At 43.1% G+C, this 288,358-nt stretch overlaps 5 protein-coding genes and 1 non-coding gene across 12 annotated transcripts in view; 2 read left to right on the plus strand and 4 right to left on the minus strand.

The window, feature by feature from the left end:
- Nucleotides 1-3,272: 3,272 nt before the first annotated feature.
- blw (ATP synthase subunit alpha blw, mitochondrial) lies at nucleotides 3,273-28,062 on the minus strand. The gene is made up of 8 exons (XM_071659584.1): nucleotides 27,908-28,062; nucleotides 20,308-20,413; nucleotides 18,316-18,444; nucleotides 17,945-18,140; nucleotides 11,647-11,939; nucleotides 8,938-9,422; nucleotides 3,997-4,141; nucleotides 3,273-3,892 (listed from the first exon to the last, which is right to left on the minus strand). The coding sequence occupies exons 1-8, from the start codon at nucleotides 27,971-27,973 to the stop codon at nucleotides 3,660-3,662; spliced, it is 1,653 nt and encodes a 550-aa protein (XP_071515685.1). The 5' UTR covers nucleotides 27,974-28,062; the 3' UTR covers nucleotides 3,273-3,659.
- Nucleotides 28,063-30,734: 2,672 nt separating this feature from the next.
- On the plus strand, nucleotides 30,735-30,850 carry TRNAL-CAA (transfer RNA leucine (anticodon CAA)). Its single transcript has 2 exons — nucleotides 30,735-30,772; nucleotides 30,806-30,850. It is a non-coding gene; the product is annotated as a tRNA-Leu (tRNA).
- Nucleotides 30,851-39,563: 8,713 nt separating this feature from the next.
- On the minus strand, nucleotides 39,564-44,931 carry LOC139747249 (twisted gastrulation protein homolog 1-A-like). Its single transcript, XM_071659333.1, has 5 exons — nucleotides 44,735-44,931; nucleotides 42,972-43,197; nucleotides 42,106-42,306; nucleotides 41,380-41,578; nucleotides 39,564-40,385 (listed from the first exon to the last, which is right to left on the minus strand). The coding sequence occupies exons 2-5, from the start codon at nucleotides 43,195-43,197 to the stop codon at nucleotides 40,244-40,246; spliced, it is 768 nt and encodes a 255-aa protein (XP_071515434.1). The 5' UTR covers nucleotides 44,735-44,931; the 3' UTR covers nucleotides 39,564-40,243.
- Nucleotides 44,932-49,769: 4,838 nt separating this feature from the next.
- LOC139747357 (ionotropic receptor 21a-like) lies at nucleotides 49,770-58,367 on the plus strand. The gene is given in 11 exon segments (XM_071659564.1): nucleotides 49,770-50,302; nucleotides 51,185-51,385; nucleotides 51,767-51,853; nucleotides 52,110-52,242; nucleotides 52,485-52,518; nucleotides 52,520-52,677; nucleotides 53,716-53,921; nucleotides 54,350-54,641; nucleotides 55,098-55,305; nucleotides 56,280-56,438; nucleotides 57,286-58,367. Coding segments are annotated over 11 exon segments (2,340 nt in total). The 5' UTR covers nucleotides 49,770-49,782; the 3' UTR covers nucleotides 57,628-58,367.
- A 9,283-nt stretch (nucleotides 58,368-67,650) lies between these two features.
- LOC139747284 (uncharacterized) lies at nucleotides 67,651-236,930 on the minus strand. Of its 2 annotated transcripts, XM_071659391.1 has the most exons (9): nucleotides 187,113-187,349; nucleotides 183,111-183,351; nucleotides 119,273-119,327; nucleotides 86,673-86,834; nucleotides 79,472-79,738; nucleotides 75,430-75,550; nucleotides 73,690-73,991; nucleotides 72,391-72,950; nucleotides 67,651-71,390 (listed from the first exon to the last, which is right to left on the minus strand). In XM_071659391.1, the coding sequence occupies exons 5-9, from the start codon at nucleotides 79,708-79,710 to the stop codon at nucleotides 71,035-71,037; spliced, it is 1,578 nt and encodes a 525-aa protein (XP_071515492.1). In that variant the 5' UTR covers nucleotides 79,711-79,738; nucleotides 86,673-86,834; nucleotides 119,273-119,327; nucleotides 183,111-183,351; nucleotides 187,113-187,349; the 3' UTR covers nucleotides 67,651-71,034. The 2 variants fall into 2 exon arrangements, with proteins under 2 accessions (XP_071515492.1, XP_071515493.1); XM_071659392.1 differs by lacking the exons at nucleotides 183,111-183,351; nucleotides 187,113-187,349 and adding an exon at nucleotides 235,901-236,930.
- A 17,514-nt stretch (nucleotides 236,931-254,444) lies between these two features.
- The window catches only part of nesd (nessun dorma), a 199,740-nt gene continuing 165,826 nt past the window's right edge, over nucleotides 254,445-288,358 (minus strand). For 2 of the 6 annotated variants that reach the window (XM_071659882.1, XM_071659879.1), the window contains 12 exons: nucleotides 273,665-273,859; nucleotides 271,146-271,291; nucleotides 270,265-270,378; nucleotides 269,097-269,191; nucleotides 267,907-267,996; nucleotides 266,073-266,306; nucleotides 264,117-264,279; nucleotides 262,795-262,939; nucleotides 261,973-262,140; nucleotides 259,126-259,298; nucleotides 258,836-258,954; nucleotides 254,445-257,104 (listed from right to left, as the gene is read on the minus strand). In XM_071659882.1, coding sequence (XP_071515983.1) covers nucleotides 256,909-257,104; nucleotides 258,836-258,954; nucleotides 259,126-259,298; nucleotides 261,973-262,140; nucleotides 262,795-262,939; nucleotides 264,117-264,279; nucleotides 266,073-266,306; nucleotides 267,907-267,996; nucleotides 269,097-269,191; nucleotides 270,265-270,378; nucleotides 271,146-271,291; nucleotides 273,665-273,824 — 1,803 coding nt within the window. In that variant the 5' untranslated portion in view covers nucleotides 273,825-273,859 and the 3' untranslated portion in view covers nucleotides 254,445-256,908. Of the gene's footprint in view, nucleotides 257,105-258,835; nucleotides 258,955-259,125; nucleotides 259,299-261,972; nucleotides 262,141-262,794; nucleotides 262,940-264,116; nucleotides 264,280-266,072; nucleotides 266,307-267,906; nucleotides 267,997-269,096; nucleotides 269,192-270,264; nucleotides 270,379-271,145; nucleotides 271,292-273,664; nucleotides 273,860-275,769; nucleotides 275,882-276,280; nucleotides 276,386-277,274; nucleotides 277,425-288,358 lie in introns of those variants that run through there. The other 4 variants (XM_071659880.1, XM_071659884.1, XM_071659881.1 and 1 more) reach the window with 4 other exon arrangements.

Genomic DNA, 288,358 nt, shown 5'->3' on the forward strand with positions numbered 1-288,358 from the left:
ACTCTGTTTCACTGCATTGTTCACTACCTTCTGTTTATGGTTAATAGGCCAAGCATTTGCTCCTGCACCCTTCTCTCTCTGTCATCTGTAGTGACTGGTCTCTTTGTTACAATTATTTTCATTTGCTTGACTACGTAGAAGTCGAGAAAAACTTTTAGTCATTTGGCCTTTTTTTCCCTGCACCACATAAGTTCACTCTGAATCCCTTCAACTGGTTGATTTTATTATTGTGCCCTTGAATTAATTTTGTTCCCTAATTTCCTCTTATATCGGATGACACGTTCCATGATCATGGACTAATGGAATAAAAAAAAATCTTTAACATTTTCAGGTGTTCACTATAATTTTCTCATTCTGCACGTTAGTTTGTTTCTTTTTACTTATTCCCCCAACTGTTGTAATCTCAGACCTTACTTCTCCAGCCTTATAGTTCCAGGTGCCTCTTCCTATATTTCTTTATCTATCGCTTCTCCAATTCTTGGAGGACATGCACAATCCCTTCATACAACCTTCCCCAGCATATTTAGTCTTGATTGTATTGTGGCAATTGCCTTCGCCTCACTCCATTTCTGTCTAAAGTCCTTCAGAGGACTTTTTTCATTATCCTAGTTTCCTTGTTTTGCATAAAAACTTAACACTGATAAGATTTAAGGTTATCCCCATGATCTGCATCTCTATATGGAAAACTTGAATCTGTCGATAATACTTTCACTTTTTCTATTGTCTTTATTGTTTTGCCGTTTCAGGTTCATATAGTCATTTGGTATGTTCAAGTATCCTTAAATCAGCTTGCAGGTCTATATTACACTTCGATTGTCATTGAAAAGCTAGACTTTTTTGATGCAGTAGTAGTAAGATTTGCTCTCTTGCAAGGTAGTTAGGTAGAATTGAGCTGTTAATTGATAATTTGATTTTTAAAGTTTTGACTGCTGCTTGTTTAGGTTCCTGTGGATTGGCCCTCCCTGATGGGTCATTTCCTCCTGCCTGCTAGTTGGCATTGAACCAGATTCTACCCTCAACTCAAGCAGCTACTGTGCTATTGTTGTCCTCTAATAAAATGTAGGCTGCTTTCCTCCTTTGTCTAATTTTGAACACACTCATCCTCCAGAGACACTCGCCTCTTCCTTATCATTTCCATGTGTATAAGCACTGATAATCAGCCCTCATAATCCACTTTAATTTTCTACACACTTCAGTTTGGGTTTTACTTCCTCTCACTCCAACATATTCCCATTAATCCTCCAGCAGCAGTAGTGTTACTGCTTCCTTAGCTCTTGACCTCTAACCAAACTGTCACATTCCCTTTAACCAAGTTTCACTCGGGGATAGAACATCCAGGTTCCTCTCCCCCAGCATAATACCTTCTCTCTCCCTTCTTCACATTTTAGATACATGCCCTCTAGCCTGATCCTTCAAGAAGGATGAACACTCACTTGGCTAATTTTAACTTTTCAAAATTAAAGTGTAAAGGCCTGTCTACACGAGCGGGCCTGATCGGCGGGCTTGCCCGTTAACGGGCATATTTGACGGGGCAAACGATCAAATTGCCCGAAAGCCCGCCGAGCGAAATCACTGAGCTGGTGCCCGGAAGCTGGAGTTTCTACCCTGCCAGACGCAAGATATTGTGAACCCACAGCGGCCCTTCATCCCACGGCATAGTAGCACAGTGAACATTTAACGATGGCAGCCCAGGATAACTCTAATGAGCCACCAACAATTTTTTGGTCTAAAGCACTCACTAGGACTTTGATTGACCTTTATCATAAGAATCCATGTTTATGGAATGTGAAGCTGAAATGCTATAAGAACAGAGACAAACGCATAAAGTTGCTTCCAGACGAGCTTCTGCTGTAATGCCGTTTCTCATAACTGTGTCTTTCTTCACTATGTATGACTCCACCTTTGATAAGATGTAAAAAGTGTTTACACTCATCCTCAGGTAATTTCTAATTTCTGAGGTCGTGTTCCTCACTACTTTGTAGTTCATGAAGTATTGTTGCAGTGCTTCCAAACATACTTCTTTTCTTTAACCAATCTTTACACCATATCCTTTTCTTCTTGAGACACAAAGCTATTATCATAGAGCACAAAATCTTTTTCTTGACAATGCTAGGCACCACGGTTCTCGTACCGCACTCCACCCGCTACTGGCAACATCGTCGGGCAGGCCCGGCTGTTCATCACTTCGGTTGTGTACAACATTCACGGGCAGGCCCGCTCGCGTAGACAGGTCTTAAAGCACCACCAGGCATTTCAACCAACCCCATGGTATGCTTTATCCAGCTTTGTAATTGTTCCTTCGTACAGTGCCCTCTCAACATATTGCTCTCTTCGAAGCATGCTCCAAATCCAGATACACAGTCTTTTGGAACCACCTCTCCTTAGTCAGTGGCTCTGAGCATTACATAACATTCCCATCCACCTTACCAGGTATAAATCAGTTTTTTTTTAGCTTATCTGTTAAACCTTTAAAAGAAAAACAAGCTTTTTCACATACCATTTTGAAAGCATATCACTTAAGTATTTGGAATCTTCCCTTCCCACTTGCAAAGTTTTTCTCTCCTACCTTGGAGCACACACACCACATCCCCCTACCTAATTACTTTTGCAGAAATACTTACTTCATCCTCTTTTCACATGAATTCTTACAATGCCAAGACAGGTAATGCTTCAATATATACTTAAAACTGTATATGGAAGGTTTATGTATATCCCTATGCCTATCCATGGTAGGAACATAAGAATATGACCGGATACATTTTTGACACTAATACATACAGCCAGGTATGCATTTTCACAAACATCTGCTTTGTCCCTGTAAGGAGTAATGCTTTTAACTGTGGAAGGTTCAAGATGAGCAAATCTTAAAGCAGTGAAACCACCTCTCCAATATGAACTTGGTAACTACATCCACCTGCTCTATTTAGAAGTGTTAGTTCCCCCCCTCTCTCTCTCTCCATGTATTACTCCAGGTTTCTGTCTCGGAAAATCAACTAGACCACTTAATACTCTGGAATCTAGATCACTTTACAGTGAAACAGAAACAAGGTAATGATGTAGCAATGCTTCTTTCCCCACAATGCTGAATTTTTAAGTACTTTCAAAATCTTTTCAAACAGCAACATAGTACTTTCAGGTTAAAATTTTCCAGGTCCTAATAAAAAAAGTATAACAGTCTGAACATCCTGAGGTATATCATTCATGACTGACGGCCTTAAGGCAAAAAATACTCTTGGTTACAGTACAATGGTGAATGAAACACTTTGGAAAAAAAAAGTCCCTTCATTTATTATGGAGAACCTGTATGACACGTTACAAATTCGTCTACCAAGGAACCTGGTGTAATATGTCCTAAGGAGAAATTGCTAGTCAGTTAAGGGACTGTTTATGTACAAATTCTGGTTACTTCCATAGTAACTATAAAATATGGAAATGTGAATGAGAAAAGGAGCACACAAGTGTGCTAACTCGTGTTGACATGGGCTAATATATACACCTGGACATCAAAATGTTCCTCTGTGGTAAGCACTGATCTGGGTATGCTTTTGTAAAACTTTAATTACATGAAAGTTCTACTTAATAACCTGACTTTAAACCAACTAAGAGAACATCTCAGACATCCCATGATATTATCTGAAGCACATTCACCCTTACATCATTTAACTCTGGAAAGTGGTCATAAAGTCCACAACAATCTGTTTTAATTTTGCATCTGTATCAGGGGTGATAAGTCCTTCCTTAGCAATATCACTAAGAATAGCCTGGTGGCTTGTTTTCATCATGTTCATGAACTCTTGCTCAAACTTTGTGATCTTGGATGGGTCCAACTTGTCAAGATGGCCACGTACACCACAATAAATAACTGCAACCTGTTCCTCAATGGCCATAGGTACTGAAAAGAAAAACAGGATCACTCAGTTTTCAAAATTCAAAGCATTTAATATGTATGCTTTCAAAAAAATATGATCAACAGTTTATTCAATTCTGATGACCTACCATACTGTCCCTGTTTCAGTAATTCTGTAAGACGGACACCACGGTTCAACAGCTGCTGTGTGGAAGCATCAAGATCTGAGCCGAACTGGGCAAACGCTGCTACCTCACGGTACTGGGCCAACTCCAGTTTCATGGAACCAGCAACCTGGAATATGTTAACTTTTCACACTAAGCATATTTTTTTTCTATAGAAACAAATTTAAAGTAAACTGACCTGGTGAGGTCACTTTTACAGAATCTACAGCAGCAAAGCTCTCTCATATCTTCCTTAAAGTGAATCATAGGGTGAGGGAGGGGGCGAAAATCCTGGCAGCCTTGAAGAATGTGTGGAAGTTGAGAACATTATCTCAGAAAGCAAAAATGGGTATGTTTGAAGGAATAGTGGTTCCAACAGTATTGTATGGTTTCGAGGCGTGGGCTATGGATAGGGTTGTGCGCAGGAGGGTGGATGTGCTGGAAATGAGATGTTTGAGGACAATGTGTGATGGGAGGTGGTTTGATTAAGTAATGTAAGGGTAAGAGAGATGTGTGGAAATAAAAAGAGCGTGGTTGAGAGAGCAGAAGAGGGTGTTTTGAAATGGTTTGGGCACATGGAGAGAATGAGTGAGGAAAGATTGACCAAGAGGATATATGTGTCAGAGGTGGAGGGAACGAGGAGAAGTGGGAGACCAAATTGGAGGTGGAAAGATGGAGTGAAAAAGATTTTGAGTGATCAGGGCCTGAACATGCAGGAGGGTGAAAGGCGGGCAAGGAATAGAGTGAATTGGATCGATGTGGTATACCGGGGTTGATGTGCTGTCAGTGGATTGAATCAGGGCATGTGAAGCGTCTGGGGTAAACCATGCAAAGCGTGTGGGGCCTGGATGTGGAAAGGGAGGTGTGGTTTCGGTGCATTATTTTATGACAGCTAGAGACTGAGTGTGAACGAATGGGGCCTTTGGTGTTTTTCCTAGCGCTACCTTGCACACATGAGGGGGGAGGGGGATGGTATTCCATGTGTGGCGAGGTGGCGATGGGAATGAATAAAGGCAGACAGTGTGAATTGTGTGCATGGGTATATATGTATGTGTGTGTGTGTGTGTGTGTGTGTGTGTATATATATGTGTACATTGAGATGTATAGGTATGTATATTTGCATGTGTGGACATGTATGTACATACATGTGTATGTGGGCGGGTTGGGCCGTTCTTTCGTCTGTTTTCCTTGCACTACCTCGCTAACGCGGGCAGACAGCGACAAAGCAAAATAAAATAAATATATATAAATATATATATCTATATATACCCTAGGGATTGAGGAGAAAGAACACTTCCCATATATTCCTAGTGCTGTAGAAGGCAACTAAAAGGGTTGGGAACAGGGGGGTGGAAATCCTCCACTTTTTACTTTTCCAAAAGAAGCAACAGAAGAGGGGGTAAGTGAGGTTTTTCCCTCTAAGACCCAGTCCTCTGTTCTTGACGCTTCCTTATTGACGTGGGAAATGGAAAATACATATGAAAAAATATATATGTAATGTCCCCATGGCTAATCTATTTATGGATGAGGTGGTTAGGGAGGTAAATGCAAGCATTTTGGTGAGAGGAGAGAGTATGCAGTCTGTTGGGGAAAAGAGGGCCTAGGAAGTGTGTCAGTTATTCACTGACGATACAGCATTGATGGCTAATTCAAGTGTAAAACTGCATTAGTTGGCGACTGAGTCTGGAAAAGTGTGTGAAAGGAGAGAGTTGAGTAAATGTGAATAAGAGCAAGGTTATCAGGTTCAGTAAGGCTGAGGGACAAGTCAGTCGAGATGCAAGTTTGAATGGAGAAAAACCGGAGGAAGTGAAGTTTTAGATATCTGGGAGTGGACTTAGCAGTGAATGGAACCATGGAAGTGAATAATAGGGTAGGGAGGGGGCAAAGGTTCTGAGAGCGATGAAGAATGTGTGGAAAGAGAATGCTATCTCGGAGCAAAAATGGGTATGTTTGAAGGAATAGTAGTTCCAACAATACTATATGGTTGCAAGGCATGGGCTATAGAGAGGGTTGTATGGCAGAAGGTGGATGTGTTTGAAATTAAATGAGAGAACAATATGTGGCGAGAGGTGGTTTGATCGAATAACTTATAATAGGGTAAGAGATGTGTGGTAATAAAAAGTGTGTGGTTGAGAGAGCAGAAGAGGGTGTTTTGAAATGGTTTGGTCACATGGAGAGAATGAGAGAGGAAAGATTGACCAAGAGGATATATGTGTCAGAGGTGGAGGAAACAAGAAGTGGGAGACCAAATTGGAGGTGGAAAGATGGAGTGAAAAAGAATTTGAGTGATCAGGGCCTGAACATGCAGGAGGGTGAAAGGCATGCAAGGAATAAGAGTGAACTGGAATGATGTGGTATACCGGGGTCGATGTGCTGTCAATGGATTGAACCAGGGCATGTGAAGTGTCTGGGGTAAACCATGGAAAGCTCTGTGGGGCCTGGATGTGGAAAGGGAGCTGTGGTTTTGGTGCATTATTTTATGATAGCTAGAGAATGAGTGTGAACGAATGTGGCCTTTGCTGTCTTTTCCCAGTGCTATCTCGCACACATGGGGGGGGGGTTAGTTGTTGTTGTTATTTTATGTGTGGCGGGGTGGCGATGGGAATGAATAAAGACAGTATGAATTATGTACATGTGTATATATGTCTGTGTATGTGGGTGGGCTGGGCCATTCTTTCGTCTGTTTCCTTGTGCTACCTCGCTAACGCAGGAGACAGCGACAAAGTAAAATACAATATAAATAAATATCTTCTCTCTCTAATTTGGTCTCATACATGATTGCCAATTCCCATGTGAGCGAGGTAGCATCAACAACAGATGAAAGATCTTTGCTTGGCTCCTTGCTCTGTTCCTTCTTTTGGAAAGTAATACAAGGGAGGATTTTCTGCCACCTGCCACACTATTTACTTTTCATCAAATGTCCTACCTCTCTCTCTTATCCATCATCATCCACCTAGCTTGAAAGACACCATTTCATACAAAACAGAACACTATCATTCTACTATGCTTCATTTGTAACATGCAGGCAAAATACTTCAGCCTGTAAAACGATTACATTCTTAACATTTCTCCAACACTACCCTCACATAAATCCATAATACTTGCTCTAAGAAGCTTGCTACTGCCACCTACTTCAGTAGCCACATTATCATTTTATAATCTTGTACTCAATCTGAAATTAAAGAGATGTAAAATAACAAGGAAAATTACAGTGCAGCTTAAGAAAGCTAGATAAATGCATCAATCATAACAATCCAATTGTGTACACAAGAATACAATTACATCTAAACAAAAGGAAAAGATCAAAGGAAGAAAGTGATAAGCTTAAGTGAGAATACACAACTACCGTTATCTTTCCTTTAACTTCAAAAGCGTTTAAGAGTTTTCAATAGTCTCTTTTATGAAAGCATTAAAACTTAAAAAAAAAGTGTCCCTAAAAATGTTAACTTGAAGTATTAATTTTTCTTTTTCTCTTTATAGATATTTTTTTTTTTTTTTTGCTTTGTGGCTGTCTCCCGCATTAGCGAGGCAGCGCAAGGAAACAGATGAAAGAATGGCCCAACCCACCCACATACACATGTATATACATACACGTCCACACACGCAAATATATATACCTATACATCTTAACGTATACATATACACACAGACATACATATATACGCATGTACATAATTCACAGTCTGCCTTTATTCATTCCCATTGCCACCCTGCTAAACATGAAATAACAACCCCCTCCCCCTGCATGTGCGCGGGGTAGCGCTAGGAAAAGACAACAAAGGCCACATTCGTTCACACTCAGTCTCTATCTGTCATGTATAATGCACAAACCACAGCTCCCTTTCCACATCCAGGACCCACAGAACTTTCCATGGTTTACCCCAGACGGTTCACATGCCCTGGTTCAATCCACTGACAGCACGTCGACCACGGTATTCCACATCATTCCAATGCACTCTATTCCTTGCACGCCTTTCACCCTCCTGCATGTTCAGGCCCCTATCACTCAAAATCTTTTTCACTCCATATTTCCACCTCCAATTTGGTCTCCCACCACTTCTCATTCCCTCCACCTCTGACACATATATCCTCTTGGTCAATCTTTCTCTCCATGTCACAAAACCATTTCAAAACACCCTCTTCAGCTCTCTCAACCACACTCTTTTTATTACCACACATCTCTCTTACCCTATTATTACTTACTCGATCAAACCACCTCACACCACATATTGTCCTCAAACATCTCATTTCCAGCAAATCCACCCTCCTCCGCACAACTCTATCCATAGCCCACACCTCAACTATATAACATTGTTGGAACCACTATTCCTTCAAACATACCCATTTTTGCTTTCCGAGATAATGTTCTTGACTTCCATACATTCTTCAGCGCTCCCAGAACTTTCGCCCCCTCCCCCACCCTATGATTCACTTACGCTTCCATGGTTCCATCCGCTGCCAAATCCACTCCCAGATATCTACAACACTTCACTTCCTCCAGTTTTTCTCCATTCAAACTTACCTCCCAATTGACTTGTCCCTCAAGCCTACTGTACCTAATAACCTTGCTCTTATTCACATTTACTCTCAGCTTCCTTCTTTCACACACTTTACCAAGCTTCCTTCTTTCACGCACTTTACCAAACTCAGTCACCAGCTTCTGCAGTTTCTCACACAAATCAGCCAACAGTGCTGTATCATCAGCGAACAACAACTGACTCACTTCCCAAGCTCTCTCATCCACAACAGACCGCATTATAGATAATGTTACCATGAAATTATCCATTCAAGCATTTTGGCAAACATGAAATACTTGCTCACACACCTTTCACAACTTTGTGGAATGAGAAAAGAAAGATTACTGCATTTTTCTCCCAATTCATAGTATTTCAAGCATACAGTTTTGAACTTTAAATATTTCTTTACCTGCTTCATTGCCTTAGTCTGAGCTGCAGAACCCACACGAGACACAGACAGACCCACATTGATGGCTGGGCGAATACCTTTGTAGAAAAGCTCAGTCTCCAAGAAGATCTGTCCATCAGTGATAGAAATAACATTGGTGGGAATATAAGCAGACACATCACCAGCCTGAGTCTCAATAACAGGAAGAGCTGTGAGGGATCCACCTCCATTTGCATCATTCATCTTGGCAGCACGTTCAAGAAGACGGGAATGCAGGTAAAACACATCACCAGGATAAGCCTCACGTCCAGGGGGTCGGCGCAACAATAGAGACATTTGACGGTAAGCCACAGCCTGCTTAGACAAGTCATCATAGATGATAAGGGCATGCTTGCCATTATCACGGAAGAATTCACCCATAGCACAACCAGAGTATGGTGCTAAGTACTGCAGTGGAGCAGCATCAGAAGCAGTAGCAGAAACCACAATGGTGTACTTCATGGCATCTGCAAAACACATTCATGAATAAAGAATACAAGACAAATGTAAAAGTAATACAGAACAATTTGATATTTTCATTTTCAAATGATTAATGAACATAACTAAGCCTAAGGGGAACTTGAAGGAAAAGGTAAGAATTTATTTTTACAAAACCCAAATGCAATTTCGAGGTTTATTCTAAAGTGGCAGACTGACTTGTGGGATCTGCAAAGTGATTTAAATTTTTATTCAGCACTTTACAGCATTATAGAAAAATGTAAAGAATATTTTCTAACACTTTACAGAACTAAATTAATTTACATTACGTTAACACCATAAAAATTTCTTCGATACTTTGATTTCTTTGCATTACAGACTTTTACTCGATTCCAAGATTACTATATTTTTGACATTCCAGTAGAGCACATTCCACAATAACAGTGATGGCACATGTCATGCACTGGAGCAGGTTTCGTATCTACTGTGTAACCAAGGGACACCACATTATGACCAATCCTGTCACAAAGAACCACCACCTGGCAATTTATGAGCAAAGGTCACATTTGTGATTTTGACACCTTTCTTTATCCTGTACAATTTGTTTTCTTTGGGGGTTCCTAGTCACATCAACCTTCCATTAATATCTACCACAATTACTGAAGTTGCTCAAAAAATCATTCAGAGGTACAACTCTCATACAGATTACAAGATATAGATTTCACCTCATCTTATTTCATGAAGGTTGGTAAGGTTTTACCTGGTAGGGTGTGTACAACAAATAATTCTTAAAGGCTTTTTATTATACCCAAGTTTTCTTTTTGAAGATGCTACTGGTGTTTGATTCATTATATTTGGATGTCAAATGGACATCTTAAGTATTACAGTTTTCCTCAATATATACAAACCAATTAACATCACACTCATAGTGTGTTTGCCACTTTGTTCCTTAATCTCATGAAATATACGAGGTTCTATACTAAATTCTACACTTAAAAAAAAATGTAAAAGAGGCCCGATTAACTTTTCTAGCATTACAGCCTTAGCCTTATTCTAGTTTCATATCAGATTGTAAGGATAAAAAGTACAGTGCTCAAAGAGGAAGTACAGTGCTTTAGGTATCTGGGAATGGACATGACAGTGGATATCATCATGAGGGTGGAAAAGAGTCACAATGTGAGTGGAGGTACCGTCATGGGTCCATTAGGGAGTATGTGGAGGGATAGGTCAATCTCCATCAAGGAAACGATAGGCATTGTCGAAGATACTGTAATCCTAGGGTTGTATAAATTTGTCTTGGGCTATGAATGCAAAATACAAGAAAATGGGGGATGGAGGGAAAAAGAAATGTCAGAATGATATGTAGTGTGAATTAGGCTGATGGACAGAATGACAGCAAACACTGAACTGTCTACTCTGTATGCTTCAATGATTAGGATATATGGACAGGATAGATAAGTATAGAGATATGGTCCTAAGCAGATCTTTGTACTAAAAAAGGAGGGAGGGAGCATGGGCTAAAGGGAGGGCCTGAGAAGGTATATTATTTAGTGAAAAATTTGGGGGTATCCAGCCCTAAACATTTAGATGGGCGAGAAGTGTGCTTGGGATAAAAGAAACAGGATCAGTACAGCACAAACGGGGTGATGAGTTGTGCCAGGATATGACCATAGAATAATCTGTTGGGATTGGCAGTGGAAGCCTCTGCCTTCAAGAAACCCAACAACCACAAAATGTTTGTTTCCTACTGATGCTACATCATGAAAGGCATTAAAATCAATGGGGCACATAAACTAAAAGATATTAATGGACATCTTACAAAACTGTATTTAAGTCCATCAGATACTGTTAATGTATAGGGCAACAACAGAGTGGCATTTAAGTATGATCAAAAATAAAATGGCAAACTCGATCAAATACTTAACCGAATAGCTACAATTTTCTTTTTAAAGTAAAATGGATTTAAATATAAGCATAAGCATTGTGGGATGATTCCTTCTGGTTAAAAGCAATTTGGTGCTTCACCAACAGAATCTTCCAAGTGATCTAGCACTAATGCAAACATCATGCCTTGGGGAAAAAAAAGGCATGACTGCTCAATAGTGCAGGAAACATGCAAATTATAATATACAATGTTCAGGCAATGTATAAATTTGGCACATGGGTATTAAAAATCAGGAACAATATACTAAGAGTCCATTAGGACAAATACCATGATTATATGCCAAATGCATTGTTTATATCAAAACTTACCTGCATCAGTGAGCCTTTTCACAATCTGGGCAACAGTAGACCTCTTTTGTCCAATAGCAACATATATACAATACAGTTTCTTCTTTTCTTCAGCAGCTTCATTGAAACGCTTCTGGTTAATGATTGTATCAATGGCAATGGCAGTTTTCCCAGTCTGACGGTCTCCAATAATCAATTCTCGTTGACCACGGCCAATGGGCACCAGAGAATCAACAGCTTTAATGCCAGTCTGCATGGGTTCCCTTACAGAGATCCGAGGGATGATGCCAGGGGCCTTCACTCCAACACGAGCCCTATCAAAAGTGGCCAATGAATTAATGCCTGGAAAAATCCATATCAAAAATGAAAAAAGTACATATAATGAGATTTTGCCTGAAGCACATCTAGCATGTAACATAGAAAATAATATATATCAATTAATAAAAAGTCAGTTTCTGATTAATATATTTTATATATATTATACTTTGTCGCTGTCTCCTGCGTTTGCGAGGTAGCGCAAGGAAACAGACGAAAGAAATGGCCCAACCCCCCCCCATACACATGTATATACATACGTCCACACACGCAAATATACATACCTACACAGCTTTCCATGGTTTACCCCAGACGCTTCACATGCCCTGCTTCAATCCACTGACAGCACGTCAACCCCGGTATACCACATCGCTCCAATTCACTCTATTCCTTGCCCTCCTTTCACCCTCCTGCATGCTCAGGCCCCGATCACACAAAATCTTTTTCACTCCATCTTTCCACCTCCAATTTGGTCTCCCTCTTCTCCTTGTTCCCTCCACCTCCGACACATATATCCTCTTGGTCAATCTTTCCTCACTCATCCTCTCCATGTGCCCAAACCACTTCCAAACACCCTCTTCTGCTCTCTCAACCACGCTCTTTTTATTTCCACACATCTCTCTTACCCTTACGTTACTCACTCGATCAAACCACCTCACACCACACATTGTCCTCAAACATCTCATTTCCAGCACATCCATCCTCCTGCGCACAACTCTATCCATAGCCCACGCCTCGCAACCATACAACATTGTTGGAACCACTATTCCTTCAAACATACCCATTTTTGCTTTCCGAGATAATGTTCTCTACTTTCACACATTCTTCAAGGCCCCCAGGATTTTCGCCCCCTCCCCCACCCTATGATCCACTTCCGCTTCCATGGTTCCATCCGCTGCCAGATCCACTCCCAGATATCTAAAACACTTCACTTCCTCCAGTTTTTCTCCATTCAAACTCACCTCCCAATTGACTTGACCCTCAACCCTACTGTACCTAATAAATGCAAGAGTTTTGGAAAGAGGGGCAAGTATGAAGTCTGTTGGGGATGAGAGAGCTTGGGAAGTGAGTCAGTTGTTGTTCGCTGATGATACAGCGCTGGTGGCTGATTCATGTGAGAAACTGCAGAAGCTGGTGACTGAGTTTGGAAAAGTGTGTGGAAGAAGAAAGTTAAGAGTAAATGTGAATAAGAGCAAGGTTCTGATTAATATATCTTTAATATCTTCTCAAAGTAATTATAGCATGGAAGCACCAAATGTCTATGGTCAAAAGCAGTACCAGCAACTTCTTGCATACATCTGCCTTCAGCCTAAGCACTGTTCCTTTAAAATAAAACCTTGGTAGGCCAAAAGTTGACAACTATATTACTTTGAGTAAAATTTATCAATTATCCCCACTTTCAAAATCACCAAATACTGAGAAATGCCTTTTAAATGTCAAGGTCCTGGGCCAAAAATAATAAAATCCAACAGAAAAGTGCAAAAAGGCAGCATGCCAAAAGTTCTGAGTTATCAAAAACTTCAACCCAAAGGTCTAAATCCTTTGCTATACCATTTACTGCTCATTAAAGAGACATCTGCAAAATTTACATACTCCAGATCCTAGACTCCCACTAATACATTCACAGAGTTGATTGTAGATGTCAGATTCTTGTTAAACATAATACTGGAGGGACTAGAGTTGATTGTAGATGTCAGATTCATGTTAAACATAATACTGGAGGGACTTTTGTTCCAACATCCATGATAATGGTTAAGACTGGCTGACCTCTGGAAGTGCTTGGGTTTTCTCCTAAATTCTGGTCAGCTGATGTCAAGTGCTCTTAACAGGTACTCCTGGCCTGTAAAGGTCAAGGGCTGCACTCAGGTAGCAAGCTCCTAAATTCTGGTCAGTTAATGGCAAGTGCTCTTAACAGGTACTCCTGGCCTGTAAGGGTCAAGGGCTGCACTCAGGAAGCAAGCTAATGACTTTAGCTAATTACAGCATTAACTCAGGTTTCCAGATTTCAGTTGACTTTGCCAACTTGCTGAAATAATCTGAAGTACCAAAAGGCCTCAACACATAAGACAAAAGCCTAGTCACCTCTTGCAACTTGATTCCACCACGATGAACCACTGAAACCCAACAAGTCTCTCCGAATGCAACTCTTATGGATGGACCACATTGCAACAAATTAGTTTAAATCCCATATACAGTTCCACATTGTCAAGATGTAAATTATCATTATTATTAATATCATCATCATACTTGATCACTGTTTCCCACATCAGCGAGGCAGCGCCAGGAAACAGACGAAGAATGGCCCATCCACACAATTTTTTTTCATGCATATTCGTCATTTCCTGCATTAGCGAGGTAGCGTTGAACAGCCTTAGAAGGAATATCCTCACTTGACCCCCTTCTCTGTTCCTTTATTTGGGGGAAAAAAAAGAAAAAAAAGAAAAAAAAAAGGATTTCTAGAGCCCCCCTTCCCTCCCCCTTTTAGTCACCTTTTACAACATGCAGGGAATACATGGGAAGTATTCTTTCTCACTATCCCCAGGGTTAAACATATGCATACATAACATATACACATATGCATACATATACACATACACGAATATACACATGTACATATTCATACTTTCTTGCCTACATCCATTCCTGGCACTAACCGCCCTATGGGAAACAGCACGGTTTCCCCCTGCTTCAGCAAGGAAGTGCCAGGAAAACAGACAAAAAAGGACACATTTGTTCACATTCAAGTCTCTAGCTGTCACGGGTAATGCACAATTTAGAAGTATATTCAAAGAAAACTTACTGAAGCATGTACCGTACTGAAAAGTAGTGTTAAAGGTTTTAGATGCTGCTGCAGTGAGAATGGGTGGGCAGAGTTACTGGCAGGGAGAGGCACTATAATTAACCAGTTTAGCCCTAAATTATCTGACTTAATAATTGTTGCCAAAGGTGTTATTGTACTCTGCCTACTCAAGACTACTCTGCAAGCGAAGAGCCACCTTTGCAAAGCTGTATTAATGGGAGTACAGTCTCATCAGAGAACTTCTCACCCCAAAAGTCTAAATGTTCCTGCTATCAGTAGTACTAGCCTTGGGCTGCAGGAGCCTTTAGAATGGTCCTAGGCAGCATCAAGACTCCCAACAGAAATTGGTCCAGGGATAATCATAAATAATGTTCCCAATTCATAGGTAATACAGACAATATCAAATAACATTAAAACTCTAAGATGAAATGGTAAGGGATACCCATAAGCTTGACTATAACCATGAGTTATCTAATTTTACACATAATTACTGTGGCTCCAGTGGCTAATATGGTAATGGTGAAAACTACCACAGCTCGTGACATACAATATGACTCATACTCCCAGAACTTTCACCCCCTCCCCCACCCTATGATTCACTTCTGCTTCCATGGTTCCATCTGCTGCCAAATCCACTCCCAGATATCTAAAGCACTTCACTTCCTCCAGTTTTTCTCCATTCAAACTTACCTCCAAATGGACTTGTCCCTCAATCCTACCATACCTAACATCCTTGCTCCTATTCACATTTACTCTCAGCTTTCTTCTTTCACACACTTTACCAAACTCAGTCACCAGCTTCTGCAGTTTCTCACACGAATCAGCCACCAGCACTGTATCATCAGCGAACAACAACTGACTCACTTCCCAAGCTCTCTCATCCACAACAGATTGCATACTTGCCCCTCTTTCCAAAACTCTTGCATTCACCTCCCTAACAACCCCATCCATAAACAAATTAAACAACCATGGAGACATCATACACCCCTGCCGCAAACCTACATTCACTGAGAACCAATCACTTTCCTCTCTTCCTACACGTAAACATGCCTTACATCCTCGATAAAAACTTTTCACTGCTTCTAACAACTTGCCTCCCACACCATATATTCTTAATACCTTCCACAGAGCATCTCTATCAACCCTATCATATGCCTTCTCCAGATCCATAAATGCTACATACATATCCATTTGCTTTTCTAAGTATTTCTCATACATTTCTCAAAGCAAACACTTGATCCACACATCCTCTACCACTTCTGAAACCACACTGCTCTTCCCCAATCTGATGCTCTGTACATGCCTTCACCCTCTCAATCAATACCCTCCCATATAATTTACCAGGAATACTCAACAAACTTATACCTCTGTAATTTGAGCACTCACTTTTATCCCCTTTGCCTTTGTACAATGGCACTATGCAAGCATTCTGCCAATCCTCAGGCACCTCACCATGAATCATGCATACATTAAATAACCTTACTAACCAGTCAACAATACAGTCACCCCCTTTTTTAAATAAATTCCACTGCAATACCATCCAAACCCGCCGCCTTGCCGGCTTTCATCTTCCGCAAAGCTTTTACTACCTCTTCTCTGTTTACCAAATCATTTTCCCTAACACTCACTTTGCACACCACCTCAACCAAAACACCCTATATCTGCCACTCTATCATCAAACACATTCAGCAAACCTTCAAAATACTCACTCCATCTTCTTCTCCCATCACCACTACTTATCACCTCCCATTAGCCCCCTTCACTCTAGTTCCCATTTGTTCCCTTGCCTTACACACTTTATTTACCTCCTTCCAAAACATCTTTTTATTCTCCCTAAAATTTCATGATACTCTCTCACCCCAACTCTCATTTGCTCTCTTTTTTCACCTCTTGCACCTTTCTCTTGACCTCCTGCCTCTTTCTTTTATACATCTCCCACTCAATTGCATTATTTCGCTGCAAAATTGTCCAAATGCCTCTCTCTTCTCTTTCACTAATAATCTTACTTTTTCATTCCATCACTCACTACCCTTTCTAATCTGCCCACCATCCAAGCTTCTCAAGCCACAAGCATCTTTTGCACAAGCCATCACTGCTTCCCTAAATACATCCCATTCCACCCCCAATCGCCTTACCTACTTTGTTCTCACCCTTTTCCATTCTGTACTCAGTCTCTCCTGGTACTTCCTCACACAAGTCTACTTCCCAAGCTCACTTACTCTCACCACTATTTTCACCCCAACATTCTCTCTTCTTTTTTGAAAACCTCTACAAATCTTCACCTTTGCCTCCAAAAGATAATGATCAGACATCCCTCCAGTTGCACCTCTCAGCACAACATACAAAAGTCTCTCTTTCGCGCACCTATCAATTAACACGTAATCCAATAACACTCCCTGGCCATCTCTCCTACTTACATACGTATACTTACGTATACCTCTCTTTTTAAACCAGGAATTCCCAATCACCAGTCCTTTTTCAGCACATAAATCTACAAGCTCTTCACCATTTCCATTTATAACACTGAACACCCCATGTACACCAAGTATTCCCTCAACTGCCATATTTCCCACCTTTGCATTCAAATGACCCATCACTATAACCCGGTCTCGTGCATTAAAACTACTTACACACTCACTCAGCTGCTCCCAAAACACTTTCCTCTCATGACCTTTCTTCTCATGCCCAGATGCATATGCACCAATAATCATCCATCTCACTCCCATCAACTTTCAGTTTTACCCATATCAATCTAGAGTTTACTTTCTTACACTCTGTCACATACTCCCACCACTCCTGTTTCAGGAGTAGTGCTTCTCCTTTCCTTGCTCTTGTCCTCTCACTAACCCCTAACTTTACTCCCAAGACATTCCCAAACCACTCTTCCCCCTTACCCCTAAGCTTCGTTTCACTCAGAGCCAAAACATCCAGGTTCCTTTCCTCAAACATACTACCTATCTCTCCTTTTTTCTCATCTTGGTTACATCCAAACACATTTTGACACCCCAATCTGAGCCTTCGAGGAGGATGAGCACTCCCCGCATGACTCCTTCTTCTGTTTCCCCTATTAGAAAGTTAAAATACAAGGAAGGGAGGGTTTCCAGTCCCCCACTCCAGTCCCCTTTAGTCGCCTTTTACGACACGTGAGGAATGCGTGGGAAGTATTCTTTCTCCCCTATCCCCAGGGATATATGCGACACTAACCTGTTTCCTCCGGTTATAGGTCCCTTGCCATCAATTGGATTACCCAAGGCATCAACAACACGTCCAAGGATTGTTTCTCCTACAGGCACATCCACAATGGCACCAGTACGCTTAACAATGTCACCCTCACGAATAAGTTTGTCATTACCAAACACGACCACACCAACATTGTCAGGTTCCAAATTCAGAGCCATACCTGATGAAAATGATTATGAACAAATAACATTAATGCCTGCCTTATGTAGTTCTTTACTACATTAACTATTATGAAATATTCTGAAAGGTAATGTCTACATGCAAAATATTACAAGAATAAGGAAAATATACACTAAGAAGTCTCTAACTTGGGGAAACTGTTTACATAAACTCACCCTTCAGACCAGAGGAGAACTCCACCATCTCCTCAGCCTGGATGTTCTTAAGACCATATACACGGGCAATACCATCACCAATACTGAGCACACGGCCAGTCTCTTCAAGATTTGCTTTTGGGGCTGCTCCTGTAAAAGATAAACTTAATGGTTAGTTACACATCCTAACTGCACAGAGATGCTTCAAGATTCAGACCTATAGTACATTCCAGTTTCTGAAAACTACTTTTCAAGCTATTATGCAAAATTAACTTCTCAATGAAGAAGCTGTAATACTTGAACCAGAGAATAAAATGTTCACATTCCAATGGAATGAATCTCATCAATTATACCACAAAAGTAATAAGGTATACAAAGTAATAGAAATTATAGCTAACTTTACTGTGATTAAAACCTATTAAAACCAGTTTTCATTTTCTACCATCAAAATTCACCTCTTTCAAATATGTTAAAAAGGGCATTTCATCAATTCAATACATATAAATGCAACAAAATAAAACAATCACTTCAGGAATGCATTTTGTCTACTACTTTCAAGTTCAAATGTGTAGAGATTTCGTACTCCAGCACAAGCAACATTTTAAGGCATTAATTTATTTCAAAAGGACCCTGTACTGTTAAGCCTTACAGAACACTAGATGACAAAGCATTATCTATCTACCTACATTTTTGATACCTGTTCCCTTTGAGAACTCCCTCAAGGGGGTGGCTACAAGTCTCCATACCTTATGAACTCCACTGCCACTTCTTATCCTCTAGTACCTCACCCTTGATGTGCCACATGCTCCCACCCAATGTTACTACCAACTTACTTCTACCTGGCCTAATTTCCAACTACTACTACCTAATGCTCCTGTCTAAGGATCCTACCCACTATCTATTGCTCCAACCATTCTGCCAAAAGGAAGGGCTAAAGCATAGCACTCACCACTGGAAAATCAAGTTACTAAGAATAAGCTGTGGAAGTTAATCATCAAGTGCTATGAATGACAAGAAGAGACTATGTATGTGGAGAGATGCCAGCAGTACAAATATTTATGTGCAAGGCAGAAAGTCAGTTACCTCAGTCAAAGGAGCACTTGACAATGACAAGTGCAGGCTCATTACACAGCCATCACTAACCTTCTCATTACCCTGGTGGATAGTACTGGTAATTCACCTCCCTGGTCAGTGGCTTTCTACTTACTATGACAGACAGATGTCTGTTTTAATAGTTATTTTCCCCAAACGTTTTGAGCCATTCACTTTATTAATGGCATTTACTCAGTATTCTACTGTTATCTGAAGCAATGGATTACCTATGTATACTGCCAACTGGTATGGCATTTTTCGTGTCCATTGTACTAAACCTCATTTCTACTTACCAACAAGTATAATTCAACAGCATACAATATGTCTCACTAATTCATGTGTTTACAGAACTGCTGTGTGCAATATCCCCAGTGTTATAAGCAATACTAACAAATGACTATTCCAAATGTGAAAAAGTACTTTCTTTGAACATTTCCTTTGTTCTCTTAAGTTATTCATGACAAAACTATTAGTTTCTCTGTAAATTTGACATTCAAATTCTATGTTAGGTTATCCAACATCACTTTGGTCTTTGAAACATTTACCATATAATTAGTCTTACTGCCACAGTGTTCAGTACATACACATGATGTGCTACCCGAGAAGCCAGTCAGTGTAGTTCTCCCTACAATATGTCTAAATGACAGTCAAGCAAGTGCTTGAACAAGTATGGCAGGCTAAGGGTATGTGTCTAACACTGCAACTCTTTTTGATCATAGAATTTCCTTAAAATTTAAGAATAATTTTTCTTAATCACAAACTCACTAATTCCTGGAGGGAACTAGTCAGCACCATGATGGCACAGTTGAAAATGACAAGATGTTATCTGAATATTTGGCACAAGAAAAGACACTACCAGGTAAAGGATGGGAATACATCTGAAGTCTTTAGCATGACCAATGAGGAGTTGAAATATCCTACCAAGGATGCGCTCCTCCAAGATGGTAGACACCTCAGCTGAAGCAGAGAAATTGGTAGTGGAGAACTTGCGTGTAACCAATGTCACTGCTGGGAGGAGTTTTGTCACCTGAAAAATTACAAAATTTTTCTTGTATTAGCATCAAAACCACAAAATTGTAACTAAATCGAAGAAGCCAGAACAGGTAATTCTTCAAACAAATCTCAAGTCAAAAACACTGGAGTGGTGAGGGAGCCTCAGTGCTTAATCCTGCATAAATACCTTTAACATAAGAGCTAGCACCTCTATACTACCTTCTCCTGTACTCACTAGGTGTCTGGCTCTAGCAGGGAACAATGTTCAGGTGAATACAGTATAACAGTCTTTAATAAGTCATTAAGTAATCAATAATTATAGTGATTTTGGGTAGATAATGAAAGGCTGACCAAGAGGTTTTAGAAAATGTGACCCTCTGACCCACAAGTTTTGGCAAGAGAAGGGCAACTGGCTGTGTTTGGCAATATAAAAGTTCTAGAAATGGACAAGTTATATATATATATATATATATATATATATATATATATATATATATATATATATATATATATATATATATATATTATTTTTCTTTTCTTTTAAACTATTTGCCATTTCCCGCGTTCGCGAGGTAGCGTTTAAGAACAGAGGACTGGGCCTTTGTGGAATATCCTCACCTGGCCCCCCTCTGTTCCTTCTTTTGGAAAATTAAAAAAAAATGAGAGGGGAGGAATTCCAGTATGAATAAATATATAGTATATATATAAATATTATATATAATTATATATATATATAAATATTATTATATATCACATATATATATATTTTTGCTTTGTCGCTGTCTCCCGGTTTGCGAGGTAGCGCAAGAAACAGACGAAGAAATGGCCCAACACACCCCATTACCATGTATATGACATACGTCCACACGCAAATATACATACCTACACAGCTTTCCATGGTTTACCCCAGAGCTTCACATGCCCGATTCAATCACTGCAGCACGTCAACCCGGTATACCACATCGCTCCAATTCACTCTATTCCTTTGCCCTCCTTTCACCTCCTGCATGTTCACCCTGATTACACACTGATATCTTTTTCTCCATGTCATACATTTCCACCTCCAATTATACAGTCTCCCATCTTCTCCTTCGTTCTTACTCAAACCTCCGCACATATATCCTCATTGTCAAACTTTCCTCACTACATCACTCATTGCCCAAACATTCAAAAACACTTTCTGCTTCAACATCCTCTTTTTAGTTTCCAGACAATGTTCTTCTTACATTACTTCAATCTCAGTTTCAACACTCACTTTGGTCTTTGAAACATTTACCATATAATTAGTCTTACTGCCAAGTGTTCATACATACACATGATGTGCTACCGAGAAGCCAGTCAGTGTAGTTCTCCCTACAATATGTCTAAATGACAGTCAAGCAAGTGCTTTGAACAAGTATGGCAGGCTAAGGGTATGTGTCTAACACTGCAACTCTTTTTGATCATAGAATTTCCTTAAATTTAAAGAATAATTTTCTTAATCACAAACTCACTAATTCCTGGAGGGAACTAGTCAGCACCATGATGGCACAGTTGAAAATGACAAGTGTTATCTGAATATTTGGCACAAGAAAGACACTACCAGGTAAAGGATGGGAATACATCTGAAGTCTTTAGCATGACCAATGAGAGTTGAAATATCCTCCAAGGATGCGCTCCTCCAAGTGTAGACACCTCAGCTGAAGCAGAGAATTGGTAGTGGAGAACTTGCGTGTAACCAATGTCACTCTGGAGGAGTTTTGTATCCCTGAAAAATTACAAAATTTTTCTTGTATTAGCATCAAAACCACAAAATTGTAACTAAATCGAAGAAGCCAGAACAGGTAATTCTTCAAACAAATCTCAAGTCAAAAACACTGGAGTGGTGAGGGAGCCTCAGTGCTTAATCCTGCATAAATACCTTTAACATAAGAGCTAGCACCTCTATATCTCCTTCTCCTGTACTCACTAGGTGTCTGGCTCTAGCAGGGAACAATGTTCAGGTGAATACAGTATAACATCTTTAATAAGTCATTAAGTAATCAATAATTATAGTGTTTTGGGTAGATAATGAAAGGCTGACCAAGAGGTTTTAGAAAATGTGACCTCTGTACCCACAAGTTTTGGCAAGAGAAGGGCAACTGGCTGTGTTTGGCAATTAAAAGTTCTAGAAATGGACAAGTTATATATTATATATATATATATAATTATATATAAATATATATATATATATATATATATATATATATATACACATATATATATATATTTTTGCTGCTGTCTCCCGCGTTTGCGAGGTAGCGCAAGGAAACAGACGAAAGAAATGGCCCAACCCACCCCCATACACATGTATATACATACGTCCACACACGCAAAATATACATACCTACACAGCTTTCCATGGTTTACCCCAGATGCTTCACATGCCCCGATTCAATCCACTGACAGCACGTCAACCCCGGTATACCACATCGCTCCAATTCACTCTATTCCTTGCCCTCCTTTCACCCTCCTGCATGTTCAGGCCCCGATCACACAAAATCTTTTTCACTCCATCTTTCCACCTCCAATTTGGTCTCCCTCTTCTCCTCGTTCCCTCCACCTCCGACACATATATCCTCTTGGTCAATCTTTCCTCACTCATTCTCTCCATGTGCCCAAACATTTCAAAACACCCTCTTCTGTTCTCTCAACCACGCTCTTTTTATTTCCACACATCTCTCTTACCCTTACGTTACTTACTCGATCAAACCACCTCACACCACACATTGTCCTCAAACATCTCATTTCCAGCACATCCATCCTCCTGCGCACAACTCTATCCATAGCCCACGCCTCGCAACCATACAACATTGTTGGAACCACTATTCCTTCAAACATACCCATTTTTGCTTTCCGAGATAATGTTCTCGACTTCCACACATTCTTCAAGGCTCCCAGAATTTTCGCCCCCTCCCCCACCCTATGATCCATATATATATATATATATTTTTTTTTTAATTATACTTTGTCGCTGTCTCCCGCGTTTGCGAGGTAGCGCAAGGAAACAAACGAAAGAAATGGCCCAACCCCCCCCCATACACATGTATATACATACGTCCACACACGCAAATATACATACCTACACAGCTTTCCATGGTTTACCCCAGACGCTTCACATGCCCTGCTTCAATCCACTGACAGCACGTCAACCCCGGTATACCACATCGCTCCAATTCACTCTATTCCTTGCCCTCCTTTCACCCTCCTGCATGTTCAGGCCCCGATCACACAAAATCTTTTTCACTCCATCTTTCCACCTCCAATTTGGTCTCCCTCTTCTTGTTCCCTCCACCTCCGACACATATATCCTCTTGGTCAATCTTTCCTCACTCATCCTCTCCATGTGCCCAAACCACTTCAAAACACCCTCTTCTGCTCTCTCAACCACGCTCTTTTTATTTCCACACATCTCTCTTACCCTTACGTTACTCACTCGATCAAACCACCTCACACCACACATTGTCCTCAAACATCTCATTTCCAGCACATACATCCTCCTGCGCACAACTCTATCCATAGCCCACGCCTCGCAACCATACAACATTGTTGGAACCACTATTCCTTCAAACATATCCATTTTTGCTTTCCGAGATAATGTTTTCGACTTCCACACATTCTTCAAGGCCCCCAGGATTTTCGCCCCCTCCCCCACCCTATGATCCACTTCCGCTTCCATGGTTCCATCCACTGCCAGATCCACTCCCAGATATCTAAAACACTTCACTTCCTCCAGTTTTTCTCCATTCAAACTCACCTCCCAATTGACTTGACCCTCAACCCTACTGTACCTAATAACCTTGCTCATTCACATTTACTCTTAACTTTCTTCTTCCACACACTTTTCCAAACTCAGTCACCAGCTTCTGCAGTTTCTCACATGAATCAGCCACCAGCGCTGTATCATCAGCGAACAACAACTGACTCACTTCCCAAGCTCTCTCATCCCCAACAGACTTCATACTTGCCCCTCTTTCCAAAACTCTTGCATTTACCTCCCTAACAACCCCATCCATAAACAAATTAAACAACCATGGAGACATCACACACCCCTGCCGCACACCTACATTCACTGAGAACAAATCACTTTCCTCTCTTCCTACACGTACACATGTTTACATCCTCGATAAAAACTTTTCACTGCTTCTAACAACTTTCCTCCCACACCATATATTCTTAATACCTTCCACAGAGCATCTCTATCAACTCTATCATATGCCTTCTCCAGATCCAAGGAAACAGACGAAAGAAATGGCCCAACCCCCCCCCATACACATGTATATACATACGTCCACACACGCAAATATACATACCTACACAGCTTTCCATGGTTTACCCCAGACGCTTCACATGCCTTGATTCAATCCACTGACAGCACGTCAACCCCGGTATACCACATCGCTCCAATTCACTCTATTCCTTGCCCTCCTTTCACCCTCCTGCATGTTCAGGCCCTGATCACTCAAAATCTTTTTCACTCCATCTTTCCACCTCCAATTTGGTCTCCCTCTTCTCCTCGTTCCCTCCACCTCCGACACATATATCCTCTTGGTCAATCTTTCCTCACTCATTCTCTCCATGTGCCCAAACCACTTCAAAACACCCTCTTCTGCTCTCTCAACCACGCTCTTTTTATTTCCACACATCTCTCTTACCCTTACGTTACTCACTCGATCAAACCACCTCACACCACACATTGTCCTCAAACATCTCATTTCCAGCACATCCATCCTCCTGCGCACAACTCTATCCATAGCCCACGCCTCGCAACCATACAACATTGTTGGGACCACTATTCCTTCAAACATACCCATTTTTGCTTTCCGAGATAATGTTCTCGACTTCCACACATTCTTCAAGGCCCCCAGAATTTTCGCCCCCTCCCCCACCCTATGATCCACTTCTGCTTCCATGGTTCCATCCGCTGCCAGATCCACTCCCAGGTATCTAAAACACTTCACTTCCTCCAGTTTTTCTCCATTCAAACTCACCTCCCAATTGACTTGACCCTGAACCCTACTGTACCTAATAACCTTGCTCTTATTCACATTTACTCTTAACTTTCTTCTTCCACACACTTTACCAAACTCAGTCACCAGCTTCTGCAGTTTCTCACATGAATCAGCCACCAGCGCTGTATCATCAGCGAACAACAACTGACTCACTTCCCAAGCTCTCTCATCCCCAACAGACTTCATACTTGCCCCTCTTTCCAAAACTCTTGCATTTACCTCCCTAACAACCCCATCCATAAACAAATTAAACAACCATGGAGACATCACACACCCCTGCCGCAAACCTACATTCACTGAGAACCAATCACTTTCCTCTCTTCCTGCACGTACACATGCCTTACATCCTCGATAAAAACTTTTCACTGCTTCTAACAACTTTCCTCCCACACCATATATTCTTAATACCTTCCACAGAGCATCTCTATCAACTCTATCATATGCCTTCTCCAGATCCATAAATGCTACATACAAATCCATTTGCTTTTCTAAGTATTTCTCACATACATTCTTCAAAGCAAACACCTGATCCACACATCCTCTACCACTTCTGAAACCACACTGCTCTTCCCCAATCTGATGCTCTGTACATGCCTTCACCCTCTCAATCAATACCCTCCCATATAATTTACCAGGAATACTCAACAAACTTATACCTCTGTAATTTGAGCACTCACTCTTATCCCCTTTGCCTTTGTACAATGGCACTATGCACGCATTCCGCCAATCCTCAGGCACCTCACCATGAGTCATACATACATTAAATAACCTTACCAACTAGTCAACAATACAGTCACCCCCTTTTTTAATAAATTCCACTGCAATACCATCCAAACCTGCTGCCTTGCCGGCTTTCATCTTCCGCAAAGCTTTCATATATATATATATATATATATATATATTGATCTTGGAGACAAATACATATATTACCTATGTGAACCTACAAGAAATGTGAGGTCTATCAATAAATATCTTCACGCAGGAGAAGCTCTATCCTGGACTACACCATGCATCCTAAGGTTCAAGGGGTAAGCAGCATGATCAAATGTCATTAAATATTTTAGAATGAATTGCACGATATTCATTTCTGCATAATCTATTCCCTTTCTATTCAAAAATACCTAAATGGACACAAGATATCGACAGCACTCCAATACAATCATATTTACCAGACGAGTATCATGATGCACAGGAGCCTTCTGGGGAGTGCGTATCTCAAAGATGGAAAATTAGCCATTGCTGGGACCCCACAAGCAACTTGCCTCTATTACAGTTTTAAGCACGTACTAAAACAATGTACAAAGTAAATAAAGCCCTACACAGTATGAAAATGCCAAGTGGAGGTTTTGTTTCTGTTCACTAAACATTTGCAAATTTAGAATGCCTGAAGTGGTCCTCCTACATTCTGACTTAAGGGTTATCAATCAAATAACTGCACAATAATTGGTACAAAGAAGTTTTATCCCACAATTTCTTCGATTCCAAGCCCCAACCATTTCGTGGGGACCATCACGTAGGAGTAAGTGCCACAACTATATATACACTATTAGTGAGAGCTTAGGAAATCCAAAACTACCACCTTTCCTAAACCCTTCTGACTAGAATGAGTACATCCATATTCTGATGCATAACCTTTAACCAACCCTACTGGCATACATAAAAAAGTAGATGCACCATCAGAATAAAAACTGTGACCCAATCAAATATACATCAAAGAGAACAGTGATAAACTAAATACAAGTTTAATTTGTCCCTATCTCCAATATTACAGTTATTATCAAGCCAACCGTACTGCAATCCTCTAGAATTTCCGCGATGGTTGAATCCAAATTACTTTACATATCTTGTAATTCCGTCTCCAAAACCATAATATCATAAGCTAATTTTGATGTGCAACTTGATATCTACCATAAATATTTTAGTCGATAATCGATATTAAAAAAGGCAAAAACCCACAGAATAAAACTAGTTCTACAGCAGCTGCAGGCGTCAGAGAAAAGGGGCGGCTACACTCGAGTAAATATCGCCTACTCTGCCATAACTACAGACAATGGTGGCCATAAAACAATTATATAATTTCTCATTATATAAAAACATACCCACAACACTTCACACTGGTGTCCTCAATATCTGATAATGCCAACTTAATATTTTTTACATAATCTACCTAAATAACTTTAAATCAGGTTTGCCTGGTGACAGCCATTTCCAACATTCATGTCGATGTTCTCACGGAGAACTTTGTTACCATCCTAGGAACAGTACTGTAACTTAGAAAAGCCCTTGGTCTACAGAACAAGATCTTATACAGATATAAGAGGAAAACAATAATCATGCACAAGTGTTTACTAGATATGTCCGATCAGCTGATCGTTGTGCTTACCAGCCGGCCGGTTTAATCGAAGCTTTCGTACCATCATTCCACTCTCAATCATTTTATTTCTTGAATGTCTTTAAATTCATACGATACTGCAGGATATCATCCACTGAAAAAATACCTGGGGAGTGCTCCTTGGAAGCTGTCGGACCAAGGAGGCCGCAAGCCGCACGGAGATCTGAGCCATCCTGTATGAACCCTTGAAGCCGACCAAGATGGAGGAACCTACTGTACTTGGGGTATTGGCTGCCAGCGCAAGTATACGTTATTCAGGTATAAAATGTTTTTCCGCAGAATTCTAATTTTAGAGTGAATTAGAACACAATACTAATAAAATCAATCAAATAATTAAATTGAATGCTGTGGAATTAGTTACATTGAAAGTAGAAGGACAATTATTAAGAAATGATAGTTATGAATTTGGGTACAAGATAGGATTGGAGTAGGAGTGATGTCGTCTGCATGAATGAAAGATATCTTGCCAACAAAGCCGGTGGGAGCCGGCATCTAGTAGTAATAATATACTTAAACAGCTCATTCCTTAATAATATACTATCAATCAGATAAACATGGAGCCAAAAATGTATGACGGACCTTATCTAATCGCCATTTTGTCGTTCTTGTTTTTCTGCATTTTCGTATTGTTTATTGAAATTAAAATTGACGTCGTCTGTAATATCTTTTTTCGATTAGTGAATATTCAGTTTCACTTCTAAATGGATTTAAAGTCATTCATGACTGATTAAGAAACGATGAAAGGTAAACAAACGAGATTTTCCATCTATTTCTTAACTGGTTTTATTTTGTAAAATAAAAGAAACAAAGAAGTAATTAAAAAGGTTCAGTCAGTTACAAAGAAAATATTACAGAATGAATGTCTTCGAGACTCAAAAGACTGATATCTCTATATACGAGAATTGCAAATCTTGTGAACGCATATTATCTTTGAATATAAAATAAGTATCAAGTAGGCGCCAATGGTTTAATAAAAAAGATATTGATACGAGGTAAGTACGCACACAACAAGAAAATTTGTTAACAAGCAAGAGAAAGAGAGGATAATGGAATGTTCAGTAAGGTGGACCATATTACGTAACAGTAGATTTATGCACCTGTTGCTATGTGCAGTAAGCTCTATTTGATTTCTAGGTATAAACTTCATTGCAAGCGCTTATAGGTCATTTTGAATACTTGATTTTTTTCATTAGATTATTTGTGTTCATGTTACATAATAAAAAGAAAAAAATACATGCTTTACATAATGTCCGGTCTTGCATTTTCTAGAGTTGTACTATTATGTTCAATATAATCTATCATATCTATCTAAACCAAATAAATTCTACATAAAGAATTTATACACAGATCATGTTGTTGTGAACCCGTACGCTTTGATGAAGTAAAGAATCACTTATACTTTGTTAAGCATAAATAGTGGACAAATTACACATTCATCCGCTCATTTGATAAACTACATATCAATCATGTCATTTAGGACAACTGTATTTCATCTTTTACTCAAACTTTTAAATAGAAATGTTTTCCTCTGTTGCCATCTTATATTTCAATGTGTTCTAATAGACTTGGAATTCTTACCTCAAGCATCAAAGTTTGAAAAACGAAATTAGAGTATCTAAAACCAGGAGGAGAAAATTAGTTATCCGCTGTTTATTTTTATTGATTATTAATTGTCTATCAGTGTATTACCAATGGTTTAGGGAATAATTGGTGGGTGTCAGATGTGGTTCTTTAGCTATGAGGATCATTCATTCGCAACGTTTTATGTCCAATGTACAGTACACGTCTGCAGTTTCAGCAGTGTTAGGATTGGATCTATGGGTTCCCCAGTCGTCCTGTCCTCAGCTATAGGCATGTTATAGAAAGGGATTTACAAAACTCTGCTACATTATCGAAGAATGAGAAGCTACATCCACGTCTGTCTGCGGGCCTAGTTTGCTACCGACATGATATTGAGATAATATTTTCAGACGTTTGTGATGATATAGAGTATCGGTATATAAGGAGCCATTCACACGACTGCCAGTAGGTTTCAATGCTACGGAAGGAAGTGATATTTTCAGATATTTATGATGCATAGTTCTGTTACTAGAATTCAGTGTCATACTAAATTCTTGAAAATCAGCTAGATTGCCTGCAAAATTTCTCTGCAGTTGCATTCTTATATATATATATATATATATATATATATATATATATATATATATATATATATATATATATATATATAAAACGTTCATACATCATACACTTAGCGCACCCTCGTATTGAGCGGTGTTTGCTAGCCTGAGTGAAGGTGGGGACAGCGCGCCATAAGACAGATAATGCTGCTTACACTGCAGATGTAACTGTCTCTATATCAATGATTACTGCAGATGATCCAGGGATAATGCAGACGGTTGATCAGACAGATTATGATATACTATAGCTCTTTCCTCCCAGCCTGGGCATCCGTGCAGGTTAACGGAGCTTGATATACTCTTACATTTTGCAGTGGAATTGGCTGCATATCGGGAATAGGTTATAGGCTTTGGTTATACCTATATGGATGAGCACAAGTGTATCTTAATGTATGAACATCTACGTGTTATTATTAACAAAAGGTTAGCATGACACACTAGCTTACGTATTCATCAGTTGAACTTTAGAAATCAAAATGTTGTGTCATGTGTGTATGTTCAGATGAATCTATATAGCTTTATACATTCCGTTAATAGTTTCATATAAGTTTATGCTTTACACAAGATCGTGTTTACCATAGATCAGTAACAAAATCATGAATCGTGGTTTATTTCTGTGTGTTTGTTGGAAGTCCATAGACAATATGACATTGATCACAATATACTTTAATAGGCTAAAGAATTACGATAAATTAAATAGATATATAGTTTTTGAACAACCAATTTTTGTTTATTATAATTAGTTTCTCTGTCGTCAGGATGGCCGAGTGGTCTAAGGCGCCAGACTCAAGGGAACTTCTCCTCCGGTAGGGGAGCTATGGGCATTCTGGTCCTCTCTGAGGGCGTGGGTTCGAATCCCACTCCTGACATACTTTAGTATAAAATAGTGATGGATGAACGAAGGAGGCTTTAGCTGTTCAGAACGTGTCGTTAATGTTTTATAGCAGCGTCAAAACTTTTTCGAAGTGGTCAAACGACTGAAAGGAGTTGGAATTGTAAATAAACCTGATGAATTTTGCGGTGCACTGTAAACTGTCTTAATCAAAATTGGCCAGCCTGGAAATCACGTGTACAGTTGTTCCATAAGGATCGAACAAATTACTATGTATTGAGAATCACGTGGAACATGTCTCGAAAAGCCTAACTTATGAAAATTGGCTATGAAGACATGTGCCACCAGCAAATCACTCTTAAGATGTAATTAATCACATTCTTAAGAATAACTACAAGAACTGCTAACGAAACTTAGTGCTTTACTTTTTTATGTCAAACATCCTGAGTTAAAATGATTAAAGTAATGTTTCCGACTTGTTTTAAGTAGAGACGATGTCTCAGATATTCTCGTTAACAGCTACTAATAGTGATATATTTTCAGAGACCATATTTCATCTCCCTCGAGAAACCATGTCTGCTACAGCTACAAAATTGCATTTTAGCTGAATACATACCGGAGATATTACACTTGAATGTATGTGCAGTAATTCGTATGAGGTTTTTAACTCGTTTAAAGAGATTGCTTGAAAACCTACCAAACGACTGATTACAAAGGAATATGCAAAACTGAACTTATTTCCAAATTAATTTTTCTCTTAGATTTCCCATGGAAAAAACCTAAAACGTTATTCTCTATATAAGAAAACAAATGAACTGACAGCGACCTTTGTTAACATATATCAATATTGAGTCATCTAAACGAAAACTGGATTATTAACAAACGTGACAAGTTTTTGATAATCATGTAGCATACTCGAAAGGGAGTAGGATTTTGCAAAGTTTAGCAAATATAGCACAAAGTACACTGGTTGCTTTTGCCATAAGACTGCACATTTCAGAAAACAAAAGCCACAGATCGCTTCACGACGCATGAGTTCGCTCACATGAGAATTATGCTCCTCTGTCTTGGGGTGTCCCATAATCGCACCTCAGTCTGATAGACGAAGGCGCATCCTCCAGTCTAACCCGCAGCAGTCTCTCTCACACCTTAAGGACATCTTACTAAGGGTGCAATAATGCTCTTAAAGTCCTCCACCTTTTTTCTCTCTTGAGATTTCACCTATCAAAATTCTTTTCGGTGTATTTGATACTTTGCTGCATGTTTGTTGACATGTTTGTTTGGGAGGAACAAGGACAATCTTACTGCCAGTTCTTCATGAGTCAGTCTCATCATTATAATGCTTGCCAGTCCTTCAAGAGTCGTGTTTATCACCTATATATTTCAGTGTCTTTAGAAGCATTTCTAATAGCTGTCAAATGTATGATATGCAGAGGAGGACCGGTTCTGTTATAGGCCAAACTCTGAAAGAGGTCAGACTATGATAAATTAGTCCAGGCTATACGACGCTATGACGACAGAGGCCAGGCTATGACAATATTCCAGATTAATGTAAATGACAGCAGAATACACATGGCAGAATACGTATGGCAGAATACACTGATGTTCGCACGTGAGAACAATGTGCGCACATGACGTATATTAGAGTGAATATAGATAACGATGGTAAACGAATGCACCATAGTCAAAATTCCTTCTCAGTCATGCATTTCGTGCATTCTGTTCGGTGCGAAAGTAACATCACAAACAATAATGCGATATTCCACAGCACGAAGGAGTTAAGATTACGCGATGCATATGGGTTACCTCAACGAGCTCCCTGACGCTTGGCGCCCAGGCTTGCCTTGGAAGACAGCATTCGTCATGCAGATACAGTCCTAAAAATTGTCGATTGTGAAACATGAGGGAGAGAAGTGTGTGTGTGTGTGTGTGTGTGTGTGTGTTGCCAGGGCCGCCGGCCTTGTCTGTGGTGGTGCCGTATATATACGGCAGTGGGTTAGCGGGAAACCATAAGGAAGGTTGATGCGTCCACCAGGGACTTCCTCCTTAGTCAACAGGATGTACCTCCGCTCCTAATGATTCCATTGCATAGATGTGGGAAATACTTCTAATGAAGGTTACAAGGGCGTCCACTCGAGGAAATCAAGCGACGATCTTCGAAAGGCAAAACTGCTGCAGGTTTAGAATCTACAAAGGATTGGAAGAGTGAAAGAGAAACGAAAAAAGCCTATATGCCATGCATAATTACGTTGTAGATAAAACAATGGGACGAAGACCACGTACGAAAGGAGGGAACAGGTATTATAATACTTAACCCCTTCTCATCCGTGCAAACAGCCAGACGTGGCCGATATACATATGCCTGAATATATATATATATATATATATATATATATATATATATATATATATATATATATATATATATATATATATATATATATACATATATATATATATATATATATATATATATATATATATATATATATATATATATATATATATATATACATATATATATATATATATATATATATATATATATATATATATATATATATATATATATATATATATATATATGCCATTTCCCGAGTTAGCGAGGTATCGTCAAGAATAGATGGCTGAGTCTTCTTGGATTTAAAAATCCTCAATTAGCCCCATTTGTTCCTTCTTTTGGAAAAGTAAAACAAGTGGGGAGGATTCGACTCGACCCCCACCCTCGGCTCCAACCCCTTTTAGTCGCCTTCTACGACACGCAGGGAATACGTGGGACGTATTTTCTCCCTTAACCCTAGGGATAATATATATATATATATATATATATATATATATATATATATATATATATATATATGTGTGTGTGTGTTCGGCTAACTATATAGGAGGAACATTATCTAGAGCAGCGAGTGACCGTGCGCTCGACAGAAGGCCATAAAACAGAGTTGCTCACCCCATTATTATTCATTCTTTTGCAGGTAACGAATACCATGATAGCCATGCGAGGTACTTAATGTTAAATGCAATAAAAAGTTATAAATACTATATGACTGTCATTACTAATTTTGGATAATACAAAGATTAAATGAATAAATGATTTATCAAAACGAATTATAAAAAAAATCGTAAACATTATTCCCAAAGCTAGAGATGGAATGTAGAACATTTCTTAAAGAATTCATGACCTAAATCGGATAACCATCGAGTCCTCATTCACCTCCATGCACTCCACGAACCATCCTCACTGGAAATCAGGCAGAACGAGAGAAATGAATTGGTAAACATTGTCTCCTACGTCAAGAGACTAAACCCAAGGCAAGCCGAGCTGTGAATTGTCTTAATACACGTTCAGTGCTTCAATACGTTCATTCCAAATAATAATTGTGTTAACAGTGGCGTTGTGTAGAATATCCCACACTGAGATAATCCTTTTCAAAATGATGACTGTGATCTCGAAGAAGAGACAATAATTGATGATGATAATGTAATTAATAACCAACAATAATGCCAGTACTTGAGCTTTCCTGTAAGGTCTGAATAAATGATACAAATCACTGAGTGTATACGAGTCTGTCCAATATTTTGCAATGTTGAGGGTGAGCTGTGTGTGTGTCCAGTGTCTCAATATTGAGCCATAGCCAGCCAATGTTCAGGGTCTTGGCAACAAACCACGGCCCATCAGTGTTGTCATGGAAGAGAACCAAGACCCATCAGTATCCAGTGTCTTTGTAGAGAATCACGAAATACCATCGATGTCCAGTGTCCTGGAAGTGAACCACGGCCCATCAGTGTCCAGTGTCCTGACGGTGACCACGATCTGCCAGTGTCCGGAGTCCTGGTAGTGAACCACGGCCCGTCAGCATTCACTGTCTTGGTAGCGAACTACGGCCCGTCAGTGTTTAGTGTCCTGGTAGTGAACGACGGCCCGTCAGCATTCACTGTCTTGGTAGCGAACTACGGCCCGTCAGTGTTTAGTGTCCTGGTAGTGAACGACGGCCTGTCAGTGTTCTGGTACCCTGAGAGTAAACCACGGCCCAATAAACTTCATATATCTACTTCTTTTGCAATAGGTGACAGATTATGGCCATGCGAGAGCTTTGCTTTGAAATGCTATATTTTCTTTCTTTTTCGATAGCCAGGAGTATTTTGAAGGATCGTAGATCACAAACTCGATGTTACTTTGTTCATATCATTGTGTTCTTATATTGCCAAGTTCACACAAATATGTTTCATGTTTATGCGATAATACTAGTTATATCAAGAAAATGAATGTGTGTAATTAACTGGCAGTAACAGAAAACCCCATGAAGGCCCACATTTGACTTACATAAACCCGAGGAGGACCCACACCTGACACACAGAAACTCGAGGAGGGTCCACACTTGACCTACGGGCTATACTATCGCTGGACTGTTCCCGAAATTATTGTTGGGGACATGACAGTGAGACAGACATCGTCTCGCCATACTCACCTTGGCATACAGGCTACCCAGCGAGTCACAGTTCACTTTACCAGATTATATATATATATATATATATATATATATATATATATATATATATATATATATATATATATATATATATATATATATATATATATATATATATTGATTTGTTTACCTATTTATCTATATGCTAGTCTTTTATGTATAGTCACCCAAAGTTCTATTTCTTAGTAATAGTCCTCATGTTACCCAGGACCTCTTTCTAGGAGCTCCTGCAGCCCAAGGCTGTGCTTCGAGTCGCAGGGAAGTGTCGACTTCTTCGGAATGAGAATCTTTCTTTTTTGACGAGACTGTACTCCCAGTGATACAGCCTCGCCAAATATACAATTAGATCCTACTCGTTCAAGGCTAGGTACCGTTAAATGCATGGTCAGGGATTTTTCATTCACGATCGATAGATTTATTTTCATGGTTCTTCCTGCGTGCTCTTGGATATACTTCACCCTAACGAAGTTAGATCTGACATCCTTTCAGCCACTCAGCTATCATTTTATGGATTCGAGGCGCATGTGTACTGAAGATGAAGGTAGCGCGTATCACTCACTAGTCAGTTGAGGTCAATTGCATGCGAACCCGTCATTCGATCTTCATCGACTGAAATCCCATATTCATAACATGCAGACGCTACTGCTCCTCCAGTCGGTCATGTGTCCCGATGGTTGTAACGAATATGTTTATTAGCCTATTCTTATTTTGCTTTTTTCCCCTTTGTAAAAGGTATGATATTACGTAGCTGTTATTCATGCTGAACATCAAAATACACATCACTTGAACTTCTCTGAGGGGAAGTGTTTTGCAATATGAGGTCAAAAGGATTATGTTGCGTGATTTTACGTCGTCATTTTTACAGCTTCACAAGTAACTTATCCACGTAGCGTAGCATAACTACGAAACCTAACAACCCAAAACCTACCAGCTATTGCAAAAGGTTTCGTTCCTGAGAAGAACTCATGATCTATATAGATTATTTAGCCATACTCAAGGCACGTTTTTTTCCTCTGTGCATTTTAGTCCATCCCTCTGTGTGATTTCTCCAGGTAATTTCTCGACTCTGGGCGTGAGTGAACTGTGTGGCAGGTGCGGCAACAGACTGTCACTTCATGAGGCACATGACAACAGCAACACATAATCACCATGTTTCAGTAAGCGTAAGAGCGACACACACACACACACACACACACACACACACACACACTTTCATGCTTCTCCACCAATTATATATCATAATTTTCGTTAACTTTTGAAAATCGTGATCAGTTGTTAAAAGATTACAATGAGGGACAGCCGTGAAAATCAACAAATTGTAGGGGAAATAACGGGGATGTCAAATGCTTTGCATCTCTGTGTTCATGTCAATTGGGAAAATTCAAACAGCATGTCGTATGATAAATATACGTGTGAAGAAACGTTTATGAAAAAAAGTACTTTTCTACACAGACCTTTGTAGTGATACATTTCACGCTGGAAAGAAATGCCCTGTAGGTGTCAGAATATCATTAAACTCCGAGGCCAATCAAGCCAAAGATCTTTCATAGATCCTAACAAGTCAGTCGAGCCATTGATCCCCGGCGCAGGTAAAACGCCGCGCAGCTCAGCCAGCCAGCCAGCCGCTTGTCCTTCCGCTGGTTGATAGATAACTGGGTGCCAACCTGGGCTAGGGTTAAGCATCACACCTGTGGTAACCCATATCAGTCGACACCTTATGTGATTCGGTGGCTGGAGTCTAGGGTTGTCCATGCCCAGGACATGGTCTTCATTCACGGGCCAAATGATTTTCCTAAGAGCTCTCAATTCATTTTGCTTTAAAGAGGAGAATATCTTTAATTCTTTGTTCATTTTGATCATATATATATATATATATATATATATATATATATATATATATATATATATATATATATATAAATTGGAGTCAAATTGCAATTATAAATGACCCGATGAATAATCCATGATACATTCATGTTTACGAAGGAACTCCTCACCGAGCATAAGGTCAAAAGATGTTCCCTTAGATGGTTGCACCGCTGACATTTATGATGCACTGTTGTCATATGCACCATCTTTTACCGATGTTTAGTTTCATTTCCTAAGGATGGATCATGAAACCTTTTTGTCTCATGTGTATCTTATATATTCACCCAAATTTGGCTGGGTGAGGTGTGTCGACAAGGTGTACAAAAGGCACCTCTTGTTTCACCTGGAAATAAGATTTTTTCTGATCTTCACGAAACGTTTTCCCTCATCTTAAATATAAAATAGACCTTCTGTTTTAAACGTCGGAATCAGAAGATTTTTTAACTTTGTATTTTGTAGACCTGTTTTTTATACGTCAATCATAAAATCATCACTTTGTGTCTTGCAGATTAGGATGGCCTGATCAACTTGGGAAAACATTGACAAGAAAATTGCTTCAAGTCCCCCTGTCTTACTTAATCTTAGGCAATTATCCGACCTGTTAACGTATGCATCCGTCAGCTTTAGTAGCCAAAATGTCATTACTGTTTTCTGCAGGATCGTACGCAGTACGATGGCACTCTTGTCCCTCACGGAAGTATTTAAAGCACAGGAGTTAACGGGTTGCTCACAGGGGCAACTAAGGATTTCACGAAACTGGTGGTTCGTATCATTTAGATCGACGCTTTGGAGTGTGGCCACTAGAATTCCTCAGGGGACACGTGTGGTCTTGAAATACATCGAAATAGATGTTTTCTTTGAGGAAGAGCTTTTATCTTTTGCATCCTTTGCCTTTTAATCGTTAGTTACGGCCAACTGACGTTCGCCATTGCTTGGATTTTCGCGTCGTAGTTTTTCTATTGTTGGCTTTTAATACCTTGTCATACTGAGGTTCACGGTGTGATGCTTCCACAAAATTGAGAGTTTGCCATATATTCTGTCTTTCCTTGATCATACAGTCTCACGGTTCATATTCTGAGTGAATGACAGTTCGAAACTGGTTTCGTATATCTTGGGGTATCGTAAAGACTGACTCCCTTCGTGCGTCAAGTGAAGAATTGAGTTTGTATGAAATATTGTTTGAAATTTGTCACTATGTATAAAAGAAAGTTACTGACCTTCTTAGATATGCTAGGGAGTAGTGGCAAGAGACTGGAAAGTATTTCTCTCCAGTCACTTACAATTGTCTCTGTGCACAATTAATTACCGTAGGACCTTTGACCTAACTCCTTTGCTGCATGGTATAGTTAAGGAAAATTTAAGTTACTGAATGAAGATACTAACCATTACGTGATCAATAATAACAATGATAGAGTCGGCAGGTTCTTTGGTTAGGTTCTGGACCGTATGGATCACACTCGTCCGGGCGTATTGTGGTGTGTGGTTGTGTCAGTCAGAAATGCCTTCCTATGTTAACCATTCTAACTACACCGATGGTACGGTGCAGGTGGACTGTTACGTGTAAGATGTAGGTAGATTTATGTTTGAACTACGGCGGTGGGCTACCCTAACCTTGACTTAAATCGTCTGAAATAAGCAAAAAGAAAGAAAAAACTGGTATTTTTGGATAGTGCTATTTTGCTCCACATTCATTATGTTGAGCCTCGTCGCGCTCTATTGTTCTTGCCTTCCTCTTACCTTTCCTCCTTACCCCCATGTAGGTCTTGACTTCCACACACCCATTGTATGTCTTGCTCTCCTCACCTCAGTGTATATATTAGGTTCCTCACCCCGTGCATGTCTTGTTTACCTGGAATTAGAACTCGCTGGTTGGTTGGGTTTCTATATTTTGCGGCCAGAGACGTATTTGAAAGTTAACCGAAATGGAGTTGTTTTCAGATATTTGACTGTCTACATCAAATCAATTTTCTTTTATCTGAAATACTGGGAAATATCGATGGGCCGAATCTGATACGGGCTAGCGAGACCTCTCTTAACAAGTTTATCTTTATGAAGCAGAGGGAATTTGCATGTTAAAAGTCTACACTTGTGCCGAATAAGCAGGCTGGTTCACTGACTGTTTTATAAAGGATGTAAGGATACTATCTTCCCTTCCCCCTCAAAGAGAGAGAGAAAAAAAGAAAAAGTAGGTCCCAGCTTCCGAGAGATAAGTTCTGAGTCATCCTCGCCTTTCCTATGTTTGGACCTCCCTATCCCCCATGTTTACTCTACTTGGCCGTTAAGTAAGCAAGTAAAAGAAGAAAACCCAATGGATTACCACTTAATCTTTTTTTTTTTTTTATCATATGATGCTATACTACGAAAAAGGTTGAATAAAAAACGGAGTTGCTATTATATTGTATTTAAGATTTCGTCCAGAAAAGTTATAAATGAAGATTTAGGTTACGTGTATGCCCAGCCTTCTCTTGCTGGACAGTGATTCACCGGGTGACAAGATTTACATCAGTGAAACTGGATTATGTTTACAGGTTCGTCTACTCTAACAGATTACTGTACAAGGATAATTAATACGTCAGAATTGATAATAACCTTATTTCACCGAAAAAATATATATTCTCTCTTTTTTTTAATCTATCATATCCGCACTCTCTGACTTTCAGCGAGCCCTTGGATAAAAACTGCTAGCTAAATCTACCGTTAGGGAAAAACTACAATACGTATAATGTACATAAAATGCTGCACCCACCATACCAGTTGGCCTTTGGCAATATTTTGCTCGTCGTATCGCAGAGCTTTTGCTGTTGTGGAGGAAGTTGCCGACGTGCTGAAGACGGATATCCCATTCGGGTGGTATATCTGTCTAGAACTGTGGCTCTACAGTGCAGGGGTTGCGGTGGACCGGACGAAGGTGTGCATGATGGCATGACTACGTGGTGAGACGGTGATCCTCACACCAAACTGTATTCATGGTCGTCGGGGCTAAACGACGATTATAAACTAGTAAGGCTGGGGCATGCCAGAGCATAGTACACACGGTGGGGTCGTGGTAGTGCTAGGCAACGACCCTACATAGTGGGGTCGTCGTCGGAGAGGATGTTTTCCTGGGCGGCAGCGTCATCGAAGGTGTCTGCTGAGTTGCTGGCCAGGTATTGGTCGGTTAGTACCTCGTCATACTCCTCTTCCTCGACCATGGGGCACTGGATACACCTGCAGACGACCAGAGAATGTTTTAGGTGGTGGTGGTGGTGTTTCTTCTCTCGCACTAACATCAATTAGGTTCTCCACATGAGTATTAGGGCCAATTACGTTATTATCAATGTCTCAGACTGCTGTTAACATCCGTTAAGGTTTCACAGTGGATCCAGACATCAGTCAAATGTGTCAGGCTAATTGTTAACATTGGTAAAGTACTCGCACTAATGCTAACAATAAGGAGCTTTTCATGACTTAAGAAAATGCCTAATAAATCTAAGAATTTTGTTCGCCTTTATCTGCTCACTTGGCTTTGGGTTACAAGAAATTATCACACCAAAATCTTTCTCCTTACATACTTTTGTATCTCATACCGTAGCTTGTATTTTCGTTTTGACTAATGATGCGTAAACCTTATCTCTTATCGATATCAAATTAATCCATTTGCCCCTTGAAAGATTTAGTCCATAAGTTGTCTACGTTAGTTTGAAGCTGTAGACATTGGATGTTTTGTAGGTTTACTTCTCAGTTTAGTATCACCAGCGAATTTTGGTCCTATAAATGATTTACATCCTTGTCTAGAATGATGGTTTATAAGAAAATAACGTATTAAGGGCCATAACTTCGCTTATCTCCACAACTTATCCCCTGCCAACAGAACTGGACTTGAGAAATATTAATTCGCAACTCTAGTTTTTGTCAGTTTTCATTGTGACTTCAGAACAAGCTAGTGCTCTTCCTAAATCACATGCAAACTTTTGTCAGAAAATACATATATCTGATTTCAACTCTGAACCAAGTTCTTTGAACAAAGACTAATGAAAGACTAAAGAAACTGTTGACGTGTTGATATATTCCAATAATTTCCGGGGACATTTACTCCTATGGTGAGGACGATTTGCTTTGTTCTTCAAATTATTCCAGGTGGCTTGTTAAGACTGAGTGGTATGAAGGATGAATTACACTGTGAAAGCTATGACTGCAGGCTGAGTGGTATGTGTGGACTGACCTGCTCTCGTTGACGCCATAGTTGATGCAGTAGCTGCCCACACACTCGCAGCAACCGTCGAAGAACCACCTGTAGGCGGCGGCGCCGGTGGAGATGCAGGTGCTCTTACACTTGCTGCCAGAGATGCACTGCGACCAGTACATCACCGTGCAGTTCATCGTCACTTGCTCAATCTGCGCCGTGTCCTGGGGGTGTGCCACTGCGGTAGGAGGAGATAACTTAGTGTTTGGCTGACAATGATCAGGCCCTGAGGTAATGGTCTGGGGCAGAACATTATTACAACAGCAATATCGAATGCACTTCCTAGTTATATTGCCACACACGCCAAAGTCCTCTACATCCGAAACCCCGATAGCTGAATCCTTCTCTCGGCCACTTACTTCGGCCTCGTTCCTTTACCTGTGAGGTACCTTCATACAAGTGCGCACATTAATGAGGCGTTCCAGACTAACTGTAAAGTCACTGGTCTGCTTCAAACTTCCTGTTCATGAAGTACCTTCCTTTCCCCACGCTAGACCCCTTTCAGTAATGTAACTCTATGGTTTGAGCTGTCTTCCCCAGGCAGTACGGTCTGAGCTATCTTCCCCTGACGTGTTTACCTACAGCATACCCACCGTTCTCTCAGCACGAAAGTAATCTTTGATCGAGTTACCCACAGACACATGCTGCCCCTGCGGATAATATTGGCCGACCAGGTTTACAGAGCCATCAAACACACCAACTTACCCAGTTTATATTTGCTCTTGTCGAGGGTGGTGGTGTCTATATCAGAGAGGGCGACGTCGATAGGGAAAGCCATGGAGGTCCAGCGGAGGAGCGGGTCTTTCTCCTCGGTTAGCGCCTGGAACAACTGCTGGAATGGCTCGAGGAGGTCACCCACCTGGGAATCCGTCTTGTCCAGCACCTGGTTCCAAGGTTCACACATACCTGCATCACACAGACACACACAGAGGGATAGTAGGGTGAGCTCTCAAGCTCCGATATGAAATCTCAGTCATGCGCATGGGTGTGTATGTTTCTGTGTGCATGTTCGTTAGCTGTACGGACAGCAAGCTATTGTCCAGCTTATCTCTGTAGCTCATATATTAGATTTTGGATTATTGACAGTCCTCTGTCCTTATTCAGTACAAGAGACTTGTGTGTGTGTGTACATTGGAGTACGCCCTTAGAAACATTGAGACATTTCAACATGCATACCCACAGGATATGAAATGAATCTACATCACTACAGTAACAATACAATCTAAGCTCATGTAAATTTTTGGTTATGAGGGGCCATATATCTGCAACTCTCTGACTAAACTTATCAAAACTTGTTGCTGTGGCTCGAGGAATATTGTTTAGATTATGACCAACATTCAAAGTGGAGAGAAGGGAAAATGGGTAAGTACGTACATATGCTGCTCCCTTGAAAGAAATGTGTGAAGAATCTAAGACTGGAAATGTTTAGAATGACAAGAAAGGCATAAACAAAACCAAAATATGCAACTATGCTTATTGTGACCAGTGATACGAGAATAATGAACTAGATGTTCCGAGTTGAAACTGGGAGAGTAAGAGAGAGAGGAGCAGTGATGGTCGAGCGGACTGACCCAGACATGAGCAGCACTCGGTATACAGGTAACCCAGGCATTTGGCGCAGTTCCTGCAGCAGGTGCAGTTGTTCTCTGGGGAGTTGATCAGGTCACACTTGCAGGCCTGCGTCAACATGCACTTGCTCACTATACTGGCGCATACCACCTCATTACACGTCCACACCGTCGGCAAGCCCACACACACCACTACCAGGCCCAACCATGCGGCCCTGGACCACCACATCTGTGAAAGGAACCAACTGATGAACAGACAGACAATCGGTGTAGGTCGTCAGTGTGTGACTGTATACCAAACCCAAAAGAAGGAACAGAGAAGGGGGCTAAGTGAGGATTTTCCCTCTAAGGCTCGGTTTTCTGTTCTTGATGCTACCTTGCTAAAGCGGGAAATGGCAAATATGTATATATATATATATATATATATATATATATATATATATATATATATATATATATATATATATATATATATATATATATATCATGATAATGATAATAATGGTAAAGAAAGGTAAAGTTTGAAGTAAACAGATGAATCTGACATGTATAGATATAAAGATTTACATACTTATATGTATAGACATGTACGAAATGAATATGAATCCTTATGAATAACATGTTCAAGGTAAACCTACTGCTCTGTATGAGCAAGAAGAAACTAAACACACACACACAACGCATGTCGGGGAGCCTTCTTAAAATGGGTTGAGGTCACCAGCAGAGTAGCGCAGATTCTGTCCTGGAGCCATTACGTTTCTGAACCTATGTGATTGTCACGAAGGTCATGAGAGGAGTGTAAAGCCCGAGGGACTGCATTAGTTCATAAAGGGACCTAAACAGATATACCTTATCAGCCAATCGTCAAATGACAGACAACGCAATGGGGAACTTCCTGCGAGGCTGCATCATCGTCACTGGTCGAAAACACTAGGGCGTTATTGAGGACCTTCCCGCTCCTTTGTGGACCCCAGAAAGGGTTCCTGAGGCTGCACATATTATTAATGATAGTAATGGTAACAAGAACCTTTCACCTGACTGTCTTGGCACTTAGGGGAAATGCTGTGACTGAAGTGTAAGGCCGCCTGTCCTTGGCTAGCCTAGAGCAACTGACCATCAACCCAAATATGTTACCAAATGAGCTCCCATATTTCCTGGAGGATCTTGTTCTGATATGTATTATGATGTACATTACGAGACATGTATTACGATATACATTACGAGACATTCATTATATACGATTTTACATATGCCTCATGATAAACATTACGAAATACAAAATATACTTACGTTAACAAAATGCGAATAACGAATTAGAATGCAATACGTATTCGAAGTAACATATCTCATCCATTTCATACTGAAGAAAAAGAAAAGGTTTTGGCATACCACCCTTGCCCCATACGTGCTGAGCAGGGCACACACACACACACACACACACGCGGGGAAGCAAGTTTTTCATGGTACTGAAGGCGTCGTGCGCTCCACATGCTGCACAGTGTACTGAAGGAGGGGCGGCAGGTGGGGTTGCCGAGAGACCATAAGTGAGTCAGTATAGAGCTCACGGATGACCCTCACTGTTCGCAAGTTCCCTCCCGTCTGCCCGGGTCCACCATTAACCGTTGTTCGTCCACGTATTCTCTGGTGGTTGGCAGCGATGGCGTTAACTGTAGATCCAGTAATGAAGCGCGCCAGCAGGGAGACGCCGCACCCTTAAATATCAGACGTGCGTCGAGATGATAAACAACTAAAGTTGTCCTACTTACCTTTGCTGGTTTGAATGGGGAAGGCGATATAGGCGGTGGGTAAGCCTACCCAGGCGTCACTGTAGGTGTCCACGAGACTGGCCGCTCACTGTAGAGCTAGGGGACGTGCGGGATGTAGCAGGGTAAGGGATAAACACAGAGGGCGACACCTGGCAGCACGCCACCTGAGGACGGAGCGACGGATCTTCTGGCTCTCCAGACCGCAGGTGAAGCCAGGTGCTGAAGGGCGTTCACAGCTGCCATATCGCGCTAAGTAACTCAATATTCCACCTTTACATCGCCTCACACCGCCGTATGCAGTCTGAAGAACTGGGTCGTATTGTTTCGTTAAACGAAAACAACTCAGTTCAAGAAGCTATGCAAGAGTACGGGATGATTATATAACGATTTAAGGCAACAAATTCTGCAGGACACGACAGTGGCTGCGGTACCTGGGAGAAGCCTGGGGCAAAGTGGACTCCAGCCAATCACAATACTTCGTACGGTGCCCAGTGACGTCACTTGGCCGGAATGAATGAGCTGCATTCAATATAAAACTGTGGCTTCAGACTGGCAGATCTGCCGTGCTTCCTTACAACGCACAATGCTATCAAATACGACCCTGAGGTAGACTATCAGATACACCCATATACCTGCCCAAGGCGCGGGAGGTAAACACGCGGCAATGTTTGACAACATAGGAAAAGTGAAAGTTGTTATTCACATTTGCTTCTTCAGGATTTGAGGAAGCGAAGTGAGAGACAATAAGTGAACGTGGTTAGTGTTTGAGAAATGCCTTGTGGCTGGTCCTGGGTTATGTACCCTTTCCTTATCCCACACCACTGTTCTTGTCCACACCACTGGTCGACCTGTCCAGTTTCCAGCCCACACCACTGGTCGACCTCTCCAGCTTCCAGCCCACACCACTGGTCGACCTGTCTAGTTTCCAGCCCACACCACTGGTCGACCTGTCCAGCTTCCAGCCCATACCACTGGCCTATCTACCCACCCTCCAGCCCGTATGAAGACTAAGGAAGAGCCAAGCCAAAATCAGGCGGTCATTGTTGGATATGGGATAGTTGAGAAAGAGGGTCTGGTGATTGGTTCATTTATGGAATGAGACCGTCCAAGGTGGTTAGGGATGCGCTTTATAAAGTGTCACATCTTACATTGCTCAGCAGACTTGGTGCTTATATAATATAGACGATCTAATTCTTTGTTCAGACGACCTTGATGCTGGAGTGTGTTCTTGGTTGGGAAAGTAACTCTGACAGTTATCCAGTTATTCAGGAGGATTCTTGTTTACGCAATTGCAAAAGAGTAATGATTTTTCCTGAGAATACAAATGGAAAGCGTAATACAACTCCTTCGAGAGAGGTTATTTTGTTTTATAAAAGGATTCATCGATTTCTAACACTTATTTACTTCTAATTCTTTGGGAATTTCCTCATGAGATTTCAAGTGAGGAGAGGGATATATGAAAAACAGGTGTTGTTTATGGTATAGCCAATTTGCTCATGATTTTTTTTTCCCGTAATAAAACATCAAGATCAATAAAAGGCGGTTTCCTTTATTCCTTGATGATAAAGCATTTATCAGTTATTGTTACGGATGCCCACAGAGGGGAGTGATTTATACTCCCGAAGTTCTACGGATGGTTAAGGCAACCTGGTGAACTGAGAGCAGGCTTATCCAAACCCTGGGATTAACACACACACACACACACACACACACACACACACACACACACACACACACACACACACAACATCAAAACCTACTTTTCTTTTTTTCTTAGACTGCCTGTCAGTTGGTGAGGTGCGTAAACCTCCTGGCACCGTGCAGCACCAACTGTGCTGGGCTACTGAGACACTATGGATCACTATGGTGGCACAGCGCAGCATCAAGATGGCAGTGTGCAGCACCAAGGTGGCACTGCGAAGCACCACTGTACCGCCTGAGCATTTGAACCGACTTATGACGCAATCAACATGTGTGATGAGAATGAAGCAGTAGATGTCTTTCATTTCGATTCTCACACAACATGCGGTAAACTTACCACTCTACGATTACTCGCCAAAGTTAAGTAGCATGATTCACGTGGTCAGAAAGTTGGCTGACTGGTCGTCTTCACGTGGTCAGAAAGTTGGCTGACTGGTCGTCAATAAAGAGTAATAGTAGTGATTGGCTGGTAAGCCTCATACTTGTTAGACGTAAGAAGGGGTGTGCCACAGGGATCAGTCTTGGGTCCTGGCGTATATATGTGTTGACAGTTGTGTCGTGCTGTGCTGAAAGATATCAAAATTCGCAGACAACTTTCATTAAGAGATACAGCATCAAAAGAAACTGAAAGTCTGCCTGTGGAAGCTGTTTCAGACACGCTGACAAGTGACAAATGTATTTTAATATCGATCAGAGCAGTATTCACATATCGCGGTAGACTTAGGAAAGACGAGCTATAGAATGAACGCTGTTTGAGGTACATATTATGAATGAGGCAAAAGGTGTAGTGGTACTACAGTTTGAAGTCTGCTTGCTGCACCTATAGTAAATAAAGAAGATATGTAATGATTTTCAGTAACTTATAACTAAGTGACCAGGTCTATTGCTGTTTGCATGCCTTTGTGTTCCTTAGTATAATCGTCTACTGACTATCTAGGTACAGTTGATCTGGATCTCCAGTAATAGGGTTTAAACCTTCATCAATGATCGAAATTCTATTGAATTTTCAAGAAAGCAATTATAATATAGATTGAGACACGAACCTGAGCTGCTGCAGCTGGTTGATCTCCAGCGGCCACTTGTCAAGTTCTCGCCTCTAACCTTCACTCATATATATATATATATATATATATATATATATATATATATATATATATATATATATATATATATATTCCATCGGCTTGTCTCGTGGGAAGTGCAGACGTATGAACATAAACACGAGTGTAATTAGGACCATCATGTTTACGTTTCCAAACGCCCTCGTTTCATCGTCAAAATCAAGAATGGACAGAATCTCAAACAATATTAGAAAGATAAATTTGATGTCAAGAATATTTGATGATATGTAAATGATAATAAGTAAATGTATATATACCTAATAAACCTACACACAAATCCCAGTGAATTTGAACAAAAACGGGTGAATTGAATTTCGACTAAAAAGTTGATAATCATGTAGAACACTAAACATAGTCTATCAATCATAAATCAAAAGTATACAAAAAATATCACGTCTAAAAATGATTAAAAAAACGAAAAATATTCCAACATCCGACCAGTGATTGACCATTTCCTATGTTTTTTAGCATAAGCTTAGTAGAACACTGAAAAGTACCAGTGAAAGGTGTGTATTTTGTAAGTATGTAATACTTCCATGATGAGGAGGTCATGCTGTCATGCACTCTAGCTCAGTAAGGAAAACAGGGAGTCATGGACCAAGGACCACAAAGATAGGAAAACTCACTTGAAAGGAGCAGAAACAGTTGTGACAGTTGTGTACTAAAAGAGTGCCACATACTTCCATCTATTAAACGGGCGGTAAATAAAGTTCTAAGATAAGATTGTTATACTTGAATGTTATATTATTCATCATTCATGGGCAATTCATTATTAGTTTTTGCAAATTGCCTATTTCTTTCAGCTTTTAATGTATAACTAAAATTTCATTCTTGCAATACTTTATCCGACATGCACTATTTTAAATATACTTTCACTGTGTACTGCAATGATGTTTATAAGTTGCGTTTCGAAGTCTAAAGCTGTTTCCCTCTAAGGCTCAGTCCTTCATGCTACCTCGTTAACTCGGGAGATGGCGAATACGTGTAAAAAAAGATTTTTGCATCTTACCACCCGACTGGCTAGATGATGGGATCCTCATTTGAGAGTCTCATGACTCTCACAGATCTGGAATGATTAATGGAGCCATGACTTCTTGAGGAAGACATGAGGGCTTCTCTGAGTAACGGCAGGTGTGGGTGGGAGGTGAGTGATGAGGCAGGTGTGAGGAGAATCACTTCCAGAGGTGACTAGTGGACTAGTGAGGCAGGTGTGAGGTTTAGTTATGAAGGTGAGTAGTTAGGCAGGTGTAAGGTTAAGTTTTGGAGGTAAGTAGCTACGCAGAGGCTCAATTCAGTTTCGGAAGTAAGTAGTTAAGCAGGTGTGAAGTTCAGTTTTGCAAGTAAGCAATTAGGCAGATGATAGATTCAGTTTTGGAGGTAAGTAGTTATGCATGTGTGAGGTTCAGTTTCGGAGGTAAGTAGACTGGCAGGTGTGAGGTTCAGTTTTGGAGTGTTAAAAGTGAGTGGCCTTATCCCACACGAACAGAACATCGTAAACAAAAACACTATAACTTCGATCATGCTGGTCACCCACTTCGATCATGCAGGTCACCCGCTTCGATCATGCTGGTCGCCCACTGCGATCATGCTGGTCACCCAATTCGATCATGCTGGTCACCCACTTCGATCATGCAGGTCACCCGCTTCGATCATGCTGGTCGCCCACTGCGATCATGCTGGTCACCCACTTCGATCATGCTGGTCACCCACTGCGATCATGCTGGTCACCCGCTTCAATTATGCTGGTCACCCACTTCGATCATGCTGGGCACCCACTTCGATCATGCTGGTCGCCCACTTCGATCATGCTGGTCATCCTCTTCGATCATGCTGGTCGCCCACTTCGATCATGCTGGTCACCCTCTTCGATCATGTTAGTGCGCAAGTTACAGCCTGGGCCATGGAAGGTCAGTCTGTGGAACCAAGAGTCTACAGACTCAAGGATAATGGACTCCCTCATCTTCCACATTCGCCCGTCCGGGGTACTCAGAGACAAGCCCCAGACACACCTCACAAAATACGTCAGTAACCACCCATTTGACACATCAGGAATGTACATGACTGAACGAGTGACTGATTGATCCGTGTAAGCACAGCATACGACAGACTCCATATTGCCTCCATCTGCGCAGCCGTGAAGGCCGGAGAGACACGCTGATATAACAGCAGGAACGTATGAATCTTCCGGGACACCCTGGTAGACAAGAGTCGAGTTACACAGACGATATGAGTCTGGCGGGGATGGTCGTGGTGTGGGTGGCTGTGTTAACCTCGGCCCGCTACATCCAGTCTCTGAATAGAACGAGGTTAATTGGTTCTGGCGATAAGACTTTACTGGCTGTCGCAAATCATTCCAACCTGGAGAGACATGCCATCGTCTTTAGCAAGGATCACACCGGACGAGGAGAACTAAGTTCCCCCGAAATGATGCTCCACACACGGGCATTGCCCGTATGTAAGCCGTCCCATGGATTACTTCGGAGAACCGTGGCGATGAGGCAAATGACACAAGACAGCAGCCCGACGCGGAGGAGCTCTGGCCCCAATACCTCACACACTAGCATACTGGATGCTACCCTGGAGGCTGTGGAGCAGGTGGTGACGCAGCACTTGGGTCACTGCCTGCTGATGCTCGGCCCTTTTGTCAGCGACGACCCAGGATTGGAGAACCTGCTGAAGAAGGTGATGAAGCAGTCCTTGATGCCCACACTCGTCGTGGGGCCTCGTACTGCTACGAGCACTACAGGTTTGTAATGGCTAAAATGCTTAAGATTTCAGGATGTGTCGCAGGTCACAAACTTTTAGCTTTAGTGGGAAAAAATAATCATGTATTGAGTAAAGCATTTATAGCAAGATGCACAAACATGGTATTGAGGCTATAGTGTAAGAGGATAACACAGTTATCTAGGAAACTAAGAAACTAAGAAGACAAACAAAAAAATAAAAAAAGAAATAGATTTTTACCACGATTAATCACCCCAAGGATCCTACATGGTGAAGGTCCCACATTCATTGCGTACTGTTTTGATTAATTGTGAGTTTCCTTTCTCAAAATCCTGACGTCCTCTCTATTAGAAGTGTGTGTGTGTGTGTGTGTGTGTGTGGCTGGGAAGGAAGGAGGTGGAGGGAGAGTGTTTGTGACTGGAAGGGAGGGAGAGATATGGAGGGAGAGATTTAAAAGTGACTGGGAGAGAGGGAAGTGGAGGGAGAGAGTGAAGGAGTATGTGGCTGGGAGACAGGGAGATGAAGAGAAAGAATGAGAGACTATTATGTGGAGGGGGTGAAGTGAGACAGTGTGCGAGTATGTTGGTGGGAGGGAGGGTCAGAGTGAGGGAGTATGTTGGCGGAAGGGACGGTCAGAATGAGGGAGTATGTTGGTGGAAGGGAGGGTCATAGTGAGGGAGTATGTGGCAGGGAGGGTGGGTCAGAGTGAGGGAGCATGTGGCTGGGAGGGAGAGACAGAGTGAGGGAGTACTGACTGGGAGGAAGGGTCAGAGTGAGGGATATGCGGTATGCAGGGTGGAAACCAGAAGCCATGTCCATAAGTCTCCAGAAGGAATATGGCTACCACAGGAGGCAACATGAGTGACGGCACCTAGAGCACCTCTAACCTCTGTAACCTCACCAGAACCAAGATCTGTACGATCCTTTGCTACAGGAGAAGCCAGGAGCGGCAACGTGAGCCTGGTGAGCGGATGTGTGGCCTACATGAAGCTGGTGGCACCGGGAGCCGTCGGACCTCAGCCTGGTTGGAGCATGGCGCCTCACCTGGCCTCCGTCACCGCACCACACACCTATCTCTTTCTCCTGGCACCACACACCACCGATGGTCAGTGCCTCCTGCTTAAGAGCAAATTTTATTTCGTTTCTTCCCCACAACCATGGATGCATGTCCTCGACAAACGATGCATTCCTTTTCGTCCGCTGACGATACAGCCTCGTCGAAGGGTGACGCATTACACGCAACACACACACACACACACACACACACACACACACACACACAAGGTAGTGTTAAGAACAGAGGACTGAGCCTTAAAGGGAATATCCTCACTTGGTCCCTTTCTCTTTTCCTTTTTATTTGAATAATGAGACATAAATCCCGAGTGCACTTTCGTATATTAAATCTCCAGGGGAGACTAGGAATAAGACAGAGGATCACTGCACAGTCAAAAGATGTATATTTATAGGAGGCCCATTGTTTCAACAGCTGGGAACACGACGCCTCTGCTCCTGGACCCTAACCTCCCTAGCGACGTCGAAGCCTTCCTCCTGCTTCCTGCTCCTCCTCATACAGGTGAGTTACCTGCTTGTATCTGTTTCCCTTTCACTCACCACTCGCTATAAACACACTGTGGTGGTAGTGTTGACGTGTCGTTTTCAAACAGTGTAGTGTACCTGGTGAGTTATGTTACTCAACCTGTCGTATTTGTGGTTGTGTGGGAGGGTGTAGGGGGAGAAGTGGCTCTAGCAGTCTCTTTTGTGACTAGGCTTGTATCTTATGGGGAAACTGGAGGGGGTCATGCAACACTCTGTGGTGGTGGTGTCGTGAGGTGTTGCAGGCGAGGTGCACGTGTACCGTCGGTGTCTACACTGTGTGGGTGGGGGCGCGGGCGTGAGGCTGGTGGACACGTGGGCGGCGGGCGGTTTCATACACCAGCGTCCCCTGACAGACGACCAGCTCAGGTGAGTGCAGCTCGTTCAGCTACCCTCGACCTGCTCATTGGTCCTGAAATGCAAGTTTACACCGAATTTTAAGATAATTCCTAAAGGCAAACACCGCTATTAGAATGCAGTGTAACGGTAAAAATACGATAATCTGATTATGATAATCTCCTTAAGTTTATATCTAAAAAAAGATGGAACAACTAACTTCTCTTCCGTACGTGAACGCCAGAGTCTGTTTGTTATTCCTCCCTTCATTGCAGGGACTTCCACGGCCACGTCTTCCAAACGGTGACCTATGGACTTTCCTCCCTTCGTCGACTACACCAGGACTGAGGACGAGCCAGGAAAAGTCACGTTACCAAAGGACTCTATGGATATTCGCATCCTACAGACGGCAGCCAGAGCCCTGAATTTCTCCTTTGTTTTGCGGGAGCCTGCTGATGGGCAGTGGGGGTAAGTGGGCCAGAGACATTAGAGTTTTGGGACGGATCTGATGGATACAAAGAATGACAGGCCCCTAATTCGCCTGCGCTAATAAGTAGGTGTAGGTCCTTAACCTGCCCCTGCAAGTAGGTGTGGGTCGTTAACCTGCCCCTGCAAGCATGCGTGGGTCAGTAACTTGTCACCTCCTTTCTTCACCCTCAGACCCTCTTAAGTCTGATGCTGATAATTCCGTTCTACACATTTCAACTCACTTTCCCTTCCTTCCTCATAACAGTACAAACTCGAACATATCCTCCCTTAATGGGGGAAGCAATAACCTGGCTGAATTCACATCAACAAAAACGCAATATCTGCTTATACCTCATTCTAAACCTCATTTTGTTTCACTGTTACACTTCCAAGCATTACAATTTAACTCTGCAATAATATTAAGACGTTCAACATAACCACATCTTCCACACTCTTCTAGACCCCACGTAACAAATACGAAGGATCCGCTTCCCTAGAGTAAGGATACTGCTTAGAATGCAGGTATGAGCAGTGATTACGTATCTACGGGGACCTTACTCTCCCCCTGTATGGAGCTCTGCTCCTACAACTTGAATGGTTCTTCCTCTACCATTCTCTTAGCCAGAGTGGAATTCAAGTCTTTCCAACCCAGTGATATTCTTGTTGTCGCTGCTCTTCAACCATCCTTTTCCATCTGCCGTGATGTTGGTGTCCTTTCTCTGTTTTACAGATAGTATGTAGCCCATTTCTCTCGTAGGGTGTCTGCTAGTATCGCAGCCACTACGGTTTAGACCCGTGGCACACGAGTGGCTGCTGCTTTTCATAGTTTCTGTGTGGATTGCAGCCACACCACGACTGACCTCTACGGTGTCTTCCACTTGAACTGTGAAGCCGTGGAACTCTCTTCCTTCTTTGTCCTTCCCTTTTTCTTATAATCTTTCTACGTCTTCATCCGATTTGTCCACGAGTGGGGTATAGTTTTACCCAAGCCATATCCTTGACTATAAACGAAACAAAAAGTAATGTGTCTGAGGCCAGGTACCTGCTGGCGAACGGGTCGTGGACAGGGACGGTGGGCACCGTGCAGCGTAGCGAGGCCGACTTCTCCCTGATGCTCTCCATCACCTGGGAGAGGACCTACGCCGTCAGTTTCACCCGCGCTTACTACGTCGAGCCCATGACCTTTGTTGTACGGAAACCCGGCCCGCTACCTCAGTGGCAGGCACCACTGAAACCATTCCACTGTAAGCAACATGGTCTCTTTGCCTCATTGCATGATGAGAAAGCTAAACCTTCCATTGTTGAAGCCTTCCAGTAACGCTAGTCAGACCTTCTAGTGTGGTTAACGCAGCTAAGTCCTTCTCTTGCAGCTGCAATGGCCCAGGACTACTCACAGTCGTTAACACAGTCCAGTCTTTTCACTGAAATGATAAGGTCCAAGCAGCTTTTCATGATAATGTTGGCATCCCTTACCACCATTAGTAACATAAATCATTGCACCAGATGTTCCACAGTAAGATCGTTGCACCAGATGTTCCACAGTAAGATCGTTGCACCAGATGTTCCACAGTAAGATCGTTGTACCAGATGTTCCACAGTAAGATCGTTGCACCAGAAGTCATATAACCCTACGGTATAACTAACGTGGCTCCTTCGACGTGTCTTTGTGCAGGGCAGGTTTGGTTGGCGGTGGCAGTGAGCGTCCTGCTTTCCGGCCCCATCCTGTGGCTCATCCTCCGATCTGTTGCCTCCTCATCCCTACCTTCCGGCGAGGGTGGAGGAAGCAGAGAGGAAAAGGAAGGAGGAGGAGGAGGAGGAAGAGGAGGAGGAGCAGGGGGAAAGGAAGGAGCGTACCAAGCGAAGGTGAGGAAGACCGCGGCCCGGGACGGGGACCACAGCTTCGGCCTGGTGTACCTGTACATGGTGGCGCCCATCTTCGGAGAGCCCGTCCCGCTTTTCCCAAGGTGAGCGGCGGTCTCTCATTTTACTCACAGGCTGGGTTCATGTCCCTTTTGTTCTGGTGTGTGTGTGTGTGTGTGTGTGTGTGTGCGTGTTGCCGGACTTCACCTGATCGAGGTTACAATGCGAGTGAAATATAAACTCTGGTGAGACTTATCACTGGGGGTACAGTCTCGTTGAAGAACTTCTCACCCTAAAGAAGTCTATATTTCCCTGCTACTGGAAGAAGCGCAGCCTCAGGGCTGCACGAGAGCCTTTAGAACCTGTGTATCCACAACCACTGTCTCCGAGTGATGTATGTGTGGCCTAACAAGTTCATGGCTATGTAGGTGTTACACAGAGTGACAGCCTGGGCCCGTGCAGATTACATAATTTTCTTTTTTCCTTTTGGTCAGAATTCCTTTTTAAGCAGTGACAGAGGCTCACTGTACAGTGGACTTTGACAACAGTTTGTCTTCCAGGTCGTCAAGTGGCCGTGTATTCTGCGGGATGTGGTGGTTCTTCTGCATCCTGACCACTACCATGTACCGCGGGAGCCTCATCGCTCGCCTCACCGTGCCAGAGCAGAGCCCCACCCTGGACGCCCTGGAACAACTGGCATCCAGCAACCTGCAGTGGGGAATGCTGGACACATACGGTTCTGGGTATCAGCTCTTCCGAGCCTCGAAGGTACTGTACCGTCCTATGATCTCGACACTAAGAGTAGCAGGATGAAACAACGTATTTGCCATTGAAAACCACCAAAAATAGTGGTAAGGAATAGCATTTCAAGGATCTGGTGTTTGAGGCAATATTGGGAGGGTCTCGATCTCAGAGCGTTCCAGGTACACCCACAGGAGATGCCATTCTATATATACCAAACGTTTTCTCTTGGAAATTCAACCTTTCATGATGAGAACACTCGTCCTGGTGTAGCTCTTGTTTTTCAGAAATTTTCTCTAGAAGTGGCCAAGTCTTATGTTCTCCAGAGTTTGTTCCTAAATGTGCCACACCTTGTGGTGCAACTACTTCGTCAGAAGAAAAATTTTCTGTGCATCTTCATCTTTCATGATATGTTATCAATGCCCTATATCGTGCTTGAGGGGGAAACTGCTTCTGTGTTTCGAATAGGTTGAAATGCTGATGGTGATACTACCTCCTGTCTTGTAGAATATGTTACATATATATATATACCACATCTGTATATATATCAGGCATTAATTTTCTGGACGGAGGAGAAAGTATACTGTCCACGCATCTCCTGAAGGCGACTAAGAGGAGTAGAAGTGAGGGGGCTGGAAATCCTCCCCTTCTGTATTTCTTTCCAAAAAGGAGAAACACAGGAAAGAGACAAATGAAAATCTTTGTACACTAAAGCTCGGTCACCTGTTCTGGATGCTACCTCGCTCACACGGAAGATAATAGCGAACGCGTAGGAAAAAAAAAAAAATCTTGCTGTGCTTAGAAATTATTATCTTATAAATAAGAAGGACTGTTAGAGGGGATGTATTCTCTGTATTTCACACATTCCTCCCATTCTCCGCTCGAGAGACTACCTCATAAGTGCCTCTTTACAGTTCTCTGTTCCAAAACATATATCATTTCCATTCTAGAGATTTTGTCATGAGAAACAAAAGTGCCATAAGAAGTACTTAACATTTCAGGTACCGGTTTACCAGGCGCTCTTCCAGAAGATGGAGTATTACAATATGAACTACTCCATGGAACGCGTCTTGCAAGGTGATTACGCCTTCATATCGTGGAAGACTTATTTCAGGAACCTCATTGCCCGTGATTACACCGACAGGAATGGTGTCACCCAGGTGAGTTCCAGAGGTCTCCTATACGCTCCAGAAATCCCATGTATTTTCCAGGTGTCATATACCTTCTAGCAGTCACAGGTATGTTCCAGAGGTTTCAAGTATGTGTCACGTGCTTTAGGTACGTTCCGGAGGTCCCATTTATGTTCTACAGTACGTGAATGCTGGTCATTTGCCAGTTATGTTGTGTTATGTCGTCCCTAAGTTAGCGTTTTTTCTATTAGATGTGAGGAATTATCCAGCCACTTCACCTCACATTTGCCTTAAGAGACCACAGTGACATTCCAAGTTGAAGGCCTAATTATGTTATTACTGAGGGCTACTCGCTTAACACTGCCTTTAACAAGTTGTTTCTTCTTCAGTTTATGTAGAGGTTTTTCATATGCTCTAACACCGTAATTATCTTTCCTCAAGTTGCCTTAAAGGATATTAGACAAAGTTAGTATTCTAACGCCTATAGTATTTTCTATATTCAATCTGAATCCTCATGGCCACACCTGCCTTACACTTGCGTGTGGACATCTGCTTCTTAGTTTAGTTTTTGCTTCTATGTTCAAATGCATTACAGTTGCATCAGTGTCACCGCTTCTAGCCTTGTCATCTGGGACTAACACAGGGCTCTATATTATTGGCTTCCCTCGCTCACACAAACCATGCGACTGTTAGAATTACCCAATCTCAAATCTTACATTTGGGTTTAGATAATTTTTTATATACCATTATTGTAGAATTCGTATTTGGAGAAATTTTGCTGAGCAACTACCAGTTATGTCTGAACCAATTAGAGCTGCAGTGTACAGATTAAGAATACGCTGGTGTGCATAGGTAATACAAAACACTATTCCCTCAGGTTCACATCGCCCGCGAGGAGTTCTTCCCAGGTGGGTTCGGCTGGGCCTTCCCGATGGACTCGCCGTATCTGGCCAAGTTCGACGAGGTGTTCCAGCGGTTGATAGAGTCCGGCCTCATCGACAAGTGGATGACGGACTTGATCCGGCTGTCGGCCTCTGAGAACCGGGAGGCGCCCGAGGTGGTAGAGGCAGAAGGGTTGGAGGGTTCGCGAGCCTTCACAGTGTATCATCTGCAGGGGATCTTCTTCATCATGCTAGGAGGTTACCTGATGGCGGTGCTGGCCTTCGTATCAGAGGTCCTCCTGTTCTTGTTCCTCAGCCGGCGAACGCTGCTGCCGTAGTCGCCCTCCCACAACACACACTAGACTCAAGGAACCCAGTGGGCAGGGTTTGTCTTCTTGTAGCGCATTTCTCTACGAGAGGTGCTGAATCTGTCACCCGTCAAAACGAGGCCACGTTTAAACCAAATCAGTTCGTCAGTCCTCCATAGACCACATACATAGACCTTCACAACCTTATCAAAACATAAGGATGGTGTAGCAACATTGATACATTTATCGAAAAAAGCTAATTCTTCATCAACTTAAAGGAAATCGGTAAATTTTTTCTATAGTTTCTTGAACCATATTAAATCTTAGTAATACCAATGTTTTTATTTTTTGTTCTTTCCACTCGTCTATAAATAGGTCTGTAACTTTACACATCTTCCCATGTGACATTTTCTTCTCTATCACCTATTGATCGCCAGCTAGTACCATACGTCCACATCACTCCCCAGTGTCGACTGTGTCCCATCTGATAAAGATCTCTGGTGTCAGGAAGCTGTGATTTGGTCCGTCGTTCTCACGTGATCTGAAAGTAACAAATAAGTCCAGGTGCATCACTGCCTCAAACTTTCCACCCCTCTGTAAAACTTTCAGCAGTAATTCAGTACACCTTACTCTCTCACCTATCTGGAGAGATATGCGAGACATTGGCCAGATTTTCTTTATCTTTACAAGATACTGACGTCATTTTTAAACATTTTCCTTCTCAATGGGAAGTCTAACTAAATCACTGATCGATCGAACTATTCTAAGTTACTTTTAAAGCCTCACTATTCATAGATATAAGCAAACGAATAGATGTATGTTTTTACAATGAAATACATGTACATACCCACCATTTCAAAGGAAAATGAGTAAAGGTCTCGAGAACAGACATAATTATTTTTGCTACCCCTTTGAAATTTACATTTTCTATGATAGTTAATAAAAGAAAACTGATCAAAATAGATAGAAACTATGATGTTGGGAAATTCATAAACACGATAACAGGATAACAGAAAGGTGTGGCGCCAGTGTTCTTGTGATGAGAGGTAGGTCATGGTCATTTGAACGGTGTGTCACCAGAGTACTGGTGAAAAGAAGCAGGGCTGTCAATACCTTATCTTGGGAATCAATAATGGGAGACACAATGGCATTGATACCATGGCAGTGCTTGACCCTCAAAGTAGTAATAAGAGAGGCAGGAGAAGGTCTAAAGAAGATGTGCATAGAGGAAGATTAGCTAAAAGTGAAGCTGGCCTGTATGTGGTCCTACACCAAATTTGATCAATAAAGGCTTAGGTTGAAGTGCACGGTCACATATGAGAATGTCATTACTGTGAATTTGAATGTGGCATTCGTAAGGGGGTAACAAATGGGATGAGGAGGCAAGATAAAAAGAGGAAAGGCAAGTTCCTTGAAAGCAACTTTAGCAAGTATGATAGTGGGTCCAGGTCTGAGTATGGTCTATGATTAAGCCAAATATGTTGGTGCGGGGAGACGGTTCAACGAAAGAACAGTTGTATGCAAACTTTTTGCAACCCTGCGGCGAGCCATTGTAGATTCATGCAATTTCGAAAAGGTTCCCTTGGGGTACGTCCTTTGTTCCCTTCTGCTTAAATGATAAAGCCATAGAAGATGTGTTCTTTTTTTTGCTTGAGGATGATCGACCTTCGGTATCAGCCTCTTTTGTGGTATAGCGTCAAATGCTTTCTGGTAGTTCAGATACAGATAATCTACCCAGCCTCACCTTCTGTCTAAACCGAAGCACATTCTCTCATAGAAATTTAAGAGTGTTGTTTCACATGACCGCTTGTCCCTGAAATCATGTTGTCCCTCCTGTTGAATACCCCTCTACAAGAAGTCATGTATTTGCTTCATGATTCTCATTACTAGTATTTTACAGACCACTCTTGTCAGGAAAACCGATCTGTATTTGAGCACACTCCACGATCTTTTTTCTTTATCTTCCCCAATCCTCTTGGCACTTTATCTTCTTCCAGCCGCGCACTGAACAACAATGCAAGTGGTACGTCAACAGGACCTGCAAACATCTCATCGCATACGCGCGCGTGTGCACAGAAGATGGTTTGGTATATGTACCTCGTCCGTTATGTTGAAGAGAATATTTCACTTGGTTTGTAATGAATATTGGTACACGTGCACACAAAACTTAGATCGTCACTGCGTAAGAGGGTGAACGGCATGAAGACCACAGAATAACATAGAATTACGTTCTCATACAACGGAATGTCGCGAATATGTATAAACAAATACGCTTACTGGAGACTTAATTTTTGAATAGCCTTAAACAGCTGTTCAGATCAGACTGATTTTTCCGTAAATGAAAAAAAGAGAGCTATTTCTCTGTAAGCTTATCCAGAAAGGGTAGATTTTCTCTTAATTCTTATCATTACTATTTTTTTTTTTTTGTGGTGGTACTTATTACCTTTAGGGAGCGGACACCGACCCTGTCGACCTTGAAAGACTTGTGAGTCGATCGTCGTGGCTATATGGATTAAGGTGAAGTCGACCGTGACACAGTCATGAGGAGATATGATGAATGTAACGGATATACTAGTCATATCAGAACCCTATGAAGACGTACGTTATACACTGCAGAACGCTACAGTGATGAATGATAAATAATCAAATAGTAATTAAATGATAACTTCGTATAGTGCTGAGTGAGTGTGTAATAAACCTTCACGATATACTCATATAAATCGATGTTTATATTTATTCATTTATAATATGCGTAGCGTCTATCATAACACATGACGAAGCATAATACTGTATCATGATGACCAGACAAATCAACGCTGTCAGTAGGAGGTATGATATGTATGGCGATGGGATGAAATCTCCGCCTCACGCAGTGGGTGTCCATACTTCAGAGTCTTCCAATGTCTGAGCAAACGTGGAAGTGATCTGCGGTCACTGTACCGTCTCCAGGAGAGAATGTGGCCTCAATATTGTTAACTTTCCTTGCTGACAGTCGACCTGCCATGTTTCTGTCCTGACGGAGACTATAGACACTTTCTAAGGGATTGACTCTAATCTATATTGTACGACTTCTTACTAGCGAAGGATGATTATCTTGAGGGTATATTCCTGACCGTTGGTATTTCTTTACGTGGAATACTGAGGGGAGAAAGTGTCCAGAGAGAAGGAGGATAAGAATACCTGCTGTACTGTGTTGGGATGAGGCGGGTGGAGTGTGAGGCGGCCGACTCCCTCACCACTAATGGTAAATATTAACACGAGTATGACGTCTACGACCACTCCTGTTCCCATAGCTGCTCCCACACCCTAGCAGTACCGTACCTTGTATCTTGGTACCTGTGTGCCTTACCATACGCCCTGGCCCACATCCTAACCGATCTCCAACTGCTCCAGGCCATTCACCCCGTCCTTGACTCCGCCCATATAATCCTTGGTAGCTTAGAGACACTTGTATATGTATATGTCTTGTCACTGCCAAGTTCCTATTTGTCAGGTTGAAATGAGAGATTCAGTTTCTTTGTTCTCAAATGTTTGGGCTTATAAGACTTTATCAGAGGTTAGCCAGATTAAAGATTAACTGGATATCTAATTTCCTTAATGTTTTTTTTTTTTGAGGGGGATGTGGGTTGGTTTTGACCCCTGTTTACCTGTCGTGTTACATATTCATCCACCTGCTAACTACAGAACATTTGACGATCACCTTGATGAGTGGTCTCAGACCACACTGACATGTCATGATACCGTCGGCCGAGGGAGACCACAAGGCCCGAAATGGTCTTTTGGGAAAGTCGTCTGACCCTAGGGTGCCACCTGCACATTGTCACTGTCCACTTTCCACTCGGATCTGAAAGCTTGCCCTTGGAACAAGGAGTCCTCTGAAACAGCAGAAGTCACAGGAACCAACAGAGTCGCCAGGGAGCGAAGGTGTCGACACCAGGTCCCCCCGATAATGACCTTAGTCTGTGTAATTTCATCCTGAAGTCTGACACGCTTGAGGGCTCACTGCTAAACTATATCGATCACCTCCTCCAGTGGACGTGTCACATCCTCCCCCACACTCCACCTGACGTCAAAATACGCGTCATGTGGCTGGAAGGTATGCAAATCGTCGCGACTTTCACAACTGTCTTGGCTAGTCATATATATATATATATATATATATATATATATATATATATATATATATATATACGAACAAAGTGCATAGGAACGCGCACCTTAATAGAACATACACACCTCCAACAGCCAGGATCGAATCCGGGACCCCTGTGCGACAGGAGGAAAGCTACCGCTAGGCTATGGGCCCATAGCCTAGCGGTAGCATTCCCGCCTATCGCACAGGGGTCCCGGGTTCGATCCTGGCTGTTGGAGGTTTGTATGCTATATATATATATATATATTAGATCAATCAGGACCCTCAGCGTTTTATAGCCTCACTGCTGTTTGCTAACACCCAGACTCAGCGTGACGACCCTACCATCCCGGTTCTCACTACCTGTCTATCTTCCCTCAAGTTTACCCGTCAGTTCTACTCTGGATCTCACTGGTTTGCGGAGATACTGTTTTCTCTGAACTGTTCCGTTGCGACGACCTTATATGACCTCAGGTTTCGCAATGACTCTCCTCTACTGCTTCATATCGCGTGGGATCCTTATCTTAATTGAATATGATATTGCCTGCGCCTCGTCTTCACATCAGAGCTTGATCTTGCATTGTCCTGATGTGCCCTTTCACTCCCTCGTGACCTCCTCGTGTATGTGCAACACACCTTGAACTATGAACCTTGTCTGAGGAGGGGGTCGTCTATTCAATCAGTCGCACATATTATGTGCGATGTCATCATGGTCTCCAAAAATCAAATTACTTCTGGTTTTTGATTACCCTTCTGCCTTAGTTTCCATTTTAATTCATTTTTCCAGTTTGCTGGAACTTTTCTTAAACTTTCACGAAGTTTTATGGAACTTTTCTTGATATTCTGTGTCATAAGCGTCATTTCACACCTCGATATTATGTGCTTTGGTTTCTAATGATAGCTCATGAGTCGTGCGACTATCGATAGACATTTCATAAATGACATTTGAGAGTTGTATGTTCATGAACTCCACAGTTCTCCCCGGAGGGTTTCCAACACTGTCTTAACTATAAGTAAATTCAATCCCTTTTCTTTACAAAGTCTCCCGAGAATTTGAATGATTCGAACAAAAACTTTAGGACGAAGAAATACTGGAAGACATAAGGTGTTTTCTTTCATCTCTAGAGAGAGAGAGAGAGAGAGAGAGAGAGAGAGAGAGAGAGAGAGAGAGAGAGAGAGAGAGAGAGAGAGGAGGGAGAAAGAGAGAGAGGTATATATAGGCTCAAAACACCACCACACACACTCTTTTATGTACTCTTACATGCTAATCTACTTACACAATCACATGTAGGGCACACGTGATCTCCAGCACTCACGTAGCTACGTTATCATGGGCCAGGTGCCAGATACAAGACGCAAGCACATACATGCCCAGTAAAAGCACACACGGGAAGCATAGAACCAGTTAGAGACGGGCTCGTCCACTCACACAGCTAACCCAGGTGACATGAACACTTCCACAACACAGCAAACCTAACCAGTCCATGGGAGTTACCAGTTAACAACTCTCCAGCACGCAAAGCCTGAAGATTACTCAACCCGTATCTAAATATCTAACACATCTACGTTTTCAATCACGAGCAATGAATAAGTTCACGGATTTATCAGCTTGTGTTCCCAGCTCCTTACATGGAAACCGTCCGGACGCCATGACTGATGCAGTAAAATTACAGTCTCCTGTTATGATGGACTGGAGTTTGTAGGCAACCCCGTGATGCATTTGTTTTCAAAAATGTAGGTATGAATAGATGAAAGAGGATGTTCCTGACTTGTAGAATCCATGCGGATAGAAAAATGTGACACACGAGTTTAATCCAGTTTAAACTTTGGAGGTGTTGGCCCCCCTCAGGCAAAGTCCAATAGAGTATTATTTCTTTTTATTTACTAGAAAGTCATCATTCATTCATGTAACGTGTGTATATACTTTTAAAGTTACTCGGGAATCCCATGTGACATTCGAAACTGATGTACAGGTGTGTGTGTGTGTGTGTGTGTGTGTGTGTGTGTGTGTGTGTGTGTGTACACTGCGAACTGTGGTGGTGGTAGTGTGTGGAGGGACGTGTAGTGGATGTATATCGCTTGGTGCCTGTGTGTATTGGCAATATATGTCGTGTATGTGTGTAGTGGTAGTGTGTAAGTGGTATGTCGCCTTCTGAGACACTCAGATGATACGTGCGTTGTATTCTTTCATCCCATTTCTTGGGATTTATACATATGTGTAAATGTATATTTGAGTGAGTGTGTATATACATAATTTAAGATATATGCAACGAACTGAAAATGAAAAATGGAACTGTAAAGATTCAGTCACCATGGTAAAGTTGAGGTGCCACAACTAGAGCTGTCGACAGCAGGGCCAGGAGCCGCTTCACTGACCATTCTTTACAAACAGTTTAAAAGACTCAGTAAACATCCATGGTTAACGAAAGGGAAAAGGATTAATTAATTAGGCAATTAGCCTGTAGTTAAGGTAATTCTTTACATTCTAACGATCAGGAGGATAAAATTCTTGAATATTTTTACGGTTAATGTGTCGGCCAAAAAGGCGGTCTGTAAATGATAGACGATTAATGATTACTGGAAGTTCAGTTTATCACGGTCAGGGTCTGTGTCCTGACACTTATAAATCATTTATTTCTGACCATAAAGAACTAGTATAAACCCTCAAGTTTGTAACAGTGAGGCGCGGCAGGTCTACATGCAAGGTGCGCCTACATTATAAATAAACCTGTGTGAGGAGCGCTTACTGTAGACATGGTAAATGTAGGAATGGAACTAATTACATACGAAAGGGGACCCTTTATTAAATAATTATACGTAGTTGATGTGCGAGTTCTATTCTATTCTTTTAATAGGCCAGTGTCCTCCAGTGATTTTAATTTGATATATATATATATATATATATATATATATATATATATATATATATATATATATATATATATATATATATATATATATATATATATATATATATATATATAAAGATAGATGAATGGATGGATAGATAAACAAAGATATATATATATATATATATATATATATATATATATATATATATATATATATATATATTTTTTTTTTTTTTTTTTTTTTTTTTTTATACTTTGTCGCTGTCTCCCGCGTTTGCGAGGTAGCGCAAGGAAACAGACGAAAGAAATGGCCCAACCCCCCCCATACACATGTACATACACACGTCCACACACGCAAATATACATACCTACACAGCTTTCCATGGTTTACCCCAGACGCTTCACATGCCTTGATTCAATCCACTGACAGCACGTCAACCCCTGTATACCACATCGCTCCAATTCACTCTATTCCTTGCCCTCCTTTCACCCTCCTGCATGTTCAGGCCCCGATCACACAAAATCCTTTTCACTCCATCTTTCCACCTCCAATTTGGTCTCCCTCTTCTCCTCGTTCCCTCCACCTCCGACACATATATCCTCTTGGTCAATCTTTCCTCACTCATTCTCTCCATGTGCCCAAACCATTTCAAAACACCCTCTTCTGCTCTCTCAACCACGCTCTTTTTATTTCCACACATCTCTCTTACCCTTACGTTACTTACTCGATCAAACCACCTCACACCACACATTGTCCTCAAACATCTCATTTCCAGCACATCCATCCTCCTACGCACAACTCTATCCATAGCCCACGCCTCGCAACCATACAACATTGTTGGAACTACTATTCCTTCAAACATACCCATTTTTGCTTTCCGGGATAATGTTCTCGACTTCCACACATTTTTCAAGGCTCCCAAAATTTTCGCCCCCTCCCCCACCCTATGATCCACTTCCGCTTCCATGGTTCCATCCGCTGACAGATCCACTCCCAGATATCTAAAACACTTCACTTCCTCCAGCCTCTCACCATTCAAACTCACCTCCCAATTGACTTGACCCTCAACCCTACTGTACCTAATAACCTTGCTCTTATTGACATTTACTCTTAACTTTCTTCTTCCACACACTTTACCAAACTCCGTCACCAGCTTCTGCAGTTTCTCACATGAATCCGCCACCAGCGCTGTATCATCAGCGAACAACAACTGACTCACTTCCCAAGCTCTCTCATCCCCAACAGACTTCATACTTGCCCCTCTTTCCAAAACTCTTGCATTTACCTCCCTAACAACCCCATCCATAAACAAATTAAACAACCATGGAGACATCACACACCCCTGCCGCAAACCTACATTCACTGAGAACCAATCACTTTCCTCTCTTCCTACACGTACACATGCCTTACATCCTCGATAAAAACTTTTCACTGCTTCTAACAACTTGCCTCCCACACCATATATTCTTAATACCTTCCACAGAGCATCTCTATCAACTCTATCATATGCCTTCTCCAGATCCATAAATGCTACATACAAATCCATTTGCTTTTCTAAGTATTTCTCACATACATTCTTCAAAGCAAACACCTGATCCACACATCCTCTACCACTTCTGAAACCACACTGCTCTTCCCCAATCTGATATACATATATATATATATATATATATATTCCTATTTACAAACCATTCTGACTACAGTGAAATTATTGTGAAAATGTAATAGGTGTCTATCAATTAAGACAAAGCCACACAAATACTCTTTATGTGAACTTTCTAAATCATCGCTAATTTTTTATGAATTTTCCGTCATTTTCGCAGCCCATCGAGCAATACTAAATAGGGTTCGTCTTGGTCTCAAATGTTTCAATTTTTTTTGTCAAAGTAAGATCTATACTTAAGGGCTTAAATTTTCACTTTAATGAAGTACTTATAATTTTCAAACAATAAAAGGTATGTTTTGAAATCATTATGTTATAATTTTTCATGAAATAGTGAAGTTTGAATTAATTCAAATGAAATTGATGATTATGAATACAACGCATTTGTTTTGTTTACATTTATGCTGTGTTTATGTAATGGACAGACACGATTTTGATATGGGCCTGCAAACATTCACTACAGGGAAGATACACCAGTCTTAAGAATGTCCTATCGAACATATAATGAACCATCGTTGTTTATTAGACATCGGAGATTCTACGTACGCAACAAAGTCAATGGAAAGGAAGGCGTGCGCTGCAGTATTACTAGGTCTGTGAAAAGCTCTCAACTTTCTCTTTTTATGTTTTTGATTTATGGTCTTTATCGTACCAACCATTAGCGCAACTAAATTTCATTTTTTCTTCTTAGCATGCCTGGCCTTTTTATGTTGTCTACTAAACACATGATCGTTATGAAAACCCTAGTTTTTCAACATCAGCGCTATTTTCCTTGTTATAATGACAGACGTAAAGGAAATAACTGGCTGTTGATTGTCCTTACATGTGTGACAAATCACTCGAACAAAAAAGGAAATCATGATATCTGTGTAAGATATTGAGGCAAGAAACGCTTGTGCGACGCAGCCTTTACTGTAACTGTATTACTAGTGAACAGGGAAGCCATAAAGTGACGTGAACTTAAGTGACGAAGAGGATTTACAAGAAAGCATTGCCGAAGGCGTCTTCTCAGAACGTAAGTACCCGATAATATAGGAAGGTCACTTGATTTTTAAGTTAAATGATTCTCTCTGTATATATATATATATATATATATATATATATATATATATATATATATATATATATATATATATATATATATTACATAAATTGTGAATTCACGTTAATTATCTTATGCATGCTCTGATCAGTGATCAAAGATCACTCCAACTGGACGACAAATTGTATGTTTCTGGTGTGTAACGTTAACGCAATCAGGCAATACCAGGCACTCATGTGACTGACTAGTAGTGTTAACAGGAAGGGATTCAGGTCCCCTGCTCTCCACCTGGGCAGTAGTTGAACACTCCAGCCATGTGTCTGTTAATTTCTATGGAGTTATCAGGCTTAATGAAAGACCATAATACGTGTACGCGTCTTTATTCGAACCACAAAACATGGACTGTAGAAATTGCCCTGCACACACATAATGATTCTCACCATGACATGACAACTCACAGAACAGAGGCTGACGAAAACATAGAACCCAGCATATAACTTAAGTCGATGTTAGGGCTGACCAAGGGCTTACACAGGGGTGAGTGTAGCGTTCACCGCACGACGACGCCGTGTGTGGAGAGAGACAGGAAACCTGTCAGGAATGTGTGGTGTCGTCTCAGATGAGGACCAGTACTGCAGGAGTTACATGACGAGGGTCATTAATTGCAATTTATGACAACGAAAAAACTAGTCCTTGCAATATATATATATATATATATATATATATATATATATATATATATATATATATATATATATATATTCTTTACAATTGCCCCAGACCAACTTTCTAAAGGCTCCCTCAGCCTAATGCTGCGCAGCTTCCATTAGAAGGAAAATGTATACTTCTTTGGAGTAAGCTCTTTGTTGAGACTATACGTCAATAATCCGGCCTCACCAAAGGCGACATGTCTTCCACGGTGAAAATATATATATATATATATATATATATATATATATATATATATATATATATATATATATATATATATATCCGACTTTTGGCTGACACCAAGAGAATCAAGTTGTGGTCTGTGTGAAAAGCATGAGTCTGGTGTTTATTTAACTAAAACAGTACCTTTTGAATGAGTAGTTTCTTTATGTTATGATATTTATGTATGTTATTTTCAATTATGTCATTATTACTGGTACGTGTGTGTGTGTGTGTGTGTGTGTGTGTGTGTGTGTGTGTGTGTGTGTGTTTATCTGGCTGTTTATCCTTTTTATGACAGTTTTACGAACGGCTTTTAAACTACTACACATATTTTCAAAATGTTTGGTATGACTATAACATATTTTATTCATGTTGTGCATCGCATCCATTCTTAAGGTCAGATTTGATTACTGTCATTCTGTAAGGGGTTGACTACAGTCTGCTCAGTTATCACAGTAAGTTCAGAGACCATATCCATACCTAGATAACACAAAATTTGTATATCTTGAATAGATTACTGTTTATGATTAGGTTAGTTAATTGATGTCTTGTAATCACAATATATTCTGAGGTTACTGTAGGTCATGATGAGGTAAATAAATGTATGTCATGAAGAGTTAATTGTGCATTTTAAGGTTAATGTCTGTCTTAAAAAGAGGTGTCTCTTTATCTTGGGAGACAGCCCTCACATCTTGATGTTATTGTGTGTCTTTGATGTATTACTGTATATCCTGAGGCTACTATATATCTTGGAGAGGTTACTGTCTTTCCCGAAGACGTTCCCCGTGGATCAAAGAGGTCAGTCTGTGTCATAATTGTAGAGAAAACGCCTCAATGCTTGCACAACATATACATTCATTCTTAATCTGTCATTCTCATCCATGACGCCCTTTTAAAAGGTGTAATTATCATCTGTGACGCCCTTTAAAAGATGTGATTATCATTTATGATGCCCTTTAAAAGTAGTAATTATCATCTATGACACCATGTAAAAGGCGTGATTATCATGTGTGATTCTGTAAAATGCTTAATTAGCACATATGACACCCTTTAAATGGTGTTATTCTCGACTATGATGCCTTTTAGAAAGCGTAATTATCATCTGTTAAGTCCTTTAAGAGACGTGTTTATGTACCAATAATGCACAAATGGTTAACTCAGTAGAAGAAAGAACCTTAAGATTTTAGGCATGTTCCGCCAGTGGTCACATGGACTTAAGAATTCGCCTACTATACACAGGCGATAAGGATTCCGTTATCATAGCTAAAATTCCGTTTTCTTTGGCTTACATCAAATAAGGAGAAATTGCAAGACAGCCTTAGATTCCAGGACTGCGGCTTCCTTCAAGGGAAAGTAGTCTCACTTGTTCTGCACAGTGATCAGAGGTATACGAGTAAACGCACAGCTGGGACACATCAAGACGGCAACAACACGGAACACCTCCCTTGGGCAAACAGCAATCTAGCATTTGAATCCATTTGAGACGAAGAAAACTTGTAATACGTGATAATCTAATTTACACAATGGAAAAATATTCTATACAAAATCTGGATATATTACATCTAGTACGGCTGTGGAAACATACACGTTGTTCCTACGGAATACAGTCATGAGATTCTCCCAAGACTTCGTGTGGGGGAAATTGGACAGAGTCTTTGGTAGCTGGTGATCCTGCCAGCGAATGGAAGAGACACAGAAGTGTTCCCAGGACGTGGAGGTCACTGGTGGTACTGGGACAGGATTACTGGTGATGCTGGGGCAGGATCACTGGTGGTACTGGGACAGGGTCACTGATAGTACTGGGGCAGGCCCGCTGATGATACTGGGGCACGATCACTGGGGGTACTGGGGTAGGATCACTGGGGATACTGGGGTACTGGGCCCTGTTGAGGTAATCTATAGATCTGTTCATCAGGAATGCATTCACCATTATATATACGTCTCCTCAGATATATTCGTGTGAGTGATGATCAATAACCACCCTTTTGGGGATGATGGATTTCGTAATTTCCACACAGGGTGAATTTCAGCCCTGGCGTTGACACAGGGCGTCCTGCCTGCTGGCCTCACCCTCGTCTGGCCTCACCTTCATAGACACACATGACAGAGGAAGACGAGTGATAGTGGCATAGTCTTGTGTGCAACGACCCGAGCCCCGCCTACGGAGAGGAGCACCAAGAATGAGGGGGGGAAACATTGCCTCTTTCCCGTCTCTCTTTCCCCTGCTGTTCAGTGATATTTGGTCTTTGGTGATAAGTGCTTCATGTTAAGGCTCGTACGCTCTTATTTTCCAGGAATTTTCACACGAACATAAGACGTATTCTTAAAGGAGGTATTCACAAATCCTTCCTTTTCCCGTAAAGCACTGACAGTTATACCACAGGAGTCGGATGGTTTAAGGGGTGTCAAATCACTTTTCTTCCGTGTCGCCAAGGTTTACGGAGCGTGAAAGCCACAACACAGATCTATTCGTTCTAGCCTTATGGAAGGTCTCTCACAAATGGAACCATATACACCAACACATCTGTCCATAGCCACGAGTCGTCCCTTCGAGTCACTTCTTGTAATTAGGTTCGCATCTATGTACAAATAATCTTAAAAGTTAATGAAGTGGAATGCCTTAGAAACTTAGAAATATCTACTCTCCCATTCATTAAAGCTGTTCGTTAGAAAGACTGTCTTGGAATCACATTTATATGCTTATTATTTTTTTCTTCAAAGCGACAACAAGCCAGCTCTCGAGTGACCCTCCTATGGGTAAGGTCACCGGGGCAAGTCGAGTCACTGAAGGCAATCGTCTGCAGGGTGGGGTCATCATAGGTTGGTGGCGGCGTACTTGTTGCTCGAGCCTTCGATGCCCTCTTTGAGACGGTCGATGGTCCGCCGCAGCAGAGACATGAAGGCGTTGCGGATATCCTTGCTGAAGAGGAAGTATAGGATGAAGTTGAGGCCGAAGTTGAGGAACTCTAGATTGTTAGCGATGGCGCGGAAGATCTGGAAGTTGAGGTCGTTCCTCTTGTCGTCCCTGAAGGTGAGGGACAGGATAGCGGCGGGGATGTTGGTCACGAAGAAGGCGACAATGATAGAGACGAGCAGGAGCACCAGCCGTCGTTCCATGTCGTGGCGTCGCTCACTCATCCCCCTGGGTACTGACACGGGCGCCGCCGGAGCTGCAAGACAACCAGAGGCATAAGTAAGATGGCTCTAAAGTCCAACTTACCAGGAGGCTGACGCCATGTTGCATGTCTGCCTTCCTTAACACATCAGCTTGGACTGAAGCCGTGGTTCGTGAGTGTTTACAAAGAGCTCACTTACATCATCTGTGATTAGATATCAGAAATCTAAAGATAACGTCGATTATTGTATATGTATCTTGTGCTCTATATGGACACTGATGAACCATGGCATAACTATGATTTTACATTTGTTATCACTAGTCTCGCAACTAATTTTATTGACGTTTGCTTGAATACTGTATAACTCATGATTTGCCATCCGGCTTTGGTAAGTGGAAGGAGAGTTCAAGATGGTTTAAGCGAGTGCAAGGAACAGTGACTGCGAGATAACGAGAGGAAGGAATTTGATATGAAGATTCCTTCTGAGGAAACACATCTAGTCGTGTTGGTGACCAGAGGGACATGAGCTTCCTTCAGGAACATGAAACAGGACCATCCTGATAGAAGGAGGTTTATGAAAGCAGAGTTTCTTGAATGTGGTACCAAGGTGGGGCAAACTATCCAGTATTAGATACGTAAAACCACAAAAAGCGAATGTGAGAAAGAGGTGAACATTCAGAAAATGAGAATGCCACGATACTTCCATCTTGAGGAAGAGGAAATGCATAAGAATGGAATGCGAGACTAGAGAGTTGGTCAGTAAAGAGCTACAACGACAAGGAAATGAAGAAGTGAATTTGACAACTGTGAATATGATTACGAGAGAAAGAACCAGTGGCCAAGAAGTTCTCTTGTGTGCAGAACTGAACTGGCCGAGTGGTGAATGATAAGGAAAAATGACATCTAGAACAATATGAATGAGTGAGTGTGAATGACCCTTATTCACTAGCCAATTAGGGATGCAGTGGTTCACACACAAGATAGTGTTTGGCACATCAGTTGCACACACACATGTAGTCGCTGCAATTACCGTGCGTGGCTCAGCCATAGTTACCTGATACATTGATCATGGAGAGCCCGATGGTCTCCTTGTCCCCTCTACTGCGGGCTGTTGACTTGCAGGAGGAATTTCTCGTGCTACTGATGTCTCCCTCGGTAGGTTCAGGTTTATAGCCATTCCCAGTGATTTGAGGATGATCAGCTGCAACATAGTCCGTCCTGTTCACGTGACCATTGTTGCTTATTATGGTACTCTCGTGATTCACCGGTGGTGACATCTCGCAGAAATAAGTTACCGTCCCGGTGGCATTGGTGGGACTGGTGGCAGTGGTGGGATCGGTGGCATTGGTAGAATTGGTGGTCGTGGTGGGGCTGGTGGCAGTGGTGGTGGCGGCGGTGGCGTCAGTGGCAGGGGGTTCGCATTCGACCCGACCGTTGCTGGGGGAGTGGTTGACCATCGTGGTGTTGGCGTTGCCCTCGAGGTAGGACTGGGAAGGGATGGCTGACACGTCGCAGCTGATGCCCTGGGACAGAAGGAGGCGCCGCCGGCTGATCCGTTTGAATTCGATGATGATCCAGGTGTTGAGAAGCGCCAGCAGGATGGCCGGAGCGAACCTAAGGAGTACCCAGAGCATCTGTCTGTGGAATCATGGTTCTCTGGAACATATGGCCAAGCTTATTTCATATTACGATGGCATGTGTTGAAGATACAGCCAAGAGGAAATGTTCAGTGAAATGTTTGCACGTAGCAAAATGTTGAGTTCCATGTGACGATTTAATCATAAATGGGAAGAGTGTATATGCATCTAGGTGGGGCGGTGGAAAGGATATGTCCACTCGTATGGCTACATCAAATGTGTATATTTCTTTATGGGCTGCGCTGAACTATATGAAGATTGTCAGCATACGTGACGAGGCCGACTTTAGTATGAATGACGTCATGTGTTGTTTCCGTGAGTATTAGAATATGCTGTATGTAAGGCAGGAAAATAAAGATCAATATAAGGAAAGTTTTAATGCCGATGCTGAAAATGCCACAGGGAGCTACTCGTGTATGTGTGTAAGTCTGTCTCTTAACCCTTAATGATATAACCCGAGGGCCCCTTTTATGAGGCTCCTGCATCTTCAGGTCTGCACTACAATGAGCAGCAAAGATGGTCTCCCTTAAAGTGAAAAGTTCTTCGACGGGATTCAGTTCCATTTCGTTCACAGACGATGGCTCAACCTCGCCGAAGAAGACTTCACTCGTGCCGTAATCACATGCAGGCGGAGTCCGGTAACGCCTGTATATATGTATATGTGTGTATATATGTACCTATAGCCACTCGTTCGGACACTGGCAGTCAAGACCTACCTGACGCAGATCTCAAGCAGGTATTCATACACCATGAACCACTTCGTAGACACCATCTGCGGGTTCTCCTCGATGAGGAACCTGTCAGACGAGGTGCCGGCGGGGACGACCACCTTGTAGAAGGCCATGGGGATGTATATGATGAAGGCGATCACGAAGGACAACGCGATCCTGACGGAGGCCACGTAGTGGCTGTGGAGATTGCGGTACTTGCGAGGGTAACACACGGCCACGAACCTGTCAATGCTGAGCCCCACCACGATGTACACACTGGAGGCGATCAGCGCATTACCCACCGGGACCTGCGACGAGGCAATACCTGAGTGACGAGGCAGTGACGGAGAGAGTAGTGGAGCAGTGACGGGGAGAGTGGCGGAGCAGTGACGGGGAGGGTGGTGGAGCAGTGACGGGGAGAGTGGCGGAGCAGTGACGGGGAGAGTGGCGGAGCAGTGACGGGGAGAGTGGTGGAGCAGTGACGGGGAGAGTGGCGGAGCAGTGACGGGAGAGTGGCGGAGCAGTGACGGGGAGAGTGGCGGAGCAGTGACGGGGAGAGTGGCGGAGCAGTGACGGGGAGAGTGGCGGAGCAGTGAAAGGGAGATTGGTGGAGCAGTGACGGGGAGAGTGGTGGGGCAGTCACAAGGGAGTAGTGGGGCAGTAGAGTAGTATTTGTGGAGCAATAACGGAGAAGTGGCGGGGTATTTACGAGGGAGAAACGGGGCAGTGGCGGTGGGGTGTGACAGGTGAGTGTCGAGGGAATGACACGTTAGTGGCAGAGGGGCAGGGGTAGTCAGTGACAGTAGTGATAGGGCTCCATGAGTGTAAAACTCTCCACGTAATGCAAAAATAGGTAATCACACACATGCATATCCGTCATATATATATATATATATATATATATATATATATATATATATATATATATATATATATATATATATATATATCATACGAACTTCCAACAGCCAGGTTCGAACCCGGGACCCCTGCGTGGCAGGTGGAAGTGCTACTGCTAGGCTATGATCGTAGCCTAGCAGTAAATATGATAGAAAAGAAAACTGAGCCAATGAATATTTTAGCAGTTTTTCTTTAAGAACTTATGAGCATTTTTTTTTTTTTGAAGTCTGTGAAATGGATCAGCAGTGACCCATAGCCTCTCACATCATATCAGAATCAAGACCATTCAGCCACAACCTCTCATAACACAGTATCATCAGGACCAGCCAGCCACTGTCAGCAGCACACGCCATCAACCAGTGCACTACGCGTGTGTGCATAGCCAGACGACAGCTTGTGGACACAACGACTAGAGCACTTCCAGGGATGTCCATGTTCGGGGACATATGATCCTCAATGATAGGCCAGACAAACCTACGCTTCGTGTGATCCATGTTAGTTCTTCAACTTACATATACCTCTTATATTCATAGTCCAGCTTCTTAACGATGCAAAACAAACGAAACGAAACGAACCTATACTGCCAGATGACTTGTCTTTTCACATCATTCCCGGCTTGGAAGGTATGCCATCATCATAAGGATGATTAACATACTGGGAAATGGTTGCCACCCTCCCAGTCACTCCAGCCAACTAGCCACACACCTTTTGTTCACCGTGGCACTTGTCAAATGCCTTTAGAAATCGTGTCATTTCCCGTTGGATCTCTGCTACTCCCACCACTATGGCACTGTCTTAACACAAGGCATCTCGCATTCTACTCGCTCTCTCTCAACTCGACCTTACCTCTATGTGCGCGAAGTAAAGGGCGGCGGCGTAGGGAACCGGGGTGGCGTGGGAGTGTAGCGTGAAGGGCAGGAGCACCACACACACCAGCAGATTGGCTACCGCCAGCCACTTGAGGTACCTGCATGAGAAAAGAACACCACCAGGTGAGGAACCCCTACAACGTGTATATGTTGGGGGTCCTGTAAACGTCTAGGGCTGGGTAATACCTCTGTTAGAAGCTGCACCCTCTCAAGAACCAGTCAGAGGGACATTATGAATGACATTCATCAATTCAGTATGGAGACTGTATGGCCATTGTAAAGAAAGAATACCTGATTGTCAGCTGTCAACCTTCGAACAACATAATATCTTTCGTACTAAAGAAAATGGAGAAAAAAAAATCATAAAAAAGCGACCGCAAAGTTTAGCAGGAAGCACAAGGTTACGTATTCAGATACTGTGGATTCACTTGGACACAAGTAGGCTTACCAACCCTCTCCACCGTGGAAGGGTAATAGCGGTCGATGGTATGTTGGTAAAAAGGTGCAGTTACGCCTCCTGCAGTTTGTCATGACTTTTATTTGGAGCTGAAGTTGTTGCTGACGTGTTATGGAGAAAGTTTGTGTGTAGAATGGCGCGACAGCAGCCAACGGGAGGCACGGGTGGCGGGGTCAGCGGCGGGAGGCACAGGTGGCGGGGCCAGCGGCGGGAGGCACGGGTGACGGGGCCAGCGGCGGGAGGCACGGGTGGCGGGGCCAGCGGCGGGAGGCACGGATGGCGGGGCCAGCGGCGGGAGGCACAGGTGGCGGGGCCAGCGGCGGGAGGCACGGATGACGGGGCCAGCAGCGGGAGGCACGGGTGGCTGGGCCAGCGGCGGGAGGCACGGGTGGCGGGGCCAGCGGGAGGCCCGAGTGGCGGGGCTAGGCTTCTGTGTTGACAATGCTCTCGTCTGCCTCGCCTGGTGCCGTGTCGTGTGGCTTCTGTTGTGTTTCCCACTCGACCAACACCAAGGCTGCAGCACTGTCCTCAGTACGGCACGTAGACTCCTGTGGTCATTAACAGAAAGAGAAAAATTCTCGAGCTTTTAATTTCAGTGGAATTAACCACTTTGTAAAGGAGAGTCATCAGTGAATAGGCGGAATTTGGTTAGCTGAGAAAGACCACTAGGCAATAATGGTGAGTGGTGACCCTTGTGCTCAGCTATATTGCCCTCTCAGTGTCACCCTCCTCCTTTTCTTTCATTCTCTCGCCGTCTCTCTCTATTCCCTCAACCACTGTATTATTTCTCTCGCTTTCTCGTTTCACATCGTTAAGGTAGCTCTTCATCCGCCTATGTTGAGCTGCTAGGACCATCCCTCCCACAATTTCAGCCGTGTTTCGTATTCCTATTTTACCTTCTGTGTACACAAACCGCCTTCCACATCTTGCTTCACTTTCCTGACCTGCCGTACGTCCACTTGTCATACAGTCTGCCAATCTCTCCGTGTCACAGCTTCTCTTATACCGTACGTTCTCATGTTTGTGTGCATTCTCATGTCTCTCCCTGACGGAGGGAAAGATATGTTTGCTCATGTTTCCTTCTTTTCTTCCAACACTCAGCCTAGCTGCGAAACACAGGGGAAATACTTTTGACCCGACTCGTAGATTAGATGCATCGAGGCTTTTGCCCGACTCGTAAGGTTAAGGTCAGACACTAGTATACGTAGTGAAGATGCATTTGATATGGCCCATAAGGGTTAGGTGCAAGGACCAAAGGAGTCGAGGGTGTGTTGAGGACTTATTTTTCTTAAACGTATCGGGGTTTGACTCATGCTAATCTTTGCAGAAGGAAACAAATTATATTCGTTCGCTTCTGAGTGTTGGCGTTCCCAATTACACTCCCCTGTGTCCGCCTCATCAACTCCCACCTTCCCACAACTCCGCTCATGGAACGTCCTTTGTTTGAGGAAGTCCACGGCGGCAAGTTGAGCGGAAGGTCTTCATCTGTGACTCCGACAACAGAGCGGCCCAGTAATTTAGCGTGCAAGTTTAGCGGAGGTTTTAGAGCGCGACCCCATGTCAGTCATCAACACCTGAACCTTGAGATTGTAAAGTCTAACCAGCTCTAGTGGAGAGTTAGTGAGTCCTGAGGTTGTAGGGTGTTCATCTGCAGGTCTGCATCGTCTTGAGGTCTTGGTTGAGGTGGCTTAGAAGTAGTCGAATGGCCGGTAATGTTTGTTATGCTTCAGTTTCCGTGTCTGGAGCGGTGAAGAAAGTGTAGTCAAGGTGTTTGTACTCGTTCGTGTGTTTTGTGTCTCTGTATGTGTATGTTTGTGTTTATTTATGTGTAAGTTTGTCCATATATATATATATATATATATATATATATATATATATATATATATATATATATATATATATATATATATATATATGAGTGCTCGCTCTGGTGTTGAAGTGTGTGTGTGATAGAATATCAAGAGTAACAATGTAGTGTTACGTCATATGTTTGTGTGCATGCGTCAGTGTATGAGAGGCCTGTATAAATCGAGTGTAGGGAAGCAGGGAAATTGTTGGAGGGATGGAAAAAGGAAAGTAATGCATAGACCAAGTGAGCTCACATGCTCAAGCGGTTCAGTCCATCTGTTTGATTAACTGTCGTAAGGTTTCCCTTAACATTTACAGAACCATCACAGCTGTTGTGTCTCGTGTGCTGAGCTGTGCATATCTCGAGGGGGTGTAGGTAGGGCGTGTCTCCCATCGTACTAATGAACATGATGGTGAGTGATAATGAGGAAGGAGACTTACTGCATCGGCCGCAGATATTGGTGTTTGTAGATACGATAATTACCATATGCTGTAAAACAGTACCAGTGCATGATACGAAATCGGAATATAGCAAAGGAATCAAGTAAATATATGCTAACATTAGCAGATTTTTTTTTCTTCTCGGTGATTTTAGCGAGCAAGCATCGGTTCAGCGCCCTAAGCAAGAGTTCGATAACCCATCACTTGCGTTCGCTAGGTCTCATGAAGGCCATGTTCGCCTGCTGAAATCTTGCAATGGCGTCATGTTTGCAGGTACGCCCCACAGATCAGCACCGTCAGAACGCCCAGCAAAACCTGGTCAGTGAACTCTTGTAAATCAATATTCTGTAAACGGCGTTCCAAGCCTCGGTGATTTACAAGAAAATAATGGGGTTTACCATAGAGTTGCGATTCCGCAATAGATATCAGGCGAAGTCGTTCCTCTATGAGTGAGTCGCCATGTATTAAGAAAAAGGTAATCTTTTTATTACAAGCTGAGCTGTTTAACTGAGAACCTGCAGGGATTTCTGATGGCTAGGGGCGCGAGAACAACAACAAGAGAAAAAAATCATCGGAAGGAGACAGATGCCCGTGGGTGTAATGAAGTTACGTGAAGGTTTTTGAGAGGGGTCTAAGAGGTTGAGTTCACCTGGAGGTAGGTGGGAGAGAGAGAGAGAGAGAGAGAGAGAGAGAGAGAGAGAGAGAGAGAGAGAGAGAGAGAGAGAGAGAGAGATGACTTAAGGGGTAAAGCGATGAAGTAGGGGGCGGCGTGGAAGTGGAGGGCCCCTGATAGAGAAAGGTGACCCGACGACGAAGCCCCAGGAAGATGAGACGACCCACACAAAGTTCAGGTTGTCGTGGGAGGCAGATGGACAGGCTACCGAGGTATGATGGAATGCACTGGAAATTGAACTCCGTCAGGGATGTTACCAGGAGGTTGGGCCCCCTCATTGGGCCCGTAAGAGGGGACCGCATGAAACTTGGCTCCCTAAGGATAGAAGAGGTTGCTTAGATGTGGGGCCTATGAGGGAGAGGTTTTTTGAAGATAGATAGATAGATAGATAGATAGATAGAGAGAGAGAGAGAGAGAGAGAGAGAGAGAGAGAGAGAGAGAGAGAGAGAGAGAGAGAGAGAGAGAGAGAGAGAGAGAGAGAGAGAGAGAGAGGTTACGTGAAAAAGTGGGGCCCCCTTGAGAGAGAAGTTACCTGAAAGTGGGGCCCTCGAGGGAGGGGGTTACCCAGAGTTAGGGGCCCCTGAGGGATGTGGTGTTTACCTGAAGGTGGGGCCCCTGAGGGAAGGTCGAGTGAGGACCACAAGGTTGAGGACGTTGGTGAGAATTCCGAAGCTGATGATGACCGGGGCGACGACGCTGTAGGCGATGTGGCCCATGTACTGGATCTCCGGGCTCATGGTGACCTCCAGCACCCCCTCCACCACGCCTTCTTTGCTCACGCCCACCACCTCCATACTCACCTCCACGCCCTCCGACCCGTCCTGGCTCACGTTGGTCATGCTTGGCGGCTGGCACAACACCTCACCGCTGGGGAACCGAAGAAAAGGAAAACACGTGATTCGTCATGTTTTACATAAAGAGAGGTGTTGTTCGTAAGGAATAATGATACAGAATCCGCTGTAGAATGAGAGAATGGTACATAATTCGCTGTAGAACTCGAGAATGGTACATAATCCGCTGTAGAACTCGAGAATGATACAGAATCCGCTGTAGAACTCGAGAGATAACCAAGCCTCGGGAGAGTTATGTTACAGTTTCTGTATCTGATGATATTCCTGCTGTTATTCAGCAGCCACAGTAACGATCGCTGTCCTGTATGTTAAGGATTAAGGAGACTTATGACCCTCTTGCTTGTGATTCCGTCCAGAAACAACAAGATGGCCACCATAGTAGTGTTTATACAGGGCCACTGACTCGCCCTGGGGTCATGGTAGAGGATCCATGTCGCATACTGGTGTCAGACGAACATGTTAGTAAATGAGGATTACCCCAGCATTAAGTAAGTCTTAACTCCCTTTCCCATCTTCCCGGGAGCGCTAAGAACCCACGCGATAACAAAAATATTTCACATCTTAGTGCAGAATAGGTCGAGGTATTCAGCTGCAGGACGATTTGTTACCAAGGAATCTAGGAACACTTATCCCCCAGAGGTTCACTTAACTGTCCCCAACGCTGCCTGGTATGGCCTGAGAGACGTGTGTGTGTGTGTGTGTGTGTGTGTGTGTGTGTGTGTGTTTGTGAAGTAATCTACAATATTACTATGTGCATTTTGATGGGCTGTTTACCGAACCTCACTGAAATATCCTCCTGCACCCTAATCTCACCAGATTACATCGTCTACTCTCCTGGTGGTACAGGATGAATAAATCAAGAATCTCGTTGATTGTGCCTCCAGCTTCGGGAAACTTGGCAGGACGCTATCGATTTGGCGTGGTCGCTAGGCCAACCAAAGCCCTGTTCAAGCCATTATGTTGAAAACAGCGTTCTTCAGCCTACAAGTAACCATTGTATGGTTCTAGTGGAATGTACGAGAATGTGTTGTAAAGTCGATCGTCTCTGAGATGGTCATAAATCTCGCTTTAGGGGACAACGATTGAACTCTTGCGGAGCGACACAAGGCAATCCATTTGTCGAGAGCCTTTTTTTAAGGAACGGTCGACGTATACATAATGAATAAGAATTCGCTAAAGGAAATAACTTAAGAACACTGAAAGAATGGATTGATGGGATGTTCAGCCTAAAAGAGACAAAGAAAAATTTAGTCTTGGTGACGGAAAGCGATGGTTGACTGAAGGTATCGTAAGTTAAGAGGTTGCTGAAGGTGGCAAGTCTTTTGTTAAATCATTCTCGTCCGGACAGATATTCGGATGAATACAACATTATGATGGAGGTGTGTTCCAGTATTTGTAATGCATGGTTTTTCGTGCCTCGAAGAAATTTTGTCCCTGATCTTTCAAAAAGTTGGTGCATCAACAATGTATTCAATTTAACGCCGCCCGGGGGAGGGGGGGGGGGGTGTTGATGGCTAGGCTGGAGCAGTCTCATAAAGTTTCGCCTTTTATGAGCTTCGTGCATTTATCCACACATTTTCATAACAGGTAGTTCACCAGATGCTCCATAACTTAATGGATGCACAATTAGGAGTTCAGTCTCTTTCCATTTTAACTATAGTCACTGGCTTACTGGCAGTGTCATATATGTCATACAGAGCTCCCAGTCTGCCAAAATGTTCTTGTTTTCGTTATCACGGATTGGAAACCTCTTTGGAAGATTCCCTTGCTTTTCGCTCCTCCCTCGATATCTCTTCCCCTGTTCCCCATAACTGAAGTTGTTACACTCAGACTCACCTGGGTTCCTAAGACCCCGAGTCTCATTCTATTTATACATAACCATAACGTGTAGCGCAGAACTCTAGGGCTCTCGTCAGTCTAATAGTCCGTGGACAGTTTTTTGGTTTCCTCCTCCTCCTCCTCCCGATCTTCGTATGAGAGACTCAAGACACGAGCACTCCCTCAGAAGATTACGTGTATGATGTTCCAGGACGTCCTCTCAATCCAGAACTGCCTGGGCAACCAGAACCTGTTCCAGACTCTGCATCCCGCCCACCCTCCTGTTGGTGGCCTCATTTTCCATATAAAGAAGAGGCCTTTCCAACGTTGCGAACCATCCCTTGAATCCAGGACACTTTAAGAATTGCAGATCTCGCTGGGATCCCGCCTCACAACCCTGCTAATGTTTTTCTCTCTCCTTCACAGGAGAAAAATTCTGGCGCTCCCTCGTATGGGTCAGAGCCCCAGCCGGAGGTCCAGGTGAGTCATGCGTCCCTTCCCTTTCCATTCGGATGGAGGACTCTTAGCTCCGTTTCGGAGGCTTCAGGAAGCGAGAGGAAAGTAAGTGGGAATTTTTAACTTCAAATTCACTTCATTAGCACCAGAGAGTTCATTCAAGATTCTTGACGTTTTCTTCAGTCTTTAGAATATGCACGGATGAATATTCTGCAGTGATATAATTGGATTCACTTAAAACTGTAGTCATAGTTATAAGCTTGGCGGTAGGAGACGAAGAAAGAAGAGACATTTATGGGATATACGAAAAAAAGGTATAATTGTTGTTTGGTTTCCCTGGGAAATATATCTTTACGTTCAGAGATTTTTTTTTTAAACTCGTATCACAAATATTCACGAAGCCTTAACGACTGACATTTGAGTGTGTTATTCATGCATACAATCCAACAGAAACACAGTCTGTTCTTATCTAATCTCATTGTCACAACAGTGGGGCTCAGGGGGATACATTTCATGTGCCAGACTCTGTTAAGACCTCACTATCTTCAGCGAGGGTAAGGCCATCCACTGTTCGCCAAGCTGACTACACTATTTTCAGGTAGGTTCGTGTTATCCACCTACAGGGCCTTCGTCGAACTTGCCCCGTGGGAACTTCCCCTCCAGCCATATGCCTCAGATGCTGGAGGAGCAGCATGTTGTACTGGCACGTTGTTGCCATATGGCACGGTGGGGTAAGGTGCCGCTGGATTAACGGCATCATGGTTGGGTAGTTTATTAACTCATCTCGTCTTGGAATTATCCCCTCGCCGTGTTGGACCGAAGCTTGCCGATGATGCCAGAGTCTAATGGTCTACCGGGCAAAGGAGACTAAGTCAGTCTGGTCGTTTGTGACCTTTTAAGGTAAAGCCAGGGTTACCAGTGTCTATACAGAGGTCTCCGTAGAAGACATCTCCTTGGCATGCTATCCGGTAGGATCTTCCTCCGCCATCCTCCAGTTGTCTCCAACTATACAGTTAAAGACTTTGTTCTGTTCGGTCCCCACAGTATAGCAGCTGGAGTACGAACTGCACGTTTTGGTGGCGTGAAAATCATGTCATGGAAGGAAGTTCTGATGGTCGTGGAGAGTCAGTCATCTCTCTCACGTGAATACGAAGTTCTAGTACCAGCTGTGACTCAGACCCCGTCACAGCGGGTCTGATACACAAACTGCCTCACAGGGGCAATCGTTTCCTCACAGTTCACTCGGAAGAACTCACTTCAGATTCTTGTGAATGGTATGGATAACGAAGGATCTCAATCCCTCGATATCCTGGTTAATGGACCCATCACAAGATAGATTCCAGACGATCCCCCCTTTTAGGCCGCTCAGTTCATCTTAATGACATCCTTTTACGAGCCATTGACAAGACCCATATGTCTCCCTTTACAAACTGCAGGGCTTCTGTGCGAGTTCTCCTGACGCATTGGGCCATGCCGTGGGGAGACTGTCAGAGAGCATTACTATTAGATACATGCATATGTTTCTCATTTACTATTTAGTCTCAATCACAAACGTTTTCTCGCACATCCGTTTCATCCTCTGATGAGAAGAACTGCTTTGTTGGTATTAACAGGGAAATCATCATAGGTCGCCACTGAGTATGGCTGCGACACAGTTACGTAAGGCGTGTATCACTCCAGTGTCAATATTGTTATTCTACGAAAGCACACGAATTTTTTCCTCCGGCATTTCCCTGTGTTATCATTACTTTCATTTATGTTCTTTTAGCAACAGCTTCTCTTTCATTTTTGTAGGTTTACTTGAACTACTGAAAGCCTGAAGTGGCTGCGTCCTCAGGAGGTGCGAGAAAAGAAACCGTCTGAAATTCTGAAATTCAGGCAACTGTGGCGGAGCAGCGGTAGACGGCCAGCCAGACCTGGGGGACGTTTGCCATACGTGGAGCCTCCAGAACTACCAGTAACTGGCGCCTCCAGAACTACCAGTAACTGGCGCCTCTAGAACTACCCGTAACTGGCGCCTCCAGAACTACCAGTAACTGGCGCCTCCAGAACTACCAGTAACTGGCTCCTCCAGAACTACTAGTAACTGGCGCCTCCAGAACTACCAGTAACTGGCGCCTCCAGAACTACCAGTAACTGGCGCCTCCAGAACTACCAGTAACTGGCGCCTCCAGAAGTACCAGTAACTGGCGCTTCCAGATCTACCAGTAACTGGCGCCTCCAGAACTACTAGTAACTGGCGCCTCCAGAACTACCAGTAATTGGCGCCTCCAGAACTACCAGTAACTGGCGCCTCCAGAACTACTAGTAACTGGCGCCTCCAGAACTACCAGTAACTGGCGCCTCCAGATCTACCAGTACCTAGAGCTTCCAGACTTCCACAAAGCTAGTCTTCACACACTTTCCAGGCACTTCAAAGACTTCTTATGTAAATAGGTCCTTTGCTGTGGAATACGGTGATCCCTTGGTACCAACCCTGTTCTCATTTTCAAACGGGTTGAATAAATTTGCAAGCGATTGCCTGACATTCTGATGTGAGATGCACGTGCCGTCTCTGCTGACATAAGAAAAAAAGAGGTGGTAGTTGTGAAAACTGGTATCCGTATGGAGGTCTTCACATTGTATCATTATCAGGAACAGTACGACAGTCGATAAACTGTGAGCCTTTTCGACCTCCAGCGAGGTACTCATATGCGCCAAAGCGAATGACAAGTAAGCTGGGTGGAATATTTCCTACGCCACGGAGTTGCCTGGCATAGGCTGGAATGTGTGTATGTGTGTGTGTGTGTGTGTGTGTGTGTGTGTGTGTGTGTGTGTGTGTGTGTGTGTATAATACACGTAAGAAGAAAGACACGGGACATATATACAAGATTAACTACCAGATACAACAGGTTGGTTGCAGAAAACAGTATGGAGTGCATAATTTGCTTTATCTTATCACAATATTGTATAACTTAATTTCATTTATTGTTCATCAGCTAATTAGTGATAGTTATACATTATTCAGAAATGTATGTATACACTATATTTGTCCATCAAGGGACCGCTCCCACTTCGCTATTAGTCCGTTAAATCGAGGGTATGATGTACATATATATATATATATATATATATATATATATATATATATATATATATATATATATATATATATATATATATATATATATATCTCGGAAAGCAAAAATGGGTATGTTTGAGGGAATAGTGGTTCCAACAATGTTGTATGGTTGCGAGGCGTGGGCTATGGATAGAGATGTGCGCAGGAGGATGGATGTGCTGGAAATGAGATGTTTGAGGACAATGTGTGGTGTGAGGTGGTTTGATCGAGTAAGTAACGTAAGGGTAAGAGAGATGTGTGGAAATAAAAAGAGCGTGGTTGAGAGAGCAGAAGAGGGTGTTTTGAAATGGTTTGGGCACATGGAGAGAATGAGTGAGGAGAGATTGACCAAGAGGATATATGTGTCGGAGGTGGAGGGAACAAGGAGAAGAGGGAGACCAAATTGGAGGTGGAAAGATGGAGTGAAAAAGATTCTGTGTGATCGGGGCCTGAACATGCAGGAGGGTGAAAGGAGGGCAAGAAATAGAGTGAATTGGAGTCATGTGGTATACAGGGGTTGACGTGCTGTCAGTGGATTGAAGCAAGGCATGTGAAGCGTCTGGGGTAAACCATGGAAAGCTGTGTAGGTATGTATATTTGCGTGTGTGGACGTGTGTATGTACATGTGTATGGGGGGGGGGGGGGGTTGGGCCATTTCTTTCGTCTGTTTCCTTGCGCTACCTCGCAAACGCGGGAGACGGCGACAAAGTATAAAAAAAAAAAAAAAAAAAAAAAAAATATATATATATATATATATATATATATATATATATATATATATATATATATATATATATATATATATATATATATATATATATATAAGTGAATACTGCTGTATCGTATGGTCACCAACCGGACGAGCTGAAATCAATCACCTGGAGGGAATTCAGAAACACTTTACTGGTAATAGAGAGGTAATGAAACACACGAACTGTCCAGACAAAATAGCTCCTCAGAGGAGAAATAGTTTCAGTAAATGTTGAATGGACAGAGTGGAAGACATGGTAATGTTGCAGGGTTGAATTCTATAGCGTTTCGAAAATTACATTTTTGCACTACTGATCTAAACAGGTTAAGACATCCACATCAGGAGTTGTTACAGAGGATTGCACTACGAGAGGAACTGTGTTCAGTGCGAGAAAAAGAACGAGTACTAGAGTGATAAGGGGAAGGGGAGTGAGGTGAGGAATGTTGAGTGTAATCGTGGGTTTTAGTGCGGATGGGGTCGAAGGTGAGGAGATTGTTTGTGAAGAGTAGAAGCAGAATTGACCTAGAGCCGTGTCTGGATGTGGAGTGGGGGGAGGAAGGTGCCATTAACCAGTTAGTGTCCTGGTGCCATTAGCTGTAGAGAAAAGGTGCCACTGACCCATGTGTGTGATTTGGTACCGTGTCTGGCTGTGGAGGTAAGGGGCCTACTGACCCCGTGAGTGACCTGATGCTGTGTCTGGCTCTATGACCCACCACAACAGAGCTGTCAGGTCACCAGACTTTCCTTCAATACAGAGTCAAGAAACATACAAAAGAATTTCATCACGTGGAAGCATGTTCCTGGACAACACAGCGTGATACGCACCTCGAGGCGGGGAAGGTGTAGTGGCTGGCTGGGTGTAGATGACCTCCGGTATACACACCAGACTTCGTGACGCACTACACTGATGCTTTCGACCAGTGACAGGTACCCCACTCGCCGTTTATTGCGAACATCACATTTTCGTTTCGGCTCAGGTTGCTGCACCTGTAATGAGAGATTGGATTCTTTTTAATGACGATGAAATATGAACTGCGTAACTCTCTTCGTGAGTTTCTCTTTATTTCAAGCATCAGAACATAACTGATAGCAGAGCTGATAGGTTGATTCGCCCGTCGCATTCCTTAAGGTTGTTTTCAACTCGTCCCCCTCACTGGAAGCGACTGTGCAAAACCTGTGGTGGCATATGATTTTGTGAATGGTACACCAGACGACCTAGTGGTACACCACACGACCTGACGCCCAGCTGATGGTACACCAGACGACCCAACTCCCAGCCACTGGTATACCAGACGACCTGACGCCCAGCAAATGGTATACCAGACGACCTGACTCCCAGCCAATGGTATGCCAGAAGACCTGACGCCCAACAAATGGTATACCAGACGCCCTGACTCCCAGCCAATGGTATGCCAGAAGACCTGACGCCCAACAAATGGTATACCAGACGCCCTGACTCCCAGCCAGTGGTATGCCAGAAGACCTGACGCCCAACAAATGGTATACCAGACGCCCTGACTCCCAGCCAATGGTATGCCAGAAGACCTGACGCCCAGCAAATGGTATACCAGACGACCTGACTCCCAGCTAATGGTACAGCAGACATCCTGACTCCCAGCTAATATTATACCAGACGACCTGACGCCCATTTAATCAGAGATGAATCAGGCTTGTTCTGCGTGACGAGTGTGGGCGGGTGTGTTTCTGTGTGTTGAGTAGGGAAGGGGGAGATCAATGCTCACCTACACTGGTGCCTCACTACGGGCTATTGTCCATATATTGACACAGGTACCGCCACAGGCAGAGACGGTGTTGGTGGGGGAGGTGGTGGCAACTGGCGCGTGTGGTGGTGGCAGTAATTGTGACTGGGGTGTTGGTGGATGGACACATACCGTGGAGTCAGGTTCTAGAGGGCGTACTTGAAACACCTGCCTCTGTGTTACAATCGTCCACCGGTGCAAATCACCGTCTTTGAATGACCTTATTTTCCACTGAATGACTTTATTGTTCCCGTTGATTGACCTTATATTCATTGACTGACCTTATCATTCTCATTGACTGACCTTATCACTCTCATTGACTGCCCTTATCATTCTGTTTGACTGCACTCATATTTTCTTTGACTGATTTCAAGAGTAAAAAGTTTACGAAATCCTTATAGTTGTTGATGTGATTTTTTTCACCGGATCGTTATCTTTAGGATAATGATTTGATATTGTGTATCTCCGTTGCCGTTCTTATTACCGTTACCGTTGCCGTTCTTATTACCGTTACCGTTCTCGTTCCGTTGTTATTACCGTTGCCGTTGCCGTTGTTATTACCGTTACCGTTGCCGTTCTTATTACCGTTACCGTTGTCGTTGCCGTTGTTATTACCGTTACCGTTGTCGTTGCCGTTGATATTACTGTTGCCGTTGCCGTTGTTATTACCGTTGCCGTTGCCGTTGTTCTGGTCGTTTCCCTGGTTCTTACTTTATGGAACATCTGATGCACTCCGACCTAAGCCACCCAGGCTGTTTGTATGACGTGACTGTTCCCATCTGCTCTATAGTTTGCTACTCTCCCTTGTTGCTCAGTATGACGCCACTCTCCCTGGCGGCTCAGTATGACGCCACTCTCCCTGGCTGCTCAGTATGACGCCACTCTCCCTTGTTGCTCAGTATGACGCCACTCTCCCTGGCGGCTCTGTATGACGCCACTCTCCCTGGCTGCTCAGTCTGACGCCACTCTCCCTGGCTGCTCAGTATGACGCCACTCTCCCTGGCTGCTCAGTATGACGCCACTCTCCCTGGCTGCTCAGTATGACGCCACTCTCCCTGGCTGCTCAGTATGACGCCACTCTCCCTTGTCGTTCAGTATGACGCCACTCTCCCTTGTTGCTCAGTATGACGCCACTCTCCCTGGCGGCTCTGTATGACGCCACTCTCCCTGGCTGCTCATTACGACGCCACGCCGCTCTCCCAGATTAATCCAAACATCCCCTCATCTCTAGTCAGTCAGCTGCTGCTAACAGGAGTGGCAGTGAAGTTGTTTACCACTCCTATGACACCGTATAAGTGGTCGCACCTTCTCTTTAACCACGGAAGCTGTCGCACCTTTCGCACCACGTGACCTGTCACACCTCTCTCATCAGGAAGCTTGTTACACCTCTATATGGTTAAAGCTGTCGCACCTCTCGCATCACGTAGACTTATATGCCTCTCGCACCATGTAGGCTGTCGCACCTCCTGTATTACGTAGACGGGTATACCTTTCTCACTATGTAGGCTGTCGCACCTTCTGTATTACGTAGACTGGCATACCTCTCTCACTATGTAGGCTGTCGCACCTTCTGTATCACGTAGACTGGCATACCTCTCTCACTATGTAGGCTGTCGCACCTCTCGCATCCCCACAGAGACCACACAGGACCCTTGGTCTCTGTCTGTCTCATCGGCTGTTCGTTTGCCATCCGTCTGTCTTTTGCTCAGGTCGTTAGACATGTTTTTTTTGTGCGTTTTCAATCCGTTTGTCTGTGTCTTCTCTCCTCCTTGTCAATGTCTCAGGCTGTATGTCTACCCCCAGCCTTAGCCTGTGCGTCGGAGCAACACATCAAGGGCTCAGTGGTGCGTACGATGTACCTCATCAAGAACTTCTTGGCCCTGCGGCATGTTGTTATATACAAACATCAAAGCAACTCATATCACAGATCGATGAAGATGTTGATCCAGGCGTCTCTAAGAGACGGGTTGAGTCCTTCTTTTTTCATTTATAATGACTGTGATCAGTGACGCAAGGGGGTGTGGGATGGGCTTGCCACCAGTGACTTGAGGGTGTAGAGGGGTAGCATTCCCACCCATGACTCGCGGGGGTGCGGGGATGGCTTGATCATCACCAGTCATTGACTGGGACTGCGGCTCACCACCAGTCACTGAGTGCAGCGTCCCGACGAGGCCTCTAGCAACCATCAATAGAGAACGGTCCTTGTGAAGCATATCGTTGGTCATGAGAATATACTTTAGCTAAACATCAAGCGCTCGACAAAAGAGAATCATACGATTCGAGAAAGCAATGAAGTATTATTCTTTTTGATGATTCATAGCCTCAGTGTTAGCGGACTCTGTATCTTTGAAATTTAGTTATAAGGCATTAAAGAGCTTGTGCGAATATCGACCGAATCTCTTTAGTGTGTCTGGAAATTCTGTGATGTTCACCAACAAAATTAAGTCAAATCAATTCACCTGTGCTGACGGCCGGTCAGGAGTTAAAAGACATGTTGTTGCCTCGATCGTCAAGAGCGCCCTCTGCTCTCCATTTGCAAGACGACGAGTGTTCCTGTGTCACCGTACAAGTCCACTGTAACAGTTCCATCAGCCAAGTGTTAAGACCCGGCAGACTCTTCCTGCGGGTGAAGATGCCGAACACGACGCTCATCCCTTTAGTATGGCAGTCTGGTCTTTGGCGTGAGACTCGAGGGTCGGGTTGATGGTTTTAAGAAAGGAAAAAAAAAAAAGTCCTGAATCATTCTTTTGGGGTTATTTCAAGGCTAGAGTTATGACATGTTAAGAGGAGAGCAGGGAGCCATGTTTGGTCGATAATGTTTGATGATGGACACTCCAACACAGCTGACGGGGAGGGGTGGGAGGGTCGGGTTGGGGTGTTGGGGGGCATCCATTGCTGGGACACCATCCAACACGTCTGAAGGGCTGGGGGTCCCATCCAGTACTGACACTGACCCGTGGGCGTCTAGTGATTATGGAGCATGCAGCACAGCTGACGCGTTCCCTGAACCAGCGTTTAAGTCCAGCCAAGCTCATGATCCGATCAACGTGGTGGAACTCCTCGCCTCTCTATGGACAGAACAACACACCTGCGTCGATTTACTTTGCACTCAGGTCGCTGCCATGCCCTCATAGCGAGTCGTGACATTTCTCACCTTGTGACTCTCGGAAACGACTCTAGAATGGGATTTACCGATGCCTGCCTTCACTCCAAGTGTAAATAAGTCCACCGGTTAGTTTGGCTCAGGGGACGTCTACTCTGTCATGTCGTGTGACACTCTTTTAAGCTCAGTGTTTACCCTTGATTGTGTGTTGAGAGAGAGAGAGAGAGAGAGAGAGAGAGAGAGAGAGAGAGAGAGAGAGAGAGAGAGAGAGAGAGAGAGAGAGAGAGAGAGAGAGAGGAACCGTTTCCGCCAAACAAGTCAAAGCCTTAACGTCAGTCAAGTGCTTATTTCACAATAATAAGGCGACGCGAAGTCACTCCTTACGAGTCTGTAATATGCAACTTGCCACAATCATGTCTGCCGTTTGTGAAGGTCAAATTAGGCAAATTTCCCTCATAAACCCAAAAGTTTTGCCGTAAACCAAGTTTGGTTATTCAGGGAGCCCCACCTTGTACCATACAAAACAGAATTTACGAGTCCTTGTTTTCCCAGTTATGTTTTGAAAAAAAATCTCATTTAAAGAAAACGAAAGTTGGCAGAAAGAAACGATATATATATATATATATATATATATATATATATATATATATATATATATATATATATATATATATATATATATATATATATATATATATATATATATATATGATCTCTCATCGTATGCAATCGTCACATCCGGTCATTCACTATATAAATACACCACCACACTATATTATCATCTGAACTCGCGACACGTGTTCCTCCCCACAAGAGAAGCCCTGGCGGCGAGCGCGTCCCTGGAGTCTTAAAGAGGAACCACGTCCTCCCGAGGAGCTGGAGGACAATACCTCTTGTGGCTGAGGAGGCAAACTTACGACATCTTGAGGAGTGTGGCGATGACCCTCCACCGCCTTGAACAATTTACCGATGAGTTCCGTGAGTAGACGGCCGATGATTCAGTCCAGAGGTTCCTGTTCCGTTGAAGGCGATCTAACCCTCGTCTATTTCAGCAAGAAGAACAAGAAACTCTTGATTTTAGATGTGACGGAGTAAACCATTTATGAATCACTTTAACAGTAATCAAAGGAAGAAATGTATATTCAGCTAGAGGATGCCTCACCTCAAGCGACAGGAACGAATTTATCTCCCTGCCTTGTGGCATACTAGCTTCCGAGAAGAAAGGAAGATAGATAGATAGATAGATAGATAGATAGATAGATAGATAGATAGATAGAGAGAGAGAGAGAGAGAGAGAGAGAGAGAGAGAGAGAGAGAGACAGAGAGAGACTCCGGTTCCTACACACACCCGGGTCTTACAACCACCGGGTCCCACAATCTCATATCTTTAAGCACCTCCTGGGAAGAAGCCATCAGCCACCACAGTCCCTCCATAAACCACAACAGAACCGCGGTAATGGACACTTACGGGCCATCAGGGCAAAATTACGCAATGGCGCATTTGGGCCAAAGTTGCGTTCCCCATTCCCCGTGTTTTCCGCCGCCGGTCTTGATGGCTTGTGGGAAAATAAGAGTGAAAGAAAACGGCTTTATAATCCCCATCAAGTATGGGAAAATGTGCCACAATGTTCACAAGGATGCGATGTAATCTATCTGGTATAGCCTACTGAGAAGCATTCTCACTTATCTATAGTTTATAGATTCTATCCAATTTCTCTTACCATTATAAACGTAATAATCTTACATTTTAGATATCGAGGACGAATGCCGTGAATCTAAACACGCTCACACAGACACACAGACATAAATGTATTGTTCTGTTTTTCTATAATAGCCTCAGGACCTCTCTCCAATTCGAACGATGCGCTACTTTCAGTAACAGGGAAACGATAGACTCCTCAAGAGCGAGTTCTCTGACGAGACTAGGTTATCAGTGGCACGCCGGAACCACCTCCACAGGGCCTACCCGGAAGGCATCAGATCTGCACTCCTGAGGAGCGACGTTATCTCCAGACTCGCTCGGTCAGCCCCTTCGTCAGCTCATCCTTTTCACGAACTCCACACACTTCACCAGAGCCACACGTCATCATTCCCTTGGCCTACAACACGTCCACACACTCTTTCAAGGCCACACACTCCCCCAGTAAACTACCTGCTTTAAGCTTTGACTCCCATAACATCGAAATCATACTAAGACTATATATATATATATAGTATATATATATATATATATATATGATCTCTCATCGTATGCAATCGTCACATCCGGTTCATTCACTATATAAATACACCACCACACTATATTATCATCTGAACTCGCGACACGTGTTCCTCCCCACAAGAGAAGCCCTGGCAGCGAGCGCGTCCCTGGAGTCTTAAAGAGGAGCCACGTCCTCCCGAGGAGCTGGAGGACAATACCTCTCGTGGCTGAGGAGGCAAACTTACGACATCTTGAGGAGTGTGGCGATGACCCTCCACCGCCTTGAACAATTTACCGATGAGTTCCGTGAGTAGACGGCCGATGATTCAGTCCAGAGGTTCCTGTTCCGTTGAAGGCGATCTAACCCTCGTCTATTTCAGCAAGAAGAACAAGAAACTCTTGATTTTAGATGTGACAGAGTAAACCATTTGTAAATCACTTTAACAGTAATCAGAGGAAGAAATGTATATTCAGTTAGAGGATGCCTCACCTCAAGCGACAGGAACGAATTTATCTCCCTGCCTTGTGGCATACTAGCTTCCGAGAAGAAGGGAAGATAGATAGATAGAGAGAGAGAGAGAGAGACAGAGAGACAGAGAGAGACTCCGGTTCCTACACACACCCGGGTCTTACAACCACCGGGTCCCACAATCTCATATCTTTAAGCACCTCCTGGGAAGAAGCCATCAGCCACCACAGTCCCTCCATAAACCACAACAGAACCGCGGTAATGGACACTTACGGGCCATCAGGGCAAAATTACGCAATGGCGCATTTGGGCCAAAGTTGCGTTCCCCATTCCCCGTGTTTTCCGCCGCCGGTCTTGATGGCTTGTGGGAAAATAAGAGTGAAAGAAAACGGCTTTATAATCCCCATCAAGTATGGGAAAATGTGCCACAATGTTCACAAGGATGCGATGTAATCTATCTGGTATAGCCTACTGAGAAGCATTCTCACTTATCTATAGTTTATAGATTCTATCCAATTTCTCTTACCATTATAAACGTAATAATCTTACATTTTAGATATCGAGGACGAATGCCGTGAATCTAAACACGCTCACACAGACACACAGACATAAATGTATTGTTCTGTTTTTCTATAATAGCCTCAGGACCTCTCTCCAATTCGAACGATGCGCTACTTTCAGTAACAGGGAAACGATAGACTCCTCAAGAGCGAGTTCTCTGACGAGACTAGGTTATCAGTGGCACGCCGGAACCACCTCCACAGGGCCTACCCGGAAGGCATCAGATCTGCACTCCTGAGGAGCGACGTTATCTCCAGACTCGCTCGGTCAGCCCCTTCGTCAGCTCATCCTTTTCACGAACTCCACACACTTCACCAGAGCCACACGTCATCATTCCCTTGGCCTACAACACGTCCACACACTCTCCTGAGCCCACGCGTTCCCCAAAGCCCACGAACTCCACACCGTCCACACACTCTTTCAAGGCCACACACTCCCCCAGTAAACTACCTGCTTTAAGCTTTGACTCCCATAACATCGAAATCATACTAAGACTATATATATATATATATATATATATATATATATATATATATATATATATATATATATATATATATATATATATATATATATATATATATATATATACTTCATTCTTCATACTATTCGCCATCTCCCGCGTTAGCGAGGTAGCGTTAAGAACAGAGGACTGAGCCTTTGAGGGAAATCCTCATCAAACCTGAGGGAGGTACCTACTTTATCGACCAACCGTGGGGGTGCATGATCAGCTGGATTGACTGTGGACCGACTGTCGTAACCAGGTTTCGGAGCTATACGCTCGACCATGGGCGACCCGTAAATACTCCACGGTCAGGAACGCTCACCGATACACCACAGGAGTTGTCTAAGTTTATACCTAATGTCATCATTCGTCCTTATCTTCTGCTGTTGATCTGGTATGATCATAAGTATCCAAAGTCTTTTCCCCCATACTGTACTGGAGAAGATACTGAGCCTCCCTCTTCTATACCCCATAGAACTGTTGTGATTCTCATGTAGTTCCAAGTGTGAGACCACCACAGAAGGCAGGATATTATCATTATAAACCGGTATACTCCTGGGGGTGAGTGTGTCCACTCAAAGATCTGATGGAGGGATAGGAACTGAATCAGCGACACGAGACACTACGACGTATAGTAATGTAGGATTGTCAAGAGTGAAGCTGAAATTACATCACTGGTTTATGTTGATGACATTGTCGTGTCCTGCTGCCTTCCATAGTTCGTCTGCAACGAACCCAATTTTCTGCTGGCCTGGGCAGTGCTGTGTGTGGATTTCACTTGTGTCACAACAATTTTCCCGTCGGTTGAACACAGTAAAGTCCTCGCTGCCATGGTCTGAGCTCCTCGACATTAGCACAAGAACTCATCACCGTGTATCTTCACTGATGCTGTCCATTACTGCGTTACCTATTTTGTGCAGGATGATGACAGTAACTAGAGATCCTTCTTCGTTGTTTATAGGACTGTAGTATCGCTAATAGGAACTGTATCAGGAATAATGAGAGTTAATTTGACTGACGCTTGGAAACAGAATTCATTATGTGAGGAATTTGAAGTAATCATTGAGGTTGTAATTATCGAAATTCACTGGAACATAATTTTTGTATGATTTTGATAGAGATAACATCATATGAAACGCATCTGTGTTAGACTACCTAGTCTATGATACTGATGTTGTATGAAGACTGTGTTTATGTAGGTATGGACGTGACGGGGGGGGCCCAGCGGTTGTAGAACTTCGTCCCAGTACCGAATAAAAGAGGTAATTACAAATGGGTGATTAACTAAACCACTATAGGCCTTCCTCAGTGTATAAAACCATGTAGCAGCTCTCTGGAGAGAGTATCTTAGGCTAATATACAAAACTAATATCGTCATACTCGTTATGTGACTTGATGCAGAGGAAAAAAAGAAGAAAGCCATCAAACCCTATTGATATAAGGAGATTCAACTCTCTTCATTGTGATCCGAGATGTACAAACATCTCATTAAGATTTTCTGAGCTTCATCAGTTGTGGAATAAAAAAAGAGAATAGCAAATTGCGTGCTTACCTCAAATCAGTGAAACTGCTAATTAACACTGAACTGCTCTATGACACGAAGCTTCAGGATCTAAGGTCTAGCCAACACGTGACTTTTAATCAGAAAAAGGTAGTTACCTTCCAGTGAATTACTGGCTGTTAGTAATACTTTGAGGTAAACGTATTCATCAAAACTTTTCATTCATCTTCATTTGCTAGCGTCATACATTAAAAGTCGATCCACTGTGTAATAAACGTTCATTGACTGTATAGTAAATCGTCCATCTACGGTATGATAAGCGGTGATCCACTGTATGATAAACATTCATATATCGCATATTAAACGTTAATCTGCTGTCTTATAAACGTTCACCTGCTGTCGTATAAACGTTCATCTACCGTATGATAAACGTTTATCATCTGCTTATATCAAGAAACACTCAGTATGAACCAGTTGGCCGGTAAGCACATATCAGTATCCAATCATAGCGAGGTAAACAACCTAAAGTTTACCCTGCTGAGAACAACGTAAATGTCGTATTCCATCGAACTCACGAGTGGTGGCCGCGCTGACTGACTGTGTTGACTTGTGCGTCCCACGTCTCGACATGCGAGGTGTTCCAAACCCAGTCCTCTTGTATCGTGTTTGGTGACGTGTCTTCTTGTCATTCTGAGGAGGAGGAGGAGGAGGCGAGGCTGGTTTGTGTACTCCTCGGTGTCGTGGAAGAAATGATCCATGGGAAGATCCATACGAGGTGTTCCAAACCCAGTCCTCTTGTATCGTGTTTGGGGACGTGTCTCCTTGTCATTCGAAGGAAGAGGAGGAGGCGAGGCTGGTTTGTGTACTCCTCGGTGTCGTGGAAGGATCCATGGGAAGAAAGGTGAGGTCTGGATTTCATGCCATGGCAGGGGCGTTCGTTCTGCTGGACACCTGGTGATCTGATGCAGTCTCTTTTCCCGCGCTGGTCTGTACCACAATATTCTGTTGACGGTAGATGAGTTACACCTAGTTCTGAGTTCTATAGTTTTATCAGAAAGTTTCGAGGCCTGTGATGTCGCCAGTTCCCCTGGATGATAACCCGAGGTTCAAGGGGATGGGAACGCCACTAATCTTCACTGAATTCAGAGGACAAAAACAGTAAACAGCATTACCAATGAAATTCAGCGGACGCCCATTGAATTTCAGTGTCCCACTGTCACATCGTCAACCCAGTAGTATCCGATGTTTGATAAACGCCAACAGGAATGGCGGGAAAAGAAGGAAAGGCGTTTTTTTTTTCTTCTTCTTCACTTCTCCTATCGTTTATTGTATCATCACCAACCACCGCGGCTTCCCTGACCTTACTCGACCTATCTTGCCTCTGGATCTCTTAAGAGGTAATTTGCTTAGAAAGCTGAAGGATCATTGTCCCTGGAGAAGCAATAACTACTCTAGGTATTTTATGCTTCGCGTCACTTCTCTCGATTTCTATCTAGGCTGGAATATGTGAAGGAGGTCCTCCTCCTCCTCCTCCTCCTCCTCCAGAAGGGCCGACGCAAGGGCCTGACGGCACTGTGTGCGGCATGGCGGATCCCTGATCCGAGGGATCACTGGGGCTGTGAGACAATAGTTGTACGAGTTCAAGATTCAGCTGCACGTGATATCCTAACAAGTGGGCCTTGCCATCCCAGTGGGCTGAATCCTCACTATAGGGTTGCGACAGAGTCTTGGCTGTGGGATTACTTGTATTGTGGGCAGTCTCAGACAGTGGTAGCGTGGCCAGGTTTAGCCAGTGGTGGTGTGGGTAGGCTCATCCAATGGTGGTGGGGATAGGCACAGGCAGTGGTGGTGTGGCCAGTCTCGACCAGTGGCCTTGTGGCCAGCTCAGCCACACCTGACCATAATACACACCATCCTCTGTGGGACCTTAGTGTCACGCTCTGTTGACTCTTGCCCTACATCAGTCTTTTTCTGGTTGTCGGTCTTGCCTTTCGCTCCCTCTATTTGTAAATGAACGATGAAGAAAATCATACATACATACATACATACATATGTACATACATACATACACAGGGACTCATACGGACAGCATACAGAAGTTTAGATGTTTGTACTATGGTGGAGTGTTCAAGAGATGGGGCACCATGATTGTAAAACTTCTCGTATAGCACAAATAGATAGTTTGATATATATATATATATATATATATATATATATATATATATATATATATATATATATATATATATATATATATATATATATATATATATATCTTTCTTCTTTTAAACTATTCGCCATTTCCCGCGTTAGCGAGGTAGCGTTAAGAACAGAGGCCTGGGCCTTTTTTTGGAATATCCTCACCTGGCCCCCTCTGTTCCTTCTTTTAGAAAATTAAAAAAAAAAAAACGAGAGGGGAGGATTTCCAGCCCCCCGCTCCCTTCCCTTTTAGTCGCCTTCTACGACACGCAGGGAATACGTGGGAAGTATTCTTAATCCCCCATCCCCAGGGACAATATATATATATATATATATATATATATATATATATATATATATATATATATATATATATATATATATATATATTATGTGTGTGTGTGTGTGTGGCAGCTCGTCTCAGATCATGTACCTAAATCAAGTCACGGACAAGAACCCGAGTCAGGTCATGAGGCTGTAGGGTTATAGAATCTTTGTTACTTCAAGGTTTTCCCTGACTACTTGACCAGGAGGGGACGTGAGAGACGCGTCTCCTCTGAAGGTGAAGATATCGAAGTATATCAAGCCTGCGTCCCTGTCAAGGTCTCCTCTGGCGCAGTGCACTTGGAAGAATGTGTCACCCAGAGCTTGATGTGTTGCGGGAGTGAAGCCTTAATGCCTCGCATGAGAGGCAGGGCTGAAGACTTGATGCAACTCATGAGAGGCAGGGCTGAAGACTTGATGCCACTGATGAGAGACAGGGCTAAAGACTTGATGGCACTGATGAGAGGCAGGGCTGAAGACTTGATGCCATTCATGAGAGGCAGGGCTGAAGACTTGATGCCACTCATGAGAGGCAGGGCTGAAGACTTGATGCCCCTCATAAGAGGCAGGGCTGAAGACTTGATTAAGGTCTTGGGAGGTGAAGACTCGTCGCACGTACACAGACGTAGGGATGAAGACTGGATGACTTGATGGGTAGAAGACGTCGCTGAGCGGGGTTCCTCCTCCACTGTGGTGATACAACCGACCTATGAGAGCTGATTCACCTTACACGAGTCTATTGTTGGTAGTCCTTCGGGTAGATCAAAGACGAGGGCAACTCCCAGCCTCGCCTACGACAGCCCAGTGCCAGCCTCAGGAGGGGGGGTCACGTGATGGACGTCGGGGATGGAACCGAACACCTCCCCCCTTCGCACAACAGCATAGACGTCATACAGCGTGATATTTGTCCACACACTGATGTGTGGGAGGGAGCAATGTTTTTATTACACTCCCGGATATGTGAGCAGCTCTCTCTCTCTCTCTCTCTCTCTCTCTCTCTCTCTCTCTCTCTCTCTCTCTCTCTCTCTCTCTCTCTCTCTCTCTCTCTCTCTCCTGAATGGGCAGTTGGAGCTGATTCCATTTTCTGTATGTGTACGAAACTTATAGCCAGATACCCACCATCATATCTTTCACCTTTCTCTCTTTCACGAGGCAGCGAAACATAACTCGTATTTAGGAACCGTTTACCAAATGTCCCAGGGATCGTAGGTCAATGGATAATGTGAAACAGATGATAAGCAACGCAGCCAACGATGTATTTACGGACCACCGTTGCTCGACAGGCCACTGAATGCTCATGATGGGATCAGAGTATATATTGGCTTAGGTCGGTCGACGCTGGAAATAGGAGCACGGAGCCACGACGGCAAACAGACGACGAAGGTTTAACAGAAAGGGAGTGACTCAGACAACAGAAACTTACAGAATTGAGTCGACACAGATCTGCAGGAGTTGACCGGGAGAGGACCCGCGGAAATAGCCTAATCTAACAGACAAACACTGACGTAGACAAGAGTGCCAACAGACCATGACCAACACAGACAACGAAATATTAAAAGACAAAGTCCTTCCAAGACATCGAGAGCTAACGGATGAGGACCCACACAGACAGAAAGGGAGTGCTAACAAACGAAGAGCCACAGTGACAACGAAGGATGACAACAGACAAAGATACACACATGGACGACAGGAGCTGACAGCTAACCCTTGCAAACAGTGGCAGCTAACAAACACCTACAGAGAAAACGAAAGCTGACGTACGAAGACACACACTAAATTGGACAGCTAACAGACTAGAGAAAAGAAGTAAAGCAAGATATGAAGAAGAATTGAAAATAGAAAAGGAAGGAGGCAAAAGAAAAGAAAGGTGGAGTTGCGCAGGAGAAGGAGGAGCAGGTAAGAAGAAAGACAAAGATAGGAGGAATAGGATAAGGTAGAAGAGGAGGCAATGAAACATAGAAATTAGAAGAATAAGAAAATAAAGTGAGGCTGAAAAGAAGGAAAAGGGAAGGGGAAACTCAGGGGAAAAGGAGAAAGGAAAAGAAGCAAAGAAGAAAAAGAAATAGAAGAAGAAGTGGAAGAAGAAGTAGCAGTAGTAGTAGTAGCAGTGGTAGTGTTAGTAGTAGTAGTAACAGTAGTAGTAGAGAAGGAAGATGAAGAAGAAGCAGAAGCAGCTGTGTGTTGATGTTCTCTGACCTTGCCGTACTCAAGGTCAGGCTCTGGTAGCAGTGCACGGGTGATAAATCACCAGGGAAGATGGCAGGCAGGCCAGGCCAGGCCAGGCCAGGCCAGGGCTGAGGTGGTGGGTCCGGTGAGGGGAGCCATCGCCAGATGGTCGGCGGGCCCATCATCAATCACACCTCAACAGGTGACACAGTGGCTCCCATTATGCAGATTAGAGGAAACTTTCCGGAGGATGGGTTCGAGCCCGCCATATCTGGCCTCGGTCACCAAGAGCTGGTGTCTGTCACCAGGCAATGTTGGCTGTCATGGCTGCTCCCCGTCGGCTGGCATAAACTTTTGGCTGTCAAGGCTGCTCCCTTCCGTCTGGCGTTGACAGCTGGCATAGATTGCTGGCTGTCAAGGATGCTACCCCCTGGCTATAATGGTTTGTGTATGGTACAACGTCGTCAGGTTATGATAAGCCTTGGAACCCCGGGAGACGGATTCTTAAGATATGTATCACTGTCGTAACTTTTGAAAATGTCACATGAATTTCAGAGAGTCATCATATCCTCGTCGGTTCGTTCATGCTTTCCAGTCAGCCTGAACTTTTCTGAAGTCTATTTCAAATCCATTTTCTTGTTCTACCTGGTCCACGCTCGGATAGACAGTCTGTGTAAGCTGAGCATGATCATGTCACTCACACTCACTGAAGACAGTTGTTAAAAGGTCTTCGCGCGTCAGCCTCCATTCACCCTCGGCGCGCCTAACTCGTTCGAACTCATTAACTCCAGTTTGCAAACTGGCGCCTCATTCATTCAAACGTGGCGCTCTTGGGCTTACTCAGAATTGAGGATGTATCCCTCTAAGCTCGGCAATTTATTCATTCCGCTTCGACGCGCAGCGGACATTAAAATTCACAGAGAGGGAGCCCTTTAAATGTCGGTGCGTCATTCACGATCGTGTTCATCAACTTATTCATCTCAGTTCCGTGAGAGCCTCGACGAATCGGCGCACCGTTCATTTAAACTCAGCGGTCCGCAAGCCTTTTTTTTTTCCCCCCTTAAACTCACTAAGGAACGGCCGCCCAATTCCGCGCGCTATTCAATTCATCCGGAGCGCCTCAGCCATTTCAACTCCTTGAGTAACGTCTCTTTTTCAACTCGTTGCGTCATTCATTCCTACTTGGGGCCCACCCCAGCCATTTAAGCCCAACGCGCTCCAGCCATCCAGGCTCGGAGCGTCGTAGTGGACGACGCTAGTGTGTATGTACGACTCACTGGGATATCTTCAACGAACGCAGGAACACTGACTGTGTCGTCATTGACACCCAGTGCGTCTATGTCTCTCTGAACATTACTTTTGAACACGATAACCTGAATAGGTGCATATTTATGTAGTTGCATATATTTGTATATTAATCAGGAAAGATCAATTTGATTATTTGGTTAACGAGTCCTAAGACAGCAGTGATGAATGATATGAAGTTTAGATTTATGAAGTCTGTGATTTGCCTGTATAATCCCAGGACCTCTTTTGTAGGTATCCTGTAGGCGTAAGGCTGCGCTCCAAACAAGAGTAGGGAAATGATAGATCCTTTTGGAACGAGAAACTGTGTACGAGACGAGACGGCAAACACGGAAGAGACGATGAGGTACGTGATAACATTTGGTTATCTGCTTAAGGAGGGAAAGCGGTGATGAGAGAGAGAGAGAGAGAGAGAGAGAGAGAGAGAGAGAGAGAGAGAGAGAGAGAGAGAGAGAGAGAGAGAGAGAGAGAGAGAGAGAGAGAGCACGAGCGTAGAAGGGGGGCGTTTAGGATAGTACCCTGAGGGACACCGCTGTAGATAAGAAATGAGAGAGAGGTTGATCCATGGACGACAACGGGGGGATCAGACTGTCCACAGTAAGAGCTGCGACGTAGGATATCCCCTCTCCCCTAGAGAGCCTCCGAGAGAGGATAGCCAGAGGTTAGTGAGACTGGGAGCGAGATGAGCAGTCCGCCTTACGTAAGCCGTACTGATGACCAGAGAGGAGACTGAGAGAGATTCACTATGCTTTAAGGAAATGCAAGTTGTTAAGAGATCTGAGGATCTTGGAGATAGAGAGGAGATCTTAGCTGTAGGACGAGAGATGGGAGGGTTAGAACGGCCTCCTATCTTTTAGGATAAAGATGTACTGAGTCCTTGAAAGAATACATTAGAGCTTCTCTTGTTTTGTCTTCCTCTCACTTCGTGCTGTCACCACTCACCTCATGGCACACTTGGTGCTTCCTCTTCCCATCAAGTCCCGGCAATTACCCTAACACCTCATGTACATATCATCCACTCGACAGATGAACAGATAGATACAGATATCTTTTTTTTTTTTTTTTTTTTTTTTTAATACTTTGTCGCCGTCTCCCGCGTTTGCGAGGTAGCGCAAGGAAACAGACGAAAGAAATGGCCCAACCCCCCCCCCCCATACACATGTACATACACACGTCCACACACGCAAATATACATACCTACACAGCTTTCCATGGTTTACCCCAGACGCTTCACATGCCTTGCTTCAATCCACTGACAGCACGTCAACCCCTGTATACCACATGACTCCAATTCACTCTATTTCTTGCCCTCCTTTCACCCTCCTGCATGTTCAGGCCCCGATCACACAAAATCTTTTTCACTCCATCTTTCCACCTCCAATTTGGTCTCCCTCTTCTCCTTGTTCCCTCCACCTCCGACACATATATCCTCTTGGTCAATCTCTCCTCACTCATTCTCTCCATGTGCCCAAACCATTTCAAAACACCCTCTTCTGCTCTCTCAACCACGCTCTTTTTATTTCCACACATCTCTCTTACCCTTACGTTACTTACTCGATCAAACCACCTCACACCACACATTGTCCTCAAACATCTCATTTCCAGCACATCCATCCTCCTGCGCACATCTCTATCCATAGCCCACGCCTCGCAACCATACAACATTGTTGGAACCACTATTCCCTCAAACATACCCATTTTTGCTTTCCGAGATAGTGTTCTCGACTTCCACACATTTTTCAAGGCTCCCAAAATTTTCGCCCCCTCCCCCACCCTATGATCCACTTCCGCTTCCATGGTTCCATCCGCTGACAGATCCACTCCCAGATATCTAAAACACTTCACTTCCTCCAGTTTTTCTCCATTCAAACTCACCTCCCAATTGACTTGACCCTCACCCCTACTGTACCTAATAACCTTGCTCTTATTCACATTTACTCTCAACTTTCTTCTTCCACACACTTTACCAAACTCAGTCACCAGCTTCTGCAGTTTCTCACATGAATCAGCCATCAGCGCTGTATCATCAGCGAACAACAACTGACTCACTTCCCAAGCTCTCTCATCCCCAACAGACTTCATACTTGCCCCTCTTTCCAGCATCAGATTGGGGAAGAGCAGTGCGGTTTCAGAAGTGGTAGAGGATGTGTGGATCAGGTGTTTGCTTTGAAGAATGTATGTGAGAAATACTTAGAAAAGCAAATGGATTTGTATGTAGCATTTATGGATCTGGAGAAGGCATATGATAGAGTTGATAGAGATGCTCTGTGGAAGGTATTAAGAATATATGGTGTGGGAGGCAAGTTGTTAGAAGCAGTGAAAAGTTTTTATCGAGGATGTAAGGCATGTGTACGTGTAGGAAGAGAGGAAAGTGATTGGTTCTCAGTGAATGTAGGTTTGCGGCAGGGGTGTGTGATGTCTCCATGGTTGTTTAATTTGTTTATGGATGGGGTTGTAAGGGAGGTAAATGCAAGATATCTATACCTGTATATTCTTACATTTGTCTGTCTGTTCTCCTGTCTGTATGTGTGAAAATCCGGATCGCATATCATGTGAGTTTGTCCATATCAAAGAAGATGAATCGCATGTTATAGTTTGCGGTATGACACTGTGTTCGTAGAGTTAGAAGCTTATGTTTTCTTCAAGAACGATAAGAATTGAAGGGATGTCAACCTTCCATACATATTCTTATCTTACAAACGTAAGTTGATAGATAAGGTCCTGCGAGTAGTAATAATGTTAAAGATAATGCTGATAATAATGATAGTTATTATGATAGTAATGGCAGGTAATGGCAGCACCAACAATACTGATAGCATTAATGATTATGATAATGATAATGATGATAATGAATATGCACAAAACAGAGTGGACTAACCATGTGGAATAAGATCTTAGCCCATCGATGCCAGCAGGTCTTAATAAAGAACTCCCTTTGCGTCTCTCTGTACCTCACTACCATCACTGAAGTACATGCAGGCAAGGCACACGGCACCGACCTACCTGATCCCTCGCACATGAACAAAAGTTACGCATTATACCGACGGATGGCGTACGATTATGCCCACAGCATTAGGCGAAGAGCGTCGTGATGATGTGGCAGGGAGGTGGTGGCTGGATTACTGTCTCTGGTGGCGGTGATCAATTCCAATTTACCAGTGGAGGTCTCCGGTGTCTGTCAGAGGTGGAGAAGTTATCACTCGGGGAAAAATGGTTGGTGGGAGTAAAGCTGTGCCAACGTATTGCCGAAGTCTGAGGTGACTTGACCAACAGATACTCTCTATATTGGTGATTTACGTTTGGTGTAAAAGTTATTATATCTACGTCAAGTCTTACTGTACATGCACTGTTTGCGATAGCAAGTCCGGATGTACAAAAGACTATCAGTATCCCAGCAAATGACCGTTCATCGTTCGTGTGGTAATCGTTCAGTGTCGTACAGAAAGTAGATAGAAAGACAGTGTATGATATCCAGCCAACAGTTCCTTCATAACCCTGCAAATACCAGTAACTTAAAACGAAATGATATTTCCGTTCTCCCTCCAGGTTTCCCCAAGATGCCAACCAAACTAACTGCAGATTCACACCAGGAACTCACCTCTCCTTTGTATCCTCTCAATGGCCAACACTCCCTACCTCTGGTGGGCCAGAGATGCCCACACACACACACACACACACACACACACAGCAGAGCTCGACGCCACATGATGTCCACATGACGAAGAGGTGACTGAAGTTTTCAGACCACTGGTGGAATCCATCGTGATTCTCTGCACTGTATAACACGTTACAGTTGTCTAATGGTAAAATTCAACTCCCAGTTTCTTCAGTCACGTTATTTGCTACACCCTCCTTGTGCCACAGCACTCGACTGACTTCCCCCAGTCGGCCTGCCTCCCATCCTCTCACGCACATCGCCGCCTCCACAGCAACACCCCCTCCAAGATCCCCCCAACGCTCCAAGTTACGAGAGAATCATCGTAATTTTACCCCGACGAAGGCGTGCAAACCCGCCGACTGGGAGAATTGCCTCGGAGGATGCAATAGAGCCCCAACTGGAAGAGAGGCGCCGGAGGTTTAATAGAGCCTTGTGGGAGAGCAAGAGAGAAGTTCAGTAGAGCTACGACAGGGAGAGTTGTGGCAGAGGCCTGATAGAGCCTTATGGTAGAGTATTGACAGAATTTTGATAGAGCCACAACTGGGAATTTTATAAGTAGCCTTTACCTCGCAGCTGGTGTCAGGTGGTTAGTACTTGACTACCTCTAATTGGGTGACCTGGTTCCGCAGGTGGTGCCAGACGGTCTCGCGACCTACACCAGCTGAGTGATGACGGTAGATGCCAAGCAAGCTTCACAAGTTGCTACTGACGTCAAGGAAGCTTCACAAGTTGCTACTGACGTCAAGGAAGCTTTACAAGTTGCTACTGACGTCAAGGAAGCTTTATAAGTTACTACTGACGTCAAGGAAGCTTTATAAGTTACTACTGACGTCAAGGAAACTTCACAAGTTACTACTGACGTCAAGGAAGCTTCACAAGTTGCTATTGACGTCAAGCAAACTTCACATGTTGCTACTAACGTCAAGCAAACCTTACGAGTTGCTCCTGACGTCAAGGAAGCTTGAATGTGAAGGAAGCTCGACAAGTTGCTAGTGAATGAAGGCGATCGATCCTTCTTCTATCATTAGAGGCAGAGCGTTCCTCTGGGGTTGGCTTCCATGGATCACCTCCTGAAGCTCTACCAAGAGTTTGATCGTGGGAGAGGTGAGAGTAGGTTATGGGAGGGTTGAAGTACAGGAAGAGGAGGGAAGGAAGAATAGGAGGGGTTCTTACGTTGTCCACAAAGGTGTGTGTGTGTGTGTGTGTGTGTGTGTGTGTGTGTGTGTGTGTGGAGGAGGGTCGTTAGTGAGGGAGAGGTCGTTGACCCTATTGGTTTCTTGAGGGGGTCGGTACGAGGACACAAGGACCAGGGTGGAGAGAGGGAGGGAGTGAGGATGACAAGAAATGTAGCATGAGGGAAGAAAAGTGTGTGTGTGTGTGTGTGTGTGTGTGTGTGGCTATAAAGATGTTTGAAGCTAATGTGATATCAATCAGGTTAGGGATCTTGGCTTGACACCTGGTTCTCTTTTACTAACCGGGCCTGGTCTCCACACTCCCCACAGGAGACCCACAGTACAGCAGTGAAAGGCTGGCCTGGTCTCCACACTCCCCACAGGAGACCCACAATACAGTAGTGAAAGGCTGGCCTGGTCTCCACACTCCCCACAGGAGACCCACAGGACAGCAGTGAAAGGCTGGCCTGGTCTCCACACTCCCCATAGGAGACCCACAATGCAGCAGTGAAAGGCTGGCCTGGTCTCCACACTCCCCACAGGAGACCCACAGTACCCCAGTAAGCAGCTGGGGCGGTGGTTGTGGCAATGGATTGTAATTATGTAAACCTTATAAAGGATGATTATCATCACAGGGATTTAACTTTATGGTTAATAATGCTATAAGCTTCTAATTATCTCAATGTAGCAAGTGTGGTGGATGACACAAACGGAAGGGCGCCTCAGACTGTGGCATATCGTTGACACAAATGGACTAGGAAATAATTAGAGACAGATTATATAAGTACGTCGGAGACCATGGTTGGGTGTTAGCTGAACTTGCCATGCCTTGGGCCCTGCAGGGCTAACGCTGTGTCCTCTCCGATTTATGTATCTATATGAAAACGTCACATCACGTCACATCACGTCACATTACGTCACGTCAGAGGACACGGGGCATAGGCAGCCTGACTTCACCTGACCCCCTTGAGCAGTGTACACACAAGACCACAGACCCGCGAAACAGACAAACGACCATTGGCTCGTCAGCTGACATTTATATCCGTTGGGGATCCACAGATACAAGCCTAGATGAACTTGTGTAATAACTATCAAATTAATCACCTTTACTAATAGCTTAAAAGGCTATAACCTGATTACAACAGAAATAGAGACACCTGGTGTCAGTTTTTTCGTTTTTCGTTGTCAACAACGACCCAATTGTACTGCTGGTTCGGTGGCCATGGATGTAAACACTCTCTGTGTCTCAGTCTCGCCCATGACACCAGTAAGGGCAGGACGTGGGCCACGGACGGTGTAGTGGTGGTACTGGCGTGTCCTACGTTATTCGGTAAACGAATTCGAAGACATCGTTCGTAGATTCGTGTTGCCATCACGTCGTCTTATTGTACAGTGCAACAGAATGACACATCACTGGAAAATTATTGTGCAAGGGAATGATTGTGTCGACATAATTATCAAAGGAAGAAAAATTATCATACGACTTAGAGGTGATGCAAGAATATATTTCTGTGGGAGAGAAAATTAGTGAATAATTTATACTTGCCAGTTTGCATTCGGTAATCATACAGAAAATGGAGAGCGAGTGTAACCTTCGACTTTGTGTGGGTCAGGTCAGGTCAGGTCAGGTCAGAATGATGATGACCTGGGCTTTGAAACTGGCAGCTCCTTGAACCCTGGGCACCACCATTGCCTGTAACTCACGTATTATTCATCAACCAGACAGTGAATAACGACTCATGATTTAAAACGGTGGGGAAAACATTGAATTGAGAATAAAGACAAGAAATTTGAGTCCATTGGTCTGATAGACGATATGGTGAAATCATTGCCTCACACAGTGAATGGTGAACAGCATGTTGGATGTATTGCACCATGCAGTGAATGGTGAACATCATGTTGGATGCATTGCACCATGCAGTGAATGGTGAACAGCATGTTGGATGCATTGCACCATGCAGTGAATGGTGAACAGCATGTTGGATGCATTGCACCATGCAGTGAATGGTGAACATCATGTTGGATGCATTGCACCATGCAGTGAATGGTGAACAGCATGTTGGATTAATTGCACCATGCAGTGAATGGTGAACAGCATGTTGGATGCATTGCACCATGCAGTGAATGGTGAACAACATGTTGGATGTATTGCACCATGCAGTGAATGGTGAACAGTATGTTGGATGTATTGCACCGTGTAGTGAATGGTGAACAGCATGTTGGATGCATTGCACCGTGCAGTGAATGGTGAACAGTATGTTGGATGTATTGCACCATGCAGTGAATGGTGAACAGCATGTTGGATGTATTGCACCATACATTGTGAAGACTTTTTTTTTGGGGGGGAAATATATTGCTATAGCGAGCAATATGGTACAAGTATTTACAATATTGATCGGTGATAAAAGAATTGTCGTAAATATTGCATCATTGAGATTGGCCCATAATGAAAACAGATTGTAAAATGTAGTGATGATATATGGTTCGAATACCGTATGGCCCTAAAGAATTAAAGTGTGATTACATGGAAAATATATGTAAAGTATAGTGTGATTGCTTGGTAAATATGTAAAATATAGCGTGATGACTTGGTAAATATATGAAATATAGCGTGATTACATGAGAAACATATAAAATATAGCGTGATTACTGTAGAAATATATAAAATATAGCAATGATTACTTGAGGAATATATAAAGTATAGCGTGATTACTTGAAAAATATATTAAATATAGCGTGATAACTTGAGAGATATATAAAATATAGCGTGATTACTTGAGAAATATATAGAATATAGCGTGATTACTTGAAAAATATATAAAATATAGCGTGATTACTTGAGAAATATATAAAATATAGTGTAATTATTTGAAAAATATGTAAAATATAGCGTGATTACTAGAAAAAATATAGAATATTGCGTGATTACGTGGAAAACATTTAAAGTACGGTGTATTTACTTGAAAAATATATAAGATATACCGTGATTATTTGAAAAATATATAAAATGTAGCTTGATTACTTGAAAAGTACATAAAATATAGCGTGATTACTTGAAAAGTACATAAAATATAGCGTGATTACTTGAAAAATATATAAAATATAGCGTATTACTTGAAAAGTACATAAAATATAGCGTGATTACTTGAAAAGTATATAAAATATAGCATATTACTTGTAAAGTACATAAAATATAGCGTAATAACTTGAAAAGTATATAAAATATAGTGTGATTACTTAAAAATTATATAAAATATAGTGTGATTACTTGAAAATGTATGAAATATAGCGTGATTACGTGGAAAACATTTGAATTATGGTGTAATTACTTGGTAAATACGTAAAAGTGATTAATTTCCTGAAAGTCCCGTCGTTGGCACACACACAAACACACACACAGTGACGTCTGTTCCCAGTCTGACACCCGCCGGTCCAGGGGAAGGTAAGGAACATGATTACGTATTTCACTAACTTCTTAACGGGGCAAAAAAGAAAATGCTTCTGCTTCATGTGGGTCATGTTAGATCAACAAGGTGTAAATTATTACGACAGCATGAGCTTAATACATACGCCATATATATCGTAGGTATGACCCTATTTCACCTGAAAAGGTTATTTAAGGTCAATTCTTTTTTGGCAAAATTTGTTGCCAGTTCGGTCACAAACATATTGCAATATGATGATGTAAACATTTAGAACTGTGAGGTCGCAAGGGGGGTTTGTGGGTTCTCCCAGATGACGTCTTCCACACAGGAGCATTGCCTTAAACAACGTGATTATTAATGATGTATTAGTTGTAGGAACTTGACCATGTGGTGTTCCAAGCGCTTTGGAGTCCTTTTCTGGGCATCAGGAGAGACTGTCTTCTTCTTCTTCTTCTTCTTCTTCTTCTTCATCTTCTTCTGAATAGCTTAGTTGAAATTTGTCTCTGTTGAAAATAGTCTGACTAGCCAGTTGAAAATAGCCTTACTAGCCGATTGAAGATGGCCCGAATATCCTTGTTGAATTTTGTTTCTATTGAAAATAGCCTTGCTAGCCGATTGAAAATAGCCTGAATATCCTTGTTGAATTTTGTTTCTATTGAAAATAGCCTTACTAGCCGATTGAAAATAGCCTGAAAATCCTTGTTGAATTTTGTTTCTATTGAAAATAGCCTTACTAGCCGATTGAAAATAGCCTGAATATCCTTGTTGAATTTTGTTTCTATTGAAAATAGCCTTACTAGCCGATTGAAAATAGCCTGAAAATCCTTGTTGAATTTTGTTTCTGTTGAAAATAGCCTGACTAGCCAATTGAAAATAGCCTGAATAGCCCAGTATGGAGACAGCATTGACCTTATGCCGTCTGTGGTTGTGTGCCACACATGGCTTGTAGTCAAGGAACAAACAGGAGTATTACCCCAGTGAAGAGCTAAGCAATCACAGTCTAGTCTAGTGGAAATACTGCTGGTTAGAGTTGCATCTTCCAGTAGACACGTCATTAAACCTCGTGTCACTAATGAGGATCCGATTGCAAGTCTTGTCACGATTGCCTCATTACAGCAAGGTGTGGTAAAGTGCTTGAAGTGTGTACCGATAACGAGATACGATAGTGATAAGAAGCATTCATGTAGGGAGGGTCACTTCCTGCACGTTGACTTCATCGTTAAATGGACCTTTTTTTAGCGCTCAACCGCTAACATGGCTGAGAAAGATATTGGAAGCCTATCATATTTTTCTTTTTTTTCTCCTGTTTCATGATCGACCTTGTTGGACGAGTGTTTAATTGAGAGAGAGAGAGAGAGAGAGAGAGAGAGAGAGAGAGAGAGAGAGAGAGAGAGAGAGAGAGAGAGAGGAACCCGAGTCTGGCAGGTCCCTTGGTGGTAACAGGTGGTGGTGACACTGTCTCCCGCGTCAGGGATGATCCTCTCTCTCTCCTCCAGGCCAGGAGGGACGTTCACGCCTCCTCCCTCACTGTCGCAGGTTGGACCTGGAGACTCTGCCGCTAGCAGCCACGCCAACCATCACTGAGGAAACTGTTATTTCTCGTACATGGCACATCCAGGACTTGAGCTCTGGATGGCAGTGACATACACCTCTTTCACCACGAGAAGGCAATGGCATGAACTGAACATAAGAAATGAGGACACTGCAAGAGGCCTATTAACCCATGCTAGGCAGGTCCTGAGTCTGTCCACCCTACAACCAACCACCTGAACCCATAAACACATCATCCAACCTTCGTTTAAAGCTACCTAAAGCCCTACCTTCCACTACTGTACTTGGCGGCTTGTTCCATTTATCTACTACCCTATTCCCGAATCAATATTTACCCACATTCGACCTGAATCTATTTTTTTTTCTAATTGAAATCCATTATAACTCGTCCTATCCGGTGGCGCCATTCTAAGAACTTTAATCAGGTTACCTTTATTAATGCCTCTCACCCATTCAAAAACCTCAGTCATATTCCCCTCTAGCCCTCCTCCTCTTAAGTGAGTGTGAATTCAGTCTTTTTAACCTTTCTTCATAAGTGAAGTTTCTGATTCCACCCTCCTCCTCTTAAGTGAGTGTGAATTTTCTTCATAATTGTGGTTTCTAATTCCACCCTCCTCCTCTTAAGTGGGTGTGAATTCAGTCTTTTTAACCTTTCTTCATAAGTGAAGTTTCTGATTCCACCCTCCTCCTCTTAAGTGAGTGTGAATTTTCTTCATAATTGTGGTTTCTAATTCCACCCTCCTCCTCTTAAGTGGGTGTGAATTCAGTCTTTTTAACCTTTCTTCATAAGTGAAGTTTCTGATTCCACCCTCCTCCTCTTAAGTGAGTGTGAATTTTCTTCATAATTGTGGTTTCTAATTCCACCCTCCTCCTCTTAAGTGTGAATTCAATCTTTTTAACCTTTCTTCATAAGTGAGGTTTCTAATTCCAGGGATCATAAATGTCGTTCGCCTTTGTACTAATCAATCTACATCAACTGTATAGTATGGAGCCCACAAATGTACCGCATAATCCAAATGTGGTTTCACCAACACAAGATAAAGTTACAGTAATGCTCTAGGAGTTCTATTGCTAACAGTTCCTATTAATGAGCCCTAACATCCTATTAGCCTTATTACAAACTTTATTAATACATTGTTGCCGCGGCTTAACATCCTTGCTCACCAGTACCCTCAGATCTCTTTCGCATTCTGTTCTTCCAACAGCAATATTGTCCAGTTTGTAATCAGTATTTCTGTCTTTAACCCACACTTAAGTGTTGCCCATATGTTGAATTCCATTTTCCATGTACGCGCTCATTCTGATCATCTATTTAAGTTCATCTGCAAATTCTGAATTTTCATCTGAGTCAATTACGACCACTATTTTTTTTTGTATCTCTCTCTCTCTCCTTTCTTTTTTTTATCATCAAACCAAAGTATCCTCCTTAATATCAAGACAATATATGGATGATTTTATTTTTTTGCTTTTCACTTAATTCTCTCGTAAATTTCCCATAGCATTGATTTAGGCAGAAGAGATCGTTTCTTTATTTTCTAGGACTGAGGCGATGATAGTACCTTTCATAATCCCATTCATACTGATGGTCGAAACGTTTTAAAAGGTTTAGAAATCTATGTAGAATCCATAAAGTATTCGGTTCTCTGTATCAGTATTGGAATCACGATAATGCTCGGGTTAGTCACGGTGATTAGCATCTCTGGTGTTGACATGAGTGAAATAGGTGTTGTCTTGGAGGTGGGGGAACCTGGGGGAATGTCGAGGTCGGGGAGGTGGCAAGCTCGATGGATGGGTGTGTGTGTGTGTGTGTGTGTGTGTGTGTGTGTGTATGTGTGTGTGCGCCTGGATGCCCGGCACCGAGGCATTGTTTGCGTAGTGAGTCAATCTGGTCCACTGCGAGTGTGCCATCCGTGTGTGTATTAACCTGGTGGAGGTCATTGAGGCCGCGCGGCGCTTCCCTCGGCCTCGTTACACTCTTACCAAAGGTCAGCCCACGGAGGTTAGCCGCGAAGAGAGGGCCAACTTGTGTCGGTCACCATGACTCTCTCTACACGGGAAGGTCAAGAGCTGGCGGGAGGTCGGCTTAATTGCCGTCAGATAGAGTTGGAAGGAGAAAGAGCGCGCCACTCTTTGAGGGGTCCAATTACCGTAAGGAGGGCGAGAGTGTAGGGGAAGAAAGGGAGGAGGGAAAAACATTTATGGAGGTGGATGTTGTGTGCAGGTGGGTAGGTGGATGGGTCACAACAACACGGAGCCAGGTGGAGCAGTGGACGTTCGTGAGGACGATATAAGATAAGGCCATCATGAGCTGAGGAGGTCAAACAGATGGGATGACACTGATGTTGTTTCTGAGGTAGGGTACAGTGCTATGCGCTGGGAAAGATAATGATATTAACCTGGAGGGGACGTGCCTCTGGCAGAGGCTAGAGTTCCTTGAATCCTAAGTGGTCTCAGGCAAGTACTGTGGTTGCCAGCACAAGTTCTGGTGTATGTCTTCCCTTTCATTGTCCCATTTCTCTTACTTTCCAAGATTCATTTAGCCTAATGAGCGGAAGTACTGAAGCTGTCTAAAGTGGAAATGCATAGGTGACAACTTATGATAAAATGGTTAAAAGAAAACCGTAGAAAATGTCTTTTTCTTAGCATAGCTGTGCCGGGAGCATTACAGGAGCATAACACACTTATTCTCCGTCACACAGTGTCACTGATTTGGTTGGGCGTTGTGCAAGGACGATCTGGAAGGTGGTCGTAGGGGAGTGGTTTCTGGCACTACCTGCCACCGCCACGCCTCAACACAACACCTTCGGGAGGGCTCCTTACGTGGCACTTACCTTGATACCGACTGCATCCATCCTCACGTAAGTTTTTAGGAGGATAATACACAAGAATGCACATGGGCAAGATAGAGGACACCTAGTCTGTGTCTGTGTATCCCTCTGTCTCTCTCTTCATCTCCGTCAGGATGAGTATCATTCACATTATACACCGGTGCTCAAGTCGTGAACCCTCTCTTGTTGTGGTGTTCCCGCCAGTAGAGTAGGTGGGGTTCAGTCCCTCATTATAAAGTTCGCAGAAGGAGAACACTTCGTCCCCTGTGCTCCTCCAACTCTCCCGTGTTGGCTGGTCTTTCCTCCAGCCCTCCTAGTGCTGGCTGGTCTCTCCTCCCGCTCCCTAGTGCTGGCTAGTCTCGTCTCTATCCCTCCCGTGCTGGATGGTCCCTCTTCCAGGCCCCCAAAGTTGAAAGGTCTCTCCGCTGAACGTACCAGACTTAGATGGAACAAGACTTGGGTAATCCAGAGTTACTGTCGACGAAGAATCGAGTGAAGCCACGCGAAAAGATTATGTGAGACAGGGAGGCGAGGCGGCGCTCATGTACTTCCACGTCGAGTGAGACACTTTGTAGCAAGTGACCGCGGCAAAGGGACTGGAATGGTGCCCTGATGATCACGGGAAAGAGGCTGAAACCTCCAGAGAAATGAGGAACGCTGGGGGAGACTTTGGAGGCACAGCAACAGAAGAGGCCGAGGCCCAGACACAGCAACAGGTGTGGCTGAGACCCAGACGCAGCAACAGGAGTGGCTGAGACCCAGACACAGCAACAGGAGTGGCTGAGACCCAGACACAGCAACAAGAGTGGCTGAGACCCAGACGCAGCATTAGGTGTGGCTGAGACCCAGACGCAACAACAGGTGTGGCTGAGACCCAGACACAGCAACAGGTGTGGCTGAGACCCAGACGCAGCAACAGGAGTGGCTGAGACCCAGACGCAGCAACAGGAGTGGCTGAGACCCAGACGCAGCATTAGGTGTGGCTGAGACCCAGACGCAACAACAGGTGTGGCTGAGACCCAGACACAGCAACAGGTGTGGCTGAGACCCAGACGCAGCAACAGGAGTGGCTGAGACCCAGACACAGCAACAGGAGTGGCTGAGACCCAGACACAGCAACAGGAGTGGCTGAGACCCAGACACAGCAACAGGAGTGGCTGAGACCCAGACACAGCAACAGGAGTGGCTGAGACCCAGACAGCGTGAAACCAAATGGAAATAAAAGTGACCAGACATCCCGAGATTTTTCCCAGACGGTTTAATCTATAGCCTTTCTTTGACAACGAAAACGAGAGGACACTGATCTGGTAGGGGGAACTGACTCTTACCTCAGAACCTCGAATCATCTTTTGTCGTTCAAGATATGATGTTTATGTTTTGGTAAGGAATCATGATGCTGAGACGGAGTTGCGGATCGTCCAGTGATCACCCATATTTAGGCCATCATTTGTTAAGTCCAAGTTATTTTACTTACATTTTTTAGCTACTCTGTGTACATGTTTAAGCTATTCTTTGTACATGTCCAAGCTATTCTCTGTGTATTCAAACTGTTTTGTCCATGTTCTAGCTATTCTGTGTACACGTTCAGCCTATTCTGTGCACATTTTCAAACGACTCTGTTCATTACAGAGTCTGTTGTGCAGCTACTTGACCACAGGACGCCTGTTCGAGTGCCACTTGTATAAACTATCGCTTTCCATCTGCTCGAGAGACGTGTTGCCAGGGTAGTGGAACACCTACCTGCAGCTACGGGTCACATTCACCACAGAAAATAAGTCAACCAGAAACGGTTATCAATCTTCCAGAAAAGGACGAGTCCAATATCCACTGATCCCTCACGAGTGCACCTCCCTGACCCCGAGCTGGGTCACTCTCGCCGCCGACCTTCACGATCTACAACTTTTGTTTCCGTCGAAACTTTTCCCCTCCGTCGTCGGGAGACCGTAATTACGGGTTGTGAAGGTTGAGTGATGCTCAGGTAAAGCCCAACCTGCCGCCCCGCTCAGCCAGCCAGCCAGGTAGAGGGAGGATAACCTCTGAAACATTCTGGTGGTTCATGCCACATCAACCAGACCTGTGTCTTCACCGCTTAGGATCTGAAGTCTGAGCTTCGCTAAGTCTAGCGTTTAGTGCTGTGTGTCCGCAGGAGAAAGGAAGGGCAAGAGCGTTGGGTCCTGCCGCAGGTGGCAGGACCCTCCAAGGACTTCCAGTTCCTGTGACCGCCGCAGATGACGGGTGGCCGCACCTTCCAAGGGCAAGGTAACGTTGTAACACAGCTAGGCAGTAACGCCACGTTGTCAAGCCTCCTTTGGTAACGATGCGACGAATAGACAGACAGTGAGTGATAGACAGATACCGTCTTGCGGGGTTCAGTCACAACATTCTACTGCCAGCTTTTGTTTGGCGAAGTTTTTACACAGATAACAATGCCTCTCTCGTTAGGTTCAGTTAGGAGAGTTCCATTCCTCACAGGTCGATTAAACGAGGGCGAGTTAGATAACGGTGCGCCGCCTCCAGCTGGTATTGTCTGATCCTATAGCTGTTCAAGATCCTCCCGTCAACAGTCTGGGGGAGGAGGAAGGATCTCTACAGATTTCCGTTGAAAAGGATCAGGGTTACTGGGTGCGTGTGTTTGTTTACATGTATGTTTGTCTGTGTTTACGAACGGGATTGATCGTTTAAAGTTGCGCCTGGAACAGGCGAAGAATGACCTCATCAGCACATCGTCCCCTGTATACCACATTGATCTAGTTCTTTCTATCCCATGTACGCCTCATATTATGCTGCACGTTCAAACCCTGATCGCTTGAACCATCTTTTGCTCCATCCATCCATCTCCTACTCGGTTTACTCCTTTTCCTGTTCCCTCCACTTCTGACGTGTATACTGTCTTATAACCCTGTGTTATGGCAGGTGTTACTGCACCACACGGGCTGCCACCACTATGTCGTCTGTCTTGTGGCCTATACATTCTTCCAGCTGCTTCCTTGGGGTCCACAATCGCTTGGGTCCTCCCTTGTCCTGGTGCTGGATGTGAAGGACTACACTGTTGCCGACGCTATATCATCCTCAGACAACACCGTGCATTGTCGACTTTGTGACAGATCAAATACTCCCTTGTGGGATGGCACTGTCTGCATGTCATGCTCTGAACAAAAAAGAAAAAAGAAAAGAAATGGGATGTATTGCAAAAACAGGAAGAGTAAATGAAAGTGAAAATCCATATTTGACTTTTATACTAACAAGATTTATTTTCTTCTGTTTGCTTTTTGCTGTGGTGAACATGTTTGTATTTCATTACATGTAATTGTCAGTGGCGTGTGAGTACTCATTAGTGTAGAAACTCAATCAAACATGTAATACAGAATTGTTTACAGCCTTCTTTTTACACAACATGATTTCGTGTTATATAGGATTTTTCTTTCTTCATAACCACCTTGTTGTATTTCGATGTTAACTTGACATGAAGCTGTTCCCTTCCGCAGACCCCGTTGAGCCGTACCAGAGCATGATACCTCAATATTGAGAGAATCAGACACAGCTTTCATCACTTTAATTCAAGAATTACCCTCGACTCTCTTACCAAATGCAATAAAAATGTCTCAATGTATACAGTTAGATAAGGTGTTTCCGGCCCAAAATGTCCAGCTTATGGCACTAGCCCTTAGATTATGATTAAGCAAATTGTTTTCATATTGCAAAACTTTATGAGAAGAGCAGCGCAAATACATACATTATTTTTTCATTTTTGCGAGCTTCCGGTTCTTCGCATGATGGACCAATCTCCTTCAGGATAAACTTTCTGACCTTTGCTACAGTCATACCAACTAATAGAGCTGAGACTTTCACACAGCGGGAGTCCTGGACTTTACAAAAATTGGCAGGATAGAAAAACGAAATAGGTCTGCTCTCCTAAGGAGACGAGGACCGAGAGTTTATAAAAGTCGCGCGTTAGGTTATGATATGATTAACGTCAAGTTTTCCGTGTTAATTGGAAAGAAAATATGGCCTGAGAGAAATCAAGTTTCAGGAGAGAAATTAAATGGAGAAAGATATAAAAGTTTGTACGACGGAACATTGCACAAGAGACAAAATGAGTTTAACAACATCGTGTACTGTGAGGTGTGGGGGACAACCATGCAGTCAACTCTGGGATAAAGAACGACCACACAGTTACTCAGTGGGACATTGTAGGACGACCATACGGTTACTCGTTGGGACGTACGACGACCACAGAGATATACATTGGACGGAGGTCCACCAAGTGGCTCCACACACACACACACACACACACACACACACACACACACACACACACACACACACACAGTAGGGCGACAACCACACATCATGACTGAGCCAGGTGCAGGCTGCCTCACACTGCCTGACGGGATGTTAACGAAGACGCATGATAGCTGACGACACCAGCAGCTGCCTTGAGGATCCCCTGTGGGAATTACCTGCCGAGGATAATATCCGTCGCATCCACAATGGTTTTCTTTAAGCAGACTTTAGTAATACCTTCGTCGTAGAAAAAAACATCTTTTGCTCTGAAGTCTTCGCACCAGGTACACATAACAGTTAGAGTCACACAGAGACATGTTAGAATCTAGATATAGTCTGTCTGTATCCGAGTAGCAAGTGACGAAGTGTCACACTGTGTGTCTATCCAGAGAGGCTTGGGGTCGCACGTCTTACCTTGTATGTATACAGCCGATGTACGGGACTTGTGGCGCGCCGAAGGACCAGACACCTGAAATAAAGGACTGTGATAATCGGTGCTGAAGGTTATGGAAGAGGTGGAGGATGGAGGGGGACAGGAGTCAGGTCGACAGGAATGGCGAATTTCTGTACGTAGGATCTTATATCAAAGTACACTCATAGGTTGGTAGGCTCAACCCATGCGTTGGACAACCTCACCATTATCGTATACACACAGTATATATATATATATATATATATATATATATATATATATATATATATATATATATATATATACATTGGGTGTATACGTATATCTAAAAAAAGGCAGTAATAACCCTTTCAATGATTTTATTTATTCATCATACATTCAAAAGAGTGTTTCACGATTGTTAAAACATTCCTGAACTTTTTCATTAATAAACTCGTCATCCCCATTCAGAGAGTCTGTCTGAACGCGATTTTACACAGACGATGGAATGAATATCTTATATTTTCATTTCAAAATCTGCCCAGTTTGTAGGGGGTGAGGGCTGTTGTGGTATGCATTCCCTGGTGGGACAGTTAGCAACAGTGTTATGTGATCTCGAGGGTAATTATCAAGCTTATTACATCAGTAGCGTGAAAATAATGTCCTACTGGTGCTGGAGTGTCCGTGTCCACACGGCGACATGACACTGGCTAGCCTAGCCACAACCTCTGCTACTCTGGCCTTCCCATATGGCCACCTGCTTGTGTGCTGAGGTTCCCAGAGAAGGTAATCTGGCCACCAAACGTACACATCAGCCCTCAGGGTGGATGTTTATATTACCACCAGTACACAACAACCTTCAGGGTGGATAGTATAGCACTACACCAGTACATAGCAGTCCTGAAGGTGTGCAGTATAGCCACAGACATAACCGAGCAGCCCTGAAGGTGGGTAGTATAGCCATCAGCATTATATAGCGGACCTGAGGCTAGTATGGAGAGGTGCTGGAGCCGGAGGACATAGCTGGCTGACTGTATATAAAGCGGTCGTGAGAGTGGGTAATACAGCCATCAACTTTGTTCGCTGATCTTGTGGTTGTGTTGTGCAGTCATCACCTGTGTCCATATGGCCTAAATCAGGATAGGTGTCATAGCCACGATCTTTATAGAGAGGTGCAGAGGCGGACGCCACAAGCAGATCGTCTACTGCTGGGAAGTCAATACCTGTGTTGTGTGGTCAAGAAGACAGCCACTGAGCCTGCAGGTAACTGTGGGATGTGGCAGCCCCTCCCAGCCAGTGGCGTCCACGTGCATCCAGTTCACAAGGGCCGAGTCAGCCTTACTCTCTTCTTCGTCTGATATAGTTCTTCTCTCTGGAGCTTCTGAGCTGACCCCAACACCCCTTAAGGAACTGACACTCGCAAACGCTCACAGCAAACTCTTATCAATGCAAGTATTCCTCACTAGATCTCATATTCTTCCACGAAACCAACAGCAACCATAACACATCTTTCCCTTGTCCCTGTACTCTACTTTTGTCCATAATATTCCTCATCATCAACCTCTGCAACCCCTAACCAAACCCCCCACGTCAACTCACTAATACTCACCAACCCCCACACCACCTTACATTAATTCGTGTACCTTCCTTACCATCATTAGCAACCTCATTAAACCCAACACGTTCCCATACTAGCCCTCACCCGCTCGTCAATCCCACGTACTCAACAATTTCGACAGCAACTTATCCATACATTTCATCCAGTACTAACTTCCTATTACCGGCTTTTCAGCTCAGCGATGCAGCCCTCTAACGACCTTCCCGTTGTCTCAGCAACCTCCAGACTCCTCACCATTTCCCACAATCCTTCACCAACAGCCACACTCCTTCACCATCACCCAGAACTCTTCACCACCTCCCACACCCCTTTGGCCACTAGTATAATGCCGTGGTACAGAATGACGCCCCACGATCCACAAGCTGTCAGGGTGCGTCAGGTGTGGTAATGTCATGGGTCACCAGCCTTGTTATACCATCGATAAACATGGTAGCGTATATAATCATGGCGAAAATATTCTGCGCTGCGACCGGTAAATAGATCACTTGTGTTCTGACCTTTGTTCATCCTCACCAAGAGCAACTAATAGGAATTGCGTGTGTATATATACGATGTGACGAAACAAGAGCAGAGGTTTCTGCTGAAGAGACGTCCCTGATGAACACACGGCAGATAACGAGTCTGGGAGCGAGGGACGCGGAGAGCTCTCTCTGCAGGGAGGAACAGAACTGTGTGTAGCAGTGACTGTGATGGCGAATGGAAAGGAGATTGAAGAAGAGCATTTGGTTATGAGGATGTATATGTGAGTGAGACAGAAGAGGAAGAAATGATCAACTTACTGAATACCCCTGTCCTAGAAGGCGGGGAATTATTTCTTCCACTGCTACACCTTGATGTGGGCGGTGGCGCAAGAGAGGACACAAGAGTGCACAAAAGGTCAAGGGACTAGGGCCGCAGTGAATGAGTTATACAGAAGCGAAGGCAAGATGAATGGTGATGGTTCAGCTCAGTGTGTGGTAATCTAGAGCCGTCATAATCACGGAAAGGTGGCTTCCTTGACTCCAGCCAAAGCCGATCTCGGTCAAGGTGTAAGATATCCTCAGCAGGAGCAGGAGGTATCAGCAAGATACGCTACCACCATGAGCGACTTGAGAACCAGCAGGAGACGCTGACAGCATCTGTTAGACCCGGGTGACGAGGTGAGGTAGCGCGCACCTCACCCGTGTGGATGGGCCGCTGTGTGAGTTAAAAAGAAAAGTTCAGTTTTATCTGACACTTGCCGGAGCTGCTGCTGAAGGCGGAACGTTACGCATCTCCCCATAGCTCTCTTATCACCCTCGCAGGTAGCTCTTTTTCCTCCCGACCCACGACCTTCCCACCTACCCTTTCCTCATTCACAGCCTCCCCTCCCTCATACCTTCCCAACCCACACCTCCGCTCTCCTCCTTCCCACCCACACGCCCGTATATACTGCGGCTGGTGAGTTGTTTGTTGGGTTTTTACGGCCATCGACCTATGAGGAAGGTCATTAGGCCTGAGCTGGTGAGGACCGGAGGTTCTGTTAGTTAGCTGGCGGCGGAGAAGTCTCAAATTCTCTCCTTCGCTGAAGGAGTCATGACCCAGCACCAGGTCGTGCAGAGATTGAAAGGATTCTACTGCATCCAGTACCACTCTCCGTACCTAGTATTCCGATCAGCACATCAACCAAAGGACCACAAGGACGAAATGAAGTGTAATGATATAACGAACGTCTGGAGAGAGATTGACTGAAACGGTTTTCATTAGCTGGAGTTTACGAAACAATATACTCGAGAGATCTCATTGGAACGATGCTGAATCCTCTTGAAATGACTCCCATTAACACTTCGAGCTGGTCCAGTGTGTCATCAGACTGCAAATGAAAATTTCCCTCTCCTGAATTTTACGGTTATATCATCCAGCACGCATGGCAACTTTGATCATACATACTACGTATTGTTTGTATTAAGTATAGTATTTACTGCATAAGGAATTACTAAGTTAATATACACGTTGATATATATCAATTTTTTTTTTTTTGAGAATGGCGGCGAGGCGCTTTACGAACGCCATATTAAAAAACACTCACAGAACCCTTGTGGGTTTATGACCCCTGCTGCTGACGTCGCCTTCCCCACTGTTGCCAGGCAGCGACGGGCACCACTACCTTGTTGTCGTAAGGCTTGCCGGATCCAGGTGAATGGTAACACTTGGCCTGGGATATCCTCTACAGAGGCGGATTTTAAATTAATTTTGGAAATGAAGGATGGGGAAATAGTGTGTTCCGTCTTTTACTTATTAGAATTAAACCAACACACACACACACACACACACACACACACACACACACACACACACACACACACACACACATATCTCCAGGCAAATTGGCACAAAGCTGAGGTAACAGGTAATATATATATGCAGGAAAAGTTCAAGTCAGTGTGGAATTAATTAAGCAAATTTGACAGGCCTGGTCATAACAGGTTGACTGGCTCGCAGCCCCTTACGTAAGTCAGACTTGGGTCTAAATAAAGGCAAAATCCGTGTCGACCAACAACTTGGCACACGTACTCATTCTAGTGTGGAATACGATGAAGTAATTGTTTCCATAGACAACGTCCTCGGCGCAAGTAATCAATAACGGAATCACATGGTTGCTATGCGTATTTGTAACTAATCCAGGACTACCATGCCTTTACGCAGTTGTGATTCTCCCGTTTTACAATTCAAATTCTATTTTTCATGTTCAGGTATTTTCTATGTCGAGCTTTGATGTCAGGTCCATTAGCTAGATGCAGATGAAATGCTGAAAGGTCCGGGATGATATGTGTTCTGTGTTTATTTAGAGTAACTGGGAGTTTATCCCCTGCATTGTATATGTAGAGATTTGACTGTATATGTATTTTTCATTACGATTTTCCGGAACTTGTCTCTGTATTTTCCAACGTTTTGATGACGGGAAGATTAATGTGATTTGAGAACGACATTCTTGCACCCTGAAGGCGACGCCGCAAAGGCCAGCAGCACCTGGTACACAGAGAGGGTGGAGAGCGGGGTCCGTGAATCACCACCACCAACACCGAAGCTCCAACACTGTCTTGGGGCTGAGCGATATCTACCGTCTGTATCGACGAGAAGTATTGACGACCCTGTATCTGTCTTTTTTTTTTTTGCCAGGCTGAGAAGCCTACAGAGGGCCGTGTTGGGCTGCGGCTCTGATAAAGCCTGCGAGGTCGACTCAGGTTATAGAACATTACACTATTCACGAAACGAACTGATCGATTTGGTAAGGCTCTATCCTCCCCCAGTGGTGTGTGTGTGTGTGTGTGTGTGTGTGTGTGTGTGTGTGTGTGTGTGTGTGTGTGACTCGTGCCTACGTGAGCGTTAATTTGATTGTTGAGGGAGCAGCTAGGGTCGTTACTACACTCATGGCTGGAAGCCACGCAACCTCTTCCCCAGTTGTGGTCACCTGCCCTCTCTCTCTCTCTCCCTGTCTTGGTGATGTCTTGCTCTCACAGTCTTGTGTGATGACTAGATGCGCTCCCGTCCATGAGCACTCCCTCTTGAGTGGCGACTATGTGGGCCTCCCCTCCATGTGTACTGTCTCTTAAGTGGCGACCAGGTACGCCCCGTCTATGAGTGCTTCCACTTGAGTGGCGACCACTTGCGCCCCGTCCAGGCGTACTCCCTCTTAAGTGGTGTCCGTGTACCTATCTAACTAGCCAGTGACTAATTGCGTAAATTACCCGAGAGGCCTTTTACGTCGTCCCATACCAGGTGTCTGAGGGGGGCCTTCCTCGTGACTGCTGACCATATGGCCTCCATCTGGGTTAGCCACGGCGTTCCTAACCTCTTTTATATGGTGACGCAGTGACAGTGGTGTTGTGGTGGGGGGTTGTGGTGTAGTGATAACTATATAGTGATGATGGTTTTAAGAAAATAAGGGTGTAGTGAAAATAAGGGTGTAGTGAAGAAACATTATAACAACAAGTAATAAGATCATCAAACATGGAGGGGTAATAATTCCTCGTCACCGGGCTCTTTGTCGTCCGCAGGGTCAGTTTCGTAGCACAGGGTCTGCAAGAGAGACACTTGGCCAAGAATCACGTCTCATGATCATCTCGATCAGCCTGACGTTTCGGCGTCTGAGTAATCATTACCGGACCTCTATCTATGAGACGACCATCCTCGTGAATCCCTATCATCATCCTCCTCACTCAAATAACTAGGTTGATCATTTGCTTCCCAGGAGTTACTCTCTAAAGCCCCGTCTGGTGAAACGTAGTCTCCCTGATAGTCAGAATTACGCTCAGAAGACGACTGTTCTGGTGACCTGTCTCCCTCAGACTGTTCTGGTGGACTGTCTCCCTCAGACTGTTCTGGTGGACTGTCTCCCTCAGACTGTTCCAGTAGACTGTCTCCCCCAGACTGTTCCAGTAGACTGTCTCCCTCAGACTGTTCTGGTGGACTGTCTCCCTCAGACTGTTCTGGTGGACTGTCTCCCTCAGACTGTTCTGGTGGACTGTCTCCCTCAGACTGTTCTGGTGACCTATCTCCCTCAGACTCTTCCGGTGGACTGTCTCCCTGATAGTCAGAAGTAGGATGTGTCGTCTGTTAGAGTAAACAACCCTTCCCCCTCTTGAACGACAGTCGTTGTTTTGATCCGTATATAGTATAAGGTGCTAAAGTTTTTCTCTGTGTAGGTAACACCTGCCCTCCCTCCTCATACGTGCCTACGTGCCCTCAATCACAGGTGAGGGCCAGGGATACCAGCCTTTTGGGGCCAGCGTGTCAGCAACAGCTGCAGCAGGAACGTAATAATCTTCGCCCGGAACGCAGAAGGTAAACGAATCGTTGGGGGTGAAATACGAGAGCTGCTTCCCGCCCTGTCGAGCGTAACCCAACTCTGATGGGGGGGGGGGGGGTTAGTGTCTGCCGTCTCCCTCCTCCTCCTACGGCATCTGCAGGGTGGTTAAGTGCCACGTCCCCTCCTCTTCCTTTAACTCCTGCCTGTCGTTCGGTGTATTTAGACTGCCAGGCGTGACGCTTGTCATGTCAAGGTAGCAACAACAACAATCCGACGTCAACCATCTCGCCTTTTCCTCCTTTGTGTATACCTCGGTGATCCCCACTTCCGTTTTCTGCGTGTGCTTCGCATTCCCTGACAAGCGCGATATACATTCTCTCGATACTTGCCGAGAAAGGCTTTCACGATAATTATAATCATACAGTCCAGGCAATTGTAGCATCGCGTACATACATCCGAATGTATCACTGTATTTACCATGATTACAATATCATCTGACCTTCTGAGAGAGTCGCTGTAATCTGACACTTCAGTCAGATATCAAGCCCATCTGTGGATGAGATTCTCCATGACTACTTGTATTCTAAACGTATTAGATACCCAAAGACGGAAACGAAATAGATGCTCTCTCTCCTACATCAGGCTCTCTGTCTGCGTTGGACAATCGCTTCCTAGTATATTGTATTGGGAAATTACTACCGCTGGCAGACCCCACGCCTGTGCCCTGCCTCGCGCGTGTTGCTGGTGACGGATCGGTGCAGATGGAAACAAGATTAGAATCATCAATATTTAGCAGACTATCAACAGATGCGTCACTCTCGCGAAATAATCCTCCTCCTGATCCGTGGAAGGTGGTGGGGTGGGGGATGGCCAGGATGATCAGCATTCATGAGAGGTAAGACTCAGCAGTCGGGAGGTAATGGAAACAAAACAGGTGTGAGAAGATGTGCAGGAGTCACCTCGGCCCAGACGGAGCCTCACAGGGTTGCTGGACGTAAACAAAGCTGAGACGGGATACTCCCCCACCCTGAACTATCATAACCCAAGTCCTTCGATAGAAAATTAGCTACGGTTAATGTACATCATTACCTGTCTGTAATTACCTGATGGTTCTGCACGGGGAGAGAGTTCTACGTTCGCGAGCAGGCCAGCGTCCCTTGAACACTATACTATCGTACAGCTTTCTAAACTAATGTATGCTGTCCGCATTCACAAATTTCGTCATTATGCTGTCCGCATTCACAAATTTCGTCATTATGCTGTCCGCATTCACAAATTTCGTCATTATGCTGTCCGCATTCACAAATTTCGTCATTATGCTGTACACATTCACAGATTTCATTATGCGTATTCCATTCATCCACTTCCCCTATACTATTTGATCATTTAACATCTTTTCTATCAAGTGCCTTGTTCTGTTTCATGTTGTGGTCTCTGGTTGTTCTGTCCTTGCTTCTGCCAGAGAACTGCTCACTGTCTCCATCACCAGACTGGTGTAAAAACTTGAAGGTTGTGTTTAGAGAATACTTCCAGTCGGTTAGATCAGAAGAATATTTCTCATCACTCCAGGTCCAGGTGGATGGAGATAAACAAGGAACATCTTTTGACTGTCAAATAAAGGGGGCGGGTTTTAGGAACTGCAGACTTTAGGGAGGGGAACTGCAGACTTTAGGGAAGGGGCGAGGGGTGTTATTGATGGGTTCTCGGGCCTGTGGTGAAGAAGAGGAGGTTAAACGTAGGGAAAAGTAGGAGTGCCATAGAGTCTTATATTTCTAATGCATCCGAGCGTTGTTTATGATCTGATTACCGATAATACACGATAAGGGTCATTTACCCTCAAGAAACGAAGCTGTTACCCAAGGTCGACGGAGATACGGGTCTGGGGCACTTGCTATATGGAGATGACGCCGAGGTGTTGCACCCACGCCACCTGCTCGGCGGAGGAGAGTGGTAGACGCCTGGAGCCTGCTGGCTCCCCGGAATCCTTATGAACCCTTGGGACTCACAGAGGTGGTCCAGCCCAGTGAATAGTCATTTGCATATGAATGTGGGTATTGGCTCTTCCCCCTGTACCCTGGGATGGGCAGATTTATATACATACTTTTAACCTCTCTCTCTCTCTCTCTCTCTCTCTCTCTCTCTCTCTCTCTCTCTCTCTCTCTCTCTCTCTCTCTCTCTCTGTCTCTCTTTCTCTCTCTCTCTCTCTCTCTCTCTCTCTCTCTCTCTCTCTCTCTCAAACGAGTCATGACCTCCTCATCGCACAGATCTGACCTAGTAAAAGAACTGGGTGTTCCACTAATCGTGTCATATCTTTTTTTTTCTTCGCTCATTTGAATTTGGGTCTGGAGAACACTGAGGTCTCTGACTGTATCAGAGGTATGCAGGAACGTCAGGTGAGAGAATGTATTTTCAGCGAACAGTTATAGTGCGATCAAATGCTGTGGATGCAACAGCACAGCCTGATAAACAACTTCATATTATTACGTCAGTTAATTCTTATAGGGTCTTCGTAAAATGACAAAATAAAGGGAAAACCATGCAATATATATATATATATATATATATATATATATATATATATATATATATAAGAGTTGGAGGAAAGGAGACATACCTCTTTGCACACATCAAAAGCGAATACTCATTTCTCCTACGGTTAACGTGAGATCAGTATGTGCGGGGTAGTTATTGGTGGCGGCGTGAGGAGGGAGAGCCAGGTCTGATTGGCTGATAATTGGCAAGGCTAAAGGAGCGTTGACGGACGGGGTGTGGGCTGGGAGGGACCCACGAGGAACCCGCCCCTAAAACTCCACCCAGGGAGGCTGGCAGGCCGCCCACAGCTGAGTCTTACGTAGCTCAGGGTTCGATATATTTTTTTTTCTATGCTTCATTCACTTTACTTCTTGATTTTTTGTTCTTAAACACATGTACACTCATATATATATATATATATATATATATATATATATATATATATATATATATATATATATATATATATATATCCCCAGAGGTTTTGGAGTTTGAGGTAGAAGTATTCTTTCAAAGGTGTTTTGACTAAGTCAGCTGAGCTGGTCGATAGAGGCGAGGTGTAGGTGAGTCGTGAGCAGGGGTGCTGTTGGCAGGGTAAAGAGCAGCCATAGCCCGCCCCACAACACACTCTTGACGTCACAGTGACGACCATGTCACTCGTCAGGTCGAACCTGGGGGTATTATGGTCGAGCTGAGGAGGCTGCTGCTGCTGCCATCTTGGGAACATTTTTAGAAACGCCAATTCTGGAGGGACGTTCTCTGTGTTGTACGGGAAGCCATTGGCCCAGTGTATAAGATACAAGCGAGAGGGTTAGTCAGCCTCTATCATGGTGACAATGTAAGACAGTGATGATCTCTAGCAGCGATGTCACTCTCGTGGGCGATGGAGGATAAACACGGGTCATCCCAGTGCCGTCCACACGGCTTCGATTCCCGGTACCGTACCGCTCCTGGAAGTGGGAGAGCCTCGTCTGGCGTGAGTGGTACTAGGGATGAGTTTTTGATGTCTCTTCCCTGTATATTTTTTTGGTTTAAGCTTCCATTATTTTCTCTATATTGAAAGACATAGATATTTTCCTTTATCCTATAACTATATTTCTCCTCCATATGTGAGGGATGTGTGTGTGTGTGTCACTCCCATCGCCCGTGTCTCTGTTGGTCTTGTGTGACGTGGGTTCGTATACTATGATCGTACATCTCTTTGCCTCACTGGGGAAAATTACCCACCTATCTCTGATATAGCTCGTGTCCTACTAGATTTCTTGATTCCAATAACTCTACATAACTTGCTTGCTAAATGTACCTTCGTGGTGTAGGGGTAAGCGCCCCTTTCTGCCCAGTGTCAAGCGCATAGGTTCGAATCCCGGTTGTGGCAGTCGGTCGACAGTCACCCCCTCGGGGTCGGTTGAAAAAAAGGGATACCTGGCTTAGGCTAGGGTATATATATATATATATATATATATATATATATATATATATATATATATATATATATATATATATATATATAGCTTTATTGAGATGGCTTTGATTAGGACTATAGTTGCCCGTGCCGTCTCTGCTAACGCACAAACAAGCATATTGCTCTCGTCTTATTGACTTGCTCCCGCGCGAGCATCTTTGCCACTATCTCCAAATTTCTGTGGCCATATTTCTCTCTCTCTCTCTCTCTCTCTCTCTCTCTCTCTCTCTCTCTCTCTCTCTCTCTCTCTCGGCGGTCACGAGCTGTGTGCGCGGTGTCACTCGCTCAAACGCCGTTGGTGAACATGGTAAGGTGGTGGACGCAGCACCTGGGAATAAGGTCATCAAAGCTCTCTCACTCTTGCTTATCAATACAGTTTGGGCCATTCTTTCGTCAACTGTTTCATGATCATCGTTAACTTCATGATTACATTCAGTTACATGCATGTATTTGTATTACAGTAAGCATAAGAGGGAAGCATATATATATATATATATATATATATATATATATATATATATATATATATATATATATATATATATAAGAAAGAGGCAAGGATTTTCTTGCCTCTTGTAACCTTGAAAGGGAGGGGCTGGAGCGCCCTTTCGGTAATCCTGTGGAACCTTTGAGCCTTCATGTGTTGTAGCGTGAGGGGACTCGCGAGATTTTACAAGGTACAGTGCGGCTCAGACCGACCCCCTCTCCTCTCTCCCTCATGCCACGCACTCGAACGGCTTAGGGACCTTCATCCCGTCTCTGGGTGGCCGGAACTTCAAGGACCCATTAGCTGAGGGAAAATTAGAAGAATTCTAGAACTAACAGCCTTTAGAGGAAGACTACTGTAGATGATGTGTCACGACATGTGGCGGGAAGTGTTTAGATGTGGGGGACTCCCTTGATGTAGGGGTCTTCTTGATGTGGGGGTCCTCTTCATGTAGGGGGGTGTGTCCTCTTGATGTCCAGGATTCTTCTTGATGTGAGGAATCCTCTTGATGTGGGTGTCCTCTTGATGTGGGTGTCCTCTCGATGTGGGGGTCCTCTTGATGTAGGGGTCCTCTTGATGTAGGGGTTCTCTTGATGTGGGTGTCCTCTTGATGTGGGTGTCCTCTCGATGTGGGGGTCCTCTTGATGTAGGGGTCCTCTTGATGTAGGGGTTCTCTTGATGTGGGTGTCCTCTTGATGTTGAGGTCCTCTTGATGTAGGGGTTCTCTTGATGTGGGTGTCCTCTTGATGTTGAGGTCCTCTTGATGTAGGGGTCCTCTTGATGTAGGGGTTCTCTTGATGTGGGTGTCCTCTTGATGTTGAGGTCCTCTTGATGTAGGGGTCCTCTTGATGTAGGGGTTCTCTTGATGTGGGTGTCGTCTTGATGTGGGTGTCCTCTCGATGTGGGGGTCCTCTTGATGTAGGGGTCCTCTTGATGTAGGGGTTCTCTTGATGTGGGTGTCCTCTTGATGTTGAGGTCCTTTTGATGCGGGGGTCCTCTTGATGTAGAGGTCCTCTTGATGTAGGGGTCCTCTTGATGTAGGGGTCCTCTTGATGTAGGGGTTCTCTTGATGTGGGTGTCCTCTTGATGTTGAGGTCCTCTTGATGCGGGGGTCCTCTTGATGTAGAGGTCCTCTTGATGTAGGGGTCCTCTTGATGTAAGGGAGTCGTCCTCTTGATGTGACAAGGCATTGGGAAAGGCCACTCGAAGTTATGGCTGTATGTTCTGTATAGAGTCTGTTTCCTGGAACTGCACGATGGGGATGGAGAGCGGCAGCGTAATCCAAGTCAAAGAGAGAAAAAAGATGTTAAACGCCTTCAGACGCGTCACTGAAAAAGAGAAGTCGAGGATCAATTCAGAGTTCTGCTCCTTCACGCGAAGCTCTCGTAACTCTGGTGGTGTTCACAGTGGGGCCTGTGTCTCGTTGTTAGGGCGGCTGGATGAAAAGAGAAGGAATACAAGTGAGAATGAGGGAGAAACTGGATTGTCCGTGATCGGAGCCCGCATGGGTTCGATTCCTAGGTACGACGTTCGACCCACAGCCAATCCCACCTGTTTATCCTCCCTTTGGGGTTGGTCGATGAATGGGTACCTGGCTTCGGCTGGTGTGTGTGTGTGTGTGTGTGTGTGTGTGTGTGGATACACACAACAGTAAAGACATGGTACATGTATACATGGTTATGAGACGGGGCGACACGAGTGTAAAACTCTCCTCTTAACCCACATTTACGTAGTAATCACGCACTCACTCCGTACCAACAGTTAGATACACAAGACAACTGGAAATATCATCAACTGCATTTACTTACCCTTCCCTGCCAGACCATCTTTTATCTATATAGTTTCCCCCACTATGGCCACTAACCCCACTATCTTACCTTCGTCACTCATGTCATCTGGGTTGTCTCATTTCCACGGCAAAGTGATATATAATGTTGGTGTCTTCCAGACCATCCGTATCTGCCACCACGCTCTCCTGTTCCACAGGCTCGCTCCCACCATCACTCCCCTGCTGCTGCTAGCAGCACGTTGTGTGTTGGGCTGTTGGTTGATAGTGGGAGTGGTGGTGACAGGGGGCATTAAAGTTGCCATTGCTGGACGGCACAAAGAGAGAGAGAGAGAGAGAGAGAGAGAGAGAGAGAGAGAGAGAGAGAGAGAGAGAGAGAGAGAGAGAGAGAGAGAGAGAGAGAGAACGATGGAATGGACAGACATCATAACTCCTTTGCCTAGCGTCGCCTTTGCTAGATGGAGGGGTCGGTCGTGTTGACCCGTTCATCATTGACGTGAAGGATCAGACCCGTCCTACGGTGGGTCGTGTATTGCTACAGTAAGAGGAGGAGGAGGAGTAATGTCTTCCTTGAAGGCTTGGCGGCAGTTCAGTGCACGCTGCCACACAGCTGGGTGGTGACTGAGGTTATGATGATCTGCATTACCCATATGCTCGACCGCAGCTGTGCTGTTAATGTGGTGTGGTATTTGAATTGGTGAAGTATCTGGTAATAATGTTATATTTAGGGATGTGAAGTTTCTGGTAGTAATGTAATATTTGAGGAGGTGAAGTTTCTGGTAGTAATGTAATATTTGAGGAGGTGAAGTTTCTGGTAGTAATGTAATATTTGAGGAGGTGAAGTTTCTGGTAGTAATGTAATATTTGAGGAGGTGAAGTTTCTGGTAGTAATGTAATATTTAAGGGGGTGAAATTTCTGGTAGTAATGTAATATTTGAGGAGGTGAAGTTTCTGGTAGTAATGTAATATTTAAGGAGGTACAGTGTGTGGTAATAATGTAATATTTAAGGAGGTACAGTGTGTGGTAATAATGTAATATTTAAGGAGGTACAGTGCGTGGTAATAATGTAATATTTAAGGAGGTACAGTGTGTGGTAATAATGTAATATTTAAGGAGGTACAGTGTGTGGTAATAATGTAATATTTAAGGAGGTACAGTGTGTGGTAATAATGTAATATTTAAGGAGGTACAGTGTGTGGTAATAATGTAATATTTAAGGAGGTACAGTGTGTGGTAATAATGTAATATTTAAGGAGGTACAGTGTGTGGTAATAATGTAATATTTAAGGAGGTACAGTGTGTGGTAATAATGTAATATTTAAGGAGGTACAGTGTGTGGTAATAATGTAATATTTAAGGAGGTACAGTGTGTGGTAATAATGTAATATTTAAGGAGGTACAGTGTGTGGTAATAATGTAATATTTAAGGAGGTACAGTGTGTGGTAATAATGTAATATTTAAGGAGGTACAGTGTGTGGTAATAATGTAATATTTAAGGAGGTACAGTGTGTGGTAATAATGTAATATTTAAGGAGGTACAGTGTGTGGTAATAATGTAATATTTAAGGAGGTACAGTGTGTGGTAATAATGTAATATTTAAGGAGGTACAGTGTGTGGTAATAATGTAATATTTAAGGAGGTACAGTGTGTGGTAATAATGTAATATTTAAGGAGGTACAGTGTGTGGTAATAATGTAATATTTAAGGAGGTACAGTGTGTGGTAATAATGTAATATTTAAGGAGGTACAGTGTGTGGTAATAATGTAATATTTAAGGAGGTACAGTGTGTGGTAATAATGTAATATTTAAGGAGGTACAGTGTGTGGTAATAATGTAATATTTAAGGAGGTACAGTGTGTGGTAATAATGTAATATTTAAGGAGGTACAGTGTGTGGTAATAATGTAATATTTAAGGAGGTACAGTGTGTGGTAATAATGTAATATTTAAGGAGGTACAGTGTGTGGTAATAATGTAATATTTAAGGAGGTACAGTGTGTGGTAATAATGTAATATTTAAGGAGGTACAGTGTGTGGTAATAATGTAATATTTAAGGAGGTACAGTGTGTGGTAATAATGTAATATTTAAGGAGGTACAGTGTGTGGTAATAATGTAATATTTAAGGAGGTACAGTGTGTGGTAATAATGTAATATTTAAGGAGGTACAGTGTGTGGTAATAATGTAATATTTAAGGAGGTACAGTGTGTGGTAATAATGTAATATTTAAGGAGGTACAGTGTGTGGTAATAATGTAATATTTAAGGAGGTACAGTGTGTGGTAATAATGTAATATTTAAGGAGGTACAGTGTGTGGTAATAATGTAATATTTAAGGAGGTACAGTGTGTGGTAATAATGTAATATTTAAGGAGGTACAGTGTGTGGTAATAATGTAATATTTAAGGAGGTACAGTGTGTGGTAATAATGTAATATTTAAGGAGGTACAGTGTGTGGTAATAATGTAATATTTAAGGAGGTACAGTGTGTGGTAATAATGTAATATTTAAGGAGGTACAGTGTGTGGTAATAATGTAATATTTAAGGAGGTACAGTGTGTGGTAATAATGTAATATTTAAGGAGGTACAGTGTGTGGTAATAATGTAATATTTAAGGAGGTACAGTGTGTGGTAATAATGTAATATTTAAGGAGGTACAGTGTGTGGTAATAATGTAATATTTAAGGAGGTACAGTGTGTGGTAATAATGTAATATTTAAGGAGGTACAGTGTGTGGTAATAATGTAATATTTAAGGAGGTACAGTGTGTGGTAATAATGTAATATTTAAGGAGGTACAGTGTGTGGTAATAATGTAATATTTAAGGAGGTACAGTGTGTGGTAATAATGTAATATTTAAGGAGGTACAGTGTGTGGTAATAATGTAATATTTAAGGAGGTACAGTGTGTGGTAATAATGTAATATTTAAGGAGGTACAGTGTGTGGTAATAATGTAATATTTAAGGAGGTACAGTGTGTGGTAATAATGTAATATTTAAGGAGGTACAGTGTGTGGTAATAATGTAATATTTAAGGAGGTACAGTGTGTGGTAATAATGTAATATTTAAGGAGGTACAGTGTGTGGTAATAATGTAATATTTAAGGAGGTACAGTGTGTGGTAATAATGTAATATTTAAGGAGGTACAGTGTGTGGTAATAATGTAATATTTAAGGAGGTACAGTGTGTGGTAATAATGTAATATTTAAGGAGGTACAGTGTGTGGTAATAATGTAATATTTAAGGAGGTACAGTGTGTGGTAATAATGTAATATTTAAGGAGGTACAGTGTGTGGTAATAATGTAATATTTAAGGAGGTACAGTGTGTGGTAATAATGTAATATTTAAGGAGGTACAGTGTGTGGTAATAATGTAATATTTAAGGAGGTACAGTGTGTGGTAATAATGTAATATTTAAGGAGGTACAGTGTGTGGTAATAATGTAATATTTAAGGAGGTACAGTGTGTGGTAATAATGTAATATTTAAGGAGGTACAGTGTGTGGTAATAATGTAATATTTAAGGAGGTACAGTGTGTGGTAATAATGTAATATTTAAGGAGGTACAGTGTGTGGTAATAATGTAATATTTAAGGAGGTACAGTGTGTGGTAATAATGTAATATTTAAGGAGGTACAGTGTGTGGTAATAATGTAATATTTAAGGAGGTACAGTGTGTGGTAATAATGTAATATTTAAGGAGGTACAGTGTGTGGTAATAATGTAATATTTAAGGAGGTACAGTGTGTGGTAATAATGTAATATTTAAGGAGGTACAGTGTGTGGTAATAATGTAATATTTAAGGAGGTACAGTGTGTGGTAATAATGTAATATTTAAGGAGGTACAGTGTGTGGTAATAATGTAATATTTAAGGAGGTACAGTGTGTGGTAATAATGTAATATTTAAGGAGGTACAGTGTGTGGTAATAATGTAATATTTAAGGAGGTACAGTGTGTGGTAATAATGTAATATTTAAGGAGGTACAGTGTGTGGTAATAATGTAATATTTAAGGAGGTACAGTGTGTGGTAATAATGTAATATTTAAGGAGGTACAGTGTGTGGTAATAATGTAATATTTAAGGAGGTACAGTGTGTGGTAATAATGTAATATTTAAGGAGGTACAGTGTGTGGTAATAATGTAATATTTAAGGAGGTACAGTGTGTGGTAATAATGTAATATTTAAGGAGGTACAGTGTGTGGTAATAATGTAATATTTAAGGAGGTACAGTGTGTGGTAATAATGTAATATTTAAGGAGGTACAGTGTGTGGTAATAATGTAATATTTAAGGAGGTACAGTGTGTGGTAATAATGTAATATTTAAGGAGGTACAGTGTGTGGTAATAATGTAATATTTAAGGAGGTACAGTGTGTGGTAATAATGTAATATTTAAGGAGGTACAGTGTGTGGTAATAATGTAATATTTAAGGAGGTACAGTGTGTGGTAATAATGTAATATTTAAGGAGGTACAGTGTGTGGTAATAATGTAATATTTAAGGAGGTACAGTGTGTGGTAATAATGTAATATTTAAGGAGGTACAGTGTGTGGTAATAATGTAATATTTAAGGAGGTACAGTGTGTGGTAATAATGTAATATTTAAGGAGGTACAGTGTGTGGTAATAATGTAATATTTAAGGAGGTACAGTGTGTGGTAATAATGTAATATTTAAGGAGGTACAGTGTGTGGTAATAATGTAATATTTAAGGAGGTACAGTGTGTGGTAATAATGTAATATTTAAGGAGGTACAGTGTGTGGTAATAATGTAATATTTAAGGAGGTACAGTGTGTGGTAATAATGTAATATTTAAGGAGGTACAGTGTGTGGTAATAATGTAATATTTAAGGAGGTACAGTGTGTGGTAATAATGTAATATTTAAGGAGGTACAGTGTGTGGTAATAATGTAATATTTAAGGAGGTACAGTGTGTGGTAATAATGTAATATTTAAGGAGGTACAGTGTGTGGTAATAATGTAATATTTAAGGAGGTACAGTGTGTGGTAATAATGTAATATTTAAGGAGGTACAGTGTGTGGTAATAATGTAATATTTAAGGAGGTACAGTGTGTGGTAATAATGTAATATTTAAGGAGGTACAGTGTGTGGTAATAATGTAATATTTAAGGAGGTACAGTGTGTGGTAATAATGTAATATTTAAGGAGGTACAGTGTGTGGTAATAATGTAATATTTAAGGAGGTACAGTGTGTGGTAATAATGTAATATTTAAGGAGGTACAGTGTGTGGTAATAATGTAATATTTAAGGAGGTACAGTGTGTGGTAATAATGTAATATTTAAGGAGGTACAGTGTGTGGTAATAATGTAATATTTAAGGAGGTACAGTGTGTGGTAATAATGTAATATTTAAGGAGGTACAGTGTGTGGTAATAATGTAATATTTAAGGAGGTACAGTGTGTGGTAATAATGTAATATTTAAGGAGGTACAGTGTGTGGTAATAATGTAATATTTAAGGAGGTACAGTGTGTGGTAATAATGTAATATTTAAGGAGGTACAGTGTGTGGTAATAATGTAATATTTAAGGAGGTACAGTGTGTGGTAATAATGTAATATTTAAGGAGGTACAGTGTGTGGTAATAATGTAATATTTAAGGAGGTACAGTGTGTGGTAATAATGTAATATTTAAGGAGGTACAGTGTGTGGTAATAATGTAATATTTAAGGAGGTACAGTGTGTGGTAATAATGTAATATTTAAGGAGGTACAGTGTGTGGTAATAATGTAATATTTAAGGAGGTACAGTGTGTGGTAATAATGTAATATTTAAGGAGGTACAGTGTGTGGTAATAATGTAATATTTAAGGAGGTACAGTGTGTGGTAATAATGTAATATTTAAGGAGGTACAGTGTGTGGTAATAATGTAATATTTAAGGAGGTACAGTGTGTGGTAATAATGTAATATTTAAGGAGGTACAGTGTGTGGTAATAATGTAATATTTAAGGAGGTACAGTGTGTGGTAATAATGTAATATTTAAGGAGGTACAGTGTGTGGTAATAATGTAATATTTAAGGAGGTACAGTGTGTGGTAATAATGTAATATTTAAGGAGGTACAGTGTGTGGTAATAATGTAATATTTAAGGAGGTACAGTGTGTGGTAATAATGTAATATTTAAGGAGGTACAGTGTGTGGTAATAATGTAATATTTAAGGAGGTACAGTGTGTGGTAATAATGTAATATTTAAGGAGGTACAGTGTGTGGTAATAATGTAATATTTAAGGAGGTACAGTGTGTGGTAATAATGTAATATTTAAGGAGGTACAGTGTGTGGTAATAATGTAATATTTAAGGAGGTACAGTGTGTGGTAATAATGTAATATTTAAGGAGGTACAGTGTGTGGTAATAATGTAATATTTAAGGAGGTACAGTGTGTGGTAATAATGTAATATTTAAGGAGGTACAGTGTGTGGTAATAATGTAATATTTAAGGAGGTACAGTGTGTGGTAATAATGTAATATTTAAGGAGGTACAGTGTGTGGTAATAATGTAATATTTAAGGAGGTACAGTGTGTGGTAATAATGTAATATTTAAGGAGGTACAGTGTGTGGTAATAATGTAATATTTAAGGAGGTACAGTGTGTGGTAATAATGTAATATTTAAGGAGGTACAGTGTGTGGTAATAATGTAATATTTAAGGAGGTACAGTGTGTGGTAATAATGTAATATTTAAGGAGGTACAGTGTGTGGTAATAATGTAATATTTAAGGAGGTACAGTGTGTGGTAATAATGTAATATTTAAGGAGGTACAGTGTGTGGTAATAATGTAATATTTAAGGAGGTACAGTGTGTGGTAATAATGTAATATTTAAGGAGGTACAGTGTGTGGTAATAATGTAATATTTAAGGAGGTACAGTGTGTGGTAATAATGTAATATTTAAGGAGGTACAGTGTGTGGTAATAATGTAATATTTAAGGAGGTACAGTGTGTGGTAATAATGTAATATTTAAGGAGGTACAGTGTGTGGTAATAATGTAATATTTAAGGAGGTACAGTGTGTGGTAATAATGTAATATTTAAGGAGGTACAGTGTGTGGTAATAATGTAATATTTAAGGAGGTACAGTGTGTGGTAATAATGTAATATTTAAGGAGGTACAGTGTGTGGTAATAATGTAATATTTAAGGAGGTACAGTGTGTGGTAATAATGTAATATTTAAGGAGGTACAGTGTGTGGTAATAATGTAATATTTAAGGAGGTACAGTGTGTGGTAATAATGTAATATTTAAGGAGGTACAGTGTGTGGTAATAATGTAATATTTAAGGAGGTACAGTGTGTGGTAATAATGTAATATTTAAGGAGGTACAGTGTGTGGTAATAATGTAATATTTAAGGAGGTACAGTGTGTGGTAATAATGTAATATTTAAGGAGGTACAGTGTGTGGTAATAATGTAATATTTAAGGAGGTACAGTGTGTGGTAATAATGTAATATTTAAGGAGGTACAGTGTGTGGTAATAATGTAATATTTAAGGAGGTACAGTGTGTGGTAATAATGTAATATTTAAGGAGGTACAGTGTGTGGTAATAATGTAATATTTAAGGAGGTACAGTGTGTGGTAATAATGTAATATTTAAGGAGGTACAGTGTGTGGTAATAATGTAATATTTAAGGAGGTACAGTGTGTGGTAATAATGTAATATTTAAGGAGGTACAGTGTGTGGTAATAATGTAATATTTAAGGAGGTACAGTGTGTGGTAATAATGTAATATTTAAGGAGGTACAGTGTGTGGTAATAATGTAATATTTAAGGAGGTACAGTGTGTGGTAATAATGTAATATTTAAGGAGGTACAGTGTGTGGTAATAATGTAATATTTAAGGAGGTACAGTGTGTGGTAATAATGTAATATTTAAGGAGGTACAGTGTGTGGTAATAATGTAATATTTAAGGAGGTACAGTGTGTGGTAATAATGTAATATTTAAGGAGGTACAGTGTGTGGTAATAATGTAATATTTAAGGAGGTACAGTGTGTGGTAATAATGTAATATTTAAGGAGGTACAGTGTGTGGTAATAATGTAATATTTAAGGAGGTACAGTGTGTGGTAATAATGTAATATTTAAGGAGGTACAGTGTGTGGTAATAATGTAATATTTAAGGAGGTACAGTGTGTGGTAATAATGTAATATTTAAGGAGGTACAGTGTGTGGTAATAATGTAATATTTAAGGAGGTACAGTGTGTGGTAATAATGTAATATTTAAGGAGGTACAGTGTGTGGTAATAATGTAATATTTAAGGAGGTACAGTGTGTGGTAATAATGTAATATTTAAGGAGGTACAGTGTGTGGTAATAATGTAATATTTAAGGAGGTACAGTGTGTGGTAATAATGTAATATTTAAGGAGGTACAGTGTGTGGTAATAATGTAATATTTAAGGAGGTACAGTGTGTGGTAATAATGTAATATTTAAGGAGGTACAGTGTGTGGTAATAATGTAATATTTAAGGAGGTACAGTGTGTGGTAATAATGTAATATTTAAGGAGGTACAGTGTGTGGTAATAATGTAATATTTAAGGAGGTACAGTGTGTGGTAATAATGTAATATTTAAGGAGGTACAGTGTGTGGTAATAATGTAATATTTAAGGAGGTACAGTGTGTGGTAATAATGTAATATTTAAGGAGGTACAGTGTGTGGTAATAATGTAATATTTAAGGAGGTACAGTGTGTGGTAATAATGTAATATTTAAGGAGGTACAGTGTGTGGTAATAATGTAATATTTAAGGAGGTACAGTGTGTGGTAATAATGTAATATTTAAGGAGGTACAGTGTGTGGTAATAATGTAATATTTAAGGAGGTACAGTGTGTGGTAATAATGTAATATTTAAGGAGGTACAGTGTGTGGTAATAATGTAATATTTAAGGAGGTACAGTGTGTGGTAATAATGTAATATTTAAGGAGGTACAGTGTGTGGTAATAATGTAATATTTAAGGAGGTACAGTGTGTGGTAATAATGTAATATTTAAGGAGGTACAGTGTGTGGTAATAATGTAATATTTAAGGAGGTACAGTGTGTGGTAATAATGTAATATTTAAGGAGGTACAGTGTGTGGTAATAATGTAATATTTAAGGAGGTACAGTGTGTGGTAATAATGTAATATTTAAGGAGGTACAGTGTGTGGTAATAATGTAATATTTAAGGAGGTACAGTGTGTGGTAATAATGTAATATTTAAGGAGGTACAGTGTGTGGTAATAATGTAATATTTAAGGAGGTACAGTGTGTGGTAATAATGTAATATTTAAGGAGGTACAGTGTGTGGTAATAATGTAATATTTAAGGAGGTACAGTGTGTGGTAATAATGTAATATTTAAGGAGGTACAGTGTGTGGTAATAATGTAATATTTAAGGAGGTACAGTGTGTGGTAATAATGTAATATTTAAGGAGGTACAGTGTGTGGTAATAATGTAATATTTAAGGAGGTACAGTGTGTGGTAATAATGTAATATTTAAGGAGGTACAGTGTGTGGTAATAATGTAATATTTAAGGAGGTACAGTGTGTGGTAATAATGTAATATTTAAGGAGGTACAGTGTGTGGTAATAATGTAATATTTAAGGAGGTACAGTGTGTGGTAATAATGTAATATTTAAGGAGGTACAGTGTGTGGTAATAATGTAATATTTAAGGAGGTACAGTGTGTGGTAATAATGTAATATTTAAGGAGGTACAGTGTGTGGTAATAATGTAATATTTAAGGAGGTACAGTGTGTGGTAATAATGTAATATTTAAGGAGGTACAGTGTGTGGTAATAATGTAATATTTAAGGAGGTACAGTGTGTGGTAATAATGTAATATTTAAGGAGGTACAGTGTGTGGTAATAATGTAATATTTAAGGAGGTACAGTGTGTGGTAATAATGTAATATTTAAGGAGGTACAGTGTGTGGTAATAATGTAATATTTAAGGAGGTACAGTGTGTGGTAATAATGTAATATTTAAGGAGGTACAGTGTGTGGTAATAATGTAATATTTAAGGAGGTACAGTGTGTGGTAATAATGTAATATTTAAGGAGGTACAGTGTGTGGTAATAATGTAATATTTAAGGAGGTACAGTGTGTGGTAATAATGTAATATTTAAGGAGGTACAGTGTGTGGTAATAATGTAATATTTAAGGAGGTACAGTGTGTGGTAATAATGTAATATTTAAGGAGGTACAGTGTGTGGTAATAATGTAATATTTAAGGAGGTACAGTGTGTGGTAATAATGTAATATTTAAGGAGGTACAGTGTGTGGTAATAATGTAATATTTAAGGAGGTACAGTGTGTGGTAATAATGTAATATTTAAGGAGGTACAGTGTGTGGTAATAATGTAATATTTAAGGAGGTACAGTGTGTGGTAATAATGTAATATTTAAGGAGGTACAGTGTGTGGTAATAATGTAATATTTAAGGAGGTACAGTGTGTGGTAATAATGTAATATTTAAGGAGGTACAGTGTGTGGTAATAATGTAATATTTAAGGAGGTACAGTGTGTGGTAATAATGTAATATTTAAGGAGGTACAGTGTGTGGTAATAATGTAATATTTAAGGAGGTACAGTGTGTGGTAATAATGTAATATTTAAGGAGGTACAGTGTGTGGTAATAATGTAATATTTAAGGAGGTACAGTGTGTGGTAATAATGTAATATTTAAGGAGGTACAGTGTGTGGTAATAATGTAATATTTAAGGAGGTACAGTGTGTGGTAATAATGTAATATTTAAGGAGGTACAGTGTGTGGTAATAATGTAATATTTAAGGAGGTACAGTGTGTGGTAATAATGTAATATTTAAGGAGGTACAGTGTGTGGTAATAATGTAATATTTAAGGAGGTACAGTGTGTGGTAATAATGTAATATTTAAGGAGGTACAGTGTGTGGTAATAATGTAATATTTAAGGAGGTACAGTGTGTGGTAATAATGTAATATTTAAGGAGGTACAGTGTGTGGTAATAATGTAATATTTAAGGAGGTACAGTGTGTGGTAATAATGTAATATTTAAGGAGGTACAGTGTGTGGTAATAATGTAATATTTAAGGAGGTACAGTGTGTGGTAATAATGTAATATTTAAGGAGGTACAGTGTGTGGTAATAATGTAATATTTAAGGAGGTACAGTGTGTGGTAATAATGTAATATTTAAGGAGGTACAGTGTGTGGTAATAATGTAATATTTAAGGAGGTACAGTGTGTGGTAATAATGTAATATTTAAGGAGGTACAGTGTGTGGTAATAATGTAATATTTAAGGAGGTACAGTGTGTGGTAATAATGTAATATTTAAGGAGGTACAGTGTGTGGTAATAATGTAATATTTAAGGAGGTACAGTGTGTGGTAATAATGTAATATTTAAGGAGGTACAGTGTGTGGTAATAATGTAATATTTAAGGAGGTACAGTGTGTGGTAATAATGTAATATTTAAGGAGGTACAGTGTGTGGTAATAATGTAATATTTAAGGAGGTACAGTGTGTGGTAATAATGTAATATTTAAGGAGGTACAGTGTGTGGTAATAATGTAATATTTAAGGAGGTACAGTGTGTGGTAATAATGTAATATTTAAGGAGGTACAGTGTGTGGTAATAATGTAATATTTAAGGAGGTACAGTGTGTGGTAATAATGTAATATTTAAGGAGGTACAGTGTGTGGTAATAATGTAATATTTAAGGAGGTACAGTGTGTGGTAATAATGTAATATTTAAGGAGGTACAGTGTGTGGTAATAATGTAATATTTAAGGAGGTACAGTGTGTGGTAATAATGTAATATTTAAGGAGGTACAGTGTGTGGTAATAATGTAATATTTAAGGAGGTACAGTGTGTGGTAATAATGTAATATTTAAGGAGGTACAGTGTGTGGTAATAATGTAATATTTAAGGAGGTACAGTGTGTGGTAATAATGTAATATTTAAGGAGGTACAGTGTGTGGTAATAATGTAATATTTAAGGAGGTACAGTGTGTGGTAATAATGTAATATTTAAGGAGGTACAGTGTGTGGTAATAATGTAATATTTAAGGAGGTACAGTGTGTGGTAATAATGTAATATTTAAGGAGGTACAGTGTGTGGTAATAATGTAATATTTAAGGAGGTACAGTGTGTGGTAATAATGTAATATTTAAGGAGGTACAGTGTGTGGTAATAATGTAATATTTAAGGAGGTACAGTGTGTGGTAATAATGTAATATTTAAGGAGGTACAGTGTGTGGTAATAATGTAATATTTAAGGAGGTACAGTGTGTGGTAATAATGTAATATTTAAGGAGGTACAGTGTGTGGTAATAATGTAATATTTAAGGAGGTACAGTGTGTGGTAATAATGTAATATTTAAGGAGGTACAGTGTGTGGTAATAATGTAATATTTAAGGAGGTACAGTGTGTGGTAATAATGTAATATTTAAGGAGGTACAGTGTGTGGTAATAATGTAATATTTAAGGAGGTACAGTGTGTGGTAATAATGTAATATTTAAGGAGGTACAGTGTGTGGTAATAATGTAATATTTAAGGAGGTACAGTGTGTGGTAATAATGTAATATTTAAGGAGGTACAGTGTGTGGTAATAATGTAATATTTAAGGAGGTACAGTGTGTGGTAATAATGTAATATTTAAGGAGGTACAGTGTGTGGTAATAATGTAATATTTAAGGAGGTACAGTGTGTGGTAATAATGTAATATTTAAGGAGGTACAGTGTGTGGTAATAATGTAATATTTAAGGAGGTACAGTGTGTGGTAATAATGTAATATTTAAGGAGGTACAGTGTGTGGTAATAATGTAATATTTAAGGAGGTACAGTGTGTGGTAATAATGTAATATTTAAGGAGGTACAGTGTGTGGTAATAATGTAATATTTAAGGAGGTACAGTGTGTGGTAATAATGTAATATTTAAGGAGGTACAGTGTGTGGTAATAATGTAATATTTAAGGAGGTACAGTGTGTGGTAATAATGTAATATTTAAGGAGGTACAGTGTGTGGTAATAATGTAATATTTAAGGAGGTACAGTGTGTGGTAATAATGTAATATTTAAGGAGGTACAGTGTGTGGTAATAATGTAATATTTAAGGAGGTACAGTGTGTGGTAATAATGTAATATTTAAGGAGGTACAGTGTGTGGTAGTAATGTAATATTTAAAGGGGGTGAAATTTCTGGTAGTAATGTAATATTTGAGGAGGTGAAGTTTCTGGTATTAATGTAATATTTAAGGAGGTACAGTGTGTGGTAATAATGTAATATTTAAGGAGGTACAGTGTGTGGTAATAATGTAATATTTAAGGAGGTACAGTGTGTGGTAGCAATGTAATATCTAAGGATGATGAACTCCCTAGTATTGAAATGCAGGTCGTTGGTTTGTTGAATCAAGACAGTAGTTTTATTTTAAGTATTCGTATGGTGGTTTAGGTCCATCATTCTCACAACCCCGCTACTTATATCGTCTGCCTGATGAGATATTACCTGGTAACCAACATAGTACAGTTTGCGTCGGTCACAACACCTAGAGTGACAACAAAAGTTTAATCAATACGCTACAGAATATTTGACAGCCACACCACTGGTAACCAATTTCGAGGCAACCAACTGCACAATTGATATCGTTTTTTAGAGTGTAATCTATCACTCGGCTGAACAAGGATTACGAAAAGGCGAAGGGAACCCATCGCATAGTGTGTCCAGGTGGGTTAGGGGAGATGTCTTGTCCAAGTTTAATTTTACGTGCGACGTAGCCTTTGACGCTTCGATGACCCAAGTCACTTCGGCTGATCCTCGTGAGTGATTCCAGGACGATTGGTGGACCCTCGTCGTGGGGTGACGAATTCCTTGACTTATGGATTAAAACCTATTGGATGCCACACATCGATGACGCAAAGGGTGATCCAGTCGTCTATATTTACGGGGAATGACGCACTGACCAGGTGACTCACACAAGGCCTGGTCAGGGTGTTGCATTATTCGACTTCAGGTTTGGGTCGATGTACTGATCGATATCTGGCCTGAATGTCATACTGTTTTCCCGGCTTGGGTTACTCATTGGTCGACATCTGGGTTAGATGATGCTCTAGTCGACATTGGACGTGGATGATTCACGACTCGACATCTAGTGTGAGTCGACACTTAGCCTGAGTGATCTGCATGGCGTACTATGGCCCGCGTGTCTCCAACGACTTAGTGTGTGGCTGCGTGTCGTATGGTCCCTGCTAGTGTGGCTGCGTGTCGTATGGTCCCCTGCTAGTGTGGCTGCGTGTCGTATGGTCCCCTGCTAGTGTGGCTGCGTGTCGTATGGTCCCCTGCTAGTGTGGCTGCGTGTCGTATGGTGGTCCCCTGCTAGTGTGGCTGCGTGTCGTATGGTCCCCTGCTAGTGTGGCTGCGTGTCGTATGATCCCGTTAGTGTAGCTACCATCTATTTGGTTCTCCAAAGTCTGATGATATAGTCCGTGTTATGGTAACCCACCCATATTATCGTCGAAGGTGAGGCTACCATGTAGGAGTGACACGAAAGGCCAACGTACACAAGCATATCAATCATCGCGGATTTTTACACTAACACTTGGCTCAGTGGATGAGAACGTCGGGCTCATTCATACGTGTTGCCACACTGAACACCCGCCGATGTTCCATTGATATTGACAGTGAATGCGTGCCATTGTTGATGTGGAGGACGTGGTATAACATAGCTCAAACGTGCCATAGCTGGCGTTGAGAGAGAGAGAGGGTGCGTTGAGTCAAGTGATATCTGCTAGAGTGTGATCTGATGGAACGGTCGCTGGTAATATTACGTAGGTATAACGTTGTGGCGTCGCTACGGTTAAGGCAATACTTGATGAAGTAGAGGGAAGACAGTTGGCGGGTAAATACTAACGAAAATTTGAGGGAAAGTTTGGAGATGTGAAGGTTCCACGTGACGTGCAGCAGATGTCTTTGGTGTTGAATCACAATCTCCTTTTTTTTTGACGGATACGTGGGTGAATGCCATATTTAGATATATAAGTACGGGATAGCAATATCATTAGAGTGTAGTGAATACTCACGAGAATATACTGAGAATATTGTGTTATGTGAATATGCTGCACTGGCTCCACGTCTTCATAATCCCATTCCATGGAAAGGATTTGTGGGCTTTTACTGTATTCATTTCTTCCCTTCTCACACGACACCTCTTTCTCATCACTTCGCTCCCTCTCGTTTTCTGTTTAGCTATATATCTATCTATGCATATGTCTGCATATCTATTTCATCTTTGTGTCTCTTAGTCTTCCTGCTTTGCCAGCGATGGCTCACATCGTGTATACTCCCAACCATCACCTTCACTCTCTAATGCCTCACATCCTCAGCACTATCTTCGCTACCCGAAGCCTCACATCCTCAGCGCCATCTACACTACCCTATGCCTCGCCTCCTCAGCTCCTTCTTCGCTACCAGTCACCCTCAAGTTACGTCCTCGACCTAATGTGTCTACCTCCTCCTCCACACGGTTAACCCCCTTCCCTCCCCCATCGTCACCACCTATCACCTCAACCTCCCTCCCTCCCTCCCCCATTCCCACAACTCAGTTACAGAAGAAAAAGATGACCAAAAGAGAGGAAAAGAGTTATTGTAAAACTTCACCAGTAGAGTCTTCGGGGGTTCAGTGCGAATGGTAGAATACATTTTTCTCCATTCAATTCCTCGACCCAAGATCAAAGGAGGTGTACGCCACCCGTCCTAATCAGATTTCTTTTAAAAAAATAAGTTTCATCTTTTTTTTTTTATACACTCTCGCCCTGTGGCTAATTGTGGTGGGGCAGGGAATGTCTTCTCTCCCTGTGGCTGACGGTGATGTAAGGAGGAGAGGTAAGGAATGTCTCCTTGCCCTGTGGCTGACGATAGTGTAGGAGGAAAGGCAGCGGCCAACTTTTCTGACCCATGAGTCAGCACGGGCCAAACTCGAGGTCGGGGTCTGCGCGAGTTCGAGTCCTAGTGGCGGCAGTAAGCCCACCAGGGTCGATGAATATGTATCTAGCTTAAGCTGTTATGGGTGTGTGTGTGTGTGTGTGTGTGTGTGTGTGTGTGTGTGTGTGTGTGTGCAGAAATACATGTTCATCCATTTTCCATTTTTTCCACCTCCTCTTCTTTTTTTTTCTGCCGCTTCATCTCTTCATCCTTTCGTGTCTTACTTTTTTTCTGTCTCTCTTTGGCTTTGTTTCTCACCGTCTGTCCCTCCCCAACACGTTCCTCGCCCTCACTGTCTGGTCGTCAGCTGACACAGGATCCCCCCCAACATCATATTCAGTGGGCAATGATATCCTATGATAGACCACGAGATGACTATGATCAGGTGTAAACCAAGATACATTCCCTTCGATAAGTCAGCACCAGGCGGCTAAAAAAAGACTGTCTAGATTGAAAGATAACAACATTAGACACCCTTCCAGATTCTTCACACGATCCAGACTTACATCTCATGGCTTCCGATTCCCTCTGTGCTAAACAGTTGGTAACATTCATGGTACGTATGATGTGCTTCAGTCCATGTTTGTAGAACAATATATAGGTATAATGAGTCGGTTAGATGTAGCTGGTCTCGTCTTACGGGAGTCAGTCAGTATTTTGCCGACGTAAACATAGACTTTATCATAACAGTTTCGATCAAAAGATATTGATAGATGAAGGACGTTCTGATTTTTGAGAGATCTTTAAAAAAGTAGGGTAGAGATAGTGTGGGAGGATAAGGCGACCCACTTCTCTATCATCACCACAATGTTACCCCTTGGTTGACGTTATCTGATGATCTTCTACTTGGATATCATCAAGATGATGGCGCTGGTGGGTCATAGGCTCACTACATGGTGTTGTCTCCAGGTACACCACCTCGCAAGTCACGATAGAATATTAACAATTCGTGACATGAGACACCCTCTTTGGCTGAACCCACTATAATGTAACCCACCCACTTCTCCAGGTCCATTGCAAATTATCCTCGCCATATCTCTCACAACATGTCTTTCACACATTTTGCTGCAGTTCATATCTCACAGTATATCTCACTACTGCTATACCTGGTGAAATCACACCTCCTCATACACCTCACCCACACCAACCTCACTCCATTCTACAACTCACTTGCTACATCTCACACGATATATATATATATATATATATATATATATATATATATATATATATATATATATATATATATATATATATATATATATACACACACCTTTCACTATATTTCAATAACTATATTCTTAACTACGTTCCATCAACCACACCTTGAACTTCGCCCCATCGAACACCTTTTTCAATGTGGCATATTTGCTACATCTCTCAACATCAACCCGATTTACCAACTCATTATACCTCACCCACGCTACACCTCAGAGCATTTCGTTGGTAACACGTCTCGCAGCACTTAATCTACCGTTTCTCTCGCTACTCCACACACACACACACACACACACACACACACACACACACACACACACACACACACACACACATAAGCCTAATAGACTACCTTGCCTGCTAGATCTTCCTACACATTACCCATCACATTTCTCACAACCACCTCCCACTAACCACAGCTCTCACAGCACCATTCCTGATACTCCTCTCACACATAACTCACTACACCCACTCACTACTAGTAACTCTCCCAACCCATTTCAGGTGTTCCCTTCCAAGGGGAGTAGGAGTTACGACCAACAGCATTTTCTTCACAGTCTTACAGTCTATGGAACTCTCCGAAATTCAAGTATTATATTGATCTTTTCCAACAAGATTCAAAGAGCAATACAGTGTTCTACATACACGAGTAGCTATTCTAGCAAACTTCATGTATTCAATACGTTTTCACAGTAATCCAGCTTCGAGAACGCTCAAACGAAAACGAGATTAGGTATTTGTGGGTTCGACAAAGATGGTGCATAAAGTTCAAGTTGAGATCAGGGGACTTATTTGGTTCTTCGTGTTTACCATAGAGAGTTTGCAGGATACTGGTGGTGAAATATTATACCCAGATGAAGGAGACTGCGTGAAAGTGAACACTTGGTATGAGAGTGTGGTTGAAGTTTAAACATAAGAATGCATCATGATGTAATATGATTGTGCTTATACATGACATCTTATGTCTGGTTAGACACATACGAGAGAGAGGGATCGATCGATCCCCGAAGAGACGATTGGAATCGGTTAGAGCAAGTGTGGTGTTGGGATCTATATAGTGATACCTCATGCACCACTAGGATCATGACCACAGATCGTGTGAGGTGGATGTATCTTGGATGATAGGATAGAGGAAGGATGGATCTTTGCCTGTGAAAGACGAAGGCTCGTGTTAGGCTGAAGGTTAGGTGGGTCTTCGCCAACGTTCCGCGTGAGAGCGTACAAGGCCGTAGGGACATTCAGGTCTCACGTGTGGAGTTCGTGCCTGAAGTCAACGTATGTTAAATTGTTACGTGGAAACGTTACTTTGTGTTGCTGTGCATCGCAAAATAAGCTTCTGGGTGAAGATTCATACTTCGTAAGGTTTTAAACATTTGCTCAGTCCTTCGTTAATGTTATCATAGATAAAAGAATAAGAATGAAGGCATTGAAAGAGTAATTATCATCACTCAAGGGTAAGTTTCGTCATCTTCAGTATCACGTTACGCGAGTTTTTTCCTTTTTTGACCGATAACTTACGAATATCGGATAATGAAGACTTACGCATTCGGCGTAGATGTCTTTTAAAGTCTTCTAGGGAGAAAATGCATGAAGTTTCAGACTCGTGTAATACGGAAGGGCTGTCAATACAGAATGTATAGGACGGAAAATCAGCTTTTTCACACGGACGGTCTCATTTCTGGGGCTTCGAGGGCTTTTGGAGGTAAGCCGAGGGACGCACGAAGGATCTCTGGCTCAGTTGGAGCGCCAGGGTCTTACCGATCTTCGAATATTTGGTAATGATATAACTTGTAGATAGTTGGAAGAAGATTACGTCCCTCAAACCGCATCGTTATTCAAAGAAAGTTTCAAGAAGATATGTCAAGGTATTTCTAAAAGAATGTATTAAATACGTTAGTGTACACTCACACACACTATTTCATATTTTTTTCATACATATTTTAGTCGCCTTCTACGACACGCAGGGAATACGTGTGTAGTATCATTACTCCCGTATCACCAGAATTGGGCCAGGTGAGGGTATTCCCTCAAAGGCCCAATCCTCTGTTCTTAACGCTACCTCGCTAATGCGGGAAATGGCGAATAGTTTGAAAAAAGAAAAAAGAAAATATATATATATATATATATATATATATATATATATATATATATATATATATTTTTTTTTTTTTTTTTTTTTTTCGTTTTTTCTTTTCTCTTTTTTTCGGACTTTCCAAATTTTTAATGAAAAGCCGTGAGAATGATTCATTTTTCAAAAAACGTTCAGATTTTGAATGATGGGACGCTGGGATGTTCCTTGGAAAATTTACGGCAACAGTTTGGGAACGAGATAAATTCTGGGATTCTTCCCCGGGCATTACGGAAGAGGAAAGTTCCCAAGAAACGTCCCAGACGTAGCCGTAAGATCAAGACTGATTCAAGCTATGGCTTCTGATGACGTACAGGCACTTGAGGACAGTCATGAACAGTGTAGTGAATCGATGCACGGTACACGTCAGCCTTGCAGGACAAGTGTTGAAAGAATGTGATTCTTAAAAGAAAACGTGAGACAAGATGTGATGTGTTCCAGTGGTATGTGTGTGTGTGTGTGTGTGTGTGTGTGTGTGTGTGTGTGTGTGTGTGTGTATGTGTGGGTTTGTGTGTGTGTCCGAAGAAACATAGTAAAAACATGGTAGACATATATCATGTTAAGAAGACGGGGCAGCACGAGTATACATCTCTATCGACACTAACACACAGTGATCATTGAACAGTGATCAGTGAACAGTGATAAGTGAACAATGATCAGTGAACAATGATCAGCGAACAGTGATAAGTATACACTTATCAGTGACAGTGATCAGTGAATCAGAGATAATAACGTTAGACACAAGCCTGGGACACCCATAGATGCCATAGTCTCACACACACACCGTTCACTCCCATGTAAACCCAACGCATGTTACTGTTCTTGGCACCCCATCTCATCTCTCCTCCCGCGTGTCCCCACACCACACCAGAGGCGGTGACTGCCTTACGTTGGTGCAACGAAGGACTGCTCAACACCGTCGTCTTTCGACGGTCGATGCTGCGCCTATAGACATCACGATAAGGGTCCTTGGATGTAGGATGTAGGTGGATTATGATAATGGTTGGTTGGGGATGAAGGGGGAGTAAGGAGAGGAGAGCGAAGGAGGGTCTGTGTGTGTGTGTGTGTGTGTGTGTGTGTGTGTGTGTGTGTGTGTCAGTCTTATGGTGCAGGTGTTTGTCCTCTGTCCCTTCGAGATAGCGGTGAAGAATCTCCTCCTCACCATTTCCTCTGGCGGTGGACGAGGCATAGAGACCCACTCTCCTCCCTTCCCTTTTTCCTCAGCACTAATTAGGAAGCCGTCGATGAAGGACGGGGTCCTGGCAGTGCCATAAATATCACGTCCCATAGTTCGTCACGGAGGCAGGCCGGAAACGCAGTGCGCCCTCAGTCCGCCACCTTGAATAGTGGAGGAAGACCATAACTCCACCAGTGAGCCACGTCGGGGAGTGAAGCAGGACTTTTTTTTTTTTTTTCCTCCGTCAGCCACCTGCAGAAGTGGATCAAGACCTTCTCTTTCTCTGTCAGCCACCAGCGGAAGTAGAGCAGGACCTGATCTTCCTCTATCAGCCACTTAGGGCAGTGAAGACGGACCTTGTCTCTCACCATCGGACAATCAGGGAAGTAGAGCAGGACCTTGTCTTCCAGTGTAAGCCATCTAGAGAAGTAGAGCAGGACCTTGTCTTCCAGTGTAAGCCATCTAGAGAAGTAGAGCAGGACCTTGTCTTCCAGTGTCAGCCATCTAGAGAAGTAGAGCAGGACCTTGTCTTCCAGTGTCAGCCACCTAGAGAAGTAGAACAGGACCTTGTCTTCCCATGTCAGCCGCCTAGAGAAGTGGAGCAGGTCCATATCTTCCATACCCCGCCATTTCAAGAAGTGGGTCAGGTTCTTATTCTTTTTCACTCAGTGTGCCACTGTGGGAGGCGAAGCAGGAACCTTCTCTTCAAGGGCCTCTCAGGAGGTACCGGGTCTTTCAGCCATCCCACTTGGTCGACGCCCCCGAAGCCTTAGTAGCTGTCCCTTCCCCTTTACTCACCATAATTCTTTTATCTTCTTGAGTGTGAGAGAAGGTTGGTGGCTACCCTCCCCTGGAGATATGTTACTGGCCTTAAGTGATACAGTTATTTAAGTGAGGTGAGGCCATTGGCAGAGTGGGGTGAAGGAAGTACTGTAGTGGAGTGTGGTTATTGATGGAGTGGAGTTTGGAAAAGAAAATTACGGGATGAATGAGTGTGTAGAGAGGTCGTCGAAATAGAGGGAGGAGGTGGTCATAATGCAGATGGTGGTGATGACTACGGAGTGTACGGGGGTTACTGACCCCGCCAGTGGTGACGACCACCAAATGTACGGGGGTTACTGACCCCGCCAGTGGTGACGACCACCAAATGTACGGGGGTTACTGACCCCGCCAGTGGTGTACGTGGGTGATGCTAAGCTCACCTCTACTTTCGGCTAACCTGGTCTGGTCGGTAATTAGTCCGAGTCTTATTAAAATAAACATCGGTTTATTTCAGATGCCGTGATGGGTCTTTTGAAGTTTATTCATTTTATTTAGAAGTGAGTCGGCGAAATACTTATTTGTGTGTATGTGTGTTTGTGTGTGTGTGTGTGTGTGTGTGTGTGTGTGTGTGTGTGTGTGTGTGTGTGTGTCATTGCTGTTACACTCCTAACGCTGTGCCGCTGCCTGACGCTGTACCGCACCTCTGCCGCTGTGCCGTACCCCTGGTACTGTAAACCTAAGTGTTGTTCTTCTGTTGTAAGCTGTCCTGCACGTGAAAATATAGCTTCATCTCTAGCCTTTTACGCTTGAGCGTGATTCCATTTCTATAAACGGAATAGAAATGAATAATGCATATCTAGTACGTTCCTACCAATAACAACAGTTATTGTTCTTATGGTTCAGTGGAGAACACGAGGATGTGGTCTCGCGCTTCCAGGACCTGAGGCCCGAGGGCCCCCCACCTGAACCTCTGCCACACTCAACCAACAGCATGAGGCCCGTGGGGCCCCCAGCTGAACCCCTGCCACACTCAACCAACAGCCTGAGGCCCGAGGGCCCCCCACCTGAACCTCTGCCACACTCAACCAACAGCCTGAGGCCCGAGGGGGCCCACCTGAACCTCTGCCACACTCAGCCAACATCCTGAGGCCCGAGGGGGCCCCACCTGAACCCCTGCCACACTCAACCAACATCCTAAGGCCCGAGGGGGCCCGAGGAACCCCTGCCACACTCAACCAACAGCCTGGGGCCCGAGGCCCGAGGGGGCCCCACCTGAACCCCTGCCACACTCAACCAACCGCCTGGGGCCCGAGGTGCCCCAATGTTTATTGTGTCTGTCACTCAGCTGAGGGCCCGTCACAGCGGCCGCCGTCCGTCACCATAATATCTCCCATCATTCTTACGTATATTTGCTGTGCTGTTTTTAGATGAAGTCTAAATAACCATGTCTATCCAGTCCCTTAACACATCCCCCTCACGTGATTTCAATCAGAAGTTGTTTGAAGCACACACACACACACACACACACACACACACACACACACACACACACACACACACACACACACACACACACACACACACTTACCCCTTTAAACATAACATGTGTCCGAAGCCAAGAACTCTCGTCTTGCTCCTTTACGCCCAGTGAGTCAGTCTGGTTCAGTCTTGCATTAAGATCCCCGCGTCTCTTCTCCTGATGTACATATTCTGTAGACCCCTAATCATTCGTCTGTTTATCTTTTATTGAACTGATCTATTCTTCTATGCGAGAACCTTGATTAATGTTCAATGTATTGATAATCGATTAAGTATTAATTAATGATCAATGTATTGATTAACGATTAGGACGTAGTAACTGATTCATGTATTTTTCTTCGTCCTTGGATCACCTTTGTTTTCAGTATCTTTAAAGATTTGATCTTATGAGTCTCTCTCTCTCTCTCTCTCTCTCTCTCTCTCTCTCTCTCTCTCTCTCTCTCTCTCTCTCTCTATCACAGCGCTCATCTCCCTCTCCCTCTTACTGACGCTGTCCCACTTGACGTTTTCTGCCCTGTATATTGTTAGAATGGGCTGACTCATCATGACTCAACAGATTTCTATTATCACACCACTTCTGTCTCTCATGGTGTGTCACCTCATCGTTATTCGCCTCTGTCTGTCTGTCTGTCTGTCTGTCTGTCTCCTCACGTCGTATGTAGGCTTGATACTCACTCGCTCTGTCTCGCCTCTCGATACCCATCGGTCGATATCCACATCCTACAAGGGGCATGGCCACGGCTCGTGCCACAGGGCAACCCGACCATCTCATCCTTGGGTAAACACGAAAGAAAACGAAAGAAGAAGAAAACGTACACCAACTGTGCTTTCGAGATGGGCAGAAGATCTTCAGCCTGGCTCCAATACGTTCCTTAAAGCTGCCATTGTCATTCTTAGAGGCTAACCTTCGGTCAGATCTGAGTACAGGGATTCAAAATATTCACAATGGGTCAAATTCACGAATCAATTGTATGGCTAACATGCTATGAACTTCATTGAAGGTTTGGATTCTTAGATACGATTTGCTGCTGAAGAATTTTAGAGAATTTGTAAGATTTAGTTTAGACTAATAATGGTCAGAATGTTTGATTATTATGGGTTGAGGAAGTTGATGAAGAAGCGTCAGAATGACTGACTAGTAAGGGTCGAAGTCCTTGGCCAAGGGTAACGTCATTGACTGCTGCGTGTTGAGGTCATTGACCTCAGGCGGAGGTTACTGACCAGAGGTTGAGGCCGCTGACCAAAGGGCAAGCCACTACCACTGTTCTCTGGCGGGGCTTGACCAGCGCCACAGATTCTGTCAACTATGTCCACTTTTGACGTACCCTACAACGACGATGCTGGAGGCTACTGCCAAGGTCTACAACTACTAAGGAGTAGTCTACATGACACAGGTCGATGTCAGGGTCTACAGAAGAAGGGATTCCCGCCAACCTTGATACGTTGACTTTGTGGAATATGGTAGGTTTCGTAAAGCCGTTTTCATGAAAAGTAATTTTTGTTCCCAGATTCTCAAATGACTCTATTTCATTAATCTCTATCCACTCTCCACCAATTAGCTCCGGTCTTTAATCTATCTCTGGAGGATGGCGGTATCCAATCAACGGAGATCTTTCAAATCTTCCCAGCCACAGGCCACGAATCAGCGCCTCTTTTTCATCACAATCACTCTCCAGTGTATCTCTTTCATGTTTGTTTGACCACCGTCCACCGGGCAACGCCAATAGTCGACATAGCCACAGAAACCTGAACACAGAGCCGAAGATCTTCCGTAAAGAGAACCGTAGTAGACTGGAAGAGACTACAAGGTAGTCACGGTAGAGAGGAAGATGCAAGAAGATTGGGTAAGGTAGTGTGGGAAGGTCGATAAACAAAGTGCAAGAAGGCGAGAGAATGGTGTACGATAGAGAATGAAAAGGATAAGATAGATGAGGTGATAAGGAAAGCAGTAAGGGAGGAAAGAATATAGGTAAAGTAGATGAAGATGATATATAAGGTAAGGGGTAGGTGAAGCAAAGGTGTATAGGGTAGTGATGGAGGCAAGAAGATGATTAAAGCAGTTAAGCGAATCAAGTCAGGGGGTGAGGAGGGAACATAAGATAATAGGTAGGAAAAATAAGATAGGTCGGGTGAGGAGGGTAAGATGAAGAAGGTAAGATAATGAGTAAATTCGGGTGAGGAAGGTAAGATAAGGAATGTAAGATAATGAGTAAATTGCTCATCAGAGTGAAGAGATAGTTGTGGTTTGTGAGTGAGGGATTACGGAGGGATTACGGAAGATAGAAATGGAATGAGATGAGAAATGAGGCGAAAGAATCGTGAAAAAAACACTTATGTAACAGAAGGACGCAGCCTCTCCCATCTGCCGACCATAAAAGTGATAAAAGTAGATTGATATTCGCATCATGACAGAGAGATGTAATACACAGACAGGATTTAATAAAATATCTTGACACTCTTGACGCTTTGGACGTCATAGAAATAATTCCCTCTCGCTGAGCAACGTGTTGAAGATATTATCACTTTAATCTCTATTTTCTCCTCGTCGTTGAGTTCGGTTATCGAAGTCTCAGACCCACGAAGCTGGCCAAGAGTTATTCTCCTTAATCTAATTATGGTGGGAGGGAACCAGACTCCCCATGGGCGATAAAAGAAAGTTTAAACAACCGCGATGAATTTCTCCCGACGACTGATTTTGTAAACAAAGCCACTGCGCATGCGCGAGTCCTTACGAGACAACAACACTGTTATAACTGCTATTAGGCTTGCTACTGCCGTTCGCCATGACTTCGTTCTACCGTTACGTTTATCTGGGGTTCTTAAAACCTTCTTCAGTAAGGTATATCCTGGTTTTCAAGCTAATGTCCTTCCGTCTAACTTGGAAACAAAAGTTCTGTTAAGGATATTCAGGACTCCTAGAGTCTATGAGAGATTATAACCACATAGACTATCGCTCAATTAGATAGGTATGCATCATGTGTTGCAATGAATTCCGTCCCTTATATCTCGTAGAGCAAATATCAGCTCACTTCTTGAATATAGTTCAGACGTAGCCACTGGAAAGTAACATGATATTCAACACTGTATGGTGGCTGACTGCTGATCATCGAAGAGGATTCGCAAGCAAGACTGGTCTTCGTGATAGACTAAAGCTTCGCCTCAGGTCCTGGGGGCCATAGTACGAAAACCTCCTCATGTCGCAGCGTATATCATGAATGTTGGTGACGTCTGTCTGTCGAGGTTACTTCAACTGCCTGATGGTAGACACTGGTCAGCAGTCCATTTTACGCTCGTGTTGCCTCGTCTCTTAATCTTGTATGTGCATGAACCACGATTTCACTCCTATGTGTGGCCGTTACGTAGATGTTTGCCTGTCTGTCTGTCTGTCTGTGTCTCTGTCTGTCTGCCTGTGTGCTTGTCTTTCTGTTGCTTTTACTATTTGTTTGGCAGCTTTTCAGTCTGTTAATGTCTGTGTCTATTGTATACCTATCTGGTTGTCAGTCTTCTTGCTTGCTTATCTCTTGGTCCGTTTGTCTCTGTTTACGTATGCGCTTGCTTGTCTTTCTGTATGTCTGCCTTCTGTATGTCTACATATCTTTCTCTCTCATTCATGTCTCATTGACCGTCTGTCTGTTCGCCTGTCTACATATTTATCTCTCTCTCTCCCATCTTCCTTGCGTCACTGTTTGTCTGTCTGTCTCCCCCCGTCTGTGTGTGGATCACTTCTGTATCGCTTGACGTATTCAGAGTCCAGGATCTGTCGAGGTCATGACAGACACGTATCAGTTCGTCACCCAGGAGGGCGAGAGGAACCACCGCTCCATAATCGGTTTATGAGTTGGGCGGCTGACTGTACACACGCCCTTCTGCGTTAAGCCTTCCCAGATCTCGCGGGGGAAAGTTTAGGGAGTTACCAAGAACACTTGGCTGGACAGAGAAAGTCCCATTCCGCAGTTAAAAGTCCCATTTATTGTCTGGAAATTCTATTTTACGGTTAGAAATCCCAATCCGTTGGTGGAACTCCAATTTTACACGATTAGAAAAACCATTTTCTTAGCTAGAAACCCCATTTCAAAGCTAGAAATGAGTTCTCCGTCCTCCATTTTCTTTGACATTCTGTTTTTGCAATATCTAACATTATTGGACTATATAACTTACTAGACTCTTCTCGACGTGCTTTTTCATAAGTATGTATTGACGTAGATGTATTTGACAACCTCATCACGTTTTCTTGCTTTCCTGATTTGGACCAGAAAAATTTAATTTGAGGAAATAATGCTTAAGTTATACAAGTGCCACACACACACACACACACACACACAGTAACAAATTTGGTAACTCTTATTGCTAGCATGACGAGGACAGTGAAGAGTAGGGCTTGTAGAATCCCTTGTCTATGGATCTCCACCTGTGGCTTGTATAGATGCTCAGACTAATAACGCCAACTTAGGTGAGATGTCACGCCAGTTTTTTCCTGCACTTCAAAATGTTGTCTTGTGTTATGGTATAGAAATTGTGCCTGGATTTTGCTCTGTGATTTACTGCGTTTCTGAATCTTGAACCTCTGAATAAATGACTGATACACGAAACAGACTGTGTTATACACATTTCTCATCTATCGTAAACATAAATCCAAGTTATGCCCTACAGTGAAGAATGGTTTCAGGTCAGCATATAAACTACATAAGTTTCATACATATAAACCTAAACTTTTACCAGATGACTTTGATAGGCTGTCCATTGAACACCGTGTGTGAATTTTTCTGTATATGTACCGAAAATGTTCTTATACGTATTCAAGTTCTTAAATTTTCAGATTTTTCATGTATCTTTTTATGCCATATAGACTTCGCAGTTCAGTCAAAAGCAAATATCGTGTCTTAGTCTGGTTCAAAAGTGAATACCAAAAAGAAATATTATTTGATGGTTTTCACACAGTCAGGGGCAAGCGGATTTTCTCTGGTCCCCTGTTGAAGGGCGTCGAACCATTGTCCTCCTGGAATTTCGCACGACCCAGTTTGCGTTGTGTCAATAGAGGGTTGCGATTGTGGTGCATTCGGTGTTCAAACCTCCTTCGTGCACGCCTGCACGCGCCTGCCGTAGCCTGGTGGCTTGGACGGCATACGCGCACTCTTCCTACCTCGGTGGAGTGTACATACTCTTCTTAAGTCTGGTGAGGTGCACACATACACACATACATTCTCCCTAGGTTAGTGGACTGCACACACTTCTCAGTTGCCTAGTGACGTGCAGACACACTCTCACTATCCTGGTGAGGTGCGTATACACTTTCGCTAGGCTGGGGGAGTGCACACACACACACACACACACACACACACACACACACACGCACTCTCTCCCTCGCCTGTGTAAACACTCGCCAAGCGTTTGAGGTTGCGCGGTATATCTGGTATAATTTCTCATGCCTCGCAGCTCTTTGAATATAAAGTTTTGATTCATAACAAACTCCTTTCCCTTTTTCTTAGGTTTTTTGATGTCTCGCTCTTGGAATCGAATGTTTATCCTGTTTATCATTCTATCTGTGTGTGTGTTTGCCTCCGTCTGCTTGTCCTTTTGCATATGTATGTATATTCATATTTCATATTCGCCATTTCCTGCCTTAACGAGGTAGCCTTAAGAACAGAGAGCTGAGCCCAAGAGGGAATATCCTGTCTTGGCCCCCTTCTTTGTTCCTTCTTTCGGAAAAGTAAAAACTGGAGAGGAGGATTTCCTGTGTGTGTGTGTGTGTGTGTGTGTGTGTGTGTGTGTGCCCTAACCGCACAGAAGAGACAGAGACACCGAAAGACAGCCGGTACTACAGAGTGAGCTGACTATCTTGGTCGCCAGGGAGGAAGACAGCAGTAGCAGCAGCTTGGGCTGGAGAGGTTGGGAGCTCCATCACTTCCCCAGAGAGTAAAGGTTCTCGCGAGATACTGCCAGCGTCTCGAGATAGGACCGGGAGCCACTGATGAGGCTTCCCTAATCTCCTTATTTAAGATTCCGGTGTAAGACTCTCGGAGTAGCCAGAAAGGGTCAGTATTAACATTGCATTTCCGGGTGGGAAATGGGGCTACGGTAATTGGTTCTACTGCTAATGTTGATGGTTATGGGTGTGAGCATAACACAAATTGGCGATTTGGGGGATTTTAAGCGGCAGGAATGGCCGGTAATTAACTATGAATTGCGCGGTGGTAGATGGATTGCTTTAAATGGCCCGGATGCTAAGGTTAGCGGGTATATGCTCAGTGGTGTCTATTGTGTGTACGGGGAAGCAAAAGAAATCGTCAGGACTGACCTAGATTTGGGTTCATCATGGTGGATCATCGTGGAGAACTGATGGCCAGTGACGAGGAACGGATGAACAGGGGGATGAAGAGAGAGAGAGAGAGAGAGAGAGAGAGAGAGAGAGAGAGAGAGAGAGAGAGAGAGAGAGAGAGAGAGGGTAAGGGTTCTTCAAGGTTCTCAGAGCTGATGTATATTGAACCCTGAACAGGATATAAATGAGATATTGAACACCGAACAAGACAATAACTTATGGAAACTGAACCCGGAATAGGACGTAGACATGAAACCCTGAATTGGATATGATTGATGTGTCTTAACCTCTGATTAAGACGAAAGTGACTGTTGTGAACCCTGAGCAAGACATTACTGATGAACACCGAACCCTGGGTAAGATATGGCTGGTGAACACATCACCCTGCACAGTACATGGCTCGTGGATAGTGAGAAGAATGACGCCGTCTGGGTTTGGTCTATCTGAGGTCACATGGACGGGGAGGACACTGACCTCCTCTATATATATATCACTAAAGGAAGAATGTTCCATTACATCATCAAGGGGAGAATCTCCCCGTATTGGTCCGACCATTTTTCCCGTCCACAACATCCTACCTTTTTCCCACGAACAAAACATCTTTCTTCCCAGATTAGCCCTCTTCTCGCCCCCCCTTCCTTCCTCACTGTAATTCCCCAGACGCAGTCTTATGATGATAACGTAATCTTCAGTGGTTGTCACCGATATTATACGACCTTACAGTATAGGAAAATGATCCTTCGATCTTTATAAGCTTTGCGTTACCGATTTCATCAGTACTTCCCGACTTGAAAGACGAGTTTCAGTCATTTCCTCAACGTTGGTGTTAGACAGGGTTAAGGCTATTGATGTGTATGGGGAGATCGGATAACAGAAGAGGCTGATGGTCTATGACGAGGTTATACGCTGTAAACGACGGTCTATGACGAAGTTGTTTGTTGGAGATAATGGTCCGTGGCGAGTTTATATGCTCGAGACAATGATCTTTGACAATGTTATTTGCTGGAGACAGTAGTCTATGACGAGGTTATATGCTAGAGACAATGGTCTGAGACGAGTTTATATGCTGGAGACAATGGTCTGTGACGAGGTTTATGCTGGAGACAATATCCTACATTCCAACTGAACACCAGTTTCTAAAATGACAAACGGGTCTACAGAGAATGGAGATTAGACCTGGTAGGGGAGGACGGTAAGTAGATCAAAGCTGGTGCAAAAAATTATAACTAAGTTACACATTCTTGAAAGAGTCGTGGCTGTCTGTGGTGGGCATGGGAAGCAATCAGGAGGAGAAGAATACTTTCCTAAAACAACGCCCACGCAAACGCATCCACTTACACACTGAGAAATGTAGATTCTGTCGATCTGTTTACATGCAGTTGATAGTGATTTACCCTCCCTTTAGCACTTTGGTATGGAAGTTCCTGACTTTCCTGGAAGAAAAGAAGTTTTAGCTGTTATCGAGAAACGGACAAATTAGTGAAGCGAGAAAAGATATATTAAGCGTTCAGTAAAAGAGGAGGGTCTGAGGAGAGCTGTTTCTCGTGTCTTTGTCGTCTTCCATTAATGTTCTTCTCTTGTAAATTGACGTCAGACATCGGCATTCTTCTTCACTTTTTTCAAGATATGATAGATGTGTATGGGTCTATTTCATGTGTTTTTGATATACTTTTCAGTGGGTGTTTATTGAATTTCAACAGTCCCTTGACGCAAAAATGTCGGAAGATCAGGATGATAATGGAAATTGGTTTGGACATTCCTTGTGGAAATTATGGTCACTTTTTTCCCCACGGGATACACGATCACGTCGGAGATTTTCGTTCATTTTCCATATCATTTCGATTGAGCGCCGATCGCAAGCTCTGGAAATCGCTCCTGGGAATTCCTAGATCAACATAAGATGTAGATTTTCGTGGGGTGTGTCGGGCGTATCAGAAAACCGACAGTGTTACGAGATCACATCTATTTTTTTTTTTATGTGTGATAACCGCTAGAAACACTGCGTCTGGACATGTTACATTACCCGTGAGATGCCACTTTGATAAAATGATTTAGATGGTAATTGCTTACTTAGCTCTACTCTTATCCACAACAGTAAGATTAAAAGGGTATTTAGTTTTCTTCGAGTTAGATTAGTAAGAGGTTACATAGGTATCTTAGGTTCCTAAGTCACTTTTATCTTACCCCAGTTTAGCTTAAGGTCCTGGGCGTACTGGGGAGTATGTGGAAAGAGGTCACTGTCTGTGAGGGGCAAAGATGGGTATGTGTGCTGGATGGGTATGCTTGTGGATGCGAGGCATGAACCCAACATAAACAAGTACAGATTATATGTTTAAGGACAATTTATTGTGGTAGGAGGGTTGATCAAATAACAAATGCTATGGTAATACAGAGGTGTGGTAGCGAGAGGCGTATGTGTGAGAGAGCTGAAGACGGTGTGCTGAAATGGTTTGGACGTATGGAGAGGATGAGTGAGGAGAGAATGACTAAGAGGGTATACAAGTCTGAAGTGGAGGGAACTAGGAAAACGGGGATAGCGGTGAGGAGGTGGAAGAAAGATGTGAAAATGCTTTAAGTGTTCAGGGCATGGAAATACAGGAGGGTGTGAGACATGCAAGGGATAGAGCAAATTGCGAGCGATAAGGTATATTAGGGACGACGTGCTGTCACTGGGCCAAACCAAAGCCTACGAAGCGTCAGGGGAAACCACAGAAAGGTCTGTAGGGCCTGGCTGTGGATATGGGAGTTATGGATTCCGTGCATCGTATATGGCAGCCAGCTAGTGGATGTGAGCCAATGAGGCCATTCTTCGTGTTTCTATAAACACGAGGTATCTTAGAAAAAACAAAGAACCTTAGAATATCGTATTTTTTTGTAAAACTAAGACAAATGAAGGTATTTGAATAAATTACAAAGAAGAAAAAGTAAGAGAAGATAAATTTGGAAATGATAAAGTACACAAATGAGACGATAGAAAAGCTTATGTTATATATGCAAAATATGTAGAGCCTTGATAATGAAGAGGAGCTCGCAAGACTCAGACATGAGAAAGAAAACGAAAGCGAACATTTGAAGCGACGCTGTAGCTACACGACGCAAGTAAAGAAGATGAGGTTAACAGGAGAGGCGAAGGAATCGATAAGACGAGGAGAAAAAGCGAACAGACGATCAGGCAAATCGATAGACGTAACCAGCCGAGAGCAAATTGAGCGAGTGATCCAAAATCAATAACGGTGTCAAGACTGGCTAGGCGGCGTCAGCTCCGTTAACTGAGGTATTTATATCCAGCTGGCGCTAAGGAAAGAAGCGCCGGAGGAAAAGGCAATTCATTTTCAGTGGCGTAAACGAGCGGGGCGGCGCGCCAGGCAGGAGCTTGTGCAGCTGGAAGTAGGGAGTAGTTATCATGTTTCTCAAGGGAAGAATGTTTTGTTTTTTCCGAGGGTCTTGCCTGATATCAGCCAAGTTATTCGTACACCACATGCAAACCTGGCCACGTGTGTGTGTCTGTGTGTGTTTGTGTAAGTACCTATTTATAAGTATTTCTTTTTACAGTACGGGGAGGGATTTCTACACTCGTGGGGCCCAGGAATAGTTTCTGCTACCACACAACTTCTTACACTTTCGTATACTATCACCATTTGCAGTGTCGTCCCTTACGTTTATCCCATTCATCCATTTCTGCCATGAAGGCACTTCTTCACATCTTTTCTCACACGTTCCTTGCATTATTTCTTATTACGGCCTCTGGCCGTCCCGCCCTTGCATCCATCCAAGAACCGTTCATTGTCGAAATCTTCAAACTGGTTTAGAAACTTGGAGTTGGTATGATCGAGTCAGCTCTTGTTCGTCTCTCTTCCACGGTGGGGAAAATCCGTCACAAGTAACTTCTTGCACTGTAAGTCAGTTTTCTTAATTCCTTTATCATTTTGGTCGCCCTCCTCTGAACCTTCTCTATTAGCTCTCACAGCTTTTTGAAATGCGGTGACCAGTAAAGTACATTCAAAATTTGGCACAACATAGGATGAGAACAGTATTGAAACGCTGTTCTGATGTTCGTCAGCACATAGCTTGTCTGCTTTATAATTCTTCCTGGGTTGCAGCCCTGGCAACAGGGTAGCTATATCATACGTCTCCCAAGTGTGTGCCGACCTGTGTGTGTATGAATGTCTGTATTTGCGTCTGCCTGTGTGTGTTTGTGTGCCCATGTCTGTATGTGCGTATGCCTCTGTGTGTGTTTGTGTACCCATGTCCGTATTGCCTCTGTGTGTGTTTGTGTGCTCATATATACATATATTTATCCCTTAATTTATAATTACCTGAGAAACCTTTTTTCTAAGGACTCATTTTTTTTCCAGGCACTCCTGCAGCTCCTAGGCAGCGTCACGACCAGAGACGCAGCTTAACCCACAGGAGGAGGAGGAGCAGCAGCAGGAGAGCAAAGGTGTCCATCATTTTACCCAGAGCTGCCACACTCGTCACCATGAAGTCCCCTGGCACATGATTGCCCCCAGACCGGCCCTTGATTAAGCAGTAACGAGGTACGTATGTGATGTGTTTCGTTGTATATAAAATTTACGAACATGTTTAGTGGTCACGAAGCCGGAATTCGTAGCGTTCGTCAAACACCAACACAAAATCTATACCACGACAAAGTTTACCTGCAGTATGCAGTTTCATCTGCAGCCACACCTCAGTAAGATGCCGTAAGAACTCGAGGATCGCACCGTCGTGCTCATGGATCGTAAGTTCAAGCTCAAGGTTCGTACCATCGTACTTCTAGATCGTACAGGATCGTACCATCAAGCTCAGGGATCGCACCATCGTGTTCTAAGATAGTACCATCAGGCTCAAAGTATCGTACCGTTGTGCGCTCAATTATCGTTCCGTCGGTCTCAAGGGATTAAAAAAGTGATGAACAAGGTGATCGATTTTATAGCTCTGTTCGGTGTTACCGCGTTTTGCTGAGTAGACTTTATAACCTTTCGAACGAGAGCAATCAAGCCCAGTGCTAACACCACACACCCACCCACACACACACACACACACACCCATACACGCACACACACACACGTTAAGTATCATCAGACAACAAGAGGCTGCAGCCCTGTTGGACACATAATGACAGCAGAAACGAAACATTTATTGATGGCACGAAGCACCTCTGGTCGGTGCAAAACTCTAGTTTCATCCCACGAGTCAAAACTGTTTCGTGAACTGTTCATATACAGTTATCTGTTTTGTTATATATAATTCATACTGATTTTCAAACCAGATATTCTGTTTTCTTTTGGTTAGATAAGTGACGAGATAATGATTCGCTATGTTAACAAGATCTCATTATTGAGCTGTATTGTCATCGTGTATTTGGAGAAATTTCTCATTGATAAACTCGCACTATAATCATTCTGGCTCCTGGCGCTACCCTTCCGCTCTCCTGAAAAGCCCAAGGGTAATAGTCAGCAGGAAATTTCCTCGAGCTTCCGTTCGTTAGAATTGTGTGTCATTAGGGATTTGTCGTCAAATGACATCCGGTTTCTGTGTGTGTGTGTGTGTGTGTGTGTGTGTGTGTGTGTGTGACTGCTATTTATGGGAGCTATGTGTGCAATACGGGAAGAGAGGACTTGAACTCCATGGCGAAGAGTGACAGGAAACATACCTTAAGACTGTCACCCTCTGTTGTCCCGAACATATCAATAGCTTGGTGTCAGATAATGGCATGGAGACCACAGCACGGGTCGTGGGGACCTGCGTTATATTGACCAGTATGGAGTTATCCCATAGAGGCGAAACTGCTGGTGTTAATCGACGACTGAAGGGAATTTCACTGGAGGAGCCAGAGGCGTCTTCCACCTCCCTAGAGCTATGTGGTCATCCTTATCTTACGTCTTCGTTGATCATGCCTTATCTCACCTCTGGTGTCTTCCACCTATTTGGAGCTATATGGTCGTCCTTATCTTACGTCTTCGTTGACCATTCCATATCTCACCTCTGGTGTCTTCCATCTCCCTAGAGCTATATGGTCATCCTTATCTTACGTCTTCGTTGACCATTCCTTATCTCACCTCTGGTGTCTTCCACCAATTTGGAGCTATATGGTCATCCTTATCATACATCTTCGTTGATCATTCCTTATCTCACCTCCTTGGTGATAATTCCATATCTCACCTCTTCGTTGATCATCCTCGTCTCCCTTCTTCGTTGACGATCCTCGTCTCCCCTCTTCGTTGATCATCGTCATCTAACGCTTACCCCTTCATTAAGGAGCAGCATATCCACATTTATCTCACACAGGGGTTGTGCCCGCTGGGCAGGTCTCCAGTCTTGGGCCACGAGGATACGCTGTATGAATTCCACGTCCGCTCACGGATTGAGAGCAATTAAAACTTCAGCGACAGTTCCCTTCCGACGACCCAGAGTTTCTAGTGGGAGACAAGCCGAAGGATGGGTTGGCGGCTTATGTTGCGTCGGTTGTACGACTGAGAAATCTCGCTGCTCTACGTTGTAGGAACGAATTCTACGGTTTCGTGTATGATATTCCTTGTTTTATACTCTCCTCATCTGAAGAGGTTCTCCTGTGGCTCACTCAGATGGTCAGGAGAGAGACAAAAGGAGAACCTCTTAAATGGGCAGGAGAGAGACCTGAGGAGGACCACTTAAATGGTCGGGAGAGAGACCTGAGGAGGACCACTTAAATGGTCGGGAGAGAGACCTGAGGAGGACCACTTAAATGGTCGGGAGAGAGACCTGAGGAGGACCACTTAAATGGTTGGGAGAGGCTTGTGGAGGACCACTTAAATGGTCGGGAGAGAGACCTGAGGAGGACCACTTAAATGGTCGGGAGAGAGACCTGAGGAGGACCACTTAAATGGTCGGGAGAGAGACCTGAGGAGGACCACTTAAATGGTCGGGAGAGAGAGCTGAGGAGCATTGATTTAGCAAGATTTGCTACAATTCCGCTGAACAAGTTATTCTTTTGGCCGTATTGAACTGTCTATGTAATACAGACACTCGAGCTCAGTCATGAAAGAAATTAGTTTTGACATCATATGTCTCTTCTTCCCTTCCAACCTCTCCCACAGCACCTAATATCTCTCCTGAGCTGCTCTCTCTAGGCTCCTACCACAGGCCACCACACAGGCGATCAGATGTAAGTGCAGGTCATATATTGTCCATAATGCCTGAAATCACCCATCCTAACGAGTCTGTACGTAGTTCGACCCCAAGAATGTCATTAAGCTTATATATTCGAAATTGTAACAGGTATTGGATATGGTGCGCAAGTCTGCTCATGGAGACGTCAGCTGTAATTACGTGACCCCCGAAGACCCTACCCGTCCTGTCTGATCCTGAGAGGAACGGCTGGTGTTCCCTGTGGCCCCGGACGCCGCGTCAGGAGCTCCACCTCACCCACAGCACAACCCAGCCAGTCATGGCACCTCGTGCACTCCCTCTCCACTGACGGACAGATGACCCTCCTCGCTCTCCTCCTTCCTCATGGGACCACCTGAAGAGACTGAGTCCTTCGCGTGGTAACGGACGACCTGTCTCACTACATGTGGCCACCTGAGGTGCTCATTGAGTGGAGGTGCTCTCACTGGCTACCACCTTCTATAAGCACCAGTATCTAGGGTGCACAGCATCACGCGCCAGCCCTCGCTGAGGAACACAGACACATCAGCCCTCTCGGAGGGAACACACTCACCAACCTATACGAGGGAACACATAGCCACCACCAGCCCTTACCGAGGGAACACACGCCAGCCCTCACCAAGGTATACGTCACACACCATCCCTCACCAGAGTACATACACGCCAGTCCTCACTAGCGAACAGAAACACATCACACAAGGCCAAACCAACACTTCCCTACACTCTGCGCTCTGAGTATGAAATAAGCTTCTCTAAGCCCCTCACATGTTGGACCGTCTGATACAACTTGAATTCAAGCTTTGTACCTTAATCTCAACCTAATGTGAAGGTTCATGTAAGTTCAACCTTGCCTTGCCACCAAGGAGGAGTTTCAACTCTCACCACAGCGAGTGCTGGCGGCCTCCTACTTTACTTAGGAGACTCGAAACCCGATACTGCCAAGCGATGTCAATAATGGACCTAAAACACAAAAATAACCAATATTTATTACATGATACTGGCAGTCGGGAGTGGGGTGGGGTGGGGTGGTTGACGGGGGACGCGATAAATGGATGCCAAGAGTGGCAGACAATGGTGAGCCAGAAGCTGGGAGGAACACAGGACGAAATTCCCGTCGTGTCTCATGTGAATATTTCAGAGACGTGGGAACAATGTGTATGTGGTGTTCTGATGTCTTAAGACACAGGAAGGACGACGGTGGGAGGCAATACGTGGTATTAGTCTGAGGGTTCAGAGGCAGGGCATAGGGGGCCCAGTGTGAATGCACAAGGAGGGCGTGTGGATCAGACAGATCAGTGTGATGGCACAGGGTGGGCGTGCGGACGACAGAAGACACAGAGAGGACTTGCTGGCCAGTGAGGGTACAAGGAGCACATGGGAAAGGGGAGATAACAGGAGGCCTGTTGGTCCATGATGAGGTTATTTGCCGACGATACCTAAAATCGTGGTAGAAACAGAACAGTAGAGCAAAAGGCCACTCCGCACCCACCTCTTCCTCCGGCTCAACTACCGGAAAAAGCAAAACACGTCGTATGGGGGGATCATACTGGTATGGTAATTCTATAGGAAAGCATGAAGGAGAAAAAACTCCTGCTGGTTCAACAACCTCAGCGCTAGGGATGGACTTCGAAAAAGGAAGCCAAGGTTAGATAATGCCGTGTGAGTGAGGCTGGATTATCTATCGATAACAAATATCACGTATGTATTTATCCAACCTTGAGTTCAAGGTGTTTATGTTCTTTGCGTTTACTTCATCTGCAGGAGGTGGGTGTATTCCGATATTCAGCCTCTCTTAAAGTGAAAACATTTTTGCCCACGTTGCTCAGGCAGCGCCAGTATGGAAAACATCGACCAAGCGATGTGGTTACCGTCACTACCGCAATAAATCTGGGTTACATGTTAACAGAAAAAAAAACTATGACCCTGAGCATTCCAAGTGTGGCACTCGAACTTTATAGTTCTGACTGGCCAGAGATCAATGCATTCAGACCTCAGAGCCTGAGGTATTGAAACCTGTATGATCGCTCCACTGATACTGATGCTCATGAAAAGATATTCTCTTTATGTGGCCAGAGATCAGTGCATTCAGACCTCAGCATCTGAGGTATCCAAACCTTCATACTCGCTCCACTGATACTGATACTCTTGAGGAGAACCTTACGAGACCGTCATTTGTTGCTGTGTATCGTGAGTGCACTTCTCTGAACCTCTTCTTTATCATTACCTGCCTCAGGTTGTATACTGCATGCCTTGTATTTGCTATACTTCGATCGTCCTTCGTGTTTATTCGCCACTTTATCCATCTTTTTATGAATTTATATGTGTATATCTTTTCTGTCAATGTATCCTCGCCTTGATTTCGGGTTATGCTAATGTCATCAACACAGTTTCCCCTGCTGCACGAGAGGGTGAGTTCTGCTGAGCCGCTAGGCACAATGTCAACCTCCTATGTTGATATTGTACCCACCGAACGCCCCATGCTTACCTCCGCCTACCCCATGGCGTGCGGCCTTCACCCACATCATCACTTAAAGGTTTCGTCTATATATACTCAGCCAAATGGAGTCTTCTTAAATAAAAGCCGAGTTGGTTCCTCCAGTGATGAGAGAGGCTCATCCTCGCGGGCGCTGTGTCGGAGGAGACATCCCAGACCGGGTGTTGGGCGGCTCTGATACAGGTGCTGGGCGGCCTTTCAGACAGGTGTTGGGCGGGCGGGAAACAATGTAAGGTTACATCCACTCGCGACATTAGACTATGTACACACTTAACAGGCAAGTGTTGGGTGTCGTAAAGTACTAAAGGAACTTGCGTTGTATCATTACACATACGATGTCACATTTCACCAAATATATACCACTTTTAACTCCATACTTCTGTAAAACAGCTAAACGATGGAGAGTATAAATTCCACTCTCTTCGTGTGTTGGTTATTATTGGACATGGTATTAATACTTGGCCAGTGGAACCAGGTTCTGGGTCCGATCTGCGTCGTACATTAAATGGGGAGGCAAGATGAAGGCATCAGGTATTTGATATAAATAATTTAGATCGCTTAATCAGCTATTCTCAGCATGGCTTGTCGGCTAAACAGCCCTTATATGACAAATCTACTGATTTTCTGTTATGATATAATCAATATACATGATGAAAGTAAAGCGGTTGAAGTTACCTACTTAGATTAAAGAAAAAAAAGAAAACATTCTATTGAGTCCCACATCAAAGATTACTGGCAAAAGCTAAGTCGGTTGTACATTTGTGGCTCGATGACTGGGTGACTGGTCGAATACAAAGGTTAGGGAGTGATGGTCAAACCTCAGAATGGTTAGATGTAACAAGTGGTGTTTAAACTCGCGTACCTTAGAAAAGAGAAGGGTAAGACGTGGTCTAGTACGGGTATTCAACATTATCAAAGGCTAGATTTTGTCTGATTTCACTCGGAGTCGTAATCAAACGTCTTACCACGAATGAGGCGAGGCACTACTTCTTCAACAGGATTGTTAACGTGTAGGATGAGTTACCAATTAGAGTGGTTGAAAGCAGCACTAGAGATGCTTTTAAGAAAAGATGTAACAAATACATTACCTTAAGTCCATGACAAAGATCATTTTGGCCTTTTTATTTACATATGAAGTTCACAGGTATTTCTCATTTCTGATTTTTTCACAATACTTTCTGTGCTTCTGGTCTCTTCTAGTATCACATTAAAGACCCAGTGGTCTTTAGGTGTTCGTATTTGTCTGTTAACACACCTCCCTCCCTCACCCAGCCACGACGTAACGACTCAAAACCCTCTGGAGTGTGGCGCGACATGCACTAGGTCATCGCCACAGTGCCTGGAGTACGAGACTTCACGCGTGACATGGGAGGGCCATCAGTTCGCCTTGGAAATGAGCCCACTTTTATGTCCTCTGCTTCACCACGAAATGCTGACTTGTTTTCTCGTGTTGCTGGGGCTCTGGTGGTGCAGGATGGCTGCCTCCCTTCGTTTGTTGGTCTTTGTGGCTTTATTTAGTCCCCATGGTTAGTTAGGTCTGAAGTTAGGGGTCTGTTAATTTACACGAGCGTCGAAAACAAATCTCTTTGTCTCATTTTCTTTCATTAGGAATAACTTTTATAAACAGAACCCCCACTCGACCCTGTGGCATGTTTGATGGCACTGTACCCACTCAGCAGATCCAAGGGTTGTTATGGTGATCCTGGGGACGACTGTTTCTGTGGAGGTCTGATGGCGTAGACAGTGCGAACGCCTGAAATGCCTGCCACCTGACTTGTTGAGTTTCTCTGTGTTTCGTCAACTTGTTCTTCGATGTGGTCGTAGTACTGACATGCTGTCCTCGTAGGTGCTGCTGCTTTCAATCTATTGCCCTCCCAGGAAGGGTATAGATCTGGAAGAGTTTTCTCAAATGAAAAACAATTCGAACGTACATGCCTCGGTTCATGAGGTGTGTGTGTGTGTGTGTGTGTGTGTGTGTGTGTGTGTGTGTGTGTGTGTGTGTGTGTGTGTGTGTGTGTGTGTGTGTCCTAGATTCGTGTGGTTCTCGCTGGAAACTGTGAAACGCTTTGCCATAGTGAGTCTTGCACTGAGGTATTACTTTCTTGAGATGATCCCCCTATTCAGCAGCGGCAGCTATAGAGATAAGACATGATATACTGATAAGGTATATATATTTTGCCCATGTAACTCGCTTATCAGAAGGAGTTGGTACTTCATTCCCTTTAAGGATACGAAGCGGTGTCTTGCACTTCTGAAGGACAAGTTAGATCGCTGTCTTTCCAGCAGATCCTCCGGGAAGGCGGAGGGATCTGACGCTATCTGCTGAGTTAAGTAGTTTCATATCTGTGTTGACAGATGGGATCCAGTAGCATCAGGAGTAAATAAGATAAGTCTCTTTACCTTCACTGCAAGACTTAGCATCTGTCACTGTCAGCGGGGAACAGTTCCTGGAGCTGCAAACCTTTCCACTTATACTCAAGTCGACAGAATTTCAGGTGCTAAATGCTCTCGATAAAGACTATCGACATAATATATAACCATCGGATGTTGGGGAAATGTTGCCTTCTCAAAACCTCCCTCAGTAACGTGGGCGGGGAAATGCGACAGCCTTTCTGGAGACCCAACATGACGTCATATAGGCAAAACTGATCCTGTATCTCTCCTGGCGCAGCAGTATATCACAGTAGATGATATCTCTGGAAGACTCACTAGTCATCACTCGCTTTAGAAAAAGAAGTGAAGAACTTTCATACGTCCTCCGCTGGTTGACATTCTGGCGTAGAATGTCATGAAAACTATCTTTTTTTTTTCAATAGAAATGAAATGTGTCGTCTTTATTTTCTTTCTTCACACACACAAGCGTGAAGTAGTCTTCAGTGTGGACACTGTCAGAGCTAGGAGTGGAGTTGATACAGGTAAGGAGGTAACATAGCCACACAAGACTCGTAGGTGTAACACAGCTGCACGAGGCTCATAGTTAATACAACTACTCAAGAGGTAAGACGATCACACAAGGCTGCTCAATCACTGGAGGTAACACAGCTTCACAAGGCTCGGAGTTAACACAGCCATGCAAGGCTCGTCGGTAACCCAGTTACCCAAACGTATATCTATAGAGGAGGGCAGGTGAACCACAGCTGCGGCTTGAGGCAAGTGGGGTCAAGTTTCACGGACAGACTGGTAGAGTTAATAAGACATTGTTTTGCCCTCGGCTCTGTCTAATAAGCAGTTAAAGCGACAACATCCGTGGGTGTGGCAAGAGTACTCCAGACAAGGACGGAATCAGTCCCTTGTACCGTCGGAAGAGCTGCTCAGGAGAAGAGAATTGACGTCATCTGCAAAGGACTTCCAGTTTTGTAGAGGCAGTCTTGGCTATTTATGTAATACGGGCGTTTTCAAACTTGTATAGAGGTGGGAAGATATTTGGATTTTAGGGGCACTGAACTTAACCAGGTTGCGTCTGCCTCACGGAAAAAATCCTCTCCAAATCTTGAGTTTATGGAGGAAGTTGTGACAAGTTGAGCCGCATTTCGAGCAGGAGAGGACGATGTAGCTTTGAAGGAAGGGGGAGAAATGCAGTGTCGAGTCGTCATCGTATGGTTGCATCTGTACGTCTGAGAAGGAAATCGGTGATCAAATGGAGGTGAAACGACAGATCCATCTGTAGTTACGGATATAGCTCGGCCACAGAGGAAGCTAGACATGAAGGAGGTAAGAGGGAGGGAAGCCAAAAGAGGGAATCTTAGAGATGAAACCCCTATGGCATACCCAGCCAAAAAGCTGTTGATACATCAAGGGCTACAAAAGACGATTCTCAGAAGTCTTTACGAGATGATGGCCAGATATTAGTACGACAGGAAAGAACATCTTGACCTGCGAAAGCCATACACGAAAGAACATCACCGTTGTATCTTGACCTGCGAAAGCCATAATGATGACAAGAGAGAAAACTTTGAGATTCAAGATGTTCATGAAACTTTGGAGTTAAGGACGGCATTCAAAGGCTGGAATAATGGTAGAGTTCAAAGCCTCAGAACGATAGTGGGGAAAGGGTTAGAACGGTCCCCCTGCTCCGGGATAGGCTGTACCAATGCGTTTTTCCAGGAAAAAGGGAAAGGTATGGTTTTTGATCAGAAGCGGAGCATGCGAAGAGACACAGGCATAAGTTCACAAGCACAGTCCTTCAAAGCAAGAGGAGAGATGCCTTCAGGTCCATAAGCCTTGCTGATATCCACAGAGAGAGAGACCTACACTTTTCGGACTGTGCCTAAGAAGATTGGAGAGAGGGACACAGGATTAGTAAGCCGAGCATCAGGGATGAGAGATCATAAGTTATCTGAGGGATAAGGTAGGGGAGAAAAGAGAAGAAAAAGATTTGCCTTGTCAACGGGAGAGACAACTGTATTATCGTCAGGACGGAGAAGTTGAGGAAAAACAGTACGACAGAAGTTGTTAGGGATTCCTTTAGCTAAAGACTAGAAAGACCCATCCATAGATGAAGAGGAGACGTTGTCGCACTTCGTTTGGATAAAGGGACGCTTCGCCTCGCGGATAGGAGACTTGATGTAGATTCGAACGCAGGTGAAAGATAGATACAAGTCGTAGGTAAGACAGGTTTTCCAGGTTCGAATGGCCTCGCAACAGGAATGGTTGAATCACGGATTAGGAGAAGTAGCTTCAGGGGAGGAGGGGGATACATGATTCCAGTCCTGCAACAATCAACTCTGCTTCTAACTCAGCTGAGACAGAAGCATCACCAGAGGAGAGAGAGGCAGTATTCTACACAAGGAAAGTAAAAAAAAAAAAGATGGAGTTACGCATGTTACTCCAATCAGTGCCACGCCAGTGCCAGTATGTGTGTTTTAGAGGGACAGCTGGAGGAGGAGGTGTGGTTAATAAAGATGCCGTACACGTGACACCAATTAATGAAAGGACAGGAAGTGTGTGTGTGTGTGTGTGTGTGTGTGTGTGTGTGTGTGTGTGTGTGTGTGTGAAAGTATAATTTATTCTTTCCGCCCTCACGCCTCGACGCTCAAAGATCGCCGCATGCCAGGAGCAGCCAAACTGATAACATTTAAGCGGAGGAAGTGTCTCACAGATCACAGGGCCAGGTTGTGTCTTTTCCGTATCTCGGTTCCTGATGGTCGAGGTCCTCTTCCCCTCAGTGTGTGAAGCTGACACGCTGTTGGGATTCGATACCTTCACCTTGTTTAGCCGAGGATTATGAAATTATTTGACGTGAAAGAAGAAGGACTCAGGACACAAGTGAACGTCCTACAGAGGGCCATGTTGAGCATCCCACAAAGGACCATTCTGAACGTCCCACAGAAGGCCATGGCTAATGTGCCTGCTGATCGCTTCCGGCTGTTAGAAGACGGGCTCATTCCACCTCGCTTGTAAGTTATACATATATTCCCTGGTGTTCATTCAGGCAATGGGTGTGCCCTGCAGCAACACAGTGGCTCAACAGCCTGGAGTACTTTACGGTACACCAGACTCTCCTACCGAGCTGCCCCGCAGCGCTGCGAAATTACTCCAGGTCGACTCACGCATCAGTAACATCTTACCAAAAAGCTGCTTCGGTAACTGGCTGGGAAACAGACCATAAAACCTATGCTTATTATATGAAATTTTTGACCCCTTGGCGATCTGAAATATAAACTTACCAGAATACAGACTTCTGGAAAATGGGCCAAGACTTGAATTGTCTCTTGCGAGGTCTCACCATAACAGGAAGCTTGAGACGAAGCAGCCATAGCTGTTGGTTGAAGGACACAAGTAGCATGCGAGATGACTAGGTCCTACACAACGAGGAGGACGCCATGCGTAAGAATACAAGAGAACTTTCTTAAATCTACAACAAGGAAAAAATTCCGAATTTGTAGCCCATTTTTTGTGACTGGTGCAATGACGTGTTTTCCCCCAATGGCTTCTACTGTGCCTTCTGACTTGATTCCCAGAATGAGCATTGTTATTGAGCTGCCTGCGGGGGCCACAGATCCTGACACTCACCTCTCACTTTACTTTCCGGGTTCCCTCACTGATCTCCCTTCCTCTGTCACTCTCGCCATCGCCACCAGAGGGAGGAGCGACGCCCCTTCCTCTGCGAGAGAGGGTCGCAGCGAGGCGTCACCTCGAGCTCTCAACTCTAAAATTAGCCATTCAAGACACAGATCACTTGCCGGGCCCTCAGCTAGACCAGCTGAGGTAAGTTATTTCAGAAACGTTAAAATATGGTATCCGGGAGGGGATGGCACTAGCCCTGAGGTACATGACTCGCGTGTCTTACGAAGGTGTGTACAAGCAGTGCCAAGAGGGTAATGTCAGCGAATGCCTGGGGTGGTGGTGATGCAGAGGAGGGACAACCTAAAAGGAGAAGTAAAAAGTGATTTATCTTTAGTGGAAACAATACATTAGTCTCTTGCAAATTTGTTATTTTTATCAATATTATATTATTATTATTATTATTATTATTATTATTATTATTATTACTATTATTATTGCTGTTATCATTATTGTTATTGCAATATACATGCATTCTGCCAGCCCTCAGGCACATCACCTTGGGCCATAGAAACAATAAATGACCTGCCTAACTAATCAACAACATTATCATTTCCTTTCTTGAGAAAATAAACTGCTCGCCCATCCACTCCAGCCGCTTTCTGTACTTCGTCTTACTGAAGGCTTTCTCTGCCTACTCCGTTTTCACCATACTATTCCCAAGGACTCTAACATCGTATGCCACCTTTTTCCAAACACGCTGTATCCACCACCCCATCATCTAAAACATTCAACAGTCCTTCTAAAGACACCATCTCTTTTCACATCTTCATCACTTATCACTCTCCAGCTGCTCTCCTTAATTTGTTCTTGTTTTCCTCACCCGGTTAACTTCCTTCAGAATCTTTTTTTTTTATTCTCCCGAAAAATCATCGATACTCTCTCATCCCGTTTATCATTTACCCTGTTTATCAGCTCAGGTATCTTTCTTTTAGCCTCCTGCGGCATTCTCTTGTAATCCTCCCAATCACACGCACTCTTTCCTTGCAGATATTGCCTATGCATCTCTCTGTTCTCCTTCACTGGCAGTTTAGCTTCCGTATCCCACAACTCGCCAGCCTTTCTGATACGACCCATATTGTGCCTTCCGCATGCCACAAGTAAGCACTAATTCTCTAAATATCTTCCATTAACCTTATCTCACTCTCTCTCTCTTCCATTGCCACTCTTTCAAAATCTCCCTTTACTCATAAGCTGTCTTTTCTATGCTCACTCATTTACATCACTTTTGTCTCACACGTCACTTCCTCTCTCTCTCTCTCTCTCTCTCTCTCTCTCTCTCTCTCTCTCTCTCTCTCTCTCTCTCTCTCTCTCTCTCTCTCTCTCTCTCTCTCTCTCTCTCTCTCTCTCTCTCTCTCTCTCTCTCTCTCAGTGCTGTAGTTTGTTATTCATTCAATCGCCTTTTTTTTTTTTTTACGATTTTATGAATAACCGGAAATAAGTGTTGATCGACTGACACGTCTGCAACGTCGAGTCCATATGATGCTTCCTGAGGTTACGATCGACCCAGAATTCACTGGGTTTGTCATACCTAGGTTAAGCTGAATGGATGCCGGAAGATTCCCGTGTCTCGAAAGCCATTCGTCCGCCATCAGCTGCTGGGAATACCAAGTCAGTATCAATATCACATACTGGTTTTCTCGAGCCGTAATTTCAACTGTCTGGTCATCCATTTTCTGTGAATAGATATTGAGGTCATTCTGACTTATTATTGTCGGACTTCACTGTACGTGACGAGAGGGGGGGCCAATGTTCACCTTGTAGACGAAGAGAGAAGAAATTAGATGTTTCTAAATATGTCATTGTTACTTATGATGATAGATGGGATACCTTGTAACCCTTACAGGCTTTTGCTACGCCTCCCCTAGTGATTCAAGAGAAGCCTCAGACAGTCAGGATCTTAATAGGACTTGCATCTGGACACACAGCTGAGAGGATAAAGCCTGGAACACATCAGACAAAGCCAGCAGCAGATGTCTGTTCCTCCACTTCACAGCTCTCACAGAAGGAGGCTCTCTTGGTCTTCAGTCGGTACCATCAACAAACAAACACCATCTCCATAAAAGAGACATTTCTCCCAAGTTTTAAGCTACCAGATTAAATGTCAACACTATATCAAAGTCAGCAGCTTACGTACTGTTGCCATTCTACATTAGCCTAACTGATAATGCTTATGAAAGGGTATTTCATACGCCAGATGATTTGATTTGTGAATTATTTCATTCTATGTTAAAATCAACAAGGAATTTCTACATACGATATTCTGATTAGATACAGGAGCCCCCTCTTGACGCAGCTGTTAAAGGAATAGTGCAAGACATCCTCGTTTTGGCTTCAGTTCTTGTATGACAATAACACACGCGTAAACCAGCCCACAGCTACTTATTCCTTATGAACGATGTATTCCTGTTGCCTCCCCTCCCGCCGTCGCTACACAGACGTCATGCGTAATCTCTCTGACATAATGTAATCCCAAGACAAGGTGCCAGTGTGGTCGTGATGACATCATACTCCCTCGGCCTGACTGGGAACTAAACTGTTGTTTCTTTGATGTGTCCAACTTGTGACCAGACCATTCCTGACCTTTCTTAATACCTTAAGGGACGAGCTTGGCGCTCGTCTTGGCTGGCCGGCCACGCTTACACAAAAAACGCAACCGGCGTAGGTGACCTTGGTTCATAAATGTCCGTGCATCAGTGGTGCAGTCAAATTCATCAAGTAGTCCCTGACTATGAGACACCGAGGCGCGCCTTGCGTCTAGAAATGTCCACCAGGTGACTCCTTGCTATTCTCACACTGCCTCCTTCACCAGGATCCTCTTGGGACATCACTCACGTCCTTTTGTTACAGTCGTCCCTTGCGGGATCTCGGCTATGCCTTTGCCCCAGCAACACAAACACAAACCCAGCAAAGCCACGGGACCATGGCAGCTCCTCGTTCCTGCTGCTGCTACAACCTCGAAGCCTTGGCACGTCACCTTTTCTGTAGCTGTGTCACTAGACTCAGCCAACGACTCACCTGCCCTACAGGAGTCTTGTCACACCTTCTGCACCAGCGCCACGTCCGCCTACATCATTCCACTTTCCCTCAAATCAACTCACTCTTACCTCTAATCCTGAGCCACTTGTGACAGCTCTGTACTTACCCAGTAAAGCACTATGTTGTTCCCCCATGTGCAAAAGAAGTTAGACTCACAAGAACATTGGCTACTAGGCAGAAAAGAGCCTCATCGAAGGTCGGGAATAGTTTTGTATTCAAAGACTTCTTGAAGACGACACACTTTAATTACTGCACCATGAAGTCATACTCCCTCTTCGGTTTGGTTTCTCTCGTTGGCTTAGCTGACGTAACATATATTACTCTCATTGGCCGACCTTCATCGTTTACTGAGTTCCCCGATTTGGTCTGATAGAAATACCTGAGAGATGAGAGATGCACCCTCCCAAGTGGCCAACTGCTTCTCCACTTAGAGGCAGTATGAGAGAGTGAGCAGTTTTCGAATGTCCATTTTCACAGTGAAACAAGAAAATACTGTATACATCACTTCAAGATTATCTCCAGAAGAAAGTGAAACTAGAGAGGGAATGATTACCACGGGGACATCATTTTTGAGACGTAAAAAAGAAAATAAAAAACAGCACTTGTTTACAATCATTAGTTAGAGAGTACATTGTGATATACAAAATAAGTTGAGCATCTCACAAAATATGTTAAACAGAAAATGGTTCTTGTGCGTCTGGAAAAATCTCAGATGTAATGAGTCCAACGAGGATAATTGAAGAAAATAACAAAACTCTCATAGAGTTGTTACAAAACTTCGTTTAGTTTCCAGTAACAACTTGGCCTTTCATCCACTCCGAAGTTACCATCATGGGATAAACACAGTCCGTCGGATTACAGTAATGACGACCTTTATTAAATGAAGTTATAATACTTCCTCTTGTGGTTCTTCATTTTCATTATTTTTGCCAAGAGTAATAGATCTGTTTATTCCTCATTATTTCATTGGTTTTGAGTGACTGATGAGTTTATTGAGATAGAAAAAGAAAAAAAATACAATATTTCAAAGGGATGAGGAAACGTGTCAACCCAGCCTTGGCAACATGTCACCCAGCCTTGGCAACATGTCACCCTGCCTTGGCATCATGTCACCCAGCCTAGGCAACATGTCACCCAGCCTAGGCAACATGTCACCCTGCCTTGGCAACATGTCACCCAGCCTAGGCAACATGTCACCCTGCCTTGGCATCATGTCACCCAGCCTTGGCAACATGTCACCCAGCCTTGGCATCATGTCACCCAGCCTTGGCAACATGTCACCCAGCCTTGGCAACATGTCACCCAACCTAGCTAGCGCTTCACTGGAAAATCGCCCATGTGCCTAGCAACGCCTCTGTTTTCAGTTGGGTAATTTTCCACGCGCAACCGCGTTGCACTTCGTTTGGCAGTAAAGTCGTTATCAACAGTTTCCCGTCTGTCTGATGGTGAAAGAAAGGTTAGGTCTATAGACCTAGAGGATTCCACTAAGCCATCGCTGGCTGGACATTGTCAGATACGACAAGTAGTGATGATGATAATAATGATGATAATGATAATGATGATAATATTGACAAAAATGATAATGATAATGATAATAATGATAAAGATAGATAGCACAAAGCCCTCAGGAATGAAAATAAGGAAAAGAGAAAGCCTGTTCACATTCTTAGACTGAAAAAATATTGTACTGGTCAGCATAAGAGACAGAAGTCTGAGCTTCGCCTAGATGACGAAATGTAAACGATGGCACTTGTGATTTGGGTTATCCTCACGTATGTATGCAAGAGCAACTTCAAGAACGATTGTGATTCGCCGAGTTGCAATGCTGTAATATGATAGAAATGATAGCGGAGAATAAGAGAGAGAGAGAAAAAGAGAAATACATACAGTGGGAAATAGAGAGAAGCAGATATATAGAGAGACAGATACAGTAAGAGACAGACAGGCAGACAGACAGACACAGACACATAGACATCACGTATACAGAGGAGTAAAGAGAACACAGAGGGACAAACAAACACACCTAAAAAAAGATAGAAATAGGCAAACGCACAGATACGTTGACAGAAATATACAGGGAGTCAGAGCAAAACACAGTGATAGACAGATAATTAGAGGGAATGAGAAAGCATACCTTTAGATCTGAATGGACATGAGATATCATTATGTCATCGTCACTCACTGCTTCAGAACATGTGTTGTATGTTGACGCTACGGGAGTCATCTGGTCGCAAAAGAAATTCCAGTTGGAATGAAGTATTCTTAGGCAAAGAGGTAGAGAACCAAAAGTAACAGTAAGGAAATTGTAATTATAACAAGACAGTGTAATAGTGAGAATAATCACAAAGAACAAATGTATTTAGTTATCAGAACTAAATTGGCTTGAAACGAATTTGATTGCTCTCCCATGATTATTTTCGGTCGTTTCAAATTTGTTCGGTCGAAATCCCCAATTTCATAGCATCTCGTTAGCCAGGTGGAAGTAGAACTCGTCTTCCGCGTATTACCTCACCATATGACCTCATTACCTGGGAGAGTGATCTCTCTCTCTCTCTCTCTCTCTCTCTCTCTCTCTCTCTCTCTCTCTCTCTCTCTCTCTCTCTCTCTCTCTCTCTCTCTCTCTCTCACCTAGTAAGCACAATTACTTCGCGCTGAGCACGGCTGAACAGCGATCCTCTCTCACAGCAATCCCCGCTTCAACATTCTCGGAACTTATTCCCATGCCATAGCGTTAAACTCGGCCTACACAAACCCCGAAGTAGAAACAAAAACCTTACCCTTTGCCTCACACTTGAATAACCTCGACTCACAGATGCCTCCCTCCTCCCCGACAGATATAACTCTGGCACAAACGAACACACACACACTGAAATAATCTGACAAGCCCCTGACACCCGACATCTCAACCCAGACTTACACTCCAAACAGACATACACATGTTAGAAACCACACTCCCCAGACAAACACGGGTCACACTATCTCGGCTATGCTATGGACATCGCCCGCCCCAGCATTACTACAGATGCCCACACATCACATCCCAGGACCCTACTACATTAAGGCCCACGATGCAGTTATCACAATGAAGACACCGAACTGTTACTGTTAATTTGTCTTCCACTCTCCTACGTAGATACACACACACACACATAACCTCACTACACTTTATGGCCTGTGTTCCCGCCCGTCGGACCTGGCCGGCTTCCTAAGCGCTGCAGAAGTTTTGATAAAGATAGATGGGACTCCTGGGGCAGGAAGTATATATATATATATATATATATATATATATATATATATATATATATATATATATATATATATATATCAAAACGGTACACTTACCTTTCGTTGTAACTAATCCAAGGGTCTCTCAGATCACACTGGACGGTTCAATCAGTTGGCGTCGGGAGGAACCAGCTGTCTGTCACTCCCTCACAGCTGGCTACCGGGCGCTTTTAATGCTAGACTTCCTTCATGATTTCAAACACAAGATGCGATCTGTTTTACGTTCAGATACGTTTTGTATTCCTCTGTATGTTCAGTGACGAGTTTTCACCCGTGTTTATATTCTTTCGTGTTTTTCCTTTAATGATAGTAATTCAGATGATTATTATTATTATCAAAGCTGCAACACTCTCTCTCTGCACTGTGTTGCAGGGGACAGTGTTGTTGTTACTCTTTACCGTGAGTGTTACAAGTTTTCCAAGATTGTCCAACCTTGTGTTATCACGTTATCCTACCTGTCTGTGTTGTATGGTCATCCATCCTCTGTTGCATGGTCACCCACCCTGTGTTACAAGGTCATCCTACCCTGTGTTACAAGGTCATCCACCCTGTGTTACAAGGTCATCCATCCTGTATTACGAGGTCATCCACCTTGTGTTACAAGGTCATCCACCCTGTGTTTATAAGGTCATCCATCCTTTGTTGCAAGGTCATCCACCCTGTGTTACAAAGTCATCCACTCAGTGTTACGAGGTCATCCACCCTGTGTTACAAGGTCATCCATCCTTTGTCGCAAGGTCATCCACCCCTTGTTACAAAGTCATGCATCCCGCGTTACAAAATTAAACATCCTGTGTAATAAGGTCATACACCCGATTACACAAGGTCACCTTACCTCTGTTACAAGGTCATCCAGCTTGTGTGACAAGGTCATCCACTTTGCTACTAAATCACCTACCTTGTGTTACATGATCATCCGTAATGTGTTACAAGGTCATCCACCTTGTTTTACAAAGTCATCTCACTTTTGTAAGGGGTCAGTCACTCTGGTTTAAGAGGTCATTCGCCCTTCGTTACGAGGTCATTCACCCTTCGTTACGAGGTCATCCACCCTTCGTTACGAGGTCATCCACCCTTCGGTACGATGTGAGTCACATTGGGTTAAGAGGTCATCCACCCTCTTTTATATCTACGGTTGTGGACTTTGTGTCAAATGTGTAAATCTGGAATTACTGAGTTTCTAAACACTATATTATATATATATATATATATATATATATATATATATATATATATATATATATATATATATATATATATATATATATATATATATATTTCTATGAGTCCACAGGGAAATGAAACACGATAAGTTCCCAAGTGCATTTTCGTGAAATAATCACATCATCAGGGGAGATATAAGAAACAAATATAACAACCATTTGATATACGTAGTTAGGACGCCATTTGGTACTTGTGTGTGTGTGTGTGTGTGTGTGTGTGTGTGTGTGTGTGTGTGTGTGAGGGGTGGGGTGGGGGTGGGGAACCTTTAAGTCGGGTCTGTAACGCAACCTTGACGAGGTCACGTTTGAGGAGCGCACGAGACTGGCTGACGTGAGTGGGTGGAGAAGTGTAGGAGGGTGGGTGGGAGGCAACGTGCATGATGAAATTATCTGTCTGTAATGTAAGGGAGGGAAGAGCTTTACGCTCGTGGGGCCCCATCTCTTGTGTGTGTGTGTGTGTGTGTGTGTTTGCACAGGGGAGAGGAAGGAGGGAGAAACAGCTGCCCAAATGGTCTAGTGTGGGAAGGTTATGCATGATTGATGTGAGGAGGGAAGTGTTAATGTTGAGAGCGTGCCAGGCCAATGTCATCACCACCCCTCCTCCTCCTCCTCCTCCTCCACCCTCCACCAACTGGCACTTGGCCGGGCACCCCTACAGAGGTCCACGTCTCCTGGCCACTTGTCTCTTTCCCTAGAGGTCCACGCCTCCTGGCCACATATCTCTTAGCCCTCATCTGCTGGGTTTCTCTTGGTCCTTTTTTTGGTCCATACTCGCCTGCTGGCCTTGGCCCTCTTCTAGTCCACTTCCTCCAGAGGGCCCTCTCCTGGACCAAAGGTGCAGCGGGCTGGCCCTATCCTGGCCCATGAGTGCTGGACCTCCACTTTGCCCATATTGGCTACAGTGTCTCTCGCCTCTCCATGCTTCACCGACCTCAAGACCCATCCACCATCACAGTCCGCCGGTTCCCCAAATTATCTCCCCTCTCTGGGGGTTCAGAGGTGGCCTTCTGCGACCCAGGAACTCAGCTGTAGCAAGCAGCCCTTGTCACCTACTGTGGTAGACTTTAGCAGCGACTCCACATCACGTCTCTAAGAGGTGAGATTTTCTATACTATACCAGGCAAGTAATGAGTCATCCGCAAGAATTCTCAGTATCCGACACCGTTCGTATACATATCTGGTTATGTGGCCGTCTATGGTTTGAAACAGTCCCCCCTCACCTGCACACACACACACACACACACACACACACACACACACACATATATATATATATATATATATATATATATATATATATATATATATATATATACCCTATCCTGAGCCACGTACTCCTTGGGGTAGATGAACAGCTGGGTTGACTGTGGACGGGACTGCTGTAACCAAGATTCGAACCTATGCGCTCAACCCTAGGCAGTCCGTGGATGCGTCACCACAACCCTCTCAGGTACTTGTATCAGCTACAACACCATTACTCCAGACGATCCATTTCTACATTAGCTTCGTTGCGCTGGCCACAAGGGCCATATTTCAGGGGTAGATCTGACACAACACTGCCCATCCCCGACTCTGGGACATCGTCTCCAGTACTCTCATTGGATCCAAACGACGACGCTGCACACATACGCAGAGAGAGAGAGAGAGAGAGAGAGAGAGAGAGAGAGAGAGAGAGAGAGAGAGAGAGAGAGAGAGAGAGAGAGACCCAAGGAAGCCGCAGTAGCAGATCTTAAATTGCACCAGTAACTCAGACTGAACACCCCACACCCCCGGGTCCACAACCCCATCCTAAACGTGAGTAGTTGCCATAACAACTATTTTATGAATTCAGGTATAGTAAAGTGTATAAACGACAGCGGTAACGGGGATAGTAGGAGGCTAATGTGCAGCAGCGGGGGGAGTCGGTGATAGCTTTGAAAACTGCGGAATGGAATTACATTGTCAAGTTGAACTACTCTTTTCTTTTTTCTAGACAACCCAGTCGTGGGTCAGTCAGGCCTCCTGTTATCTGTCTTTCTCATGTAAACTTATGTAAACTCATATATATTGTTTCGTCATTGAACGTTGAAGAAAATGCTTTTAACATAAATTTCCTATAACATCATAAATCTGATGTTACTACTGATGTTTCATGTATCATTCAAGGTTCAACCGGTGTATCATGTATCATTCAGGGTTCAATTGGTGTTTCATTTAGGGTTCAACCGGTGTTTCATGTATCATTCAGGGTTCAATTGGTGTTTCATTTAGGGTTCAACCGGTGTTTCATGTTTCATTCAGGGTTCCAGGGATTACTCCAGGCTAGTGTGTTCCAACTCACACTAGAACTAACGCCCAGTATTGCGTACCTGTCGTCACAAATCACACTGAAGCGGAACTACCATGTCACACTACACGTCAGACTGGACTCAGAACATCACACTACTCCTCAAACATCACACTCCTGGATCATCTCACAGGTTCCAGACACCACACTTCACACTCGACCTAATACATCACATGGCGAAGGTGACGTCACTCTGGATCAGTCACTTCACGCTACGCCACCCACGTAAACACCTCACGCTACGCTTAAAGACTCACACTCCATTACCAGCATCACACTCTATCAGTGACATCACATCTCATACTGGACCTGAAGCGTTATGTTCACGAACTCACACTTCACACACTCTCCGGAGGGTTATACTGTATTGATAATTTCACACTTCATACTAGACGTGAGGCATCACACTTCTACCCTAGCTCTCACACCTCACACTGGAATCACACTTCAGAAGTCTCACACGAGTTCTAACTTCATCCTCCTCCCAACGCAACATGTCACACTACCAACCTTTAAAGTCACACGACTCACACTAGCCCTAGTAGTGTCACACTATGCCCTCCCCTACGAGAGTTTTGGATCGTCACACTCGGCCTCCTAGCGTCACACCTTCTACTGGGCCCCGCAGCGTCACAGGGCGCTCAGAGCGTCACGTCGTGAGTATCGCGAGAGGGTCGGTCGCTCAGTAACACCGCGAGCGGCGGGAGGCACCGCCGTTGGGGAGGGAGGCAACGCTAAGACTGGCGGCGCTACATCGCTTCTGCCTGCCGCCCCTTGGCTCACCCTGCACGCCGCTACGCACGCCCACGCTCCATGCCGCCCTCCCTGCCACCCACCCTGCCGATACGCACGCCCACGCTCCCTGCCGCCCTCCCTGCCACCCCCCCCTGCTGCTACGCACGCCCACGCTCCCTGTCATTCATAATACCGCTACGCACGCCCATGCTTCCTATGACTTTCCCTGCCACCCTCCCTGCCACCCTTCCTGCCGCCCCTTCGTGCTACCCTCCATGCTGCCCTCTCTGCCACCCTCTCTGCCATTTTTCCGTCATCCTCCCCCTGCCTTCTCTGTCATCTGCTGTGTTCAGAATTGTGATCAAAGACTTTAATAATCCCAATTTAAGTGGGCACTTCAGGCTAGACACGTGTGTCTGATTCTACTCCTAGTAATGATACGAACTCGTAGGCCAAATTGTACCTCGAATGAGGTCAAGTACTTTTTCTTCCGCAGACTTGTCAACAGAGGGAATGATATACCAATTAAGGTGGTTAAAAGCAGCAACCAAGACGACATTCAAGAATAGACTTGACAAATACTTCGCCTCAGGTCCACGACTGACATTATTGACGACTGAAATGTCTCTGTTTCTGATCTTTTCCACCCTCACATACAGCATGAAAAGGATCTGGTAGTCTGTTACTGTCTGCTTTCCTTGGTGTTCCTTTGTATCTTTCTTGCCTCCTTTCTTATCACACCCACTGTTGCCCTCCCAGGTACATTTTCCTACCATCCTTCTGCCACTTTGCCACAATCCTCTTTACCACCTCCCTCCCTGGCACCAGTCCTGCCAACATTCACCTCTCTCTTGCTGCCCTTCCCCTGCCACTTCAACCCTCCCCTCCCCTGCCACCATACACACCCAGGCCACAGCAGGAGGGGAGGAAAAGCAATTGATCTCTTTTTATCCTCAAAGTTTATTCCATTTCTTTTAAGAGGCACGTGACGTTAGTCAGTTTATTCTGAGTCTTACCTCACGGAGGTGGAAGCTGATACACTCCAGAGGCCAAGACCCACACCTGCCGTTCACATCCATCACCATGCCTACGCCCAAAAGCACGTCAACTGCATTACCTGAGGGTGCTCGTACCCCTGACCAGCTCACGGTGCCTTGTGAGGCTACAGGATACAACCATCACATCCTGCCCCGTCCTCCTCCTGCCCATCCTATGATACAGAGGTCAAGAGAACCCTCAGATCAACAGTTGGCTCTAAGATCAAGAACGTGATCCTTGAAAACCATTAACAGTTTGGTTTTAAGGGTCGTGCGGATAGGTTCGAATGCTGGTTATGGCAGGTGGTCCACAGTCAACCAAGTTGTTCATTCACCCTTAGGGGTTGGGTCGATAAAATACCCAGGTTCAGGCTAGAGTATATATATATACCGTTAATGAGATGGTTTCCTTACTTTCAGCAGTTCGGCCTTAGCGCCAGCCGAGGGGAAAGGTCATCAGAACCCGCAGGTCAGGAGGGTGTCCACCAGAAGCAGGAGCTCTGTACGTATCTTCGAATGACCAGTGTAACACCAGAGACCAGCAGTCTGTCTTCATCTCCAGCAAGTGGCAATTTTGGCCACTATGACTAGCGATCGGACCCCCTAGAACCACGCGTTTAGCTCCGAAAACCACTAGATTTAGTGGCGAAAGAGGAGACACGGACCAGTCTCTTCAGCCTCAGTGACGAGCAACTTAAGTGTGACCGCGAGCCCAGGCAGCTGCCAGCCTAGCCGAGATCATTTGGTGTCCCCCGAGATGGGAAATTTCGCCCCATCAAAACCAGAATGCGGGTCCACTGAAACGGCAGCTATATCTCATCCGGAGAAGCAAGTCTCAGCCCTAGACGACCATAGATTAGGCCAGCGGTTGGGTGTTGGGAGAGAGAGAGAGAGAGAGAGAGAGAGAGAGAGAGAGAGAGAGAGAGAGAGAGAGAGAGAGAGAGAGAGAGAGAAGAAGGAGAAGAAGAAGAAAGTGGTTTAGAAGACCACTTTGGTCCTGAGACAAGACCATCTCCCCGCCAGCTACCGTAACACGGTGTCGAGGTCTGCAACTTCGCCTGGGCCAATGAACAATACAGGGCTTCACAAATGTTGGTGACCCAAGGCACCAGTTTTTATCTAGACGTAGATATTTGTATCTGAATCCAGTACCAGGTTTGTAAAATCATCCTTTTTTTTTTCATTTCACTCGTACGGCAAAATAGATCTAATGTTCACAGACGGTGTGTGTCTGTAAAGTACAAGACGCCATTATCTCCCATTCCACGACAGCTTGTACTGACACAGAAAAACGATCTGGCACCTGAAGCTCTGCGAAATGGGCCAAAAAGGAGAATGGGAAGATCTCACAGTCATTATCTCCTGAGACGGTGAAAAATCGTAAATGATATACTGGGCAATTTTAAGGATTTTCTTTTTTTTGGGAGAGAGAGAGAGAGAGAGAGAGAGAGAGAGAGAGAGAGAGAGAGAGAGAGAGAGAGAGAGAGAGAGAGAGAGATGGAAAAAAAATCTGAGTGAGGGCGACAGGCTCTTCAATGACAAATGGTACAGAATGAGCTCTCGCACAAGATAACACACAGCGAAAAAAAAAAAAAAAGAAAAAAGAGAGATTCTGAGGTTTCTTACTCTTTCCGTGTTGATCCTGGGTTAGATTCCACACAGCAGGCAATAGCTATCAGATCCAGGTTATACACCCCTTGGAGTCCACTGGATGCCAAGCCTCCAGGGCTCCGTGTAAGTGCCCTGTGAGGAGCTATCCAGAAGCGTTGATATATGCCAAGCTCGCGGTCGCCACACATTATATATATATATCGCATCACATCCAATCCTCGTGGAATGGGGCCATACACATGTGATTTCGCGCCACTGAAGGAATTCACGACTGGATTATAATAATCATTTCTTAAACCATTGCATCAACCCGTCCAGCTTGCCCCAGTGCTACGATTATAACATAATTATTGAATGATGAGAATGGACGCGACATTACCCTGACCCTGCGCTCGTTTTCTGTCAACAGCATCACCACCCTCGTCACCTGCAGTTTCCGGAAAAGTTTTTCCAGGACAAACATTACTTGAAGGAGGATCCGCCTGGGAGTGGAACGATGACAGATGGGACGCGCAACTTTTCTCCCTTAACTGAATAAACTCACCAGAACCAAGACAATGTCACTCAAAGGTTCTCTCTCTTTTTTTTTTTTTTGGAGTTCTGTATAAACTGAAATGTGTGCCAGACTGCAGTGGGTTGTGTGGGATGGAGCGGAGGTGCATGGTGTAGAGTGTTCGGGTGGAGCTATAAGGTAGGAGGTGTGTGTGTGTGTGTGTGTGTATGTGTGTGTGTGTGGGTGGGGAGGGGTAGGGGCAGTGAAAACGTGAGGTTGGCGGAGAGGTTTTTGGTGGTGGAATGAACCCTGGGTTGCAGACGTAGTTGACTCACGTGAGTGGGGATTTAAGGCGAGAGGGTTTCGGGGTTAAGACACGTATCCATTATCTTTAGAATAAGGGGGGGAGTTTAGGGTGCGTTGTGAGGCTCTGGAGGAGTGTAAATGAGGCCCAAAGGATGAGGAGGATAATTAGGGTAATGATGGTGAAGGTCAAGACCAGCGAGTTATTGGGGTCATTGTGAATCTCTCGTCTTTCTAATGTTCTGAGGTTCAGATTGCCTTACTGAGGCTGTCAGATGATTTGGTGAGGTGGACACATGCAGAAGGTTAGGTGGAGGAGGTATAGAGGTATGAGGTGGTATCAAATGTGGAAATGCATGAGGGTAGTGCGTGTGTGTATGCAGGATAACCTGTGCGTATGGATGCGGTAGAGGACGGGGGGAAAGGGGCAAACATTGAGGATAGTGGGAAGAGCAAAGTGCGTATATATTACAGGTGATGTCTGGGGTGTCGTTCGCTCGCGCGCGTATATGCGTAGTGGGACGAACACAATGGCCGTAGTAAATCCTTGATGCTTTGACCAACTGCGTCGACCACCAGCCCCCCAAGGTTCTTGCAGGTCTCTGGCCGGGTTATTACCAGCTCAACAACCCATATATCACTTCACGCTGAGGTCGATTCCCTCAACCTACACATACACACACGTATGGGGTGTCTGACCTTGGCACCAGAGGGAGAATGATGACAGTATCTTCTCAATACTTTTCTAGGCCTAATATCTCGTATGAGCATCTGTTTACCCTCACACCCAACGATGTATTTATAGACGGCGTGTGAAATATATCCAGACTGTCACTGGTCTGTCGCTACTGGCCTCGCCGTCATCTATTAACGAGACGTGTGCGTCTGGAGGAGGTGAAAGATACCACGGAGGAGAGATCTTTTCTCATTCAGCGACGTTCAGCGCCACGGCTAACAGACGTTTACGAGCGTTGTCGACGACTGATGTGCTTATCTTTCCGCGTCTGCCTTACATCCCACCCCCTTCGCACACCCTCCCGTCAGCCCGGACCATGGAACACACCGCCCGACACTCCAGGATCTTAAGTACCCAACTCAACATGTCTCCAGCCAAACTAAACAGATGACTGTATCGACACTGTGTATTTAAGAAGTGAAAGTCTTGCTACCAGGATGATAACGTCATTACTCATCTGTTCCAAAGAGCTCCTGCTAGAGTGGTGTGTAGTCTGGCCCGGCTCCAGAGTGGAGAGTCATCCCCAGCCGCGTCGGACGATATCTCTCTGGTTTTCAGATTACCGAAATTAAACTTCCTGAACTTGGCCTCGGGTAAGGTCGGCAGACTATTTGGGCTTTAGCTCTGTTGATTGCCAGTGTGTGTGTGTGTGTGTGTGTGTGTGTGTGTGTGTGTGTGTGTGTGTGTGTGTGTGTGTGTGTGTGTGTGTGTGCGTGTGTGTGTGTGTGTGTGTATGTGTGTAGATATTAGCTAGGTTCGAACCTGGCATGGGCTGTTGTCAATGATAGCCCCGATCTCTGGTGTGCCATTACTCTCGGAGGATGGATGGGTGTCTGTCTGAGGGTAATGGGGCGCATTTTGGTATTGATCATGATGTGTGTCAGGAGAGGTTGGGTTGTTATGTGGGCTCCAGCAGGATTCTCGATTGTCAGTGTCATTTCGTCCGTCAACATCAAGTCGTCACCAACAGTCGGTCAGTCTCTTAAGACACCTCCATTACGTGTGTAAGACCATACCTGCTCCCACCGCACGGATGGCCTAACGCCAAAATAAGCACAGTTGGTTGAGCCATATTTCTTTGCTGCTGCTGGATGGAGGTGTCGATGAGCAATGGCATGAACTCCTGTGTGGCTAACTGGCCTAAATTTAGCAGTATGAACTTTAAAGACAAGACACAAAAACTGCAGGTTAAGATCTTTAAGTTTTTATCAGATATACTTTAATTTAGTTTTGTTTTCAGAAATGTACTCGTTGACGGACCTGCTCGTTTGGTTTTGTGCTTCAAACGTTTACATGACTGTTTATGGAACACATAGTCGTACGTATATCTCCCAGAGTCTCATTATCTTTTTGAGTTAACACGTGAAGAAAGAAGCCTCTTTTATGGCTCGGAGTTTTAGTCTGTACAGAGAATTACTGACGTGACGTTTGTATGTGGGGCAACTGTGAGGGACGTGACACGGAGGAAAAGACCTCTGTCCTCTGCCGGTGTCTCTTTTATCACCACTCGACAAAGAACTTCCCCCTTTAAAGGAGTCCATCCTTTTTTTTCTCTTTCCTACAACTGAGTGTGGCGCAACCACCAAGGTGCAGGTGCCCCAGGATAGTAGGTTCTTGGGGCTATAGTCCCAAAGATTCCTTTTGTGAAAGAGGGGGTCCAGGATATCTGTGGTAGACGGTGAGGAGGAAGGGAGTCGGCTTCGCAGCTGGTTGTGAAGATGGAAGGGTAGACCCCTGAGGCAGCTGACTGAGAGGATAGGTAAGAGGGGGAGCACAGCTGGACCCGTGGTTGGCACAGCTGGAACGTGCTCCTTGGGGGATGATGAGCTTTGGCGGTATTGTATCTCATAGCACGACCTTAGCACGGTAAACCATACCGCACTCCCTCGAACCTCACGTAATGAACTACTGTTTACTGACCCACTTCAATCCCCGCCCACTAGTTCAGTCCAGTCCACTGAGGCATTCCACGGCACAGGAGCACTTCATTCCACACGAACACTCCACTTCACGAGCATTCCACTTCAGCCAAATTATTCGAATCCACTCCACTTCACACGAACACTTTTCTCCCTCTTTGTCTCTCTCCCACACATACAAATGGTTCTAGGCTTAATAGATTAACGTTAATCTGAGGTGAATATCATTAAAAATCCATTAATTACTGCAACTAATTTGTTTTCCCCTCTCTTGAGCAACGGAAACCATTTATCCCCTAAATGGGATTTCAATTATCAGGTCGATATCACACATATACAAACAACCATACGTGCGGCAAGAGTATTTCTTATCTGTATGATGACATTTATTAAGGTATATCTTCCTTGATATCAGATAATCTCTCTTGCTGTTAGAAGAGCCAGTCTAGGACTCTAAATTAAGGAGAAACGACCTAAGGAGTCAAGATGGTCAATGTCGCATATAGTTATGTTTTTGCTTTGACACTGGCACTGTCTGTGGTAAGTGACCTGACCCCAACGTGTCATCTGGGCAGCGAACGACCTGACCACGAGTGCGTTACAGATAGCTGGCTGGTGTGACTCGATGGTTCTTCGTGGTTGATTCATATGCAGTTGATTCTTCGCTGGCGTTTCTGCACTCGACGTCGCTTTTAATGAATAACCAAATCAGTGTCTGCCATTAGGAAAAAGACATTTCAGTGAAGAGATATTAGAATGTATTGTACATTCAGAAATACATTGTACTTCATATATATATATATATATATATATATATATATATATATATATATATATATATATATATATATATATATATACAGAACTTTCCATGGTTTACCCCAGATGCTTCACATGCCCTGGTTCACTCCATTGAGAGCACGTCGACCCCGGTATACCACATCGTTCCAATTCACTCTATTCCTTGCACGCCTTTCACCCTCCTGCATGTTCAGGCCCTGATCACTCAAAATCTTTTTCACTCCATCTTTCCACCTCCAGTTTGGTCTCCCACTTCTCCTCGCTTCCTCCACCTCTGACACATATATCCTCTTTGTCAATCTTTCCTCTCATTCTCTCCATTTGACAAAACCATTTCACAACACCCTCTTCTGCTATCTCAACCACACTCTTTTCATTACCACACATCTCTCTTACCCTTTCATTACTTCCTCGATCATACCACCTCACACCACATATTGCCCTCAAACATCTCATTTCCTGCACATCCATCCTCCTCCGCACAATTCTATCTATAGCCCACGTCTCGCAACCATAAAACATTGTTGGAACCACTATTCCTTTAAGCATACCCATTTTTGCTTTCCAAGATAACGTTCTCGACTTCCACACATTTTTCAACGCTCCCAGAACTTTCGTCCCCTCCCCTACCCTATGCTTCACTTCCGCTTCCATGGTTCCATCCGCTGCCAGATCCACTCCCAGATATCTAAAACACTTTACTTCCTCCAGTTTTTCTCCATTCAAACTTACCTCCCAGTTGACTTGTCCCTCAACCCTACTGTACCTAATAACCTTGTTCTTATTCACATTTACTCTCAGCTTTCTTCTTTCACAGACTTTACCAAACTCAGTCACCAGCTTCTGCAGTTTCTCACCCGCATCAGCCACCAGCGCTGTATCATCAGCGAACAACAACTGACTCACTTCCACAATAGACTGCATACTTGTCCCTCTTTCCAAAACTATTGCATTCACCTCCCTAACAACCCCATCCATAAGCAAATCAAACAGCCATGGAGACATCACGCACCCCTGCCGCTAACCAACATTCACTGAGAACCAATCACTTTCCTCTCTTCCTACACGTACACATGCCTTACATCCTCGATAAAAACTTTTCACTGCTTCTAACAACTTGCTTCCCACACCATATATTCTTAATACCTTCCACAGAGCATCTCTATCAACTCTATCATATGCCTTCTCCAGATCCATAAATGCTACATACAAATCCATTTGCTTTTCTAAGTATTTCTCATATACATTCTTCAAAGCTAACACCTGATCCACACATCCTCTACCACTTCTGAAGTCACACTGCTCTTCCCCAATCTGATGCTCTGTACATGCCTTCATCCTCTCAATCAATACCCTCCCATATAATTTCCCAGGAATACTCAACAAACTTATACCTCTGTAATTTGAGCACTCACTTTTATCCCCTTTGCCTTTGTACAATGGCACTATGCAAGCATTCTGCCAATCCTCAGGCACCTCACCATGAGTCATACATACATTAAATAACCTTACCAACCAGTCAACAATACAGTCACCCCCTTTTTTAATATATATATATATATATATATATATATATATATATATATATATATATATATATATATATATATATATATATATATATATATGTGTGTGTGTGTGTGTGTGTGTGTGGAAACCTTGGTATTTAATTGAGACAAATAGTGACCGTAACTTCCCAGTCCATGGAACGAACTGGACACACCAGCCACAAATGAAGACAACGGGGGAACAGAATTAAACAATTTCCCAGAACAAACGAATTTCAGTCGTCTATTGTGGCCCGTATACGTTATTGTGGCCAGTATACATATATATGTTCAATTCTGGCGAAGATTCGTTCTGTGTGTGTGTGTGTGTGTTTGTGTATGCTTTACAACCAATCAGTTTTTTATTGACACGGTAAATTGCATATATATATATATATATATATATATATATATATATATATATATATATATATATATATATATATATATATATATATATATTCTCACACGCGTGGTTAATAATACAACAGTCTGGTTAGTTTGTGTATATTTTAAACTCGTGTGGTTTAATAATACCGCAGCGGAGATAAACGACACGAGACACCACCATTTCCATATGGGACTCGCGAAGGCCCTTCTGCCGCGGAGGTCTGGCATCCGAACGCAGTCAGCAACAGCGTAATTGAACGCCGGCTGGGGAGCTCTCAACCCCGCTGCTCTTGTATTTATAAAACCAAGTTCGCTAAGTATAGCTGGGAAACGATGCTCTTTTTTTTTCTCTTCTTTCATTGTGGGTCGTATTTCGCGATCCCTGCACAATATATGTCGACTTGGTTTATCATAACAAGCATTTCTGAGTTTTATAGAAGGTCCACGAGTCAAGCTGTGGTCTTTGCAGATCATCTCTTTGTTCAGAACCACGAATCCAGATTTGTCTCACGTTACGCTGTGTGTGTGTGTGTGTGTGTGTGTGTGTGGTGTGTGTGTGTGTGTGGGTGTGTGTGTGTGTGTGTATGGGTGTGTGTGTGTGTGTGTGTGTGGGTGCGTAATTCCGCTTCTGTATTTGATCTTTTTCATCTTCAGCCTTATGGTTTTTGGTCCTATTCTGTTCATCTCAGTATTCCTTCTTTCTTACTCTCCTCCTTGTCTTCTCGTCGTATTCTACACAACCCCAGGACGCGTGTGTAAGGGAGTTAGTTAGGCTGGAGCCTCGAGTGACGGAAGTGGTGGCAGCGTCTGACGGAAGAATTTTATCGTATTGTAATTTGTCTTAATGTAGTTCTGTTTTCTTTCGTCTGTAAGTGGACAAAAGGGTCCGTTTTATCGTTCTATGTCCGCTGGGCGGTAACACATTTGGCGTTGCTAGGAGAGAACCTGTCAACTCCTCAGACTCACGTACTCTACGCGGGTGAGACCTCTCCATGTAACAGCAGACGGCAACTCATTTTCACTCCTGTCGCATCTCTGTCGTACGTCCATCTTTTAAAAAAAGAAGAGGAGCTTTTATTTTTCCCTTTCTGACATTGCGTATTTGCACGCACTCATTTACGCAAGGTTTGTCCTGGTGTGGTTGACTTACATACCTTTCCCAAGTCCAGAAGAACGAATTTTCACAACGCCCTTGTGACATAAGGGAAAACTAGACGGATAGAGGCCAATGGCATGCCAGGCAGTGAGTGTAGCAGTTCTTACTCTCCCACGCGGGTATGTTGAGGAAACCACAGCGAAATAGGTTAGAACAGAATCGCCATGAGAGTAGACAGACAACATTATAAACTTCATCTGGACTGTGGGAAGATGATCTACTCCAGGCGATAGGTCAAAATAATCGTGGCTTGATTCATCATCTGTGTTATGATGGTGTCTGGCATAGACGTGTGTTCCAGTTCCACTTCCTGGTGATATGAGGGGCCAACGGGTGTGAGGGAGGACGCACATCCAGGATACAAATTTTTCCATGACATGGAAACTGGAACGAGTCCTGCCCACATTAGCTCATTCTAATGACAGACTCTACATGACTCCTAATTGGCTGCCTTTGGGCTTGGTTTTTCCCCCAGCGCCCGAGGCCAAAGCCACACTTTTAAGAAGAGTACGTTAAGGCCATATTGCCCCGGATACAGTCTTGGGCAAAGTTACAATGGTCTGTGATGGCAATGACCACATTGCCCTCATATATGTATAGGGGAGAGAGAATACTTCCCACGTATTCCCTGCGTGTTGTAGAAGGCGACTAAGAGGCGAGGGAGCGGGGGGCTGGAAATCCTTCGCTCTCATTTTTAATTTTCCAAAAGAAGGAACAGAGAAAGGGGCAAGTGAGGATATTTCCTCAAAGGCTCAGTCTTCTGTTCTTGGCGCTACCTCGCTAATGCGGGAAATGGCGAACAGTATGAAAAAAAAAAAATAATGTATATACATAAATGTTTTCATTGGGTTCCATTGTAACACCAAAACGAAATTATTATGGGACGATTTAACAGCATAGCGGAGTGAGCTGTTGGTGCTGCTGAGCCAGGCGCATCAGGAGGATAATATCACCCCCTGACATCTACGTGTGTTGACCCTTCAGTATATCACCAAGTGTCCCAAGTACGGCTGTTGTGACCATTCTCTGTGGACATTACCATCTTACGTTGTCTTGCTCGTCTCTTTCACTTCCCTCAGATCCATCAGCATGTAGTCATACGCTCTGATTAGATTATTTATAGTTTCATATTTTCATTATGTTTCTGCTGTATCTTTTTCTTTCATTTAAGTACCTTATAATCGACAGCTTCCCTCGTCGGAGCCTTGGCTTGGGTACTTCCCGTGGCTACTTATCGAAATGTGGCGTCCTCTGAAATAGTACAAAGTTTCATATTCTTCCTATCAATTCTCTCTCTCTCTCTCTCTCTCTCTCTCTCTCTCTCTCTCTCTCTCTCTCTCTCACAGTCTTTTTATATGTCTGTTTCTCGCTCAGGTAATCAGTTAATCGATCAATCAGTGTATCTGTCTATCTATCTATCTATCTATCTATCTATCTATCTATCTATCTACTGTATCTAGGTAGGCAGATATATGGAATGGGTAGATAGATAAAACTACTCATAGCATAGCTCACGATGCGATTCCTAACCTAGCTCATTGGGCTGCTAATATCCTACTAACTCAGGTGAGATGGCGTCTCTAACACGAAAGGATTGGTAGATTTCCATATAGATTTACCTCACTGTATTCTATTGCCAGCTCTGAGGAAGAGCTTACCTGAACTTCTCTCGGAGGACAAGTGGATATAACATAGTTTCCCATCACTGGCGTCCCCAGTTTCCTTTGTAAGTTCCTTGCCCTATATATCTTCATCTGTGGACCTGGGTTTTGACGAAGGAGTGATAGACGATGGAAAAAAAAGGAAAAAAAGACTTTAAGCTTATTCATTACCACAAGGACCCTTGTACTAAGTGAGAAGACTGCAATGGATCATCCAGACGTCTCACAGATTGAAGACGAATGTGGCACATCTATCCACAAACAGTCCACTGAAAAAGGCCTGTCATTGATGATCCTCAGAGGATGGGTGTTCTCTCCAGTCAGGATCTGGAGTTCCACTTTCTCATTGGACGGTATATCATCGGGTGTGAGAAGTATGACGTCACAAGGGGGCGGCACTTGGAGAGCACTACTATTTAATGCCTGTCCTCAAAGTGACGTTCGCTAATGATGGCGGCGAACTCACGAAAAGAAAAACAAAAAACCCTCTTTGCAACCCAGATGAGAGAGATGATTAAATCGTCAATGGAGGCTTGATGCGATATCGAAAGCTGTTTTCCAAGATGTTGCAGGTACGGGGCTAAGAATACATGGACGAAACGGCTGAGGAAGCTTGTGAAGTGAGGTGTGGAGACCGTATCATTAGAGGAGGGTTTGGCTGCAGTGTCTTCTTTTTTCATTTCCCAACATCAATGCTCATTCGGAAACGAAGTCCATTCTAGAACTTTGTCTTCTGGTAACCTCACTCGTCTGGATTCGTACTGGCAACAAGACTCATGAAGCTGAATGGAAATTTGAGAGGAAATCGGGTGTGTGCAGATAAGGAGTAGGGCTTTACCGAAGTGAAATGGTGGAATGGAGACTGGACCAGAGGCAACACTGGTGGAGGCAGGTGGGGATGGAAGGATGGAACATGGTTATATCATTAGACTTTACGAAGCGGGAGCTTGGAAGGCGAGAAGAATGACAGAGAAATCCACTGACACAGTGATTACTGGCACGACGGATTGAGTGCCTTTGTAAGATAAAGAATGAAAATAAAAGTCTTTGAATAAGATGAAGCATGAAACTCAGTTCTTAGATCATGGTAAAGACTCACCGGCCGGCTGCCCGTATCAATGTGTCACAGATGTCTGCCAAAGAAGTCTGGGAAAAAGGAATCTATTTATCATCTTCAACCACCGGGGAGTGATATTTGTGCCAGGATGGGACGTCTTGGTGAGGAGGCACAGTCTGTCGCGAGGTGGGAGGCAGTGATTCGTAAACGGAAAGCAACAAAAGCCGTTTGAAACGGCTCTGAAAACAGGAAGACTGTTTTTAACAGTTGAATCACCCTTAGGGAAAATGAAACTCGACTTGCATCGTGTAAAGTCCCTGAACTTCACTTAGAACTAGGATTAGTAAGTTTATAAGTATATGCACTTACACGCCCGCTTTACCGTACACTTATACACCTGCCATACCATGCACTTCCAACCCCGTTATACCGTATACTTATAAACCCACCATGTCATGCACTTATAACTTCGCTATACCAATCATTTATAAACTCGCTGTAACAGCACTTGTAAACCATACCATACACATAAAAACCCGTTATACCATACACTTAAAAACCCATCATACCATTCCTTTACAAGCTTGTTATACCACGATGGTTGCCATATAGTTAACTGGGCAGCGATCAATGTTTTTAAATTTCAGGATGGGGGGTGTCAGCGACCAGGGTGGGTGGGGGTGGGTGAGGTGGGTGGGGTGGGTCAGGGGACAAAGATTAACGACGGTGTTCAACGAGGGGCGGAGCAGAGGGACATGGGGGGGGGCGTGCCGGGGCTGCCACGGGGAAATGTTTCCCTCCGCCCTAATCCCCCCCTTGGCCTCCCCTTTTATCTCGACCGCCACACGCAGGGTTTCCCTTTGGTGGGTGGGGAAGGGTGTGGGTGCACCCTGGGGCAAGGGAGTAGGTGGGGTGGCGAACGCAGTGAGGTTGAGTGGGGGATGGATGGGGAGGGACGGAAGTAGGGCTCGCTTGGAGTAGACAATCAAAAGAGAAAGATAGACAGAGAAAATGGACGACAAACGAAAGATTAGGATTGAATGAAAACGATATTGACACACACACACACACACACACACACACACACACACACACACACACACACACACAACAGGTAGTCATGTACACAACCTAACCCACACACACACACACACACACACACACACACACACACACGCACACATACACTCAGATACAGGACCTCTATTATAGGAATCCTGCAGCTTCGAGCGCACTCCAATCAGGAGGAGGGAAATGATGAACTCCTTGGTGTAAGAAGTTCCTCGACGACACTACACTCCTTTTCGCTCAATGGTGATATGTTTGCCACAGAGGTGAGTTTTCGCTCGCAGTGTAACCACAAGCAGGTGGAGTCCGGCAACACTGACATTCATATATATATATATATATATATATATATATATATATATATATATATATATATATATATATATACGTATATATATATATATATATATATATATATATATATATATATATATATATATATATATATATATACGTATATATATATATATATATATATATATATATATATATATATATATATATATATAATCAGACATGCTCGCCATTTCCCCCGTGAACGAGGTAGCGTCAAGAACAGACGACTGAGCCTTGTGAAGGAAAATTACTCATTTGGCTTCTTGCTCTGTTCCTTCTTTTGGAAAGTAATACAGGAAGGGAGGATTTTACAGGAACAAATATGCCTGTGGCAGCCTTAAAAGGCTGTAGTGACCCTTGACCCCTGCCTTTGATCCTGTGGTGACCCCACCGTCATCAGAGGACCGAGATCGCCTGCTTAGTATGAATGATGTCAACTGATTGTTATCTATAAGGCTTTTGAAGCCCCCGGGCCTTTGATGGCCTCAAAACGGCCCTCGAAGTCAACTTTCCCAGATTTCGAAGTGCCTTAAAACCTAAAACCTGAGGGGCCCTGCGTGTGCTGTGGTTAGGATGAGAACTGAACAGAACCCACAGAGACACACTTGAGAAGGCCTTTCAGACCCAGCGCGTACACGGGAGAGAGAGAGAGAGAGAGAGAGAGAGAGAGAGAGAGAGAGAGAGAGAGAGAGAGAGAGAGAGAGAGAGAAGAGAGAGCAATAATAGATTACATTTATCTCCCCCTGTGTTAGTCTAAGATGCCCCCTCCTCGCCGCCACCATCATAGCGAAGGTCACCGGGATCTTCCCACTGTTCATTTACGGATGGATCAACGGAAATAGATCCACGTGTGTGTGTGTGTGTGTGTGTGTGTGTGTGTGTGTGTGTGTGAGGTGGAGACGTCCCACCTGACGACACCCGGGCCGAAGCGGGGAACAGACTCATCACTCACACGTCAGCTGCCTGCCTCACACTCTGCCTCACACTCCGCATCATTACACACACACACACACACACACACACACACACATAACATGTGATTCTGTCTTTTTGAGGAATAGAATAATCTTTTTTCTCTCTCACGTGAGGTTGCTGACCTTTCGACTTGTGAGGCGTGACGGGGTTATCTGGGGGAGGACGGTACGACCTTTGAGCGCGACGGTACGACCCTTATGCGCGACTTTACGACATTTGAGCACGACGATGCGACCCTTGGGTACGTCGGTACGACCCGTGAGTACGACGGTACAACCTTTGAACACGGCGGTACGATCCTTGAGCACGACGGTACGACCTTTGTATGATGGGCTTGGGTATTTGACCTGATTCATTTTTTCTATATATCCTCGCCATTTCCCGCGTGAGCGAGGTTGCGTCACGAAATGATAAGAGGGCCTTAGGTAGAAAAATCCTCACATGGCATCTTGCTCCCGTCCTTCTTTTGGAAAGCATTACATGAAGGGAGGATTTCCAGCCACCCGATCCTGTCCCGCTTAGTCGCCTTCTACGATACGCAGGGAATACGTGGGCAGTATTCTTTCTCCGCTATCCCCAGGGATTATATATATATATATATATATATATATATATATATATATATATATATATATATATATATATATATATATATATATATCTTGGCGGTAGCGGCAGAGTGGGACACAGGTGGCGATGTTGCTATAAATTTGATACGTCTGTATCACCAGCGTGTTGACATACCGGTCAGTAGCTCGATTGCTCGACCCTTCGTAGAAAGCCTTGGTCGGCTTTGGTAACCCTGTAAAGATAATTCTAATACGTTCAGTCATATGTCTCTTACCATTCGAAAGTCTCTTACCATTCATGAGTCTCTTAACATTCGGAAGTCTCCTTGGTACATTGGGTATCGTTGGTTGGCAGGCGCGGAATTGTCATCCGTCTTTTGGTTAAACAGTTGTCGTACAGGTGGCGGTAAGGTGCAACAACCGCTTCGTGTCTTATGTTTATTTTGACGACTGTGTCAGTGCGCGGGGCTGGAGACAACGCTTGTACCGTCGGCAGTACTGGTTTTCTTGTCTGTCCTCCAGAGTCGTCTGGTCGTGCGAGACTACAGCCTCTTCCACTTTAAGATATTCAAGATTCTCACTTAGACAAAATGGTTACCAGTTGAATATTTGCACAATTTTCATTCATGTATTCAATTGGGGGGCAACGTTTACGCTCTACAGAAAATCTGGAAGGTACGCATGATTCGCCGTGTTTCCAGAGTATGAAACGCACACAAGTGGCGACTTATACACAGCAGCTCATGTGTCTACACAGGAGGCATAGTCTACACAGAACCTGGTGTGTACACAGGTGTCGGCATAAACACAGGAGCTAACCTTGTATAAGAAACACCTAAGTTCACGCAAAGAGGACCATGTACACAGCAGTCGGAGTGTACATGCGTGAGGTTGTGTGAACACACACACACACACACACACACACACACACACACTTGTCTTCATCCAGCCTGTTTGCCAAAGTACTATCAAGCAAGCAGCCATTCACACTCTCCTCCCTAGCCTTATTCATCATTTACATACATACCTCAGCAACATAATTTCCATCTTGTCATCCTCTTCCAAAAGCGTAAATAACTTTTCCTGGAGAAATTGTTTCCATTATTTGTCTGAGGAGAAAATATGAGGTGTGGCAGGAGCTAAATAAAGTCCTCCCATTTTTCCTCTTTTTTCCTTTTAGGTTGGCCTTCATTTACTTTTTCCCTCCCCCGTTCGTCTTTTTACATGCCGTTTGACCTTTTGCAGACGTTGGCTGTCTAATTAAATCTTTAAGGCTTCTTATTGAAGTGAAACACATTTTCTTTTTGCTAAAGTAACGAAGCAACGGACTGGAGAAGGAACCAGATCCCCTTTCCTTTCACGTTTATATCCATCAGAAGATCTCAGGTAGACCTCCTTATAAAGGTACGTATGTTCTGCCATACAGTTCTCACTTAGCCGAAACCTTGAGCCCTTCGTCTATAAGAGCATCAGCGAGGCACTGGACTGTGAACAGAACAAAACGTTTCGACTCCCTATCAAAGGAATCAACTAATATAAAGTTTACTGCCTAAAAGATCCCACACGGGGGACTGCGGAGTTTATAAACTATATCTGAAGACCTGGACCCTTCCTCTGAACCATAAGGTGGAGGTGGGAAGGTGATAAAAGTTATTCCGTGGGGAGTTGAACCTTGTAAACTTTGAACCATTCTGAAGCAGCAACACATGAAAAGAAGTCAATGTTGTTGGTCGTGGATGATGAAATCGTCGACTGAGCAGAATGATTCAGTGAGGGAAGGCCATTATGTGGAGATGGCGGATGGAAAAGCCTGGAAAAACCAGTTGGAAGAATTCTAAACTCGCAAGAACGAGAGTACAGTCCACTAGCTAGAGTGACAGGAGCGACCCGGGTGACGCTGTCGGAGTAGGACGGAAGAGTGATCCACCAGACTCTGATGACTTAACTGCCCGTAGGTCGTTAGCGTAAAAGTAATAGGAGTAAGTTAACAGCTTCACTTACCAAGAGAAACTGCACCACTCAACGCATGGCCCCTGGGAACTGGAACGACAATATGGTTGATAGATGAGACTGATATTTCTGGCGATGCGAAATGTTTTATGCCAAGTTGTGATCATAATGCCTCAGGGTTGCTGACGCGGCAGTAGCCAGCCGCTGATTGATCATCTTATATGGTGACTTCATTTCTCGATAACCTTTCTATCTATTCATCCATCTATTTCCCCAGTGTATCATCAACTCTGTCAGTCTTCCAAACTGGTAGACAGAAGGGAACCAACATATAAACCTCTTGACATTTTGAAACGTCTGTGGACCAGAGGGGGAAATGGTTCCTCAAAGGTCATTGTCCTCCTCAGAGTCCAACAAGAGGCAACCTCTTTCCCTACCTGTTTCATGTTTATGATGGAGCGCATAATGTCTCTGTGGTGGTAGGGAGAATGTCGATGACTTCATAGAAAAATGTTTGCAATTACAGCTGAGCATGAGGACTGTATCATCATTATGTATCCTCGAGAACTGTTGACTGTTGTGCTCCCGAAGCTTTGAAGCAACGCTGCTCGTGAAGGCACGGTAAGGTGGATTCCTTTAGGGCTCTACCCCTTTGATGTCCCTCTCCTCATTCCCGCACGCAGGGGAAAGGCTGGTAAACACACCTGGTAACATCTGTAACACAGTCATCCAATTTGTATGGTAATTTCCCTTATATAAAAAAAACCTCCTCAAGGGTCGGCTCTAAAAATTTTGAGTTCTCTGTGAAGAGTTGTACGTGTTTGGGATAAGTCGATTACTGAGGAGTGAAATAGATGAAACATGATACAAACGGTAGCTTTAACCGCTCGTCTGCCTTTTAGCTTCTGACAGTACGTAAGTATTATTTCCACTGTTCGGAACTTTGTTAAAGCTAATGTTCTAATGTGATGGTCTCCGTGGTGTGGAGGTTAGCGTTCCTGACCGTGACGCATTCACATGCCGCACAGGGTCGAGGGCATAGGTTCGAATCCTAGTTGAGGCAGTCGGTCCACAATCAGCCCAGCTGTTCATCCACCCTTAGGAGTTGGATCGATAAAATGGGCACCTAGCTCAGGCTAGGGTACACATATATACAGCGTTAATGGGATGGCCTTGATTAGGCCCTTAGCTGCCCGTGCCGTCTCAGTTAACACAAAAAAATGGTGTATTTGTGAGTCTTAACTTGTTACTCTAATCCTTCCCTAATATTCTGTATATAACGTTCAATGTCTGCACGTTATATGAGACAAAAATCTAATTTTTTTTTCCCTAGCATAACGCAGAGATAATGAAAGTGATACAACACTCTGGTTGTCAGCCTAGTGCTAAGTGGGGCTCTCTTGCTCTCCTCAGTGCTCGGTGAGTAGCTGGACCGGCCGCATGTGCTGGACTTGATCATGCTCGCCGCCTGCGGGAGTGGCTGGTGGTGTGACGACACCTGGCGTGGGCGGTGGGGGGCCAGCGGCTGGTAGCTGTTTCCTTATAGGTTTATGCCCGATGTGCACCACATTATCATTTATTGTTATTATCATTATTATTATTATTAGTAGTAGTAGTAGTAGTAGTAGTATTATCATAATTATTACCATTATTATTATTATTATTATTATTATTATTAATATTATTATTATTATTATTATTATTATTATCATTATTATTATAATTATTATTATTATTATTATTGTCATTATTATTATCATTATTATTATTATTATTATTATTATTATTATTGTTGTCATTATTATTATTATTATTATTATTATTATTATTATTATTATTATTATTATCAAAGCTTATTATTGTTGTGATCACTGTTTTATTATAATCATCATCATTTTTGTTGCCGCTTTCTGTCACAGCCAACGTTGGGCGTCGTTGACAGAATACAGTCAAGAGTGTTAAGTTGTGAGGGAGCAGCTGTCAACGCCCTTACCAGCACGACGCGTCACTTAGGCCATACATACACAACGCCATACACAACAGGACGTAAATGAAGGTACTATTTTTCGTGAATGATGACGTAGGTTCTGTTTCCTCCGCTGGAGTCTTCTTGTTCTGTGATTCGTCTTTCGAGTGGGAGACTGAGTAGGTTCAACGAGTGGGTATTGGAATTCTCGGGAGATTGAGAGACAAAAAAGAGGGTCCAAGTAACCAAGACATTCGCGTCACCAACAGGACCAGGTTAGGTGTGTTGGGCGGTGTGGGCGAGGCGCTGCAGTCTGGGAACTCTGGGAAGGCAGTGTTACTGGAAAGATGACGACCAAAGAAAAGAAGAAAAAAGAAAGTTCGTGGCATAGAAAACGTTTTCCTTCACCTTCTCGATATCGTATTACATCGGCGACAGATGCGTCACTTTGCCTCAAGCTTTACCCTTCTCTCTCTCTCTCTCTCTCTCTCTCTCTCTCTCTCTCTCTCTCTCTCTCTCTCTCTCTCTCTCTCTCGGTACTCCCGATGACTCAGACTTGCATTAAAGGATGTGCTCGTCTCGAGGATTCGTGGAGAGGGAATGTTCAACCTGGTTGTGAACGGTGGGTGTAAGTTTCACGGTGTGGGATGTGCGTATGTGGGGTGCGTGTGGATTTAGGGGGGGAGGATTTGGATGACCGGTGTGGATGAGACGGGTGTAGAGCGTACACAGTGAGTGACCCGAGGCCCTGAAGTGAGGGTAGGCATCCCTGAGAGTACCATAGCGCCATGAATGCTCTGTCGACTCCGGAATTGAAAACCCATGTGATCTAGTCAGAGAGCCAAGAAGTATCTTTATGTTCTGGATACTTTCAGATATGAAGAAGAACGCTTCTATCACCAGTGAGTCACGCACGCGGGCTGCTGAAGATCAGAAACACAAAGTTGATCTAAACAATACGATAGTATGATAAAGGAAATAAGAAAATGGAATTACGAAAATGGAATGATTTAGTGAAACACGTAAAAATCCCATTTCTTCCTCAACTCTGTTAAAAAAGACGAACGAAAAATATGGATGGCATGAAACGTAAAAATACACGTATTCGCTTCGAAATGAAATTCTATTTTCTGTTCTATTCTGTTTTTTCTTTGCCTCTCTATTTTACACTGTTGTGACGTCAGCGTCAGCCGTAGCTGTGAAAGTCAGGCCTTGGGGTGAGGAGGGGGGGGGAGAGGGACTGTCTCTTTGTGGTGAATGGCAGCTAGTGCCTGGTGACGTCACATACGAGCAGCAAGTGCCTGGTGAACGTCACATACGAGCAGCAAGTGCCTGGTGAACGTCACATACGAGCAGCAAGTGCCTGGTGAACGTCACATACGAGCAGCAAGTGCCTGGTGAACGTCACATACGACCAGCAAGTGCCTGGTGAACGTCACATACGAGCAGCCTCTTCTACAAAACCCACAATATGACTGAGCGTCACACAGCTTTGCTGAGGTCCTTCAGAAGCCACGAAGTAAGCTGGCAAATGGCGCATTTCCGATCGCCACAAGAAAGGGAAAGTGACCAGATGCCAGAAGGTTCCTGATGTAACAACGCCAATTTTCCAACGGCTGTGGATAGAAAACGCACTTCGACCTACCGCTCTGTCAGCCATACATCGGCTGTAGGAAACATTCGCTAGGAACGATACCTTTAGATTCTTAGAACACGAAAAAAAAAAAAAAAAAAATGAAGAATTTGGACTTGGAAATCTCCACCCCCGGAAAAATAAGAGCATAAAATTCTTAGAAGACGAAAAAAAAAGAGGAATAATTTGGACTTAGAAATCTCCACTTAGGGAAAATAAAATCAACGAAGCAATTGAGTTATTTATCTCAATCTCTCACTCCGTCATCACCTTCCCTTACTTATCTCGCCCCTCCACTCTCTTGTTCATCATTTCTCTCCATCCTCCATCAACCACTGTCTCTCTATGATCTCCCACTCCCTGTCATCTCCCTCTTTCTATCCCTTATCTGTAATCTTCCTCTCCCTATTTTCTCTCTGTTTCCCTCTCCATCATCACCCACCTCATCTCTCTCTCTCTCTCTCTCTCTCTCTCTCTCTCTCTCTCTCTCTCTCTCTCTCTCTCTCTCTCTCTCTCTCTCTCTCTCATTGCATTCGAGACCAATAAACCGTCGCTTGAAACCGCCAGCCCACCATTCGAAACCAATAAACCGTCGCTGGAAACCCTAATGCCCCCCCGCCTCTGACACCATTAGTCCACTGATCGACACCCATCTTCCTCCAGCAGACGACTCCGCCACTCGGCCACCAATCTAACTTTGTGTGTCCGGGAGCGGATCAGCGCGGCCCTTTGCAACGCCTGTCTAATGATTTTCTCCAGCTACACAGTCTCTTGTTTACCCAGGGCCGCTCCTTGGGGTGCCATTCGTAGCTCGTTTTCCTTTCTTGTTTTTCAGTTATATATATATCACATAATGCTCTCCGACAGCAGGATTCGAACCTGTACCACCTGTGTGGGAGATGGGTGCATAACGACTAAGCTATGAAGCCCAATTGTGTTTAGTGTACCCAGTTCCCACGCATGTGGTAGAGGTTCGAATCCTGCTGTCAGAGGGCATTGTGTTCTGTTGAAGTGGTCGCTCATGTCGCTACACTCGTCGAAACAGAAACAGTAAATCATAGAGAATCTATATTGCAAAACCGACCAGTGTGGTATACAGTAAACTGCATCATACATAGACGTGGTTTTTAGTCAAATGAGAAAAGTTTTCAAACTTGTGTTTAACCTTACTATAATGGATATGATGCTTGGTCCTTCAAAAAAGTTTTCGAACTTGTCTTTAACCTTACTATAATGGATATGATGTTTGGTCCTCCATTATGACCTGAGTTTAAGAGACCGATTATTAACCTACAGCTACTCTCATCATCTGCACAAGATGCTGTACTTAAAGAGACGTAAGTTCCCGAGGAACATTGTTGAATAGACAACAGGTTAAAGAGAAGTACGATACAGCCTCACGACGTAGAAAATGGAGAAAGAAAACATTCACATATCGAAATCCGAGACGAAGGACGCTTGAAGCTCAAGGCCACACTTCCTACTACAACCCCAGACATACTAACACTAGCCCCTCTCCTCGTCTTGGCATTGTTTACCCTCTGGTGCACCTGGCCTCACAAGTGTAACTTGTCTCACAACGTTCACTTGTTCTACACGAGTACACACTGAGATTAGGTGTCGTCTGCTTGCTTCAAACATGACTAGGGTTTTTAACTGCCGAAAAGATATCATACAGCTCCTCTCAGATTTGAGTGAGATTCCGTAAAAGTGTGAATTTATTTGGATGATAAGTACGTGGACAGGAATGCGTAGTACGTGAGAGATTGATTTTCAGAGTGGCTAGAGGTACTGGGGACTTCGCAGGATGCCATGAAGGCTACACATACTGGGAGGATGTCCAGATATTCATTGATGAGGCCGTAATGTTCCAGGAGTTCAGTCCCTCTCGATGGCTCATCTCTCTTAAGGCAGTGTAGGGCGTTCATGAGCACAGCTTAAAGAGAAAGGTTGTGTTATTATATACACTTATATAGTTCATTCCCTGTAGTCCAGCTGCTGCGAGTATTTCACACTTGAATCTCAATCATTTTGGCCTGGTCATATGACCTTTCGAACACTCCATTCCTCTGCGCCTCCGCCCACATCGTAGGAGGGAACGCACGGTCAATTCACAGCTTTTGCGTCGTACATCAAATCAGTTTATCGTAGATGTTCGATAAAGGTTTCTCAAGGAACCACAAGGTGTCTGTGGGAGTGCCATGTTTTTGATTTAAAAAGAAATCTTGGTTCTGTATGTTTTATTTTTTGAATGTTAGCTGAGACGGCACGGACAGGTAAGGCCCCAATCAAGGCCATCTCTCTCTCTCTCTCTCTCTCTCTCTCTCTCTCTCTCTCTCTCTCTCTCTCTCTCTCTCTCTCTCTCTCTCTCTCCCCCAAGCCGAGGGTAGGTTTTATCTTGGAGGGAGTGTTGGGCCTCATTAAAAAAAAACAAAAACTAAAAAAATTCCCGCTCGGTGAGTTTGGCTGACAATACCAGGCCTGGCAGGGTGCTGACGAGAATGGTTAAGGACCCACTTGTGGGCCGAAAATAGAGTTGTGAGGAGAAATTTGTAATCCGTGGAGGTGGCCACTTACGGCCTGAGAGAGAGAGAGAGAGAGAGAGAGAGAGAGAGAGAGAGAGAGAGAGAGAGAGAGAGAGAGAGAGAGAGAGAGAGATCGAAGACTTTAAACTGTAATGCACCCAAGCCATATATCACTGATGCAGTTCAGTTGTGTGACCATAGCTTGAGCTGGCTGTGACTAACGGACGGTGTGGTGACGGGCCACTGCTGAGGCTCAAGGTCGCTGGACCACGTTACTCCAAGCAAGTGTGTGTGTGTGTGTGTGTGTGTGTGTGTGTGTGTGTGTGTGTGTGGTAGATTACCCCACTGACTGCGTGGACGACCTCGCTCAGCCGAGGTGCAGGGTGTGCAGCAGCTCCCGTCAGTCACCGATGGCTTTGCCTCACTCCTCCGGTAGAGCGGAAGGCAATGTATGGTTCACTTGAGTGATAAGACAAACCATTTATTTCTCCATAGGTCGTGGACTGTGAGTTTGGCTAGATTTTAGCTTACCTGATATTTTGTTGATTTTTTAGGTGAATTAGAAGACACCCTTAAGTCATGGGGTCCTGGATGAGGAACGAGGCATCATCATGGTATAAATCTATCCATAAACTATGGACGTGTCTCTACAACGTGTAGTCTTGTTTATAATTCTCTTTACAAGGAGCTGGATCCATATATCTGATCCTATCAGTAATGATCAGGATATTTTTTTTGAGCTTCAGTCGTACTTAGATGCCCGTATTGATCCAATACATCGCCGTGGTTATGTCTAGTAGACAAATACGGTTATTTTGAAATACTTCTGTTGTTATCCTATGTATAAACTGCTTTTACTAGGCTGTTGTTAATAGCAATATCACGTTGAAGGATATTCCTGTCAACATGAACGTGTGGTTCAGAGCTCTTCCTGTATGCTTTTTTTTCATATAGTATTGATCATACATCACCGTGAAATACGATTCAAACAAAAACTTCTTTCAGTTCAACTGCAGACGGAAATTCACAGACACCCCCTCCACACTCCTCCTTTCCCTCCACAGAGACAGGTGATGGGTGACCTTGCAAGGCGAGGAGGATTGGCAAGGGAGCTGTAGTATGCAATGCTAGTATCTTCATTCTGACGAGGAACGGATGGGCATTTGTTTCTCATCAAGTAGCCGAAGCTAACAAGTCACTCGTGCGCCACATTATCATAAACCAATATATATATCATTTATAGAATATACCAACTATTCTAGACTCATCGGTGAAAATATTATCAACACGGGGCAGCGTCAGGATGGTGGCCAAACAGGGTTGTACCAGCAGGCTCGAACAGTACTGTGTCTCTCTTTAGTAAGGCTTACTCACCAGTCCACCGACCCACGACCTCCCCGTGGAACTGTGTTCCTTTAGGGGCTGGTGACTCGTTTTCTCTCTCTGGCAGACACTGTGGAAGATGACGGCCGTCAGTACCTACTTTGGGCTCGGCTGCTGCATTTATTACGCATTTACCTTCATCTGGTGTGATGTATGCAAATCGCATTATGATTGTATGGTAAGATGATTCTTACATTCTCAGGGCCATAAAGAGGCAGGGTTTTCCCTCTGGCATCACGAATTCGAGGGGTAAATTGTCGAGGATGCTGAAGTGAGATTGTTTGGAAGGTAATTCTGTTTAGCTGAGTGGGTGTTGAAAGTTTGTGGTTGCTAGGCAGCCGTTGATTGTTCTGAAAGCCTTGCCCTGTGTGGTTTGCTGGTTTGCTACATTTGCATTTCAACTGGTTTGGGCTTATATAGTAATCGAGTGTAATAGTAACATAGGTTGATACTGACTTCGTTTGCCTTCCTTATCCTGTTCATCATATTGACTAATAAGGAACTAAATTGATCCAGTTTGCGAGACGAGACTTAATGGCGCGTGGGACTCGAATTAGATTATTTACATATTGTCATTTTCACGACATCAGATAAGTTAGTCAAAGTCCTTTTCTCGAACGGAAGAATCTAGACTACCCAAATGAGTCTATGAAAAAAACACAGAGTTGAAGCTTGTATGCTCCTAATCGCGCTGTTGGAGAATGAAGGAAAGGCAATTTTTATCCATGAATTGAAGTAAGATGTGCATATGTTTGTGTCCCAAGATGAAAAGAACATGCATGGTGTAACAGACTGCTGGATCAAGTCTCGAGACTAGCATACAGGTGTGGCTCGACTTCGCCTAGAAGACGTACAGCCGTGGACAAAGGCTCTTTGACACCTGTGAAGTTTCGAAGCCAGGATGCCCTCTTAATCGAAGGTGTGCCGAGCTCCCTGTCTCTACCTGTCGAGACATCGAGCTCGGTGCGGCTTCGTTCGGACGTGTTAGAGGCCTTTGGTCCGCGAATGCACCACACTACACGCCCCTGGATGTTGCGTCCTGCAATCACAAATCACGATACGCCTGAACCACCAGGTAAGACACGACATGCACTGGAAACGACCCACATGAGACGCAACACACATTAGAAGCAAACCACAAGTGGCATGACACCCACTTGAGGTACACGCAAGTGGCATGACACCCATCTGAGGTACACGCAAGTGGCATGACACAGGAGAAGGTAAGACAGCATCGCGTCGCACTCCATCTTAGGCATTGACCTTGGCTGCTCTTGACTCCGACCGGAGCCGCTTTTCAGTGACCGAGTTCAGGTTACGAGATGGGGGGAAAGCAGCTTCATTTGCTGCTGTTTGTGCCATTCCTCGTTGGCTCAGCGTAGCGTCTCTCAGGTTTCGCTGTGACAGATGAGGTTTGCTCGTCTCTTGCAGGTTTTACTTGGAGCAAACACGTCTGTCTCCTCCTCGTCTTCAGACTGAACTCATAAATCCCAGTTCTGGTCTCTGAATCGTTATTTTCCTCGAGCAATATCTTCAGGGAAAGAAAGTCCTTATCGGTCTTTCGAAGAAGCTTCCCATGACTTACATTAGCCTCGTCTGAAACCCTATTGTCTCGTGTCTCCTGGGATGAGCATGCAATTCCCATTCTGGCTTTTCCCAGACTCGACAAATTAAAGCTGAGATCCAGTTGTCTACCACATTTGAAATGCAATGAAATCTAAAACTGATGGTGAATGTCTCTGGTTGTTCGTTCGTGTCTTCGTCTATGTCCCTGGTCGTCTGTTTGTGTCTCTGGTCGTCTGTTTGTGTCTCTGGTCGTCTGTTTGTGTCCCTGGTCGTCTGTTTATGTCTCTGGTCGTCTGTTTTTTGTCTCTGGTCGTCTGTTTATGTCCCTGGTCGTCTGTTTATGTCCCTGGTCGTCTGTTTGTGTCTCTGGTCGTCTGTTTATGTCCCTGGTCGTCTGTTTGTGTCCCTGGTCGTCTGTTTGTGTCTCTGGTCGTCTGTTTATGTCTCTGGTCGTCTGTTTGTGTCTCTGGTCGTCTATTTATGCCAAACTAAGATTTTGTAGAGACCAATCGTGTTGCTGCAGAGGCCTGCGCTACTCCTGCCCACAGATCTCCCCATTGGTTACCGTGCTGGTCAACTGTGGGTCGACTCACTCAGCTTGTCTTTTAGTCTTGTTGATGGTAAGACCTGAGTTGGCTGGTCGAGCTATGTCTGTCTGTCTGCCTGTATGTCTGTCTGTGTATCTATCTATTTACCTTTGTCTGTCTGTCCATTTTCCGTATTGTACCATCTCACCTGTTTGGCCTCAGCGAAGCTGTGTCACGAACAGACGAAGGATTCCTCAAGGGAAGGTCCTCGACTGGCTCCTGTTCCTTCTTCAGGGAGCTCACCGCTCAGTCACCTCCTACGGCGAGTAGGAGACACATGGGCAGTATTCTTTCTTGTCAGTTGAGGGTACTGTCGGCAGCATGGAGTCCTTGCTGGTGTGATTGGAAATGGAGAAAATGCCTGTCGAGTGGCGCGCTGCAGGGAGAATTGTGGCGGGGTATCCATGGTTTGATGGAGGATACGCACATACATGTATGTTATTCCCAGGGTAACAGGGGGGAGAAGGACTACTACCCATGTCTCTCCTGCGTGTGGTAGAGGGAGCGGGAGCAGAGGGGCGGGAAATCCTCCCCTCCTGTACTATTACTGTACTGTATTGTGCATGCGTTTTCAAACTACTTAATTGCTGTCCTATTTGGATAAGTGGATAATAACCACCCATTCGTCTCAGATAATTGATTCACTTGTTAGTCAAAAGAGTCAGTTATATAGTTATCGAAATAATCGGAGTAATATTCGAGGCGAGGTCTATCTTTAGAGGAAGACCTGACCCCCACACCTCCGTCAGGTGACCTACAGTACCTCCGTCAGGTCAGTGACCTACGATGAACTCTCCTCAGTGCCTCCGTCAGGTCAGTGACCTACGATGAACTCTCTTCAGTACCTCCGTCAGGTCAGTGACCTACGATGAACTCTCTTCAGTACCTCCGTCAGGTCAGTGACCTACGATGAACTCTCTTCAGTACCTCCGTCAGGTCAGTGACCTACGATGAACTCTCTTCAGTACCTCCGTCAGGTCAGCGACCTACCATGAACTCTCTTCGTCTTCATGTCATCCCAGAAGTCTGGCCCCCATTCCAAAAACAGCACTTTACTGCCGGATATTGGTCGTTCCCACCCGGGCTGCCCCGATGGTTCATTACAACTTTAGGAGTGTGGTGCTGGCTGCCAGTGTGGCCAGTCAACAGATCTCGGTGGGGGGGACGCTGGTTTATAGGCAAACAAACACTGCCTCTACTTAAACCCAAGGTGGGCGGCCACCCTCAGTGATACACTCACACCCACCCTCTCTCTCTCTCTCTCTCTCTCTCTCTCTCTCTCTCTCTCTCTCTCTCTCGATATATATATATATATATATATATATATATATATATATATATATATATATATATATATATATATATATATATATATATACATATCCCGATATAAAGAAATTCCTTATCACCGCCTCCGGGTTCAGTCTCGACCATAAGGACATTATGACACCGAATAAGTCCCTCGCTTTCCTTCACTGAGACCAGAAGCCTTACCTCCTTACGTATAAGTGAAGGCTTAGTTGACCACTCGCCCTTTACCCCTAGTGTCAGGCACGAGGTAGGAAAACATACTAAAGGTGTGTTATTGTATTGCATATTGTAGTGTTATCATTACCAGTTTGCTTAAATAGTTTAGTGCAAATATTTTTTTTCTAGCCATGTGGCTTGATAAATGCAAGAGTTGGCCTCTCTACAGTGGCAGCTCAGTGGATGTATCACTGTAACAGATCCTTAAGACATATAGATATCATTTGTGAGTCGTGTAAGCCAGGAGCAGCGAGTGTACTGGCCAACGCCCCAGTGTCTCCAGCTCTTAAGCTAACACAGAGCAGGAAAGCGTGTGGAGAAGGACCGAACGAGTGATCTATGACCCACGGTAGAGGGGTCGAAGGTCACGTAAAGGTGAAGAGGCCATGTCGCTGAGATGTATGTAACTGATCTTTTCTTGAGTATCAGGAAGACGTGTCTCAAGTCCTCATCATATATATAGATATACTGCAGTGGAGACTATCTCTCGACACGAGAACATCACACGGTATTTGCAAGGCAGGAAATTTGCGTCGTAAGGAAAACAAGGATCCTTGAGCAGAGGGGCCAACCACCACTTTTCCATGGCGTGGATGAGGAGAGTAAAAAGCCATTGATATACGAACCACATCAAGATAGCAGGCCACACAGTACCGAAGGGGGTAACACTCATCTCGCGGAAGGTGAGCACACGAACAGATTCCAAAGAATGGAAGAAATCTCTACGGTCGTGATCTTACTACAGTGGGTAAGCTGAGCCAGGTGGATCCAAGTGTCACCAACATCGCCCCAGGAGACGAGGCTGGAGGCGGCGCCTCTGGCCCACGCTGGAACACAATTAATCCCAGAGGGAGATCGCCTGGGGGTCCTATCACATACTCCCCTGAAAGATCCCTCTCCAGACGAAGCTAAGAACCAATAGGAACTGTCACGCGATCCAACCAGACAACGAGGGATGACTGTGCACGTCGTTTGGCTGTCGGGAGGTGACAGTCCCCAAGGGCTTAACACCCACCCTGCCCCCAACCCCTACTCGCCCACGACGACCTGAGCCTTATCTGTAGGAGGCTGGGTTCCTCATCGTGGTGGGTCTTTACCCGATCCCGCCCAACATCCAGGATTTGCTAAATATATAAACACGAGAGGCAGTGGAGGGCCGGATTGTTGACGCCCTTTGTGTGTGTGTGTGTGTGTGTGTCTGTGAGGATACTTCAGCCTCTATTTAGAGGAGGATGCTGAATCTTGGCCTTATTTACTCCTTCTATACGTGGGTCTGGTTTTTGTTCTCCTGCAGGATAGTCTTGCTTTCCCCCGATGGCGGTGTTCTCTATAGGGTGTTCTTTATTGGTTTCAGTTCCTGAGGATCTGTATAGGATTAGAGAGGTTTTAGTTTTTTGGTTGACGAATGACTATGTTGAGGTGACCGATGCTTTCAGACGTGTCTGCTGTAGTGTTTGTGGGCTGGTCTCGGTGGGCTGTCACTGTGCTGACGAGGGATGAGTGTGGGGAGGGAGGAGGGAGTGACCTGAGTCAAACATACGTTCCTGAGGGTGACCTGAGTCAAAAATACGTTCCTGAGGGTGACCTGAGTCAAACATACGTTCTTGAGGGTGACCTGAGTCAAACATACGTTCCTGAGGGTGACCTGAGTCAAACATACGTTCCTGAGGGTGACCTGAGTCAAAAATACGTTCCTGAGGGTGACCTGAGTCAAACATACGTTCCTAAGGGTGACCTGAGTCAAACATACGTTCCTAAGGGTGACCTGAGTCAAACATACGTTCCTGAGGGTGACCTGAGTCAAACATACGTTCTTGAGGGTGACCTGAGTCAAACATACGTTCCTGAGGGTGACCTGAGTCAAACATACGTTCCTGAGGGTGACCTGAGTCAAACATACGTTCCTGAGGGTGACCTGAGTCAAACATACGTTCCTGAGGGTGACCTGAGTCAAACATACGTTCCTGAGGGTGACCTGAGTCAAACGTACGTTCCTGAGGGTGACCTGAGTCAAACATACGTTCCTGAGGGTGACCTGAGTCAAACATACGTTCCTGAGACCCAGTCTGAAGGACCTGTTTGCAGGGAATCACCATGAAAGTGTCTTGTGTATTTCTTTAAGAGGGAGTTTCTTCCGGTCGCTTTGAGTCCGTGAGATGTTTCTAGTTCGTCGGATAATCTGAAGTAAAGGTTCTCAAATATTCATCTGTTCTTAATGGCCTCGAGATGTTCATAGGTGTTCTTATTTGTTCCGATGTTCTTTATGGATGTTTATCATCTTGTTGGAATTATGTTCATAGAATGTTATTAGTTAATGAGGTGATCGTTATGAGATATTTGTATATGACTTTGTGTTTATAGGTAAGTGTTCTTAATTGATATAGGTTACTTAATAGGGAGCACTCAATTAAGGACGTGTTCCAAATGGCCCATTCTGATTGTGATGAGATGTTCTGAATTAGGTTATTATAGCACTGGGTCATTCACCCGTCACTTCTGTCTAACACTCTCACCCCATCACTCTGCACCCGTCACTCTCCACCTGTTACTGTCCCTTCGTCCCTCCTCACCCGTCACTCTCCACCTGTTACTGTCCCTTCGTCCCTCCTCACCCGTCACTCTCCACCTGTTACTGTCCCTTCGTCCCTCCTCACCCGTCACTCTCCACCTGTTACTGTCCCTTCGTCCCTCCTCACCCGTCACTCTCCACCTGTTACTGTCCCTTCGTCCCTCCTCACCCGTCACTCTCCACCTGTTACTGTCCATCCGTCCCTCCTCACCCGTCACTCTCCGCCTGTTACTGTCCCTTCGTCCCTCCTCACCCGTCACTCTCCACCTGTTACTGTCCATCCGTCCCTCCTCACCCGTCACTCTCCGCCTGTTACTGTCCATCCGTCCCTCCTCACCCGTCACTCCCTACCCACCATTTTTCCCGTCTGTTTATCTTAGCCCGTCAACCCCAAAGTAGACACTCTCGCTCATTGTTTCTCACCGGTCCCACTCGCTAGTCCCTCTTACCCGTCATTCTCACCACTCACTCCCTCTCTCCAATCTCACTTCCCCCCGCTCACGTATTCTAAGTGGCCATTATTCACCCGTCGTTTTCACACCATCACACTCACCGTCATCTTCCATGTGTCACAGCCTGTCACACTGATAGTCTGTCACACTGATGATATGTCACACTGATAATCCGTCATTGTACCATAGTGAGCAACGGAAGGATTCAATGTTTTATGGTTCACTCGTTTTTACTGAGGCCCGTCTCTCACCACGACCATCTCTTTACCGGAGCTGATAGAACGGAAGCTTTAGTATCTATCATTGCCTTCACTTAAGTGTTCACAGTTTCTTATAAGACTCCTCAAGTAGGAGAAATACATCAAAAGAGATGATTTCCAAGTGTTCATCAGTTGACTCCATTGCACCACCCGATGACCATACCCGTCTCTCGCTCAAACACATCCATCACACGTCAGAGTTCCGTCATGGGTTGTGCTCCCACACCTTCACCGCCACCTCCTCTTGCCTCTGTTTGCGCTAGATCTCCCACCAGAACCGTCCCCTGTGGTACAGCTATACTCCTCTCCTGCAGTCTTCAAACCATGCAACACTCCTCTCCTAAGTCTCCTCCCCCTCCATGATTCCAGTTAGATCCGTCTCAGATATATCACACCCACACACGCAGAGGAAGCAGCCATATCAGCGGCGAAAGTTGACTCAACAGACAATAACTTTTCTATGTGGTTCAGGGAAGCTTGAGCGTCAATCGGTCGCGAGGACGCGCGGTCTGTTGTTGTTCGTCAGCTGAACAGACCCGTTGGAGACAAGGGGCTCGACGAAGATTCCCAGCAGAGAAGGAGATGGTGTGGGGCTCAGGGTGATCAAACCTCTGTGAGGAAAGTGTTGATAGCCAGCGACTTGACGAGGGTGGCAGAATTTGGCTTGATCGAAGTGAAAGTGATAGTGATGATATATGATAATGAAGTGATGATGATAAGTAGAAAACGTTGTTATGAATGGTTAAAATTTTGGTAAGTAAAATCAGGGAAACTCTGTCTTTTAAGTCGAGTACGGGTAGACTATGCCAAGCGGATGAAGAGATATCGTCCTGTGTTTGTACGATGCGCCACAGATGACAGTCTACGTAAACTTGCGTAAACTACATTCTGTGTCATGGAACATACGTCATCTCTGACACACCTCACAAATACAAACACTTTGATATACTTAGCACTGAGTCTGCCCTCGAAATGGAAAACTAAACATTTGATAAAGGAACTGCATATATTTGTCATGGAAATGATCACCTTGGAAACACGGCAATTTTCAGACAAGAGAAACGTACGTATAAGTATATATAACCAATAGAGAAAACATTACTCAAATGCACAGCCCAAGGAGACCAACAGTATTCTAATACTGTTCGATTCCACACCAAAATGTGGCACGAAATTCACATTTCTCGGCAACCTTCCTCTTTCATACGCTGTTTGGCAAGTGTACAAACATGGCTTTCCTTGAAGTATCATGTGATGAGAGTGCGATCATTACTATCCTGCGGTGAGCTCTGCCAAGAACACTTGGGAAACAAGAGCTCTGCCTTCAAGTGCATCTTTGGACAAGAAAGCAAAAAAAGCTTTCCTTCATCTAAAATGTTTCTGTGGCTCAATTTTCTTTCCTGCTGCCGCCCTTCCTCTGGTCACAGACGAGGGAGAAATTAGTACCAGGACGACTTTAACCTCTCGAGCATGACGGTACGACCCTTGAGCAAGACAATATAATCCTTGAGCGTGAGGTTTTACGACCCTTGGTTATGATGGTTCGGTCTTCGACGTGAACCTTAAGAGCCAGGTCAAAGATTACGCCATTATACTCAAGTATGACCCCAAGATTATAGGCAATATACTCCTTTTTTGCACCAACACTAAAATCTAAACTCTTTCGCACCCGCGTCCCGTATCAAGCCAACCATTCATGCTTAGAAACGTTATTAACAGAAAATATATTCAATGGGCGTTTTTCATTCACAGGAACGAAATGTAAGGCTTACTGGATTGACGTCCCAAAACTCCACTAGACTGAGAGACGTCCCTGATGAGGGGAACATGACCAGACGTCACTCCTTGTGTGATCGAAGATATGGCCAAGTTAGTGGCACACTTCCACCGCAGATGAACTGAAGATCGAGGAGTTATGATCCCTAATAGCTCCCACGTGTAACCCAGAAGCACAGAGTGTGAGGTAATAGTCATGCCGTTGACCCTAATCTAATAAGACAAGGTACTAAGTTGTGTGTTTTGTACTTATGCTTTCGTAGACCACTGTCAAGTTCCCGGCTAGTAACTCCTAAGTTGCGTCAGGCCCGCAAGAGAGAGAGAGATGAGTTATCGTGGCGTCTTGTGGATCTCACAGCCTCGAACGCTTAAATCAGTACATACGCTGGATCCTCACGTCAATGGTGCTATTGCCTTGGGAAAGAGTTTAAGGTTCGGATGTGTTGTGAGGTTCGTCCTCTTGTCTCACTGTACCGGAACCCTGCTGAATTAACTCTAGATATCATGTGTTCATTCTGGTTCATTGCGTGTTGCCAGGTACCAGCAGTTCCCCACCGAGAGAGTGGTGACTTTGTGTATTGAGTGGAAAGCTTTGAAACGCCTCCTTCAGAAACAGAATGGAACTTCTGGATTAACGATGGAATCCAAGCCTCCCAAGCAATAGACTTGGGTGATTGCCTGTGAAGTCTCGTAAGCCTGGCCTGGCCCAGTGACTCAATACTGGGGGTTGATTATGCAACAGGGTTTGCACGAGGGACCACTGATACGTGAGCTGACCAGAGAGTCAAGGCTGACAATGCAGTCTGTAATTTCATGATGTTTGAAAACTATGTTCTCCCTTGTACTTCATGATTTGGTATTGCTATTTCCATAAGGTATAGACATAGAATTCTAAAATAGTTTCCACCATCATCCTTCTCTTATCATGAAATACCTTAGACTTCAAACACATTACTGCCATCGAGGTGACACGAGAGGTTCACTGTGGTAGCCCGAAATCTAAACTCGAGACGAGAGGGAGGATTGAAGGCAAATAAACCAGGCCATGTTTTTGTCGTAAGACCGACATTACGACCTTAGTGGTCGTGACATCACTGGGAAACGGTACGAGCAGTGGTCGTAATTTGCTCCGTCGGTGATAAAGTATTTCTCGTCATGTCGAGAGCACTGCTGGTTTTATATACGTCACCAGTATTGATGCTGATGCATAATGTCGTATAGTCTGAGAAGTTACGACACACAGGGCAATGGAAGTCTGGCGAAGTGTTTAATATATATATATATATATATATATATATATATATATATATATATATATATATATATATATATATATATATATATATATATATATATATTCCATGGGGATGGGGAGAAAGAATACTGCCCATGTGTCCCCTGCGTTTCGAAGAAGGCGTCTAAGAGGGGGCGGGAGCGGGTGGCTGGAAATCCTCCCTTCCTGTACTACTTTCTGGTAGAAAGAGCAGAGCAAGGAGCCAAGTGAGGATTCTTCCCACTGTGGCTCTTATCATCTGCTCTTGACGCTACCTTGTTCACGCGCGAGAAATGGCGAACATATTTGTGTGGGAATCAGACTTAGATATTCCAACTGTGTCGGATTATCATATAACTCCCACACACACACACACACACACACACACACACACACACACACACACACACACACACACACACACACACACACGACCCACGTCACCGGCCCAGTGCCTCCCTGCACAATATCATCACAACTTGGGTCGACTTGAGAGTTCTTACTTAGACCAAAAGTTTACTGGAGACTTGATTAACTGAATGGATATGTGGGGCACACACGCCTCACCGGGTTTCCATGATACGTTCAAGTGCGTGGGTAGACGTGCGCTGCCGTGAGGGACACTGATATGACATATTACATGTACGTCCGCACGTCCCACGTCTCTTATTGTGTAAAACATTATATTCAGAACCATGCCTTACGTAGACACGCAGTTAAGAGAGTCTACTTTACGTTGTACTAAGGACGTCGGGACGCATGTTGATAATGCTGTATCTAACTTAGTACTCTGTGGAGAATGATACTGGATTATTTTTCTTTATATATATATATATAAATATATATATATATATATATATATATATATATATATATATATATATATATATATATATATATATATATATATATATATATATATATATATATATATGTGTGTGTGTGTGTGTGTGTGTGTGTGTGTGTGTGTGTGTGTGTGTGTGTGTATAATTAAGGACAATATAGCTATGTTTGATGCCTGAACACGCCCAAATCCACACAGACACACACAAAATATTTCTTTATACATTGGTTTTCCACAATAATTACAAAAACGGGAATATAATTGAGTAATATGGCTTGGACGCTTTCGGTCCCCTTCATGCGTAAGTCGGTCCACCAAAAAAAAAAAAAAAAAAGGTTTTGAAAGACAGAAAATGCCCTAAAAGGTCATATGTTTGTAAGTAAAATGAATATGATTCAGAGGCAGTGAGTTGTGCTGCCAGACCTACAAACCCACAAACCAACGTGGAAATGAACTTAGAGACTTAGTGGAAGGGATGTATGTATGCCCCCGACAGCATCCCAAACTATGACTGTTGGAAGCTTTACACACACACACACACACACACACACACACAGGGACGACCCCAGCTTGGCCACGGGCAGGCTAACCTAACCTAACCAGCCATGTGACCTACACTGCAGTTGCCAACACCAGCTGGACGTTCCCGTGTCACAAGACCTCATTATCATTCGTCTCGCACAGGGATGCGAGGGCTCCGCCACGGCTCCGCCTTACCCGGTGGTGTCTGCCGCCTCTGTAGACCTCCCATCCTATTAGGGACGTCATCCGCAATACCGATCTTTATGGTGCTAACAAGTCCCTATCTGAGGATGCCAGCAGCGCAACACTCTCCTTCCTCGACCATCAGAGCTGCTGGTGAAGGTATGGAACAGTCGTCTTGCTTTTCCTTACGAACGAAGAACATTCTATTCGTCAACAACACATGAGGATAAGTAGTTTGTTTCTCTAAAGTGTTCTGGAGTAATAGCGGGCTTCGATATTAAACCATAAGGACATGGATGTATAGGTATTAAGCTATAGCATGGTGACGAGTAGAATCAAAGCTCACAGCATTGGAGATCGAATCCCTTCACGTCTCCCAGTTAGGGGACAACGGCTGGTATGAAGTGAGGGGAGGCGTCTGAATGGCTGCGCGTGACGAGCGGGGTACCACAAGCCTCTCTCCGTCCTGGGTCCCATGATTTTCGTCATTTACATCAACGATCCAGAGGAAGGAACTCACCAGCCGAACCTCCTAATTTGCCAGCGACATGAAGCTAGAAGATCTAACCCAGACAGAGGAGGATTGACTGAAGATTCAAAGGGATATAATCAAACTGATACAATATCCAGAAATACGGCAGTTGGATTGCAACGTAGTCAGATGTAAAGTAATATACTTTGACGCCAAAAGTATAAAATCACGATACAAAATTGAAGTTCGGAACGAAAAAAACAACTCTTGGAGTGATTATCAGTGATGGCTTAAATACGGTAAACAATGCCTGGCTGCAAGCACTGAAGCCAACAGCACGTTAGAATCTCTAGAAAGAAATATAACCTAGCTCAGTTGGGAGACGCTGTCCACTTCTGGTCACCACATCTGATCAAAGACGAGGAAAGACTGGAGGGAGAATAAGCCTCATGAGGAAAGACTCAAAGACCTTAAAATATTGTCTCTCAAAGAGCGTAGTTTCCGAGGAGGTCCGCTAGATGTCTGCAGAATGGTAAGATTCTGACAATATAACACAAGCGCAGTGCTTCACTTTAGACAATGGTTCAACGACCAGAATCAATGGAAGGAGATGCATTAATCTATTACTCTCGTCTAATGAGTTTATCTTGTAATCCTGTCTGTCTTGTTCAGCCTCTGTGCTGTGATCGTCAGACTAGTGAGAAACCTCTATCCTCTCCACACTTTCCTGTAAAGATTCCGTGGTAATGCATACCCATTCCCTCCGCTCCATACGACATGGCGTTTGCTTTCATCTTTACCCTGCTGGCCGTTGAGCTGGAGGGTGAGATGGGGGAATGGAGGTGCCGTCTGCTTTACTAGCCTCTTTGTACTACTAAGTTAAGTCTGGTTTTAGCAGATAACCTCGCCATGAACCGTCAGTTCTCCTGTTGTATCTGTCTTTCCCATGTACAGTATATAGAGGAGGAGGAGGAAGAGGAGGAGGAGAGGGTAGTGGCAACCCAGGGGTCGTCAGGTATAATGTCAGGGACGGGAATGAGCGGCAGCCTCGGTGTGTCCAAATGACTTGGTTTCCGAGGTCTTCTCAAGTCATATCCTCGTCTGCCATATTTCCTCCCCCCATTTTTCTTCACCGGTACATCTAAATCCGCTAGAACTTGACAGTCTTTGCGTGGAACTCTGTTCCAATGAAGTTCACGATGCGCTTGTGTGTCTAATCGAGGGACGTCATCTAGTAGCTTGATCGCCAGACATTGTGGAGGAATATGGGTCCCTGACGTTCGACCGTCGGTGTCATTCGCCCGACGAGCTGAAGTGGTTCGACCCTCCCGACGATCCACGACACCTGACAAACACAGCGGGACGAAGCACTGAGCTCGTGGTCCGAACCCCGTAATGTATTTTCCACAGTCACGAGATCTTGACGAAGAAACCCTGGAAAGCGAGCAAAATTAATTACGATCCGTTCTTTGCTTCTGAATTTTTAAAGAATTAATTACAAAGACCTAATTGCAATTGTGAGACATCGCTTACAAAGCTGTCCTTCCCTGTCCTGACGGAGGCACGGAGTTTACCCCTAGCCGTCTACTTCATCAGTATATTTTTTGGTAGTTATTCTTGGTATCATTTTACGACACTGGATGCGAAATTGATTTGGAAGATCAAGGATTTTTCATGATATCATCGATCCCACAAGCGGTATAAGACTTATACCATGGGAGCAGCACTCGCTTCTTCCCAGATGGAATCATGAATTGGTAACCCCGACCAAACCTGGTAACTTACTTCCATTAGGCAACATCATAAGTCTCCACTCACTGGACTACATCATTCCTCACGATCTAATTGTGCTATAAAAAACCTTCATGACTTTCTCGCTAGGTTCATTAATATCAACAAGTTTAATGCGATGTCTGTTGTGTGATTACCTGAAATGACTAAGGCTGAAGAATTGCCTCTTTGTGGGAGCCATAAACACCAGGTGTTATTTTCGCTAGCCCAGCGCCACTGGCGGTCGAAGATGTTCTACCCTCTTGGCTGTGACGAAGCTCTTAACAACGCAGGAGGTGACAGTATGGTTCCCTGGATGTCACGTCGCCTTTGTTTCGTGTCTGATAATTTATGACCGATGATCAAACAAATTTATATTGATGGAGTCCACACCTTTATGATCTTTGATCAAACAAACGTGAATATTAAGAGAGTCCACACCTTTATACGATGTGACTAATTATTAATACTGTCATAGGCATTCGATATTGCATCCTTTCTATCTCCGATTAAGGCAGAATATAAACGCTTGTCCCTACACGGGTTCGTGGAGGTTCTACGGGTTTGTGACAACGTTCTTGACCCGTCTCACCGTCGTTCCTTTAGGGTATGCATATTTCATCGTCATCATATAGGTTTTGATAGCCATTCGAGCGATGCTACTGACGGATCAAAAAGGACGGTGGATCACGGGGGAGTGTTGCTGAGAGGAGGAACCGAGTTTACGCTGGGTTGCTCGAAGACGTTAGCGAAGGGAACCTCCCTCATCCTTAGAACCGTAGCTGTTACTTCCTCAAGCTCCCGTGGCTTTTGTATTTTTTCCCTCAACTCCCCAGTACCGTCACTTCTCTTCTCCCGAGTCTTTACTATTGAACTATACAAAAGTTCTGGCCATACACCATCCTCGACTTAAGGAACATATCGTCTCTCCCATTCGACGCCTCAATATTCTCCCGGTTTCCATAATAGCGCGACGCACCGCTCGCCAGTGTAAAATTACCCCCTGGCTCCTCCCACACAAGTCTGGGTCTGGATGACTTATGTCTCAATCTTCTCACGTGACTAGGTTCCATATGTTTCCTGGGCTCTGTCTTGTGATACTAGACCACGATATCATTAGCTTCCTCGAAGTTCTCAGCTGGGTTAGATGTGGCTTGCATAACGCCTCTTTCGTAACCCGAGCCATGTTATACAAGCAGCTGTTCTCCCTTTCGCTGTATTTATGAATGATTCTTCGAGTTACAGTTTTAAGTCCTCACCTAAACTGGCGTCCCTTTTATTGTTGTAAATATTTCCAGCTTCTCTTTATATATATATTCATCTTTCACAGACAGACGCGGCTTAGCTGGAATTGACTTGCATTTTCCTGAAGAACGTTCAGTTGGTAAGTAGCTTCAGCTGTTCCTTGTGGCTGATGATACCCTACGATGGGGCGCGTCGGGGCTCCACTTCTTGAAGGTCATGCGACGGAAATCACTCTCCTAGGCGTAAGGGTATCATTTCCCATCATTCCAATATGTCTCTTTTTATTAACGAACATAACCGTAATTTCATAACAATAGCGTGTGTTGCATGCAGCGCTGGTAATGTCGGTGTATAAGCCAGCTCAAGGCTTAATGGCTGTAGTAATGGACGGCGAACCGCAGTCATATCAATGAACATACACGGCAGTGAGGACAAGTTACTAGGCCTATGGGTAATAAGTGGCATGACCCGCCAAACCAGTGTGAGGACTGGACAGCTCGGCGCTGCTTTCACTTTTTCCTCCTCAAGAATAATTTAACCCTAAAGAGATGCATTATAGAACCATTCAGAGCAGCGGGCCGAGGACGACCTGGCACATCGTCTTCGCTAGGTTGACGCGCGTGTGTGTGTGTGGTGGAGGGAGAGATAGAGCGAATACCAGGCGAGTACCTGGTGTCGTCTTCGGTGTCTTCTACTCCTCACAGCTCGGGGTATGTCCAGGCTGCTGAAGTACGTGGTTCTTCCCTATCTTCTTGGGTAGTACCCAGAATTCCGAAAGCGATGATACTTTAAGCTTTATTCCAGTGATGGAAATAGTGTCATTCTCCCACATGGGAATGAATGCAGTGCTGTACTACTGTATACTGCATAGCTATCTATTTACACAGCTCTAGTGGCTAATGTAGCCTCCATTATAAGGTGGATGTCAGTAATCCCGTTGTTCTTAGGTGTATGTAAGAGACTTTGTGCTCGAGTTACCCTGGAAGCTTTATGTACACACACACACACACACACACACACACACACACACACACACACACAGGGATAAAGGCAGGTGTAATAAGAGTAACAATCCCTTGTTTCAGCAAGACCTTCCAAACACGTAAGCCACTGCCAACCAACCTGGTCTTGACTATATTATCAACACAGCACCCGCGCGCGTGCCACAGGATCCCTGACCTCCAATCCCAGCCAGTACCCTATAATTTCCCTTCCGTGACCTTACTTTCAGTCACAGCCTCTCATTACCCTACCGTGGGGAACGTCAAGAGAGAGAGAGAGAGAAAAAAAAAAAGGAGTATGATGTAACATGTGATCCTTTGACTGTATGTAACCTTCATCAAGACACTTGGCTCTCACAGTTTTCTTACAAATGCTTCTCCTACAGAAGACGTCACAGATGATAAACTATGGGAACCCTTCTCTGAAACCTCATGGAAGAACCTCGGTCCAGACAGCAGGTTACAACGGGAGTCTCTAGAAGCTTAAGACATGACAAGACGCCTGATGCCATCTGTAGCTATATGGTTGGCCATGACCCAGAGGGTTGCTTAACACTGCTATCGGCTGAACGACAGGAACACAAGCATTCAGTCATTCCTGGGCTAATATCAACCTCACGATGATGAGGTGACGGAGGCTCAAAATGCTCGTTCTTAGAACCAGATGGATTTTTAGGGTAACCACACCACACGTCGTCCAACATGGTGAGGGAGTGACCCAGACGAAGATGTGGCCCCGCTAGTCCTTCCACGGGTCTCTCTGGTCGTCTCCGTCATCCGAGGAAGCTTCCGCCTTCGACGTTAAGGAAACAGCGTCCCGGGGACGTTGATAGTGTGGGCTGTGCTGAATGTACGGAGGAAACCCCCACGGACGTCTAGGGTCGATCGACCCTGGATGGGGGAGAAGCCAGACGAAAGTCCTGCCTCAGACCAGGGAAACAAAATTCAAAATAGAGGAATAACACAAGTGCTAATGGCGGGAAAATTATTTACACATATGTGAAAATTGTAGGATGTTTGTGTGAGGTATTTGTGTAGCCTAGAATATATCACCACCACCAGTACCCAGTGTGGAGACCGTCGCACCATCACCAGCCAGTTTCATAACCAACTACTAACACTAGCATCATCATCCACTACCACCATCGCTCATCACTATTAGTTAAGCTCATAGCCAACATCACTACCACCATCGGTGCCAATGCCTCTACCACCACTACCACCACTGCCAGTGCTGCCACAACCACCCTTCCTCTTTTACTAAACCCACACCGTCACAAGCGTCCCCAGGAACCACAACCACGACACCCACATCCATCATCCCTCCGTCAACCAGTGTAGCCCATATCTCCGCCTGATCGACACATCTCACGATCGATGTACGGCCGAAGGAGCATCACAGACGACGAGCGGGGCCTTTGACCTCTGCTCTTGAAGATGTAATGTGCATCTTCTTCCCCCGGTACACGTTATACACAAACTCATGTGTGCCACGACGTATGGTGAAGAAGGCTCTCCCTTCCTCCTCCTCCTCACCACTCCTTGTGATCCGAGGTCTTCTGCAGGTTTCTCCCTCTGCCTCAGTTAGTTTGGAGGCTCCCCGAGTCTTTGATAATGTCCGAACCAATTCTCACACCTCCCTCAGGTAAACTGGTGGGTCACTCCAGGCTGACGTATTGTATATATGTAAAGTTGAGGTTCATAACTTCACTGATGGAAATAGTTTTCGTTCATCCTGTGTGGCAGGTGTGAGTGACAGTTGATGTCACACTGTCATTTATTGTTAGCAGGTGTGTACAGACATGGAGGACGTCCAGGTGTATATGCATGTCCGGGTCTTGACACGGCTTTTTTCACAGCACGACCTATGTACATGATAAGGTGGGTAGATAGGTACATGAATATAAATTTGCATGCGTGCATATGTATGTGTATTTGTGCTTGTCTTTGCTTGTGTGTTTTGATATGCGTATGTGTGTTTGCATGGATGTATGCGTACATACATCGCGTGTAATTGGAAGACCGAAATGATCTGATAACTGTCAAATAACCAAAGTTTTACAAAACACGGAATATCCACAGTATATAAATCTTCTCTAAACACGCATTGCCTCCAGCTCGCCGACATGCTATACTGCCTCAACACCAGCATAGAATATCATAGCTGACTAGGTGCACGTTGAGACTGTCCAAACTCGGTCATCGTATGATAGATGGTTAATATGATGATGCGTGTACCTGCCTGGCTGCGTGAGTATTTCCGCGCATACGTAGAAATAAACTTGAGACTGAGAAGGAGGCAAGTCTTTCAGGCTGTGAGATACAGTGGCTTCGGAGACAACGGTCTTCGCTTAAAGATAGGCACGGCTCCAACGAACGAATAGGCCTCAGCCCGTGAGGCTCGGCAGGTGTTTAGTGGGGAGAGAGAGAGAGAGAGAGAGAGAGAGAGAGAGAGAGAGAGAGAGAGAGAGAGAGAGAGAGAGGACTGGGGCTGCGGTAGGGAGGTGGGTGTTGAGGCGGAAGGACTGACGGGAAAGAAAGACTTGGTGGAGGAGGAGGTGAGACACCTAGGCTAAGTGAGGAGAGTTGTGTGCTACAGAAGGAAGGATGGTGAGGGACGTCGAAGGAGAGAGAGAGAGAGAGAGAGAGAGAGAGAGAGAGAGAGAGAGAGAGAGAGAGAGAGAGAGAGAGAGAGAGAGAGAGAGGGTTGTTCAAGTCGTTGCCGGAGAAGAGTGAAAGAATCCACACACAAGTGGATGAAATGATGCTTGTGGGTCGTTCTCGTATCATTAGTGATGCAGCAGAGAAGAGTCGACATATGTACCCTGTGCTTGAGGATAGATAGATAGACAGATAGATAGATAGATAGAGAGAGAGAGGAGAGAGAGAGAGAGAGAGAGAGAGAGAGAGAGAGAGAGAGAGAGAGAGAGAGAGAGAGAGAGAGAGAGAGAGAGAGAGGACAAGAGGTACAGACTCTGAGGAGCTAAGGAGATCAAAGCGACCATCACAGAGACAGTCGCCAGCCATGGGTACATCCAGCACGCACACTGTGTGGTAAACAGTATCACACACGTCACTTTTGTTGCCAGCAGGAGTGTGGCTGAGATCACCAGGCTCATTAAGAGCACGGTGAAGTAGTACCTCACCGGAGGGTACAACACCACTACGACGTTGACAAAAGTTGCTCCGTAAGACACACGGCTTTCCAGGCATATCCCGGACGAGCTTTGTCCTCTGTTGTGAGGTAGGAGTGGGATAAATCGCTGCTGGGAAAATGGATGAAAGAGGCGACATTACTAGTATGATGGATCTTTAGATCAAGTGCCGATGATGGACGGCAAAGAGCCAGCCAACCAGCCAGCTGAAGGGAGGTGGTAAGTCTTTTGGTCCAGGTATCCAGTACTTATGTCACCACCCTCATACAGTGCAAGGGCTGGAACTGTTAGATTCATACCTAACTGAACCTGGAACTCTCAACTTTATACCTTGCGGGGCCTGGAACTTTCAACTTTATACCTTGCCGGGCCTGGAACTTTCAACTTTATACCTTGCAGGGCCTGGAACTTTCAACTTTATACCTTGCCGGGCCTGGAACTGTCAGATTCATACCTCACAGAGGCTGGAACTGTCAGCCTTATACGTTGCAGGGCCTGGAACTGTAAGCTTCATACCTTGCGAGGTCTGTAATTGTCAGTCTCATATCTTTCATGGCCTGGAACTCTTAGCCTCTTTACTTATGGGGTCTGGAACTGTCAACGTCGTACCTTATAGGGCCTAAAACTACTAAGAGTTATTCGCTTGCCATCCCTCATCTCATGCCTCTCATGCCGCTAGAGGAAGAAGTGGGGTTAAAGAATAGAAAAGAGGACGTTTTTCTACCCTGTTTGAGGCTAGTTGGAGACATAGTGTTGGCCCTGGGTATAAGTGAAGAGAAGATAGAGATCGGCCCCCAGTGAAAAGAGAGCGATTGAGGTTAATGAAAATGGGAAACCCAGTAAAAGAGGACACGATCGGTAAGACGAAGGGAGGGTGAGGAGGCACTGTGGATACTAAGGTCCTCAGCATAGTATAAACATGGTAACCAGGGTCATCAACAAGGCAATACTCAGGTCCTCAACATGGTACCATGGATCATCCTGACGGTGCCCCCCTTGCCATCAGTATCCCGCCCATTGCCCCCCTTGCCATCAGTATCCCGCACTTCAACAACAGTTCATCTCCGACCTCTTCAACGCACCACTCACGAGGTTGTCGACACGCGAACGACTACGAGTAGTCGTCCCATTACCCGGCGAGTCATCGGCACTAGACTACCCACACATTACCCCCTCCAGGTCGTCAACCTCAGGTCGTCGTTGTCAAGCAACCGCAAGATGGAAGAAACATCATCTCAGGACTTTGACCCTCTTCCTTCCTCCGTCGTCAGGTCGTCTCTCGGGTCAGTGACTCGCCTTATGAGCCACGCTCCTTCACTTGTTGTTAATAAGCTTATTAGACACATCATCAGTTTCAAAGGAGGTATCGAATACAGTGCGTAACACGCCATCATTATGCAGGCGTCTGCTGAAATTAAGACTGCCGCTGAGGGCCCAGCAGTCAAAAATGCAAGGCCATGTTAGGTCTTCTACTGATTGTACTGGGGTGATTCAACCCGTGAGTAGCGAGAGTTCGCCTAAAGATAGCCATAAAGCGACGGCACAGCACTTCCGAGAAGCTAAAGCTGATCCCCTCCTCCTGATTCTTCCCACACTGGAACAAGAAAATCAGCTGAGCGGCTTCCAGCTGAGGCGTGAGCTGTGATCTTACTAGGTCACTGGAAAGGGATAAAGGCAGAGAAGAGGAAATGAAACGTGAGGTTAAACGAATATCAGGGATGGAGAAAGAGGTAGAAGTAAGATAGACGAAATGTGGCTTGGTTTTGGCATATATATATATATATATATATATATATATATATATATATATATATATATATATATATATATATATATATTTTTTTTTTTAACTTTCCAAGAGAAGGAACAGAGAAAGGGGCCAGGTGAGGATATTCCCTGAGGCCCAGTCCTCTGTTCTTAATGCTACCTTGCTAATGCGGGAAATGGCGAATAGTTTGAAAGAAAAAAGAAATATATATATATATATATATATATATATATATATATATATATATGAGAGAGAGAGAGAGAGAGAGAGAGAGAGAGAGAGAGAGAGAGAGAGAGAGAGAGAGAGAGAGAGATTTCACGTAACGGATTTCACAAGTATTCTTTAGCTTTCATGATTTTCGAAATATCTTCTAGAAAATGTACCCAAAACACAGCGTTATATATATATATATATATATATATATATATATATATATATATATATATATATATATATATATATATATATATATATATGATCAAGAGTGACTTGGTGCTTCACTTATTGTTCCGCCGCTGAATTCGAACTGATCGCTGAGATTGAGTTAAGAGGCCATGATTTTGATGGCTTCGTTTTCCCAAAGGCCTCAAACTCTCGACCTCCCCTCGTCATCGTGGCCCAAACGCTGTCATATCCATGAGACGAGTGAGAGCCCCCATGTAAGCCAAGTTTCCAACTCTTTCTAGAGCCTCAGTATTCTTATGGCAATAACTCGGTCAAAGCCTCAAAGTTTAGGAACCTCGACCTGATCATAACACCAACCAACTGACGGTCGGAAATCAGGCGAGTCCTTCAAAACATCACAACATCGGTTCAGTTTAGGACTTTAACCGACTTACGGCCCCGACCCGGACATTGGACCAGACCTGGCAAATCAGTTTGCAGCCAGACGCCTCACTAGTGACACGGCCTTGACACAGATGCATCGTTAGTGATCAGGACGCGCCATCCACTTGCACTCCTTCAGTTGAGCCACGAACCTACCCCTGCTAAGGAGATTACGAGGCCTCTCGTCGTCTGATAAATGAGATGCTCCCCAGCCTCAGGTATCGTCCTTCGCGCCAATCCGTCAAAAGAGGATTTACCCAATTAGCTCCCGGTATCCTCCTCCTACTCCTCAAGAACTTTTAATTTCAAATATTCTCCTTTGACTTGAGAGCTGTGCCAGCGGCGTAAGTGGTATAAGGACTCTTAAACTTACGAGGAAAATGGTTGCAAAAATGATAAGTCACCTCATAACCACTGAGATGCTTCGTGCTTTGGAGCCCACACAAATCTTATACGACTGTATGCATGATTATGTATGTGTATAGTTGCATGTATGAGCTTATAGCTAGTTATGCAGCCTTAGGGCCATTTTTGAGGTGTTCCTGCAGCTGCGCTTCTCGCAAAAGCAGGGTAAGGTGGGCTTTTAACGACGCGAAAAATACAGCCGCTTCGGTTCTTTCTCTTTCGCGGTATTACCACTTGCAGGTGGAGAGTCTTAGAGCAAAACAGAATCTAGCAGAATATCCCAGTCTCACCCACACTGTATGGCTTCAGACCTCGATCACTCCGCCGCTACCTTCCCTAACACAGCAGCCTCACACAACATATTCTGGAAGGCTTCAGCCACCACAACCCCCGTCCCGCACAATACCAGTGGCAACAGACATCACCTTCCAAAACAATGACAAAAATTGGTTGGACAATTTCATAGCTCGCCGCCATGTCAGAGTCACTCACAATGGCATCATCTCCAAAAGCTATAAACTTTGCTATGGAGTTCCCTAAGGAGCACGTCTTTCTCCAGCTCTCTTCAGTCTCCTCCGCGTGAAGCACGCCTTAACGCAAGGAGCCACACTGCCAACACCCCAAAAAATCACTAGCACTCCTGGGCCTACCATGTCTAGCCACACATTACCTCAAGCAAACCACAAACATGAAGGTCCGCTTATATGCAGATAACCTTATAATCACATCACAAGACCCTCGCAACAGAGTAGCAACAACAAACATGAAACACTATATGGCTCGCCCAGTACAGAGTACTTGCATTTCCAAAAAGGTCTTCAGTCACTCTTATAACCCCAGACATACTCAACTCCAACTCATACCTTCCCACCATTCTCGGCGTCACATACGATACACACATGACCTTCACTCCCCACACCCAAACACATCGACACAGAAGCAATGCACAAACTAAATGCCTTCAGAAGGACCCTGAGGGAGGATAGAGTTATGGAAGGTGCCACAGATTAAGGGTGTTGGAGGAGAGCTACTAAGGACACACTATCCCACCAGAAGTTGAGCTACTGCCATCATCTCTAAGAACAGATCTATCCCATTAAAGGGTACGACTACACGAACTGAAAACACCATAGGACGCCTCTTAGAAAGAACATTTCCTCAGGGTAATGTACCACGCTTTCAAGACTGAAAGACAATACGCTGTTGTGAAGGTTGCCCTATTAACTCGCTAGAGGCGAACTTACCTTTTGACTGCGAGACAGAGGGAAGGATGGCCGAGAGACACGAGAACCAACAGTGTGTCGGCGCGTGTTGCACCTGTGCGCGTAGAACATTAGCGATCACCTTCGCTACGTCAGAAACGCTCCTCCCTCGGCTGCTGAGGCACTTGTATCGTGAAGTATAATGTTCGAGTCATGAAGATTACGCAACTGAGTTTCTTAATGTAAGACAAATGGAATAGTGAGCATCAGTGCTGTGTGTGTGCATTAGCTGGTAAAACACACACACACACACACACACACACACACACACACACATACATGCATATATACGGTATGTGTATGTGTTTGTTATTTGTGTGTTACGAAGAGGGAATTTTACACTCGTATCGTCCCGTCTCTTAAGATTGTATACGTATCGTGTCTTTACTCTTACGTGTATACATATACACCTCAGCCTAAGCCAGGTACCTAATTATCGACCGACCATAAAGGCAGGATGAACACCTAAGTTGGCTGTGGGCCGAGTGCCAGGCCCAGGATTCGAGCCCAGGCAGGCTTGTGCGTAAGCCATGGTCAGCGACGCTGGCCACTGCACCACGAGAACCCGTGTGTATGTATGTGTGTGTGTGTGTGTGTGTGTGTGTGTGTGTGTGTATGTGTGTGTGTATACTTTTGAAAGCGTATGAGGGAGAATGAATAAAAGCTTACGAGTTTGGGTTTGAATGTAAATGAAAGTGATCAAGTGAGTGAATGAGTATGAGAATGAGCGATATAATGAACAATAACTGAAGGTGATTCACATCACGACCAGGTAAGTGTGAAGGTGAGTGTAAATGAGAATGAAAATGAGTGACTGAATTAGTGTTAAACCATCTTGCACAGTTTATATACTTTCCAGCACAACTCTTCCTCACAACTGATCATTGGCCGATTAAAACTATGAATAATCCACTGTCTTGTCTGAAGACTTCGTCGGTCGATGCGCAGTGCGAACGGCGCGCGCGAGGCGGAGCGCTCACATACACACACACACAAACACGCACACACACCACCTGAGCGAGACTGAACGCTTCTATTGACAGATAACCAGACCATCCACCACGGCACGGGCCAAATTCTCAGCTGGCCAGATTCTCTCTCTCTCTCTCTCTCTCTCTCTCTCTCTCTCTCTCTCTCTCTCTCTCTCTCTCTCTCTCTCTCTCTCTCTCAAGGTCAACCCAGCCTCTGTGAACAGGAAATAGATTGGAATTCAGCCCATTCATGTATGGTAACTTGATGCTCGTTATATCATCAACCACATCGGTTGATGTGAAATCGTCACAAAGTGGTTCTAATGCTGGCTGATGTTTTCTCAAAGTCTTGCGGGGCGAGACGCGAAATTTACGCCCTTCCTAGTTGGTCGACGCTTTCACCAGGCGACCTCCAGTGGTATGTGACGACCGCGGTCTCTACGGTGATTACGACGTAATGACTGGTGACGTCATTCGCTGTGGACGGTGACACAGCCCAGGGGATCACACACACACACACACACACACACACACACACACACACACACACACCTGTCTGGTTAATCAGACGCACCATTACGGGTTCATTCGCTCCAGTGCGACTAGCCATCTCTGCCTGGTGTGTTCAGCTAATGTGGTTTTCGAGGTGAAGTTATCATTGCACAGAAGCAACGTAAATATGACAACCATAACTTTATGTTTGGTGTAGAGATATGGATTATTTCATCATCTCTCGTTTAATTTATTTTCTTCACTTGAGTTGAATAATTACGTTCATGACCTTCCGTTCTGTTGTGGTGTTTACATTTGCGAGCCACTGTGTCTATCACACCTGAAGCCTTTGTTATGTGACGTGTATTCTCACCTCCCTACTGGTATGGTGGTAAGAAGGGCAATGCTTGAGAGCATTGCTCACCACAGGGCCGCTGTGTTCGGGTACTGTATTAAAGGCAGTTATTCGTATCATAGAAACTGTGAGAGATACAACCTCTTCTGTACTGCAGAACGTTATAGACTGGAACGATATGTTGTCTGTCATCACTATGTGTCTGGTGCGGGGAGAGAGTTTTACTACACTCGTGTTGCCCCGGTCTTGTAACCTTGTGTATATGAACCGTGTTTTTACTTAATGTATATGTATATATATATATATATATATATATATATATATATATATATATATATATATATATATATATATACCTCAGTGTGTGTGTGTGTGTGTGTGTGTGAGGACATGGGTAGCTCGGCGTTACATACACTATTCCCGTAACAACTTCCACATGAAGCTTCGGACACCATAACTGGAGCGAGTAACGCACAGTAGTACTCAAGCCTGCTTGCAGGTACAGTACATTACCTACAGATGCCAGTCCATCTCCCCCAACCTCATTCTACTTACCAGTGTTCACTCAGACTAGTTCAGACCAGTTTTGTCGTGCAGCGGAACGATTCGAATCAGGAAGCGATGCATATTGCCTTTTTTTTCCGTCATTAAAACACTGAACATTTTTAAATATCTCTCGGAGAACAACGATTTCTCAATATTTTCATTTTCAGTCATTTTTACCGACAGTTTCTGTTGTAGAAAATATTTGTGTCTCAACATTTTGTTGGAGATAAATCTCGGCGACGTGTTGGCGGTTATCTCGCCACTTGAGTCGAATCCTCCCGAATCCTCGTAGATATTCCGACCCGAGATAAGTGGATTCGAAAGCTCGGATTCCTTGAATCATGACCTTGGAAGCTGTGTATACGTTTTGATACCTGAATTTAAGAAAAAAGAATCTGTTTCTTGAATTGTCAATTGAATTGACTTCATTTACCTTACTTGATGTCACGTTACATGAACTGTTTTCTGTCACCAGGTGCGGGATACGCGTATGATGACGGCCAGACGGAAGTACGAGGGAGAGACAGAAGTCTCAATACCACTGACGGACCCTAAATGTGAGGTAAGTGTAGTGGGTCAGGGTTACCGTGCAAGGTACAACATGCTGCCTTAGGGGCCACCCGGCACAGGGAACACTGTGGACAGTTACACGCTGTGGCCAGTCTCACAGTAGGAGGAGTCTTACACTGTAGCCAGCCTTACACTGTGGCCAGCCTCACACTGTGGCCAGCTTAACACTGTGACCAGTCTCATACTGTGGCCACTCTCATACTGTGGCCAGACTTTCACTATGGCCAGCCTTACACTATAGCCAGCCTTACACTGTAGTCAACTTACACTGTGGCCTGATTTAGAATGCGGTCAGTCTCACGTGCGTTACGGATCACACCCGCCACACACACACACACACTCACGCATACACACCCACCACATGTGTCTCATATTACTTGCAGCGGAGGTAACCTGCCGCAGGCCCACACTGAACCAGCAGCAGCTGCTGCTCTTCCTCCTCACCGCCTCTGCCGGGCATTCATCCCTAGACACCCCACACTACCACCACCTCCTCCTCCTCCGTGCACCGGGGTGCTGGTTGTATCACCACCACACAGGTCTGCGCACCCACGGGCACCAGCTGCGACCGGGTGGCGTACCTTTTCAGGGTGTTTGGGCTACATACCTGGTCAGCCAGTGGCTGGAGAGAGTGAGTGAAGGTTGTGGATCGTATTTGCTCTTAATAACCGGCCAGAAATGAGGCCCATGGCTATGTGGAAACGTAACCGATGGAAAGAAATAACTTGGCTTTCCTGTACACTCTGGGGGAACTGATGAACACACCGTCCACTGCCGATAGTAGCTCTTGTAACCACTGATATAAGGAGATGTACCTTAGGTTTCACGGAGAGATGCGCAGCAAGCATCACTGGCGAGGATATGTCTACTAATCACTGAAGGGGACATGGATAACAACCATCAAGTAAAGACGTAGTTAGCAACCACCGAAGAAGACGTAGTTATCAGCCACTAAAGAAGACACAGTTATCAACCACTGATACTGAAGACTTACATCGTCAAATATGGATAATCAGGACTTATTCAATGATTACAAAGATAAGGAAAGATAAGATGGTGAGCATGCATAAAGCAAGAGTTGAGCGAGGGAGGCTGGAGACTACTGACCAAGAGCACTGTGTGTGTGTGTGTGTGTGTGTGTGTGTGTGTGTCTGTGTGACTTTCCTATATACCCATATATGAAATACAATTATCACCGGAGTAGCGATGATTGGCGATCCATCAATACGAGATTACATGAACCAGAACGTATTCCTCTCTTTCGCTTGTTCCACCTTTAGCAGATATATATATATATATATATATATATATATATATATATATATATATATATATATATATATATATATGTGTGTGTGTGTGTGTGTGTTTGTGTATGTGTGTGTGTATGTGTGGCGGGGTGGCGACGGGAATGAATAAAGGCAGCAAGTATGAATTATATACATGTGTATAAATGTATATGTCTGTGTATGTATATATATGTATACGTTGAAATGTATAGGTATGAATATGTGCGTGTGTGGACGTGTATGTATATACATGTGTATGTGGGTGGGCTGGGCCATTCTTTCGTCTGTTTCCTTGCGCTACCTCACTAACGCGGGAGACAACGACAAAGTATAAAATATATTTATAGTATCACGTGGGGTTTAGCTTAAAGTATATATAGGTTAAGTACCATGCAGTGAAGTGGAAAATAGTCTGTTTAGTTTATTTGTAAAGTCCAGATCCATTCATAAGTAGACAATCCAAATAAAGAGAGTTACATCACTAAGAATTTTGAAAATGAACTTCTACTGAAGTTCAGACTCATATTATCCTGAAGCAAAGCTTCTGACAATACAGTTTTGCGCAGGTGTTCTTCACAAGTTTTTGAATTACCCTCAGGAGAAAAGTTTCCCCATCAGGGACCATTCCTTTTCAGGCAATGCCCCATTTTGCCTAATTTCGTAAATATATGTAAAAATAAAAGGTCTAGTCGACCCATAGATATGCAGAGGCAGCTTACACCAACAAACACGATACTCTTCCATCACATTAAAGGACATAACTAGGAAACGTTATTTAAAGATGGTTTTGTGCGTGTTCAGTGCGTCCATGATCCTCTTAAGTGTACGATGTGTTTGAAGACGAGTGGCAACGCGCTTGCCCCTCCTGGCCTTACCTTCTTAAAACTTCACTGCCAGCCGCTCGGCAACCCATATCTTCTGTGACTGTAGCTTTTGATCTATTTTCTCAAACACTTAGATAGCACTTTTACATAATATATGACGAGCACAGTGAATAATGAATGTTTCTCACTGGTGTTAATATGTCGTAGTATATTAAAGTTACTCTCAGATCTTGGAATGACCCACGACATGATGAATCACAACATATTTACATGTTAAACCATCAACAGCTACGGTTCTGCGGTGGTCATCTAGAGGGCTTCAAGCCTGACGCTGGTGGCGGCGGAGGGCGAGTGGTGTGTACGTTAACTAGGACACCTTAAAGACACAACGTCCAAGCGACAGACAAAGTGTTCGTCCTCCGCGGCGGACACACGTCGTTCGTCTGTCTGAAAGAGATCGACACGAAGGTCGTCTTCGTCTGCCGCGGATGTAGGACACTTCCAGGGAATCCTGCGACGCCAGACACACTTCAGTCACTCCACATCGTATACTGTCATAACACCAGAGTGCAGCTCCGCTGTCTTGCACCTTCAGGTGAGTCTTACTGAAGGAGGTCATCTGTTGAGTGTCACGATAATGCCAAAAATGGGTTCTACTTCGTAGCGGGTCTGGTGGTGCTCTCGTGTGTTCTGATGGTTTAGAATTATGTGTTGTGTTCTTGCCCCTGTTCCAATGTGTCTCCAAATCAGTATAGTTCCCCCTGTACCAGTAGTCCTCCCCATCAATATAGTTCCCCCCTGCACCAGTGAGCCTCCCCATCAATATAGTTCTCCCTGCACCAGTGGCCTCCCCATCAATATAGTTCCCCCTGCACCAGTGAGCCTCCCCATCAATATAGTTCTCCCTGTACCAGTGGCCTCCCCATCAATATAGTTCCCCCTCCCCTGTATCAGTGAGCCTCCCCATCAATATAGTTCCCTCCCCCCCTGTATCAGTGGGCCTCCCCATCAATACAGTCCCCTCCTCCCCTGTATCAGTGGGCCTCCCCATCAATACAGTCCCCCCCTCCCCTGTATCAGTGGGCCTCCCCATCAATACAGTCCCCTCCCCTGTACCAGTAGTGAGCCTCCCCATCAATATAGTTCCCTCCCCCCCTGTATCAGTGGGCCTCCCCATCAATACAGTTCCCTCCCCCCCTGTATCAGTGGGCCTCCCCATCAATACAGCCCCCTCCTCCCCTGTACCAGTGAGCCTCCCCATCAATACAGTCCCCTCCTCCCCTGTATCAGTGGGCCTCCCCATCAATACAGTCCCCCCCCCTGTACCAGTGAGCCTCCCCATCAATACAGTCTCCCCCCCCTGTACCAGTGAGCCTCCCCATCAATACAGTCCCCTCCTCCCCTGTACCAGTGGGCCTCCATGTTGATATAATCAACAAATCATTAGAGGAATTTGCCTTTGATATTCTGTACAACATTTACCATTACATTTCGTTTTTTTTTTTTTTCCTTCCTTTTCACTGAAAAGTTTGACGTCCTTAATCATTTGTGAATTTCAGTGCCTTTCAGTGATTTCCTTTTTTTCCATGCGTTGCAATACATAGAGTAACGCGTTGAAATGCGCGTGACTGTGAACGTATTTAAGAATATCCATTGTGATGAATGATGTCTCCCAGTCGGCAGAAAAACAAAAACAAACAAAAAAAAAAAACAAAAACCTGCACACTAGAATGGAACGTATCTGTAGATTATCGAGTGTACCCAATTAATTGATGCAGGTTATTCAGACTGAAATTGAACTGGTGTACCGGGAAATTGTGGCAAGGCTCCCGTCGGTCCGCGCGCGCGCGCGCCTGTGTGTGTGTGTGTGTGTGTGTGTGTGATATTCATATCAACCATAACCTCATTCTCCAATTTTACACGTCCATCATTCATATGGAGATGCTGATCGTCCCAGCGTCAGACACACACAGCGGGCCGTTCGTACCCGCTCATACAGTATCGTATCACCATCATTTCGGGAAATCTGTATTGGCCTGATGGTTCGGTGGTAACGAGCGGTCCGCTGAAATTGCATAGTTCAGTATTACTTCAAGGAAAAGCACACGAGGATCATACTTTTCTCCTCCAATTAAGCCAATAGCTTCCATTTCAGCTTCATTAGTATGCAATGATGGCTTGAGCTCGCGTGATATCCAGTCGCCTTCGGGGTCGTAACGACAGCAGGTGTGCTGCAGTTAATGTATTAATTAAAAATCATTATATTGAGTGACTCTTACTTTCCGTATGTCCGTCCGGGTTGTAGAGAAGCATCTTATCTATTGTTTGTTTGTGTGTACGTGATTGTTATTTCCGTGTTACGAGTGGAGAGTTTTACGCTCATGTTGCCCTTATAAATACGTTTCATTATATATATATATATATATATATATATATATATATATATATATATATATATATAGATACACACACACTATTCAAAATCACGTGTGGTTCCTATTTGTGATTATGTATTTGTGCTGTACGGAGAGTGGGTTTTACACTCGTGGGGCCCCATCTCTTGAGCATTCTCTGATATCACAAACTCTGAAACATTAATGCTTGCAGGTCTGCTTTACCCATTTCCTCAGTCGTCTTATTCCATTCAGTCACCACTTATATGCAGTAGATATACTCCTTCGCGTCTTTCTTAGCAAGATTCTTGCCTAATTTCATATTTATGTCCCTTGGTTGCTTATCCTTACATCTCTCGAAGACCTGTTTACTGTCATTATTCTGTTTTGCAAAGCTAAGGGTTGATATCAGGTCATCCCTCATTCTTCGTCTTTTCAAAATAGGGAAATCTAAAACATCCATCCCATTCCAGAACTCAACACTCTTAATTCTGGTACCATCTTTGTTGCTCTGTGGAATTTCAGTGTTATTTCTTTGTGGCGCGATGACCAAACTTGAGAAGCATATTCTATATTTGGCCTTACGTGCGTTACTGTGTACCTGTGTATTTGTCTGTGTCAGTGGATGTGTGTGAACGTACTTGTGTGTGTGTGAATGTATGCATATGTGTGTGTGTGTGTGTGTGTGTGTGTGTGTGTGTGTGTGACTGTGTTTCTCTTTAGGACGTCATCCCTGTTCCACTGTGGTCGAAAGTTCACACGTCTGTTCTAGAATGGTTATCCAAATCGCCTAATTGGCCTGTCACTCCGCCAACACGCCCTTGTGTGATGGCTTGCTCGGACGTGAAAATTACCCAACACTTTGCGTTGCCATCACAACCCCACCATCAGTCGTGACCCGGGGTGAGGCGTGCACAACACTGGACTGAAATACAATGAGACACTTTACCGTGCGATGATTTCAGTAGCTCCTCCACCCTCCACGCAGAAGATATTATCAGAATTCTTTATCCTTCTTGTTTTACTTTTAGTTCAAGTGATTTTTTTTCTTTTGCATTTTATATCATCTTGGCCTTAAACTCCTGCCTGTATATTATGTGTCTGTTATACCTTACGATCGAAGCGTTTTTGAAAAGTTTTCGTCATTTTCTTCTTCAAGCAGTAAACTTTCATTATTTTCTTCTTCAAGGAGTAAACTCATATATTGCAGTCTGAGTCTACCTCATAATCTGTAGCACTTTGCTCAGAACTTTGTGTGTAAGTGTTACACAGTAGTTGTGTCACCTAGTGGCCCTAATCTGCCAACTTCCATTCAAACCTTGGGCCCTAATTTCATGATTGTGTAAAGCAGCAATAATTTAGCGAGGAAACTTGTCAGCTCCCCCGCTTCGTAGTGTGGCTGATGAGCCCCACATGATGAACCATGGGCGGCTTCCCTTACCATCGACGTCCCTGGTGCTGCCGCTGGTCCCCTGCAACGGAAGGGTGGCTCACCCTGTGGGTGAGTGCGGCTGACGGCTTGGTTGGAACCACAGTGATTTTTTTTCTTTTAATTTTCCCATGTTTTCGAATTTGTTATGTGTGTCTCGTTGCCTTTGACTGTAGCAAGTGGATGTGTTTAGGGAGTATGATCTTTGAGACTACCGTTCCACTCGAGTCATCTGCAGGGAAGGCATCCCTCCGTCACCCACTCCTCACCCTCCCACGCATTTGGCTGTGCCTCGGGTGCCACCAGTGAGCCAGCCACACTGACGACCCTCAACACCCATACTGAAGATCAACACTCACCACTCGATCTCCCAAACACCAACGGCCTCCACGATCCATGACTCAGCCACCTTCGAGGAGGACCTCCGACACTCACCACTCGGCCTCGTACACAAGATGTAACAATATACCTTGATATCTCGGAAATGGATCTTCTCAGCAGAGTTACGAGCATGACGGAATACATGATGACACTTGACCTTAATGTTCAACTACGTTCGAATGCCAGGCAAATGTTTAAAACTGTACCGATGCTGACAAGCATTTGTTTATGTCTGATTTTCTTAGTTTATCTTAAATTCTGCATTTTTCTCCTCATTCATTACGGCAGGTCTCGGAAAAATCGCCGAAAGTCTTGTTAAATGTACATTAGTGATGTAGAAAATGTAAAGATGTGATTGATGGGCTGAAGAATTCTAAACTGGACAGGTCTACTTCCCTTCTTCCTTCTCCCAACCTCACCCTTGCCTCGTCCCACGTCATCTTACGTCTTCAGTGTAGCCCATCATTTGCTCAAATATTTCCACAATTTTTGGAAGCTCTGTTATTCGGCTCTGCTTTGGGAGGTAGGCTAATACCAGGAACTCTTGAAGAACAGTAAGGCCACACAGGACACTACTGCTGCTCCCGAGTGGATGCTGTGTTCTTGCCACAGACTGGCTCTGAACCTGACGAGGGAGATCGATTGTCCACCCCTCAGAGCATTTCAGAGTCCTGTCTCGATTCTTAAGGGTCCTCCTCCATCATGTTATGACAGTCAGGTCCCCTAGAGCTTACGTAGGTAGGTAACTCATCCAGTACCTCAGCTCACGAGATATCTAATATGCTACGTACAAAGACGCACAGTGGAATGTGTAAGTCGTACAATTGCCGTTTTTGCGTTTGCGTGCTAACAACTCGTTCGCATAAATTTCCCCTGAAGAGCATTGTCTCTCTGGCTCTATGGAGAAGTTAAATGAAATCTAACATTAAACTTGAGTCGTCTAAAAACAAATTCATGCAAAACTTGATAAACGGTGAAGCTAGGCATTTTAGAAATCAAGCTATTTTTTTCTTCCTGGAGTATCCTGGACTTGAGAATAAGTCAGCGACTGTGCGTTCCTAGGACGGTGCTGTTACCGCCTGTAAATGGATACTGAAACATTCCACAGTAAAGGTCACTCGCTCGGTGGAAACCCACGACATAATGGCCTTTAATTGACGTGTCTGGCAACGCTCGCATACCAGAGCGAGGTCTCTGCCCATCACAGGTAAATTGGCCGGCTGATGGAGGTGTCAGCGGACCACGCTTACACCACCAGATGTACAGTGAACTGCAGACACACGGGCCTCCCTGCTTGGTGTATGGTTGCTATCACGGGGTCGGACCTGCCTGGGTTCGAATCCCAGGCGCGACTATCGGCCCACAGCCAACCCAAGTGTTTATCTTCCCCTCGGGGCTGGCCAGTAAATGGGTACCTGGTTTAGATTGGTGTGTGTGTGTGTGTGTGTGTGTGTGTGTGTGTGTGTGTGTGTGTGTGTGTGTACACAGGAGTAAAGAAAGTGTACATATATACAAGGTTAAGAGACAGGGCAACTCGTGTGTAAAACTCTCTCATAACACACAAATAGCAGTCAACCACACACACAGACCTGGACTACTAACAACCGTGGCTTTCCAGTTTTTGGAAGACAAAGAGAAGGTCTTGGCTGAAAGGAATCATGCTAGTGAGACGCAGGACAAACGTAGAGGAACGAGGCCATACGAGATAGATCTCACGAACATCTGTGCGAAGGTAAGTATATATACACTGGAAAGGAGGGACGGGTAGTCTGATTGTGTCTTTCGTGGTTGCCAGAGGGCAAAAACTTCACAAGACCTGGCGGTAGAGAAGTTACAGCTCCAGGATGTCGTAAGTGGAGATTCCTCTTGAGTGGATCGAAAGTCATTCATCCATATCTTCACTTATTCCCTTTCACACTCTCCCGCTCACTCTCACTAATTCCCCTTCATCTTCACAGGTTCCATTTGAGCTGAGCTATCGACTCGATACAGAGCCCAGTATAATCATTGTCTCTTGTAGAGTTCTTTTTGTCTCAATCGATTGCATAAACTTAACATTTGTAATTTGAAAGAACAGAGCATCCAGTTCACTCCGCTTTTCCATTCCTCTTCAGTAGATATTGCAAAGATTGATAGTTGTCAGGTATAATCACATGTAAGAGCTTCATCCTGTTTATAGATCATGAGTGTACAACAGGTTCATTAGTTTATCATTGTCGTGGCTGTGCGCTACACGCCTACCGCTATTGGCTGAGAATCAACTGGATAAACAATATATCTTACCATTTTCCGTTATTCTCTAATGTCATTGTACATCTCGGGTGTCATATTTTCCTTCTTGAGAGGTAAGATTCCTTCTCTAGTTTCATTTGTATGAGGTCTTTTTCAAATAGATTTTTTCCCCCAGTCTTTTCTGAATGGTGTGTGTTCATATTTTGCATATTCAGCAACCTTTACGTTACTATCATACCAAGTGTTGGGGAGTACGATACCACTCTCCTATATTCTCACTTCTGTCAGTATATTTACAGAGATTTGATAGATGAATGATGATAAGCGTGATGTAGGATATTTTCAGGTAGTGGATCTTCCTGGTGAGTCTATCTTTGACACTGCAAAATGGTAGAGTTCAGATCAGCACAAGACTGTTGGCAAAGACGCTTGGAAAATGTAACATAGATCATTTATTTTCTTAAGATGGCAATTCTATTAGACGTCACTCAAAGAATCTCTTTATATGATAATGCACTTATGGCACGTCAGGAATATTATAGTATTTCATTGATATAACTTACCAAAAGCAATAACTAAGTGTCACTTCTTGCTAGCAAGATTACAGATACATAATAGATGAGCCGAAGATACCGTCAAAGTATTTGTTCTGTTTACGTCATTAATGAGTTTATAATGCAATTGCTCGATTTCTCTGATTTGCAACATTCTATGATAGGGTACGGCTACCATAGTTGTTTACTGGTCACATTTTCTTTGGAAGAAAAACTATAGAGAGCGTTCAATGAGGAACTTAAGTAAAATGTATCGATGACCTTAATGAGAAGCGGTGAAAAGTTAGCGGGCTTTTGTTTCAGGTTTTCATAGATTTTTGGTTTACCTATATATTCAGTAATTTTCCTTTATACTATTGTATCATATATAAACACATAATTAGATGAATCAGTGGAATCTGGTCACAGCTCTTCTGAAGTTGCATGAGAGACTTACAGGTTAAAAGCAAAGATATACTAATGCTGATTATCATTTGTGCTGAGTATTACAGACTTATGATATTTAACCCTTGGAAACTCCTTTTGTCTCAAGTGACAGTGATATATAATAGTTTGTCATTATTTTGTATACGCAAAAAAAAGGTCATATATTTTATACTTTTTAATAACTGGTCTAATCTGTTTTTGTTGATGTAGTGACGTCTTGTTATCTTATTTTATTTGATAACAAGTCTTCTCTGTCGTTTGCATGTGTTATTACAGGAATCATTTATCTTCTGTGTATGCAATGACAGGTTTTACCATTACATTGTTTTATTTTGTAATAGTAGGTCTAATGTTTAGTTAGTTAATGAGAGATTTTATCTTATTCTTATGCAATGACAGTTCTTATGATTTTGAAATGGTCTATCTTTTTCACGTAATGACAGGTCTCATATCATACACCCCCTCATTTCTTTTTTCTTTACACCTAGTCATATCAGATGTTCCTCTCAAATAGCTCATTTTCCCAGCCCATTTTTCAGCTGCATAATTCAGGCTGTGAGGACTATGCTGTCCCTTAATCCTCTCTTCACCTCTGTACTTACAACTCTACTGATCATTATTCTATTAAGAGACCCAGTGACTTGCCTACCCTGTAGTGCTCTCTCCCTTATCACTCTTTCCAAATTACCAAACTCACCCAAGACAGCTCCTAAATACTTAAATTCTCTCATCGCTTCCAGTCTTTCACTCCCTACATCCAAAACACAGTTAAATACACTTTCTCTTTTCACTATATGGTTTTGCAACAGAGGTGCAAGCCTGTTCACCAATAGGACTCTGAAAAGTTGTCAGTCTTTGAAAAGTCAGTTCAAAATGTGTCCAGTTAGACCCCACAGTTTCGAGAACGAAAGACCTAAATTTCACAGAAGAGTCCTATTCTTCTCTAATCTCTCTCTTTGACTTAATTCCAGATTGTCTGCCAGCCACCCATGATTCCTCAGAACTCCTAAAACTTCAGGTAAGATCTTCCCAGAAAACCACTAAATAACTGTTTCATATTAATACATTGTATTGTGCAAAGTAAGATAAGGTTCTTGTCACCATCCCAAGTAAATTAAAGCAAAGCCATGAAGTGTTGGTGTGGCCAGAGAGAGGAGAATATGTTAAGAGCAACAGAGACTACAGGCATTGCCACTGCTATATATGTAAAATATGATGTCTAGAATGATGATGATCACAAAGTTTCTTGGAATGAACTTGAGGTAAGACTAGTGGGAGAAAGGCAGCATACATTTTGGAAGGAAAAGCTTCTTAAAGTTTCTACATGTAAAAGTTTCTTGCAAATTGACTCCCAAATGGAAAAACATTTGTGTTATGCATTAGTGGCAGTATCGTAACCAGTGACCAGGGGGTGCTGTTACTGTGAAAAGTAAACAGAGGCTTGAAATTGGGAAAAGTTGTTAAGTTTCAGTACCTCGAGGGGATACTCTAATTTTACTAAAGTATTCAAATCTTACCCTACCTTCTCATGGTGACCTCATTATGAACCTCTTAGGGGTGGAACTAAGGGGGGAGGTGTTGCCCAACTACATCAGGGCAGTATTTTTAAATTCACAACACCTGAAGTGTGCTTTTTTTTTTTTTTTTTTTTTTTTTTAAACTATTCGCCGTTTCCCGCGTTAGCGAGGTAGCGTTAAGAACAGAGGACTGGGCCTATGAGGGAACATCCTAACCTGGCCCCCTTCTCTGTTCCTTCTTTTGGAAAAAAAAAAAGAGGGGAGGATTTCCAGCCACCCGCTCCCTCCCCTTTTAGTCGCCTTCTACGACACGCAGGGAATACGAGGGAAGTATTCTTTCTCCCCTAACCCCAGGGGTGCTATCACTTTTAATTTTTTTCTTTGGAGATTTTGGAGCCTCATTGCCTCTGGCGACTGTGCTGGAGTTGCCCTTTGCCAGTGACCTGTCAAGGGTCAGGCATAAAAGGCCAAGAAGCAGCACTGGAGTCTACCAGTTATGCAGAGGATTAAAAGAGACGAGCAATTGAGGGTTTTGGCGCTGAATGTGAATGGGATGACTGGTGTAATAAATTGTGCTTTGGATATAAGGGAAGATAGACCTAAAGGAGTGAAAGAATTTTAGTATCTAGGAGCTGTCTTGGGTAAGTGTTGTGGAAGGAGAGATAAAGGAGAGAGCAGTATTGGGTGGAAGAGTCATTTGGTTATTCAATAGAAAAATGAAGGGTAGAGGTGTAAGTATGGACGTGAAGAGAAGATTAAAGACAGCATAGTCATCCCAACCCTGACCTATGGAGCAGAAACATAGACCTGGAATGAGTCAAAGAGGTCAAGAATTCAGGCTGTGGAAATTAGCTATCTGATAAGAGCATTTAGTGTGACTGGATGAAATGAAGAAAATAATGAAGGAGTGTATGAGAGATATGGTATTGCAGGGAATGCAAAGGGAATGAATTGTGGTGTGGTAGAATGTAATACTTTGAGGTGGTTTGGGCATGTGGAAAGAATGCAAGACGGGGAGTTTGCAAGCAGAATATGTGTTGGTACAATTAAAGGGGTTGATGTGAGTGGAAGACCACCTCTGACATGGGAAAATAGAGTGGAGGAATACTGGAGGGCAAGAAGTAGTGGAAGAATTCGTGAAACCATGTATTTGAGGAAGGCATGTAAGAACAGCGATAAGTGGGCTCTTTTGCTGTGGCCACTCCTTGATAGCAGTTCCCGGAGGGAATGGGTATCAGAGATATAGATAGATAAATAAGTAATGAGAACACAAGCTTATATCAAAGCAGGTATTTTGTAGTACTGATACTTACTTCACTATCTACCATTCAACTTGATTTACAGCAGTCGGAAACAAATGTCAAAAACCTCATATAACATATTTGCCAGCTTTTTTGCATGTCAGGATTACCAATATATTCTAATGTCCAGTTCCTTGTAAAAGATATTTTAAGTTTTTGAGTTATGTACAGCTTTTAGCAGAGAAGTTTCCATTAAACAGTATCAAATGCAAAAATGATAGTAAGCTGACCATGAACCTTATTTCAGAGTGTCTGATCCCAAAAAGGCAACCATCTTGTTGTAGAAACTAAAGACTAAAGATGATTTTGATGGCAGCAATGCAGTCCATGGTGAAGATAATGACTCTTTCTTGTGAGTATAATGTCAGCATGCACCTAGCGATGGGTGACCATAGATAAACCACTTATGTCCTAAAGGATTAGGTGACCATAGGCAGATCACTTATGTCTGTAGGGGTTAGATGACCATAGGAAGGAAGGTCAGTCATGTCTGTTGGGGAGAGGTGACCATGGGCAAATAGGTCATGTCCAAAAGGATGAGTTGACCATGGGCAGATCAGTTACATCTAGTGCAGCTGAAGTGTAAGCTTCAGGATTTTTACAATTCTAACCAAATTGCAACTTTCTGAAATGCATGGAAGATAACAGGCTGTTTACCAATAGATAAATAAATTGATAAGTAAATATGGAAGAAAGTACATACATTAAAGATTTGTCTGCATTAGGACTGGTTAGAGTATCAAATCTTAGGTTGAGACAAATATTACTTGAGACAGTAGAAAGGTCACAAGTTTCTGACCTTCAAGGATTAATTTGTAATTTATCTGAAATTCTTACAACCAAAGAAGTGGATTAACATCATCATAAATAATTGCTATCTATGTATCTATACTTTGATGCCTGTTCCTCTCAGGAACTCTTTCAAGGGGGTGATCTAGCTGCAGCAAATCATCTCTTTGAGCTGAGTGTAAATCATTCTTGATTAAGAAAAATGAGCATGAACAAAATTTTGTTCTGCTTTATTGAATACAAAATTGTCATGTGTACATGAAATATGACATACACATTTTGTGTTTCTCTTTCAAAAGGGGAAAGCTTATCAGTGTTATGACAGCACTGTATTTTATATACAGATTGAAATTTTCAATATCACATTGCTCTCTGAATATTGTATACATAGTACCTTCATGTACATAATGTATATGAAGACATTTTCTATTTCATTTATGTATTTATTATAATTGATCGCCCTTTCCCGCGTCAGTGAGGTAGTGTCAGGAAAAGACAAAGAAAGACCCATCCACTCATATACATACCTATATACATACACATACATATCATATATACATATACATACATACAACATACACATACACAGCCATATACATATATACCCGTGTACATATAATTGCTTACCTTCATCCATTTCTGGTGCCACCCCACTCCACAGGAAACAGCATTGCTGCCCTGTGTCATCGAGGTAGCACCAGGAAAACAGACAAATAAGGCCACATTCTTTCACACCCAGTCTCTAGCCGTCATGTGTAATGCACCGAAACCACAGCTCCCTATCCACATTCAGGCCTTACAGACCTTTCCATGGTTTACCCCAGACATTTCACATGCTCTGGTTCAGTCTGTTGACAGCATGTTGACCCCCAGTTTACCATATTGTTCCAGTTCACTGTATTCCTTGCATGCCTTCACCTTTGTGCATGTTCAGGCCCTGATCACTGAAACCTTTTTCACTCCATCCTTCCACCTCCAATTTGGTCTCCTACTTCTCCTTGTTCCCTCCACCTCAGACACATATGTCCTCTTTGTCAACCTTTCCTCACTCATTCTTTCCATATGGCCAGACCATTTCAACACACCCTCTTCTGCTCTCTCAAACTCACTCTTTTTATTACTACACATCTCACTTACCCTTTCATTACTTACTTGATCAAACCACCTCATACCACATATTGTCCTCAAACATTTCATTTCCAACACATTCACCCTCCTCCGTACAACCCTATCTATAGCTCATGCCTCGCAATCATATAATATTGTTGGAATTCCTATTCCTTCAACATATCCATTTTTGCTTTCTTTCAACACGTTCTTCTTCGCTCCTAGAAGTATACTATCAATTTGCCCATAAAAACAAACAAAAAATAAATACCAGCATGTTTCAGAAATCAAAAATTTATGGAAAGTTCTGTGGGGCCTGGATGTGGAAAGGGAGCTGTGGTTTCGGTGCATTATTACATGACAGCTAGAGACTGAGCGTGAACGAATGGGGCCTTTGTTGTCTTTTCCTAGCGCTACCTCACACACATGAGGGGGGAGGGGGTTGTTATTCCATGTGTGGCGAGGTGGCGATGGGAATAAATAAGGACAGACAGTATGAATTATGTACATGTGTATATGTCTGTGTGTGTATATATATGTGTACATTGAGATGCATAGGTATGTATATTTGCGTGTGTGGACGTGTATGTATATACATGTGTATGTGGGTGGGTTGGGCCATTCTTTCATCTGTTTCCTTGCACTACCTTGCTAACGCGGGAGACAGCGACAAAGCAAAATAAATAAATAAATAAATAGTTGATTGAGGTAAATAGTACTTGAAACAATAGAATGTCTGAGTTACAGCTTGGCTTGGTCCTTTAACAGCTTTTTACTGCATATGTAGGAGATGGAAATTTTTTTTATTCACCTCTCCATACTGCATATTATATTTCATTTCTTGAATCAGCCATTTTTGCATTGTTTAGCTGACAAGATAAATTTTGTATTCCTGTTATGTACACATATAATAATGACCACCATGGGCCTTTACATGTAATCTATTTACCAGTGAGCAGAATGTAAACAGTCACACAATATATCACCATCCCGCCACTCTCACCTGGGGTGTTTGTGACTGTTTCCACAGTATGTGTGGAGTTATATTTTTTGTTTTTGTTTCTTATTGTCTTTGAATTATAATTTATAGCTTCTTGAGGGTTATTTTGTCAAAATTCACATTATTTCTGTTTCCCTCTGCTGCACTGGAGGAAGAGGAGGGAGTAACTTAGGCTGCATAGAATGGGTTAAAATTACCACATATTCACTTGAATACTAGATTAGTGGGTGTAAGTTTGACTTTTGCATGAAGGAAATGCACTTTCCTTTATACTGGCATTTCTTACATGTAGCACTTGTCAGGCATTTTGTCACAGGTCTATGAATACTCTTGAAACAGGATGTTAAAAGTCAGCATTCTAATATTTAATATGACAATTCCTAGGTACTGGTAACTTACAGAATCACTGGATTCAAGGTACAAGCAAATTTTACTAATTCATACAACTCAAACTCCAGTAAATATCTTTGCACCATGTTTGAGAGAGAAATGCAAGATGGCAGAAAATTAATGGTCAAATATTATCAGTGATATAGCAAGAGATTTCTTCAATGTGCACTGGTCTGCATTAACTGGCTTTATACAGCATGTATCAAAGCTTCAAAAAATCTGCAGCAGTAGCATGATTTTATTGGAACTGTGTCATACAATTATTAGTCAATATTAATGCTGAAAAATGTATCTAAACATATAACTTTACGTGCATTTTATAATGTACCGTTAAAGATACTTCCCTTAAGAATATATCACAACTGTCTGTCCTTCCTCATTACCATACACATTATATCTGATCAAATAGGAGTCAAGCATTTTCCTACACAAAATTGCATAAGTGTGGGTGCGGCTAACAACATCATAAGTTGTCATGAAAGTTTTTCAAACAGTGACTGCTACCACTTTGAGACCTGTTTTAACACCATACCAACTGTGATATATTCTATTCTCATCCCCAAAGCTTTTCGGCAGGGTCAAAATACTGTTTTAAAAGAGAAAATATTAAATATGCTCTAATTTTCAACCTACATGTGCAGAAGCTGAAGTGTTCACATATTTTGTTTGTCCAAGTATCTCAATTCAGCACCCACACACGCTTTTCTTCCACCTGATTGATTTTTGGTATGTGATTAAAATTTTTTTTTGAACAGTATTTTGACTCTCCCAAAATGAGTCTGCATCCACTAACTTTTGCTAGTAACATGGAAAAACTGTCTAATGTGATATGAAAGTGGATGAACTTCTAACAAAAAAGTATTCAAATTTTTATGTAATCAAGTAACACATACATCATACTGTTCTATATGTAAAAAAATATGTCCAGAGTTATTAAGGGACCAATAAATAGGCACTTTCTATTACAAACATCAGAATGCTCATGCTTAGGATACATATGAAAGAAAATGTAGTGGAGTTTACATACAGTTCATTAAATCATCCATGCATCCACAATTAATTTAAACAAACTTGATGCACCAGTGCTCCTATGCTTTCTCTCTGCTTTTCAAAGTGGTAGCTCAACTTTTGGGTGTGGCCTATAATAGAGGTCTACGCATTCTTGCATATGTCCAAAGCTATCCCTGTGGCTTAGAACAGATGGATGTTTATACAGTATATTATTCGAGTAAATACGGTAAAGGGCTCATAGTATCACATTTAACTAAAGTTTTCATAAGAAATTAATTCACATGCATTCGAAATACTCTGAACAAAAAACACTTTCCTGTGTAAGGTGTTACTGAGTTGAATGTTAGCTCTCAAACTGTGAATGCCTGCCACTTATTATTGACTTAATGGAACATCAACTCCAATTGACTAGTGATGTGAATAAGGGATTATTTTGTGTGAAAAGTTCATAACATAAAAATGTGCCTAACTTAACTAATTATAGCTGCAGCATCCTCAAGGATAATGGGAAAACTTAGTCTCTAAAATATACCTAAAGTATAATGGCCTTTTTTTATTACTACAAACTAATATTCATGTGATTCTATCCTTACATCACTCTTACATTCCCTCTAATAAAAAAAGGAAACAAGATACCATTAAAAGAATCACTCCTTCAGATATGTTGCAAATACGAAGGGTCATTGTATGAACTTGGTCTCCGATACTCAACAGCCACAATGGCAAATTATCACTCACTGCGTCGTTGCTTTCTATGGGATAACTGTAAGTGCAGCCTGAGTGAGAAGGCTAATCGTGGAGTGCTGAAATGGTTCAGGTACATGATGAGAATGAGCAAAAAGAGACTAAGAAAACCTATGTTTCAAGAGTGGAGGGAGCCAGGGTAAGAGTTAAACAAGGAGATGGTTGGATGAAATGAAGTCTTTAAGGTATCGAGGCCTGAACATTCACAAGAGTGGGAGGCATGTATTAAAAAAGATGAACTGACGTAATGTGGGATGTGTGCATATAGTTTCAGGTAATTCACAAAGCTACTTTCATTACGTTGCAGCCTGTGACCATATAATGATGGACAAAAAAGTTTGGATGGTAGGATTAGTATCATAACAATCAGAAAATGATGTTAATTAGATAAGAAAGTATATGTGTATTGTTGTCAAAGCTTTAAACATAAAATAGAACATCAACACCATTTTGCATCAAATGACTCTTTCCTAAAATACATAAGTATTAGCTGCACTGGAATATGTGTGACCAAGTAATTCCTTAAAGCTCAAAAACATGCAAAAGACTTCTGTTTCCATACTATAATTATCAAAAATGCATAAAACCTATAGCAGTATATTATCTATTTTAATTTTTTCCATCAGTTCAAAAGTATGTGCCTCTTGACCATGAAAAGTCTTTGGTTAATCAGCCTATAACATTTTCAATAAATTCACAGCCGGAGTCCAGTGAACCACAAGAGACACGAGGTCTCAGTTCACCAGACACTGTGGATATGGTAGAATTCTTATCCAAATTCTTGATGGAGGGACATGTTGAGACAACCACAGCGACATCTTCATTATTATTCCTTACAGTGTTTCCAACATACTCTTGCAGCAGGCTAGACATAGAGGAAAACATTTATATTAAATTTGCTGAGATAAGTAACAAAATTCAAAACTACACATACTGAAAATCAAAATGATTTTCAGAAGATGGCCATCTTTTACAAATGTTCACTAACTGCCACTATGATTAGGAATACAGAATTTTCATCACTTATTTTCAGACAGTTCTGACAGTAGGCAATCTGAAAATCATAATGACTTATGACATAAACTACCCCTAGATACACAGAACTTTACATTCATCAGGGATCCTTTGTGCAAGCTTCTCAGTTATTTCATATCCAAAATTTTCCAATCTAGGATGGCATCTTATGCACCTTCAATTCTTCTCTACAAGATTTTGAATTCAACATCTGTTTTATATTACAGAAACAGATTTACTGGATTTCATTTCTAAACTAATCTATGTATTCTACCTATATCTCTGATGCCTGTTTACACTTGTTCCCTTTGGGAACTCCCAAAGAGCCTCTATAACTTGTAAACCCCAATGCTGCTTCTTAGCCTTTAGTGCCTTACCCTTGACAGGCCACTGGTAGACGACAACTCTAGCGCAGTGCTTTCAGAAGCTTCTACCTCAGGCTCCCAGCTCGTGTTCGTACTTACTACTTCCACAGAATGCTCCTGTGAGATATTCCTATCCACTATTTCTATCTAGTGCTCCTATAATTTTGCCAAAAGGCAAGCTAGTGCATAGCACTCACCACAGGAAAATCTAGAGTTAGGAAGAATGAGTTATGTGGGTTAAGTGTTATTGTCATGTGTGACAAAGAGACTGTATGTTTGCAAACAGAATGCCAGCATTCCATGTGTAGGTGAGACAGAAAGGAAAGACAGCTACCTAGCCCAAAGGGGTGCAACTTGAAAACCACTGAAGTGCTGGCTCACTACATTGCCGTCAGTGACTCTTCCAATACCCAGGCGGGTAGTACCAGTAATATATCTCCCTGGTCGGTGGCTGCCTACCAATTACTACCTAAATCAATCAATATGTTTTAATTTTTCATCATTCAAAATCATATACAGTGGCTGCTTATCTTTCAAACATGAGAACTATAAATATTGCTATTCATATTTTTCCTTTCTTAAAATTGTGGTGATCATACTTAGGCTGTAATAAATTTCCTTCAATGTGCACAACCAGAAGAATACATTGAGCAAAATGAAAACAATCCTTCCACATAACATAATGGTTTCAACAGAGAAGAATCCTACAAAATGTTTACTATCATGAACCATCTCATTATCTGACTTGGAGTACCCAGAAAAAAATTGACAGCTACAGTGGTCAGGCTACAAGTTCAATGACCATGAAATGGAGATAATGCTGACCTGAAATTTTTTTCATTAACTTTTTGGGAATATGGCTGGTTTACCCAAAGACATGTAATGGGCTTCACAGAAACTTTTAGGACTGCTGGACTTTCTTCTGGGCTTTCTGTGTCTAGCTCCAGCTAACCTGATTGCACATTACTGTCTACATGCATTATTCATATGCTGCTGAATGCATAAAAGGAAGAAATATACAAAACAAAAATATGGCAGAATAAAGATATCACAGAAAGTAACACAGATTAGCAGGTTAAGCTGAAATAGTGATGCTGAGAAAGAACATGCAATATAAGAAAGGAGGGCAAAAGAGAAATATTTTCCTTTCTCATGATCTGTATGAGTCTTCCTAAGTAGAATTTCCATAGGCAATGAACAACCCACCTGAAACTTACCATTCTGCAAGTGTTTCCTTGGGGATATCATTAAGTTTGGAGATATCAGTACCCTCTGGCCATACCACTAAGATCCCATACTCTTTGTTGTCTTTAATGTTACTGGTTGACAGTGTCACCTAAAAGAGATCAACAAATATTGGTAAAAGTGGAATGCAATAATCAGAACAATGGTAATATATGAAAATCAAACTAAGCTAATTGTAAATTCTTGAGATAAGGGATATTCTAGACATCAGGGAATACATCAAATGAGAAGACTTTAAAAAATGCAAAATTGTTTCACTCACCTTTGCTCCTTCCTCAAATTGAATACCAGTGCTGCAGTTATGAACAGAAGAAGAAGAGATAATTGCCTTAGAACCCTCTCTAAAATCCATTCCTTTAGCACTGCATCCCTGGACAATTACATCAATAGCCTTAGACGTAGTGTTTCCAAGTCCAACAACACCACCATTACCCCCTGTTAAGAGATAGTACAGTCAGCTATTTCGACATATTTCTGGCTGTTCAAATTTCTCCAAACTATATTTCCATATTCTTAATTTTTACTCTTCATACCGTTATGCTAATGCTCACCTTAAATACTAAGTGTCATGACTTCTTCTCCAATAACATTCCTGTCACTTCTTTTAAACACACTGACTTTACCAAATATTACAAGCAATTATACCCATGAATAATTTTTTGTAGGTCTTCCTCCATTAGAATTCTTTACATTCTTTGAAAACAGCATCTTCTCAAACATATATATCAGTAAGAATTTTCTTATTTCTGTGGACAGGATAGAAAGGATACTACTCAAGCATCTCCTGCCTGTCACTTAAGGAGACTAAGGAGTGATGGGCTGGAAATCCCTCCCTCTTATATAAACTTTCTGAAAATGGGTAGAGAAAGAGAGGTTAAGGAAGGATTTTCCTCAAAAGGCTCAAATCAACTCTTCCTGGTACAACCTTGCTGAGATATGAGAAGGCAACCCTAGTCAGGTGTACACACTTGACACCTTGGGAAGAGCAGGGAGTTCTAATAGCAGCGCTAATCTTCATAGGTGTTTTTGAGCTGCTTGCCAATATTATGATGTCTGTACAGCTACTAGGTGCAGCCATGGTGTCTGTTCCATGCATGCAGTGTGAGTGGCGATTCTGTGATGCTCCAGGCAATGATGACCTCCCTCTTTCACCATTTCTACACTGCTTCCTGCATTAAATTCAGCTTTATACTAACGACATATAGAATGTTAGCTCAATTCTTCTTACGAGTCTTCCACTTTTACATGTTCTTCTTTCATATTTAAACAGGATACAAAAAAGTTGAATGAGGCATACCATCCAAAACCTTTTATAACAACACTTCCCTTGGGAATCTCTGCATATATATGTTAGCTCAATTTTTTTTTTTTACATATCCTTCACTTTTACTTGCAATTCTTTCAATTCACAATGGGAAACAGAAAATGTGAATAATGCACAGCCTCTAAAACCCTTCATTAATTCTTCACCTCTCCCTGGTGATTTGCACATAATCTTAGCATTATACCATGGCCATATATGTTAGCCCACTTTTGTCACAAATCCTTTACTTTAACATGTACATGTTTCATTTTCTGTTGAGAAGCAGAAAATCTTCAGAACTTGTTTTCTGTCCATATTGCAATCAACTTTCTGCAAGTCATCCAGCATTTAAGGGTTAAAAAACTGTAAGCCTACAACCACACAAATGAACACATGTGAGGTACTCATTACCATTCTTATCTTTTCATTTTCATTATGTAGGCTACCTGTACTCACTTCCTATCAACTAAGCTTGTTCCACATTCTCACATTTATTACTAAATAACTGCTCCTTCATTTCTTTCCCACCACTTTTCTAGCCTTATCTCCAATAAATGTTCTCAAGTTCTGGATTCTCTTCTGATGTCCAAGAACTATTCTATGCTAATGTTCTTGGAGCCTTATGAGAATTCATCTGGTTTTCATGTCTCCCCACATCCTTCTTTCTTTTTGACTGGGTAGATCAAGGGCTTACCTCCTCTTTTCATAAAAGAAAAGAGACCAGACTTGAATGGAATTTTGATGCTATCCAAATATTATTTTGTCTTCTTCATACATCTTTTCCAAGGTATAAATTTTGTCATATATTTCCCCAACTATCTCTGGTGATAGGGGAGAAAGAATACTTCCCATGCATTCCCTGCATATCGCAGAAGGCAACTAAACAGGGCGGAGGCTGGAGGCTGGAAGTCCTTCCCTCCAGTTTTACTTTTCCAAAAGAAGGAACAATGAAGGGGGCCTTGTTAGGAGTCTTCCTTTTAAGACTCTATCATCTGTTCTTGAACACTGCCTCGCTAATGCGAAAAATGGTGAATATGTATGAAAAAATAAGTTTCCTCCGTACCGTATTCACTATCTGGTATGTTTACTTTGGTTCTTTCATATCTTCAAACCTTTGCATTTTCTAGGGATAAATTTCCTTCCAGCATTTTGCCTAAAGTTCTTTCCAGTATTTTGCAGTACCTGTAACTTTAAATTTGTCGCATGATTTTGGCATCACCAGCAAACATACCTAAATATTATGCATCATCCAAAAAATAATTTACCGAGGCAGAGAAGAGTGGCTCCAGCACTGATTTTGAACATGTATCCTTGGTTCACTACTAGTGTAAAATCTTTATAATTTTCTGGAAAAAAAATGATCACATCTCTGTTTTCAAACATTTCCCAAACTTTAATCAGTCAATGGTGACAGTAAATCTGCTAGCCCCATCCCCAGACCTAAATCAAAACTATGATGTTGATTTTCATTTCAAAATTATGTTTTGCTTACAATGTAAGTGCTCACTCAGCTTTTCAAATATACACACTTTACAGTAGCTCTCAATCTCAACAATCATTTTTTGCAGATATGATCATCTTATGCTTGGGCCAGGAAAGAAAGATGTATTTCTTTTCATCGTGTGAAGTAACATACTATATGAGAGTTCTGTACTGTATGTACAGAAATATTTCCAGACGTTGTTAGTTTCCCTACTTTTATAATGAAATATCAAGTCACCCATACTCAGTATACTGTACTTTGATATTTCTTTTATTTTTTCAGTCAAATTTAATTTACTCTTACATTAAAGGTGGGGTCCTTACCTTCAAAGATAACCTTTTCTAGAATTAAAGAGCCTTCATGGTGCACCAGTCCCACTTGCCCACTTGCAGGCCTTAATGTTACATTCTGCAAGGAGAAGTTGCCTGAAGTATCTAATAAGACATCCCCAGCATCACCATTTCCTTCAATCACTACACCATCCCCAAGACCTGTAAATTTTGATTAATTGCTCTTAGATAATCATTAGTGAAAATTCTTAGATGATTATTAGAGAAAATGTTCAAAATGATGGATGTAAAGAACAAAATTTAGTGTCTCCAGAATTTACATGCCTGGGAGAGAAGGGAGGAGAAATATACCCTACAGATCTTTTAAATAATCAAACCTTACAACATAAAATGTGTGTTCTGTTTACTTCACTGAAAGAGATTTAAGCCTTCATTATAGGATATGAGAACAGATGAATTCTTGAGTGAGGCATTAAAAGAATTGATATTATCATTTGAATCTTACAGATTAGTAAGTATAAAGTAGCACTCAACATCAAACATCATAGTAGTACTTAGCAATATGCTTTATTTCATCTCATGCCATTACCTACCGTGTTGCTGGTGTTTAAACTTCTACAGATGTTATAGTTTCAAATATCATGAGAAAGAGAGCTGTGGTTTTGGTACATTACACATGACAGCAAGAGAATGGAAATTAGCAAATGCAGCTTTTCTTTGTCTGTTTCTGGTGCTACCTTAGTACCATGGAAAATGCAATTATGTTGAAAAAATAATAAGGGTTTGGGATGACATGATATGTAGACAACAATCAGATAGAGGAAATTTTTAAACTAATTCTTATAAGTAACTTACCAACAAATGTTCCACCCTCACTTATCAGTCCTAAATGGCTGAGTGAGTAATTTCCAGGCAATGTCACAATTATATCTCCTTGTACAGCCATATCCAGAGCTAACTGTAGGCATGGGAATGTCTGACAAGTTGCATCACTTGGTACCTGGAGTCAAAGGGCAAAATGACATTATACAGCACTTCAAACAAGAATTATACACCATATTCTGAATGTACCCTTATTTCATATCTTTATCCAGTACGCCAAGTTCCAAATTCTAAGGAATCATCTATATTGATCCTTGAATTCTTTTTTCTGATTAGCATTTGCTCAGAACTATCTGTTTACTTGTTCTTTTAGAATCTATATCTATACCCGTTTACAAGTGGTGGATCAAATGCATACGCCCACTCACAAAAACCTTCTACCCTAACATTTGGTGGGCTATGATGAACACAGGCTTACACACTATTGTATGCATTTCTTACTGAAAAGATGAAAAGTCACCTTTGACAGTGTTGTATCATAGGACTATGATTTTGACAAAGAACTTTTCACTCCACTCTTTTTGTGATACTGACTGTAGGGCAACGGAGCTGAAGCAGCCTATGGAGAGAAGTTTTGAGGCTATATAATAAAAAGCAACCATTAGTCATTTCTAAATTTACCTCTCATCTTGAATTTTGCATCTAATAATATCTAGATGACAAATTTGCAATCAACTATCTTTCTATACCTAAAATATATAATTTCCCTTTTTAAAAGGTGCTTATAACATACATAATTCATTCCTCTCAAGTTGTTCTCAAACTTAAGAAACTGCATTCCTGTAAAAAGCAAATGTGAGCACAATGCTGTTGACTGAAGGTACATGCATCTTTGTAGAATATTTGCAGAACTGAGTCCCAATTCCCAACTCTGGTGGAAAAGAAGAGGATTGGGATGTTTAACTCCCTAAGTTAAAAGTCCCATTCTTGCTATCCCTATGAGGGGTACAGGACTAAAATCTTTTATGTCCTACAGAAAAATTTTCAAGCAAATAGACCGTAAGAGTAAAAGGTATAAAATCCAGTGAAAAATCATATAAAAAATCAATATTACTAGTATGTATAGGTTATGAAACTACAAAACTTTACTTTTAAATTGAAATCCAGTTATGCTAAGTCTTATATTTCCATAAACTAAAGTACTGACTCAAACACATTCTAGGACAGTTACCTATGTAACTGTATTCAGAAAACATTGAGAATACTGCTTTGAGTTTATGACCAAAAGCACACAAAAGATAACATCTATTCATAACTCACGCAATGTCTGGGAAAACAAATCAGATATGCCTTACCTGTGGCAGGGATTTAATGAGTTCAGGTAATTTGGCTAGCTGAGAGGCCAAATCTTCAACAGCAAGTGCATTTGCCACTACTTTCACCTTGGCACTAAAAGCCCCACTGCTGCAACTCATTAACCCACTTCGTTCTATTTGTTGCTGATGGGTTGAGAGCTCCCTGAAAAAAAATCACAGGGCCAAATAAAGAGGCCACCAGTAGGGGCACTGCCATGAAAGAAATAAAAAGCAGTCAGATTATTAAAATAAAAGATTATTTCTCCCAGTCATGGTTTGTTTCCTAGGCTATATCAATACAACCCTATTTTCTATACATATTCAGACTTCATAGTTTTGAAAATTATGCAATTTCTCAATTTTCTAATTTCTAAATTTCGTATCATATTTTTGAGCCAACATTCATTCTTGGTATTTTTTCATATCCACCAGTGCAACCACTAGAAACTAATTCAACAGCTTGACTACCAAAGTAAAAATGTAATTTTCTAAGCAAAAATCTAAAGCTGTTAGTGTTGTACATTCTTCAACTGATTGAACAGCAGAGTATTTAAGAATACAGAATTATTTCAGGTGTGAGATCCTCCTATGAAACAAAATATTCAGAATAATATCACCCACTGCTGTAACATTCTGTTTATCTACCTATCCTGGGTGTTAAAGTCCTGATATGGTATATCTGCCTTTATTCCATCCTCCCTCTACTTCCTTTCATTTCTAACATATAGATAATTTTTGTCACTCCTTCCCTTATCCTCTCATTATATCCAAACCATTTAAATATCACATGCTTTCTCTCTCAGTAAGACTACCCTATTACATCTCTTTCCTCCAATGTCTTTTCTTACACGATCAGCCCATCTTACACCAAGTACTGTCCTTAGGTGTTTCATTTTCAAAAAGTCCACCCTCTTCCATTCTTTAACGTTTAAGACCCTTTCAGCACTGTTGGAATAACTAGTCCTTCAAATATACACATACATGCCCTAACGGACACAGAAGTTCCCTTTACACCCATTCAGCACTGTTGGAATAACTATTCCTTCAAATATACACATACATGCCTAACAGACACAGAAGTTCCCTTTACACCTCGTAACTCACTTCAGTTGCCATAGTCCCAACTGCTGCCGTACTTGCTCATGTATAACATACTGAAACCAGAGCCCCCATCCGTTACTGAGTACTACAGGGTATTCTGGTTTCATTTGCAAACTTCATTTGCCCTAGTTCGCCCCACTTACAGCACATAACTCCTGTACACCACAAAGCCTCTCAACTTCCTGGCTGTTTACCTCATATGACTGTTTTATCTATTCATCCTCATCATCATACCACAGGAGCCTAAGGAAGGAGAACATTCATATAATGATGTATGTTTCCAGTAAAGGAGACAACACTGTACCAAAAAAAACTAGAATCAAGGATTCACATCCTAAAAATAAAACAAGTCTCACTGTTTTCCCCAAAAGTTCTACATATTTCATACTTGCTAAAACTGTGGTGCATTACTTTCAGCTTCAAAAATGGCATCACTTAGTCTGAAGACTCATAATCTGATATGCAACCTTTACAAATCAATAACTGGAATCAAATTTGCCCTTTTTGTTTCAGATTACTGAGATATGATTATTGCATGGTTTTGTAATGGAAGTTTGGACAACCCATTAATTAAGCCACAATGAGTAAAAATTATGGTGCTTTCATCTGCCCCTGATGCTATATCACTCATGATGGATATTGCAAACATGTATTAAAGAAAAAACAGATATTCTATGTGGCATACAGATTACAATAAGAAAATCTGCAAGGCCCACACAAAACAATGACAGACTATCAGAGGAAACTGTTAACTTTTTAAGATATTTTATCAGCAAACCAGTAATTTAATTTCATGAAGTTGTATTCTAATCATAACTTGAGAAGTCATGAGATTGTCAAGTGTTTTTTTCTTACCTGAATACTGGGTCTTGCAGCATTTCAAATCGGGCTTTAAGCTGCTCCATTTGTTTGTGAAGTTGGATGAGACAAGCAACATCTTTTTGGTCCACTTCAAAGTCAAATCCTTCTCCTTCACTGGCATATTCAATTCTTTTTATTTCTTTCTGCACAATATCAGCCCTCTTGACAAGATTCCGAAGCTCTGAGCCAATGGCTGCAGGGATGCGGCCAATCTCTATATCCTGATACCTGAAATATCCAGGTTTTTCATATGTGAATTTGTAGAAATTGAATAAGCATCTGAAGTTATGCTTTCTTTTTGAGCGAGATAGTATTCCAGCTAAAGACTACAAATAAAACACATACATGAAATACCAGACTGCCAAGTAAAAGACTCATAAAAAGCACAGCACAGTAATTATCCGTACTGAAACTGTGCAGTGATTAACAAAAAGAATAAACATAATACATTCAAGGTGTGAGGCATTAAGACTGTGGTACACTAAAAGTTAGGAATACAAACCTAAGGAAAATTAGGGATGTACCAGCAGAAGAAGAAGAAGGATGAAAGTCAGAGAAAATAATGAAATGCAAAATCATGGGGATATAAAAACTTAAAGAAATGGAAATTGGCAGCTTTAACTGACACTGTGGTATATGATGATAAACAACAAATCAAATGGGCTGCATAGCAAGGTACTAAAAAAACATCAATATTCAAGAGGATTATCATTTCTTTACTATCATATTAGGGCTCTTCTGAATAACTATGTCCAACAACTCAAAGGAAACATATTCCATTATCAAATGAAAAAGAAGACATCAAATAAACTCAGATTATTATCCCTGGGGATAGGGGAGAAAGAATACTTCCACGTATTCCCTGCGTGTCATAGAAGGCAACTAAAAGGGGAGGGAGCGGGTGGCTGGAAATCCTCTCCTCTCGTTTTTTTTTAATTTTTCAAAAGAAGGAACAGAGAAGGGGGCCAGGTGAAGATATTCCCTCAAAGGCCCAGTCCTCTATTCTTAACGCTACCTTGCTAACGTGGGAAATGGCGAATAGTATGAAAGAAAAGAAAAACTCAGGTTATGAAAGAATTGCAGTAATCAAGTGAGTACATTATAACTAAGTTTAAGAATGAAAGACATACAGAGAATGCACACACATATGAGAGTATTGAATAGTAACTCAGTGTATGCAATATAAATTCAATGTTTCTCTATAGTTATGTGGTTACTATACACTCTTCCATAAAGACAGCTGATCCTCATTCTGATTTTCTCTTCAATAAACTGTGATGAAAAAATTTGATGTCATAGGTACTGTATAAAAACTCAATACTTTACTAAATGGTAGTCCAAAAATGATCTAGTAAATATTCCTTTTGCAATATCTATTCTACTTCATTCTATAGGTAAGGCCTTTTCTCAAATTATGAGAAATCATACCCTCACTATTAGACGTGATCACCTACCTCTCATAATCCACTTTAATTTTTACCCACATTATTCTGGCACCATTATGCGATTCTAAACTTAGACACAAAACAAAATTAGACGTCTAAAATTTAAATAAAGGTTTTATAGTTTTTCAAAGATTAAAATATAAATCTTTCTTGGTGAATAAAGCCACACTAATTTTTCATCAGGGCCAGATTTCTGAATAGGCCAACCAATTCATGGACTTGGGAAGAAGCTCAAAACCCTACACTCAATCTGTCCAGTTCATAGTAAGGTAGAGTTTAGGTGTGGGTGGGGCAGCTTTGAAAAGCTGGCCAAGGGGCAGCTGATAGGTTCAATCTTGCCTTGTTTATCAATAATCATGCCTTAAATCAATTTAATAACTTACAACTTCAGACGTGTAGTGATCAAATAATGGTCATAGCAACATTTTTCTTCTTCTAGATCCCATGGCTGCCATATATGCTTGTAAAAAAACCTGCAATATATGAAACCAATGTCATAATTTCATATGAAAAGTAAAATGTCAGCCATGCTACACATAAGATCCCAGAAAACTAAGTAAATCAGACACTGTGGCCAACTCAGTCAATCATCTAGAATCTAGTGCTTCGTTTTAAGTTAAAAGATTGAAAATTGATTAAATTCATCACAGTTCCCATTTTCTAGCAAGAGAACTGGATGGTAAATAGAGGAAGGGGTGAAGGGAAACAGCAGAGGAAGAATAATACAACAGACCATAAAAACTGTAATGAAATATAGACAGATGACAATGACAAGTATGACGTAAAAAAATCTATAATTACTCAAATTAAGTAAATAAGGGAGGAACTTCAGCAAGCCCCTGGTTTGTGATACCTGGTGAAGTCTTCATAGGTGTTAACCCCAACAGCCTGTGCTGGACCCAGGCTGTTGGATTTGGTCATTAATTGACCAAGCTAATGGAAACCACAGCCCTCAGGCCTGCATATCCCTCAAACCCTGCTTGGTCTGGTGCTCTCTGTAAGTGTACTGACTAACTTCCTTTATCTGTATAAGTGAATACTGGATTTCAGTAAATCATATGAGACAACTACAGACAAAATGTGTGCAAATGAGGTCACAGTCACTGTTCGTCTGTTCCTAACACTACTTTGCTGAGGTGGAAAAGGTAGTTAGATTAGATACACAACTAAGAGAATGTTGCCAAAACGTTTATACCTTTGCAAATTAACGTAAAAGTAGTTTACCTTGAAGGTATGTAACCTACATACTTGACCCTCTTCATACTGGCTCACAAGCACTAAACTTTCATGCATACAATTTAATTCCACCATCCAGTCTTGTTAATACTGAGATAAAATTAGCACTTTCATGATTACAATTCAGCTTCTTACAAATAAAACTTTTACTTTGTTTCCACTTCATTTCACTCTTGGCATTCTACTATATAAGGTAAGGAAATAAGTATACAATAAACGAAGGTTGTGAGACTGGATGAAGGCACAACTATGCCTCATGACCAGATTATATTAAAACATCTTACATAGGATACATAGAGATGGCAAGACAACTGAAGATGGATTTTGTTATCCTTACCTAATTTGTTCCACAATCTCTGCAGTTGTAGCAATATCAAGAACATTATTTTCTTGTTCAGCAAGTGGATACAATTCCATTAATGGCACAGTTATCTGAAACAAAGGCATAGTAAGCTACTGTATTTTCATATGTTAAGGCAAACAATGAAAATATTCCTTAATGTTGCTTTGCAATAAAGCTGTCCTTTGGGTACAAAATTACCTTCAACTCCAAACTGATTCACAAATACTATTTTCTATGTATTTACAATTGCTCTTACTTCCCTTAAATCATTACTCTCCCTTTACAATCCTGAGACCTCAGTTGCAAAACAAAAACAATTAGCACTACTGAGAAAAAAATGAAGAAAAACAATGTTTTCATGACCAATGCATAGTTTCCTAGCCACAAAAAGTGGCAGTAGCTACAATGAATGCCTATAATTTCATCCAAGTGCACAAATTGAATAAAGTGGCACCTTTGTCAAGAGTTTGCTGACTGGCTATTCAAGAAACACTGTCTTTATGCATGCCAGAATGTTCTCATACATGAATAATATTTCTATCCTGTGGTACACCTGCATGAAATCATTCCAGCTGGGATATGCTGATAAACTAAGCCACCTCATGAAAGTACTGACCAACATGCACCTCCTTTCAGCCTTCTAGACTCGCTAATTTTGTCTTGTATGAATGAACAATTAGGATTTCTTAATAGTTAATTACATTGTAAAAACCTGAATGTGTATGACTGAATCAATAAGCCTTGATAAGGTAAAAAAAAATAATGTACTAACAAATTATAAAATATGTAATGTTTAGCACAGTTGGTTTACTGTACTTAGAAAGAAGACAATAATACAGTGACTAATGCAAAAGCTAGACAGGCTTTGGCAGCAGTTCAGAGAACATGTAAATCACAGCAAGTGTATAGATACCTTTTGGTAACTGTGGATGAAGTGGATGGCAGTGGTATATGGTCATTAAGGAGGTGCAGGATGGCCATGGGTAGCCACAGTTAGCTGTATTGGGAAGTAAAATTGGAAAGCCAGAAGTTGGTGGGTAGTGGTGGCAGCAGTGTGGTCATGAGGAAGCTGGAAGAAAGTGGTGGGAGGCAACATTTATAAACCATTAAGAGGAAGAAAGTATGTCCAAATCATCATGCTATAAGGGCATCAAATCTTTACCTCTGCATTCTTTTTTTGTTCTACTGCTTTACTATCATCATCGGGAAGGTTTTTTCTGACAGGTTCCAGGATTTTAATATCAGCCATAAGTTTTTCACGACTCACATTAACGACCTGCAATTCCACAAGCATATTGGGAGAAAAGAATATCACTATTTCTCACATTGATAGGAAAACAAAAATAAATATTTCTTATTTCTCTTTTGTAAGGAAAGAAAAATAATCAATAAAGCTTAAGAACTATAACTGCAAACAGAGCAATCAAACTGTGTATGAAAAAAGAGCTTGAGTGTGGAATCTGACTGAATAAACAGAACAAGTTTCATAATCTAAATCTGATTGAATGTTTGTAATTATAAAGCTCGTATGTCAGAAAGCTTAACACGCTGATAAATTAGAGTGATAAAAGTTTTGTGTGGCAAGGGATGTTGAAAAGATTGGCATAAATCTGTTTCACTATATCTTAATGAAATGTTATAGATTACAGTGCAAAGCTAGGTAGTACATGTTCGAAAAGCTGAATTTTGAATACAGGGTTGTGGTATCAGTAAAAAAAAACAAACAAAAAAAAAACCTGAAGACTAATACTTGAGATTCTCCATTTGACATTACGCAAGGAAAATATATATCAAGTGGTTTACTGAAGTAATAATGACAATAAACAACATATATGAAAATACTTATAAAATGTGCACATCAGCCAGTGGAAAAAATGCAAATGGAGAATATTAAGATTTGCAAGGTGAAATCCTTAGATGAAATAGGAAATAGAGAGATAGCATCTGGACAAAGAAAGTCTGGCTGAGTAAATACTAAAAGTCTGCGATGATATTTGAGTATTAAGAATTCTAAATTTCATGTTCGTAAAATTCTGTACTCACATCCACAAAAATATCAGCAGGATGCAGTAAGTTCAAGACAGAGTCAGGATTGGATGAGGCTCTCCAAACTGCTCTCCAACCAGCTGGCTCAATGCTATCCTCTACATACTGCACCAAACATTTTTCAACTCCATCTGCTGTTACTCCTGAGTGTGAAATTTAACATTAAAAGCAATCATTTGATATCAGCTTTCATTCAACAAGGACAGAAAATATCACAAAATGTGGATTGATATATAGTTTCTGAGTTATTCATATATATTTCAGTATATCAATCTGCCAACATCAAGGATATCCACAGATGCAAAATGTCGTTCATATACAAACTAGAGCTATAGTTCACAAATTCCTTCATTTTTCTATCCTTTAAAAACATATTCATTAATGCTCTCCTCGTACTTTATCAGTGTCTTTCTACATCCACACCCATATTTTACTCAAACAGGCTCAGACACTTTTACTGTACAACCATAGTACCCCAGTGGTCCATCTTTACTACATGAACCATACCTTCACAACTGTATGTACCCTCTAATTTCCTCATTCCTCACTTACTCCAATCCCTATACCTTTCTCCACTTTCCATAAGATTCACTATCCACTCACCTTACTTATCTTTTATATCTGTTTATTGCTTCCCACCTAAGCAGAGAAGTAACAGTAATAGACAACTGCCTTTAAAGAAAAAATCTAGACTGAACTCCTTCCTGTTCATAATCTTGAAAAGGAATAATAGAAATAATTTTCAACCTCCACCTTAGCCACTTTTTACAAAACACAAGAGATGCATTGGTAGTATTCCTGTGCCAGCCTAGCCAGAAGAAAGACGTGTCTACTCAGAGGTTCTGCACTTTGAGAATCCAGGTTGGACTTGACACCCTTACACCCTTTTTCTTGTGTATTTGCCATATTACCCTAATATCTTTTCAATCACAGCTTTTTTGTTGTTCTGAGTATTAAGTTTCATACTACACTACAAAGAAGGGCAGTAAAGTGGGATGTGAAAAGAAATGACCAATGCTCCTTCAGGTCACCTGAGAAGAGGGAATGCAGTATTTGTGAGAAAATGTTGTACGTGGCTGCTTAAAGCTTCAGCAAAAAAGCAAAATGGTCAGTATTCTGAAGGCTGAAAGCTGTACAGTTCTGGTAGCAAATCAAATCTTAGTTTCTCTGATACTTCAATACTTTTATTGACCTTATTACATTAATAATAATGCATAACAACTCATAAATAAACAAATCATCACAATGACCAAGTATATAGTAGGTAGCAATGAACTATATCCCTTGAATTTGATGCCCGCAACTCGCTTGAGTCAAAGGCACAATACTGGTATACAATACACTTAATGTGGATTTCCGTACCTACTGGACCCAAGGTGCATGATTGCAATGAAGATCTGTCTAAGGCTTATGTCTCCAAGATGAAGATTACTATATTCTGAAATTACCTACATACAACTTTGAGACAATCATCCAGAAAGAACCTGAATATGATTTTGTAAACATACGAGAAATGGAAACAGACACTAGCCAACCCATCTACCACAATAGGATTGAGAAAAAAAGAACTCTACAAAAAAAGCAGACACCGTGATGTGACTCTGGGCCTGACTCAGGCTGGGCTATAGCTACTAATGGGAATTTCTCTCCCTGTTGATACTGAGCAGACAAGATTACAATTTGCTCTCTGAATGACCCTCACACCCATCTCAAGGTACTTGAATTTTGCAAAAGAAAGAGACAAACAAGGATTTCTTTTAAAGCTCAAGTGTCTGTTCCTGATACTACCTAATTAAGTAAGGAAAGGGTGAAAAGTTACATTCTAGAAGAAATTGTAATAAAACTTGTTTAATTTCTTTTTCAGCTACTGCAATTTACGAGCATGAAAGGTCACTGGCCAAATTATCAAAAGAAGGAACAGAGGGGGCCAGGTGAGGATATTCTAAAAAAAGGCCCAGTCCTCTGTTCTTAACGCTACCTCGCTAACGCGGGAAATGGCGAATAGTTTAAAAGAAAGAAAGAAATATTTTCATTATGAAATCTAATATTACAGTACTATATCATATGTCCATGGAAATAGCTACCAGGGCTCTTTACTTGGAATGCTAATACTGTTTTACAACCTGCAACCTGCTAATTGAATGAGGTTGTTTTATGAAAGGTCTCAACTTTTCCACATTCATTCAATCTATTAGCTTCACTATGCATCTTATCTCTTAATGTTCCCCACTGCATTTGACTTTTGTTATCAGACTTTTTAATCTAACTTTTCTTCTGGATCAGTAAACTTTAACCAAAATAAAAAGACCTTTAGAAAAACAACTGAAAACTTAAAAGATTAATTACAGTATACTGTCCAAGAGAGATACAAAGAAGATGGTGACTATCTTATTTTCTAATGCAAAATGATAATAATGAAATAAGAGAACTATGATTTACTTTGACCCTAATTGTATATGAAAGGGGAATAAAAAAGTATGGTAAATACACGAAACTTCACCAACACACAAAGTTACCTTGAAGAATGCGAGTAAGTTCTATGACATGGTCGTCTGGCATCCATGTAACACGAAATACATCCGGCACCTGGTTAAGATTACTTGAACATGAAGATGCATCGCCAGATTCCTCTGTCTTCGTCACTTTTGATTCTGTTGACATAATTTCCATTTCCATGGTAGAGTCCAATTTCTCACTTTGATTTCTCAAACCTGGAATACATATTAGTTGTAATCATTTCTTAAATAGTTCATTCATACGAAAACAAAGCTAAAAAATACAGCTCCTAAAGGCACTTTATTTTCTTTTACAGCATTACAGAAAGAGGAAAGCATTCACCATAATGAAAGATGTAACGTTAAAGAGACAAAGCAGACCAGCATGGATCACGAAGGGGTAATTCTTCACTTGTGGTCCAACTATTTTAACATTTCAATTTAATCCGGATGAAAATCATACCAATGAATTTGTCAGCTACATTTACAACTCTGTTTACCTGAGGCAATCACTTTCAAAAAGGTGAGATCAAATATTGTAAGTTGATAGTGTCTCTTCGTATTCATGTGTTTTCCGTACTCAAATGGTTCAATACCAATACAAATAACCTAACTTAATGCTACCTACACTATAGTTACTGCTGTAAGTGAATTATGAGTTTTACTAACAGAAATGATTACAATGATATGATTTCTGACAGTACCTGTGATTATAAGTAAAAACCTGTCATACCCATAAGTTAAAAAATTACTCACAAAATTATGCTTTGTATATATATTTTTCAGGAGCTGATAAGGCACAGACAAAAAAAATACCTAAATCATGGCAAACTCAGAAGAAAGGACAAATTTAAGCATAAGAAGAATATGGAAGAAATTAAGTTTGAGCAACTCAGGTTTGCAAAAGCTGACTTAAAGATAGAAAGGTTATAGGAAGAGGGAAAGACAAATGAAGGATCAAAAGGAGGCTTCAAAAGTCAACCTTACGTGGATGGTTTCCACATGTAAACTATGGGAAGCAGCAGCCAGTTACATACCATGCATCCAGGTCTTGGTAGCTGGGACACATGCATAAAGCTCATGGTAGCTGTGGCCCAAGTAATAATAGAACAGCAGATGGAAAGGGATGGTTGAAGAGAGTTGAAAATAAAGCATTAATGAATTGGACGGCTTTTGATTTCACTCTGGCTAAGACATATGTGGAAGAGACATCCATATCAACAGTCTTTATTGGGGCAAGTAAATCCCCTGTAGATATCACTGTTCGCAAGGAAAATAATTCATATGCAACGTAGTATTCCCAACACTCTTATTTCTTCACAGGAGTGTATGAAAGAGGAATCAGCATATTTTTTACACTTCTTGTAAATGGTGAAAATTAGAGAAATCAACAGACTCTAGGAAAACCCCCTCCAAGTTTCCCTAGCAACTGAGATCTACCTTTAACTTTTCCTGTCAGAGTCAAAATACGACAAAAACACCATTGACTGAGCATCACACCAAGTGGCAATAAACATACAACAGACAGCACACCAGGAAGCTAGAGCCATGACTAAAGAGCTTCCTTACAAGTTGTTATTCCTTGTAGTTCCTAACAAGAGGCCACATTAATGGGGACATTCTTAAACTATAAATCTAGGCTGCTACGAGCAACAGGGGCTGAAGAGCTACGTGTGCAACTCAGACTACAATCATGTTTCCGTGCAACACGTTTATCATACGCTGATTAATATGTTGTAGACCTTATATCAACACCTTCAGGTATATCGCTGCTGTAAAAATAACTGTTACTAAAAGTTAATTCTAACTAGTTACTAATTGTGTAGCTACTACTAGGTATGTTGCAAAATTCAAAAGACCCCGCGGTAAAAAACAAAATTTGTCGTTATGAATCACTATCAATTGTATACAAAATCTAGAAAAAGTATCTTAAGGAAATAGAGAGATTCTCAGGCATATATTTCTTTCCTTTTATTGTGATCACAGAAACTTGGTGTCACCCGAATCCTATCAGCTGATAACTGTCAAACATTTTCCTGCCTTAAGGACATGATATATAAAGTTACTAGGAGCAGCTGAATACCTAAAAGTACACCATCACTCCAAAATTACAAAAGGCTACTCACTGCTTACCCTCACTTCAAAGTTATTGGGCGACAACGTTCAGGTTTTCTCCTCGCAAAGTTTGAAATCAAAAGTTGTGATGTTGGTACGAGGGGTACGAGCGCTCAATATGTAATGATCGTATCAAACTGTGGAAAACTAAAATTGATTTCAAAACCACCGTTCTATCGTTTTTATAAAAAGAAATACCATAAAACTGAAATTAAAATTGGACATTTTTTTTCACAATATCTTACACTTTAATTAAGCTTGTTTTCCACTCCTGCTGGACACACCCATTTAACTAGCCTCAAGTGATTTTGAAAGATGTAGATCTGTATACAAAGAATGTATATACTGATAATATATATATATATATATATATATATATATATATATATATATTATTGAATGATAATGATGTAAGTAATAATGATATGGGGAAGCCTCCTGTGAGCTTGCTCTCCAGACTGTGGATGAAGGAAACCTACTTCAGTTTGTGCTGTTCCGAATATCAAATAAGGAACCACTGACCACAAAATGCTTTCACGAGAGGACTCTGGAAGTCTACCACAACATTCCTCGTACGTGAGCTCCTTGGCAAACCCGGAAGCAGACTGCCAAACTGGTTAAACTTGACAAAATGGGAGGTGCTGCCGACCTTACACGAAATCGCATACATCCATGCATTTAGCCGAGCAGGCAAGCAAACATCTTGTCTGCACTTACATCTTTTCCCCTGAAAATACGTAGTTCAACTGGTTCTAACTGCCTCCTAAATCATTCTCATTTACTCTAGTTATTGCTTCGACCACCGAGACCAGTCATGGTGTTTCCCTTCTAGATCTGTTTTTACTTAGAACATGATTCACATGTGAACGAGAATGGAAGTCAAGTTCGTGGCGTTACCTCACGAACGTGGGAAACGACGAGTGTGTTGTCAGTCAGTGGAAACCCCTCCACTTCCTGTGCAGATGATCCGGTAAAATAAATTGGCCCACCGACATGCATTTTGGAAAAGGATCTACGCGCAGATACGACCCAAGCTCTTTTTAATTGATGTCGTATGTGACACAGGGTTCGTGGGTATTGATAACCTAAGGGAGGTAGCCCATCCCTGAATATATATATATATATATATATATATATATATATATATATATATATATATATATATATATATATCTTTCTTTCTTTCAAACTATTCGCCATTTCCCGCGTTAGCGAGGTAGCGTTAAGAACAGAGGACTGGGCCTTTTTTGGAATATCCTCACCTGGCCCCCTCTGTTCCTTCTTTTGGAAAATTAAAAAAAAAAAAAAACGAGAGGGGAGGATTTCCAGCCCCCCGCTCCCTCCCCTTTTAGTCGCCTTCTACGACACGCAGGGAATATGTGGGAAGTATTCTTAATTCCCTATCCCCAGGGATCATATATATATATATATATATATATATATATATATATATATATATATATATATATATATATATATATATATATATATATATATATATTCAGGGATGGGCTACCTCTTGTGTGTTGTAAGGGGCGGCTTAATAGGGGGCTGGCAACCTTCCCTTCCCCGTACCGTCACTTTCTGAGGGATCAGAGGAAGGAGCCAAGCGAGGAGTGGGCCTCAGATGATCTGCAGGCTTGCTTGTGTCTGCATGTGCGTGGACCTGACCAAGATGATAAGAAAGATCGAGAGAGGTGGTATGTTTGATGAAAGGGGCCTGGTCAGTTAACAGGATAACTAAGACAGAGAAATTTGTTTCCTGGCAGATACCATGAATAACTTTGAAGTATATGGTTAAGGAAATATTCAGTGATATTCACGTCTTCCATTCGGGCTGAATCTAGAATATGTTTCACTAGTTTGGTAGCCACACTTCAAGAAGGACAAGGAACTGATGGAGAAGGTCTAGAGGAAGGCAGCGAAGATGGTACTGATATTAAGGGAGGTGAGTGATAGGGAAAGGCCTGTTAGAGGCCTTAGTAGCTTTGTCAGCCGTGGGAGAGAGAAAGAGTCAGTAGTTTACATATGGCAGTCATTAACTTTTTAACCCAGCTTAATCATGTAGACAGTTTATAGGCCTTCCGAACATGGAAGGATAGAATATAACACACACACACACACACACACACACACACACACACACACACACATAAACACTCACACACACACACACAACACAAGAGCACTTCCTCTCACAGCCAATACACTGCAAAATAAAAAGTACAAATGCATGAAATACGCCATAAGTAGGACCATTGACACTGGAGTGTGCATATACAAGACCCATCGACGCATGTTGCTTCCATCACCACCTGTAGAAGGTGTCTTATAATGATGAGGATACGGTAAAATAGCACGAACGCCCGCGGCTTTGTGGCTAGAAGAACACCACCCTGCTGACAATTATCTATAAACAGAGTGGGTTATAGGGCATCTAAACCCGTGGTTAGGAAAGAGGAGGTTTCGAACCCATATCTCAAAGTCACGTTGGCATAGAAATGATCTATAAGTGCTGGAATAAGTTCAGAAATACAATTAATATACTGGGAGCCGAAGATGGCCTAGAGATGGTTACGAGTCAAGTATGTCTCACCAGTGTGAAGCCAAGAGTTTGTCTCACCGGTGTGAAGCCAAGATGGCACTGGGGAATGCCAGCGTCCCCACCGAACATGAAGCGAATTAAAAAGTCCGTCTCATGACCTCGGTTAGGATAGGTCAAGGGTCATATCAATGATTCGTCTGAGGTCAACCATCATAATTTTTACACTTGGTTGAGTATCGTCATCAGCTCTGGTCAAATAATTAGTCCATAAATTATGTCATTAATCCTCCAGTTTGATCATTTCTTTTCTTTGGCTGATTTTTCGTTACGTTCTGTTTGGCAATTTCTATGTTTGTCTTTAATGTATGTTAATTGTGCTGTTAATTGGTGTGGTCGATGGTAATTATGTTTGAATCGTTTCCGGTCAGAGATAATTTCTCGATTATTTGCTTCGTCGAATGGTAATTATATTATAATTTTAGGTTAATGATAACTGAGTTAACATCTGCTCCACCCGGGCGATAATCATGTCATCCTCTTTACTCGGGCTGGAGATAATTCGATAATTTTCAACTCCAGATGTGGATAATTACGATTATCATTTACTCTGGCCTGTAGCTTGACATCATAACTTGGCTTATTGTACACCAAGATTGTACTATTCCCGCTTACAATCCTCATATAATTCCCGCTTCGAGGACAGCTGAGCCTGTCTGTAAGGTCTATTTACTGTCTCTGGTCATGAGAAAACTCACCCTTCGACTCGCATCATTTCATCAGATACCCGGACTTCTCTAAGAAGCGTCTGTGAACGACTTCACAGACACGAGAGGTTAATCTGCACAATGGTGATTGGGTGAATCTTTTATCCCGGCAACTGGCTGGTGGGGGACACGATATGAATTAGGGAATCAGATCCTATATTTCCTTACCGTAAAAACAAACTAATGGATGGAAAAGGCTCAATGGTTTTCCCGTCTATTACTGAGGAAATATGGGAGATCTGAGATTAATCGGTGGGATCAGATGGCAACAGGTAGCAGGCAGGTATTAAGGTACTTTTCTTCTACAATGTGTCCAATGTGTCATAATCAGGCAGGAACGAGGGTAGGAGAAGAAAAGGGAGGAGGAGTAGGTTGGTTGGGGGGGAAAGGTAAGAATTACCCATACGAGTGAGGGGATAAAGCAGGGAGAGGGTCATGTGAGGGGAGAGAGAGAGAGGTAATGAAAAGTGGGTCAGAGCGCAAGGGGATGAGGGAAATGAAACGTGCATAGGAAGGTGGATGAAAGAGGGAAGCGAGAGGGGCAAGACAAAGACGGTGGGAGGGAGGGAGAGTGGCTGCGACGCACGACTCCCTCATACCCGTGTGTGTGTGTGTGTGTGTGTGTGTCCCTCGGTTCGCCTGCTGCGCAGCGGTCGGCTGGCTACACCCCGCTCATTACTCCTGTTATCGGGGACTCGTAACTCATAAGTTGATATATGTCCTCACCGCAGCACTAGCCTCACCAGCTGGCTCGCTGAAGTTGGAGGACCTGGGAACGCAACCCCTTCTGTGGCTGAGTGCCTGGCAATATATATACCTACCACTGCCTCACCCTAGGGTGAGGGTGCAACTGTTCAGTCCCCTGACCCACGGGGCATGACGAGACACGGACAGGGTCCGTTTCTGCCCCGTGTGAGACCCCAGGAGCAAGAGGCACGGCGGGAAAGCAGCCAAGATTGGCTATGGGCTCTCCTTCACCTCCTGCGTCAACATGAACGTCAATTGTCCACAACAGAGTCCTTTGCATCTCGTGTGATACGCAGATTAGCCACATAGCTACAAGTACCACGTATCAAGACGTGCTATGCACAACATGCTCCTCCTAACCCTTCTTACTCTATCATATGGCCCTCATATAGCACCTCGGAAACAAGCTACAGCCCTGTCCCTCGCCACCATCTCCTCTTATCACCAGAAATCCCTCGTCCCCCAAGCTGCAGTTTCGCCTTACAACGGCATCGAGCCATCTGAGCTCATTCAGACCCTTACAAAAACACCCCTGGTGTTGACGTTGCGAATCTGAGCTTCGATAGAATATTAAAGATAATCATGATCGTTAACTCCCGTTCTCCTATACCGATGCTGGACGCTAGTGTGTAAGTGACCCTGAGTGTGACTTACTACAGTATAAGTAAATCGAAGTAAACTTACGCTTGTTGTGGCCTGGGCGTGGTGTTGCTGGGGACTTGGATGTGGTGGTGGTGTGGCCTAGATGTGTTAGTGGTGTGTCCTGGGTTTATGATGACGTGGTCTGTTCATAGAGAGCACATAAGACTAACAAACTCATCATGATATATATATATATATATATATATATATATATGATTAACTGACGAACAACTGTACTACCGGGCGTCCGTTCTCTTTCTTGAGAGGAGTAAGGCAAGCATCAGAAACACGTCGATCTTATTCGAAAAGATCCCAGTTAGTCCTTAAAACGGGTCTCCCCACCTCAGGAGAGACTTGTCAAAATGTTTTGCAAACTGGACCGATGGACAAGTTGGTCTCAGCTCCCCACACAGGTTTATACCCTCAGTCATCGCAGTACCCTGCCCGTCACATGATCCCCGGAAACAACTAGAAATAAAAGAACGTGTGCAGGTAATTAGCAGTTAAGTGCTAACTGGGGTTTATTGCTATGATGCCTCTCTCTCTCTCTCTCTCTCTCTCTCTCTCTCTCTCTCTCTCTCTCTCTCTCTCTCTCTCTCTCTCTCGTTAGAGGGGAGTATGGGCTTTATGTCGTGTTTTAACACCGGGCGAATGGTGTTAATAATTCTGTCTGCAGGGAGGGAGGGGGGTGAGAGAGAGAGAGAGAGAGAGAGAGAGAGAGAGAGAGAGAGAGAGAGAGAGAGAGAGAGAGAGAGAGAGAGAGAGAGAGAGAGGCTAGGCAAGTTGTACAGGAAGAGGGCTGGGGCAGGTGTACAGGGAGAGGGATGGGGCAGGTGCACAGGGAGAGAACTGGGACAGTCGTACAGGGAGAAGAGGATAGGAAAGGTGTACAAGGAGAGGGACTGAGGCAGTTGTAAGGGAGAGTAATAGAAGGCGTCACTGCAGGGAGAACATAATGGTGTTCCACTGCTGGGGATAAGTTTAATGGATGCTCCTCGCTTAATGGAGCATGATGGGTGCTCCATTACCATGGTGACATAGGTCTCTCCTCTTCGTGTGAGACCCGGCTGTGTGGTGCGAGTCAAACTGTAACCAACTGTTTGTATCTACCTTTCTGTACTTGTATAGATAGGGAGCTCTGCACTCATGGGGTTCCACTTACCTATATGTCCTGTATGGGGAGGGAGTTCTACGCTCGTGGGGCTCCCATCTCTACCATCATACAACTGTTTGGACTTCTGTATGCTGTCTGCACTCAACGTTTTCATCCTATGGTTTATCTCATTCATCCGCCACACTTACTCGATGAAAAGTACCTTCGGCTGTATGATGTGATCCAGGCTGTGTGTGTTGGGGTCCAGACGGGGCCGTGTGGTTCACACTTTGCGTAGTGGCCCAAGATGTGTGGAGTGGTCTAGTCTCTGTCATCTTGCCCAGGGTCTATGGTGTGGTTCAGGCTGTGTGCGCCACACTCTGTGGTGTGGCCCAGGTGGCCGGGGTAGGTTCAGAGGTAATCTCCAGCACCAGGATGGATTACGAGAAATCGCGTCCATTACCCAGGATCAGCGGCAGCGTTCGAGTCTCGAATTGTTATTGATATACCAAAGCACACGCTTACATGTACGAGAGTCGGTGGGTGTGTCTGTATACTCGGCTGTGCGGGTGACTGTTGGTATATACACGACAGTCAAACGAGCTGTTCCAAGTAATGGCCATGGTTATCTTGCCTTCCAAGCTTTTGTATCAGTCCGCCACAACCACGTAGATGACCTAAGATAGGAAGAATACGAGCAGGTCTGGACCCCCTCGTCTGCTCGCCGCTCCTGCGGAGAGCTCGGGTGTCGCTGAGCGGCAGGCCACTGACCTCTGAACTCAGCCTCACACTGACCCCGAGGATACGACAACAACAAACTCGCGTTGTGCTTCGTCAGAGAACAGCGGAGCGGTGTTACACTATGAGCCAACGTCGCTATTTCTACACTTTATACCTCCCGTATCGCTGGCACAGTCTTCCCGCTCAACACCGACGTATTTCCCGGAAATGTCTCTTCCCAGCGGACAGCAATTTCTATCCTGCCAGAGGGATACTGATAAATGATTGGCGACCTGATATGGGGGTTAGTCATCATGCGTGTAGCGACTTCCTCGTCTTCTCAATAGACAGAAGACAGGATCGCCTTTTTATGGTATATATATATATATATATATATATATATATATATATATATATATATATATATATATATATATATATATATATATTTTATTTTTTCTTATACATATTCGCCATTTCCCGAGTTAGCGAGATAGCGTTAAGAACAGAGGACTAAGCCTTAGAGAAAAGAATCCTTGCTTGGCCCCCTTCGTTCCCTCTTTTGGAAAAGTAAAAACTGGAGGAGAGGATTTCCAGTCCCCCGCTCCCTCCCCTTTTAGTCGCCTTCGACACGCAGGGAGTACGTGGGAAGTATTCTTTCTCCCGGAATATATATACGAATTAATGAATCAACATTTATCAATATAATGATTACACTACAAAAGCAAATCGTTTCCTTGTCCGGACACACATCATTCACGCAGGTCGGGCGTCCGTGTTATCCGGCACCTGACAGAGAGGAAATGGTCAGACCTATCTCCTGGATATTGACCAGGGGGCTGGGATTGGTGCGAGTGTGTGTGTGTGTGTGTGTGTAGTGTGGTAATAGGGTAAGGGATAGGGTGGCCAGGGCCTGGTGTTCATAGGACACTTGTGGCTGGAAATGTTAACCAAGAGGATTTGGCCTAAGCACATAGTGTCATATTTGTCTTCCAACTTGATACCTCTTATGAGGGAGAACTCCAGGGGAGAGATTTTTAGCTTGCCCCTGTTTTCTATTTTGTGTTTCGCACGTTCCTCTATGACCATAAAGCTGTTTTGATAAGCGTCAGGCACACAGTGATGGCCACCACACTTCAAACACAAGGTGTGAGGCAAATGGTAAGGCAGCCAAATTCACTGAATCTTTCTACCTGAATTACAGGGAGCGCGCTAGTCAGGGACTTACGAGGCATTAATGTCTATTAATCTGTAAGTCAATGATGTTACGAGTCTCGTTCTGAATATTTCACGCTTTTCCCTGCTTAACGAATGGATACACAAGTCTTCCCTGTGATCGTTCATGTCCTTTCTTTTCCTTTACCATGAGCTCAACCCTTGTTTCCAAGGACGTATTTGACAAGCGTCTGTCTCTCGCTCGCTGTCTTGGTGTTCACATCTCCACCCTCTGCACACACACACACACGGCCATCACGCATGCTAATCCTACAGACATGCCTCCCTAGCTTCACAAAAGATAATGATAGAGACTCGTCTTATTAACATTTGCTAATTAGATTCGTCTAATCAACACTCCCTCGCGACCCCTCAACCCAAGGATGAGTTATTAAGACGTGGGGTCGGTTGATAACATTCCACCGTCATGTAACCACCAGCTGGGCCACGGAGCCGTAAGATGCCGATGATTGAGTTCCGGGAACAGTGGTGGGGGAGGAGATGGTGTTGCCAGCCACACCACCACCACATGTTAATGGCACCTCGTGGTCTTCCTGCCCAGACTCCAGGCACCTGGAGTGGCTATAGTGTCCAGTTGCTCGAGTGTCACCGGCCGTAAGAGTTATGGCCACTGATGATGTGGTGCTGGTTGTAAACATTGAGGCTGTTTGATAGTTATTGTCCTTTATATAGCAGTATGGCACCATCCTCCTCCCTGTGGTTCTGTGAAGAAGAGTGCGTGGATAGTGATGGTGATGCGAGTTGCTGTTGATGGCAGAGGTAACCTGCGCTCAGGGCAGTACCATCGTCTTGATGTTGAGGTGATGTATGGAACCATCCTACACCCTTCGTGTCGGCAGGATGTAGACAGCAGCCTGCCTAGGGATGCACAAACCTTCCTCACTCATGGTGACGCCCAGAACCATCTTGCACCCGGGAATTGCGAATCTTAGTTTCACTCAGCACAACAAAGAAGCTACAATTCATCATGCATCTTCCACGAAGCCATGCACTTAGTCTCCTGTTCTGGCACGTCTTGCTCGCAGAACAGCTGCCGTTGATAATCTATACCAAAGGCTTTTGGTGGATATTGGAGCGTTGCCATCCACCGAGGACGACCTCCTTCCACCATCCCCCACGACAGCTGCGAGGTAAAGGTGAGTTGTGCTTGGAGACCGACCCCGTGTGGGTAGGACAACCCACGAGGCGCACAGACTGACTCACGGACGTCTACTCTCGTGCAAAGAGATTTATACTGCAAGAGGAATTCACATCCTAAGATTCGGGAGCAGACCATAGCACCAGCGGACGACTAGTTTCTAAAGAACGAACGAACGTATGTTCATGGCCCGTCATACACCGAGGCAACAATCCTTAGACTATGACTGAGTTGAACTAGTGAAAGACACTGTGAAAATGTTGACATTTCCCTGTACTATGCTGTACTACATTGTACTGTACTGTACCGTACTGCACTGTAATGCATAGTACTGCTTTCGTGTCGCAAGCAGCTGTTGCCAACTCAACCTCTCTAGGACACTGAGCGACCCTTCATGTTTGACATGGACCATTACCTCGACAGAACAGAGGATGTGCCTCATGTGCTACACACATATAGAGTTATTGATGAATAAACTACTGTACATAAAAGGAATCCTCGTCTGCTAGACAAGAAAAGAAAAAGAGATTTTGTTTAAAAGTGATTTTTTTTTGGTCGTAACTTTCGCTAAGACAAAGTTGTTTGGAACTGTTGCCTCTGTAAAGTTATTATGAAACTCACAATTCTCTCCAGGACACTGGAGAGTTTCTGAGCAGGAGTTCCTGAGAACTCGACCTTCAATAAAACTCGCGTCTCGAACCTTGTGAAACATCGAGGGATAACCACAGGTACAAAACAATTATACAGCAAACATAGTGAATTATCATCATAATTAAGAACAGGTGACACACTACGAAAAGCAGATGTAGGAAGTAACATCTGCTTCAGTATTTCAAACCCGCCGATATTTCTTTGAGGATTGATAAGATTTTAAAATGTGTGATAAACCCTGCTCTTGGAATTAGACTCAGGACGACTTGGGAAGGGATACGTCTTTTCCATTTAGTAAATTAATCGACTCGGAAGTTCTCATGAGTCGTTCATGTCTTGTATTTTCCAAACACTGCTTTCCAACAAGATTTCTGCACAGGGAGTTAAAGAGCTGAGGTGTCGTGTGATGTTCAAGGCATTGCTGACAGTGAAACAGGGAACCTAGAATGATAAGAGATGATTCAGAGAGAAGGATGGATATTGGAAGTTCTTTTTCATAAGGAAGTTGAGGATTTTCCACTCATTGAAAACATTTGAAGGTATTTTCAACAGCTTCTAGTTTCAATGGGTTCGAACCGGTTGGGTTTAATATATGTCCCCGTTGATTAAAAGGAATATATATATATATATATATATATATATATATATATATATATATATATATATATATATATATATATATATATACAGCTTACCTATTCTAATGTCATCTATTTCTTATATCAAGCACCTCGTCCGCATCGATTCAGTCCTTCCAAAATGGCACGTTTTACGACCTGCCTGCGCGCGAGAACGTCAGGTTGACGACTGGTTCCCTCGTCCTCACAGCTCCCACACTCAACGCGTCCCGTGTGTGAAGGCTGAGTACGGCTGAACCAACATTTGTCAGTGCGTGTGTGAATGAAGCAGTTTCACTATGGGCCTCACTGCACGTTGTAAACGACCCGCTTACAGGTGGTTCATTTGAGTACCGAACGTAGTTTCAATTGCTTCGAGCTTAATCTCAATGGGTTCGAACCTACTGGGTTAAGCATATATCCAGCTAACGTAGATATATATCAGAGTAAATGTACTCACTTATACCTTATTCTACACCATTCTAATATCCTTTCCCCTAAAAGTACTGTTGAAAATGCTAAAGGGATGAGGGATTTACTGGCGAACGTGTGTGAAGGGGATTACGGCGGAGGTACGAAAATCAGCAACACAGTATTGATACCAGAAGCTGCAAAACTAATGGCCGGGACGAACTTAAACTGGGACGTGAGTATTCTCCAGTGAAGCTTCAGCAGTGACTTAATGCAAATGGAAATCACACGAACTTTGTTACAGGCAAGAGAGAGAGTCCTGTGTTCTGCTCCCGTAATCATCAAATACTTGCCGTTGCAGTGTATTTGAAGATATGGATGTGGACATAACTTGGTTCTCTGACTGCTGTAGCAGCACTATACATGGAGATAACAGTCCTGAGAGAAAGATTTATGGTAAATACGAGAAATACTTCGCCTTGCGGAATCTACTGTAATGCTTCAGGCTGGAGGAGTGTTAGACGAGGGTGTAAGTGATCATGGTGTGGACGTGGAGAGACTGGCTGTGCTGTTGGCAGGGGGGTGTATGTCTCTCCAGTGGTGGCAGGGTCGTGCGTGTCCACTTTTGGATGGGATGTGCCTGTCCACTGGTGGCAGGGTTGTGTGTCCACTGTTGGCAAGGTTGTGTGTGTCCAATGGTGTCAGGGATACGTCTACTGGTAGCCTGGATGTGCTTGTCAGCCATGGGCACGCTTGTGTGTCATCTGTGTAGCATGGGAACAAATGGGGTCTGCCTTGTTCATCGACTTCGCCGTCTGTACGTCGAATTCGTATGGAGTCACACCCCCAGGTATGCGAAGATACGTTTAGCATATATATATATATATATATATATATATATGTATATATATATATATATATATATATATATATATATATATATATATATATATAACCCGTAGATCCCTGCCAAGGGCGTCCTACACCTTCAAGGATGCACTTCCTTCATCTACTGACGAGAACACAGTCTCGCGGCGTCAACATCTGCAGGTGGAGTTCGACAACACCTTTAATTAGGTTATACAATACGCTAATACCTGATGACTCATGTCTGAAAATCTAGACCTGAAGCGGCGCTGAATATGACGGTGAAATCTGAAAGGTAGCTGGGAGACGACCTAGCAGGACTGAAAAGCTGAAATCGTACGTCACATAAGCAATGTCTGCCGACTCCTGGCAGCGGCTGTCCTTATTTTGCCCTATGTTGAGGACCAGACGAGTGTGACGTGGACCCGTTGGTTGTCAGTCATGGAAATGGTGTTTTCCCCTCACTCACTTCGTACAAGGCCCTTGATTAGTATCCACACAGGAAATATGGCGACCATTTTTCTTTGGAAAAAAAGGATCATAAAACAATTATACAGATAGTGAATAGACCAGATTGGTACGGGATAAGGTTACCAGGGGATGCCAGAGGTTGGTGTGAAGCGGCATCCAAGGCTTTATGTTTGAGTTTCCGATACTAGTGTTGTTTTGGAATCTTGTCTTACAGGGTAGGATGGCGCTCACACAAGGCGGAAAGAGAAAGCAACTGAGATAGGCATGGAGCGGTAAGGGAAGGGGCTGGATGTCCTTTCCTTGTGTACCGTCACTTCCTAGAAGTGAGAGCAGATGAAAGAGCAAAACAAGGATTGCTTATTTCGAAAGCTCTGTTCCTCATGCTACCTAGCCAAGGATATATATATATATATTATATATATATATATTATATATATATATATTATATATATATATAATATATATATATATATATACAGCTTACCTATTCTAATGTCATCTATTTCTTATATCAAGCACCTCGTCCGCATCGATTCAGTCCTTCCAAAATGGCACGTTTTACGACCTGCCTGCGCGCGAGAACGTCAGGTTGACGACTGGTTCCCTCGTCCTCACAGCTCCCACACTCAACGCGTCCCGTGTGTGAAGGCTGAGTACGGCTGAACCAACATTTGTCAGTGCGTGTGTGAATGAAGCAG

The sequence above is a fragment of the Panulirus ornatus genome, chromosome 68, assembly GCF_036320965.1.
Source record: "Panulirus ornatus isolate Po-2019 chromosome 68, ASM3632096v1, whole genome shotgun sequence".
Lineage (NCBI taxonomy): Eukaryota > Metazoa > Arthropoda > Malacostraca > Decapoda > Palinuridae > Panulirus > Panulirus ornatus.

Excerpts from the sequence above, each read along its gene's own strand:
- blw (XM_071659584.1), bottom strand. The coding sequence starts at position 27,973 with ATGGCTCAGATCTCCGTGCGGCTTGCGGCCTCCTTGGTCCGACAGCTT. Across the intron at positions 18,141-18,315 it reads GTTCTCCTCTGGTCTGAAGG|GTATGGCTCTGAATTTGGAA; the intron begins GTGAGTTTATGT and ends CATTTTCATCAG. Across the intron at positions 4,142-8,937 it reads AGACTAAGGCAATGAAGCAG|GTTGCTGGTTCCATGAAACT; the intron begins GTAAAGAAATAT and ends AACATATTCCAG.
- LOC139747249 (XM_071659333.1), bottom strand. The coding sequence starts at position 43,197 with ATGTGGTGGTCCAGGGCCGCATGGTTGGGCCTGGTAGTGGTGTGTGTG. Across the intron at positions 42,307-42,971 it reads CGAGTGCTGCTCATGTCTGG|GTATGTGTGAACCTTGGAAC; the intron begins GTCAGTCCGCTC and ends TGTGTGATGCAG. Across the intron at positions 41,579-42,105 it reads CAAGAGCAAATATAAACTGG|TGGCACACCCCCAGGACACG; the intron begins GTAAGTTGGTGT and ends CTCCTACCGCAG.
- LOC139747284 (XM_071659392.1), bottom strand. The coding sequence starts at position 79,710 with ATGACCAACGTGAGCCAGGACGGGTCGGAGGGCGTGGAGGTGAGTATG. Across the intron at positions 75,551-79,471 it reads CTCAGGGGCCCCACCTTCAG|GTACCTCAAGTGGCTGGCGG; the intron begins GTAAACACCACA and ends TTTCTCATGCAG. Across the intron at positions 72,951-73,689 it reads CTGCTTGAGATCTGCGTCAG|GTTCGCTCCGGCCATCCTGC; the intron begins GTAGGTCTTGAC and ends GGTACTCCTTAG.